This window comes from Dermacentor albipictus, chromosome 9 (genome assembly GCF_038994185.2).
Source record: "Dermacentor albipictus isolate Rhodes 1998 colony chromosome 9, USDA_Dalb.pri_finalv2, whole genome shotgun sequence".
Classification (NCBI taxonomy): Eukaryota; Metazoa; Arthropoda; class Arachnida; order Ixodida; family Ixodidae; genus Dermacentor; species Dermacentor albipictus.
This window is the reverse complement of record NC_091829.1, coordinates 61,636,621-61,880,413: the sequence shown is the minus strand read 5'-3', so window position 1 is coordinate 61,880,413 and position 243,793 is coordinate 61,636,621. Positions and strand designations below refer to the sequence as shown.

The following is a 243,793-nucleotide window of genomic DNA, read 5'->3' as shown; positions in this document are numbered from 1 at the left end:
TGGGTGGAAAAGATTTTCGCGATGAGGCATTTTGGCAAGAAACCATCCTGTTGCATTACACGAAGGATCTCTGTACAACAAAAAACACCCTGAAGCGAGCAGAAGTGAGCCTGTGCTATAAGAGAGCACTGACGTCACTTATACGTGCCTTAGATGTCTAAGGCCAATTGGCGCTCGAATAGCTACATACCCAGGTCTAACCTCAATGTTGACTTCACAGATGTCGTCTTCACATTTAGCGGTGTAATTTGGCATAAAATAAAGGGGAAAAGTCTTTCTGAGTCACCCTCCGACAAACATCGTGTTGGCTTTGGTACATTCTATGTATCCACTACATGCGCCACGACTGCCAAGATCTCCCGGGGAAGCCTTAGCACTACTCCTGAAAGAAAGAAACAGTAATTATCCCATGTTCCTGTCTACAGCTTTTGGGAGGACGATGGCTTTACTTAAATTTCCTTTGATGATTGAGTGTCTGCGCAGCACAGGTCACTGAAGCGCCTTTTCTAGTGTTAGAATATTAGCACGTTAGCGTCGACATAGTGGCGCACTCTATCGTCTCTATTTTACAGGTGGGTTTTACGATTACCTTCGAGTTGCCCAAATGCCCAACGCTTTATCGGTTCTCTTTCATCCCTGGTGCAGAATGCGCATGCGCGATCATTCAACAAACTTTCGGCCTCAGAAAGACGCTAGTACTCCGGAGCATGAGCATCAGGCATGGCTGAACAAGGAAATGGAGGACACACGCCTCCCGCTTTTGCCTTCATGGACGAAGCAACCGCGGGTACAAACCGTGAAGGCGGCGAGTGTGCTTTAGGCACTTCCGACGATTACCCCCCGTGAGTATACCCACTTGTGAAAATTTTGTTGGATATTGTAAGCCGCAGAAACAACGTGGCACGCAGACTATAAAAGCTACGCAGTTGTTCCCACACCGAAGTGGGCGTTTTCGAGCAGAAGTTACAGGCAGCGTAGCTGCGGTGTTTATAGTCAGCGTAACGAAAAGTGCTCCTACAGGAGGCAAATTGTTTATCAGAGTGTATATATATATATATATATATATATATATATATATATATATATATATATATATATATATATATATATATAGATCGGGTTGGACTACCGCATCGAACACTTGTAGCAGTAGCACAATGGCTGGGTTGTTGCGCTGCTTAGCTCGACATCACGGGTAATGTTTCAGCCCAGTGGCCTTTCATCAGTGGTGGTGAAACGCAAAAAGGCTCCGTTACTTAGATTTGCATGCACATTACCGAAACACAGGTGGTGAAATTCCTTCATCCCTCCGAGAGGCCGTCATGGCGAGATCGGGCTTTTGAAACGTGTGACACAAGGATATAAATAAATATCAGAGTACGTCAAACTTCCATTGGTGGTCGTCAAACTTCCTTTGTCTTATAGCAGCCTCACGAAACATCGCACAAATAGTAGAATTTGCTAAAAAGCGGACGCAAGACATGTGTGACCAACTGAGCCCAATTCTGAAATTCTTTACTGTTACTCGTTTTTCAGAAAATATAAAAGGTTCGCTTTAAGAAAAACGCCATATATCTTTGAAAAGAACGCTGTGTTCATTTTTACGGCATGTTCGGGTAAATCGGAAAGTGCTACCAGGATGCCGCGAAAGCCGCGTAGGCAGAGCTTGCGAACGTAATCGTGAAATGGCGAGAACAGTGGCCGACCGCGAATATGAAGATGCGTGGTCGCAGGCTCGCAGAGCTGTTACGGACGTGGCTGGGTGACCGACCAGGCCGACTGGCGCGGCCCTAGTACAAGAGCTAATATAACGCAGCCAAACCTAACATAACCTTGCGTTACCTAGTGCATAATTTTAAGCTCTCGTGCAACGTTCACGCACGCCGCTCATGGCGCGGCAGGTCTGTCGCAGTGTGTATGACTAGTGCTTTCCAGTTGACTCGCATGACGCAGTAAAGCTATACGCGCGTAGACTAATATAGGTGTCTCGGAGGGGATGGCAGTGCATAATTATCTCGTAATCTTGCAGCTTAGCACCTTAACTTTGTTCTAGCATCATTCATTGCTTTCTTATGTTTCGTGCTTCATGTCATGATTTAGGAAATTACGCAATATAAGAGCGTGCCGTTCAACCTATACCGGCCAGAAAGGAATCTTTCTGATAGAATGACACATTAAAGGCACAACCGTCATTTACGGGAAGCAGTTCTCTTGTTCCAAATTATGTTTGCCCAAAACATTCTTCAGGTATATTCTTCCGTAAGTAGGAGCGCAGGGTCAAAAGCCAATGCGTATGTCTCTTTACAGGTATGTTGACGAGTACATCGATGACGTGTGGAAGGTGTTGAACAGCCAGAACGATGCCACTGATGTCAATGGTATGTATGGCATGGGCTTTAACAATCGATACCACTCGTGAAGAAGCTTAACAACCCACAGAGGAGGCAGCGTTTCCATCGACCTTGACGGTGGTGCTTTTATTGGTCATACGCACACCTTACTAGCATCACCATGTTGGTTGCTGCTTGTGCAGACATAGTGTGAAATTCATGCAGATGAATTGAGGGCTTACAGAGATAACACGAATATTCTACGTGACCTAAGTATCGAATGAATGCATTTTCAACGTGAAATAATTCGTAAAGGCAATCGACGCTTCCCCATTTGTCTTGCATTTCGTGTTGGAATGGGATCAGGGTAACTAGCTTTGCAATGTGAAGCCAAGCCAACCACCTGTTTTCTTCTTCGCCCTCAATGCTTGCTAGAGGATCATGTCATTGAAGTACCTCTTGCCGGGTGTCATTGCAAATCTAATTTATACACTGGAAATTGCCAAGGCGCCGTCGAGGCAGCCTTTGGGTAATACAATTTTTAAGTGCTTTCATTATGGGAGAGGATAGGGAACATTCGACAGTTGTTGAAGGCGCAGCAATATCTTCTGCTCTGCGCAAACTAAAGACTTTACCTCCGCAGAATGTGGTTGCCCTTACGGACGCAAAGGCCGCGTTGCAACAACTTTACCGTGGTCTGCCATCCCTCAAGTTCCCACGTAAATCAGTAGCCATCGTGAACATCGTGAAAGAACTGAACAACAGAGGCTTTGCAGTAAAGTTTCAGTAGATTCCCTCCCACATTGGTATTTCTGGCAACGAAAAAGCTGATGCGCTTGCATACGCAGCGCTCTATCATCCTACCAATGTCAAGGCTCCAAAGAGTAATCAGTTTAAAAAATCTGACATTCGAAATCACTTTGGGTCGGTTAGGGTTCCACGGCACATTCTCTAGGTAAGCAAGAGATTTCACCGAGAGGAAGCCTCACTTCTATATTGAATAAGGACAGGATCTGCCAGTACACTGGCCTGGTTAAGACGGTGTGAATCATTTCTCCAAACTGTACGGCTTGCAACGAGATAGGAGACATTGGGCACTTCTTGTGGTCCTGCCAGAAATTCCAAGATGAAAGGAACGCTCTCCTGAACAATCTGCAAAAAAGTAACCTTCCGCATGCATGCCTGCAACACCTTATATTTCCCGAGGGATCAGTTATGACACGCAAAGAAACTTCACGCCTGCTTATCGAATTCTTGAGACTGGTTTGATGGACATATGGTGAAACCCTTTAGCGGTATTTTAAGAGACGCTCGGAAGGAGCAATTCGCATCTTTGACCGCCAGGCTGAACCCGCCTGTTGCTACAAGTCACCACAGCCACCGCCATAGGTGGCATCGAGCTGTCATGCCACTGTGCCATCAGCAGGCGAGTGTCACTGTCTGCAGACACCCTCCCCCTCTGCCTCGAATGGCATCCTCAAGCGGCGTTCCTTCCTTGCCTCCTTCCCTACGGGAGCAAGGAAGGAATGCCACTTCCTAGCTGAGACAGGGTCTATGACGTAGACCCTGTCTCAATTCAGTACCGAAATACAGAATTGAGACAGGGTCTACGTCATGCTAACGTGACGATCCCTGTCTCAATTCTGTATTTCGATACAGTTTTGTCGTAGAGCAATCTGTTTGTGCGCACTCCGTTATTGAATGACGAACCTCATTCCCATGCAGTGGTCGGTGCCTTTGCGAGGAGTTCGCATTGCACACATGCATTCGTTCGTGGGACCGTGACCAGCTCTCTCAAAGCGCGGCTCCTTCTATAGGAAGGGCACGTGCCATACTGTTGAAACTCGCAACTGTGTCCGGCCGCGCAGCCGTTTGTTTCTTTACGGCAGCTAAACCTGGTGTGCGGACCTTTAAGACAGCTTTCTGTCTACCTTACAGAAAACCGGCCCCGCTTTATTAGTATTCTGTAAAACATGAGGTCCATATATTTACCGCAACATGGTGGAGTTGTTGCTCTTATATTGTTCAACGATACTGCCTTGTCAACTTGTAATTGGGCCCGTCTTTCCCATCTTATCAGATGCCGGTAACACCACCATCACATATGCGCATTGGGGGCCTACATTAAGCAGTGTGATAGGTATCGAAGGCGTGCGGAGGATCACGGCCACTTTTTGTTTATAATTCGGTAAATATGTATTGATAACTGAAAATTCATTCTTAGAAACTTCAGCTACAGACGTAGGTCAAATATATGTATCGGATAGCCAGGCGCCTAAAGAATTATCCCCCATCAGTTGAAGCTTGCATCTATCACATCAAGACAAGGTTTTCCTGGGTAGTCAAGCTTGAATGCAGTTTTTACACTTGTTCTGTCACCTTTTCTTCCGTCCACGACCCGATCAAGCTGTCTTCTTCTTGAAATGAATACGTGATATGCAAAATTGGCAGGGGCCCTTTTGCACACAACCCGTTCACCTATACAAGGTAGTGGCTATCGGGGTTCGATAATAATGAAAGTGTCAACACGCGAGTTAGTGACATCATTAGGCAGCCGTGCTTTCGCTGCACCACCCAAGCTTTCGAAACAATTTTCATTTGAATCAGAAGCTTCATCTCTGGGACATCTCAGAATTTCATACTCAACAATTAAAATGCAGAAATGCTTTGAGGAGCAGCTCTTAGACTGACATGAATGATGTTTGCTGCGTTTGAGAATGTTCTAGTGACTGTAGGCACACGGAATAATCCATTTAGGGCCTGGATGATATGCCAAAATTTCCAGAAATCGGCAAGTTTATGGACATTTGAAACACAATGTCAGCAATTTAGTAACTGTAATCCTATAACAAGTATCGCAGTCCCAATAACCGCATGGTTTAGGATATCTAAAGCGGCCAAGTTTAATATAGGAACTAACAATTTACAGAAATGACAAATGTTTCCGGGCGTTTTTGAGAGGGCCCATCTATAACTTTCTAGGAACCATCAGACCGCTGCATGTCATATTTGTCAATTTACGGGCATTAGTAAATGTGCTTTCCAGAATTATGATATCGTATTTATTGCTCAATTACACAGTTGCAAGCTTAACATTCATTTTTACAATTATGTCGCGTTCAATGCTTTTTATAGAGACCTTCACTGTCTGAACAATAGGTTAGTTTATGGCAGACACAAGATTTCATTATTTTCTTTCACATTCCGCAGCCTATATCAAAGATGGTACAAGCATGACCGAGAAAAACAATTTCTCTGCTTCCAGTTACTTAGACAGAAGCCACCGCGCTGAAGTTTCCTTTTGTGCGTTACTAACTAAGCAGCTCAACAATAACGAGAACGCGTCCTTCTTGCTAAAAGCAAGTTTGTTGTGTGCCAAAGCCTGCTAATTGAATTTAATATATGTTTCATTGCGACCTTACTAAAGCATGGAACACGCCAATTGTTGGAAATTTGAAACAGATTTGACTTTTGTAGCCCACTAAAATGTAATGTCCTGTCGTCTCCCTTAGAACACGATTGTTTTCTGTTCCTCTGTATTAAAACCGAGTATTATTTTTATAATAATAAACATTCTATAATTTGCACCGTGCTTGTCTGTTACGTCAATGCGAATCTCTTGCTTGCACTGAGCACCGAATTCCAGAATTTCGAAAATAAAGAGCGCGCTGCATACGCCAACACAGCAGCCAGCCTTCCCTACCTTTAAAGCCCAATTAAAACGTTTTGCATGCCAACGTTTATTTTTCATGCTCTTTCAATCACACCTGCACAGCGACGAGTGAACACTTCTGCTGTTTTTTTTCGCGTTATGCAGATGCTACTGACAGCACGAGCACCAATCACGCGCCTGCGGAGTCCTCCGCCAGTGCCCATCACTTCAGGCCCAGTACGAGCTACGCTGGCGTCGAGAAAGTATCGTCCACTACAGAAGACACCGCGAGGTGAGCCCACACTTCGAAATATTTATCGACATAATGCAAACCAGCCATTGAGCAAACTGCAATGGCGACCGGGCAACTCCCTCCCGATTTTATTCCACACACAAGATAGAAAAATAGATCATAAGGGTAAGAGCAAATGAAAGCGTCTTCTTCAAAGACGCGTGAAGAGGTTTCAAAGACGCGTGAATACACTTCAAGCGTACCGTGCGTACACTGATGCGGTGTGTAAACGGGCAGTGCCACAGCAGACTCACCCACGAAGGGTGTGGCTAATGTTGGGCAACCAGCCCCTTCGACGGCTGCAGCCTGCGTTGCTCCGCCATCCAAGAAGAGCTCATCAACTTCTAGGCTCGTGGCATATTAATATACTGCCACTCAAGGCAAGTCTTTGCTAAACCATCGCTTCCAAGAGGGGCGCTGAACATGATTCCTAGTCGAACGGCACCACCGGTTCGCTTCGAGCCCTGTATCCCACAGTAACCCTGCGTCACGTGGAACGAAAAAGACCCTGTAAGCTAAGTTAGCTGTCTTATATTAGACACACAGTACAATTGTATTCTGCAATATGTACACACCAATATTGCGGAGGAATGTAAGGAGACTCGTACACAATTTAGATCTCAAATAACTTATTAGAAACTTAGTCCAAAAGTGCTGCGACCTGCCGTGGCTGGTTAGTGGCTATAGTGTTCGGTTGCTAAGCGCGAGGTCGTGGGATTAAATTCCCACCAAAGCGCCTGAATTTTGATGCGGGCGAAATGCGAAAACACCTTTCTTTGATTTAGGTGCACGAGAAGGAGCCCCAGGTACACCAAATTATTCCGGAGTCCCCTTTGGGATGAGCCGATGCCGGGTGTTCCGACCTTTTAGGCACCTCGGCGGAGGCAACACAGCTCTTTGGCCTCTGCTTCACACAAAGGACCACCGCCAGGCTGACCCACCCCGTGAACATTGGTGCTTGCCTTTTGCTGTCTCTGCCTCCAACCTTCATCTTCCTCTCACTTTCCATCTTTCCTTTTCCTTTCTTTTCTTCTCCTGGCTTCACTTCCAGTTTTTCCAGGCAGCAAGGGCTAACCTTGTGTGAATAGCCAACCTAGGTTATTTCATATTTGGTTATAGTGATTATGGACTTGGAATGCGTCATGTAACCGCGCAAACGACAAGGGACGAAGGAAACACAGGACAGGTAAAAGGAAACACAGGACAGGTAATGTACAGCTGGCTTATGCAGGCCGTGTTTCGTAGGTCCTGCAGCGTCCCCTTCTAGGACTCCACGGTGGGTGGCTGGCATTACTTCCGAGATTACACTCTTTTATGGCTACTTCTTTCTCTCCACTACCTGATTGCTCCCTGAAAAGGGGGGCGCACGGGTGATGTCTTGGAGTTTTTTGCCCATAAAAAAAAAACTTTCCCTCGCTTCCACGTAGTCCACTCTGAGCAACCAGACAAACCCATGCGAACAATCTCACCATTCTTCGTGCCTAAGTCTCTCACCCAAGTTTTTGGTACAGGTTATAAAGCATCCAGGATTGCAAGCGATGATCTCTTAGAGCTCCGCAACCAGAAACAATATGAAAAGTCACCCAATCTAGTATCATTTGGAGACACCAAAGAAACAGTAACTCCGCATCGTACTATGAACACCACCCATGAAGTAGTCTCCTATGACGATCTCTTGGAGCTTACTGAAGCTGAACTCCTGGAGGGCTTCAGGGAGCAGAACGTCATCAACGTTAAACGAATTAAGATGAGGCGTGACAATAAGGATATGCAATAAGGATATGAATGGAATTCAAAGTGGATTAAAAAACAACTTCTCGCAGGTGGCGATGAATCCCACGTCTTCGCATTACGCGTGCGATCCTCTATAATATACGAAAATTTTCGTTCACGGACCACCGCCGACAACGAAGTTTGTCATACGCACGGCGCCCTTAACGCTTTTGTGTAAAAATTTATCGTTCCATAATCGAAATTCTATATATGTAAAGACCGGTCACCTGGGGGAATGTGTATTGCAGCTAAACGGGAAAGAAACACAACAAAGCACTGGGCATACTTCGTCGATACCGAAACACGGAAAACATTATGGAATCAGAAATGTAACTAGTAGAGTAGCTGACACAGTGGCAGGCCGAAGAGCAAGCTGGGGAAAGTATCAAAAGCGAAGGTTTATCGCAATATATATTTTTGTTGATTCGGGCAGGTAATAGTAATGGCAACTTTGGGTGCGGTGCGCCTTTCCTTGAGAACCAATAATTTTTCACCTAGATTTGCATAAACTGTATTTGACACGCTTAGCAGCATGAACTTCGTGGCATCGACTTTGTGTCAAACAAGCAGAAACACTGTTCTCATTCATTTTTCAAGTAAGATATTGCATAAATAAAAGTATTTGCTGGATAGTGTCACGCGGCAGCAAAAGAGTTGCTTAAGTTAAGTTAAATGTTTACAAGCGAGATTTACGTATTTACGTGAACAATGTCCAGCTATGTTAGAACTTGATATCAATGTTTATTGACAGATTTACTTAGATAGCATTGAACATACTAAACACGAAATTACCTAGCATTCCGTTTTGCATTTGGAGTACATATTCCTCTACGAAGACCACACTGTCACGTATACACTTTCCGATCGGTATTAAACACGAAAAATATAACCGGGATCTGGTAGAAGCAAGAAATAAATTACTTGAGGCAAAGCGCAAGAAGGCGCGTAGGGCAGTAGAAGTGTACAAGGGCTCAAAGCTTCATTTCTGTTTTCCTACGGGGCTTTTTGCACTTAGCCAGAAGTTATGCAGTACCAACTAGCCCACCTGTCTGTTTTCTAAAAAAAATCAATCGCTGCACTGCGTATTTATCACCTAATGAGCATCTGTGGGCTTTCCATGTGACGTCAGAGCATTGTGCATGCAGACTGCTTCCCTTCTGAGAGGCTGCTTTTGCTCTTGCGCTGCAATCACCTTGTTGGCGAGACTATTCCCTCTTACTTACGCAATAAACAGACAGAATTTACTTCATTAAATTAACGTTGTCTGAGCCGCCAGCGTTTTGAAATTGCCTGGTGATGCTCAGTATAATGTATGTTCAACTGGCACAGCTACAGCAAACACATATAACGCACTAAAGACTGCATGATGTATAACAGGCTCAAAAACCATTGATGTCCTAACTTTCCACTATTCGTTCCCAATATTCATTCGTGTTTACAGTGGCGGAAACCTTTGTTACGAAAACATTTTCATGAAGCAATGGAAGCACTAGTAAATGGCAAATGTCCCCCTTGCTATTCAAACGATTGCGAAACCATGGGAAAACTGCCCCGACTGCTGACTCTGCTTGTTTCTGCAATTGGCCCTTTATTTGTTGTGGCTACATGCTCGAAAATGTTATAAAGGTTTCCAATGTGGTTCTTTGTCACCAATATTTGATAAAAGCTTGTAAAACACGAATATATGAGTTGAGGAGTGGGCAGCAGCGTATTGTGTTTACCTACAGCAGCACTCGTCGTGCTAGGCGTGAAGCACAATTCACGACCTTGGAGCAATCACACAAAATTGTTCCCCGGTGTGCTGTGTATGACTGAGCTACGTCTCTGCACGGCGCATGAGCGTTCGCATCCAAAAAACCACGGCTAGTGCGAAGCAGTTGCACTTCTGTATTGCTAGGTATTAGCGAAGACAGTACTGGAATTTGTGGGCAACAGAACAAAGCGAGCGCAATGCACTCGTAGGGTGATAAGAACTACCAGCTTCATTTCTACTGAGCCAGAAAGTGTCACAACAGCACTAAGCAGAATTGCAGCATCTGGCAATCGAAAAGATTCTGGGGTTTCAGCCGCCAAGACCAATTTCTGATTGAGGCACACGGTAGTGGAGGATTCCGGAAATTCAGACCAACTGGGATTCTTTAACGTGCACCAAAATTTAAGTACACGGATTTAACGCATTTCGAACCCATCGAAGTGCAGCCGCCTTGGGCGGGATTCGATGGCGCAACCTCGTGCTCAGATGACCAACAACATAGATCTGGCAATCATACGCTAGTTAGGGCTAACTTAGTTTGTATACCTCCTGCGCTTCCACGAGTGCTTACACGAGCAACAATTTTTTTCCGAAAGGATGTGCACTTCACTTTGAGAGGAATATAAAAGGAAAGTAGCGATAGCATCCGACAAATTTACTTTTTTTCGTAGTTAGTGAAATTTAGTTTGGTTAGATGATTTATAGGATAGATAGCACGGGTAATCGGGGCGCCTTTGCTGGCGTTCAAAAATTTCCACATTAGCGTCAAGCTAGTAGCGGACTCAAACGTTTCGTTTTTTCCAGATATGTGGTATCATTCTAATCGAAATTTCGAATTGACAAAAGTTTTATTAGTTTTTATTAGTTCTTTCTTGACGTTGAGAAGCGCATGCGCGGTGATTTAGCAACGCCGAGTCGACAATACACGCCAATTATGGGACATCGAGACATCAGGCATGGCTCAAGAAAGCAGTTACGAATACCTCCTGTGTTTAGTATGACGAACGAAGTAACCCACGTACAAGCCGTGACGGTACCCAAGACGCTTCATCTACTTTGGTTGCCTACACCACGTGAGCTTTACCGCTTGTCCACTTTTCATTCAATATTTTTGCCCTTAGACACGACCGATATGATAATCTTTATTATTTGTACATTTGTTCACACCTAAAAGGGGTATTCTTCACACCCAGCTTGAGCTTTGAAATCGGAGGCTTTCTTAGATGAAGACGCGACGATGCAAGGGCGGTGCGAAAATATTGCCATGTTCAGCGCAACGCCAGCTGCTTAGCGCTCGGGATAAGATTTTGCAGAACATTAAGCAAGCGTACTTACATAAGATACTACGTTTCGTTCATGTATCAATACTACACTGCACACCCACCACGGCATGCTATATAGCTGGAAGTCCCGTGTTCAATCCCAAGTGGGACAGCCGAATTTCAATGAAACTACCCTGCAAGATGGCCGCGGTTCACTTGCATTTATGTTTCACGTTGCAGAAGCTATGGTGGTGAAAAATTATGCTGCATTTACTACTCTGACATGCGTTTGATGAAGTCGAGGCTCTTGTACTAAACACCTCCGAATTAGCTGAACCTCAGTGAACACTTGCTGTGCCAATACCGTGCTTTCAAGACAACTTGTCAAAGTGCCCCGCAATGCTGTCTTTTGCCAATTAAAACAAAAATTTGTGACTTGGTAGGTACTGACCGCACAATCCTATTTCCTAAATATTAAGCCCGGTCCATGAAAAGACACAACTTGCTTTAAAACGTTTGCTCTTCTGTTTACATGTGTTGTTTAAGGGCTACCCCCCAAATGCGCAATGGAGTTGCGAGGCCAATTAAGGTGTGTTTCAGTTTTTAATGTTTTTGACAGCTTAAATTTAGCTTACTTTGTTCTAAATGTTCTGTTTTTTCAGAAAGGGAACTGGGGCGACTTTATACTACAGCGATGTAGAAGTGGAAAGTCATGGTATTCTACGGTGCCCTGTTGCATTTGGGAGCAAATGCAGTAGCACGTTGCATTTCAGCTATTTTCGGGGATAGCATTGTATCCGTCTTAGGATATTTTTCATGCTGTTCTCTCAATAAACCGTATCCTTTAAAGAATTCCGTGGTAGGATCCACGAGTGACATAGAAGCAAACTTCGCATGGCTTGAAAATATTTATTTTCTTCATTCTAGTCCAGCAATATTTCATTGAAACTCGTCATTTTGTTCGTAAGTGTTATAATTAAGGCTTAAATTAAGGTTAAAATACCATGTATTCCTCATAACTCCTGGATACGTGAGTCATGCATGTAATTAGCGTGAAAAAGCGGCATTCACCACGCGGGTGCCCAATCATAAAAGGCGGGTACAAAGAAGAATTTCTCTAAAATAGGCGCTGCTTGGCATCCTAATTGCAGAAAGTATCCGCATAGTGCCATTTTTGTTTCAGCGTGTATTATTATTGAAAAAAACGTTTTACATACAGCAACGGTTTCATTACGAAATTATCTTTAATATTATGTTACTGCGGCAAGTGGAGTCCGCATTTTACATACCAAACAATATGCGGAGGCATCCTACCAGTTGTAAGCCCTTTAACGCTTCAGCTGACAGTGTTCGTGCCAGGGAAGGTGTCGTTTCGACTATGGTGGATCAGTGCTCTGCACAACTCATTGCCCCGAGCATGCTATTCGTTCTATGCTAGCCAGCATAGCGTGCCTTTAAGGAGAACGAAACATTGCAAGTCACGCATTTACAAAACAGTACTTTGCTCTTTCCCAGCTTTCCTTTATTAAAACATTGCCAACCTTTTTGGTCACAGTGGTATCGATGTGACCATAATTGCAGGCTTTATGAGGACGCCTGGCGTTACCAGGAGAACACGCAAACCACGGCGATTACCGAAGAAACTTGCAACGTCGATGGTACGTAGACGATGGCCATTCGCTACCGGTGCAACTTGCGATGACACTTCACAACGAACATAGGAGATAGCATCTACGGTTACCATGGCAGCGGTACATTTATTGCGTACGAGGATGCACTTTAGCAGCACCGCCAAGACAGATCCTGCATGGGAGTGCTTATAACTGTCCTTACTAAGAAATATGTGCGTAACTGAATACATACAAATTCATACAGATGTGCAGTTCCTTTTTTAGAGCGCAGCTCTTTGGCGTCCGTTCCTGGGTTTCGCGTCGTCGTCGGCGTCGTCGTCGTCGGCGTCGGCCTCGTAACCAGCTCGCCTCCGCCGCCGCGCTCCGCCACCGCGCATGCGCGCTGTCGGCTCTCCGGGCGAGGGAGGATGATGGAAGGGAGGAGGAGAGACTGTGGAGGAGGGCTGGCTACACAAATGGCTCTTTGGCGTTCGTTCCTGGGTTTCGCGTTGTCGTCGGCCTCATAACCAGCTCCGCCCCCCTTTCATCCCCCCAGCGCTAGCAGCGACCGACTGATACCGCTTTCGTGAGTCCGCTACCGCACTCACGAAAGACGTCGTGCACTTCCTGCAACTCGCATTAACCGTCCATCGATCCACACCGATGTTAGTAGTGGGGGACTTTAATGTTGACATAAAGACAAACAGCAATTTCCTAACACTTATGCGGGAGAACATCCCGTTCCTCTCGCTCGTAACGCGTCCCACGGCTGTGACAACCTCGCGTGGCACTTGTATAGATCTCGTCTTTGAGAATCAAGCATTGGTGTACCAAGTCCAACATATATCAGTCTATTTCTCCGACCACAAAGCTTCCTTCATGACTGTCAAGAACTGTTAATGGAGTCTTTGTTAAAGAAATACGTGTGAAAAATAAAAAAAAATTCTGTGATAGCGCATACATGTGTTGCTCGATTTCTTTGCCTCAATCTATCGAAAAGGTGAAACAGCTTATTTGCTGCGCTCAAATTTCGCATTAGGAAGTAACGTAATCGTCGGTAATTTTTTGAACGAGTTATCATATTGGTCGACTGCAAAGGCACGCTCCTTGATGGTCGTGTCAGAAGCCGACACCATACTGCATTCCATGGCGTGATCAATTCACTCGTAATTGGAATCGGTGCATTACGATTGGTCTAGCGTTTTATTTGCCAAGCTAGAATCTCGGTGCTTTTGTCGTACTACCACCACGACAATTTTTCCCTTGAACTGATCAAACATAGACAAAAAAATGTTTTGATACGAATTTCAGTTTCATTGACAACTATGGCGGCGCTCCAGGTCCATATGCTGGAGGGTCGTAATGGTGCTGTCACGTTTTCGGCCCAGTGCGATAGTTGCTCAAGTAAACAGGTTACGAGCAGCCGACGTATCCTCTTGCGGCCGACTGTAGTAGTAATAGTAGGCCACTCGGGGCAACCTAAAACAGTTTATAATGAAGCTCTTGGTTCTTTCATACCAAGCAAGCCAAGTTAAAGATGCAGCATAAACGACGTTAAAAGAATAGTGAAAATGTAACGCAAGAAGACACACAATTGTTGGGTAGTGTTCTGCACTCTGTCGCCACAAATATTTACATAGTAACTCAACTATACGCTTCGGAAACATTAAGAGTATTTGTACTGACAGAGTAACAGCCAGAGTAGGCAACGATTTACAATGAGTGTGCCACTACTTCAAAGTTGTAACGCTTTGTTAACAAGAAAATCTATGCCATGATGAGACACCGGCCTTGACAACTGCATGTTCTCCTTTGTAAAGTGATCAGCGTTCTTTGTATACATCAAGCATTATTCGTTCTACCAGTAACTGTGCAATCTCTTTCGCAGGCCTGACTGACGAACGTTGTAACTTTAACGGCACGAGTTATAAAATTGAGAATGCCAGACACTAAAAATGATTTGCGTAAGTTACGCCTGTGCTATCAAAGTGTAGTTCATTCGAACTCAAAGATGACGAAAGTCAAATCTTTAGTTCTGGTGGTTAGAAATCCGCGTTTAATGTTGTATGTGACATACGAAGGCGCAGAGACTCACCCATGAGGGTGTAACGCCATAAAAATTCTTAGACAACTCGCTCCCCCCCCCCCGCTTTCATATTCTAAAGAAAGGTGTATTCAACAATACGGCGTGTCCCGGCAGTTTTAATGCTAAATTCAGTAGCATCGATGGTCATCTCGACGAGGGTTCTGCCGTAGTTTCCGCCATTTGAAGTCTCTTGATTTTATCTTTTTTTTCAATGTCACGCAATGTCAGCGCAGTTATAGGGAAGATGCGCACATAGCTACAATCCTTGCAGCGCTGTCCATACAGTCCACGCTTTTAACGCGCATTGAGCCGTTCCGCTGCATAGTTATGTAGCTTTCCTCATGAAGCAGCACTTCTGCATTACATTCAAAGCTGATGTGCTGTCTGCAACAGGACTCTTACGTATGCGCATTCCGCAATCTTTTCTTTTATTTCTGTGATATTCTATCAATGGCCTACAGAAGGGACATAGGGGGGTACGGCCGCTTTCACTTTTGTAGTGAGCTGCTGAACATGTACAGCTTACAGGTTATGCCTTCTTAGGAACTTCACATACGGGAATTCGCAAATGGGCTTCGGATTATCAGTTTCTCAAATGAGAATACGTCCTCGTCTTGCACATGTATCTCTCATAGGTCAATAACTTAAGGGCATGCATGAACCAAGAATTTAAATTCCCTCGGTAGAAATGCATCCTCACACTTTCTTCGTTATCCTCATCTGCGTGGGCTATATCTATTTAGATGAACAATAAGGATATATATATATATATATATATATATATATATATATATATATATATATATATATATATATATACACAACAGGTTTACTGCTGTTGATATATATATTAATAAGGAATACATTGCGCGAAGGCTTCGACAGACAATACCCCACATGTCGTTTTTAAGTTTGACTAGTGTGGTGTTTGGCCCGCGGTATGAGATAAAGTATAAGAGTCTTTAGAAGAATCCAACAAGAGCGCACAATCTTGATCGTGCTCAATTTGCCGAAGGCCACAAAGTTCTTGCCTGCATTCAAGACATAGTTGCAGAAAGAAAAAGTACCCCGAACGGAAGCGATGCAGTAAGGTCCCCCCCACCCCCCAAAAAAAGCTTCTTGCCTTGCTCCATATATCAGAACTAAATGTTCATTTGCTAAGAATTGCTGCTGCACTGTGGCGAATGAACACCTTCAATACTATAACAAATATATCTAGTCAATAAATATATTAAGTACTATAATAATTAAATATAATTATAAATTCTATATTGTAAATAATTTTGAAAAATTATTACATCTCTACCTTGCGGGATCCCACAAAACTCTTATGTCAAAATCTTGCTATGCTTCTGAGTTGATACATTCGACTTCGCCTGCCATCTGCTAGCCACCTGGTTAGCTCAGATAGTACAGTGGCCGCCTCGGAAAAGCGGTAGTCCCGGATTCGAGTCCCGGACCAGGATGAATTTTTCTTCCAGTGCGAAGCTTTTCTTCTGAGGAACCCGTATGCGTTTCCTTTGCAGGACTTAGTTACGTTTGGGTGCAAGTGTCGTTATCCCTTTTTTAATTACTTCTCTCCACCTAGCGGGATTCCGCAGAACTATTACATCAATACTTTACTATACTGTAATTCCATGCAGGTGTCGCTGACAATGGCAGCACTAGTTACCTGCACCTGGAGGCCATCCGCAGCATCAATAACACAAGGCCCAGCACAAGCCGTGCTGGCATGGAGGATGCATCAGCCAGTTTTGAAGACGGTGCCACGTGAGTTCACATTTACGTAAGTTCCACTGCAAAGCAACTCGGTGAAGCCAGGCGCGGCTTCCTGGGGAACAATCGTACCTCCACTCGGTAATTTCTCCTCGGGAGGGCTAGCTGTGATGGCTGAAATAGGCCCTTTATCAGCAGTTTTGAGTGTTCGGCTGGCGCAGCCTGCTTTGACATACTACACGGTTGCAGCAGCGTGACAACACATGGACGAAGTAAGAAGGAGGCACCACCACAACCACGCTGCAATGTACAGCACACTTGCAAGCTTGTAACCTGCTTACTCACTCCCCATTATGGAATATGTAAAGATTGTGAAGGAAAGACGCTCATCGGAGTCAAGGCTCATAAAATGAAACCGGGTTATGGCCAAGTTTACCAAGTCAATGCAGCATGGGAATGCCGGCAGTAAGAAGAGTGGTCGAAGTTAATCTGCAGTCGACCACTCTGACATGCCTCACAATAAGATCATGGTTTCGGTGCTGCGTAAAACCTACATTTACTTTTATATTTCATATATTTCTATCTGCATCATAACCTTCCAAAGGGCTCAGGTTCAAAAGTATTACATAGCACTACGTTAAGCAGCTTGAGCATGTCATTGAGAGGGAGTTCGCACTTTGCACGATACGTAACTCTGACACGTGATACGTTGGTCAGAGTGTGCATGTGCGTCTTATACCGATAAGGTGCCAAGTTGCACTGCTTGTGTTGCCAAGTGGCCGTACGCTGAGCAGCCCAGACGACCCCACTTTGATTCCAATTAGTCCTCCCTCTTTGATTCCGGTGAGAAAGAAAGATAGATATATTAAACCGGACGTCAACGTGCGTTTCTCGATTTCACCAGTGCTCAAACATTCCATAACTATAGACGGACCTAACTGATGGAATTGTATTTTTGTGTTTTCTTATACTTAAGAAAGCATTGAAAAACTCGAGTAACATGATTACAATCTTATAACTCGGCAATAAAATTAATTCAGTCAACTTCACCAAATAACACCTGTAAATTGCAGAAAATTTATGTATTACACAGCGCTATGAATTTTTCTACTGTATGGGTATGTATGGGTCATGCGCCAGTCTTCGAACACGATGTATCGATTACAGCAAACTGCAAATTGATAGAAAGAAACTTGTCAACCTGGGATTGTCAGAGATGCAGCAAATATAACTGCGATATATCTTTTTCGTGTAGGTAACATTGCAAGTTCTATGCTTTTAATGTTTTTTTTAGTTAGTGATTTCGTAATTTTGCCCACTTGCAAACCTAAATAGAAATTATGATGGATAGATTTGCCGGAATTCAACTGTTTCAATAAAGCAAAATTAGTTTGATAGTCATATTTTTTATTAAATAATCGGATCTCGATGCCGGCAAAGCTGGCTTGATTAAAAAAGACGTACAACATAACACCACAAAGGGTAAACCAAACCATAACCTTGCATGTGTGACGTGAACAGTACCAATAATAAGTACTAGTATACAATAGTACACTGCCGTAACAAAGAACGAACTAGCGCCAATGAAAGGAAGAACGAAATGACCTTTAGGTATTACAATATGTTGTTGCATGTGACGTTGCGGTAGTCTACCTACAGTGCGGTACGCTCACTTGATACTGCGGCTCGCTAGGCCTGGCCCGTACGATCGTATAACGTTATGCATTAGCACAGGTGCAACAGGCTTTCGTTTTCAGGTGTCAGAAGAGTGTAACATGCTGCCGAACGTTTTTAGTCTTCGTAGCGTACACCGCGTCCTAAAAAATTCACCAACCTTTAGGATAGCCCATAATGCGAAATTTCAGACCAGCTATGTACGTGTATTCCTTTCTCGATATACGGAGGCAAAAATTTTGATAAGGTCACATAGCAGTGGTCAAGCGCGACGGGTTTTGTAAATGACTGATCGAAGGATCCAGTGTAATCGCTGGGGCTGCTTGGCTTACATAAAATACTACGCATTTCACGTCGCGTATACAACCCGATCGCAAAACAATTGCAAATCAAGACTACCGAACAAAAGGAAACAAATTAAGCCGGAGCGAGAGCCGACGTGAACTGACAATAGTACGAAATGAGCGCTCTGGCTGAGACCAGATGCTAGCACGAAAGGTGTGGTAGTGCGGGTCAGGATAAAACCACTTTCCCGCGCTCATATCACTGAAGGGGCAGCTATCATTGGTCTCGGCCTCTAGACCGTTTAATGCTCGTGTTTCCTGCCGCTCTGCGTTCACTCTTTCATCTTTCTCTGTTCCGCTCGTTCGCTCAGTTACGTCGCCGACGCTCGCCGCTGGAGCGGATAATTAAGAGCTGCGCCATAAAACGGAGACGTATTTTAGCCCACGCAAAATAGTCTTTTTCAATGCCAACTGTCTCACTTCCGAGGGTACGTTTCTGGACTTTTGCCTGAATACTCCTTGTGAGCGTGTTGAAGACGGAGTTGTGTTTTTAATACTTTTAATACGAGTTTTTTAATTTACTATTACTGACAGATATTCCTACTCTTCTGCATCGGTTCCATGCAGGATATACATGATGTATTAGATAATGCAAGGCTTCTGTTATGCTTGCATCTCGAAAGGGAAGTTCTTAATTTGCAGTTTAGCATCACTGGCCACCGAAACCCCCAGTGTTCAAGTTCTGACAATCTAGAGCCCACATCGAGCGCTAAATACCAGTGCAGCAACTTAGCGCTAAAATTGAGCGAGTCGCCTTACCATTACCGGGCGGTTCAGCTTGTCAAACTCTCAATTGGTCAAAATGTGTTTTTGTCGTCCCATAGAAAGGGTCGATTATTTTGAGCTAACTCGCCCTTGTCCGTGCAGGAATGCTACTGGAACCGGAGAAAGGGAACGGCCAGCGTCCTGCGTTTCCAGTAGAAAGGTTTCCAGCAGACGCGACACCTCACACGGGCAACCCAACAAACACACGGGTTATACAGCCCCCACTTTCAGAGCACGTGATCAATCATCTGTCAACAAGTCAAGCCACAAATGCGAAACATGTAGTAAATTGCTAAGCGGAGCTTTTAGTCTAACTGAACATTACCGCACGCATACAGGCGAGAGACCCTTCAAATGCGAAATATGCAAGAAATCATTCGTGCATAGGAGCAGTTTCCATAAACATCAACAGATTCACACAGGAGTGAAACCCCATATCTGCCAAATATGTACTAAACCATTCAGAAACAAAGTGGACCTTAAGTGTCATCTCACATCACATAGCTCCGATAGACCTTTCGTTTGCGACATATGTAATCGCTCCTTTAAGTGGAAAACAAATCTCCGAAGACACCGCAAAAGAGATCACTAGGCTAAAATCTCGTACGAGTGCAAGCACTGTGGATTTCGGTCCGCAAAGAAAGAAAGCCTAGACGCACATCTGTGTAAGACTATTAGCTGCCAATTGTATGTATATTCGTTTAGAGACGCAGCTCAACTGATTGCACATCACGTGGCGCATATGGATGGGCAGTCGCAACAGTGTGACTAGTGCGCAAGTGAAGTAAATCGCCCACGTGTTTTGCATAGGAACGTGACCATGAAGCCGTGCAGCAAAATAACGCTGACATTCTCCCCCAGGGGCGAGCAACTATCCGAACGCATTGTGTCCACAGGCGCTCTTCTTTTCACGTTTAAAACTGCTGAGTGAAACGCAAGGCTTCGAAGATGGCGCTTGATTTTTTTGAAATTACCGGACAAAAACGTCGTCTCCCACATAATTTGGGATGTTGCAATGTCGAAGTATACTGCAGGCCCTGACTAGAGGTAACTGTTCGCAAAACTAAGTTGTTTCGCCGAAGTAGCTTTCACAAACTCATTTTTAGACAAACCCTAATGGGCTGCAACTTTGTGTTTGTGTAACTAGAAGGCTGAATGTTCGCACAAGATCCTTGACTCCTCGTTTAGTTTTGTGCAAGCGCTTTGACATTGTACTTTTAAACAAGCTTTAGCTAACAATGCTTTTAATGATTCTGCAGTGCGAATAGAAGGGGGGACCTCACATGAGGAACCCTTTAAAAAAAGAGGCACTGTGTTCTTTTCAAGTAATCATCATCTAACCTCTGCTAATAATTGCGGCCCTTAGGCCTAGCGGCCTTTCAAAGACAGCTTTCACAATATATAGGCACAGGTATGGGAAAATTAATTTCCCTTACATATTGTTCAATACACGCAATGGTTTGGTTCTCTCTATGGATCTTGTACTCATACCGAAAATATTTGTTCTTTATCATGCTGATGACAACAGTGAGACTGTACAAGACTCAAACCATTTGGAGCTGAAATATCCATGTTCTTCCACTGCGAGTATTTTAAATGTTTCTATATATAGCGAGAACCTCTGTCAATTTTAAGTTACAGTTGCTCATTCCCTCGTAAGTCGTCTCTTTTGACTTGTGCACCACTCAAGTTACAGCTGTGGAATTTTTAGCCTGATGTGACAAACGTATCCCTACGGGCTACTACAGGACGATTCAGATAGTTTTAGGTAATAGTATTGACCCACGTACTTCTATATCCTTTTCCAGTGAACGCGTCTCGCCGAATAGCAAATGTTAAGTTACAGCTCAGGGCATGAGGCACCAGCATGTATCAGGACATTCTGCAATTGTCGAGCATTTTGTAATCAAATTGCGCGCAATGCGAATAAAGTTGTGCGTTCTGGAAGACACGCGAGCACCAGTTATAATGCTGGAATCACCTGCGAAAAAAAGTGAGAATAGCCGATACTCGTTATTCGCAAATCATTTCTTCGAATATCGACTCATGTACCCGGCACTATCTTTCTGCCAGAATGTAACTTGTTTTGTTGGTTCCGGTTCGTCCAATATAGTCTTTCATGAATCAAGGTTGTTCTAACTTGAGATGTGGTATAGGTGCTTCGTAAACTCAATAAGTCATGAAAATAACGTGGACGTCGTCATGGACGAGCGATCTAGCCGCAGGCTAGACTACCGCCCGAGTACGGACCTCTGCCTCAGAAGATTAGGAAGATCATGGCCCAGACAACTGCCACAACGAGTGCCCTCGTCACCTGCACCGACGTGTGCTGCAAAAACCAATGAAGCCGCCGATCATTCGCGAATCATTGTTTGGAGATCTGAAAAGCTTGCCGCAAACCTACTCAAGAACCGCTATGTTTAACAACACAAACTGTGGAAAGCTGCGGCTTTGCAGCTCAAATTTTTCACACCATTTCATCAATTACAGCATTTCCACAAACATGCGTGAGCGTCATGTTTAAGGATCGGGCTGAAGTACAATAAAAACATCGTGATCTTCAGGGCAGAAATCCACTAATTCAGCCATGTCGACACGCAAATGGCACAGATAGAAGCGTTTATCCTCATCTGCGGTTTTGAAACAACTGGTTTACGCCAGACTGATACGTAAACCGGCCAAACCATTGTGAAATTCCTAACGGAAGCAACGGGCATCGAAAATGCGGCCCTGAAATTAATGTATTACAGAGCATTCAAAAATAAACTATTTTATGAGTAGATACTTTGGAAATCCACCAATAAATGATAACTATTTTATCCGTCTGATATTGAATTTTTTCAAGCTCAAAACCAAAATTCGCAATCACTAAATTCATGCGGAACAAAATGAACTTTGCTCCTTTGTCTTCAGGGGTTCTCTTAAAACGCTACTGCGGCTGTTTGGCCAGTTGTTCACTTTGCCAACATTTCATTATTTATTTTTTTTTTATTTTATTTATATTTTACTAATTTTTCAATGAAGTTCTAACTTAATGACATAATCCAGTCTAGACACCGGCCATGCTGCCATGATTGGAAAAGACGTAAAATGTAAACCACATGAGCTGAGCCGCATCATAATATTGCATTAGCCACGTGAATGACAATAAATATAGGTATACAAATAACATTACCCAAACAATAGCGAACTATGCTCACATAGCACTCGGCGCAGGTATCTCGAAAGAGCAACAGGCAGCAAAGAATACATATGTGCGTGATCTGCTCCGAGCAACACGTCTGTGCTCCAGAAGGATTCTACAAGCAAGCGTCTCTCTTTGAAAGGGGACTAGTCCGCATGAGTTCCGTCTCCCTGTCGAAACGTTGGCTTCAGCTACGAGCTTCAGTTACCTTTCATAACCACCACCGGTCGCAGTGTTCATGTGCATATCGTGCTGGCATTTTAGAACTGCCGACGCCACCGGCGCTTAGCCACAGAATACGCAGTACTGCCAGGCTAGTGGCACAACTACAGTCTACGATAAGTGTGGCACCTCGCCTTGCAGGTGAATCAGCAAACCGTCTGTAGTTGTATACGATACATCTATAGGGCATCACCACTAGCTCACGGGTGCACAGTTCTGCACCTGTAAATCTGCGCTCTACATTCTGCATAGTTTCATGTACAATACATGTAAGTGTTGTCTCATGAACTTACGCTCACGGTTCAGATCATCTTACGGGTGAATCGCTGCGGCGATAACGCTACTCGCTCGCGTACGGTCCTGTACTCCTGCTGAGGACAGTTCGCGGATTATCCGCGAGCAATTCCTGACGTAGAATTAGGAGGGGTATGAAACCGATACGTGCACTCAGGTAGAGGATGGTGCAAAAAGAGGCTCAATGCAGCAAGCGCCAGGAGACATATTGTGGTTATGCGAGGGGTGTTCGTGAAAGCTGTGTAGCAGCCATTCCCAGTTTGCTATCGTGTTGACGTCGCTGAAAAACGCAGCCGCAAGGCTCCTACGACTTTACCGTTGGAAGCAACGTTGTTTTTTTCTTGGGGCTGTCTATTTTTGATTGAAGTGTTTAACTGCATAATAAATTCAACTACGCTTCACTTGTCCTTACCTAGTACTTTGCAGCAGTGCTACAATGTAGTCTCAAATATTAACGCGATTGCCTTAAGGGCCACGTGTCAAAGAAAATCCGCTGTTGGCGTTGGTAGAGTTGTCCGTGAGCCTAAATTCTCGTATAGATATGGGTACCATTAAGTTGCAACAAAACTCCTTGTTGGCCTCGTTGGTGCTTGCTAAAGACGGTGGTTTTTGCTGCAAGTTAAAACACACAAAACTAAGAAAAATAAATACACATATACACACAGATACAAACACATGCCATCCGTATTGTGTTCTACGTGTCTTATTTCTGTGTGTTTTAACTTGCGGGAAAAAAATTTGTTTCACCATATACGTATCTGTGTATTTAACGCGTTGCTATATTACATGTGGTATATGCAGGATATATTACCGCACCATCCTATCACTAAAGATGCTCAAACCTTGTCTTACATACTTTACAAGGTTCCCCGGAACATTAAGAATATCAGCCCACAAACAAATGACACGCAAAAAAACACCGACAACGCATGCTTCTAGGTTAAATCTTCTAATACTGAACTATGGAAAGTGCGAAACAATAAGGCAAACCGGATAATTATTCATTGTTATTTTAGGCGCGGTTCTTCGCAACCTTCGGGATAGGCCCACGCAATAGGAGTGTATGATGAACAAGAGTGTACGTGTATGGTGAACAAGGGTATGACGAACAGCAAGAGTGTATGACGAATATAAATGATCAGTCATGACATGAATATCATGACATTTGTCTAATGTAGGTCATCATACAGCCCCTTACGTCTTGGTGCTCTCATGGTCGTTTCGGTAACTTGGTAGGTACCTAGATCAAAATAGTGTGACAAGAGCGTAAGATGAAAATCAATGGTAGAGGTCATGACATGAATGTCATGATATGCGTGTAATGTAGGCCATGAAACAGACGCATACGGCTTGGTGTGTGCCAAACTTGGCATGGTATGACAAGAGCGTACGACGAACATGAATGATAGATCATGACTTGAATGTCATGGCATCCGTGTCATGTAGGTCATGAAATCGCCGCCTACGTCTTCATGCTCTCATAGTGGTTTCATTAACTTGGTAGGCTCGATTCCCACAGGGCCTTGGATCTGCCGGCTTTTTTAATGTCTGATAGTCTATCGATGGCCTAACCCAGATGTAGGGGATGACAGCCATGTTAAGCAAGAAATACAAGGAGCCCACGTTGTCGGCAACCTTCATGAGGCCTTGAGCCTAACTACAGAGCCGTTATGCAGGAAGTCAAAAGGAGAATGGGACTTGAATGTGGCGAGAACAAAATAGACATCGTTGCGAGAGCAAAACGAGATCCTCCGGGCAACAAGTCAAACCGCAAGACAATGCACTCTCCGGCCTCCAACTTTTTCTACAGGACCGCATTACATATGTTAGTCACCATCCAAAGAAGCTAAAAGAAATATTCCTTCCGATTGTAGTGGTAGCGAGCAGCAGTAGTTCCCGCTGAAACAGGTACACATGCCAAAGGGCGGCCCTTATCAGCCACCACCTCGCTGATCAAATTTGGGGTGTTAGGCAGAATTAGGAAGGCGCCCGTGTCCAAGGACTCGAGGTCGCCACCTAGGCTGGGGTGCTTATGGCCACAGGCCGCCCATGTTGTCTGCCATTTTGAATAAAGAATTCACACACTCAGTCCTATTTCTTACTATTTCTTGCTCACAAAATCACTCAAGCTGTAATTTCTTGTACACAAGCTCTTTTATGGCCCCTTTACAGCAACGTCAAATTAACTTCACAGAACCCACCAGACCACTAGGAACCCATTAACACTAGCATGGCGCTATTTCGCCATACCTGGCCTTTGCGCCATTAAACCTCAAACATCAATCAAGTTTAATTTGTCATTTCTAATCGCGGCGCTCAACGGCAAGTACTGTGCACCATGCAGTTGATTGTGATTTTTGGTGCTTACATAGGGTTGCCTGTGCTCTTTTCAACGCCAGCGATTCCTTAGTTACGCGGCGCTGATATTAACGCGATAGCGTTAAGGAGCTCGTGTCGCAGAAAAGCCGGTGTCGTCGGCGTCGGCGTCGGCGGCGTTGACCGTGAGCGATAAATCACGGCAGGCTCTTCATAAATAAAAAGCAACTTCCAAGATTGGCCCGGTGGGAATCGAACCCAGGTCTCCGGAGTGTGAGACAGAGACGCTACCACTCAGCCACGAGTTCGATGCTTCCAAGCGGTGCAAACGCGCCTCTAGTGAATGCGGTGTTGCCTTCGAAACGAGCCGTGGAAAGTTATACTGCGGTGTATATCGGTAATTATGAACATGTAACGTACAGAAGTCACAATTACACGAGTTGCGAAGTGCGTTTCCGCTGAATTTCTTCTGCGCTTTCCGCACACGCAGAGCCATCTTGCGGCAAACACAGAAGACCCCCTCCTCTCAATGTACGGCGCTGCCCCGACAGGAGGCGCGCCGCGCGCGCATTGGGACCGCTGCCAGGCGCGTCGCGGGACTCCCTCTCCCCTGACGACGCTTCGCCGTGCTTCCGGTTTAGATTACTATCTATCTCTCTGCGCGTGCCGATCACGACGCTTGGCTGGCGTAGACCGTTTCCCCTCCGAGACACCGAGTTCTTTGGTTCGTTTCTTTCGCTCAGGCGCACGTTTCGTTGCCGCGGCGAACGCTCCGTTGCTCGACGCTCACCGCGTGATAGGTGGGCGCTAAGTCCGATGCGGGGCGCATCGTAAGTGATCGCTGTGCCATAGCGCATTGTCTTATACCCCTTGGCGGGTCGATGGGAACGCTGTCGCGTCCCACTCTTGAAGGCGAAGCTTAAGTGTCCTCCAATTTTTTTGCGCTCTTTTTCGAAAGATGGCGCAATGCTGCGTGACCAGGCCGGCAGCGTCCGGCGAGCTGCGTATGGTTGTGAGTGTAAAATGGTTGTGAGTAAGCGTCATTACTTCAACGATGCATCTTTTCTGGCACCCATTTCATACTTGCGTCTACTCTAGATTCCAGGAGAATCAGCATTCTTTTTTTTTTCCTTTCCGTGATGGGCTTCTAAGCATGCATTGCTTGACGGCAGTGTTTCCTTAAGAAATGCATCTACAGCAGTCCTCAAATGGGATACGAATAATCTGTTGCTGAAATGCGAATACGCCGTTGGCTGACGTATGTACAGGTCCACTATTAGGGTAATGCGCATTTTGTGGGAAAATATATTTATTGACCCGACCTATAGAAATGGTTAACATTCTTCGAAATATTCCCCCTCCATCAATGCACTTGCATAGACGTGTCTGGCACGCTTGGAAGGCACCCTGAAATTCCTTGACAACAATGTCTTTCAGAAACGCTGCAACATGTTTTTGGATGTTTTCCACAATCTCCCAATGCTTTCCTTTCAGCGTTCTATTTAGTCGGGGAAAAAAAAGTCGCACGGAGCCAAGTCGAGACTGTAAGGGGAGGGGGGACCACCAGGGTGTTGCTCCGGGCCAGGAACTTGGTAACGATGAAAGACGTGAGGCTGGGGGCATTGTCATGGTGGAGCTTCCCCGTGTCATTGATGTCAGCCCTCACGCGCGCGACCCGGTGTTTTAATATCTTGACCAACTCATGGTAAAAGGCTCAGTTGAGCCTCCCTCTGCCGTACAAACTCAAAATGGACGATTCCTCTGGCGTCGAAAAAGAGAATGAGCATCGTTTTGAAGCGAGACTTGCTCATACGACTATCGCAAAAGCGCGCGAGATTTGATAAAAAGTACCACGTGATTACGCGTTCTCGCACAATGACATCATTGCCCTCAGACATTCCGCGAAAGATCGACGGACACTGGACGCCGACCGTCTGACCGAATAGGTAGCATGCAAAAAATTGCTGGGTCTCCTAAGATCTCTCGTAAGAGGTGAACATCGAAAGCCTACCCTTCCTCCTCTTATCATTCGCATCTTTCTCCTTGCCTCTTCTCTTTCCCTTCCTTTTTTTAGTCATTACTGCTCGCATATAAGAATTTTTAGTCATTTGTAATCAATTGCGGTCATTAAAAGCCGTCGTTAGACATGTTGGTCATATCATTTTCATTGGTAGTCATTACAAGTAATTTCCATAATTATTAGTCATTAATGGCCATTGCCAAGCACTCGTAGTCATTTCTAATTATTTGTAGCTGTTACAATTGTTGTTAGGCATATTGCTGATTTCGTAGTCATTATTAGTCATTAAAAGTCATTTCAGTCATCATTAGTCATCACTAGTCACTATTAGGCATTTTGAGTCATCTGTAATCAATTGTGGTCATTAAAGCCATCGTTAGACATGTTGGTCATATCCTAGTCATCAGTTGTCACTACAATTCATTGTAGTCCATATTAGTCATTACTGGACTTTACTAAGCATTTTTCGTCATTTCTAATAAACCGTAGTTGTTACAAATCGTTGTTAGACATATTGACCATTTCACAGTCATTGGTAGTCATTACAAGTCATTAGTAGTAATTAGTAGTCATTAGTAACCCTACCAATCTCTATTGTAACGTTATCATTCACTAACTGTCACTAGGAATAAGTTCTCATTCATTAATCTGCGTTTAATCTGTCTTCCTATGGCTTGATGACACTTCTACATGCGTATACTCCAGCGGACAGGTCTGCAGACACAACCTTATCCATGAGCCTAGAAAGGCTTTCGAATTAAAAAGCACGCAATTTCGAAAGATCACGTGACCATCCGGTCACGTGATCTTTCGATACACGCGGAAGCGTCTGGTGGCAGAAAGCTCACCGCGCGCGTTTCGGCATACGCTAACAGCTTCGGTTATGAAAGCGTAGATTTGGTTATGACACTTGTAGTTATGAAAGGGTTCACCCTATGAGATTAGCACGCCACTATACATACCTACTTGCAGTTTTTTTTAATTGTGGGGTTTTACGCGCCAAAACCACTTTCTGATTATGAGGCATGCCGTAGTGGAGGACTCCGGAAATTTCCGCCACCTGGGGTTCTTTAACGTGCACCTAAATCTAAGCACACGGGCATTTGCAGTTTTCCCAATGAGCATGTAGGAAGGAAAATTCGACTTCACTGAGTTTTCTGAATGCGCGATTGTCGTGTCGGCTGCAAGGGCAAACTTGACGCGAACGAGCTGCTTTTGAGACGTTAATGTTCACAGGTTACGTAGCAATACCACAGCGGTCTATGCAGGCCCGCAACACGATTGTTTGCAGTGGCGGAAACTTTTGTACAGCAGCCCTTTTCATGAAGCAGTTGAAGTTTGTATACCTCCTGCGCTTCCACGAGCAACAATTTTTTTTCCCAGCAAGATGTGCCCTTCACTTTGCGAGGAACATGAAAGAAAAGTAGTGATATCATCAGATAAATGCACATTATTTCCTAGTACGGCTGGTTTAGTTTATTTGGGTGATTTGGCGGAGAGATAGCACGGGTAATCTGCACGCCGTTCGAAAATTTGTGCATTAGCTTCATGCTAGTGGCGGACTCAAACATCTGATTTTTTTCAGATATGCGCTATCGTTTTATTCGAAAGCCCGAAGTGACAAAAAATTTATTAGTTTCCACTCTTTCTTGGCATTCAGTGCGCAAGCGCGGTGATTTAATAAGGCGCAGTCGACAATACACGCCAGTTACAGGACACCGAAACATCAGGCATGGCTGAAGAAAGCAGCAACGAATACACGCCTCTGGACTTAAGCATGAAGGACAAAGCAACACCAAATACAAGCAGTGACGGTACCCAGCGCACTTCATCTACTTTGGGGGCCTACGGAACGTGAGCTTTACCACTTGTCAATTTTTTCATTGAAAACTGTTACCCTTAGACACAACCCATACAATAGGCTTTAACATCTGTACATTTGTTCCCACCTAAAAGGGGTCTTTTTATGCGAAGCATATTACGAGGGCTCAACCCAGCTCCTCAGGCGCGGCGGTGACCATGAAATCACGTGACACCGTGACGTCACGACAGAGGAGAACCGGCGCTCCAACTCTCGCCGTCGCTCGCGGCGTCGCGCCCCGCATCGGACGCGGTGCGCGTCGAGCAACGCAGCGTTCGGCGCGACAACGAAATGTGCGCCTGAGCAAGCGCCGCACGCCTGAGCCGACGCCGACGACACCGGCTTTTCTGCGACACGAGCTCCTTAACGCTGTCGCGTTAAAATAAAGGCTAGTATGCTTCGCATCCTGGGCTTAACCTTAGCTAAGCCACAGCCATTTTTTTACAGTCAGCTTGAGCTTTGAAATCGAAGGCATTCTTAAAGACGGGCCGACGAAAAGGTGGTGCGAAAATATTGCCACGTTTAGCGCAAAGTAAGCTACTTAGCGCTCAGGATAAGATATTTCAGAACATGAAGCGAAAGTATACTTAAAGAAGGAAATACGGTTCATTGATGCATAAGTCTTGTACTCCACCCACGCGATGGGGCGCTATAGCTTGAAGTCTCGGGTACAAAATAAACATAATTTCACCTCTTTTTTTATTATCAAATCTAGTAACTGTCTGACGAATTTTTTATTATTTGTAGGATTTCCGACGACGCCTTGCGCTACCCGGGCAACACGCAGCACACGCCCACGACCGATGAGACTTGCAACTTCGACGGTACGTAGGCGATCGTCACTCGCCTTTCCCTCAGACATGTCAAATATCCCTTACGGTTACAATGGTAGCGGTACATTTATTGCGTATAAAGATGCATTTTACCAGCGCGGCCGAGACGGTTTCCGCATGAACCAGTTTATAACTGCCCTTAGTAAGAAGTGTGCGCTCATTTGAATACATCCAAATTCATACATAACCTGTGCCATAGAAGTTTTTGAATAAACGTGTTCTTGTATCGGGGCGCCGATAAAGCACGCTCCTAGATGAGGGCAGAAGCCGAGACTGTACATTCCATGCAGTGATTAATTGACTCGTAAATGGAATCATCGCATCACTCGTCGGTCTACAATTTTATTTGCCAAGCAGAATGTCGGTGGGTTTAACCTACTAACATCCACCCAATGTTTCCCTTTAACTGATCAAGCTGGTTTACAAAGCAAGTGCTTTGATCCGAATGCCATGGGTGATGTGCAATTATTTAGACGTTTCAAATGTTTTAACAGTGCTGGTACTTTTTAGGCAGAGTGTGAAAATTGCTCATGAATAGCACGTTACGAGCAGCAGACATATCCTGCTGCGGCCGAATGTACACGTTCCAGCGTACAATTTGGAGCGCCCCAAAACAGCTTATCTTGAAGCTCTTCGTTCTTTCATACAAAGCAAGCCATAGCCGCAGCATAAACAATACTAAATATGTAATAAAAATGCAACGCGATAAGATAGAAAATTGTTGCGCAGTTGTTTGCGCTCTGTTGCAATACATTTTTACCAAATATCCGAGCTATGGGCACCCGAAGAATAAACACTATTCGTATTGACAGAGTAACAATCACTTTACCGAACTATTTACAATCAGTGGGCCTCTACTTCAAAATTGTAAAGCTTTGTTAAGAAGAAAATCTACGCCATGCTGAAACACCGGTCTTCCAAATTGAATGTAGTTTTTTGTAAGGTGATTGGCTTTCCTTAGATACGTCATCCATTATTCGTACAGCCACTATCTGCGCAACCTCTTTCGCAGGCATGACCAATGGTGCGACTTCAGTGGTGCGACTAATAAAGTTGAGAATGGCAGACAATAAAAATTAGTTCTTTAAGTTTTGCCTATTCTACGACACTGTAGTTCATTCGATGTCAAAGATGCAACTAGAATCTTTTGTTCCGGTGGTTGGGAATCCGCGTTTAATGTTCTCTTCGCCGTACGAAGGCATAGACACGAATGCAAGTGGGTGTAATAATTCCATAAACATTCTTAGCCAACTCACCCCCCCCCCCCCCCACTTTCATATTGTAAATAAAGGTGCATCCAAAAATACGACGTGTAGCTGCAGTTTCAATGCTTATTGCAGTAGCGTAGATGTTCATCCAGAGAGGGTTCTGCCGTAAGTTCCGCCTTTTATGTCTCGCGTGTTCCTTTCAGTTTCACGCAATTGCTGCGCCGCTATAGAAAATACGTGCACCTAGCTACAATACATGCAGTGCTATCCATACAGTCCAAACTTTTCACGTCCTTCGAGGCTTTCCGTTGCATAGTTTAGTGATATATTGCCCCGTGAATTAACGCTTCCGCATTTATTTCCAAGCTAGTGTACTTCATGCAATATGACTCTTACATATGCGCATTGAGCTATGTTTTTGAAAGTTGTTCTTTAGTCTATTATGACCTACACAGGAACATTGTCGAGGACAGCCGTTTTAGTGCTCGTAATGAGCTGGTAAACCTGCACTGCTTACAACCGGTGCTTATGTACTTCACCTTAAAGCCTCAACAAAAGCGGTTCGCATAACCACTTTCTGAAAGGCGAGTACATATTTCGATGACGCACCTGCGTCATAGAAGGTGAATGAATTAAGAGTATGCATCAAACTAAAATTTTAGATCCCTCGACAGGAATGCTTCCTCTAACTTTTTCATTCTCATCGTCTCAGACGGGCTGTGCCTGCTGCTCGTAATAGATGAATAATAAGCAAGAACTTCGTGAGTCGTCGGATGTGCTTATTACTGGATAACACTGCTAATATATTGGATCCAGGGTTTCACGCACAAGATACCGACATGTGGTTTTCACTTCGAGCACTGTCGTGCACAATGTTCCGCCTGAGGTTTTCGACAAAACGTGATAATCTTCACAAGAATCCAACACTGCACAATCTTCATCGTGCTCAGCTTACACATTGCCGCGAAGTTCTTGCATGCATTCAAGACACAGTTGCAGAAAGAAAAAGCACCGCGTACGGAAGCACAGCAGTGAAGTTTCCCTACCACTAAAATCTTCGTGCCTTGCACATTAGGCATGAAATATCCATTTTCCACGAATTGCCTTTAAACAACGCCAAATTAAATAGTACACTATATTTTCATGTCTTACAGGTGCCACTGACAATGGCCGCACAAGTTTCCAGACCCGAGGCTCCATCAGGAGCATCGATAAAGCAATGCCCAACACAAGTCGTGCTGGCGCAGAGGAAGCATCAGCAACTTTTGAAGACGGCGCCACGTAAGTTCCCATTTGGAAAAGTTCAATTTAAACGGCAACTTGGAGACGACAGGGATGGTTACCCGGTATAACAAGGATGCCTCCATTCGCTGATTCCTCCTTAGGAAGGCTAGCCCTGATGGCTGAAACAGGTACTGCATCAGCAGTTTAAAGCGCTCGGCCGACACAGCCTGCCTTGCCAAACCTAATGGTTCCAACAGCGGGACCGGACATCAGTGTCCTGTCCGCACCCGTGCCTCATGCAGCAGCCACAAAGCTACACAACCTCACCCGATTGTCCATCCTGGTATCACGCCGCAATATGCGATACACTGGCATGTTTGTAGCCTGCTTACTCACTCTCCATAATGGAATATGTAAAGATTGTCAAAGAGAGACCCTCATCGAAGGCGGGACTCTCGAAATAAATTAGGGTATTCCTGTTTTTCTGTAAAATTCCTGCAAAAATAACGGTAGCACTCAAGTACTTGGGCGAGGCATAAATGTTCCGATGACCTAAATGACAAATATCAGCTGCTGTTCATAGAATATGGTGTCGGCATAAAAAAGAAGCCTTAGCTCAGACTCTACTGCCTAAATGCGTTAGAAAAGAGATATGAATGTGCTTGGCAACACACTGTACGAGTATTGAAGCTTGTGCACTTAAAGGAATGTGATAACATCGTAACTGAACAGTTGCATTTTAGATTCGTCAAATAATGAAGAAAATGTTGAGAATCTCAAGTAACAAAAAACATCTTTAAAACTGAGCAATGATAACACCGCAACGTTTCAATCAAGTACATCAAATAACACTTTGAAAGCGCTCAAAATTCACGTAATACACAGCGCTATTAAATTTTCTGTTTATGGGTAGATCACACGCCAGTATTCGGACACATTGTATCGATTTCAAGGAAATACTGTACGAGTATTGAAGCTTGTGCACTTAAGCGAATGTGATAACATCCTAACTGAACAGTTGCATTTTAGATTCGTCAAATACTGAAGAAAATGTTGAGAAACTCAAGTAACAAAAAAGATCTTTATTACTCCATGAAACCGACGGCAAGACTTAATGAACGGCACCAAATAACACATATAAAGCGCTCAGAATTTATCTATTACACAGTGCTCTAAATTTTTCTGTTTTGTGGGTAGATCATTCGTCCGTATCCGAACACACTGTATTGATTTGAAGCAAATTGCAAATAAATACAAAGACAGTTGTCCGCTTAGGATCCTTCAAGAAATGCACCTAATAGAACTGCGATATATATTTTTTTCATCTAGTTAGCTTTGTAAGTTCTCAGCTTCAATTGTTTTTATACTTGATGATTTCATAAGTTTTCCCACTTGCAAGCCTGAATAAAAGTTTCATGGATAATTTGGCCGGATTTAACTGGCTCTATCAAACGAAACTTGATAGTTTGATAGTTTTAATTTCTTCATTAGATAATGGGGTCTTGATGCCGGCCAAGCCTGCATGATTAGAAACGACGCCCAAGGCAACACCACACGACTCGAACCAAAAGATGACATTCCATGAGTCATGTATACAACTGCTACAATAATTATTAAAATTATACAAGTAAAAAGCACATTACCCCGAGCATAGCGATCAATGTTCACCTAGTGCTTAAAAGAGTCATTTCAAACTAGCAGCTGTACTTAAAACATACGCCATACGCGCTGTCTTTGCTCTACTGCTTTTCTTCGCTAAACGTCTTAAAAGATGTCTCACCAGCAATGCCTTAACTCAACGCATGCAGCGCTCATTACCTTACCGAGAAAAGCAAAAGAAAATACTAACTTCTTCGGTAGCATATTTCATCCATTGTACATGAAAACAGTGAAGTATTTGACGTATAAGTGCTTGCCACGTATAGCGGGAAATATTACATGTGTGTCGTTCTCACGATGCCTTCAGCAGGAATGGTGCGCAGTTGGAATGCGAGTCAAATATTAAATGACTTTATACAAACACTGCAGGAAAACTTGAACCCGGTAGTGTTTCACTGTATTTGATATGAGCGACTTGAGTTAATCCATATGTCCGATGGGGAGTCACTCCACCTACACTTGTAAGAAATAAAGCGAATAGTTCGCCTTTACACCATTTACATTTCTTAAAACGAGTACCTCAAGTGGTTAATTCCTATCCCTTAAAAAATCACCTCTAGTGTAGTGAGACAAAAATATCATGTTTAGATCGGCTAAGTTCCTCATCTAACTAGACATTTCTTTTTCGTTCGGGTAGCAAGAAATATCAAAACCTCGCAATAGTTTCTACATTATGCATACATTATGGGAGAGGGGTGCGGGTCTTTTTTATTTTGGATTTTAGCCCCAGCGACAATCAAACGCAGTATTGGTAAATTTACGCCAATCTTTAGCCCTCATCAAGCGCCAAGAATAAATGCATCAAGTCAGTGCTAAGGTTCAGAAAGTCACCTTATTATTACCGCACGATTGTTTGTCAACTTCTCTATTGGCAAGATGTGTTTTTGTCCTCTCGTAACAAGAGTCAGCCGTTTTGAGCTCCTTTTTCCGTGTCCTTGCAGGAATGCTCCCGGAACCGGAGAAAGGGAACAGCGAGAATTTTGCAGGGTCTGTGGCAATGTTTGCAGTAGACCGGATGCCTTACACGGGCACGCCAAGGAACACAAGGATGACACAGCGCCCATTTGCAAAGCATGTGATCAATCCTCTGGGAAGATGTCTAAGATTGTAGAACATTGCCGCAACCGTACTGACAAGAAACACAAATGCGAAACCTGTGGTAAATCCTTCCGGCAGTCTCCTCATCTAGATAACCATAAGCGCACGCACACAGGCGAAAGACCCTACAAATGTAAAATCTGTGATAAATCATTCCGGCGGTCTAATCATCTAGATAACCATAAGCGCACGCACACAGACGAAAGGCCCTACAAATGCACTATCTGTGAGAAATCCTTCCGGCAGTCTAATCATCTAGATGACCACAAGCGCACGCACACAGGCGAAAAACCCTACAAATGCAAAATCTGTCATAAATCATTCCGGCAGTGGAATCATCTAGATAAGCACAAGCGCACGCACACAGACGAAAGACCCTACAAATGCAATATTTGTGACAAATCCTTCCGGCAGTCTCATCATCTAGACGACCATAAGCGCACGCATGCCAACAACAGAAAAACAAATGCGAAATATGTGATAAATCATTCAAAAACAAAGATAGTTTCACGAGACATGTAGACTCGCAATGTGGAAACAATGCTTTCGTTTGCGAAATCTGCGATCAATCCTTTCATAAAAATTCAAATCTCCTTCGTCACCACCGAACAAAGCACGTGGATAAGACACCGTATGAGTGTACGCAGTGCGGATGTCGATTTGCTGACCAAGAAGCACGTGATAGGCATGTGTGCCAGAAGGAATGCAAGATGTGAACCATGCCGTCGGGTTTTTGAAAATTGTGCGACAAAACCTCATCGACAGAAGTATTTGGGGTGCTTCAATGTCGAAAAATACTGCAGGTCCTGGTCAGCGCTCACAGTTACATGAACTATGTAGTTGGTGAACGTTGCTTTATCAAACTGACTTCAAGACAAACCCTAATGGGTGGCAAGATTGAGTTTTCTGTAACTACAGCGTTGCACTGTCCACAAAGGATCCTTTACCCCCATTTGGTTAGATTAACTTTTTGTGCATGTTTTTCGACAGTGTACAGGCGAACAAGCTTTAATTACCCATATTCGTAGTGATTTTGCAGGGTAAACGGAATGAAATATCTCTCTTTACGAAGCATTTAAGAAAGGAGGTACTGTTTTCTATTCAACTAAGAAGTGATTTCTGCCATTAATCTAGGTCCAAAAGTGAAGTTGCCTTCGAGAGAAAGCACTTGCAGATGCTTTTACGACAATGCATAACTGCATCGTTCGCGTATGAAAACCATTTGCTTGAAAGTTCGTTCAATGCACTGACTATTCTTCGGCGTGCGTACTCATACCGCAAGTGCTTGTTCTATACCATAAGATGAGCTCATGATGGCAGCGAGACTGTATTAAATTCAACTAATTTGGCACATCGCTATATGACATGGTCTCCAGCTAGGAAAAAATTTATTTGTTTTATTGTGGTGGAACTTCTGAAGTTTAATGGACAGTTTTTTTATTCACTCGGATGTCGTCTGTTTGGACTCGGTCTGCTCTTCAGTTGCAGCTGTAAAATCTTTTTAGCTTGACGTGACAAAAGTTTTATTGCGAAAACGGCAATAAAGGTCTGACATGACACGTAAGTTTTGATATATGTTCACACGCTTCCTTGTATACATTTTTCCTGTGAACGCCTTTCAGCGGCTAACAAATATTAGGTTACCCCTCAGCACATGACGTGCCTGCGTGTATCAGAACCTTCTCGATCTTTCTCACCAAGTATACATTATTTTCTATGCTGTAGTCGAACCTTTCGTAATAACTGCATGCGCAATACGAATAAAAATGGCCAGGCTTAGCTTGGTTAAGCCAAGAATGTGTTGCATATTGCGCGATTTTGGTCCCGGCTTTTCCTCCGGCTGTCGTGACGTCACGTCACGTGGTTGCGCTAAAGGTCAGTGGTGGCTGCCCGGCCGCGCCCAAGGGCTAAACTGAGTGATTGCAATATGCAACGCATAAAAATAGAAGCAACTTAATAACAAACATAGCAAACTTAAAAGAGAATAGACCCACATATGAAACGCGCAGCAATGAAGAATGGCTCATACCCTCAATGGTGGCTGCGCGGCCGCACCCAAGGGCTGAACTGAGTGATTGCAACATGCAAAGCATAAAAATAGGAGCAACTTAATAACAAACATAGCAAACTTAAAGGGGAATAGACCCACATATGAGACGCGCAGCAATGAATGGTGGCTGCGCGGCCGCGCCCAAGGGCTGAACTGAGTGATTGCAATATGCAACGCATCAAAATAGAAGCAACTTAATAACAAACATAGCAAACTTAAAGGAGGATAGACCCACATATGAGACGCGCAGCAATGAACAATGGCTCATACCCTCAATGGTGGCTGCGCGGCCGCACCCATGGGCTGAACTGAGCGATTGCAAAATGCAAGGCATAAAATGTGCAATCCTGAAGGCTTGCAAGCACCAACGATTAAACTACAATATTCAATGAATCATGCATTATTATCCGACAAACGTTAGCCGTCAATCACTTATTCGATCATTGATGTCTACACTCGCAACTATCTTTCTGCCCGAGTGTAACTCGTTTTGTGCCTTCCCGTTCCCTGATTAAAAGTTAGTTGCGTGACACAAGGTTCTTGGTATTGTATTGTTCACCGTCGCTACAACGTGGCATCTTGTAAAGGTGCTTGCTGTGACCGGATACACCCGGAAGGCCATGAAATCAGCGTAAACATTGTCATCAGCCAGCGGGTTTGCCACAATCTATGACTACCGCTCTAGTACGCTCGTCTGGCCGAGAGTACCAGGAAAATAATGGCCCCATCAGCAGTCGCAATGACAGTCCTTCTGTCACCATCAACGATCGCACTGCAAGCCAATGTAGCCACCGTCATCCACAGATCATCGTTAAAGATCCGGAAAGCTGGCTGGAAACCGAAGCATAAATCGCCCCATACAACAATTGAAAATCCGAATAGCTGCGTCAAGACTATTTCTCAATAAAACACACCGCCAGGACGTGGTTTGAAAAACGGGACTGCGGCATAATGGCGTGGGAGATGTTTTGCAGGGGCTTCCTACAAACATTCACGAGCGCCGTGCGTAAGGAGCCGGTCAAAACGATGGTATAAACTTGTGTGCGGCTACCGGATGGGCACATCACGACCATCCCGAAAGATATTAACCATCTCTTGGGAACGCCGACCCAGACATGTTGGAAAATAAAGCGTGTTTCCTCATGCGCTGTTTGAGGCAAGACATTTACGCCGGACTGTTTAGTTAACAGGCCAAGACCGTCGCAAAATTTCCGACAGAAGACACATCGACAAGACACTGGAAATGCTCGCTCGGCAACATGGCCGCCTAGTGCTTTCGCTGAAGGGAGATACAGGCGCTAGACTCCGACAAGCTCCCAAAGCCCGTCAGAGGCGTTGTAGGCGAATGAGTGCACAGGATGTTTTGTTCGGCGCTGCCTCAAATATCCTTAATTGTGGACATCCTCTGAGGGCATATCCAGAAGTCATTATGAGTCCCTGGATCTTCGCAGCTCAAGCAGGAAGTAATGACTTATGTCACTGTAATCCGCGCTCGACGTCCCTCTGGAACCTCGACGTGTTGGAACTCTTTAATTGTGTCGATAGTTGCCGCTACCAACCCCGCCGCCAGCCAGCTTACTCATCTCCCCGAGGAAGACCCAAGTACGGTGTGCACGCGACCGCCGTACGCTCTGCTGCAAAAGCAGAAATGCCGGCCACGTGTACTGTCGATAACCATACCTTGAGATGGTACTAGCATGTTTCGCACGCTAAATCTCTACGTCCAAAGCGAGGCGAGCGACCACGTTAAATTCCCAATAACTTGACAGCAACTCGGAGGAGAGCCCGGCGACTTTCCCGGTCATCCTGGCCGTGGCACCACCTCTCATTGCTGTGCCCACAGCACACTGGCCCAATACGTGGCCAGTATTTTCGTGAACCCGTATTCGGTAGACTGCACGACGTAGCAATATGCACGACGTAGCAACGGCACGCTGCAATTTCGAGAAGCCTCCGAATGAAAAACATGCCCCCACAGAGGATGTGTCATAACTGCAACGCAATGCGATCGAGACTTCATTCGAAGCCACGGAATAACTAACACAGCAATAATAACTAGCAATCTCGACGTGTTCTTCGATGTTCACACAGTCGCCGCTTTAATGGATGCAGGAGCCGACTACTCCGTCTTGAATCGTTCACTGTGCAGTCGGGGCAAGTTATGATTACATCGTAAAGCCTCCGAATCCAGGCAGCTGCAGGTCACCTGATAACGCCGACATGCAATGTTACCGCATGTCACCCCAGAAGAAAATCTCGACGTCGTCACCTTACTGCAGCATGCCGAAGAAGCACGGTAACGTGCTTGCCTACGTGTCAAGTACTAGCAAAGGACGGACAGCTGAAGCTACAGCCTTCGACGAAGATATGAGGAGTAGCAAAACCAGCGATCGTGTTTGGGCTTGGACCCCAACACACCGACGTTGACTGAGTGAAAAGCTATGAAGCGCTCACATGTATCAGAACATTCTCGATCATCCTCACTGATTGCATCAGTCGCCTTTGTTGTAGTGCGATCTTTTGTCATTAAATTGCATGCGTGACGCGAATAGTGTTTAACATTCTGGAAGGCTCACGAGCACTTGCGATTACGCTGGTATCTTCGAATAATCATGTATAAATAGCCGATGCCATTGAGACGCAAATCAGCTTTACAACAATCGACACATGTGCCCAGTGGTGACACATTGCATTAGCGTGACTTCTTTGTGAACACGTTTGCCCAATAAAGAGTTGTTCCCCTGATTCACGCTTATTGCTACTGTGTTCTTCAACCTCTCTACAACGTGACAATATCGAGGAATAACGATTATCATAGCGTAAATTTATTTGGTTTATGCGGAGTTTCTAGGGACTACGACGGTTTGCCAGGCATACCAGATTGGCTCGTTCTTAGGTATTCTCATTTGCATGCCCAGCGTCCACTATTGCTTGTCTTTTTTAGCTCGTGCACTACACCTGCCGACCACTACGGGGTCGGCCGACTCACGCTAGGCCTGCCATCGCTTCCTTTGCTGCTCCGCCCTTGTCGCTTGCCGCTCGCCTCTCGATCGACAGACGAACAGATACACCCATAGCGCACACAAAGCCCAGAGCAACAGCCAGGGGATACGAACCCAGCGTGCCTCCATGTACCTCCCCTCGCCACCACGCACTCCTCCTCTCTGCCTGCAAGCACCCTCCTCTATCTGCACTCGGTTCCCTCTTTCATCTCGGCAGCCTCCAACTTGACCTCGCTGATTTCACCAAGTGGACTTGTACGCTTCCGCGTAAAAACGTCTCGTCCAGTTGGAAGGCATCTGCGTTCAGTCACAGTGCTCAGATTGCAGATGCACTACAGGCGCCAAATTAAACGCGACTGGCGGAGTGCGTGTCCGCTTTTATTTCCATGCGAGAAAGCAAATGTCAAAGAAAAGTGAAGCGACAATATTGCAGTATAGTGCGAGTGTCATCGCGCAGTGCGGTGCTACTGGGTGTGCGCACCTGTCGAAGGTGGTGACTGGCCGACGGCGCGCACTATACCTACAGTTATGCTTCGAACGCGCTGTCCACTGTTCGTCTCTCATTTGATGCCAATAGCACAATAGTTTAGGGCAATACTGCAAGGGAGAATACGGGACACGGACGGAAAGGCAACGAGATGCGTAACTAGGCTTTCTTCAGTTTGCTGCACTACACATTGAGATCTGGAAAGCATGTTCAGTAAAGCAGGAAACAAGAACTTTTCCATGGATTTGCGAATCATTATGTTACTATTGATCAACGAAAAAGAAGCGTGTTCCGACTACCGTTCACGCCAAATTTCACAGTTAAAGGACATTTCTCTGTAGAATGCGTGCTTACCATGCCCACGATTCTATGATGGTCGCCAATTCTACAGGAAAATGGGCATGGCTACGCATATGCAACCGGGCATACTGCAGTATATCCTGGAAAATGCAAGAGCACCAGCAGAGCTCGGAATGGTATGCGGACTGACGGACAATTTTGTTTCAGTGCTGAACACGTATTCTACTCGTTGATATAGTTGTCAGTATAGCATATATACGAGGTCATGCAGTGAATCCTAACTGAGGGGAATACATAACTGACCACTTCAAGATTTCCCCGAGAAGTCGTGTGAATACCGAATAGACAAATCACGGAAAGACGAATCGGAGAATTGCTGCGTGTAGGAGTCGGGGAGTTGCCGTGATGTATGGCCATCGTTATGTGTTCCAGGAATTTTTATCGGTTTTGAATTACAAGACTGTAACATACAACACAATTCTGCCCAAAGGCATACCGTAATGACGTTTGTGCGAAAGAATTGTATAGGTTAGAATCCAAGCCAAGTTGCCAACAAAAATAAGCGATGTTTCTGGATACCGCACTATGCGGCACCCACTTAATCTTGTAGTACTGCCTGCGATCGTGGAAGTGCATGTTTCTCGGCTAATCAACGCACTAAAAATAACTAGAGCAATAATCAGTACTTGGCCATGGGGCGTCACTAGCTTGGTTATTAGAAAGCACCATAAAAAGATTGTTTAAAGGAGAAATCCGTAAGGTAAATCGAATCCTAAACTGAAAGGAAGATTCTGCCCCCCGGCTTGTGCTTTCCATTTGTGCCCAATATGATAAAAAGGCATGTAGCAAACCATTGTCTGGTGCCCAAAAATAAAAACTGCAACGATCTCGAATGTGTACGAAATGCACATAAGTGCAAAAAGAATGAGCCAGAAGCTGTGCAGTTTCGTTCATCAGCGAATCATGTATAGCGACCACAAGTAGGAACGTTGGCTCAGGACGTATTTTACAGCGTGAATTATGAAGAGCAGCGCCAACGGCCACGCAGTCGTCGCATCTAGATGCTACTCGACAATAAGAAAAAGTACCTCATTAATTTAACGTCACGTTTGGTTGTCATTTCCACTGTGTGCACGACGGTGCCGTTTCCACACAGTCGACGCCGCAAGTGCTGACGTGTCAGCAGGTGTTTGGTGTGCCATGACACTAAAGAATCCAGGACATGGGTAGTGCACACTTCGGCGCCTCATTATGCGCGACTTAGTCATGTGCAGGAGAAAGCCGCTGAGGACAGTGGAGCCCGTGCTGTGTACCAAGGCTTTTTAAGGCCCCTCGACGGAGGCATCACGCGCTTTTGTCTTGGGCCTCACGTATGCCCCGGCCGGACCCGTCCATAAAAATTCAGTGGTCACCTTTCAGTGTCCTGTTCGATTGCTGTTTATTTTTTAGCCTTTCCTTTTTCTCCCCTGATATCCTCTCTTCCCAATTTTTCTCTATTACTCACGCTGTTTAGTTCACCATTCTGTAGAGTGCCCAGTCTTGGGTACAATTAATCGAGTTACAGTACCAAAGTACGGCTCACATATACCTTGTTGCATGATAAGTCCTGCAGCGTCCCCTAGTTGCACTCCTAGCTTAGAGGCTGCCATTGCTATTTAAAAAAAATTGTATGAGAACCCCATATTTTCCATGGCTACCTTATTGTTTCCCTCCAAAAAAAGCAGACGCACCGATGGAGGCTTACCAACTCCTTCACTCGACCGAAAGGCTGGCAGCCGTTCCCATGTAACACGCTGCGAGCAAACTGAAAACCAAGCTAGAACACTTTCTCCTTTTGTTGATCGCAATTCTTTGACTGACACAATAGGTGTGGGAGATGACGTGGTAAAAATGGTCAGCGGGGACCTCCTGCTCGAGGTTCGTAAAAAACAACAGTATGGAAAGACGACCAGTCTCGTTCAGTTGGGCGATATAACCGTGATACTCCACCTATCAATGAACAGCGCGCTCGAACCAATATCTGAGGCTAATCCTATTGATCCGACCAAAACTGTGCTGCTCGAGGGCTGACAAGAACAGTAGGCGACTAATGCACAGTGAATCAACAACCGGCCTGACAAAAAAATCAGACTTGCCCACGAAGCCTTTCATGCTGACCTTTTGCGTCTAGCTTTCTGCCGCGGAAAATAGAAGCGGGATGTATTGCATTCCAAACACGAGACCCTGCTTCCAATGTCAAATCTATGACCATCACGCACATAGGTGGCCTGGCTAACTCACCGGTGCTGTCCAAGGCCACCCCTAGGACCAGTGTGCTGGCAGAACCCGGTGAAAGGCGTGAACCTCACTGGCGACTACGCTGCATATTCACGGTCACCTGCAATAAGAAAAAAAAAAGTAAAAAGAAGTCATCACTCCGAAAGTCAAAGAGAGTATCTCATTAAGAAAGGCCATTAGAGGAAGGTGTTCAGTATTGTTCACTTGACCGCGGCAAAAAAGGAGAAAGAAGTATATCGGCCATGATAAAGGCGAGTGAACACAAACTGCAATTTCTCCCGGTACATGGAACAACTTTATTTTATTAGTACTACTATGTCGTTACGGCTAATGTATTCAAATTAATAGAACTTATTCGTAACCTTAATGGATTATAAAAAACTATTATCTGAATGTAAGCCTAAGGTGTTTGGGTCCAGGAGAGGCATTTAAACTCAGAGCAATCAAACTTTCTCCGGTGAAATGTCATCTTCTGAAAGCACCGTGAAGACGGTGATACCTCATTCGCTAGTGGGACGCTCACTGTGTAGACAAATCTGTCACTTAACATCTACAACTTAAAATGCCCCTCGAGGCAGTGTATATGCGAGTAATTCTAATTGATAGATTCGTTGCAATTTCTTCCCTTCCCAATAATTCCATATCATTAAACATTGACTTTTATGGTTGGTAGATTCATTGATGCACCATTTATAGCGGGAATCTCGGTGCCGTGCGATAGATCGGCTCATGTACTACGTACTTGTAACTTCGGGTGGATGCTAATTAGATAAGAAAGAGGCCACTTATTTCAATGTATCAAACAAATATTATTCTTCCATTGATTTAGCAATTCTCAAACCACGTTTCTCCCCAAAGTGTGTGGGATGTTATTACATTCCTTTAGAAACGACCCCATCCCATTATCATTTACTTAAATGCAGCAACTCGCCTCTTTTCCGCATGTCGCTACGTTATAAGTAGTTTCATACGATTGCTCGCATTTTGATGCGAAAGCATTAAATGGTCCTTTGACCAAAATAGACGGCGTCTGTAGCACCGAAACGACACCGATATTCCAATATCTGGGGCATCACGCCTCGGGCGCTGGTGATCCAGGGTGCGGCCATCGACCTTGTCGACGTTGGAGTGAGGCTCCTTGGACCAGCTCTAGGCTCTCACGGTGGTGCCGGGCACTCCAGGAAGGATCCCCTTTCAGAGGCGGACCAACACGTACGATAGTCCCCGGGGCATCTCGTCAGCATTCGGAGAAGTAGCGGCGGAACCCGGCGTTAGGCCTAGCCAAGGAGGCCAGAGTGCTTGGACACCGAAATAGTACGGGACGCTGACATCCGAGACGGAGGAGCTGGCCGGCCGATACCAAGGCAACAAAGCTTGCCGACTCGGCAGGAGCGCCAACTGGGACCAAGAGCTGACGCACATCGGACTGGGAAATACGTGCGACAACAGAACTTTGTAAGAGCGTCCATATTTGCTGGCGCGCTGCCATAGGCCAGGATTGCCGGACTTTCGCGCGAAACGCGCTAAGGACTGGCGTGAACGGCAATCAGGACATAGTTAGTCACAATTAAGTGGGTGACTAAGGTGCGATTGCTCTTTATGGCGTTGCATTCCTTAGGAGTGTTGCGTAGAGTTCACTGAGTGTTGAGTGTGTTGGGCGTGAATGGGTTTCGGATAATCAGTAACCCTGGCACGACGCATCTTAATGTAGGCGGATTGACGCGTGTACCTAAATTTTTCCGGTGATCCCGTTTCACCGCGCGAAGTCTTAAGTTATCGCTCCGCGCATGACGCACTTGCATGTATCAGAACCTTTTGGATCATCCTCACAGATTTTGTCTCCTGCCTATGTTGGAGTAGAACCTTGTGTAATCAGATTTCATGTGAGAAGATAATAGTGTTCCACATACTGTGAAGCGCTTGATCGCATGCGATTCATCTGGAATCTTCGGACAAATATTTATAGATATCCGACTCACTTGAGCCGCAGATTAGTTTTCCATCGATCGACGTATATGCTCGGTGCTATCATTCAGCCCAAGTGAAACTTGTGTTGTGGGCACAGTTTCGTTCAATAAGGAGTTTGTTTAGTGACTCCCGGTTCGGACTACTGGGTTCCTCACCGTCACTGCAACGTGAAAATACCGACGATTTACCTGCACCTTGGCGGAACCTTAGTCAATAATTAAAGACAAACCTCTTATCCAGGTGGAAGGTATCTGTGTTGTCTCACACTGTTTTAGTTGCAGCTGTACTATCTGTGCCAAATGTAACGCGAACAACGAAGCCCGTGTCGCAATCACAACTGAAACAATGTGGGCGCCGTCGGCTAGTCTTGCTGCATTAGGCGATGATGCTCGCCTTAAACTGCTTTATTTTGGCATCTGATTTCTTTGATTTTCTGTTCTCTCACTTCGAAATTCAAGAGAAACAAAATTGTGGAGAAAATTTCGCCGTGAAGATCCAGCATCATCGACCGTTGATGTCAAACCAGAGATGTCCTCCTCTCAATGCTGATGACTGGCGGATGGTGCACACCAGACCTTTATGTTCAGCTTCGGAAACGCACTCCGCTGTTGGCGTCTCATACGTTGCCGAAAGCAGAATATTTCAGCATATTGTGAAAAGGAAGAAAAGGGGGAAGGGAATGAAAGGCAAATGTTGCTGACAAACATACCCACACACGCAGAATTTTCCCAGAAATTTTGCGCACTATTTGAATTAAAGAAATGATAAATTATTGAAATTGAAAGTGGCTCAAAAAAACGACTTCCCGCACGTGGGGCGGAATCCCACGTCTTCGCAATGCGCGTGCGATGCTCTATGCCATACCATAATTTTAGCTCTTGGGGACGCCGGCGCAGGACGCCGACACCGGATTTTCTGTAATATGTACGGCACCCTTAACGCTTTCGTGTTAAATGTTATCGGTCCATATTTAATATTCAATAGACGCAAAAGACCTTTGACCTCGAGGAATGAAGATTGCAGCAAGACGGGAAGAAAACACAACAAAGTACTGGACATACTTTGTCGACACCCAAGCACGGAAAATTTTACCCAATCAGAAACAACAGTCATACGGTACCTGGCATGGCGGCAGCCAGTAGAGCAAGCTGGGGAAAGTTTATCGCATTATATATTTTATCAGACTCTGGCAGGTCATCGTAATGGCAACTTTGGGTGCAGTGCGTTTTTCCTTGATAACGAATAAATTTTCTCTTCTAGGTTTCCATAAACTCTGTTTAACACGTTTATCAAGCATCAACATTGTGGCAAACATGTAGAAACACTCTTATCCTTCATTATTCGATTAAGATATTTTATAAATAAAAGTATATGCTAGTCAGTGCACACAGTGGGAAAAGTCTTGCGTGAATAAGGTTTTTATTTTATTTTATTTTTATGTAGGAATACTGGAGCCCTCACTTGAGGGCCATTACAGGAGAAGAAAAAAAAACACAAAAAGATAAATTCAACACCAAAAATACAATTACAACACAATTTACTATACAATACAAAACAATTTACAGGGAGGATGAACTGGTATACGCAGAATAACAGTAAGCATGATCAATTCTTAATTATGCCGTTGCCTGCAATACAGTTCTAGTAGAGTATACAATTGGCTAACATTTTGTGATGTTACAGTGCAGTGCGGAAGGCCATTCCATATATTATTACCTGAAGGAAAGAACAAGTATTTAAAACCATCAAGGCGTGTTTCATAAGGCTGTACACTAGCACTGTGGCTTAAACGCGCACGGTGTTTTAATGGGGGGAAATGTATGTTTCTTTGTTTATACTTGTTTGATTTCTGGTCATATAGAAAAAGAATTTCAATCGTTGATTTCATTCGTTGTTCGTTGTCCGAAAGGTTCAAAAATTACTTCTAGGAATTGCGTAATTACGTCAACATTGTCTAGCCATGCTAGCACTTGATATTATTGTTTATTGACAGATTAATTTAGAAAGCATTGAATATAGTAAACGCGGAAATAAATGGCCTTCCGTATAGCTTTTGGAGCACATATTCCTCTACGAAGGCTACACACACTCATGTGTGTCGGTTCCGAAAGCTATGAAAAACCAGAAGTATAACAGGTATGTGCTAGTCATCATCATCATCAGCAGCCTGGTTACGCCCACTGCAGGGCAAAGGCCTCTCCCATATTTCTCCAACAACCCCGGTCATGTACTAATTGTGGCCGCGCCGTCCCTGCAAACTTCTTAATCTCATCCGCCCACCTAACTTTCTGCCGCCCCCTGCTACGCTTCCCTTCCCTTGGGATCCAGTCGGTAACCCCTAATGACCATCGGTTATCTTCCCTCCTCATTACATGTCCTGCCCATGCCCATTTCTCTTTCTTGATTTCAACTAAGATGTCATTAACTCGCGTTTGTTCCCGGACCCAATCTGCTCTTTTCTTATCCCTTAACGTTACATCTTTCATTCTTCTTTCCGTAGCTCGTTGCGTCGTCCTCAATTTGAGTAGAACTCTTTTCGTAAGCCTCCAGGTTTCTGCCACGTAGGTGAGTACTGGTAAGACACCGCTATTATATACTTTTCTCCTGAGGGATAATGGCAACCTGCTGTTCATCTAAGAATGCCTGCCAAACGCACCCCATCCCATTCTTATTCTCCTGATTATTTCCGTCTCATGATCCGGATCCGCCGTCACTACCTGCCCCAAGTAGGTGTATTCCCTTACGACTTCCAGTGCCTTACTGCCTTCTGTAAATTGCTGTTCTCTTCCAAGACTGTTAAACATTACTTTAGTTTTCTGCAGATCAATTTTTAGACCCACTCTTCTGCTTTGCCTCTCCAGGTCAGTGAGCGTGCATTGCAATTGGTCCCCTGAGTTACTCAGCAAGGCAATATCAGTAGCGAATCGCAAGTTACTAAGGTACTCTCCATTAACTTTTATCCCCAATTCTTCCCAATCCAGGTCTCTGAATACCTCCTGTGCGCATACTGTGAATAGCATTGGAGAGATCGTATCTCCCTGCCTGACGCCTTTCTTTATTGGGATTTTGTTGCTTGCTTTGTGGAGGACTACGGTGGCTGTAGAGCCGCTATAGATATCTTTCAGTATTTTAACATACGGCTCGTCTACACCCTGATTCCGTAATACCTCCATGACTGCTGAGGTTTCGACAGAATCAAACGCTTTCTCGTAATCAATGAAAGCTATATATAAGGGTTGGTTATATTTCGCACATTTCTCTATCACCTGATTGATAGTGGGAATATGATCTATTGTTGAGTAGCCTTTACGGAATCCTGCCTGGTCCTTTGCTTGACAGAAGTCTAAGGTGTTCCTGATTCTATTTGCGATTACCTTAGTAAATAGTTTCTAGGCAACGGACAGTAAGCTGATCAGTCTATAATTTTTCAAGTCTTTGGCGTCTCCTTTCTTATGAATTAGGATTATGTTAGCGTTCTTCCAAGACTCCGGTACGCTCGAGGTTATGAGGGATTGTGTATACAGGGTGGCCAGTTTCCTGGAACAATCTGTCCAGCATCCGTCAACAAATCTGCTGTTACCTGATCCTCCCCAGCTGCCTTCCCCCTTTGCATATCTCCCAAGGCTTTCTTTACTTCTTCCGGCGTTACCTTTGGGATTTCGAATTCCTCTAGACTATTTTCCCTTCCATTATCGTCGTGGGTGCCACTGGTACTGTATAAATCTCTATAGAACTCCTCAGCCACTTGAACTATCTCATTCATATTAGTAATGATATTGCCGGCTTTGTCTCTTTACGCATACATCTGATTCTTGCCGATTCCTAGTTTCTTCTTCACTGTTTTTAAGCTTCCTCCGTTCCTGAGAGCATGTTCAATTCTATCCATATTATACTTCCTTATGGCAGCTCTCTTACGCTTGTTGATTAACTTCGAAAGTTCTGCCAGTCCTATTCTAGCTGTAGGGTTAGATGCTTTCATACAGTGGCGTTTCTTGATCAGATCTTGATCAGATGTGCTAGTAGCAAGGAATAAATTACTTGAGGCAACACGCAGAAAGGCAAGTAGCACAACAGAAGTGAACAAACACACAACGCTTCACTTCTGTTGTTGTCCTACATGCCTTTATGTGGTTTGCCTGATGTTATGCACCACTAACTAGCTCACCTGACTGTTTTCTTGAAGAAATCAATTACTGCACTCTGTATGTGTCACCTAATGAGCATCTGTAGGCTTTCTTTGTGAACTGAGTGTATTGCATATGTAGACTGCTACTCTTCTGATAGACTGATGTTGCACTTCCGCTGAATCACCCCGTTGGCGAGACTTTTCACCTTTGCTTACGCAACAAAAACCCACATAATTTACTTCAGTATATTAGCGTTGTCTGAGCTACTAGCGGGTTAACATCGCCTGGTTAGCACAGCCACAACAAATAAAGAAAGCACACTGAGGCCTGCGCGATGTAGAACAAGCTCACAAACCATCGACGCCATATCTTTCTGCGACCCGCCGTGGTTGCTCAGTGGCTATAGTGTTAGCCTGCTGAGGTCGCGGGATCGAATCCTGGCCACGGCGGCCGCATTTCGGAAGGGGCGAAATCCGAAAACAACCGTGTATTTAGGTGCACGTTAAAGAACCCCTGGTGGTCTAAATTTCCGGAGTCCTCCACTACGGCGCGCCTCAAAATCAGAAAGCGGTTTTGGCACGTAAAACCCCATAATTTAATTTTAGCTTTCTGCGAGTTGTGCTCAGTATGCGGTCGTGTTTGCAGCGCCGGAACCTTTCGTACCGCAACCATTTTCACGAACAAATGGAAGCAGGAGGCTACGGAAACTCGCCCCCTTGTACTTCATACGATGGGGAAAACAGCAGAGTGAATCAGCTCTTAGCCAGAGCACAGGGAAAGCTGACTCTACTTACCTGTTGTGGCTACATAATCGCAACTGCTATAAAGGTTTTGAAGTTGGCTCTTTTTCATCCATATTTGATTAAGGCTTGTAAAACACAAATCTACGAGGTGCGGAGTGGGAAACAGTGCATTTTGTTTAACGACAGCAACCACTCGGCATGCTGGGCGTGACTGAGATACGAGTACTGAGTACGAGTACTGAATACTGAGATACGACTATGCACGGCGCATCAGTGTCCGCTAGCGAAGAACCGCGGCAAGTGCGAAGCAGTTGCAGTTCTGCATTGCTAGCGGTTAGCAAAGACAGCACTGGAACTTGTGCGCAACACGACAAAGCGTGCGCCACTCGCCAGGTGAGAAGAACTACCTGCTTCATTTCGACCGAGCCAGAGAATGCCACATCAGTTTGCAGAATCGTTGCCTCTGGTTATAAAAAAATTAAAGGGTTTTACCTGCCAAGACTACTTTCTAATTTAGACAACCTGGACTTCCCTAACGTGCTCCTAAATCTATGTACGCGTGTGTTTCCGCATCTCGGACACATGCAAACGCGGCCGCCATGACACGGATTCGATGCCGCGACCCCGTGTTCAGCAGCCCAACATCATAGATCTGGTAATAATACGCTAGTTAGGGCTACCTTAGTTTCTATACCTCCTGCGCTTCCACGAGCGCTTACACGAGCAACAATTTTTTCCCAGCAGGATGCGCATTCCACTTTGAGAGCAGCATGAACGAAAAGTGGCGATATTATCCGATAACCGTACTTTTTTTCGTAGTATGTGAGCTTTAATAAATGATTTGGCAGATAGCATGGGTAATCGGGGCCCCTCTGCTGCCATTCCAAAATTTGTGCATTAGGGTCAAGCTAGTGGCGGGCACAAACGTCTCGTTTTTTTCCAGATATGCGGTATCATTTTTCTCGAAACACCGAAGTGACAAAAGTTTTATTAGTTTCCGTTCTTTTTTGGCATTCAGCGCGCATGCGCGGTGATTCAAATACGTGCCAAGGTAAATATACCTGGTAGCGAAGCTTCCACAGGATCGCATACGTTCAAAACATGGCGGTCCATCGCCTGTTCATGGGGCTTAGCGCCATCTGTATGTGGTGGGAACACTTCCGGCGGAAAAAAAATAACGTGACGCCATGTCCGTTAAAAGCAGAAGTGACGTCATGTTGTTTTCGAAGGCGCGAAATTTGTTTTGTTGTTCTTCCTTTGGAGCTATATGTTCAAATGCCCCGCCATTCAGCTTGATGGGTGTTTCGAGCTTTCAGAGCAGAAAGTGATGCAAGAAAAGGCCAGCCGTACGGTTGTCGAAATCGCATCCCTGCACAGAACATACTTTCTTTGGAGGCCGACGAAAGCTTTAGGTGTAGAGTGCTGATGCTATTGTCGGATGCCAAGCCCGTCGGCCAGCGCAGTCGCAGGAAAACAACTACACAATTATCTGGCGGTCGTAACTCACTACTTTTGACTGAACAGATTAAGAAGCAATGATAGTGCCCGCGTCACCAAATTCAGACAAACTTCGACAAGCAAGAAAGCACAAATTTTGAGGGGGGCGTATTTCACCAGGTGATACGAGTGTGCTTTTCTGCCCATTTCAAGACGTGTATTGCACAGCGAGTGATAGTGGCGTCAACGCCCCCTGTAGCGATGGGCGCTGGCAAGAAATGCATTTATTAATAATAATAAATTAAACGTACTTCCTTAACTCATCACGAATATATAAAACTGACTAGGAATTTTATTTTCGTTGAATGGATCTAACTGTGTCTCGTTTGAATTAAAAAAACGCATTTTTCTTTCCCAATGTTTGCTCCCTCCAAACATAGTCGCGCTTCAATCGCTGCTCCCATAACCCCCCATGCTGATGTCGGTGACAATCTGTACTGAACCGCTTTTCGCCCGAAGCTTCGCGACCTATTTGAATCGACCTTGTACGTGCAGTCGACAATACACGCCAGTTACAGGACATCGAGACATCAGACATGGCTGAAGAAAGCAGCAACGAATGCATGCCTCTTGACTTGAGCATGAAGGCCGAAGCAACACAGCGTACTAGCCGTGACGGTACCCAGGGCGCTTCATCTACATTGGGCGCCTGCAGAACGTGAGCTTTACCACTTGTCAATTTTTTCATTCAATACTGTTACCCTTAGACATGACCCATATAATAGGCTTTAACATATGTATATTTGTTCCCACCTAAAATGGGTCTTTTTTACAGCCAGTTTGAGCTTTGAAATCGAAGGCATTCTTAGGTCAAGATGCGTCTACGCAAGGGCGGTGCGAAAATATTGCCCCGTTTAGGCAAAGTAAGCTACTTAGTCCTCAGGTTACGATTTTTCAGAACACGAAGCGAACGTATACTTACAGAAGAAAATACTTTTCTTTGATGTATAAGTATTGTTCTCCACACACGCGATGGGGTGCTATAGCTAGAAGTCCCGGGTAGAAATTAAATACAATTCCACCCCTTTTTTTCCTTGTGACAGCTAGTAACTCTATGACGACTTTTTTTATTATTTGTAGGATTTCCGACGACGCCTTCCGCTACCCGGGGAACACGCAGCACACGCCCACGACCGATGAGACTTGCAACGTCGACGGTACGTAGGCGATTGTCACGCGCCTTTCCCTCAAACATGGCAAATAGCCCTTACGGTTACAATGGAATCGGTACATTTATTGCGTATAAAGATGCATTTTACCTGCGCGGCCAAGACTGTTTCCGCATGAACCAGCTGATAACTGTTCTCAGTAAGAAATGCGTGCTCATCTGAATATATCCAAATTCATACATACCCTATGCCGTAGAAGTTTTTCAATGAATGTGTTCTTGTATCGGGGGGCAGATAAAGCACGCTCCTAGATGATGAGGGCAGAAGCTGAGACTGTACATTCCACGCAATGAATAAGCAGCTCGTAAATTGAATCATAGCATGACTATTGGTCTACAATTCTATTTGCCAAGCTGGATATCGGTGGGTTTGACCTTGTAACATCAGGAAAATGTTTCCCTTAAGCCGATAACGATGGCTTACAAAGCAAGTGCTTTGATCCAAATGTCATGGGTGGTGTGCAATTATTTCGGCGTTTCAGATGTTTTAACAGGGCTGGAACTTTTTAGGCAGAGTGTGAAAATTGCTCATGAATAGCATGTTATATCCTGCAGCAGACATATCCCGCTGCGGCCGAATGTAGACATTATAGCACACAACAGCTTATATTGAAACTCTTCGTTCTTTCATACGAAGCAAGCCACAGCCGCAGCATAAGCAATTATAAATATATAATGAAATGCAATTGTTGGGTAGTTGTTTGCGCTGTTGCAATAAATCTTTACCAAATATCCCAGCTATGGGCACCTGAAGCATAAACACTATTCGTAGTGGCAGAGTAACAATCACTTTACCGAACGATTTACAACGAGTGGGCCACTACTTCAATATTGTAAAGCTTTGTTATGAAGAAAATCTACGCCATGCCGAACACCGGTCTTCCAAATTGAATGTACTTTTTGTAAGGTGATTGGCTTTCCTTGGATACGTCATCCATTATTCGTACAGCCAGTGTCCGCACAACCTATTTCGCAGGCGACACGAACGGTGCGACTTTAATGGTGCGACTAATAAAATTGAGAATTACAGACAATAAAAATTAGTTCTTTAATTTACGCCTTTGCTACCACACTGTAGTTCATTCGATGTCAAAGATGCAACTAGAATCTTTAGTTCCGGTGGTTGGGAATCCGCGTTTAATGTTTTCTTAGGCATACGAAGGCATAGGCACTAAGACATGTGGGTGCAATGATGCCATAAACATTCTTAGCGTCCTCAACCCTCCCCTCCTTCATATTGTAAACAAAAGTGCATCCAAAAATACGACGTGTCCATGGTGTATCAATGCTAATTGCAGTTGCCTAGATGGTCATCCTGAGAGTTTTATGCCGTTATTTCCGCCTCTTAGGTCTCTCGCGTGTTCCTTTTGGTTTCACGCAATTGCTGCGCCGTTATATAAGACACGTGCACCTAGCTATGATACTTGCAGCGCTTCCCATACAGTCAACACTTTCAACGTCCTTCGAGGCTTTCCGCTGCATAGTTTAGTTATATATTGCCCCGTGAATTAACACTTCCGCATTTCCTTCCAAGCTAATGCACTTTCTGTAATACGACTCTTATATATGCGCAGTGAGTCGCCTTTTTGAAAGCTGTTCGATAGTCTATTGATGACCTACACAGGAACATTGTTAAAGACAGCCGTTTTAGCGCTCGTCATGAGCAGGGAAACCTGCAGTGCTTACAAGCGGTACTTATGTTCGTCACTATACAAGACTCGCCAAAAGGGGTTCGGATAAGCACTTTCTGAAAGACGAGTACGTATTTTGATTAGGCACCTGCGTCATTGAAGGCCAATAAATTAAGGGCATACGCCAAACAATGTTAAATCCCTCGGTAGAAATGCGTCCTCTCACATTTGCATGGTCATCGTCGGCGTCGAGCTATGCCTGCTGCTTGTAAAAGATAAAGAATAACTAAGAACTTTATGAGGCCTCTAATGTGCTTATTACTAGATAGCACAGCAAATATTGCGTCAAGGGTTTCACGCACAAGGGACCGAGATGTTATTTACTTTTACCACACTCGAGTTCTGCCCGTGGTTTGAGGTAAAGCGTGATAAGCGTTAGAAGAATCCAACACTACACAAGCTTGATCGTGCATGGTTTACCCATCAGCACGAAGTTCTTGCATGCATTCGAGACATAGATAAAGCACTGCGTATAAAAGCACCGCATTAAAGTTTCTCTATCACTAAAAGCTTCTTGCCTTGCACCATAAGCATGGAAAATCCATTCCCATGAATTTCCCTTGCACAACGGCGAATGAACACCTTAACTATAACTTTATGCCATAAAGGTGTCACTGAAAATGGGAGCACACGTTACCAGTACCTGGGGTTCATCGGCAACATTGATCACGCAGGGCCCGGCTCAAGAGGCGCGGGCAAGGAGGAAGCATCAGCCAGTTTTGAAGACAGCGCCATGTAAGTTCACATTAAGAAAAGTTCCGTTGCAAAACAACTCGGAGACGACAGCGATGGCTACCTGTGTAATATGCCTCTACTCGGTAATTTCTCCTTGGAAGACCTAGCTGTGATGGCTGAAACAGGTACTGCATCAGCAGTTTTGAGCGTACGGCCGGAGCGGCTGGCCTTGACTAACTTCACGATTCCAGCTGCGTGACCGGACACCACACGGAAGTGTGCACACCCGATGCCTCAACCACAACGCTATACAGGCTCGCCCGATTTTCCATCCTGTTAACATGCCGCAATGTGCAGTACACTTGCAGGTTTGCTCCCCATTATGGAATATGTAAAGATTGTGAAGGGAAGATGCTCATCCAAGTCGAGGCTCATAAAATGAATGAAACAGGGTTTACCTGTTTTCCTGTAAAATTACTGCAAGAATTAGGCTTCAACTGAGGCACTTGCACGAGGGCTAAAAGTCCCGATGCCTTAAATGCCAAATATTAGCTGGTGTTTAGACATTATGCTCTCGGCGTAAACAAAAGCCTTTACCTGAGGGTCTACTACCTAGTTAAATTTGGAGAGAAATGGATGTGCTCGACAACACCCTGTACCAGTTTTGAAGCTTGTGGAATTTAAAGGAATGTCATAATATCGGAACCGAAGCTGTTGCATTTTAGATTCGTCATATACTTAAGAAGGCGTTGAGAAACTCAAGGAACAAAGTTACATCTTTGTGAACGTATAATAGTTTCCAGCAAGTACGGACGCGAGCACAAGAAGTAGAAACAGACAGGACAACGCTGGACTTACAATTGAAGTTTATTGTGAAAACATTCCACAAATCACTGCCATGCATGTGTATACACCCAAGAACAATAACAAGATTTGTAGTCAATTATCCGCAAAATCTCTACGCGTATACAAAAGCGAAGTCACACCCCTTCCCGACAAAGGCGACAATAAGTGGATTGACATGATAAATTTCGAAATTGCAGTTCATCATTGATATGAACCGAAGGTTCACTCACACAAGTATGCGGACCAACTTTTTGATGTGGAACGCTTCGCTAATTTTTCTTTCCAGTTTCTGCGCTCTCTACCCACTATCGATACACTAGGAAAAAAAGGTCGGCATTCGTGCTTTTTGCAATGCAATGGCAAGTTCTCTCCTGTAGCTGTACGTAGCAAATGGCGATGCTCACGCATGCGGTAATTACCGCAATGACCTGTCTGGCCGATATAGGACTGTCAGCATGAGAGATGTATGCGATACACAACCGAAGATGCAAAGTGTTTGTGAAATTAAGTGATGTGCTTTTTTCCACAGCCACTAGTCGCATTTTTCTTCTCCGCTGTGATGCTTGTGCACAACCTAACCAGTTTGGTCGGTGCCGAAAACGCTAGTGTGACACCCAGAAGGCGAGATTAATGTCGGCAGGGTACTCGGTCTCACTTTTGATGGCTGTGTCAGAATCCTTGTTTAGAAAGTACACAAAAAGAAAACTGTGGAAAGCGAGGACAACAATGAAACTTGAAAAAGAAAAAAACGTCGCAGTGATGCCTTATTTGCATGGCTTGTCTCATCATCTTGAGGGGGTGACAAACTGGTTAGGTTTTGCAAAAGCATCACAGGAGAGAAGATGTGACTAGTGGCTGTGGAAAAAAGCACACCACTCTTTTTCACAAAAACTGTGCATCTTCGGTTCTCGGTCGCACAGCTCTTTCATGTGAACTGTCCTATATCGGCCAGACAGGTCGTTGCATTAATCCCCGCATGCGTGAGCATCGCAATTTGCTACCTACAGGTACAGGACGGAACTTGCCATTGCATTGCAAAAAGCACGAATGCCGACCTGTTTTTGATAGCATATTGATAGTGGGTAGAGAGCGTGTCAAACTGGAAAGAGAAATTAACGAAGCGTTCCACATGAAAAAGTTCGGTGCGCATACATGTGTGACTGAACTTTCGGTTCATATCAATGATAAAGAACTGCAATTTCTAAACTTATGATGTTAATCCACGTGTTGTCGCCTTTGTCGGGAAGGGATGCGATTTCGCTTTTGTGTACAAACAAACCTTGTTATTGTTGTTCGGTGTATACGCATGCGTGGCGGTGATTTGTGGAATGTTTTCACAATAAACTTAAGTTGTAAGTCCAGCGTTGTCCTGTCCGCTTTTACTTCTTCTGCACGCGGCCGTGCTTGCTGGAAACCATTATGCGTTCACCATGCACCAATTGGCCCAGAAAACTACTCTACTGAACTCATTTCTTTATAACTCAGAAACAAAAAGACCTCCACGATTCAATCAACTGCCGCAAATAACATATTTAGAGCGCTCAAAATGGATGTATTACACAGCTCACTGAAATTTATTGTTTTACGGGTAGATCATTCGCCAGTCTTCCGACACTGTACCGATTTCAAGCAAATTGCAAATGAATATAAAGAAAGTTGTCCGCTTGGGTTGCTCCAAGCAATGCAGCTAATAAAACTGCGACAAATGTTTTTTTCGTGTAGTTTCTAAGTTTCTAATTCTAATTTCTAGTTTCTAATTCTAAGATTCTATTCTTTTTAACCTTAGCGCTTTCATAATTTATCGCAGTTGCAAACCTATATAAAATTTATAATGCATACATTTACCGGAATTTACCTGGCCCTATCACCGGAAATTTGAATTTTTGATAGTTCTTATTTTTTCCTGAAATAATCCGGTCCTAATGCCGCCGAAGCTGGCATGATTAGAAACGACATACAACGTAACACAATACGACTGTAACCAAACCATAACATCGCATGAGTCATGTCAACATGGGCAACAAGAATAAATCTAAGCACATTACCACAAGAATAGCGACCAATGTTAATCTAGTGCTAAGCGTAGACATTTCAAACGAGCTTCTGGCTTTACAAAAGACATTCACCAAGCGCGCTGTCTTTGCCCTACTGCAAGTCATATTTTGCTTCATCAAATGGTTGGAAAGATGTCGTACCAGCAGTGCCTTAAATCGACGCTTGCAGCGCTCATCATCTTATCGAGAAAATAAAGAGAATACTAACTTCTTCGGCAGCATATTTTATCCAATGTACATGAAACACTGAATTATTTGACGTATATGCGCTTGCTACGTGTGGCGGGAAATCACTATGTGTGTGTTGTTCTCGTGATGCCTTCGGCCGCAACGGTGTGCAGTTCGAATGCAAGACAAATACCAAATGAATCCATACAAACACTGCAGGAAAATATGCACACAGCAGTTTTTCTTCGTATTCGTAATGTGGGACTTCAGTTAGGACGTGTGATGTCCGACGGGCAGTCAGTCCAGGTCAGAAATAAAGCAACTAGTTCGCCTTTATTTTAAAGCGAAAGATTCAAGTGACTAATTGCAACGGCGTATACCCGGAAAATGCGGCTCTAGTGCAGTGAGAAAGAAATATCATCAACATTAATGTCTTATACCGACATCGTCCGTAAGCGAGCAACGATGAATATATGTATATGAACGAAGGAAAGAAGCATCGAACGTACAAACAAGCGACGAAAAAAATGTGTTAATGAAAACAGAAACAAAACGACCTTAAGGTATTGCATTAGGTTCTCTCATGCAACGTTGAGGAGGTCAACCTACAGTGCCAAATGTATACTTCGTACTGTGGCTCACTATGTCCGACCCGTGAGATTGTACAACTTAACTATAAACATTAACACGTGTACAGCAGGCCTTCGTCTTCAGGTGTTAGAAGAGTGTAACATGCTGCCGAACTGTTTTACTCTTTGACTCTGAAAAATTCACTGATAATTTGGAAAGCCCATAATACGAAATTTCAGAGCAGCATTGTATGTGTTTTCCTTTCGAGATATATGGAGTCAAACATTTTGCGAGAGACACATAGCAGAGATAAATCGCGATGGATTTTGCAAGTGACTGATCGATGGACCCAGTGTAATAGCTGGTGCTGCTTGGCTTACATAAAATACTACACAATTCGCGTTGCGCGCAGAATCTAGAATGGAAAACAATTGCAAAACAAGTCAACCGGACGAAGCAAACCAATCAAGCTTGAGCGAGAGCCGACACGAACTGACGAGCTGGTGATAGCACGAGATAAGCCCTCTGGCTGAGACCAGATGCTAGTACGAAACAAGCAGTCGGGCGGGTTAACAAAAAAACCAGTTTTGCGTGCTCTTATCACAGAAGGGGCAGCTGTCATTGGTCTCCGCCTCTCCACCGTTCAAGGCTCGCGTCTTCTGCCTCTCCGCGTTCGCTCTTTCATCTTTCGCTGTTGTGCTCGTTCACTGGGTTACGCCGCCGACGCTCGCCGCAGGAGCGGATCATTAAGAGCTGCGCCATGAAACGGAGACGTATTTTAGCCGACGCAAAACGGTCTTTTTCAATGACAAATGTCTCACTTCCGAGCGCACGCTTCTGGACCGTTGCCTGAATACTCCTTGTGAGCGTGTTGAAGGCGGAGTTGCATTTTCAATACTATGACCGGCTAGTTTTCTAACTTACCATCACTGAGAGATATTTATACTCTCCTGCACCTGTTTCATGTAGTATGTACATGATGTATTAGGTAATGCAAGGCTTCTGTTATGCTTGAATCTCGAACGAGAAAAATTCTTAATTTACAGTTCAGCATCACAGGGCACTGAAAGCACCAGTGTTCAATTTCTGACAATCTGGAGCCCAAATCGAGCGCTAAATACCAATGCAGGAACATAGGGGTCAAATTGAGCGAGTCACCTTACCTTTATGGTACCGCTTACATTGTCAAACTCTCATTGGGTCAAAATCTGCTTTTGCCATCCCACAAAAAAAGTCGGCCGTATCTTGAGCTAAATTGTCCATATCCTTGCAGGATTGCTACTCAAACCGGAGGAAGAGAACAGCAAGTGTCCAGCGGTGTCAGCGGGAAGGTTTCCAGCAGACGGGACACTTCACACGGGCAACCCAACGAACCTACGGGAGGCACAGCGCCCATTTTAAGAGCACGCGATCGATCGCATATCAAGCACTCAAATTACAAATGCGAGACATGTGGTAAATTTCTATGTAGCGCTGCTACTCTAACTGCACATTACCGCACGCATACCGGCGAAAAACCATACAAATGTGAAATATGCGATAAATTGTTCTCGGACAAGATGAATTTCCGTAGGCATCAACTGATTCACAAAGAATTGAAACCCCATATCTGCCAAACTTGTACTAAAGCATTCAAAAGCAAAGTGGCACTTAAAGTTCATCTTATATCGCACAGTAACGACAGACCATTCATTTGCGACATATGTAATCGCTCCTTTAAGTATGTCTCAACTTTGAGAGAACACCGCAGAACAATTCACGAGGGTAAATAGCCGTACGATTTTTAGCAGTGTGCATTTCGGTCTTGCTGCCTTTCTGGGGCAGCTTTTACAATATACGGACACAGCCATGGGAAAATTTGTTTCGCTTACAAATTATTCAATGCGCGTGATGTTTTGGTTATCTCGTTGGCTCTTGTATTCTTAGCGAAAATTTTTATTTTTTATCATACTGCTGACAAATGAGAGGCTTTATTCGACTCAAATCATTTGAAACTTAACCATATATCTTCTTCCAGAGCGAATATTTTAAGTATTGTGGTATTCAGGTGTAACCTACATCAGTTTTAATGTGCAGTTTTTTATTCACTCGGAAGTCATCTCTTTTGACTTGCCCTGCGCTCTAACTACCGCAGTGGAATTTTTTAGCCTGATCTGACAAACGTGACCCTGCGAGCGATGATAGGACAACTCAGATAGATTTAGTTAGTATTATTGACCCACGTACTTCTGTATCTTTTTCCAATGTACGCGTCTCACGGAATAACAAATGTTAAGTTACAGCTGAGGGCATGAGACAACATGTATCAAAACATTCTACAATAGTGGAGCGTTTTCTAATAAAATTGCACGCGTAAGGCGAATACAGTTGTGCATTCTGGAATACACGCGAGTGCCAATGATAAGGCTGGAATCTATAATGAAAAAAAAGTGAGAATAGGCCATACTCGTTAACCGCAAATCAGTGGTTCAACGATCGACTCATGTGCCCGGGACTATCATTCTGCCCGACTGTAACTTGTTTTGTTGGTTCAGAAGTACGCCCAATAAAGATTATTTCATGACTCACGGCTCTCCTGACTGCGTTGTTCACCGTCAGTACAACGTGACATCTGGTGGAGGGGCTTCATGGAAACAGAATAAACCCTACCATGGAAAAAACATGAATGTCGTTAGCGGCGAAGGAGATAGCCGCAGTCTACGACTACCGCCCGAGTACTTGATCTCTGCTCGAGAAGACTAGGAACATGGTGGCCCAGATAACTGGCCTAATGAGTGCCCGTGTCACCTGCAGCGACATGGGCTGCAGAAGCCAAGGAAGCCACCGATCATTCGCGGATCACTGTTTAGAAATCTGAAAAGCTGGCCGAAACCTACTCAAGAACCGCTATGTTTAACAATTGAAACCGTGAAAAGCTGCCGTTTCACAGCTTAAGTTTTTACACCATTTCACCAATTACATTTCTACAAACATTCGCGAGCGTCATGCTTAAGGAGCGGGCCTAAGTTTAATGAGAGCACCGTGATTTCGGAGCAGAAATCAACCCTTAATTCAGCCACGTCGACCCACACATGGCAGAGATTAGAGTTTTTCCTCATCTGCGGTTTCGGAGCAAGTGATTTACGTCGGATATGCAAACCACCCAAGACCATTGCGAAATTCCTAGCGGAAGCAACGGGCATTGAAAAGACTTTGGAAAAGCGCATTCGCAACATTTTTGCTAGTGCCCTCGCCGAGGTGAAAAATTCAAGCATTAGGCTCCGACGAACTCCAAAAGACCACCAAAACGTTTGCACGCGAAGGACTACTTTAAATGTTCTCTTCGACGCAGCCTGAAGTCGCCTTAATTGTTGACGTCGTCTGCGTGGAGTTACAGCAGCCATGCGTGGTTACTGAATTGGCGCAGCAGAAGACTGGAGTGATGGCCTACGTCACCGTCTTCAGGCGTCTCGGTCCCCCTTCGCGCCCGCACCTTGCAACTGCTCGCTCTGCTCAAACTGCGGTAAAAGCTGGACACGTCAGTTGCTTATACCTATACCGTGAGATGCTACTAAAAGGTTGTGCAGTGAATTCTTTGCATTCAGAGGAAGACGAACAGCCGCGTAAAATTGCTCACTATTTTGCTTTAACTGAATGGAAACACCGACGACTTTCTCGATCGCTGTCGCCAAGACACCACCTCTCACTGGAGCACCGAGGACAAACTGCGGCTATACGTGGCCGATATGTGGGTCCGTATCCGTTAAACCAAACACAGCTACTTGCGGAGGTGCGGTTTCTGTCTACTGAAGTGTCGAAGGTCCTCCGCCGCCAACACAAAATTAGTCTTCACGACGAAGCAACGAAGCGTTGCAATTTCGACGAAGCTTCGAAGAAAAAGACCACGCTCCCTAAAGGATGCCTGACGACGCCACGAAGCAGAGGGACAGTGTCACGGAGCCATACTCAGAGACGTCGAAATAACTAAGGTAAGACTATGAACAATCAACATCGTCGGTGTCGCCGCGCAGTGGCGGCTTTAGTGGACGGAGGACCTGACTACTCCGTCATTAATGAATCCTTAACCACACAGTCAATGACAGTTATGTATACATGGCAAGCAACCGAAGTCCGAGCATATGGAGGCCACCTGACAAGCATGACTGGAATGAGCACGTACGTCGAATACAAGAGGTGCTAGACACCCTTGCGTCGCAGAATTGGCCTTGTGTCGCAGGATCAGGACAGCTCACCCGTCTGCGTATCAAGCACCAGCCAAGGACGGTCAGACAATGCTACAATCTTCATCTTCGACCACGCTTCGTCGAATACCAGGCCGGCAACTATGATTGGGTTTGCAGCCTTATAAGCCGACGTGGACTGAGTGAGAAGCTACGTCATTTCGGAATCTACACGAAAATTGAGCGAATGTGAGCACGGCCCGTAACATATCTGTGTGTAGTCCAACTTCTTTGTCAGTAAGCGGTTTAACCTTAGCTAACCAACTATGATTTTGTTGCTTTAATTTTGCTTACTACGTGTTCTTTTGGTTTTCGCTATCGTTTGGTGCTCGCTGCCCGGGCACGATACTTCTTTAGGTGGACGCACTGACACGTGTGCTTTTTATCTTTTTCCGGTGAACTCGTTTCAGCGCCTAAGGTGTTATCACTCCACGCATGACATGCTTGCATGCATCAGAACCTTCTGGGTCTTCCTCAATGATTTTGTCTGCTGTCTATTGTTATAGTGGAACCTTCTGTAATCAGATTGAAACCGTGACAAGAATAGTGTTCCACGTACTGTAGGGCACCTGAGCCCATGCGATTAGTCTGGAATCTTCGCCTAAGCAGTTATAAATAACAGACTCGCTTGAGCCGCAAATGAGTTTTCCGACGGTTTAGGCGTGTGCTCGCTGCTATCATTCAGCCCGAGTGTAACTTGTTTTGTGGGCATAGTTTCGCTCGATAAAGTTTTGGTATCTTGAGTAGCGGTTCATGCTACTGTGTTTTTCCCTGTCACTTCAACGTGGAAATATCGAAGGTTAAACCGCGCCCTAGTGAAACTTTCGTCGACAGTACAAAAAACTTGTGCGGGGCTCTCTTATCGCAAACATCGCGGACCAGCGAAGCTGAGCGAAACTAAGGATACATAAAAATTGATGCCGCGTTCTTCTGTGGAAGGTTTCGCTTGGGACGGTGCGCCATTGCAGGCGCCTACCGCATCAGAAGCGATTTGTTGAGACGCCATATACGTGGGCGTCGTCTGCCAGGCGCTGCACTGCCGACCCTTAGCTCTGATGCATGCTAGCTCCGACGCCGTGTACCTGGTAGCTTTCTGAAATCCGGCGTAGCTAGGATAATGTTGATCTAAAGAAAGGGAAGACGCTTGATTCTGCAACCCGTGAGGGACAACGGCGAAGCGTCGAACCAAACGAGTGCGTGGTTTGTCGTTTTGGTTTTCTTTAAATCTGAGAGCAAAGACGTCACGCCACCTGTCTCCCCGCCACACCAGCTCCTTCTCCCTCTCTAGACTCCACCCACCTTCGCCGCGTCGCTATACTGCGCGAAGCTATTTCTTATACTCTGATTTCACTCTCTCTCAGAAATCTCTCCCCCAGCTTGGCGAAGCTGCGAACGTCAACAGAAAACCAGCGAGGTGGTAACAGCTACACTGTAGAAACATCTTATTCAGGTGGACTGTATCTGTGTTGACTCGCATTACTTTCCTTGCCGATGTACTATCTGTACCAAACGAAACACGAGCAGCGGATCACGTGGCTGAAGCATAACTGAAGGTAATGTGCACGCCGTGGGATAGTTATCACCATTGCCAGGCTCGCACATCAGGTTATACTGGATTATGCGACGGTGCTCACCCTTTACCACCGTATTTTTGCATCTGTTGTCTGTGATTTTGGATTTCTCCTTTTGAAATAAAAAGAAAGAAAGCAAAAGGCAAAATATCGCAGTATAAGGCGAGCATCATTGCCTGGTGAGGTGAAACCAGATGTATCTGTCAATGCTGATAACTGGCAGTTTGTGCACACTAAACTTTGAGTCGCGCTTCGGAAACGCACTCCGCTGTTCACGTCTGATTTGGCACCGATAGCAGAACACTTTAGCGCACTGTGGCAAGAGGCAATATGGGGGGAGGGAGACAAGAAAGGAAAGGAGACATTGACGTAGGTTTTGTCCAATTTTCTGCACTACGCACGGAGATGTGACAAGAATGTTCAACCTCGAGATAACGCTCGAAACGTGGTTTGCTTGGGTATGTGAATCGTCACGTCGCCACTTAGACGGGTCGATATCAAGATTTTTTTCTAATCAACGCATTATAAGGTAGCGAGAAATGACCATTGCTTGCCAATTGGACCTCACTGGGTAGTAGGCGTTCCCAGACATGTGCTTTCAAGTTGTGCGATATAAGATAAAGGGGCGAGTAGCATACCGTCAGTTCACAAAAACGAAAACCATGGCAATTGCACATGCTCATGAAATACCTTTAAGTGTAGAAGATATGCATATTCCCTCGTCGCCGTATCATGTAAGGCAACCGCAAGGTGGAGCATTCCCTGAGGACATCTTGGAAAGCTGGGATGACGATTAGCCAAAAGCCACTCAGTCGTCGCATCTCAATACAATTCAAGAAATAGAAAAAGTGTTCCATTGCATTAAATTTCAATACCCATTCCTCTGTGTTTACATGGCGCTGCAGTTTCCACGCAGTTGGGGTCCAAGATGGAGGTTGGATCCTTCGTTACCTCACCGTGTGCGCTTAGCCGTGTTAGAAGAAAAGACGATTAGGACAGTTAGGACGATTTGGACAGTGGCAATGTCTTTTAAGGTTATTCGGAGGACGCCCTCCACGTTATTGGGTTGGATTCTGCGTACACCCCGAGTCACCCATCCGAGAAAATTCTGCGTTCGCGTTTTCCTTTCCCTTCCTTCAATAGCGTTTTCCAATTTTTCCTACCTTCCAATTTGTTTGTACGGCTCACGTATGCGATCTTACATGTAAAGTCCTGCAACATCTCATAGCCATTGAAATCTATACAACATACAAGGCTATGAGAACCCTATCTTCTGCTTCACTAGCGTAACTCTCCAAATAACTTCACGCACCGATGGAGGCTTACCAACTCTCACTCGGTAGAAAGACTTTCCCCCGTTTCTGTGTAGCAAAGTGTGATAAAACTCAAAACCAAGCAAGAATACTTTCTCCTTGTGTTGCTGGCAGTTCTTTTGCTTACACCATAGGCACGGGCTATAAGGTGCTAAAAATGCTCAGCGGATACCTCCTGCTTTTGTTTCGTGAAAAACAAGAGTACGAGATGCTAACCAGTCTTGTAATACTTGGAGATATTCCGATCACCAGCTTACAACACTGATACATAAAAAGCGCGTGCGGATAAATATTTCTGCACTGTCCAGCTCACCTGAGCAAAACGTGGTGTCCAAAATCACGCCTCGGACCAGTGTGCTGACACACCCCATTGCAAGAAGTGATATGCGATGGTTACCACGCAGCATAACCAGGATCACGTGCAAAATGAAAAAGAAGGAGAAAAGTCGTCGCCCTCAATGTGAAAGAGAATACCACGCTTGAGTAAGCCCATAAGAGGTGCTCAGTTTTTCACTACACAGCCTTTGCTGATAGGAATCGTAAGCAGCGAGGGCGGGAGGAGGGGGAGTGCCGCTCAAGGCAACTTCACCTGCCCGACCTCTGTGCAGCTAGCCACCCGCCGCAATCGTTATAGCTTCACTCACTACGGCAGCTGGGCGACTCCGGCACCGTCGGGCTACATCGGCTCCCATCACGAGGCGACGCCAGAAATAGGTACGAAGAGCCTGAAAGCGCGGGCATCCAGCGCCTTCCAGAGGACAAGGGACACATCTTGGAACACTTTCCTTTTAGTATCACTACTATTGTGTTGCAGATAATGTATTACAATGCGAAAGGGCTAATTGAAACCTTGATGCCCTTAGTGAACTATTAGCTTACCATAATCCTAAGGTGTTTTTGAGTCCAGGAGAAGCACTTAAACTCTGACCAATTAAACTTGCGGCGGTCGGCCATTTTGTGATGTTACAACTACGACGGCATTGCCTCATTGGCTCGTATGGCAATAATTATGCAGACTAGTCTGTCACCTATAATCCACAACTTAAAACGCCCCTCGAGTCAGTGTCTGTACAAGTAATTCTGAATGACAGATTGCTTACGATTCCTTCTGTTTATCATCGATCTAATTGCGTATCAATAAAAACATGATTTTATGGCTGGCGAGTGAATGCTGGTGGTGAATTCTCAACAATTCTTAGTGAGACTCTCGGTGCGATGCTGAATCTAAGCACATGGAGCAAGATCTTGTAGCCTCCGGTTAGCGGTTAATAAAGAGGAGGTCATCTATTGTAATGTATCACACAATTAATATTGTTGTATTGATTAAGCGCTTGGCCCAAACAAATACAAGCACAGATAAACAAAGACACAGATAGACGCACACTACAAGAATAATTTTTAAGCGATGACAAGCAACGCGTCAAGTAAACGTGGCACTTGCTAACCGGGCCAGGCGCATGCAGCCTGCACGTACGATCAGGCAAGCACCCTTCGCAAAACGATCCCAAAATGCGCATTAAACTGCTCGAGCCGCGCCAAACGAAACGGTTGTGTAATGGTACAGGTGAGCCACAGATAACAAATTCTGTAATTTCAACCGAAGGTCGTGCTAGTGCCTTTTGGAAAATTACGCGATGGAAATAATGAGTATGCTATTCTAGAAAAGACTGGTGCAGAAACGAATGGGTGGCGGCGCGGTGAACAGCTTCCATGGCTCAGCTCTTATGCTACCAGTGCAAAATACGCTCACCCAGCATAACAAACGCCCTTCTAACAATGTTCTTATACCCAGAAACAGGCAAATTATATCTCCATAGAAAACACTTGACCGTATGAGCGACGCGACATATCAAAAAGCGCGGTGGAGTGGGCGTAACCAGCGGCCAATGACCGGCGCATCATCAACGTCTCTGTAGAAACGGGATGGATTGCCGTTACCCCGTAGACATATGATAAGCTGTCAACCTTTGAGGTCAAGTGGAAGCGGACATCACTACGCTGCCTGGTGGCTGGTGACATCCTTACTTCCTTCGTCCGCGAAATGGCTCGATTGTCAGCTCTTACGTAGGTATGTTTCTCTGTGGTTTCGCCACCAATTCTCTGCATCCACAACAAAGTGAACGACCCCTTGAAATCGCTCAGTGTTTGGCTGCAACTCTGCGGAGACTCCTATGACTTTGCCGATCGCCGTCAGCCGTCACCGGGACACTGCCTCACACTGCAGTGCACACTGCAGTGCCCAGAGTAGGCTAGGCCGATGTGTGGACGGTATCTGAGCCCATATCTGGTAAAGTAGAAACAACAACCGATGGATGTGTGTGTTCGCAGTTCGCCGAAATTCCGAAAACGATCCACTGCCGACGCCAGATCAGCCTCCACGGCGAAGCAACGACACGCCGCCATTTCGACGAAGCTCCGAAGAAAAAAACCACGCTGCCTAAAGAATAACCGAAGACATGACGTAACAGCGGGACAATACAGTACAGTCATCATCCGACGCCCTGCAATAACTAAGGCAAGACCACGAGCCACCAACCTCGACGTGCTTTTCTATGGCCATGGAGTCACCGCTTTATTGGGCACAGGAACCGACATCTCCGTCATGAGCGAATCGTTAACAGCCCAGTGGGGTAAAGTTACGACTGCATGGCAACTCCCAAATGCGAGCAGCTGGTGAGCACCTCATAAAGATGACTGGAATGTTGCACCTAGGTCGAACGCAAACCCTGCGGTGCCACCCTTGTGTACGTAACTGGCACTTACCACACAGCAGTGAAAGAATCAATCGATATCACGGCGTTCAAGCTCGTTCAGGGAGAACATAACTGCGGCTCTCAACGCCACGCTACCAGACGTCCCCGCCGAAGGAAGTAACGACTACGCCAGCTTTCAGCGGTGCTCCAAAGAACCGCGGCCACTCAGCCGTCTATAGTCGTCAAACCACAGCCAATGACGGACAGCCGACGCTATAATCTTCGACGATGACACCAGCGTGGATACCGCGTTTGGGTTTCCACCCCACTAAGCCGACATTAACTGAGGAAAAAGCTACTTCGATGTTATTATGGACTCTACACGAAAATTCACTGAAGATGCGCACGGCACGCAGTCTGCTGGGCGGCACGCAATCACAGCGGTGCCGCTCAGGCCCTTAAGTGACACCCATAGTCAAGTCAAGTGAAGCTCAGGCCTGTAACTCACGAACTTTGTAATTTCGCTATTTTTCTTTACTACGTCATTTGTTTTTCGCTCTCGTGTGGTGCTCATAGTAATTGGACGATACCGTTTAAGATGGGCGCAATGACACCTGTACTGTTTATATTTCTTCGGTGTAAGCGTTTCACCGGTTAAGTTATCACTCGGCGTGTGGCGCGTTTGCTTTTATCAGAACATTACGGGTCAACCTCGCTGATTTTATCTCCTGTCTATGTTGTAGTGGTACCTTGCGTTATCAGATTGAATCCGTGACGAGAATAGTGTTCCACATTCTGTAAGGCGCTTGAGCACATGATATAATGCTTGAATCTTCAGTAAACATTGATGTCTAACCGACATGCTTCGGTCGCTGATGAGCTTTCCGACTGTCGAGGCATATGTTCCAGGCTATCATTCAGCCAGAGTGAAACTTGTTTTGTGGGCACAGTGTACCTCAATAAAGAGTTGGTTTCGTGACTCTCAGTTCTTTCTACTATCTTCCTCACCGTCACTGCAAGGTGAAAATACCGACGATTTACTCGCATCTCAGCGGTACCTTAGTCTATATTAAAAGACCAACCTCTTATCCAGGTGGAAGGTATATGTGATGTTTCGCATTGATTCAGTTGCAGATTTACCATCTGTGGCAAATTAAACGCGAACAGCTGAGCCCGTGTCCAAATCATAATTGAATGAAATGTGGGCGCCGTCGGATAGTCTTGCTGCACCGGGCGAAGATGCTCGTCTTATACTGCGATATTTTCGCATCTGCTTTCTTTGATTTTCTGCTTTCTCACTTTGAAAGTAAAGAGAAACAAAATAGAGGCCAAAATGTCGCAGTGAAGGGCCAGCAACATTGACCGGTGAGGTCATAACAGAAGTGTCCGCCTCTCAGTGCTGATGACTGGCAGACGGTGTGCGCTAAACTTTTGTGCTCCGCAAGGACACGCGCTGCGCTGTTTGCGTCCCATTTGGGGCCGATAGCAGAACATTTCAGCATACTGTGACAAGGAAGAAAAGGGGGAAAGGATTGAAAGGAAGCTGTTGCTGACAAACACACGCACACACCCGGATTCTTTCCCGGAATCTTCTGCTGACCAATTGAATTAAGGAAATGCTAAATAATGGAATTGAAGGCGGAATAAAAAAAGTACTTTGCTTACCCTGTTGAACACAGTTTATACACACCTCTAGGTGTCTATAAACTGTGCTTCACAGGGTAAGCAAGCATCAACAATGTGGCAAACATATAGGAACACTGTTATCATTACTTTCCAAATAAGATATTGCATAAAAAAGCGTTTGCTAGTCAGTGTCACGCAGTGGGAAAAGTCTTGCGTAAATTGAATTAAAAATTACTCATGGGGATCATTGTTTATTATATCATTGTTTATTGACAGATTTACTTGGAAAATACTGAATGTACTAAACACGGTAGTAAATGCCCCACCATTCAGCACTTGGAGCACATATTCCTCTACGAAGGCTAAACACTGTCATGTGTGTCGTTTCGGAAATGTATGAAAAACCAAATATATAACCGGTATCTGTTAGCAGCAAGAACTAAATTACTCGAGGTAATGAGGAGAAAGGCACGTAGGGCTGCAGAACTGAACAAAGACACAACGCTTCACTTCTGTTGTCCTACATGCCTGTATGTGGTTTGGCTTAAGGTATGCTGTACCAACTAGCCCACCTGTCTGTTTTCTTGAAGAAATCAATTACTCCATTGCGGCGTGTGTATCACCTAATGAGCATATGCGGGCTTTCTATATGAAGTGAGTACATTGCGCATGTTGACTGCTACCCTTCTGAGAGACTGCTTTTGCTCTTGCGCTGACTCAACCCGTCGGCGAGACTTTTCACTCTTGCTTACTAAAAAAAAAGCAGACATAATTTACTTCATTAAAATAACGTTGTCCACTAGCGGGTTGAAATCGCCTGGTAAGCTCTGTGTAATGCAATTTAGACTGGCGCAGCTACAGCAGATACACATACGTAGACCTGCACGATGTATAACGAGCTCGAAAACCATCACCGTCTTAAGTTTCCTCGATTTGTTCTCCATATTCATACGTGTTTGCAGCGGCAGAAACTTTTGTACCGCAAATATTTTCGTGAAGCAACGGAAGCACATGTAAATGGCTTGTGATTCGAATGATGGCGAAAACAGGAGCGTGGATCGGCTAGCGGCAAGAGCACAGGAGAACTGACTCGACTGTCGACTCGGTTTCTTTCTGCTCGCGCCCTCTATTTGTTGTGGCTCCATACTCGCAACTGTTATAAAGGATTCGAACTTCGTTCATTTGAATCCACATTCGATTAAAGCATGCAAAGCACAAATGTATGAGGTGCGGAGTGGGCAGCAGCGTATTTTGTTGAACGACAGCACCACTCGTCGTGCTGGGCGTGAAACGCAATCGACCACTTCGGAGCAATCACACGAAACTTTCCCCCGAATGTGTGGGGTCTGACTGAGACACGACTTTGCACGGCGCATGATAGTTCGCTACCGAAGAACAGCGGCAAGTGCGAAGCAGTTGCAGTTCTGCAGAGCAAGGCATCAGCGAAGGCAGCACTGGAATTTGTGGGCAACATAACAAAGCGAGCGATACACGTCAGGTGATAAGATCTACCTGCTTCGTTTCAACTGAGGCAGAGAATGCCACAGCAGTCAGCAGAGTCGTAGCCGCTGGTAATCAAAGAAAATTAAGGAGTTTCGCGTGTCAAGACCAGTTTCTGATTATGAAGCACACCGCAGAGGAAGACGCCGGAAATTTAGACCACATTGGCTTCCTTAACATGCAGCGAAATCTATGTACACGGGTACTTTCGCATTTTGCACCCATCCGAATGCGGCCGCCATGGCCCGGATTTGATTCCGCGACCTTGTGCTCAGCAGCCTAACAACACAGATCTTGTTACCATACGCTAGTTAGGGCTAACTTTGGATACCTCCTGCGCTTCCACGAGCGTTTACACGATCAGCAATTTCTTTCCAGCAAGATGTGCACTTCACTTTGAGAAATGAAAGAATGAAAGAAAAGTAGCGATGTCATCGGATAAGTGTATTTTCCTTTTCGTAGTAAGTGAGGTTTAGGTAGATGATCTGGCGGATAGATAGCATGGGTAATCGGGGCGCCTCTGCTGGCGTTCAAAAATTTCTACATTAGCGTCAAGCTTGTGGTGGACTAAAATGCCTTGTTTTTTTTCAGATACGTGGTATCATTTTATTCGAAACACCGAATTGACAAGAGTTTTATTAGTTTCCATTCTTCTTTTTTTTTTGGCATTGGGCGCGCATGCGCGGGCATTCAACAACGTGCAGTCGACAATACACGCCAGTTACAGGACATCGAGACATCAGCCATGGCTGAAGAAAGCAGGAATGAATACACGCCTCTTGACTTAAGCATGAAGGGCGAAGCAATATTACAGGACATCGAGACATCAGCCATGGCTGAAGAAGGCAGCAATGAATACACGCCTCTTGACTTAAGCATGAAGGGCAAAGCAACGCCAAGTACAAGCCGTCACGGTACCCACGGCACATCATCTACTTTGGACCCCTGTACAACGTGAGTTCTACCACTCGTAAATTTTTTCATTGAATACTGTTACCCTTAGAGAGGACCCATCTAGTAGGCTTTAACATCTGTACGTTTGTTCCCACCTAAAACGGGTCTTTTTTACAGCCAGCTTGAGCTTTGAAATCGGAGGCTTTCTTAGATCAAGACGCGTCGATGCAGGGGCGGTGCGAAAATATTGCCATGTTCAGCGCAAAGTCGGCTGTTTATCGCCTATAGGATAAGATTTCTCACATGATGAAGCGAACGTATACTTACAGAACAAAATATTTTTCGTTGATGTATAATTCTTGCACTGCACAAACGCCATGCGTTGCTATAGCTCGAAGTCCCAGGTACAATTCCGGATGGAACCACCGTATTTCGATGAAAGCAGAATGTAAAAAGGCTCTTGACAACTTGCATTTACGTGCTCGTTACAGAAGCCCCGATGGTCAAAATGTATGCGCAGCAAGCCTAAATTTGTTATGCGTTTTATCAGGCAATGGCTCTTGCACGAAAAACTGCGGAAATAGGTTTAACTGCAGTGATCAACTGGTGTGCCGAACCATAAGTGTTTTCTAGAGAACTCGTCAAAGTGCGCAGCAATATTGTCATTTGCCAATTAACAAACAAAAATGTGACCAAGTGGGCACAGCCCGCTTAATGCGTTACTTTGTTAAAAAGTAAGCTCCGTGTATGAAAAGCCACAACTTGGTTTAAAACAATTGTTCTTCCGTTTGCATGTGTTGCTTAAGGACAAGTGCGCATGCAAACCCACTTTTGCTGCTTGGAGTTGTGTGGCCAAAGGAGGTATTTGGTTTTGTTTTTAATGTTCTTTTTCAACTTATATTTAGATTACTTAATTCTAGATTTTTTTTTAGAATAGCAAACAGGAGTAGTTAGTATTACAGCGGTAAAGAACTGGGAAATCAGGGTATTGATACTGCTGCACCCTTTACCATTTGTGAACTGATGCAGTTGCACGTGGCATTTCAGCTATTTTCTTGCAAAGCATTGCATCAGTCTTAGGGTATTTTTCATGCGTTCTCACAATAATCGTTATCCTTCCAAGATTTCTTTTATAGGGTCCAGCGAGTGACATAGAAGTAAACTTAGCATCGCTTGAAAAGAAACCTTTAAGAATTGCATTCTAGTTCATCATTATTTCATTCGAACTCGTCATTTTGTTCGTAAGTATTCCACTTATCACTTGGCCAAGAGGCTGAAATCTGCTTGCATTCCTCAGTGCAAGACATTTCAGCCCATAATTTCAAATACTACCTGAAAGTCTATATATCCCTCATAGCTGCCGGATCTATGAGTCATGATTGTTATTGGCGTGAAAACGCCACATTCACCAGGGCGTTGCCTCATCACATGAGGGAGGCCTAAATACTAATTATTCTAACATCAGCGCTGGTTTGCATCATAATTGCAGAACCCATCTGCACAGTGTCATTCTTATACGTCAACATGTTTTATTGATGGAAAAACATGTTTCATGCTATAAAATATTTTATCGCGAAATTATTGTTAGGATTCTGTCACTGTAGCAAGTGGAACAAGAATTTTATATAGCAAACCACATAGAGCGCGTTGTAAGTACTTTGTAAGACATTGACAGTATTCGTGCAGGTCATTGTGCCATTTCGTCTATGGTAGATGAGTGCTCTGCACGATGTATTGCCGCGACTGTGCCATTCGTGCTGTGCCAGTCAGCATAGTCGGTATTTAAAGAGAACCAACCACTCCCACCAGCGCGTTTACAAAGCACGACTTTGCTTTTTCCAAACTTTGCTTTATTAAAACATAAGTCAACTTCTTTTTGTCACAGCTAGGAACTGGGTGACGAATACTTCATTATTTGTAGGATTTCTGACAACGCCTTGCGTGACCAACGGAACACACAGCCAAGGTCACTAACAGACGGGATTTGCAACGTCGACGGTACGTAGGCGATTGCCACTCGCCTTTACCACAAACATGGCAGATAGTTCCTACGGTTACACTGGTAGCGGTAAATTTATTGCGTGTAAAGATGCACTTTACCAGCACGGCCAAGACGGTTTCCGCATGAGCCACATTATAGCTGTCCTTACTGAGAGATTTGTGCGTATCCGAATATATGCAAAATCATACATTATCTATGCAGTAGAAGTTTTTGAATGAATTTGTTCTCGCATCGGTGGGCTGGCAAAGGACGCTCCTGGATGATGAGGACAAAAGCCGAGACTGTACATTCCATGCAGTGATTAACTCGCTCGTAAATGGAATGATCGCTTGACCATTCGTCTACAATTTTATTTGCCAAGCAGAATCTCAGTGGGTTTCACCTGCTAACATGGTGATGTTTTCCTTAAACTGAGCTGGTTGACAAGGAGGCAGAGTGTGAAAATTGCTCATTATAGTATGCTACGCGCAGCAGACATACCTGCTTCGGTCGAATGCAGAAGTTAGACTACAATTTGGGGCACCCCAAAACAGTTTATATTCGAGCTCTCGGTTCTTTCATAGCAAGCATGCGAAGCGACAAGCACAGCATAAACAACCTTAAAAAGTTAATGAATACACAACGCAAGGAGAAACAAAATTGTCAGGTGGTTGTTTGCGCTCTGTTACCATTAAATTTTGCCAAATAACCCAACCATATTCTTCTGAAACGTAAGCACTATTCGTATTGAATGAGTAACAATCACAGTACCCAACCATTTCTGATGAGTGTGTCACTACTTCAAAATTGTAACGCCCTGTGAACGAGAAAATCTACGCCATGCTGAAACACCGGCCTTAAAACTGAATGTTCTTTTTTGTAAGGTGATTAGCTTTCCTTGGATGCGTCAGGCATTTTTCCTTCTGCCACTATGCGCACAACCTGTATCGCTGGCCTGACGAACGTTGTGACTTTAACGGCGAGGCTAATGAAGTTTAGAATGCCAGAGAATAAAAAATGGGTTCCTTAAATTACGCCTATGCTATCACACTGTAACTAAAATTTTTAGTTCCTGTGACTTCGAATCCACGTTGAATGTTTTCTGTAGCCTACGAAGGCACACTAAGGCATGTGGGAGTAGTAGTGGCGTAAACATTCTTAGGCAACTACCCCCCCCCCCCCTCGCCTCTTCATATTGTAAAAAAAAGGTGCATTCGAAAATACGGCGTTTCCCTGCAGTTTCAATGCTATTATCTGTAGCGTCGATGGTCACCGTGAGGAGGATTCTTCCGTAATTTCCGCCTTTTAGGGCTCGTGTTTTCTTTTCAATTTCACGCAATTTCTGCGCCGTTATAGGGAATATGTGTACCTTGCTACGATACTTGAAGCGCTATCCATACTCTCCACACTTTTAACGTGCTTTGAGGCTTTCTGTTGCATAGTTTAGCGACATTGTCTCGTGAATTAGCACATCCGCATTTCTTTCCAAGGTAATGACAGCTGTCTGCTATACGACCCTCACATATGCGCACTAAGCAATCATTTTGAAAGTTGTCCTATATTCTGTTGATGGCCTACACAGGAACATTGGCGAGGACACCCATTTTAGTGCACGTAATGAGCTGCTAAACCTGCAGTGCTTACTGGCTGTGCTTATGAATTTCAGCTACACGAGGCACCAAAGGCGTTTCCGATAACCACTTTCTGAAAGGCGAGTGCGTATTCAGATGACGCACCCGTGTTATAGACCGTCAATAGATTAAGGGCATACGTCAAATAAAAATTTTAAATCCTTCGGTAGAAATGCGTCCTCTCGATTTTTCATTGTGCTCGTCTGCGTCTGGCTATGTCTGCTGCTCATAATAGATGAACAATAAGCTAAGACTTCGTGAAGCATCTGGTCTGTTTATTACTGCATAACGCAGCAAATATATTGGACCAAGGTTTTCACGCACAAGAAACGAACATGTCGTTTTTCCCATCGAGCACTGTCGTGTTCTGCCCATGGTTTGCGAAAAAACGTGATAAGCTTCAGAAGAAAGCAACACTGCACAATCTTGATTGCGCTCGGCTTCTCCATCGCCACGGAAAAAGCACCGCGTATGGAAGCTCATCAGTAAAGCTTCCCTACCACTAAAATCTTCTTGCCTTGCACCATAAGCATGATATATTCATTTCCCATGAATTGCGCTTGAACTATGGTGAATGAACACCTTTACTATACCTTTATGCCATACAGGAGTCACTGATAATGGCAGCACAAGTCGCCATCCCTTGTGGCCCATCAGGAGCATCGATAACATAAGGCCTAGCACAAGTCGCGCTGGCATGGAGAAAGCATCAGCCAATTTTGAAGACGGCGCCACGTGAGTTCACATTTGCAAATGTTCCATTAAGCAGCAATTTATAGAGGCGAGGTAAAGTTACCCGGTATAACAATGATGCATCTACTCGGTAATTTATTTTTGGGAGGGCAAGCTCTGCTGGCTGAAACAGGTACTGCATCAGCAGTTCAGAGCGCTCGGTCGGCGTGGCTGGCCTTGACAAACATTATGGTTCCAACAGCGCGACCAGACATCAGTGTCCGGTACGCGCCCACACCCCATGCCGCAACAACGAAGCTACACAAGCTCGCTAGATCTTTCATCCTGTTAACACGCCGCGATGTGCGGTACACGTTATTTTTTGTTTCCAATACTGTGAGCCCTGCCGGGCTGTTACAGGGTGGGAATACAGAGCCCAAAGTTCACGCAAAGAACGCAGTCAAATTTTCTTCAAAACAGTCAACCCGGTTATTGCTCGGAAACATACAAGAATTCAAGTTATTCCACTCAACAATTGTCTTGACAATGAAAGAGTGCTTAAAGACATCAACTCTTGGCACATAACGCATTATAGCGTAATTGTGGTTAGTTCGTGGTGAAAGCCTTCCAGGACGCTTCAAATACAGACTGGAATTCAGGTTCAGCTTATTGTGATAGACTTGTAGGCTTGTAGCCTGCTTACTCACTCCCCATTATGGAATATGTAAACATTGTGAGGGAGAGATGCTCTTCGGCGCCGAGTCTCATGAAATGAAACAGGGTTTTGCTGTTTTCTTGTAACATTTTTGTAAGAATTACCCTGGTACTGACGCATTCCGCCAGCGATAACTGTTGCGATGACCTAGATGACAAATACCAACCACTGTTGAGACAATAAGGCGTCGGCGTAAACAAATACTTTTAGCTCAGGATCTACTACCTATTTGCATTGGATAAGACAAATGAATGTGCTTGCCAACACACTGTATGAGTATTGAAGCCAGTACGTCCACAGAACGCCTACTACAACTAGGTATGCACAACACGGCCGAGGAGCTGATCGAGGCACATTTATCCAGTCAGCGAACAAGGCTGGCGGTTATGGAAGCAGGGAGGTCCATTCTCTTACGCATGGGGCTCTCTGCCCCTCTGAGCCATCCGCCGCCTCAGACTGTGAGCTTACCCCATGCCATCCGGAGAAACATCACCGTCTGTCCTCTGCTTCGCAATATGCACCCAGTGCACCACGCAGAGCGAAGGGAGGCCCGCGTCCTGGCCATACACAAGCGATACGGGACTTTACCCTCTACAGCCTACACCGACGCGGCTTACTCCAGACGCGCAGCCACAACAGCCACCGTAGTCGTCAACACAGAACATCGGAGCAGCATTTCGCTCACACGAAACAATCCCCTCCAAGCCGAGGAAGTGGCCATAGCCCTCGCGCTCTCACAAACAGAGGTTGAAGTCATAGTGACCGACTCCCAACAGGCATGCCACAACTTTGCTAGCGGCACGATTCACACCACTACGCTCCGGATCATCAATCAAAAGCCGCCAACGAGATCAGTCATGATCATCTGGGCACCAGCTCATCAAGGCATTCCTGGCGACGAGGTCGCCAACCACGTGGCTCGAGATCTGACCCACCGATCTAACGCCGAGGAATCTGAACCCGAGCGCTTGCACCCTCTAGCCTCTTACCAAGACATCACGCAACACTACAAGCTAAACCGCAGAACATATGCATCCCCACACAAGTTACTACCTAGAGAGCAGGAGCGATTCCCCCGAGCTCTACAGGTTAATACATTCCCGCACCCAACCAGAAATCACCTCATAGACCCTACAAAATTCTCTTCGCAATGCCGCTTCTGCGCAGAGCCCGGGTCCCTCAGGCACATTGTAGGGGGTTGCAGAGCGGCACCATTAAATCATCCGAACCCTTACCCCACTAACGAGCTTTGGGAGAGAGCCTTGGCCAGCTCCCACCTCGAGGATCAGCAACGGCTGATTGCGAGGGCCCGCGATGCGGCCCGAGCTCAAGGCATTCTGGAATGAGGACGCCTCTCCAAAGCTTCATTCACCGAATAAAAATGTTTATTCTCTCTCTCTCTCTCTCTCGTGGCATCTAAAGAAATGTGATAATATCGTAAATGAAGCAGTTGCATTTTAAATTCGTCAAATACTTAAGAAAACGTTGAGAAACTCATGTAACCAGATTACAACTTTGTAACTCAGCACTGAAAACACCGCCACAATTCGGTCAACTGCGTCAAATAACACATTGAAAGCGCTCAAAGTTCATGTGGTACGCAGCGCACTGAAATTTTCTATTTTATGGGTAGATTATTCGCCTGTCCTCGGGCACATGGTGTCGATTTCAAGCAAATTGCAAGCGAATATAAGAAATGTTGTCGGCTTAGGATGCTCGGAAAGATGCAGCAGATATAACTGCGATATATATTGTTTTCATGTAGTTGACTTTGTAAATTCTAGGCTTCTATTCTTTTTAAGCTTAGTGATTTCATAATTCTTCCCACTTGCAAGCGTGAATAAAAGTTCTGATGGATACATTTGCTGGAAATAACCTGGCCCTATCAGACTCAGTTTGATTGTGTGATAGTTCTAATTTCTTCATTAAATAATCCGGTCTTTGAGCCGGCGAAGCTGGCATAATTAGTAAGGACGCACAAGGTAACACCGCGACTCCAACCAAGCCATAACATTACATGAGTCACATGAACAAATGCAACAAGAATAAATAAAAGTATAAAAGTAGAAATCCCATTACCGCAAGAACTGCGACCAATGTTCGTTTGTGTTTAGAGTAGACATTTCAAACGAACAATTGGCTTTTCAAAATACATACGCTGTATGCGTTGTTTCTGCTTACTGCCCGTTGCATTTTTCTTCACTAAACGGAAGAGGTCGTACTAGCAATCCTTAACCTCAACGCTTGCAGCGTTCAGTAACTTACAGAAAAAAGACAATACTAACTTCTTCCGCAGCATATTTAATCAATTGTACATCAAAACACGGAAGTATTTGTCGCATCTCTGCTTGTTGTGTACAGGGGAATAGATGAGGTGTGTGTCGTCTGCTCCGTGCCTTCGGCAGGAATGGTGTGCAGTTCGAATGCGGGTCAAATGTTAAGTGACTTCATACAAACACTGCAGCAAAACTTGAACCCGAAAGTTTTTCTTCGTGTTCGATATGTAGGGCTTGAGTTAAAACGTATGATGTACGACGGGGAGTCGGTCCACCTACACTTGTCAGAAAAAGTGTTCGCCTTTGCGCAATTTCTATTTCTTAAATCGAGAGACCTCAGTGACTAATTTTAATGACCTATACCCGGAGAAAAGTTGCTCTAGTGCTGTGCGAGAAAAATGTCCTCATCAGCAATGTATGATACCTCCGTAAGCAAGCAAGGATGAAATGGCGGAATATGAACGAAAGAAAGAAACATCAAGTGAACGAATGAGTGAAGGAAAAAAAAGGCAATGGAAACAAGAACGAAATGACCTTTAGGTATTGCAGTAGGTTCTCTCATGTGACGCTCAGAAGGTAAACCTACCGTGGCAAACGTTTACTTCATACTGCAGCTGACTATGTCTGACCCGTCAGATCCTACAACTTTAGACATTGTCATGTTTGCAGCAGGTTTCCATCTTCAGGTGTTAGTAGAGTGGACCATGCTGCCGAACGTTTTTATTCTTCCTAGCATACAATCTGGCCTGAAAAATTCAGCGACCATTAAGTTAATCCACAACGCAAAATTTGAGAGCAGCTGTGTACGTATTTTCATTTCGTGATATACTGAGGCAAATATGTTGAGAGAATCGTATCAGAGTTCAAGTGCGACGGCTTTTGTAAATGACTGATTTAGGGACCAGTGTAATAGCTATATATAGCTTTCATTGACTACGAGAAAGCGTTTGATTCAGTCGAAACCTCAGCAGTCATGGCGGCATTACGGAATTAGGGTGTAGAGGAGCCATATATAAAAATACTGGAAGATATCTATAGCGGCTCAACAGCCACCTCAGTCCTCCACAAAGAAAGCAACAAAATCCCAATAAAGAAAGGCGTCAGACAGGGAGATACGATCTCTCCAATGCTATTCACAGCATGTTTACAGGAGGTATTCAGAGACCTGTAGTGGGAAGAATAGGGGATAAAAGTTGATGGAGAATACCTTAGCAACTTGCGATTCGCTGATGATATTGCCTTGCTTAGTAACTCAAGAGACCAATTGCAATGCATGCTCACTGACCTGGTGAGGCAAAGCAGAAGGGTGGGTCTGAAAATTAATCTGCAGAAAACTAAAGTAATGTTTAACAGTCTCGGAAAAAAACAGCATTTTACGATAGGTAGCGAGGCACTGGAAGTGGTAAGGGAATACATCTACTTAGGGCTGGTAGTGACCACGGATGCGGATCATGAGACTGAAATAACCAGAATAAGCATGGGCTGGGGTGCGTTTGGCAGGTATTCTCAAATCATGAACAGCAGGTTGCCACTATCCCTCAAAAGGAAAGTGTATAACAGCTGTTTGTTACCAGTACTCACATATGGGGCAGAAACCTGGAGGCTTGCGAAAAGGGTTCTGCCGAAATTGAGGACGACGCAACGAGCTATGGAAAGAAGAATGATGGGTGTAACGTTAAGGGATAAGAAAAGAGCAGATTGGGTGAGGCAACAAACGCGGGTAAATGACATCTTAGTTGAAATCAAGAAAAATAAATTGGCATGGGCTGGACATGTACTGAGGAGGGAAGATAACCGATGGTCATTAAGGGTTGCGGACTGGATTCCAAGGGAAGGGAAGCGTAGCAGGGGGCGGCAGAAACTTATGTGGGCGGATGACATTAAGACGTTTGCAGGGACAACATGGCCACAATTAGTACATGACCGGGGTAGTTGGAGAAGTATGGGAGAGGCCTTGGCCCTGCAGTGGGCGTAACTAGGCTGATGATGATGACTATGATGATGATGATGATGATGATGATGATGCAATAGCTGGTGCTGCATGGCTTCCATAAAATCCTCAACAATTCGAGTCGTGCGTTAGATCTGATTAAAAAACAATCGCACACCAAGACAACCGAACCAAGCAGTCGAAAGAAGTGAAAGCGAGAGCTGACACGAGCTGATCGTAATACGGAATGAGCGCTCCGGCTGAGACCAAATGCTACTACGAAGCGAGCGGTCGGGTGGATCCGCTTGAAACCAGTTTTCCGCACTCGTGTCGCTGAAGGGGCAGCTATCATTGGTCTCCGCTTCTCGACCGTGCAAGGTTCGCGTCTTCTTCTGATCCGCGTTCGCTCTTTCATCTTTCGCTGTTGTGCTTGTTCGCTCGGTTACGTCGCCGACGTTCACCGCAGTAGCGGGTCATTAAGAGCTGCGCCATGAAACGGAGACGTATTTTAGCCGACGCAAAACAGTCTTATTCAATGACAAATGTCTCACTTCCGAGGGCACGTTTCTGGTCTTTTGCCTGAATACTCCTTGTGAGCGTGTAGAAGACGTAGCTGTATTTTTATTACTTACACCAGCTAGTTTTTACACTTACCATCACCGACAGATATTTCTACTATACTGCACCTGTTTCGTGTAGGATATACATGACGTATTAGATAATGCAAGGCCTCTTTTATGGTTGCATCTCGAACGAGGAAGGTTCTTAATTTCAAATTTAGCATCACAGGCCACCGAAAGCACCAGTGATCAATTTCCGACAGTCCAGAGCCCAGATAAAGCGTTAAATATCAATTCGGCTACTTAGCGCTAAAATCGAGCGAGTGCCCTTACCGTGAACGCGCCATTTATTTTGTGAAACTCTCAATCGGTCAAAATGTGTTTTTGTCGTCCTCTAAAAAGAGTCGGCCATTTTGAGCTAATTTGTCCATATCTTTGCAGGAATGCTACGGGAACCGGAGAAAGGGGACAGCGAGTGTCCTGCGGTGTCAGCGGGAAGGTTTCCAGCAGACGGGACATATCACACGGGCAACGCGACGAACACACGCGCGATACAGCACCTATTTTCGGAGCGCGTGATCCATCATCTGTCAAGAGGTCGAGCCACAAATGCGAAACATGTGGTAAATTGCTAAGCGGAGCTTTTAGTCTAACTGAACATTACCGCACGCATACAGGCGAGAGACCCTTCAAATGCGAAATATGCAAGAAATCATTCGCGCATAAGGGGAGTTTCTATAACCATCAACAGATTCACACAGGAGTGAAACCCCACATCTGCCAAAATTGTAATAAACAATTCACACGCAAAGAGGACCTTAAGAGTCATATCCAATCACACAGTAACGACAGACCTCATGTTTGCGAGATATGTAATCTCTCCTACAAGCGCCGCTCAAATCTGCTAAGACACCACAAAAGCGTTCACGAGGGTAAAATGGTGTACAATTGCAAGCAGTGTGGATTTCGGTCCCCAATGAAAGAAAACCTCGACGCACATCTCTGCAAGAATATTAGGTGCAAATTGTGCAGAGATCTGTTTATAGATGCATCTCAACTTATTGCACATCTCGTGACGCATACGGGTAGGCAGTCGTAACAGTGTGACTAGCGCGCAAGAGAAGTAAATCACCCACGTGTTTTGCATGGAAACGTGACATTGAAGCCGCGCAAGAAAATGCTGACATTCTCCCACAGGGGCGAGAAACTAACCGAACGCGTCGTGTGGAGATACGGCTTCTTTGTACGTTTAAAACTGCTGAGTGAAATGCAAGTAAAGGATGCCGCTTGATGTTTTCAAAATTACGAGACAAAACGTCGTCTCCAGCAGAATTGGGGACGCATGAACGTCGAAGTATACTGCAGATTCTGGCTAGAGCTCACTGTTTGCAGAACTGTGTTGTTCGAAAACGTAGCTTTAGCAAACTCATTTCTAGACAAATCCTAATGGGCTGCAAATATGTTTTTTGTAACTATAGGGTTGAATGTGCGCACAACATCCTTGACACCTCGTTTAGTTTTGTGCAAGTGTTTTCACACTGTACAAGTAAACAAGCTTTATCGAATCTTCCTTTTAATGATTCTGTTGGGCGAATAGAAGGGAGTACCACACATGAGGAACCATGTTAAAAAGGAGGCAGTGTGTTCTTGTCAACTAACACCGAATCTCTGCTAAGAATTGAGTTCCTTAGGCCCTGCTGCCTTCCAGATACTGCTCTTACAGTAATGGATACAGGCGCGGGACAATTTATTTCCCTTACAAATTGTTGAATGCAGGTAATGTTTTGGTTCTCTGGCTCATGTATTCATACCGAAGATTTTAGTTCTTTATCATGCTGATGACAACAGTGAGAGTGTATTAGACTCAAATCATGTTGAGCTCAACTATATATGTTCTTTCACTCCTAATATATTAATTATTGTTGTATTGAAGTAGAACTTCCGTCAGTTTTAAAGTGCAGCTTGTTATTCACTCAAACGTCGTCTGTTTCTACTTGCGCTCCACTCTAGTTATGGCTGTGGAATTTTTTAGCCTGATGTGACAAACGTATCCCTGCGAGCAATGACAGGACGATTGAGATAGTTTTAGTTATACTACTGACACGCGCACTTGTAAATCTTTTTTCGACTGAACGCGTTTCACCGAATAACAATTGTTAAATTACAGCTCAGGGCATGAGGCACCAGCATGTATCACAACATTCTGCAATAGTGGAGCGCTTTGTAATATTGCACGCACAACGCGAATACAGTTGTGCATTCTGGAAGACACGCGAGCGCCAATGATAAGGATGGAATCCTTTACGAAAAAAGTGAGAATAGCCGATACTCGCGTTAATCGCAAATCATTTGTTCAACGATCGACTCATGTGCCGGCACTATTTTTCTGCCCGAATGTAACTTGTTTTGTTGGTTCCGGTTTGCCCAATAAAAAGTTCTGAATGACTCACGCTTCTTCTGACTGTTGTTCATCATCACTACAACGTGACACCTGGTAGAGGTGTTTCGTGAAGACCGGATAACTCCTACCTACGACTAATCATTGCTACGACAATTGCCAGTGTATGGACTGTTGCCACTGCCAGTGACCAGAATAGCGTTACACATATTGTAAGGCGCTTGAGCCCATGCGATTAGCCTGGAATCTTCGACTAAACATTTATGAATAACCAACTCGCTTGAGCCGCAGATGAGTTTTCCGATGGTTGATGCATGCGCTCGCTGCTATCATTCGGCCCGAGTGTAACTTTTGTGTGCATCGTTTCGCTCAATAAAGAGTTGGTCTCGTCACTCGCCGTTCTTGCTACTGTGTTTTTCACCGTCACTTCAACGTTGAAATATCAAAGAATAAACCGCGTCTTAGCGGAACTTTTGTCGACAGTACACAAAACTTGTGCGTAGCTTTGCTATTGCAAGCATCAAAGACCAGCCAAGCGGAGGGAAGGTAAGGCTGCAGAAAAATTGATGCCGTCTTCCTCTGTTGGAGGTTTCGGTTGGGACGGCGCGCCATTTCAGGCTCCCGCCACAACAGAAGCGATTTGTTGAGACGCCATATGCGTCGGTGTCGTCTGCCAGACGCTGCAGCGCCGCCCCTTAGCTCTGAGGCATGCTAGCGCCGACGCCATGTACCTGGTAGCTTTTTGAAATCAGCCGAAGCCATGATAATAGTGATCGAAAGAAAGGAAAAACGCTTGACTCTGCGACCCGTGAGGGAGCACGGCGAAGCGTGGAACCGAAGCGAGCGCGCGGTTTTTTTTTCGTTTTCTTTAAATCTGAGAGCAAAGACGTCACGCCACCTGTCTCCCCACCGCACCAGCTCCTTCGCCCTCTCTAGACTCCACCGACCTTCGCCGCGTCGCTATGCTGCACGAAGCTATTTCTTATACTCTGCTTTCACTCTCTCTCAGCAATCACTCCCCCAGCTCGGCGAAGCTGAGAACGTCAAGAAAAACCAGCGAGCTGGTAACAGTTCCATTGTAAAAACCTCTTATTTAGGTGAACTGTATGTGTGCTGACTCGCATTACATTACTTGCCGATGTACTATCTCTATCAAACGAAATACGAGCAGTGGATCCCATGACCGAAGCATAACTAAAGGTAATGCTGGCGCTGTCGGATAGTTATCACCATCGACAGGCTCGAACAACCGGTATTACTGGACTATGCGATGGTGCTCGCCCTATACCTCGATATTTTCGCATCTGGTTTCTTTGATTTGTGTTTCCTGTTTTTGAAATTAAAGGGGAACTAAACAGAAGAGAAAATATCGCGACATAAAGCGAGCATCATCGCCTGTTGAGGTCAAACCTGATGTATCTGTCAATGCTCATGATTGGCAGTTCGTGCACACTGAACTTTACAAAATTAAATTATGGGGTTTTACGTGCCAAAATCACTTCCTGATTATGAGGCATGCCGTAGTGGAGGACTCCGGAAATTTCGACCACCTGGGGTTCTTTAATGTGCACCTAAATCCAAGTACACGGGTGTTTTCGCATTTCGCCTCCATCGAAATGCAGCCGCCGTGGCCGGGATTCAATCCCGCGACCTCGTGCTCAGCAGCCCAACACCATAGCCACTGAGCAACCACGGCGGGTCAACACTGAACTTTGAGTTACGCTTCGGAAACGCGCTCGGCTGTTCACGTCTCATTTGGCACCGACAGCAGAACACTTTAGCGCACTGTGGCAAGAGGCAATATGGGGGGAGGGAGACAAGGAAGGAAAGGAGGTGGTTACGTAGGTTTTGTGCAGTTTTCTGCACTACGCAAGGAGATGTGGCAAGCATATTCAATCTCGTGTTAACGCACGAAACGGGATTTCGCTTCGGTATGTGAATCGTTACGTTACTATTTAGGGGCGTTGATATCAAGAAATAATTTTTTTCTAGTGAAAGCTATAAAAAGTACCAACAAATGACCATTGCTTATTGATTGGGCCTCACTGGGTAGGTTACTTCAAAGCACCATAAAAAGATGCTATAAAGGACAGGACAGTAAAGTTAATCGTCTCCTCAACTAACAGGAAGTAGGCGTTCCCAGACGTGCTATCTATTTGTGCGATATAAGATAAAGAGGTGAGCAGCAGACCATCAGTTCACAAAAATTAATACCATGGCAATTGCGCATGTTCACGAAATGCCTGCAAGTGTTAAAAAATGCGCCAGAAAATATGCATATTCTTTCGTCGGCGAATCATGTAAAGCAACCGCGAGGTAAATTCCCTGATGGCATCTTGGAAAGCTGGAATTATGAATAGTCAAATGGCACGTAGTCATCTCACCTCGAAAGTATTCAAGAACTAGGAAAAGTATTCCATTACATTACATTGCAATCTCCTTTCCGCTGTGTTTACATAACGCTGCATTTTCATACAGTTGCCTCAACAGGTTCCATTTGTAGGCAGGTGTTTGGTGTGCCCTGACACCAAACACCTGCCGACGTGCTTCTGACGTGCTTTTTTACTCTGACGTGCATTCTGACGTGCTTTATTTTACTCATAACAACTCCTATTTTCCTATTTGTTTGTACGGCTCACGTATGCATTCTTACATGCTAGGTCCTCCAACGTCTCATAGTCATTGCAATCTAAACAAAATATAAGGCTATGACAACGCCATCTTATTCTTCACTACCGCAACTCTCCAAATAACTTGACGCACCAATGGAGGCTTACCAACTCTTTCTATCGACCGAAAGAGTTTCCGCCATTTTGATGAAGCAAAATACGATAAAACTGAAAACCAAGATAGAACACGTTCTCCTTTTGTTGCTGGCAATTCTTTGGCTTACACCCTAGGCGCGGGCTATATATGAGGTGCCAAAAATGGTCAGCGGAGACCTCCTGCTCTTGTTTCGTGACAAACAGTAGTAGGAGACGCTAACCAGTCTTGTGAATCTTGGAGGTATTCCGATCACCAGCTTGCAACCATCATCATCATCATCACCATCATCATCATCAGCCTGGTTAAGCTCACTGCAAGGCAAAGGCCTCACTCATACTTATCCTACTGCACCGTTCATGTACAAATTGTGGCCATGTCGTCCCTGCAAACTTCTTAACCTCATCCGCCCACCTAACTTTCTGCCACCCCCTGCTACGTTTCCCTTCCCTTGGAATCCAGCTCATAAAGCTTAATGACCCTCGATTATCTTCCCTACTCATTACTTGTCCTGCCCATGCCCATTTCTTTTTCTTGATTTCAACTAAGATGTCATTAACTTACGTTTGTTCCCTCACGCAATCTGCTCTTTTCTTTTCCCTTAACGCCACACCCATGATTCTTATTTCCATAGCTCGTTGCGTCGTCCTCAATATAAGTAGAACACTTTTCGCAAGCCTCCACGTTTCTGCCCCGTACGTGAGTACTGGTAAGACACAGCTGGTTATACACTTTTCTCTTATACACCCACCCTTCTGCTTTGCCTCTCCAGATCAGTGAGCATGCCTTGCAATTTGTCCCCTGAGTTGGTAAGCAAGGCAATATCATCAGCGAATCCCAAGTTACTAAGGTATTCTCCATTAACTCTTATCCCCCATTTTTCCCAATCCATGTCTCTGAATATCTCCTGTAAAGAGCATTGGAGAGATCGTATCTCCCTACCGGACGCCTTTCTTTATTGGGATTTTGTTGCTGTCTTTATGGAGGTCTACGGTGGCTGTGGAGCTGCCATAGATATCTCAGTATTTTTACGTACGGCTCGTCTACACCCTGATTTCGCAATGCCTCCATTACTGCTGAGGCTTCAACTGAATCAAACGCTTTCTTGTAACCAATGAAAGCTACATATAAGGGTTGTTTCTATTTCACGCATTTTCTTATCACCTGATTGATAGTGTAAATATGGCCTATTGTTGAGCAGCCTTTACGGAATCCTGCCTGGTCCTTTGGTTGACAGAAGTCTAAGATGTTCCTGACTCTATTTGCGATTACCTTAGTAAATACTTTGCATGCAATGGACAGTAAGCTGATCGGTATATAATATTTCGAGTCTTTGGCGTCCCCTTTCTAATGGATTAGGATTATGTTAGCGTTCTTTCAAGATTCCGGTACGCTCCAGGTCATGAGGTATTGCGTATATGGGTGGCCAGTTTTTTTTTAAGAAAAATCTGCCCAACATCCTCCAACAAATCTGCTGTTACCTGATCCTCCCCAGCTGCCTTTCCCCTTTGTATCGCTCCCAAAGCTTTCTCAACTTCTTCCGGCGTTACTTGTGTGATTTCAAACTCCTCTAGACTATTCTCTCTTCCATTATCGTCGTGGGTGCCACTGGCACTGTACATATCTCTATGGAACTCCTCACCGACTTGAACTATCTCATGCATATTAGTCATGATGTTGCCGGCTTTGTCTCTTTACGTATACATCTGATTCGTGCAAATTCCTTGTTTCTTCTTCACCGTTTTTAGGCTTCCTCCGTTCCTGAGAGCATGCTCAATTCAATCCATATTATACTTCCTTATGTCTGCTGTCTTACGCTTGTTGACTAACTGGGAAAGTTCTGCCAGTTCTATTCTAGCTGTAGGGTTACGGGCTTTCATACACTGGTGTTTCTTGATCAGACATTTCGTCTCCTGCGATAGCTTATTGGTATCCTGTTTAACGGAGTTACCACCCACTTCTATTGCACCCTCCCTAATGATGCCCATAAAAGTGTCGTTCATTATTTTAACATTAAGGTCCTCTTCCTGAGTTAAACCCGAATACCTGTTTTGTAGCTTCATCCGGAATTCCTCTATTTTCTCTCTTACCGCAAACTCATTGATCGGCTTCTTACGTACCAGTTTCTTCCGTTCCCTCCTCTAGTCTACGCTAATTCGAGTTCTTACCATCCTATGGTCACTGCAGCGCACCTTGCAGAGCACGTCCACATCTTGTATTATGCCAGGATTAGCGCATAGTATAAAGTCTATTTCATTTCTAGTCTCACCGTTCGGGCTTTTCCACGTCACTTTCGGCTATCCCGCTTGCGGAAGAAGGTATTCATTATCCGCATAATAATCTGTTCTGCAAGGTCTAATAATAACTATCCCCTGCTATTCCTAGAGCCTATGCCTTATTCCCCCACTGACTGGCCTCCAGCCTGCTTCTTGCCTACCCTGGCGTTGAAGTCGCCCATCAGTACAGTGTATTTTGTTTTGGCATTAGCCATCGCCGGTTCCACATCTTCATAGAAGCTTTCGACTTCCTGGTCATCATGACTGGATGTAGGGGCGTACGCCTGTACGACCTTCAATTTGTACCTCTTATTAAGCTTCACAACAAGACCTGCCACCCTCTCGTTAATGCTATAGGATTTCTGTATGTTACCAGCTATATTCTTATTAATCAGGAATCCGACTCGTAGTCCTCGTCTCTCCGCTAAGCCCCCGTAGCACGGGACGTGCCCGCTTTTTAGCCCTGTATATGCTTCATTGGTTCTCCTAACTTCACTGAGCCCTATTATTTCCCATTTACTGCCCTCTAATTCCTCCAATAGCACTGCTAGACTCGCCTCACTAGATAACGTTCTAGCGTTAAAGGTTGCCAGGTTCAGATTCCAATGACTGCCAGTGTGGTGGTGGCGTTGAGGCAGAGCATCCGCCTCGCGCGCAAGAGGGCTTTGGTTCGAATCCCGGTGCCGCGCAATTTGCCACCAGATAAAAAAAAATCCGCGTGTTGATAAAATTCTACTCCGGTGATCACGTCTGCTGACACAAACTTTACCATGAGCCTTGAATGGCTTTCGCCCTAATACTACCAATTAAGTTTGAATTCGAACCGAACTCAATTAAGACCTCTTCATACTAGACAGGTTCTCTGAAAATGCTGGTGTAGTCAGTTATTCCCTACTCCTATAATAATGTATTTGCTTACTTAATGCATTTTTTAATGAAAAACTTCATTATGCACGTAATCTGGTCTAGATACGGCCCAAGTGGTCAGGATTAGAAAAAAACGTAAGAGGTTACACCAGATGAGTTCAATCGCACCATAACTTTCCATGTGTCACGTGAACAATGACTAGAATAATATAGGTAAACGAATAAGTACCGATATAGCCGACAATGTTCATCCAGAGCATATAGGGCATTAATTTCAAAAAACAGATGGTAGAGAACGTATACACTAGGCACTTGTGCATGTCTTCTATTCTGTACTTTTCCTTTTTTTTAGATTTCTGCTCTCAACGGTATGAGCGATGACGCGCTAGCAATTCCGAAACTCCGCGCATGCAAACTTCTCGAAGTTATCGCACAAAAGTGCCATGGCCAAGGAATCGAAAGAAAGAAATACAGGTGTTTTATGCTACAATGAGGAACATTGCAGTGAGCGTTGTACTGCATATTTGCACAATCGGATCTCTCAAGTATTCGGCAGCAGATTTTATTGGCTGTGCGTGAAAACTCCGAAATATTTCATAATATACGATATGTATTTGATATGTATGTATTGAGTTACCACATATGTCGATGAGTTAAGCCATCGACGATGAGTTAAGCCATCTCCTCCCTCCCTGTATTTCTCGGAGATAATGCGAATAGTATAGTACACCTTTGAAACATTTGCAATTATAATACTCCTCCTCACGTTCAAGGCGTCCTACAAAAAGCAAACCTGTTTTAGCTCGGGTAATACGGTCTGTTTCAGTGCCGAGTGTCTCAATTGGCAAAAATGTGTTTTTGTCATCCCGTAAAAAGAGACCCCCATATTGATTGAGTTCCATTGTGCGTCCGTTTGCAGGAATGCTACGGCCACAAGAGGAAGGGAACAGCAAGGATTCTGCGATGCTTGTGGCAATGTTTCCAGCAGACAGGATGCCTTACACGGGCATGCCAGGGAACGCGTGGATAACACAGTCCACATTTTCAAAGCATGTGATTCTGTGAATAATTCGAAGTTCCAAAAATGCTGCTGGAATACAAGAGGCAAAAGCCACAAATGCGCAACCCGTGTCAAATTGTTCCACCAAGCTTGTAATCTAGCTATACATTGCCGCACGCACACAGACGAGAAACCTTACAAATGCGAAATGTGTGAGAAATCGTTTCAGCAGTATGGTCATTTAGCTTACCATAAGCTCACACATACAGACGAGCGACCCTGCATCAGCCGCATTTGTGATAAATTGTTCCTGTGGTCCAGTGATCTAGATAGCCATATGCGCACACATACAGGCGAGTAACAATAGATATGTGAAATATGTGAAAAACCATTTCGTCAATCTCATAACCATTCTCATTATCATTCTCAGCCACTTGGTTTCTCGAAATTACGAGACAAGACGTCGTCGCCAGAAGTATTCGGAGTGCTTCAATGTCGAAGCATACTTCATATCCTGGCCAGCGCTTACTGCTCGCGTAACTGCGTGTGTTATTTGCGAAAACAGCTTTAGCAGACTTATTTCGAGAAAAACCCTCATGGGCTGCAAGTTTGTATTTTGTGTTAGTAGAGGGTCGCAATGCCCGCAAAAGATCCTTGACCCGCCGTTTCGTTATACAATTTTTTTTCACGCATTTTGACAGTGGGCTAGTAAAGAAGCTCTAATGGACCCTCTGCTTCCTGATTTTGCAGTGTGGATAGAAGGGAACATCTATCATTGAAAGGCATTTAAAAAAGGAGGCACTGTTTTTTTGGCAACTCACAAGTAAGTTGTCATTAATTCAGCTCCTTAAGCCCTCTTGCCTTCCAGAGACAGCGTTTACAATATATAGGCACATCTTACGTTTGCGAAAACTTATTTCTGTTAAAATTTGTTGAATGCATTGACTGTTTTGGTTCTCTCTTTGGCTCGTGTATTCATACCGAAAATATTTGTTGGTAAACATAAACTAAGCTGATGACAGTAGTCAGACTACTAGATTGAAATAATTTGGAGATTCACTATATTATATGTTCTCCCGCTACTAAAACTTCACTCGTTTTATTATGGTGGCGTCATGTTTTAAAGGGAAGTCTTTTATCCACTTGGAAGCCGTCTGTTATGACTCGCACTGTTCTCTATTTACAGTTGTAGAATCTTCTTTAGTGTGATTTGACAGACGCATCACCGTGAGCAATGACAGGAAAAGTGAGATGCAGGTTTTAGGCATATTGACACGCGTACTTGCATATCTTCTTCTTGTGAATTTTTCCTTCTCTGAAATTGTCTACGTCACTGCTTCAAGTGCAAACAGCTCGGAAGGCCTGTATCTCCCCAAATGCCAAGGACGTCGTCACATTTGATCACACAAAGGGAAGCACAATGACGGAATTCTCGTTTCTGAAATGCAACGCTTAAACAAAGTGAGACTTGAGACCGTGTACAGTGAGGCTAACCACTGCATTGCTGCGGCCAAAGCAAACGGTGCGTTGTCGCTGGTTTCCTCCAACATCCAATCTCGTAGTGCTCATTCCACAGACATGGAACACGACACATTTCTCAACCAAGCAGATGTCTTTGCCATTTCCGAAAGGTAGCTTGATGAACCAGTTCCAAACCGAGAGATTCACTATGTAGCGTGATGTGGTTTAGGCAGGACAGACATGATAAACAATACAAAATGCTACCGTATTCCTGAGAATTGTCTACTAAAATACAAGCATTTTTAGACATCGGAGAAGCGATCGGAAGGTAGACATGCATAAGCTACGAGTAGCAAGTAAACAAAAGCGAACCAACAGCAGAGCCAAAGAACGGTTAGACATTACGATACAATACTCAGAATTTCTGCACAATTTTTTTTTCACGTTCCATATTTTGTGAAAGTGCGTGAAACAAAATTTTTCGTACTCGCGATGCAGGTTGCGCGGCATTTTTTTTTAGAAAATCACCATTCCATGTAGCGAGTGTGAAAAAAAATTACGACAGTGATGCCATCACTGGAAGGAACACCAAATGGGCCGCAGGGTGCCTGGCCTGGCACCTGCTTTACATTCCCATCTTATGACATGCCTGAACAAAGAATCGGCGCATCCACGTGTCAGGCGTGCAGTAGCAGCGACAGTACACTTATCACAGGCCACGTAGGCTTCGCGGCTACAGCCGGGCGCGAAGCAACTTCCGATATTACCACAAAAAAGGAATAAGAGGTGCTTAGTCTAGAGGCCACCGTTCCTAATTCGATGGTCTGCATGCACTCAAGCTGTCAATGGGATCACGTGTTCACAGAGTCAAAAGACAAAGAAAAACAAGATGACAAACGCGCTGGCTGGCCACTCAAAAAAGGTGGAAGAAAAGTTCGTCAACACCAACATCGAGGACGCTAGACCGCCTTACCCTCGACCACAGCGCCCCCTCCCAGACCGGGGACAAACTGCGTCCGATTTAAGAGATAGAATTCTGCAAATGAAAACTTTTACATTATATATATATTCCCGAATTGCCTAACATGTACAAATTTCCCCTGCAAGCCATAGCACTTAATAAAAAGAAAAAGTAAAATATTACAGCCACTTTAGCATATGGTAGAGAGGATGCAAGGGAAAGGCTGCGCGCACACAAGACAATCATTACATTGCTTTGACATTGTCACTCGAATGCGTTGTTACTTTCTATTATTACTTGCTTTCCCCTCACGCGTTTTTCTTTTGCGCTCTTTTGCAGTCGCCTAGGCATCGCCACTGATCCCGTGTGGTTAAAGGAACGCTAGAACGGCCGTGGCAAGGCTATGGAAGAACCTTGGGAGACACACGCTGGTTCCCTGAATGATTCTTGTAGCACGTCAATCGACGAAGGTAGCTACATGGGCTTGAGTATATTCTTGTAGCACAGAATGAGAGGTACATGGAAAGGCAAATTAGGCAAAACATACAGCGCTAACTTTCAATGACAGATGCATTTCCAGTTGATGCAGACGTACTGATAGTCCTCAAAACGTCATAAGACACGTGTACTTTGCTCGCCAGACATGAACAAAGTCGGGGAAACCACACGCAGACCCTTTTGTGGCCACGCTGATTACTTATAAGGGCGTCCGTCTAACGAGAACAAAGGTGATCGAACTTCTTTTTATTGATAAAGAAATACTGGCGCATGCGCTTGAATTTTGATGCCATAACGCCCTACGGTCAAATTTGTTACCCATCAGCCATCTTAGACTTTCGCCTTAAAGAAGATAATTCATGTCAACGAGATTTAACTGGGAGCGGGGGCTACACGGTTTTGATCATTTGGTGGCAAGATAGCGCGGGTTATTAGAACGCCTCTTCTACCGTTAAAATATGAGCATTTTAGCGTCGAGGTAGTCACTCTATCCGCTCTTTTTTTTTTCAGATGAGCCCTACGGCTGTCTTCTAATTTCCAAAGAGCCAAACGTTTCATTTTTTCCCTTTCGTCATCAGCATTGACTGCGCATGGGCGGAAATTACACGTGCTTCTGTCACGAAACCGACGATAGTGCTCCAGAGGCGCCCAAACAGCCATGGCTGAAGATGGTAAAAGTGGACACACGCCTCCTGCGTTTACCTTCGACGACGAAGCAATGCCGAGCACAAGCCAGGAATTCTTCGAGGGCGCTTTATGGACTTCCGACTGTAGCACTACGTGAGTCTTGCCGCTTGTAAAAATTCTCGACGTATATTGTTCCCCGTAGGTATGACCCGGAACGCAGGCGTTGATAGCTATAGATTTGTTCCTACTTCAAGGCAGGCCTTTGGCTGACAACTTCAGCCTGCATACGTGGGCGACATTTTTAACTTTTTTCGCACGTCGATGCGCAGCTGATGCCAAAATATCGTCAAGGTATGCACAGCTGCGGCTGTTTGTCGTTAAAGTCCACAGGAATGTCACTGCGGGAAGCAAGTGCTTCTGTCGAAGAACATGTTTGTCGCTCGTGTTTGGTCACCGCGTCGCATACCTGTTCCGGGGGCCCATGGGCTACGGCATTGCGCTGCCGAGTTCGAGGTCACCCCTGTTGCTCCTGGAGCAACGGCCTATCATCGCTGATGGTGAAATGCAAAAAACACACACCGCTCTACGTGCCAGTTACAGAAACCCACGCAGTGAAGCAAAATTTCGTTCGTGTCAGGCTTTTCGAATGCTGCACACTGTGAAATTTTAAAGGCATATTTTTCCAATGGTCCCCTTTGAGCTAAATAAACGTCCTTCACAAAAACATGCGCAGCAAATCGGTAGGCGGGAGCTGCGAAGCTAGCAAAACCGAAGCAAATCAGGCTCGTCCGACGTACCCTTAGATTCTGGGATTCACGTACACACGACGTACCTTTCGACACAGCGATCACCACATGGCCCGTCAGTGCCCACTGCTTCACCTAACTTGCCGCCCTGGCAGCCAGCGTGGCAGCGTAAACAAACTAGCGTATGGGCATGGCCAGCGCGCGACCACATTCCGCCATTCCGGCACTATAGATACAAACGCATACAAAACGAGCAAAGGAACTGCTACTCTGTAGTTGAGCGGGCGATTCCTGAAATGCCATCGCGTATTGGGTGGCTGTCTAGGGCGACTTATTAGTCCCTTTTACGAGAGTTTCTTTTACGCATAACCTAAAAACTGTTGCGTACCGTTCACTCGTGCTGCACATCGCACCGCTGTCACCTCGGTGACGTCTCTTCCTTTTATAGCTGAAGGGAAACTTATAAGTATATTTAAGTTCTATATCAGGGATTAAAGAGTAAGCTTCGACAATTCTTTTTTTTACTGCTGCAGTAAAGAAGTCGCCAGTAAGAATGATTTGCGGTACGCAACTACAGAAGCCCGTCCCTTCATATGCGTTTCTTTTTTCTGAGGCTTATGTCTGCAATTGTGTCTAATTCACGCCCCGCAGCTCTACCTAATTTTTCCGAGAGGCAGCTGTGAAGCAAACTCAAAAGAACGCATTTTTGTCGTAATGCAGTGAGTGATATGGGCTTGTTGGTACAATATCGTGAGCCTCATAGTGCGTGAAAAGACAAAAACGAAAGGAAAGACTTGACACATACATGTCACGTCTTCCTTTCAACTTTGCTTTTTCACGCGCTATAAGCCTCACATTTTTCTCGCGTATGCTTAATTTCAAATGACTGCGTCCTTCTCTTTTCAAGCGCTCGAAATGAGTATTCCCGAAGAGGCAACTATCGGTTCACTGTTATTCTGTAGAAGCCTTGTTGCTCGCAATTATATTTATTGACTGATTGATTGCTCATGGCACGGATCCACGATTCGTATTGAAATTGCTTTGAAAATCCTAATACCACCGCCGTGATTGCGAATCCAAGCAACCGCGGAAGGAGCACCTCTTTTTATTACAACCATGCTTTCAATCAAAGCATGCAAGAAGTTCATCACCCTCTTCTTTTGAGCTTCACCTTATTTCCTAGAACCATTAGACCAAAATTTTCCGGTTAGCCTACTCCGAAATTATCATTGCGATTCTCCTCCATGAGTTATTGGCTCCACGACAACTTGAACGCCGAACAGGTATAGCCAACTACAAAGCACAAAGTGAACAAAACCATAAGTTCTAAACTAATCTAAACTAAACTTGATTTGCATGTTCATGCATGTCAGAGACGTATTCACTACGATCAATGATCGGGCTCCCCACTCCACGTATTACACTAGGTTCCCCTTGTGCGAGTCAAAAGTGAGCATAGGGATAAATTAAACATTACATGTATCACATTTGATAACAAAATAGCAGTTGCTTTGTTCCAAATTGTGCTTCCACAAAACATTCTACAGATATTTCAAAGAGTCCGATACTAATACGTATCTCCAATTCTAGGATTTGCGATGACTCCTTCGAAGACCTGTGGAACGCGATTAACAGCCACAATGATGCCACGGACGTCACTGGTATGTTCGGCATGGCCGTTGACTATCAACACCACTTGCGAAGACCCTTGACAACCCTCAAAGTAGAGAAAATTGACATAGGCCACAACAGCAGTGCATTTAGCACAAAAAGACACAATTTTTGCGTGTCACCGTGTCGGATACCGTAAGAACAGCCCTAATGCGAATTCACAGGATAGTAGAATGGGAAAATTGGTGCCTTAAAGCCACACAGCGTGAAAGCCATACTTGGACGACACAACTGACAAGGACATTGTTTACAAATTTCTAGCTCTGCCCCCCCAAAAAAAGAGAAAGAAGATATCACAGCTCTGTAAAACTGCATGTGCTAGAGCACCTAAGGCGGCCAAAATTGGTTCATAAATTACTAAGTTACAGGACTTTTGAATGTTTGCGAGCGCTTTGCAAGTCCTACCCACAACATTGTATTATGTTGCAGAGCACTGCATATATCATTTCGAGCATTTTAGGTGTAATATTAGATGCTGTTTCCAAAACTGTCTTATCCTTTTATCGCTCAATTACATCTGAAAACTTGATAGTGCTCACCTTTTAGAAATTCTTCAAGATTGAAAGAGATTTATAAAAACATTCACCGCCAAAGCAAAACTTCGTTTGCTCCAGTCACTACATTTGAAGTTTTTCCTTTAAGTGCAACAGACCTCAGCAAATTTAGTGCAATGGTAACCGCGTATTTCTAATGTATTTAGAGAATCTCCCGAGCTAAACTTTAGTTTTCTGCGCTACTACGGAACTTTGCTATAACAAGAATGTGGCCTTTATGGTTAAGGCAAGTTAGGTTAGTGAGAAAGCTTGCTTACGGAATTTTTGCATATTTCCCATCGCCACCTTAGCAAAACCCGAAATATGCTTACTGCTGGAAATGTGGAGCCAAGATTCCACTCCGATAACAGACACAAACAAATGGGCAGGACGCTTTAGCTTTGCCTTCAAGAGTGGAATGCGGTACCATTCAAAGATCCCTGGCTGCTTCTCGCGCTTCCCGGTAACTCCATCTTATGTAACAGTATTGTTTACCGGGAAACGCTGGCCGCAAGCGCTATGCACGAAAGCGAGCTTTCGGTTAGAAACGCGGCTTCTTGCGTGGGCCGCTTATGGTCGGAGGCCAGCGCCATCTGGACGCCGCTCTATAAGTGGTAGAAACACTGGAAAATGGGTTTGTGTTTGAGTGTCCGCTTTAAAAAAATGATTTCTCGTGTATTCAAATTACAATATGACGCTATCATGCCTGTAGGTTGTGTGTGTGTCGTAATTTACGATGTTTCTGGCGGATTTTACCTAAATTCGTTAAGTTCAGTAACGCCTTGGCGCTACACGGCAGGCCTGCGTGGTTCGGTATGCCTGATTGGGAATGATTTTTTTCTCACAAGACGGTCAACGCCAACGCCGGACGCCGACACCGGATTATCTGCGACACGAGGGCCGTAACGCAGTCGCGTTAAAAATGCCTAATCTCATCTTCGGCATGAAACACTGTCGTGTTCTATTCTGGTGTAATAAATACAGCACATATTTTCGGGGAAATTCAACGTTGCATACTTTCCTTCACGCACGTCTCTTTTGTCTTATGTATTGAAGGCATATTTCCAGAAAGAGCACCGCACACGGAAGTCCTGAAATCAGGTTACCCTATCACTAAACTTCAACTAAACCATTGTGGCTTTTTTTTTAGCACGAAATGTTGACGCTCGTTGAATGACCCTTGCACAGTGATGGGCTAACACCTCTGTTATTCTCTCAGGCCATACACATGTCACTGAAAGCGGAATCGCCAGTGCCCAACCTGCGGAGTTCAGAAGCAGCGTTGATCATGCACAGCCCAGTACAAGCCGCGCTGGCATGGTGGAAGCATCGCCCATTCTGGAAAACATTGCTAGGTGAGCCGACGTGTGGAAAAATTTCTTTGCATAAAGCAAATCACAGACCGTGCGTAATGCTGCCCGTGGTGCAACTATGCCTCCACTGTCTTTTTTCTGTGGAGGAGAGCTCTGATGCGTGAAACGCGCACAATAACAACCGTTATTATAAACACGGGTTATGGTGTAGGTGGTGCTAACATGTTTGTCATGCTCAGAACTCTTGCAAGTTTGTGAAATGCTTACGTACAACACCATATTAGTTTGCAAAGATACTAAAGAGAAAGGCGTCCGTTCAAAAAAAAATTAAATTATGGGGTTCTACGTGCCAAAACCACTTTCTGATTATGAAGCACGCCGTAGTGGAGGACTCCGGAAATTTCGATCACCAGGGGTTCTTTAACGTGCACCTCAGTCTATGTACATGGGTGTTTTCGCATTTCGCCCCCATCTAAATGCGGTCGCCATGGACGGGATTCGATCCCGCGACCTTGTGGTCAGCAGCCTAACACCATTGCCACTGAGCAACCACGGCGGGTGCCTAAAGCAATCGAGCAAGGCATTGACGGCCCATATTGCTTAAATGACGTTCATTTCAGAGTGCAGCGACAAATCTTAGACTTTCGATGATTTGACTGTATGCCACATGCTCAAATATTGTGCCGCTTTTCTATGACTTTCACTTACCAAAGTAACCTATGAGCCCGGACGCATGATGACGGTATGACGCTAACGCAATGATAATGGAATAAGAATGAATGATATTACTAGGTAGCCGGATTGAATCCGGGCCACAGTGGCCGCATTTCGATGGGGCGAAATGCGAAAACATCCGTGTAGTCAGATTTAGGTGCACGTTAAAGAACTCCAGGTGGTCAAAATTTCAGGAGGCCCCCACTATGGCGTGCCTCATAAACAGGTCGGGGTTTCGGCACGTAAAACCTCACAACGTAATTTTAATTTTAAGGAATGACATTGATGTAATGGTAAAGTCGTACGATGGCGACGGCATCACGGCTATTACAGGCGCATTCTTAAGTCATGATGATGGTAGAACAAGGTCAACGTGACGACGACGGTAAAGCAACCGCATGAAAAAGCGATACTGATGACGACCGCACCGCACAGGCGGCATGATGACTATACCGTATGACATCAAATTCATGACAGCGTCTGTGTGCCGACGACGCGATGACAACGATGGCATGAGCACGACGGCATACTCCCGACACATTTGTGACAGCATAACTGCCGCAGAATAACGAACAACAAATGACGTCGACGCATCAATGAGGGTGGTGTCACGGCATGACGGCAATGGGATTAGGACATTGAAGTGATGACTGCGGCGGCTTCTGTGAATCGCGTCCCCGCGTCACCCACGCGCTGCCTCTCGCGATCTCCCACTTAGCGAGGCAGTCGCGCCTCACTTGGCTCCGTTTGCAACGCGCCGCGCTAGACAATGTCCGCGCCAGCCAATGTATCGTGAAATGAAAACATGTATGCAGCTGCGCTCAAATTAGGCATTCGGAAGTATCACATTAGTCGGTGAGGTTTTTTGTAAGATAAATAAAGAGTTTCGGTTTTTATTTGCTGTTCTACCCCGGACAAGTAACCAGTGCCTTTGGTCGAATTAAGGTCGTTATTGATCGTGCGAGGAATTGTGCCTAAATGTTGATTTATATATTTCCTGAGTAAAAATTTCTATTTTCTTCACAAAATGGTAAATATTTACTTAATTTTATCGATTTAAATTATGTGGTTTATTTACTTCCTTTTACTTATTAAGCACATATTGTCATATAGAGTTAACCAGTAGTGTTAACGAAGACGTACAAAGTAACGTCACGTGGGTTGAATCGTGGCACATATTTGGCTGAGTCGCGTCAACAAATGTAATAGAATAAATGCCACTACACAAACCTAATTCCAAGTCAGCGCCAGGGGCGCACACAGAGAAATGAAACAACGGGAGGGCGCGCTGTCTCTCAAGGTCAGATACAAAATTATATTAGCGCATAAACTCGCCCAACTGTTCCTACTGTTCATATACAAATTTATAAAATATAGAAAGCAGAAGTTTGTAGCTGGAAATGTTCATTATTTTAATTAGGAAAAACAAGCATGTGCCACCGAAGCAAAAGAAATAAAAAAATAGAGGTAATCTATGTTACAGTAAAGCAGATTCCAATAAGTGTTGAAATGTAGATTTGAAGACTGAGATTGAAGAAGCAGAAAATTTCATTGTTGGCATATTTCATCCGCTGTGCGTTTCAATATGAACGTACTTGTATTTAACCTATTAGCACACGCGGTGTATGATGAAATAGATTATGCGCATGTCAGTTGTTTCGTGTGCTGTGCGGGAGCGATAAATTGTACGCATGTGTGTCAGTGTTGACCAACTTGATACAAATATAACAGATACATTAAAGTCCGGTAACTTAAACATAAGCCCGGTGGAGCAAAAGCAACAGTTTGCTTTAGGACGATTGCTTGTCGTATTGCCTGTTGCCTAAGGGTGACCAATGTATTTTGAAGAGCAAACAAAGTGCTGGGCAAGCTGGCCCTCTTCCCGCTCCGAGTAGTTGGGCCAATGAAACCACTTCTAGTGTTGTTTTAAAGGTTCTTTTAACACTGAAATCTATATTACAGGGATCCGAATATTTTTTAAAGCAAACAAAAAGTAACCATATGCTGCCCTTTACCATTTGAGAACAATTGCAGTAGGACGTCACGTTTCAGGTGCGCTGATGATGTACAGTGTATCCGTCATCAGACATTTTTAAGGCGGAAAGCCTTAGATCTCTGTTTCCAGGTCGCGTTGTGATTGCACAGAAAATTAGAGTGCTCATATCACTGTTGGCTTGTTCGTCGTCGTCATCTTTCACATCGCTGCCACATCGACGCCACTCATCATCATCATCATCATCATCATCATCAGAATCATCATCATCATATTCATCATTATCCTGGTTACGCCCACTGCAGGGCAAAGGCCTCTCCCATACTTCTCCAATTACCCCGGTCATGTTCTAATTGTGGCCATGTTGTGCCTGCAAACTTCTTAATATCATCCGCCCACTTAACTTGCTGCCGTCCCCTGCTACGCGTCCTTTCCCTTGGAATCCAGTTTGTAAACATTAATGAGCATCGGTTATCTTCCCTCCTCATTACATGTCCTGCCCATGCCCATTTCTTCTTCTTGATTTCAACTAAGATGTCATTAACTCGCGCTTGTTCCCTCACCCAATCTACTCTATTCTATATCCCTTAACGTTACACCTGTCATTCTTCTTTCCATAGCTCGTTGCGTCGTCCTCAATTTAAGTAGAACCATTTTCGTAAGCCTTCAGCTTTTTGCCCCGTACGTGAGTACTAGTAAGACACAGCTGTTATACACTTTTCTCTTGAGGGATAATGGCAACCTGCTGTTCAGGATCTGAAAAGGTCTGCCAAACGCACCCGAGCCCATTTTTATTCTTCTGATTATTTGTCTCATGATCCGGATCCGCGGTCACTACCTGCCCTAAGTAGGTGTATTCCGTTACCACTTCCAGTGCCTCGCTACCTATCGTAAACTGCTCTTCTCTTCCGAGACAATTAAACATTACCTTAGTTTTCTGCAGATTAATTGTTAGACCTACCCTTCTGCTTTGCCTCTCCAGGTCAGTGAGCATGCATTGCAGTTGGTCCTATGAGTTACTAAGCAACTAACTATGCTGATTCGACGCCACTAACCATGCCAAAAGACAGTCAATTATTCCAGAGTCAATCAGGGCACTTGACCTTAGGATCTTGGATAGGAGTCGAATCCACGACATTTGGTGTTAATTATGGCGGATATGACTAAAGCCCAGTTAATTAAGGTAGTCTAATTAGGGCGCTCGAGCCCACAACCTTTATTGGGAAAAGGAGTAATAAGAAGCAAGAACGCATTCGGACGAAACTATCGACTAATTCGATGGCTCTCTCTTGAGCGCGCAGACATTAACTTCCACCATCTATGGCGTATGCTAAAGTGACTGTCATGTTTTTTTTTTTCATGCTGTTCTCACAATAAACTTGATCCTTCAATAAATTATCAGATAAGCAGCTGCGACTGGCATAGCAGAAGCAAACTTAGCATAGTTTGCAAAGAAATATTTATGAACTCCATCTTCGTTGAGGCGCAATTTATTCCAATCCATCCTCTCATTCTGAACTGTTCAAATTTACATTTGGCTATGAGACAAAATCTGTTTTGTATTAAGAGCAAGTTATTTAAGCCCCATAATTTCAAATACTGTCTGAAATGCGCTGTATTTCTCACATCTCCGGGATGCACGAGTCATGAATGTAATTAGCGCAAAAATACTCCATTCTCCACGGTGATGCTGAACCACAACATGCGGGTACAAAGGGAATTTTTTCTAACATGAGCGCTGCTTTGCATCAGCATTGCAGAAACCATCCGCACAGTGTCTCCTTTGTCCCCCAACCAGTTTGTTATTATTGCATAACAAATGTTCCATGAAGGAAAATATTTTATTCAGGAATTGTTAGGATTCTGTCACTGTGGTAAGTGGAGCACGCATGTTATGTAGGGAACTACACCCGGAGGCATGATACCCGTTGTAATTTGACCATTAAGCTGACAATTGTCGTTCAAGTCAAGGTAGGGGACGTTTCGACTACGGTGGATGAGTGCCCTGCTCCATATATTACCTCGAGTGTGCGGTTCGTTCTATGCCAGCCAGCGCAGTGTGGCTTTAGTGAGTACGAAACATTTCAAGTAGCCCGTTTACTAAACAGTACTTTGCCTTTCTTGAACTTTGTTTTAACAAAATGTAATTTCAACTTTTTCGCCACAGCTGTATCTAACACCAACACGTTTATTAATTGCAGCATTTCTGACGATGCCTGGCGTTACCAGTGGAACACTCAGCAAAGGCCAATAACCGACGGTACTTACAACGTCGACGGTACGTAGGCCTAGGTCACTCGCCTTTAGAACAAACATGGAAGATAGCTCCAACATGTTGCGTGGAAGGGCTCATACCCTTCTCGAGGACAAATTACGGCCGTCAAATGGTCGCAAATACCTTGCCACGGCTAATAAATTCTTACCTAGAAGCCGGCATTGACATCCATGCCTTGACACCATCGGAGCTCATCTGTCTGGTGAAAACTACCATTTAAATCGCCATGATTCCGTAAAACCATATGCATTCAATGAAGGAAATGTAATTTATTTTGATGTAACCCATTGGTCTTTATTTTTTTCATTTCTGAAAGTGTTCTTTGCCACCGTTCTGCCAATATGTAAAGGGGGCCAGGGACCACTCAAGCTGCCAATAAGCAGCTTTTACCTTAGCCCCCTCCATTTGCTTGTAAATGGGCACAAATAAAATGAAATGAAATGAAATGTTGAGAGTTTAGTGACGTGACTAGCCTACGTGAGTATGCTGGACTTTAAAAATGAACTCCTTAAATTAAGCCTAATCAATCGCACTGTAGTTCGTTGGAAGTCAAAGCTATTGCAACTCCTATCTTTAGTGATCTGGTTGGGAATTGGCGTTTAATGCTTTTGTGACCTACAAAGGCGTTGACGCTATGGCAGTGGGTGTAATAAGGCGATTATCATTCTTGCCCTGCTTTCTCCAAATCAGATTGTATATAAAGGTGTATTCAGCAATAAGATATGCCCTTCATTGTTTTGTAGGGAACCTCCTCACATCCTGACAAGGCTTATTCCGTGTTCTCGCCTTTTAATCTCTGTGTTCTCCTTTTGTTTCAATGCCATGCAATTTCTGCGCACTTAGGGAAGATGCGGTACTAGCTACAATCCTTGCAGCGCTATCCGCACATCCCACACTTTTAAGCAATTTGACGCTTTCCGTTGCACCATTTAATGACATTGCACTGTGAATTAAGACTTCCATAATTCTTCCCAACTAATCTTCTGTCTGCAACACGAGTTTTAGATAATCGCATTGACCAATCGTTGTTGATGTTCCGTTAATAGTCTGTTGATGGCATACACAAGGCCATTGGCGAGGACAACCGTTTTAGATTTCTTAATGAGTTGCTGAATATGCATTGCTTACCGCCTGAGCTTAGGAACTTCAGCCGCAGGAGTGACCAAATGGGGTTCGGATAACCAGTTTCTGAAAGGCGAGTACTTCGTGACACATGTAAGTGTCATAGGAGGTCAAGAATCTCTGATCAGGCTTAAAAAAAAATTATAATCCCTCGGTAGAAATGTGCCCTCTCAATTTTGCTTTGTCCTTCTCCGTAACACGTTAGGTGTAGTGCTCGTAATAGTTACGCTAAAGGAATGAAATCCGCCATGTATCTAATGCGCCTATATCTAGATAATCCGGCAAATATGGTGGGTTGCACGCACAAGAAATCGGCATGTCCCATCATTTTCCTGCGACCATTCTCCTATTGTGCCCGCGATATGAGATAGAGTGCAATAATCTTCAAAAGAATTAAGCTCGTCCTGGGTTTGCCCATCGCTGAGCACGAAGTTCTTGCATCGATTCAAGAAATACTTATAGATGGGAAAAGCACAGACTCCGGTAGCCCTGCAGTAGGGTTCCCCCACAACTAAAACTTCTTGCCTCGCAATATCGATAATAATGAAGCATTCATTTCCTATGAATTGACCTTGCAAAGCGGGGAATGAAGACCTTTGCTGTACTTTTGTACCGTACAGGCGTCACTGACAATGGTAACACTGGTTACCTGCACCTGGGGTCCAGCACCCGCATTGATCACGCTATGCCAAGCACAAGCCGTACAGGCATGGAGCAAGCACCTGTCATTACAGAAGGCGGCGCCAGGTGAGCCCACATCTAGAAAAGTTTAATTCCAAAGAAACTCAGTGACAAGAGGGATGGCTACCCGGGGAAAAAAATCATGCCTGTACTCGCTAATTTCTCCCGGTAAGGGCCAGCTCTGATGCCCGAAACAGGCGCTGCATCAGCAGCTTTGAGCGTTCGGGATGCGGAGCCTGACATGACATAATAGTTGTAAGAGCGCGACTGGACACGGACAGAGTAAAAAAAAACAGGCAGCATGTTACTCATTTTAGACATGAAGGCACGCGTTCAGGATGGTTACTTTGGAGACTCACTCCCCCCTGTGAGATATATGGACCTAATGAGGAGGAAGATGTTCATCTAAGAGATAGATGTCAAAATGAAACAGAGCATGTCCGTTTACCGAGGCCGTGTAGGGTAGGTACGCATGCAGTAAGAAAAGTGGCCGAAATAATCCGCACTTCCACACTAAGGCTTACCTCATGATGAGAGGAGATGAACATAGTGAGGAGAGAGATGTTCATGTAAAAGACAGCGCGTACAATGACACAGAGGATGTCCAAGTGTACCGAGGCAATGTAGCGTAGGTGCGCTGAAAATTAATCCGTGCTTTCACACTACAGCCTGCAACATAATGAGATCGTGGTTTTGGTGCATAAAAACCCCAGAATTCAGTTTTTTTTATTTTTAGTATCGTTCACTTCACCAAACGCTTCAAAGGCCATAAGAGCAAAGTTATTAGGTAACCGTAATTGAATCAGTTCCTGAGCCGCAGATATCTCGGTAAGAGAACACGAATTATGTCAAAATGTCATGGGAAGTACTGCGTAATCTCACCATTCTTTTTTCTTGTAATTAAGCACTACCTATCGTTGATGATATCAAAGTATATAATCCTTTAAATTAGCCTAACCTACTTCCACACGTCATTGAAGTGAAGTTCTCACCCTGATTGATACGTAGCTATCATATGTCAACTACTAGGACAACTGCACAAGCGAGTCTTATACCGATAATACGGCAAGTTGCAGTGCTTGTGCAAAGAAGTGCAAGCACCCTGACCAGTCCAGTCCACACAGTTTGCCCAGAATTCACCTTTCCTTCATTCTTTCCACAGAGAGGGTAAGAAATAAATGGTAATAGCTACGTCAATATGCTCTTCTCGACTTCGCCTGTGTTCAAGAACTTCACACCAAAACGTGGCGTTATGCAATTATCAGTGTAAGACTTCCCCACTAAAATGAAAAGACATAAAAACAAAGCAGGAAATGCTGACCGAGCCCACTTACTCTGCGCTCTGCTTTGCGCCTTCACGCGCGCGTTCGCGATTGTTTCACAGATTCGCTTAGTCATGCTGCGCTGAATTTGCAGTTTGGTTCACATCCGCGCAATATTATATAACAGCACATGTATGCCCCATACCAAAATTCTTCAAAGGCTCACGCGCCCATTATTCGCGCATTAAAGCCATTGGTCTGATGTCAAGTACTTGCGTGACCAGTTAAATAAACGCGCGCTTACAATCGCACATACAGCGTTGTGGGAGCGGATACCGTAGTATCGCCTTCGAAATTTATACAGAATGTCACGGCGATGGTGACGCCGACGGCATAACTGCGTCTGGAATGTCCATATACTTGTTATTGCAATAAAGAATAAGCTTGCCCAAGGGCGGCAGAACAAGCCTTGGCAGGTGGGTTGAGAAGTGCTGACAAACGAGGCTTCAGTTTCCGAGATAGCTAGATGGGTGTACATGAGTTCGTCATTAACAATCGTTAAATAGCCAGCGTAGCTGTGTTGTTTCCCAAGCGTATGAGATCTTCGGCCGAATAGCCTCTCAAGTTTCAGGTGAGGGATGAACGACCAATGATAGATCCTAGGCTATTTGCTGCATGCCACGGAATATTATCTGGCTTCCGTGCTGCTAACATCACTCGGTACACATTGCGGCAGTTCCCTTACCTTATGCAAAGAGGGTCCCCGTGCACTTTGAACGAAAGCGGCAGGCCGTGACACGACTTTCCGATATAAATCATACAGTCTATACCTTGCGGCACTCATTCACGGAATATGTATACCCTTAAAATCGGATGCGTAGGCCAGTGTTCCCGTAGGCGTTAGTTTAAATCGACTATTGTAGCGAGATACAAATCGCGGTCGGCGCTTCAGACATAGCGTTCTCTACTGCTTGCAAATACAGATGCCGCATCGGTTTTTGTACACTACGTAGAAGGAAAACGTCCGCTGCGCCTTTGTATTCCATGCATGGAATTGCGGGATGTGGAGACTTAGGATCGGCATCGTTTTCGGAGAGCCAGGACGCTTCGAAGACCAAGAGACGGCAAGCAGAAAAGTCTGACGCCTTGGTACGCAATATCTTCCTGCTGTCTTGACCTGTGTGGTAGAAATCACTTCTAAAGAGTAGAGGCATCGGGGAACGTCCGCACTGGGACAAGCACCTACAGTATCCTTCGCCGGCCCTCCTCATCACACCATATGTTTGAACGGGCATGTTAGAGGTAATTAGATTACGTGTTATACCCGCCATGGTTGCTCAGTGGTTATGGTGTTGGGCTGCTGATAACGAGGCCCCGGGATCAAATCCCGGCCATGGCGGCCGCATTTCGATGCGGACGAAATGCGAAAACACCCATGTGCTTAGAATTAGGTGCACGTGAAAGAACCCCAGGTGGTCAAAATTTCCGGAGACCTCCACTGCGGCTTGCCTCATAATCAGAAAGTGGTTTTGGTACATAAAACCCCCTAATTTTTAGATTACGTGTTATGCATGTCGTTGGGCACGTGGTATAACATGGATTTAGTTAATACGTGAGCTTCTCTTGAAATATACACTGTCTAAATACTACTAACCTTACTATCGTTATTGTTTTAATATCATATAATAGATGTAATAGCTACGCCCTTCCGCGAAGGCAGCGTCTGTATAGGTACGGGACCTCTTTCATTCCGATATCATAGATCGCACTAAATTGTTCAGTACAATATGCCTGTGTACCTTAAGTATTTTGGAGGCAAACGTTCGCACACAGGAATTTGTCCTCATATGTTGTGTCCCCTAGTCAAAACGTTGGCTTCCACTATCATCTTTGTCCAACCACTATTGCCTCAGTGTTCATGGGAATATCTGTCTTGTGTTGCAGAATTCCTGAGACAACCCGTGTTGACCAATGGAACATGCAGTACCACCTGGCTGATAGCACATCCACCGACTGCGGTAGGTGCGGGAAAGTTTTCAGTCACTGGCATACCATGCCTTTCTGTCAAGGTGGTTGAGGAAGCTAACGTTTGCTATCGTACGCAATACATTTAAGCAGCACGAATGAATGAAATCTCGGGTTTTAGGTGTCACAACCACGATATTATGAGTCGCACCACAGTGAGGGACTCCGGATTTATTTTGACCACCAGAGGACCTTTATCGTGCCACCAATGTTAAACAGCATCGCCGATGTCTGAGGTATGGTTGAGTAAATGTCATTCATGCACCTTTTCGTTATTTGGTTGATCCAAACTTTTCTTGCTTCGGTTAAGTCATTTTATTGCTAAGCATTTTTGCCTCATCCAATATACTCTTACAATGGAGTGCAAGGTCCGCCCACAAGTCCCGTGTCCAATCGCCCTTACCCGCTGAAAGCCAAGCCAGCTGGGGTCCGCTCGAACCTTAATGAACTTGCTCTGCTAACGCAAATGTCCTTTGTCTCAGCGCTGATATGAGGATCACCCATAAAATTTGCGAAGATGTGCAGGTTTCATCGTAACCAAAGACAAATTTCTTTCGAGAACCATTCATCGCTTCTTGTGGTTAACTGATATTTTTATAAGCCCGATCTCGTGCTAGAGATTTTAAAGGCAAAATATGGAATGTTTACTTCACTTTACTTTTCAATAACGGCGGCAACCTACTATGCAGCCATTGTTACGTACATGCATTTGCATGTGCCATTTTCTTGTATGACCGACAGCACCAGCGTCTGCCGCTGAGTTGCTTATCACAGAGCAGAACCATTATAAAGGTGCGACAAGAACTGAGAGAACAAAAATCAGCCCTTTCAAGGTCAACCGAGCTCCAGTCTATGCAGAATAGCCGAAGGAATGTAGCAACGACAACTCCCGAAACGCACGCGCTTTCTTTTCGTAGCATTACGCTGTGGCTTCCCACTTTTGTTGTTTGAATTTAGAGAATCACTTCAGACGGCCGCAGCGCTGTCAGGGTTTCTTCTTTCTTCCTGCGCGTTCTTACCACGGAATTCTCCGGCTTTGTTCTCGCACAATGGCAAATCGGCACCTTCATTACAGGGTATACCGGCCACACAGAAACTAGAAGCACTGGCTTCACACATCCGGTCTGCAGCAGCAGCCCAGTGGCCAGTACAAGCTACGCGCGCATGCAGGAACCATCGGGCATTTTTGGGAACGACGCTTGGTGAGCCAAACTTTTGTGTGAATTCCTTTCGATGGAGGAACTCAGTGAGACGACACGGAATGCTGCCTATGGGTCAATTATATTTCCACAGACGAACTTGTGCGACGGATGAAAGCGTTGTTGCCTGAAATGCCAAATGTCATCTGCAGTTTAGACAATATGGCGCGGGCGGAACAGGAATCTTCAGCTCAGGACCTAAGTACATTGAAAATGAGAGATTAATCTGCTGAACAACCCACTGCACCAATATTCCAATTTCTGCATTCGAAAAAAAAAACTTGTAATATTTCAAGGAATTGCATTTCTTATTCACGTCGCACGTATCAAATATTCTGAAACAATCCGGCCATAAAGCCAACGCCGCGATTATCTAAACTGCACCTAATACCACATCTAAAGTGCAAAAAATGGATGTTTACGCAGCACCCTGAAATATACTATTGTAGGAGCAGATCCCTTAGAAATCCTGGCAAACCCAAACTTCACGCAAACTGGAAATGTATAAAAGGGAAGTTGTGACCTTGGGTGCAGGAAGTTATGACCTGGTGCAGTTAACTTAGTAAACCTTTTCTTTTTTTCTCGTAACTTTGCGATTTCAAGATTTTTCCATCTTGACAACCTAGATCAAAGTTGTGATTGATGCGGTTGCTGGAATTTGACTGTTTCAATGAAATACCATCAACTAGTTTTGAATTCAAACATAAGTCACTGAAGAAGTCTTTCCTTCAGCCTAGACCGGGTCCTCTCAAAACGTGAATCCCGCTATCGTGCCCAGTTATCCCAACTCCTAAATGTATTATTATTTGTTTATTTATTTACTTACTTACCTAAAAAATGTTTACGATGTAAAAATTAAGTACGTAATCTAGTCTAGATACGGGCCGAGCGAGCACGATTAGAAAAAACATACTAAGTTAAACCACATCAGTTCAATGACACCATAACCTTCCATGAGTCACGTGAACAATGACTAGAATAAACATAAACCAGCGTGGTTGCTCAGTGGCTATGGTGTTGGGCTGCTCAGCACGAGGTCGCGGGATCAAATCCCGGCCACGGCGGCCGCATTTCGATGGGGGCGAAATGCGAAAACACCCGCGTGCTTAGATTTGGGTACACGTTACAGAACCCCAGGTGGTCGAAATTTCGGGAGTCCTCTACTACGGCGTGCCTCATAATCATAAAGTGGTTTTGGCACGTAAAACGCTTATAACTTAATTTTTCTTAGAATAAATGCAGGTAAACGAATAAATAGCATATTAACAGCAACATAGCAAACAATTTTCATCCAGTACAAACAGGGTAGTAACTTCAAAAGACAGCAGACAGGAGAGAATGCATAAACGAGGCACATGTGCATGTGTCGTATTCTGTTTTTTTTTTCTTACATTTCTGGCTTAAACGGTAGGAATGATCACGCGCCAACAATGCCAACTGCACGTATGCAAACTTCATGAAATTAACGCACAAGAGATCTCATGGCCAAGAAATGAATAGAAAGAAATTGAGGTTTTTTTATGTTACATTGACGAACATTGCAACGAACGTTGCCCTGTATATTTGCAGAATAGGATCTTCAAAGAAATGAACTCTTCCGCAGCAGATTTCATTCACTGCGCTTGAAAACTCTGGCACCCTTCATACTATTCGATATGTATTTGATATTTGTGTATTGACATATGTTTGACGAGGAGCAGCTCTCTCCCCTCCCCTCCCCCGTATTTGTCAGAGATAACGCGAGTACTACAGTACGCCTTTTAAGCATGTTCAATTAATTTACTCCTCCTTATCTACAAGGGCTTGTATACAAAGCAAACGTGTTTTAGCTCAGGCAATACGGTCTGTTTCAGTGCCCAACCTCGCACTTCCGAGGGCACATTTGTGGACCTTTGCCTGAATGCTCCTCCTTAGCTTGTCCAAGAAGTACGACTATTTTTATTCTTTAGAGCATGTAACTTTCTTACATAACCTTCGTTTTCAGATAGTTCTACTCGTCTGCGCAGGTTACATCATATAATATAGTGTAACCTCATTGTAACCTATAATGTAACATCATGTAATATATATAACAACACTTTTTATTGTCCACTCCACAGACCATCGTATGTGTTTTCAAGTTTAACGAAATAGACCCAACAAAAGCTCCAGTGTTCAATTTCTGCCAACCTAGAGGTCAAATCGAGCAATAAATATAAGTGTAGCAGGTTCCAGCTCAGATTGTGCAAAACGCCTTATTATGAACGCGCGATTTAGTTTGTCCAACTCTCAATTGGCAAATGTGTTTTTATCATCACGTAACAACAGTCGCCCATTTTGAGCCCCATTGCACGTTTACTTACAGGAATGCTACTGCAACAGGAGGGAGGGAACAGCAAGAGTCGTCCGGTGCATGTTCCAATGTTTCCAGCAGACAGGATGCCTTACACGGGCACGCCAAGCAACACGCGGGCGATTCAGCCTACACTTGCAAAGCAAGTGATTCTGTGAATAATTCAGTGAAACACTCCCGGAATACAACAGGCAAAAATCACAAATGCGCAACGTGCGGCAAAATGTTCCGCCGGGCTGCTAATCTTGCCTTACATCACCGCACGCACACAAACGAGAAGCCCTACAAATGCGAAATATGCGAAAAATCTTTTCGGCGATCTCATCACCGAGATAACCACAAACGCACACATACAGGCGAGAGACCGTACACTTGCAAAACATGTGGTAAATCATTCGCGCACTCGTCGAATCTCCGTAGACACAACAACACTCACACAGACAAGAAACACCATGTCTGTCAGAAGTGTGCAAAACCATTCAAAACCAAAGATAGCCTCCAACATCATCACAGCTTGCGTTGTGGGGACAGAGCTTTCGTTTGCGAAATATGTACTGCATCCTTCAAGAACAACTCGGCTCTCGATCGTCACTGTCGAAGCCACATGGATGAAACCCCGCATTAGTGTACACAGAGCGCATTTGCTCTCGCAGAGAAAGCCGTTGATGGACGGCTGTACCAGAATATTACCTGCCAATTGTATGGAGATGCATTCGGAGACGATGATCAACCTAATGCACACTTCGTGACGCATAGGGTTGTGCAGACATAATAGTATGACTAGTGCGCAAGTTAACCAAATCGCCCGCGGCTTTTGCATACCAACGTGAAAATGAAGCAGTGCGGGGAAGCAACGCTGATATTCTTTCAGAGGATCCAGGAGCTAACTAAATGCATCGTGTGCACAGGCCGGCTTCTTTTGACGTTTAAAGCGGCCTAGTAAAATGAGCGATGTGGACGATGCCATCTGGTTCCTCCAAATTATGAGAAGACGTCGTCGCCAGAAGTATTTGGGCTGCTTCAATGTCCAAGTATACGGCAGATCCTTGCCAGCGCTTACTGTTAGCATAACTGCATTTGTTTTTCATGAACGCGGCATTAGCAAACTTATTTCAAGACAAATCCTTATGGGCTGCAAGTTTGTTTTATGTAAGTACAAGGTTGAAATGTATTCACAATATCCTTGACTCCTTGTTCTATCAGTGTTTCTTTGTAGGTGTTTTGACAGCGTAGTAGTGAACAGGATCTAATGAGCCCTGTGCTTTATGATATTCCAATGTCCATAGAAGGGAAGATCTCTTATTGGAAAGCATTTAAAAAATGAGGTACTGTTTTCTTCACTAAAAAATAATCTCTGTCATTATTTAAGTTCCTTGCGCCCTGTTGCCTTCCAGAGACATGTTTTATGACTATATGTAGGCACATTTTACACATGAGAAACATTTCATTTAAAATTTGTTGAATGCATTCACTGTTTTCGTTCTCTTTGGTTCCTGTATTAATACCGAAAATCTTTGTTGTATACCATAAACTAAGCTGATGACAGTATTGAGACAGCATTAGATCAAAATAATTTAGAGCTTCACTATATCGTGTGTTCTCCAACTACGAAAATTTTAGCTGTTTTATTGTGGCGGCTTAGAGCTTCAAAAGCCAGTCTTTTATCCACTTGAAAGCCATCTGTCAAGACTCGCACTGTTCTCTAATTACAGCTGTAGAATCTTTTTAGCCTGATCTGACAAACGCATCTGTGCCAGCTATGACAGTAAATGTGAGATGCAGTTTTTAGGCATATTGACACGCATACTTGTATATATTCTTCGTGTGAATGCGTTTCGCAGGTAACAAAGGTTGTTACCACTCAGTGCATGACGCGACTGCATTATCACAAGATTCTCGATGTTTTTCGTCGATTACACACTTTTTCTACGTTGTAGTCGAACCTTCTGTAATCAAATTGCACGCGTAACGCGTATACAGTTCTGCATTTTGAAAGGCATGCAAGCAGCAACAATTACGCTGGAATCTTCGATGAATCACGTACGAATATGCGACGCTCGTTAGCTGTAAATCAATTCTTGGATGATCGACGCATGTGCTTGGAACTATCTTTCTGTCCTAGTGAACTTGTTTTGTGGGTTCACGTTAGCCCAATAAAGTGATAGTTTCCTGTCTCACGGTTCTTGTTACTGTGTTGTTTCCTTCTACGAAGGGGAGATGCAATGCGGAGACAACCAGTCAGCAAGGCAATTCTGCTACTTCTGTAGAACCACCGGACACCGACCAGACGTCTGCCCCAACCCAATGGTTATGCGTGCAACGTCTGCACCCACCTTAACCCAGATGCCGGACACACTTGTGTTCCGAATTGCGCTCTTTGCGGAGGGGCCCATTTCACGGCTGTAACCGTGTGCAACAAGCCAAGCGTATTTTTGGCAGAGGGAAACCTGCCTCCACCACCCCACTCAAAACCCAACAGCAGCCCCACCCGGTCACTCAGTCGACCAAGGCGGCTGACCTTTCCCGTGGTGGTTCAGCTCAGCAGGAAGACTTCGACTACGCGGAGTTTTCGAGCGTCTACGGATCCCAGTCGGGTTCCAACCCGAGGTCCAGATACCGCTCCTGCTCTCACACCCGGCCTCACTTTCGGTCGCCCAGATGGCGATCTCGGTGGACGCCTAAGCAAGCTCAGCAGGCAGCACCAACTACCGCGGCACTCAAAGACAAAGGGCCCCAGCAGCACCAACTAAAGAACAAGGAAGCCTCACTCACGAGGACTACCACCAAAGTAAACGAGGTAACCTGGACAGCAGTAGCTTCCGCCGCGTATAAAAAAAGCGCAGACGCCACAACTATGAAATTTGAACAGGAGCTTGAGCGTATGCGCACACAGATGCAAACACTCACAAGAAAACAGACAACCCGAAGAAGTTATACAGCTCACACAAATACCAAATCCCCTTACTATAAACACGCGATTTAGTTTGCCGAACTCTCAATTGGCAAAAATGTGTTTTCTGATCCCGTAAAGAGAGTCGCCCATATTGAGCCCCATTGACCGTCTACTTGCAGGAATGCTACTGGAAGAGGAGGAAGGGAAGAACAAGGATTCTGCGTTGTCTCTGGCAATGTTTCCAGCAGACAGTGTGCCTTACATGGGCACGCCAACGAACATACGGGCGATAGAGCCCACACTTGCAAAGCGTGTGATCTAACGTAGGTGAAGAATTCGAAGTTCTTTAAACACTACCAGAGTTCAACAAGCAAAAACCAGAAATGCGCAACCTGTGGCAAATTGTTCCAAGCTGGCGATCTAGCTCTACATTCCCGCACGCACACAGGCGAAAAGCCTTACAAATGCGAAATATGTAAAAAATCGTTCCGCCATATTCATCTAGCTTACCATAAACTCACACATACACACGAGAGACCCTACAAATGCCGCAATAGTGATGAGTCGTTCAGGTGGCCTAGTCACCTATCTTACCATGAGCGCACGCATACATTCAAGAAACCCTACAAATGGGAAATGTGTGAAAAATCGTTTAGGCACTCTCTTAACCGAAACAGCCATAAACGCACAGGCACAGGCGAGAGACCCTACCAATGCCGTATTTGTGAAAAATCGTTCCGGCGGTCCAGTCACCGAGATCGTCATCGGCGCACGCATACAGGCGAGAAACCCTACATTTGCGAAACGTGCGGTAAATCATTCGCTCACCAGGCGACATTCTCTCGACATCATAGCCCTCGCACAGACGAAAAACCGCATGACTGCGGAAAAAGTACTAAAACATTTTTGCCAAATACGAACTCAAGAGGCAGCTCAACTCGCACATTAGTGACACAGCTTTCCGTTGCGAAATATGTAATCGCACCTTTAGGAAAAACTCGGGCCTCGGTTGTCACCTCCAATGTCTCCACGGTGACAAAACGCCGCCTGAGTATATGCAGTGTGGATTGCGTTTCGCAGAGAAAGAAACTATGGATGGACGTCTGTGTCCGAATAATAAGTGCTACTTATGTGGGAGTTCATTTGGAGACGAAGTTCAACTGCTTACACACCTCTTTACGCATAGGGATGTGCAGCCGTAATACTCTGACTAGTGCACAAGTTAAGTAAGAGTGAAGCCCGGTAGAGAAACCACGCTGACAGCTTGAGCAACTAACTAAACGCATCGTACGTAGAGACCGGCTTCTTTCGACGTTTAAAATGGCTGAGTAAAGTGCACGATGTGAACGATGGCCACCTGGTTTCTCGTAATTACGAGAGAAGACTTCGTCGCCAGAAGTATTCGGGGTGCTTCAAGTCGAAGTGCACTGCAAATCCTGGCGAGCGCTTTCTGTTTGCCTAACTGCGTGTGTTGTTCGCGAACGCGGCTTTAGCAAGCTTGTTTCGAGAAAAACCCTTATGGGCTGGAAGTTTGTGGTTCGTGCAAGTGGAAGGTCGAAAGGCCCGCACAATATCGCTGACTCGCTGTTTCGTTAGAGAATTTTTTTTCTGCAGGTTTTTTGACAGTGGGCATGTAAACAAGCTGTAATGTATCCTATGCTTAACGATCTTGCATTGTGCATAGAAGGGAACACCTCTCATTGACAAGCATTTAAAAAAAAGGAGGCATTTTGTTGGCAACTCACAAGTAATCTCTATCAATATAAACGTCCTTACGCCCTCTTGCCTTCCAGAGATAGCTTTTACGACAATATGTAGACGCATTGTACGCTCAGGTAAACTTACTTCTCTATAGTTGAATGCATTGGCTGTTTAGGTTCTCCCTTTGGCTCGTGTATTCACACCGAAAATCTTTGTTGTATACCATAAACTAAGCTGATGGCAGTATTGAGACACCATTGTACTTAAATGATTTGGAGCTTCACTCTAGCATACGTCTTCCCATTACGAAAATTGTTAGTTATTTTACTGTGTTTAAACATTTAAAGGGGTGTCTTTTATCCACTGGGAAGCCATCTGGTATGGCTGGCCCTGTTCTCTAGTTACAGCTGTAGAACCTTTTTATCCTGATGTGACAAACGCATCTGTGTGAGCAATGACAGGAAAACTGAGATGCAGTTTTTAGGCATCTTCACACGCATACTTGTATATATTCTTCCTTTGAATGCGGTTCCCCAGCTAACAAATGCTAAGTCACCGCTCAGCGCATGACGCGAGAACATGTATCAGAACATTCTGTCAGTCTCGTTGATTGTATTTTTTTTTTCTACGTTGTAGTCGAACCTTGTGTAAACAAATTGCGCGCGTAACGCGAATACAGTTGTGCATTCTGGAAGGCATGAAAGCACCAACGATTACGCTGGAATCTTTCATGAATCGTGTAGGAATATGTGAAACGCTAGTTAGCCGTAAATCACTTCCTGGACGATCGACTCACGTGCTCCAAACTATCTTTGTGTAACTTCTTCTCCGAGTCGCGCTTTGTTCAATAAAGTGCTTCGTCGCACACCGCTCTTCTTATTGTGTTATTTACCGTCCCTACAACGCGACATCTCGTTGAGGTGCTTCGCTGTTACCTCACAAACCCTTCAAGCCGTGAAGACTGTAAACGTCGCCATAGGCCGGCGAGCTAGCCGAAACCTACGACTAACGAAAGAGCACGGACGTGTGCTCGAGAAGAGTGGGAAGATCATGGCCCAGTGAGCAGTTCCATGGAAGGCTCCGATGTTGCCGGCAACGATTGTTCTGCAAAAAGTTGGAGGACGCTTAAGCTTCGCTCTAAGAGTGGAATGCGATAGCATTCAAAGGTCCTGACTACTTCTCACGCTTGCCGGCAACATCAGCGTACGTAACCGCCACGTTTGCCGGGAAACGCTTTGCCGAACGCTATGCACGAAGGCGGACATTCTGGTCGAATGCGGCCTCTTGTCGGGGCTGCGATGCGGTGGAGGCGAGCACCATGTGGAAGTCTTTCAAAGAAGCAGGCGTGCTGCTCCGTAGACTATGAGATATTTACGCGCCGGTGTGCGCAAATAGTGGATTCCGTATCCTGTATGTGCACTGTATAAACGCTTGAAAAGGGGTTTGTGTTTTCGCGTAACAAAATTTTCTCGTGCATTGAAATTACAATCCGACAGCCAGCGTACTTGTAGGTTGTAAGTCGTCGTTCACGATTTTTCCACATATTTAAGCTTGCGAAATTCAATTACTTCAGTGAATTCCTTGCGTCACATGAAGAGCCTGCGTCGGCGTCCAACGTCGGACGTTGGAGGCCGATGCGGAATGCCGGATACGCGGCTCCTTGACGCTTTCGCGTTAAAACCAAGGGAGCCACCGATCTTCCACGGATCATCGTTTGAAGATCCGGTAACCTGGCTGTAAACCTGCGCTAGAGGCACCACGTTAACAATTAAAACTGTGACAACAAGCTGCGTCATGACTTTTGCATTGGAAGAAATCGCCAGGACGTGGTTCGGGAACCGAGAGTCCAGCCTAATATCATGGAAGAGGTTTAGCAGCGTCTTCCTACAAATATTCGTCGTGCGCCTAAAGTGAGTCGAAGTTCTGCCCGAAACAGGTGTGCAGCTACCGACTGTGAAAGCCTCGGTCTTTACGGAAGAGACCAACTCTCTCTTCAGCTAGGTCGACTATAACATGCCTGAGAAGGAAACGTGTTTCCTTATGCGCGGTTTGAAGCAAGAGCTTTACGATGTATTTAATCCGTAAGCCGGCCAATGCCGGGCGAAATTTCTGAAGAAAGCCAAGAGCATCGAAAAGGTGCTGGAAATGCAAATTCGGCAACATAGCCGCCTAGTGCTTTCGCAAAAGTGAGAAATCCTTTGGCTAGGCTCCGACAATCTCCGAAAGACCATCGGAGCCGTTGTACGCGTAGCACTGCGGAACATGTTCTCTTCGGGGCAACCTCAAGTAACCTTAATCGCTGACATCGTCAGAGAGGAGATCCAGCAGTCATTCGAATCTTATTCGCCGCAACTTAAACCGGAAGGGATGACATTCGTCATCGTCATCCGCGTCTCCCTCCTCACCCACACCAAAGCACAGTAACTGGGCAATTCTGCCGCTAGTTGCCGCCGCCAACGCACCCGCTCATCTACCCACGCAACGCCCCGAGAAAGACAGACGTATGGCGTGCCCCAAACACCACCCGCTCTGCTACCACTGCGGGGAAGCCGGCCGCGTCTATTGTCGATGTCCATATTGTTAAGTAGGACTACCAGGTTTCGCCGTCAATCTCTGCGTCCACAGCAAGGGGAGTGAGCACATGAAATCTGCCTATTTGGTTGCAACTTAGGGGAGACCCCGACGAGTTTCTCTATCGCCGTCGCCAATGCACAACCTGTTACTGCAGTGCTACATTACACTGGTCCAATCCGCGGACGGTCTGTGACCAAATTTGCACTTAACTAATACCAGCACCCGATGGAGGTGCGGCTGCTGTTCATTGAAATACCGAAGATCCTCCACCGCCGACGCAAGGTCAACCTCCACGATGAAGCAACGGCACACTACCATTTCGATGGAACTCAGACGGAAAAGACTCGCCGCCTGAAGAAGACGCGACGATGCGACGTAATGGCCATGATACGACGTCGCGAAATAACTTTAACGCAAGACCGCGAACCACCAACCTCGACGAGCTTCTCGTTCCAGGCAGCTGGAAGTAACCTGAAAACGCCGACTGGAATGTGCACGAACGTCGATCCCAAGAAGCGGGATGCCACCCTTCCCGTACGTAACCTTCGCGAGTAAAACTTGAAGCAGCGCGAAGAACATGAAGAGAACAATCGTAAACAGACAAAACAGGACGAGCGATCCAGTTAAGCTGAACCATATCGCCCAAGTAAAGTATTTGTAAGTGGACCACAGTGCGAGAAACAATTCAGATTCACCATGCAACAATTAAACATGCTACAGCATGTCACCGCCGAAGAGCATCCAAACGGCGCCATCTTTCGTCAGCGCGCCGCAGAATCACAACTCCCATCCCTGCGCCCCAAGCACAAGCCAAGGGCGGACAACCGACGCTACAATTTTCGATGACGCTTTGTGAAATACCAGCCCGGCGACGGTGTTTCGTTTTGCACCCCGATAAGCCGGCGTAGGCTGAGTTAAAAGCTACGCTATTCCGGGCTCGACAAGAAAATTAGATAAATGTTCGCACGCGACTATGAGGTAGTGCCGGGCGGCACGCAGTCACAGCGGTGCCACTCAAGCCCCTAACTAATCCATGTTGTGCGCCTTTAGTCGGTCTACCATAGCTAACGAACCCTGGGACTACGTTGCTTTGACCGCTAAATCCCCAGTGATTTTTTTTTTAAACCGTGGAGCTGTTCTAAGTCGAACCTTCGCCGTCCGTTGTCCAGTGTCACGCGGGAGGTGCCGGCTTCGGAGCTCCTGACCCACTACTGCTCTGTCCTCCTACTTGCCATTATCTTCCTCTTGTTTCACTTCTGGCGTTCTTCGTTATCGTTACCTTTATATTACCCGCCGGGGTCGCTCAGTGGCTATGGTGTTGGGCTGCTAAGCACGAGGTCGCGGGATCGAATCCCGGCCACGGCGGCCGCATTTCGATGGGGGCGAAATGCGAAAACACCCGTGTACTTAGATTTAGGTGCACGTTAAAGAACCCCAAGTGGTCGAAATTTCCGGAGTCCTCCACTACGGCGTGCCTCATAATCAGAAAGTGGTTTTGGCACGTAAAACCCCATAATTTAATTTTTTTTTACCTTTATAGAGCCCGAGATACACGGCAAACGACCCTCGGCTTAGTCCACGCTGACAATGCGCCCACACGCGCGATGAAGATGAAGGGCACATACGTGATTATTATTATTATTAGTAGTAGTAGTAGTAGTAGTAGTAGTAGTAGTAGTAGTAGTAGTAGTAGTAGTAGTAGTAGTAGTAGTAGTAGTAGTAGTAGTAGTAGTAGTAGTAGTAGTAGTAGTAGTAGTAGTAGTAGTAGTAGTAGTAGTAGTAGTAGTAGTAGTAGTAGTAGTAGTAGTAGTAGTAGTAGTAGTAGTAGTAGTAGTAGTAGTAGTAGTAGTAGTAGTAGTAGTAGTAGTAGTAGTAGTAGTAGTAGTAGTAGTAGTAGTAGTAGTAGTAGTAGTAGTAGTAGTAGTAGTAGTAGTAGTAGTAGTAGTAGTAGTAGTAGTAGTAGTAGTAGTAGTAGTAGTAGTAGTAGTAGTAGTAGTAGTAGTAGTAGTAGTAGTAGTAGTAGTAGTAGTAGTAGTAGTAGTAGTAGTAGTAGTAGTAGTAGTAGTAGTAGTAGTAGTAGTAGTAGTAGTAGTAGTAGTAGTAGTAGTAGTAGTAGTAGTAGTAGTAGTAGTAGTAGTAGTAGTAGTAGTAGTAGTAGTAGTAGTAGTAGTAGTAGTAGTAGTAGTAGTAGTAGTAGTAGTAGTAGTAGTAGTAGTAGTAGTAGTAGTAGTAGTAGTAGTAGTAGTAGTAGTAGTAGTAGTAGTAGTAGTAGTAGTAGTAGTAGTAGTAGTAGTAGTAGTAGTAGTAGTAGTAGTAGTAGTAGTAGTAGTAGTAGTAGTAGTAGTAGTAGTAGTAGTAGTAGTAGTAGTAGTAGTAGTAGTAGTAGTAGTAGTAGTAGTAGTAGTAGTAGTAGTAGTAGTAGTAGTAGTAGTAGTAGTAGTAGTAGTAGTAGTAGTAGTAGTAGTAGTAGTAGTAGTAGTAGTAGTAGTAGTAGTAGTAGTAGTAGTAGTAGTGAGTGCACTATAAATGCCGGAGCTCGCACGAGACTGGCAGCGCAGACATCGCTCAGACTCCGAGCCTCCAGAGCGAGAAACGCAAACCAAGCGCTGGTGGCGGCAAGCCAACTCCCACTTTCAAGAGAAAAACCAAACCAAGGGCCAATAGAGGCAAGCTAACCCTGCAACTTCGAGAGTAGGAAGTCGAGCAAAGATGTCGATGCAGAGATCCTTCTCACGGTGGGCCCCGACGGATGGCTCAAGAGAGAATTCCTCGACCGTGAGTGTGGCCACAGCTGCAAAGTCTGTGTTAGCCTGTGGTTTGATCACGACCTCACACAACTGAAGAGTGTGTGCAATCCGGAACCGAAGCTGGAACCCAACAAAACGATGGCAACGATACGAAAGATTCCTGAAAATCGCGATAAAAACGAGTTCAAATTTCAGAAAACGATCGGCAGCTTCGCTGTTTTGAATGTCTTCACAGCGTGGAACTGCCGTTGCTTGTTTTTTTCACAGTCCTAGTTGTTGGAACAGACGCGCGCTTAACGCTACACCATATGTTCCTTTTGTTTTTCATAATGGGGGCTGGCGCGCACGCCTAGCCCCACTACCAAAAATTGCATGCTCCAGCTACCCCGACATGGGGAAGTGGCGTGCTTCAGCCAACCGCAGTGCAATGGAGTGGCCTCCGCACGGGGCTGCGGCCTCCGTGATCACCGCAAACCCTGCAGGGATTGCAGCTGGAAAACGACGCCATGTCTGAAACGGCGTCATGTGGCACAAGTGAACAAGTCAATGGAAAGTCAATCTGGGAATGCGACAAATCCGTAACAGATGTTTGAAGTGACGTATCGGAGAGAAGATCATCGTTCTGACAAACCTTTAAATTAAATTAGAGCAATGCTCTGCTGGCTAAGCTGCAAGTGAGAACTTATGCGAGTAAAATGCGTCAGAACGTTGACGTGCTGCTTTCATCTGCCCTGCCATTCCTGCCGCGGTAACTAAGTGGCTACGGCCATGAGCAGCCAAGCTCGAGAGCTCGATCCCGGCCGTGGCGGCTGCATTTCGATGGGGACCAAATACACCCCCAAAACTTGGACGAGGTACTGGTGGATATTCCCGGTCCCGTCCGAAGCAGAATCTCGGTCGCTCCTGTCCCAAGAAATATGCACAAAGACAGAAACAAAAAGCGAAGAGAAGAGAGAGTGAAATGGCTAGGCAAACTAGTCAGAAAAAATGGGAACACCGTTTATGTTGACGCCTCTCAGTACAACTGGAAGCGTGCAGTAGTCACTGTCATAGGCAATGACAAGACTAGCCTAATCTCAAGCGCCTCCCTGATCACGTCCTCTATTTCCAAGGCAGAATGCTTCGCCATCGCCTTGGCAATCAAGGACCGGGAACGGACGGGGCCGTCGTACACCACCATCATCTCGGACTCTCAGGAGGCGTGCCGCTTCTTCATGAACGGCCGTCTGCCTTTCAAGGTTAGCCGCCTCCTGGGAACGGAACTCAAGAATACATACAGACTGGTCTGGTGTCCGGGACACGCAGGCCTGGAGGGGAATGAGAGGGCTGACGCTCTAGCTCGAGAGCTCACGAACCGAGCGGAGCAACCATCGCCCTCCCATTCACAACACGCCACTTCACAGGAGAGCCGACGCGAGGAGGAGAATAACGATCCGGCACGTATGGCACCACGCGATATTCTTGCTCACCAGCGCGGCATGCGGCAAAAATACGGCGCCCCCCACACATCTTTGCAAGGGGAAGACGCAATAGATCTCCGCAGGATTCAAACGGGGGTCTACCCAAAGTTATTAAGATTAAGCAAAATTTTCCCAACGATGTACGGGCGTGCCTGTCCGTGGGGTAGCGACTCACCACCGTCTTTGTACCACATCTCATGGGGATGCCAAAATAGACCGCCAAATTTAAATGCCTACTTAGTTAGGTATAATCTAACCAACACACTGGAGCAATGGGAGGCACAACTCGCCAGCTCAGACCCGAAGGTGCAGAAGGCCCTTCTTGGTCACGTTCGGCTAGCGGCAGAAGCCAGTGGAGCCCTGGACTTTGGGCACCACCCATCAAGCTCCTAATCCCCTATCCCCATTTCCCCGATTCATTAAAGTTATTCTCTCTCTCTCTCTCTCTCTCTCAAACGCAAAAAAGCGTTTGTGGATTTATATATTTAAGCACAACTGCAACAAAATTTGTCCGGATACTCACTACAACGTCATGATATCTTGATTTCGGCGCGTGAACCCCCAGATTTCAAATAATTCTAATTAACGGCGCGTCTTATTTTACTAAATGAGAAATCGCAGCCCTGTATTCAAGGTTGACAATTTCATCCTGCGCTGTCACACAGTTGAACAAATTTAAAGTTGATGCACAGATAATTACATTTTTATTGCGCACACGGCTGACCTGGTTAAAGTAAAAACGTCTACTATTCCATCTACTAAAAATGAATTGGATACTAAAAAGAAGCTGGGCGCCATTTATTCTCTTTCATTTAATAACATCTGAAATCAGACTGCTAGACCCCTTCAACATCGACGAAAATTTTAAAAGTGATTATATTTAGGACCATCTTGGTAAAGACAGTAAAACAACATTCGAAATAGTTCTTCACCTATAAAGCATTTAAGTGTTTAAGACTTGTAGAGTGTCTCAAGAATACTCTTGTTATTTATGTTTTTCTTTCAGAAGTTATACTCGCGACAAATGGAGCTGTGCTGTTTATTTCATCTGACTATAGCGCAGGAAAGCTTATATTGAAATATTTACCTTTGTTCTGTTGAAGAAACACGATGCGGGAGCAGCCTTGGAAGGTTTCCTTCTGGAATGATTGACATGGTTACACGACCCAAAGAAGGCCTGCGAAAAAAAAGGAAAAGATGTCGAGAATGTGGGTTGGGTTTTTGACAATTTGAAGTTTGTTAAATTATTTCTTGGCGGGCAACTTTACGCAGACTGGACTCGAGACCTTTCACCGAGTCAAAGATACTCGGACCGTGGCCACACCCGTCACTGGCTCGAAAAGCGATTCGTGCACTAGTGCAGTACTTGTAGTGCACGGGCTTAAGAGACCGTTTATAGTGTCCTTGTGTATGGTGTCCCTCCCACACGTACTCAGTGTTTACTCTCTCCCTTTCTTCCGCTTTCTATTCCCCTTTGCCCCACCCCCAGTGTAGGGTAGCAAACCGGATGCTGTTCTGGTTGACCTCCCTGCCTTTCCTACCCTTGTTTTCTCTCTCTCTCTCTCTCTCTGCGGCCTAGAACCGAACCTATGATGACCTTGGCACCAGTAGCGGTGGACAGATGCCCTCAGTAGTTTGTTTTCCACCCTCACCCTGAGCACAGAAGCCACGTGCACGCATAAACCCTCATCCACGCTTTGTAAACTATTCTGGCCCTAACTTAAGAGATATTGTTATGCCGCCCGACATTCAAATTCCTGCGCTTAAGTCATTTTTTGCTTTCCTTGCGAGCGGAAATTGAACGCATACACACATTGACAGTGCTAAATAACAAGAAGTGCTGAATTAATATTCTATGAAGCTGCAGTGAACCAGTCGAACCCTCCTCTGGTCCTCGGCATTTAGAGGTAGGACAGCCGGTTATCGAGCTGGGAAAGTTGCCGTGTTACTATGAGTTGCTTCTTGTTTTACGTTCGCAATACAGCGGGACAGGGGAAGACTCGACAAGACGTAGAAGCTGCCTTGCCTTCCCCCTTCTTGCCCATCGGCGTTGTTGTTGCGATGCAGGAATAATAAAACTCAGCCACACGTTACACGCCACCTGCTGGAGTAGCCAACGAACCGAGATGAAAGAAAAAGGTACATTTGAAGGTCGCCTGGCACGCAGAGCTGCACTGCCAAGTTTACGGCATTATTTTTCAACCACGCGTGATTCGGTTGATGTGCGCATCAACCGAATCGCACTGCCTATGAAAGGAAAGAAGAAACAGAAGAATTCAAAGTGCCCCCCCCCCCCCCCAAAAGAAACAGAGCAGTGCCTTCCATTCTCCACAAGTTATGGACCCAAAATTGAAGTGAAGTGTCTATATCTAGGCCAACAACAATAATACATCCAACTTTCGCTTCATTTGGCAGTTCTGCACTCTGTGATCCAAGTAGGAAAACTCTTCGCAATAGCAGCACCGATTTTGTTTACATAGAAACTCGCCAAATGACGGTGCCATGGTAAAATACAACAGGCACAGATTACGTAGCTGCTGACACCGTGATTTACTTGATGCATACAGCATAAGAAATTGTATTTTTGCCAAGAGGTTAAGCAGATAAGACAGCGATCCGCATGTGTCGAAATCGGCGGCAGCTATCTCCACAGCAGCCGCATAAGCGCTGAGCTAGGGTCGGCGTGTCACTGCAGTGTTTCAATAAAACCTGGCGGTCCCCGGACAGTCAGAATCTGCGGATGCAGGCATTGTTCTCTGTCCTCTTTTGCAACTTAAGCTGCATCTTAATGGTCTTAGGCAATTATTTACGAATAATTAGTTAACCAGTTCTTTACCTATTGTCTAAAAGGGAAAATATTCACAGTAGATGTCGTAGAGTACTATTGAGAAAGATTCAAATAACTTCTTTCCATCGTGACAGCGGCTGTGGTTTTTTTCTTTTTTTTCCTCCGGGCTGTCGCAAAATCGCGCAAGATTTGAAGAGCGCTACCGCGTGATTACGCGTTCTCGCGCAGCGACATTAGTGCCCTCAAACATTCCGCGAGAGATAGATGGACGCTGCAACGAATACCGACTGACCGAATAGGCAGCAAGCAGAAAATTACAGGGTCTTTCAAGAACTCTCTTAAGATGTGAACGGAGAAAGCCTACTCTTCCTCCATTTATCATTTGCCTTTTTCTCTTTGTCTCTTCTCTTGCTCTTCTTTCCTTTACTCATTACTGCTCACTGCTAAGCATGTTTAACCATTTATAATCAGTTGTGGTCATTACAAGCCGTCATTAGACATGTTGGTCATATGGTAATTAGTAGTCATTACAAGTAATTTCAGTAATTAGTAATTACTGGCCATTACTAAGTATTCTAGCCATTCATAATGAAATGTAGTCATTGGAAGTTGTCGTTAGGCATAATAATCATTTCGCAGTGGTTACTAGTCATTTCAGTCATTATTAGTAAATACTGGTCATTACTAAGCGTCTTTAGTCATTTCTAATTAATTGTAGTCGTTACAAGTTGTCGTTAGACATACTGGTCATTTCGTAGTCATTACAAGTCATTTCAGTAATTATTACACATTACTGATCACTCCTAAGCACATTTAGTCATTTGTAATCAATTGTGGTCATTACAAGCCGTCGTTAGACATGTTGGTCATATCGTAGTCATTAGTAGTCAATACAAGTCATTTCAGTCATTATTAGTCAGTACTGGTCATTACTAAGCCTATTTAGTCGTTTCTAATTCATTGTAGCTGTTACAAGTTGACGTGAGACATATTGGTCACTTTGCAGCCATTAGCAGTCATGTCAAGTTCCTCAAGTCATTATCAGTAATTACTGGTAACTCCTAAGCATTTTTAGCCATTTGCAATCAATTGTGGTCATTATAAGCCGTCAATAGACATGTTGGTATTATCATAGGCATTAGTAGTCAATACAAGTCATTTCAGTCATTATTAGTCAATACTGGTCATTACTAAGCATAATTAGTCTTTACTAATTATTTGTAGTTGTTACAACTTGTCGTTAGACATATTGGCCATATTTAGTCATTAGTGGTGATTAGAAGTCCTTTCAGTCGTTATTAGTAATTAACGCTCAGTACTAAGCATTTTAGTCATTTCTAATCAATTGTAGTCGTTACAATTCGTCGGTAGACATATTCGTCATTTTGTAGTCATCAGTAGTCATTACAAGTCATTTCAGGCATTATTCGTAACTGGTCATTACTAAGCATTTTAGTCATGTCTAATGAATTTTAGTTGTTACAAGTTGTCGTTAGACATATTGGTCATTTCATAGTCGTTACTAGTAATTACAAGTCATTTCAGTCATTATTTGTCATTACTGTCCCCTACTAAGCATATTTAGTCATTTGTAATCAATTGTGGTCATTAGAAGGCGTCAGACATTTTCGTCATATCATAGTCATCAGTAGTCATTAGAAGTCATTTCAGACATTATTAGTCATTACTGCTCATTAGTAAACATTTTAGTCTTTTCTAATCAATTGTCGTTTCAATTCGTCGTTAGACATATTGGCCGTTTCATAGGCATTGCAGGTCATTTCAGTCATTAATAGTCATTACTGCTCACTAGTAAGCATTCTTAGTCAGCCGTCGTTAGACCTATTGGTCATTTAGGTGTCATTGGTTGTCATTACAAGTCACTAGTAGTCATTTTAGTCATTGCTACTGATTACTAGACATTTCTAATAATTTTCAATCAATTGTCATCATTACAAGCCGTCGTTAGACATATTGGTGATTTCGGAGTCATTAGTAGTCATAAGTAGTAATTACTGGTCATTATTACCCTCTACCAAAATCTATTGTAACGTTATCATTCCCTAACTACCACTATCAATAATTTTTCATTCTTTATTCTGTGTTTAACCTGCGTTCATATGGCGCGATGACGCTTCGGCGGAACCCCGGCGGTCAGGTCTGCTAGTAAACTACTCCATGAGCCTAGAAAACTTTCGCTTAAACTGACTGAGCTCCGACAATAGACCTCTCTCGGCCTCAGTCACGACGATCCGGTCACGTGATCTTTCGATACACGCGGAAGCGTATCGGGGGCAGAAAGCACGTCGCGCGCGTTTCGGCATCCGCTGACGGCTTCGGTTATGAATGCTTAGCCTTGGTTATGACACATGTAGTTATGAAAGTTTTCGCCCTATGAGATTATCACGCCACAATACATACCTATTTGCACAGTTTTCCCAATGAGCACGTAAGAAGCAAAATTCGACTTGACTGAGTTTTCTCAATGCGCGATTGACGTATCGGCCGCAAGGGCAGACATGACGCGAACGAGCTGCCTTGGCAACGTCGATGTTCACAGGTTACGAGCAGTATGCCAGCGGTCTATGCAGGCCCGCAACACGATTGCTTGGCAGCTTATTAAAGCGTCAGCCACGCTGTATTCTTAAGTATACATGCGTACTGGTAATTGCTTGCCTGCACCGGGTGGTTGCTCCTCTATAAATTTCGTCGACTGAGTGGCTGATTGATTGCTTTAACGTCTCAATGCAACGTGCAGGGAACGACAGAAGAATCAATGACGTTTACAAACAGCTCTTTGATACGGGATACACAACAGTGGAGGACTGCGCATTAACTTCGAAATTCCTTAACGTGCCCCTATTCTTCATAAACGAACATTTCTGCATTCCGAGCCCTAACCTAGTTGCCAGCTGTGAGCCTTCTCGCACCGTTCTCCTAGTGGAACCAACTTCGGCTGCGGGTTCACCTTGAAGCCAACCAGAGAAATCTACGCTGAAAAGGGGTTGAAGCTTCACTTACAACATCGTCGGAGGCTTTATGTTCCTTGCCGAGACCGGAAAACGCCATGTTGACGTTCTTTCTTCCTTGGCACCCCTGGAGTAAGTTGGATCCACTCCGACATCGGCTTCTTCCGTGTGCTTGCACAGCACCACTGCATCACGCAACTATCGCTGACCTTTTACCGGCGCCGCTACTCTCGTTCCCAGTTTAGACCTTCACGTAGATAAGGAAGCGACGCGGAAACCAGCCGCCTTGTTCGGCATGACACAGCATCCCGACAGCGTTACTTTCTTTCCCCCTTTTAGTGCACCGTGTCTGGCGCTGAGCTTTGAAGATACTGGTCGGGAAGACAGTGATGTCGCTTTCAGTCTAAGCTGTCAGTCGCTTGGCGCGACTGGCCACACGCGAGAGCACTTTTCTGTACTCTTTTTTTCCACAAACAATAGATGACTGGAATAAACTGAAGCATACCCCCAGCGCCCGTGAGCTGTACATGATTTGTGTAATTTTTGTTATTTCGTGTACTATTATAGTTGTATTGTAATCAAGTTAAAATTTTTCTTAATCGTCTGCCTTACGACCAAACAATTTGTGTGAAAACGTGTTACTCGTTTCATCTTATTCTTCTGCGTATATCATCCTTTTTGCTCACCCTGCTTGGACTTCTTGTCCGCAGTATTGTATAAATAAAAAAATAAAAATAAAAAAATAAATCAGGACGTCATGATGAGGCACGTTATAGTGAGAATCCGTATAAGCTTTAAACCAGCTGAGGCTCCAAATATAAATGCACGAACACTTTTTTTTTTTGCATTTTGCCCCCATCGAAATGCGGCCGCCACGGCCGGGACCGAGCTCTGGAGCTGTCCTGCTCATGGCCGCAGCCACTAAGCTACCGCGGCAAGAATAGCATGGCAGTACAAGACAGCGCGCTGACTTTCTCACGCATTTGCTCGCATAACTTCTCATTTGCAGCTCAGTCTGCAGAGCGTCGCTTTAACTTAATTTAAAGCTTTATCAGCCCGATGACCTTTCGTCAGGAATCATCAGATGACATATCGTTTGCGACATCGCCGCCTCCCGAGATTAACATTAAATTGGCATGTCTACCTGTACCACATGGCTTCGTTTCAGACACGACCGGCCTTGAAAACTGTTTGGTGACGCTCTATCACAAAGCGTCATACTAAGACTGCAGCGGCAAGGGCACTGCTGCACAAGTTGTATATATACCAATTATGTTCGCTCATTTAGGTGACGTCATGGCGGAGGCAGCATTTCGTTGTGTGTCATCCAACAATGAAAATGCTGTGCAACATTCGGCATGCGCTTGACACCCTGAGTATCAGGGCACGCTCATAAAATGTCATGAATGTTTGCCGTATAGAGACGTCGTCGTTTTTTTCTTTATTCTTTCTTTCTTAGCTTCCTCCATCGTTCGGCAGTTTTTGTAAGATCAAGGAGGCTAGTCTAATTTGCTTACCGTTCTACGGAGGTTGCCGTCTGCGTCGGGCTTGCTCGGGTATCCGTCGCTAATTCTAGGTGATCTTGAAGTTACCTCGTTTTTAGTATTACTACCTCAAGGTAGTAGCTGCAGACGCTGGAGGCTACTCTACACAAGTGCGTTTCAGACTGTAGAGCTATTGTGACTCGCTTTCTTCTTCTTCCGTTTTCCCCTTCTCTCTAGTAATTATGTGCGAGTGCTGGCAAGTGGCAAAGTGAGCATTGTCTCACTATTGTTCCTGTTTGGAATAGCTTAATGTTTAGTCTTAAAGTGAGCGGAGGTTCCTAAGCAAGGAGTGATTCAAGAGTGGGTACTGGCGGGAATGCATCCTGGGCGATACCGTAGTAGCTCGAGGTTGCTTCATGCGTTTGCGAGTGTCTGCTCGGAGATAGTTGTTTATCGATAAGCGACTTTATTACAGTTCTTCCTAACGCAGCCAGCGCCTTCTGCTGATGCGCGAGAAAACAAGAACAAATAAACTGCCCCAAGACGGCAAAATTTCCCCGACCAGCATAAAAAGGAGGAAGCTGGGCCTTCGGTTACTGCGCTGTAATTATTATCCTTCATCCCCTGATAAATTAATATAGCGGGCAGAAACAACACTCTGGACACTCTACCAGTACAATTTGGCACTTTTCTTTATTGGTCCTTTTAAATGAAATCTCAGGGCTTGAAGAACACTTCTACGAGTGCAATTTCAGTGACTGTTCTCTCTTTATCCGTTTCCTTAAAATCATGCTTCCGAAACTACGTGTCCATGGGCGACTGGTGCCTTGTACGCCGTCTCCCTTCCGTCTCTTCCGCGGGGGCTGTCCGCAGGTTTCCCGACGTTCCTCGGCTTCGTCAAGTTGTCGCCGGCCAGCGTCTGGATCAGCTGCAAGAATACGTATGGTAAGTAACGAAAGCCAGCAAGTCTCTAGAGAGTCTCTATATTAAACTGAAATGTTTCGTTTACAACCGTTGTGACAAATATTATAAAACGATATTCACACTAGTAGTCTTAAAGTTATCAAGTTACTGTCGTTACACAGTATGCATGAATCAAGCGTTGTTTAATAGAAGCACAAATGGAGCATTAAGTGCAAACAAGTTGTTTCTTCGCATCCACAGAACTGTTCAGAGAATGCGAGTGATCACGTGATAGCCTCTAAAGTATGGCTATTTAGGCGACCTAACCCGCTCCACTACGCAAGTTCTCGTTTTTGACTGTATACTATGCCCGCGGGGATGAAATCTTACCGTTCATTTGCTTCAAATTTAAGTTTCATTGGCCGCAGTGGACGCTTGCACGTACTCGAAAAGTATTGGATCAATTCTTGGCATTTACAAATAGTGACTATGGGATTCGGTATTGGAAAGTTCCCCAATATTCGCGCGACTCTAATTTCGACAGTAGAACCAGCCGCCCCCCACAACCGACGTCTTTCTCACTCTTACTTGAACTAAAGCACCATCTATAGTTAAGCAGGTTATACACCCAAACATCAAACACTCCCTATCTTCGGTCATATGAAGTGGTCGTGCGACACGGCATTACATTACATCGCCTGTACGTAAGCGAGTGACAACCATGTTATATATATATATATATATATTGACGACGCAGGGCAAAACTACGGCGACCCCATTACAAAGCGTCAAAGACACCAGCCATCGCATCTCCGTCCACTGTCAGAAGGTTCGAAATATATATATTTTTTTACCTTTGTCGTGGAGTTGCTGGTGGTCCAAGGGTTCCGCATTCTCCTCGACTGTTGCACCGCGTTCCTCGTCGATCGCTTCCTGGTACAGGTGCATGGCTAGGTGCCTGCGGAAGTGATGCAGGCGGCTGAAGGTCATCCCGCATTGGCCGCAAACGTGAGGGCCGTTGCCAGTTGAATTGCAAACCGCGTTTCTTTGCACTTCGGCCATGGAGGCGCCGTCAGGTTCCCTACAAGTAGACACACATATCTGGGTTTCAGACGCTAGGTCTTGGAGTTGCTGGTGGTCCAGTGGCTCCGCATTCTCCTCGACTGTTGCACCGCGTTCCTCGTCGATCGCTTCCTAGCACTGGTGCATGGCTAGGTGCCTGCGGAAGTGATGCAGGCGGCTGAAGGTCGTCCCGCATTGGCCGCAAACGTGAGGGCCGTTGCCAGTTGAATTGCAAACCGCGTTTCTTTGCACTTCGGCCATGGAGGCGCCGTCAGGTTCCCTACAAGTAGACACACATATCTCGGTTTCAGACGCTAGGTCTTGGAGTTGCTGGTGGTCCAGTGGCTCCGCATTCTCCTCGACTGTTGCACCGCGTTCCTCGTCGATCGCTTCCTGGCACTGGTGCATGGCTAGGTGCCTGCGGAAGTGATGCAGGCGGCTGAAGGTCGTCCCGCATTGGCCGCAAACGTGAGGGCCGTTGCCAGTTGAATTGCAAACCGCGTTTCTTTGCACTTCGGTCATGGAGGCGCCGTCAGGTTCCCTACAAGTAGACACACATATCTGGGTTTCAGACGCTAGGTCTTGGAGTTGCTGGTGGTCCAGTGGTTCCGCATTCTCCTCGACTGTTGCACCGCGTTCCTCGTCGATCGCTTCCTGGCACTGGTGCATGGCTAGGTGCCTGCGGAAGTGATGCAGGCGGCTGAAGGTCGTCCCGCATTGGCCGCAAACGTGAGGGCCGTTGCCAGTTGAATTGCAAACCGCGTTTCTTTGCACTTCGGCCATGGAGGCGCCGTCAGGTTCCCTACAAGTAGACACACATATCTGGGTTTCAGACGCTAGGTCTTGGAGTTGCTGGTGGTCCAGTGGTTCCGCATTCTCCTCGACTGTTGCACCGCGTTCCTCGTCGATCGCTTCCTGGTACAGGTGCATGGCTAGGTGCCTGCGGAAGTGATGCAGGCGGCTGAAGATCGTCCCGCATTGGCCGCAAACGTGGGGGCCATTGCCGGTGGAATTGTAAACCGCGTTGCTTTGGACTTCGGCCATGGATGCGTCGTCAGGTTCACTACAAGTAGACACATATCTGGGTTTCAGACGCTAGAATGGGCAAGTGTGCAGGGGAATTTCAGAAACTTTTTCCCCAGAACGTAACTGTGAACACGCAGCATTGTATGATGAATAGAGTAGAACAACTAAAAGATTACATGGATGAGCAGGGCAGACACCGGCAAGCACTAACGAGCAACAAAATTTATTGCGAGAACCATCCAGATCACATAAGAGGGAATTGCAATAATAATAATAATAATAATCATAATAATAATAATAATAATAATAATAATAATAATAATAATAATAATAATAATAATAATAATAATAATAATAATAATAATAATAATAATAATAATAATAGTAGTAATCAACATGCAAAGAGCAAACCACCCAAGCATGCACAACTCCGTCTGTCTGCGCAGCATGTGAATACAGAGAATGGAAGGATATTTCCTTACAAGGTAGGTGGACTGACAGCACACTCACATTGAGATCATGAGTTCCTTTAATTCATGCTACCACTACGACATCACTCACGAGCTTGCGTTGTGGTCCGCACAGTGACATGCATTTGCCGAGTTCTGGTTTACACGGACACAGGTCTAGGAACATTATTTGCAGGTACACGTTATCGGTCGCACTGGCGCCGACTTGTCCAATCATACTTAATGACAATAAAATAGAATTCGTACTCATAAAACCTAAGATCCTCGGCACTATATTTTGCAAATCACTTCTGTGGAATCCCGCAAGGTGGAGAAAGGTTCATGAAAGCGAGCATTGTGATCCAACCGAATGCAGCACAAAGCTACGAAGGAAACCCATACTTTTTGTTTTAGAAATAAAGCTTTGCAGTTGAGCAAAAGTTTTTCAAAAATTCAAACCCGGGGCCAAGGAATTTGCGGGATGGACTCTCTACCATCCGACATAACCAGCTAACTACTATGTGCGCACTGTGATGACAGTAACGGGGAACCGTGCCACTCCTAATGTCACACTTTTACGAGGGGCATGCTATGCTGATCAGTCAAGTGTAACCAAGAAATGTTTAATGAATTGTGGGCATAGATGTGTATTCGGGCTTATTGTATTCGTTTCAGGTTCGCACTACTTTGCGTTCTGAGAAAATTAGGCCTCGAGCACAGACCTGTCCCAGCGCCCGTAACTCAAACCGTCACAGGCACACGTCCTGTTGCCTTGTTTGGCAAAACACAGCCCACGCCGACTATATAGGCATGTCGCTTGGCGCGGGTATGCGCCACACGGAGTGCGCCACAATAGAGTTTTAGATTAGGGGACGAAAGGCATTGGGGCCCCTAGCGCTTGGGTGCGTTTGCGTTTGGGTACGCAAGCCAAAACACGTTGTATGTTAGCGGCCCCAAACGCAAGCCCTACAGTAGTCGCATGCGCTCGGTTTCTGCAATGGCACTCGCAGCACGTGAGCCTATATACTTTTCCGCTTCTCCGCCATCGTACGCGCGAAAGCTGTGAGCAAAAGGAATGCGACTGCATGGCAGGAGGGGACACTACATGGAACTCCTCGAGCCATTTGTCGCCGCGTGGCCATACAGTGTAGCACATTTGTTCTTTCTTAGATTTATTTTAATGCTTTTTTGTCTCCAAAGGCGAGTTACTTCTGCGAACAGTCGTTTCGGTACCGCGAGAGGGCGAATATTCTGCTGTAAAACTGGCGCTTTCGAAGAGTATGATCATTTCTGTGGCTGTTTGACCTGCGCACTAGACATCGCACTCCGCTTCGAGTATTTCTTCGAGTCGCCGTGGCGGTTCTTCTGCTTCTTGTATGAGGTTGTCGCACGTACCATTGTCAAGCTGAATTAAATTATAGTTTTTGAACGTATATATTATGCGCGAGCGTATGTGTAAGTTTAAAAATTAATAATTGCCATGAATGAGCGCGATATACGCGGTTCTTGCTATTTGGGTCTCGGTTGTGACCATATTTCTGCAAAAAACCTACCGTGGTTATAGCATTGCGAGCCATGCTGCATCTCTAGGACGTGTTTATAGACTTAGTTCGAGAATGTTGGATTTTTACTTTGATGTTTGATGTTATTTCGCATTTGAATATGGATGTAGCAACTGGCGTTGTTAGCAGAACGGTGACAATTTTCTGAAAAACGCTTAATTTTAAAGAGCAGAACTACAAGAAAAAATCCACTTAGAAAGCAAATTTTCATTCGTCGGTATTTAATAGTTTTTCTTATCATTAATAATATCACCACTATAAGGCAATATTCACAACACTGGCTTGCACTTGCGCCCATTTCTGCGGGAAGAATCTAAAGCCACTAAACTGAGGTCCCAGCTCAATAAACTATTGAAGCGTCAACTTATAAGCTCAACGTGTACTTTGCACTAAAGCAAGTGGTAGCATTGCCTGATTCTTCGTACGATTGCGATAGCGAACGAAAAGTTGGCCGGAAGCAGAACTCACCTGCTGTTGTCGGTTACCGTTGACGAGGCGTTGTTAGTTCTCGCACGGCTCGTGGTCGGCGTAGAGTGGCTGTCGATGCGAAGCCCAGGACGTCCGTATGCGTCGGTATGCTTCCGTTTGCTCGGACGATGTCTGACTCCTGCAACTCACGAGCGCAGATGTACGCACCACGCCGTATGCACGACCACTGTGAACGATCCGAAGGAATACAAGACTCGGGAAAGCGACTAGATCAGTAGCACAAAGGAGTGTGGAAGCCCGGTGGAGGACAACAGGAATGCTAGATTTTGTTTGCCTTTCTTGGAAGAAAGCAGGTCTCAGGGCCAATCCCATTGGTCCCAGCAAGTCTTTTCTTCTATTGTCTGTCCGACCTGGCTTCGAAGAAGATACGACAGTCGCTGGACTGTTGTAAGCATACCTGCAGAACTAATATGCAGCAGGTCAACTTGTGGATGAACAATTGCGAAAGGGCAGCTTCTCCAGCCGAAACTAATTTTTCTCTGCAGTATATGCGTGTGATAGTGAACTGAAGGAGGGTGGCACAAGGCAAGTAGTTATTTTTCTCTTATTTTTTAATTATTATTTCGAGGCAGCGGCAGTAAATATAATCACCCTCTCAAGTGTCGTAGACACACTGTTGCGGATGTTACCGGAAGCGAACGCCCGAAAGTTCGGGGCATTGACCCCTGGAGTGTTTTAGGAAGCCGCACCTTTACGACGGATTAGGTTGCGGCATTGTTAACCGTAATCGCTACCATGTGCCCTTGATCAGCCTTTTCCCGGCAGTTTTTATTGATGGCTGCACTCTGGGCAGTGTGGAAACAACGAGGGCAAAGTTGGCCTGCATGTCAGATTTACTTCTTGCACCCCCCCCCCCCCCCCCCGCCGCAACTTACCATTCCGTGCACGATCGCGATGTCATGCTACAGTGAGCTAGTTAAACTTCCAGCTACCACTTCTTGGAATGGTAGCAGGAAGTTAGCCATGCTCCCACGTCGGGAACAGAAAACAGCGCCCAATCCCTCTCCCTTTACAGCGCAGGAGCTTTGGTGCTTGAGAAAAGCGCCGTGCGGATTTCACGGCTAACAGAGAGTGTCAGAAGAAGGAACACTCGTGAGACACCCAAGCATGGGGGGGCCTGGAATTCTTTTGTCCTCGCTGTGCTTTCTTTCGCACACCCGGTGGCTTGCACTCCCCGCCCGCTATCATAAAACTCTTGTCGTATTTCACACCTCACTGCTGTACTCGTACTAGGGGCAAGCCGGTTACAAAGGAATATTCGCCCCTTTGCCCAGCACAGAGGAATGAATGCAAACATGGTCGCACACATTCATCGTAAAACTGAATTATGGCGTGGCTGCTTTTTTTTAGCACACACTTTAGCGATATCCGTTGCAAGTTTGGCCCAACACGTGGCAATGATGACTGAAAATTCAACTAGACTGCACGAATCCAGTACTTCAGTAATGCACTCGAGACTTTGCAACCAATCAATCCCCTACCAGCTGTCTTAGATAAAGAGTACGAAACTACACCAGGCGTTTTGTAACTTGCAGCGTCCATAACGTTTTACGAAATTATTTATGAAATATTAAAGTGCTCGGAAAAGCATTTGAAGTTTTTGAGTACAGTACTTCACATACGTGCAAGTCTGGCCCACTCAGGTCTCTAGCGTGCTGCGATATTTCGCAGAATGGCTTCGTAGGTGCAACGTAGGTGGTAAAAGCAAGATGCCGACGCTTCTCTAGTGTTCTTCACGTAGCAGCCCTGCTCTAGACGTACTGCTCTGTCGAGACAGTGCTTAAGATTCAATGACAACCAATTAACGACTGCCGGCGAGTACTGTGTAAGAAGTCATGTCTTCTTAAGTTTACGAGTCTATGGCGTCCCATCTCTAATGGTGAGAAGCAATATGAAATCTGTCACAGTACGCGAGGACCAAACAGCCCAGCTGCCAGATGCTCAAACACGATAAAAAAAAGCACACGCAAATGGCAATCTCTTTTGGTAGTCATGAGCAGACGAAGCTAGAAAAAATCATATCTATTTCCTGGCAGAGCGGGAATTGATGTTACGCGAAGCACTCTGGCCATCCGGCACCGTTTGGCGGTTATAGGAAGGTGCGAGATGGACCACCAACGCGTTTGCGTAAAGCAAGCAGTTGTATGTGAGGAGAGCCTACCTGTCTGTGACCACGCAAGCAAGGTGACGACGTCATTACGACTTTATTTTTTCGTTGTCCTACTCCGAGAAAAACGTTTCGAGCTGTTCGGTTGCGATTCGGATAGCGGAGCCCAAGGATCCCCCCACAAACGGCACTGACGGACGTATCTATACTACGTATGTATACTACGTATGTATACTACGTATGTATACTACGTATGTATACTAAGTATGTATACGTATCTATACATACTGCGTATGTATACTCCTTATGTATACTACACTCATGTAATTATCTGTACTTTAATAAATAAGTTATGAAAAATTATGAAATTATTCGCTCGAACAGCGCCAGAGAGGGCCGTCCAGCCAGACAGGGAGCCCTCAGACGAAAGCCATGACAGTTCTTATAGGAGCGGTTCTCTGCAGGGAGATTACAACGGCCAGCGAAATCTAAGTGCTACTACGCTGTGCTCAGTCTGTTTCATAGCTCAGCTACACGACGCGACAGTTCATAAGTACTCCATAATAAGCTCGCTGTCCAACGGAGGCTATTTCCACGCAATAAATCAGCGTGGCACCGCTGCAGAGCATTGCAGCACCTATGAGTGGGATGCGGTCGGTTCCAGTGAATTATTCAGTATTCAGGTTCCAGTGAATCTGCATTATTGTATCGTTTCCCTACTTTCCTCCTGCAGTAATTGTTGTTTCCCTATGCTTTCCCGCCAGGCCATGACACAGAGGTATTGATGCAGCTCGAGCAGCTGCAGATCAATAACTAATGGCACATTGTCATTCCGAAGTCGTTTATTTTTTATTGTAAAATATTCATTTGCACGTTATACAGCGGTGCTCGTTCAAGGATGCGCGTTGCGTAGGCACAGCGGGTCCAGGTGAGCGTGGTTAGCGGCAGGGCGTCGAAGACGCGCTGCGAAACGGCACACCTTACGTTACGTGCCTCCTTCATACGCGGGCTAACCACTAACGATTAAAAAAAGACTTGCGCTTCGCCATTACGGACCCTGCATCGGCCGCTCTGATGACGTGTGCGTGGAAGTTCCAACAGCGGTGCACATCGAAATTAATGCTTACACATCAGATGTCGGTCGAAAGCTTTTCTTTTTTCGTTTTAATCAGTGTCAAAGCTGCAGTTCGTATTAAATGACACGCACTTTCACCGATGTTCCCGAGGCATTTAGCGCCGATACTTCTCTGGTCCTGATAAAATTTGTGAAAATCTCCGCTGCAGACGTTGGCATTTCTGGCCAGGTTAAACGAGGTTCGTTTTGTTCGCAAATGCCTCTTTTTTTCATTATCTCGAGATAGCTGGGACGTATTCCACCAGTGTCAAGTGGCGAGATGCTGGTGGAGATGAAGCGTTTTTTTTTTTGTGAGAGGAACTATGATGTTCGTGATATGTGCGGCCTTTCTATCCGGTGTACTCGCCTCGGTGCAAGCTTAAACGGCCCATTTCATCGAATACGCGGTGGTTTTGGGGCCAAATGTGAGAGCCGTCTCTCCTGCCCTGGGGAAGCCGAAGGTGGTAGGTGTACTGGCAGACGAAAACTTCGTTGCAGACGGAGCAGACGCATTGTTGGCTTGTCTCCTCGGTTTCATTCCTTGAAATAGACGGGAAGAAACAAGTTTTTTTCAATTACATTTTGCCTGCCGGTCGCGCCAAAACAACTCGATACACTTATTAGCGAAATTACGTAATGCAGTACTTATTTATTTCTTGCGCTGCGTTCCAAAAGACGGAGACACAAAAACACGGACTGGTGGGCGAATGCAATAACAGCTACTAAGTAGCTCATTTTATTGCCCTTTAGAACCTTATGAATACGTGGTGCACAATGTTTTCTTTGTTTATTATGATGAACCGTGTAGTCTAAATGGAGAACCCTCAGATTCTAATCATACGGAGTAAGAATGCCAATTCAATATTTGTAAGTATTTAAATGAGTTTCTTTTCATCTAACGTAAATTTCAGTCGTTTTCGTAGGAAAGTAGAAAAGGTTCTTCGTAACTTCCGAAATTAGTGACATTTAAGAAAAAAACGAGAAGGGGGGTTAACTGAGGGGCCCGATTTTTATTAGTCATATCATAAGAAGCCAACAAACACTGACACCAAGGAACACATAGGGGTAATTACTTGTGCCTAATAAATGAAATAATGAAATGATAAATTATAATGGGCATGAAAGTGGATGAAAAACAACTTGGCGCAGGTGGGGAACGATCCCGTAACCTTCGCATTTCGCGTGCGATGCTCTACCAACTGAGCTACCACGGCGCCGTTTCCGCATCCACCAAATAAGAAGAATGAAAACGAGTTATTCGAGCAAATTTGACTAGAATAACAACAGAGCGAATAATAACGACTCGCTGGCACAACGTGGGGGGAATCAGTCTCTTCGCTAATACAAGTTTATAACGCACTCATAAAACAAAAAATTGCTTACTCGGCCCCTATTCTCCATGGTTTATCGCAAACTTCTGAGGAACGTCTTCAACTTTTACTAGCAAGGGGGCTGCGAGTTTGTCTTGGGGTTCCGCAGGCTACCTCCAGTTCTTTAGTAATTGCTGAAGCTCGTCACCCTCCATTTCCAGTCATACGAACGGTTGAAACATCCCGACATATTTATCGTATCTTAACCCAACACGAGAAGCATCCATTAAACCTTGTGCTCACCGAAAGAAACAAAAGCAAAATTCACGATGTTGTTCCAGAACATAAAGTGTTATTACCAAGATTTGAATTATGCAAAGTCGATGTTAGTTACCCTCCCTAGATGTTAACATGCCCTAAAATAGAATTATTGGTTGACGGGATTATAACAAAGAGAGACATGTTCATAGTAGCCGCACAGCAACTGGCACTCTTCCAAATTTACTTATTATATCCCCAGTACATCCACGTTTACACAGGTGGTTCGTGTCAAAAATTCCTCGACTTCAGCTTTCGTCATTCCACATTTAGCGCTAGAGCAAGCATTTAAATTATCCCGCAAGACATCTTCCACCATGGCAAAACTATTTGCAATCCTGTGTGCTTTGCGCTTCATAATGTCAGAAAAACATTCGCAAAAATGGGTTATCTTTAGCGATTCGCAAGCCGCTCTCACATTACTGCAGAGCAATAAGAAAAATTCCTTGAACACTTCGCTATTGTATGAGACACTCAAAGAACTTACAAAAGCAAGTGCAATGAACCACGTAATTGCATTTCATTGGATACCTGGGCACTGCAATATTCCTAGTAATACTGCAGCGGACGCAGCTGCGAATCGAGCGCACAATAACGCAGAGACAACCAATCTTCCCCTATTGCGTAGTGAAGTCCGTCTGATCCTGAGACAGATTTCTTGTCGCCTCAGCGAAACTACCTGGTGTGACCAGCAAACTAAAACTCAGGGTTATACTCTATAGACCCGTGTATAAACTTATCAATGCCGGAAACTCTAAGAGACAACAGAAAATTTGAAACATTGGTACATCGGGTGCGTCTTGGTACTGCATTTACGAAACACTACTTGTACAGGGTAAAACGTATCTCTAGTCCACAGTGTTCTGGTGACCATCCAGACGAAGATGTGCATCATCTTCTCCTCGAGTGCACGAAATACGATCCACAAAGAACGGTACTGCAAGCCAATTTGTTCATATTAGACAGAAGACCATTCAATCTTAAAAAGATACTTGGCCCATGGCCTACTACGGGCCTTCAAAAAAGAGCACTTCTTGCTCTGAAAAGGTTTTAGAGGACACCAACATTTTGGGAAAATATTAAGTACCAGGTGATCCGAATACGTTAATGAGTTACATAAACGTTGTTCGTGGTTCATAATTGGGTTATGGCGTGATCGCATTTTTACGCAACATGTATAATTCTGTTCTGTACTTGCAGTGTATTACATGTGTTGTGTGTTTTGGCTGTTCAAAACATCCGACTTTATATATGCGTACGTGGACTGAACTATAGTGCACAGAGCTTTGCGACTCATGTACTGCTGGACTGTATATTTTTTATTGATCCGGTGTTCTACTGAGTGCTATATTTTGTTTCACTATTCTTCCTTTGTACGCAAATTTGTTTCGTTTGCCAAGTGACAAGGAGTAACCGGTGCCACCATAAAGGCGCCAACCTCTCCTAACATTCACTTCAATAAAAAAAAAACAGAACTTCAATCCATCAGCATTGGCCCGTGTTTTAGACCACATTAAAATTAGCGAGCATACATATCTTGCCCCTCAGGATAGACCACACCTACAACTTTGAATGCAGTGCCTCTGCAGGCGGCGTACTTCATTTTCACGTGCCCAGGACAAACAATGCCCGATGTATGTCCTTTGTAACAATCTTGTCATTAATTATTGAATTGCGTGAACAGGCAGTTATGTAGAGAGTGAATTTCATCAACCAGCCCTAGAAAGCCGGCTATAACTAGGTTAGGGCGAATATTCAAAGTTTGAAATACGAACCGAATAATACACGCAAAATAGGTAATATGAACTACGCTCATGGCGGAAACCCACAATTAGCTTGTGATATTTGGCAGTCTAATCATATAGAAGTTATTTCTTTTTACGCTATACTTAGAGAGATTTTCCTTACAATGGGACCTTCTAGACGTGTCTACAGGACAAAAGTCCTTGAGCCACGCTTTTTTTTTATGTGAAGGTTTTTCTTGGTAACTTCATACGAGTTTGGCGAACGTGGAGTCTGCATGGGCATCTATTTGACCTCCTGGTAAAAAAACGACCTTGTGACTTCTGCAATGTCACAGTGTCGCAAATGGTATGAAAAAGCTGGTCTGAGCGAGACAAGAAGCGAGGATTAGTCGCACGATCGGTAAAATTAGGCGCACAGGTGTAATTATCGCCTATATATTCGAAATTAACCACATTGCACCACAGACATCGCTATCTTCGGGATCATGCCACCTAGCTGGCGTCTTGGCCAAAAGGTAACAAAATGAAGGCGTGTCAACTAAATCCGCTGCAATAGAAGTCAACGTCGGCGTACATGCACGCGGAAAAAGCGAATGCAGTAAACTCGTCACGAATAAAAGAGACAAGGTCCGGCAAAAATTATAAGGCCAGGCATTAAAACGAGCGATATAACGGAAAATAATTCTAAATTTTAATGCAGCTATGCAACGTCGGATCTTTCTCTGCAAAATGAACAGACGGAGCCAAGGACTCGCCTGGTATTTATGTACTTTTCGTGATAGTGTACGTGGCGGTAAGATAATACCTTTAACGATTTCTTCCAACTACAACGTGTATTAAGTAGTCAATCGTAATAGACAATCGTAGAAAAAGTAGATAAATAGCCAATCGTAATAAGTCTGCACATTGATGATTTGGTCACTACCGACGCTTTAACGCAAGCAGGTAAGTGGAACATGGCGGAACGCCGCAGTGATGGATTTTTGCGCTCTCTCGTTGAACTACGAGTAACGAGATGTCGCTTCAAACGATTTTGCTGCCGTACCGCTGCCTGATTACCCAGCTTTCTGCGAACGCTAATACGTTTATGCGGACAAGACACAACTCTTGTTCCTGTTTTTGAATTGGTTTTGGATGACCGGCGTCAAGATACTGTAATGTCCACTGCAATTGCAACAGTTCCTGGACAAAATATAATGTATTTGACGCTGCTAGCTACAGCATATGAGACTGAGGCTTCGATGAGTTTCTGATGTTGAATAGAGATCAAGAACCTTCTTAAATCAGTACCCGACGAACTGGTTGATTCGTTTCTTTATTCGCTTGGGTTTCCACGCGGCATGATGTCAGTGTGAACCTGAATCTAAGCATGTCACGCATTTGTGCATAGGAACAGCAAATTATGTGAAGCGTTCGGTATGCGCTGTTTTACGTGTTCTGATTTTTCAAGACGTGGACTTTATGCTAGCACAGCAGACGTTTGTCATTGTAGCGGCTTTTGGACGCATTGGCTCGGTCACCTAGAAAATGTTTGGCTGTTGAGAGCGACCACAACTTCACGCAAACATGGGTACATTCCGTTCAGGATGATACTCTAACCTTAGGCTTTGTTATAGTACTAAAGTCACTTCTGCGCACTAATGCTATAATATGAATTCCACATATATAATAATGTGATAGGAATGCTAAGGAATCAATGCACGCTGTGTAGGCGTAGTTCAGCCAATCCTGAGAATGATATGACATCACAGCTGCTCGGGTGCAGCATGAGGTCCCCACGACATTTCTCGGTCGCAAATTTTCTTTCAAATTAAAGTCGGCAAGGGTGGCGATAAAAAAAAATGCTCTCTGGTATTTTACTGGCCGAAACCACGTTCTGATTACGAGGCGCGCCGTAGCGGGGAAACTGTGGTTTGATTTCCACCACGCGATTTTCTTTAACGTGCACCAAATGCACGGTACAGAGGCATTCTTTTGTGTTTTTTTTTGTATTTTGCCGCTCATCAAAATGCGGCCACCGCGGGCGGGATCTAAGCCGGCAACCTCGCGCTTAGCCGCAGAACAGCAAAGCAACTAAGCAACCATGACTTGTGAGCGTGGCGACGTGGGCTCCTCGGTTGTTCGTGAAACGACATGCAGAAATGCAGAAATGTTATGCAGAAAGTGTTTTGTGCACGCGTTACCGAGACGCAGACGGTGAATCAGCGTTTCAAAGGCTCTGGTTGTATTTAGTGTGGACGGGATTTGGAATTGAAGCGATGGGTCAATGTGAAACAAATCGAAATATTTCGTGTTCTCTTTCGCAATTTGAGCTCCATCGTAATGGTCTTAGATAATTAATTACAAATAATTAGTTAACCAGTTCTTTAAGTATTGTCTAAACGGGAAAATCTTCACAGTAGATGTCGTAGAGTACTATTGAGAAACATTCAAATAACTTCTTTCCATCGTGACAGCAGCTGTGGTTATTTCTTTTTTTTTTCCTCCGGGCTGTCGCAAAATCGCGCAAGATTTGAAGAACAGTACCACGTGGTTACGAGATCTCTTGCAGTGACATTAATGCCCTCAAACATTCCGCGAAAGATCGATGGACGCTGCACGCATACCGACTTACCGAATAGGCAGAGAGCAAAATATTACAGGGTCTCTTAAGAACTATCTTAAGAAGTGAACGGAGAAAGCCTACTCTTCCTCCTCTTATCATTCGCCTCTTTCTCTTCTTTCCTTTAGTCATTACTGTTCACTGCTAAGCATGTTTAGTCATATGTAATCGGTTGTGGTCATTACAAGCCGTCATTAGACATCTTGGTCATATGGTCATTAGTAGTCATTACAAGTCATTTCAGTCATTATTAGTATCTACTTGTCATTACTAAGTATTTTCGTCGTTAATATTGAAATGCAGTCGTTGCAAGCTGTCGTTAGACATAATAGTCATTTCTTAGTCGTTACTAGTCATTACAAGTCATTTAAGTCATTATTAGTCACTACGGGTCATTACTAAGCATTTTAGTAACTTCTAGCGAATTGTAGTCGTTACAAGTTGTCGTTAGACATATTGGTCATATCCTAGTCATTACAAGTGATTTCAGTCATTATTACTCATTACTGCTAACTCCTAAGCATTTTTAGTCGTTTGTAATGAATTGTGGTCATTACAAGCCGTCGTTAGACATGTTGGTCATATGGCCGTCATTAGTAGTCAATACAAGTAATCTCAGTCATTATTAGTCAATACTGGTCTTTAACAAACGCATTAAGTCGTTTCTAATTAATTGTAGCTGTTACAAGTTGTCGTTAGACATATTGGTCATTTCGCAGTCATTATTAGTCATCACAAGTTATTGAAGTCATTATTAGTCATTACTGGTAACTCCTAAGCCTTTTTAGCCATTTCTAATCAATTTTGGTCATTAGAAGTCGCCGTTAGACATGTTGGTTATATCATAGTAATTACAAATCATTTCAGTCATTATTAGTCAATACTGCTCATTACTAAGCATATTTAGTCATTTCTAATTAATTGTAGTTCTTACAAGTGGTCGTTAGACATATTGGTCATATAATAGTCATCAGTGGTGATTAGAAGTCCGTTCAGTCATCAATAGTAATTACCGGTCTAATTACTAAGCATTTCTAGTCGTTTCTAATCAATTGTCCTTACAATTCGTCGTTAGACATATTCGTCATTTCGTAGTCATGAGTAGTCATTACATGTCATTTCAGTCATTATTAGTCATTACTAAGCATATTGGTCATTTCTAATGAATTGTAATCGTTACAAGTTCTCGTTAGACATATTGGTCATTTCATTGTCATTGCTAGTCATTACAAGTTATTCAGACATTATTAGTCATTACTGCTCCCTACTAAGCATATTTAGTCATTTGTAATCAATTGTGTTCATTAGAAGGCATCGTTAGACATGTTGGTTATATCATAGTCATGAGTAGTCATTACAAGTCATTTCAGTCATTATTAGACATTACTGGTCATTACTAAGAATTTTTAGTCATTTCTAATCGTAGTCGTTACATTTCGTAGTTAGACATATTGGCCGTTTTATAGTAATTACAGGTCATTTCAGTCATTATGAGTGATATATATATTACTGCTCACTAGTATGCATTCTTAGTCAGCTGTCGTTAGACATATTGGTCATGTCGTAGTCATTGGTAGTCATTACAAGTCATTAGTAGTCAGTTTAGTAATTACTACTGATTACTAGACATTTCTAATAATTTCTAATCAATTTTGGTCATTACAAGCCATCGTTAGACATATTGGTGATTTCGGAGTCATTAGTAGTCATAAGTCGTAATTACTAGTCATTGTTAACCTCTACCAACCTCTATTGTAACGTTATCATTCACTAACTGTCAATATCGATATTTTTTCATTCTTTATTCTGTCTTCATATGGCGTGATGACGCTTCGGCGGAACTCCGGCGGTCAGGTCTGCTGACATCAACTTCACCATGAGCCTAGAAAGGCTTTCACTTAAACTGACTGAGCTCCGAGAATAGACCTCTCTCGGCCTAAGTCACAACGATCCGGTCACGTGATCTTTCGATAAACGCGGAAGCGTCTGGGGGCAGAAAGCACGCCGCGCGCTTTTCGGCATCCGCTGACAGCTTCCGTTATGAACGCGTAGCTTTAGTTATGACACACGTAGTTATGGAAGGGTTCGCCCTATGAGATTAGCACGCCACAATACATTCCTATTTACATAGTTTTCCCAATAAGCATGTAGGAAGCAATATTGGACTTGACTGAGTTCTCTCAATGCGCGACTGACGTATCGGCCGCAAGGGCAGACTTGACGCGAACGAGCTGCCTTTGCGACGTCAGTGTTCAAAGGTTACATAGCAGTACGACAGCGGTCTATGCAGGCCCGCAACACGATTGTTTGACAGAGATAGAGATAAGATAATGCAGAGAAAGGCAGGGAGGTTAACGAGAGGTAGTTCCGGTTGGCTACCCTGCGCAGGGGGACGGGTTAAAGGGGATAAAAAGAGAAACATAGCGGAAGAGGAAGATAGAAAGAAAGAGAGACAAGCACGAACAAAGCGCGTACAGTAAAGAGCGGTAGGGGGCGGCATTCTTAGAGTCCGTCGTGAAGCCTCGTAGACCGCAGGAACCTTAATAACGCGAGTAAGGCCTTCAACGCGGATGTTTTTTCGGAGCATTGACCTAAAGCTTTTAGTTCTGATAGTGGACGATTGTCCAACTGGTCCAGTACTCTGCACATCACTTGTCTCTGAGCACTATAACGCGGGCAGACACAGATAATATGTGCGAGTGTCTCGTCGATGTTGCATGTGTCACACGTGGGGCTGTTGGCCATTCCAATGAGGAAAGCATATGAGTTAGTAAAGGCAACGTCTAGCCACAGACGGTAGAGCATGGTCTGTTCACGTCGTGGTAACCCAGGCGGGAGGTGCATCCGTATGTCCGGAGACAACGAACGCAACCGACACATGGTGAAAACATTTGAGTCCCACAGGGGCAAAGTACAGTCACGGGACATCAATCGCAGCCCAGCCACGGCGTCTGCTCGCGAAAGCGGAATGAAGACTCGTTGACCACTTTCATGCGCAGATCGGGCGGCTTCGTCGGCGTGGTCATTCCCGCTGATGTTACAATGTCCTGGAAGCCACTGAAAGATTATGTTATGTCCCTTTTCATGGCTTTGATGATATATGTGCCGAATTTCTGAGGCCAGTTGTTCACTGGGTCCGTGGCGCATTGCGCTTCCTATACACTGAAGGGCTGCCTTGGAGTCACTAAAGACTGTCCATTGTTGCGGTGGCTTCTGCTTAATGAAGTCAAGTGCAGCACGAAGCGCCGCGAGTTCTGCACCTGTCGACGTGGTCGCACATGAAGTTCTTACTTTGATTTCCTCAGATGTTGCAGGGATGACGACTGCAGCAGCAGAGCTGTTCAGTTTTACTGAACCATCTGTGTACACATGTTGCCGGAATCTGTGCACATTGTGAATGTGCGCCAAGGTTCATTGTTTCAAAGCTTGCAGTGGCGCTCCAGCTTTCTTTCTGATTCCTGGAATTGTCAGTTGCACTTGCGGCCGGTGCAGACACCACAATGGATCTGATAATCGTGTAGCGGGCGTAAATTCTGATGGCAAGTAGGACTGATGTTTTACTATAGTTTTGACAAAAGTTGAAAGTGGCCTCTTTGCTGGCAAGCAAGCGCAAGATGGTGGGAGGGAATCCGAGTCAGGTGTCGGATGTGTGCTCTCAGGACATCTGTATCCATGTAAACGGTCAAAGGAGCGTCTCTGTCTATGGCCACTGTCGCAATCGATGACGTAGTTTTGGCGAGACCGAGACAAGTCCTGAGGGCTTGGGCTTGCACGCTTTGGAGCTTGCGGATATTCGTAGTGCAAGTATTTCCTAGTACAGGTAAGCTGTACCGCAGGAAGCCCAAAAACAGTGCTTTATATAGTTGCAACATTGACGGTACTGTTGCGCCCCAAGACTTACCACCGAGAAACGCAAGAAGGTCCACAACGGCGGCCAAACGCTTTGTCATGTACGAGATGTGAGGGCTCCAAGACAAGTCTCTATCAATGATGACGCCAAGAAATCGGTGCGTTCGTCTATATCGTATAATTTGGTCATTAATCCGCAATGCATACGGGGCCATCGCTTTCCGAGTAAAAGAAACGAGTGCACATTTCTCAGCGGAAAGCTCCAGGCCTTGTCTTCTTAGATATGTTGACACAGCTGTTGAGGCTTTCTGAAGTCGTGCGCGGACTTGTACACGTGTCACGCCTGAGGCCCATATGCAAATGTCGTCTGCATAAACGGAGAGCTGAACGGTTTGCGGTAACGAATCAGCGAGACCAACGAGCACCAGGTTGAAAAGGATAGGCCTGAGTACTCCGCCTTGCGGTACACCACGACTGGTATAGCTAGGCTGCGTTGGTCCGTCTTCAGTCAAAATAAAGAAAGATCTGCCATTCAAATAGTTGCCTATCCAGCGAAAGGTGTGTCCACCAATCCCTACAGCTTCTAAGGCGGTCAGAATTGCATGATGGTCTACATTGTCGTACGCACCTTTAACATCAAGGAACAGGGGCGCAGTTATTCGTTTCAGATGTTTCTGGTGTTGCACGTATGTCACAAGATCGATAACGCTATCTATTGACGAGCGGCCGCGTCGAAAACCAGCAATTACCTCTGGATAGACGTTGTAAAATTCCAAGTACCATTCTAACCGTGTAAGGATCATTCTCTCCATTACCTTGCCGACACAGCTGGCCAGTGCTATTGGACGGTAAGATGACAATTCCAACGGGGATTTGCCAGCCTTGAGGAGTGGAACAAGCCGACTGGATTTCCACGTTGTAGGGACCAGGCCGTCACGCCATGATGCGTTGTACAGGCCAAGAAGGGCATCTCTGGCCTCTTGACCAAGGTTCCCAAGCGCAGAGTATGTGATGCCATCGTGTCCTGGTGACGAAGATCGCCGGCACCCAGCAAGTGCGGCCTCCAGTTCTTCAATAGAGAAAGGAGCGTCCATACGAGGGTCTCTGGAGCAAGGGGGCAGAATGGGAATAGGTGCGCAAGGTGAATACGGGAGCGCCGGACCCGCGATTCTTGCGCAGTAATCTTCGGCTACCTCGACTTCTCGGTGTCCTTGATGTAGGGCTAACGACTTAAATGAACGACGCTGTTGAGGAGCACTTCGAAGTCCACGGATTGTTCTCCAGACAACCGACAGAGGTTTACGCGGGTCGAGAGACTCACAAAACGATTTCCAGCGTTGATTTTGCAGTGCAGCAAGGCGACGCTGAATTTTCTTTTGAATGCGTCTGGCCTCTCTAAGGTCGTATAATGATTTAGTCCGTCTGTACCGTCGCTCCGCTCGCCGGCGGATTGCACGGAGGCTCTGTATTTCCGAATCAAAATCTGTGTATTTCTCTAATGGCCGATATGAGCGCATAGCATCCTGCATAGCCTTGGCGATCTCAAATTCTAGTGTGGATGAAATGCCTTCGTGGCATGCGTGTTCCATAAGTGATTTAAACACGGGCCAATCTATTGCTCGTATAAAATTTGATGGAACGGATTTGGTGAGGCCTTTAATCCTCAGGTAGGTAGGAATGTGGTCGCTGCCGCGGGTTTCTATATCTGCGAACCAATGGACGCAGCGAGTGAGGCACCGCGAAACAAACGCTAAGTCTAAACAACTACTGTATGTCCGTCCGCGCAGAAACGTGGGACTGCCATCAATTAGACAACAAAGTTCATGGTCGCAAGCAAAGGACACGAGGTTTCTTCCTTTGGAGTTGATCTTGTTGCTTCCCCAAAGTTAATGATGCGCGTTGAAGTCCCCAACAACAATCCATGGACCAGGTGTCGTATCTATAATGTCACTCAGTCTCTGCCTATCGAAACGACTTGATGGAGAAAGGTAAGCGCCCACTAAAGTAAACGCAAGTTTTTGTTTTTTCACGGTCAAACACACATACTGATTAGTGTCATGTGGCCGCACTGGATGAACAACATAAGTCAGTTCACACCGTATGTAGATGGTCACTTTGCTAATGTCAGTACAAGTCGATGACACATGAGGTTCGTAGCCTGAGATCCGGACGGGTTTCTGTAGCTTCGGTTCACAGATGACAACGATGGGGAATCGATTGGCGAAAACGTAATGGCGAAAATCACTGCGGGATTTCAGGCCGCGGGCATTCCATTGCATAATAGATGCTTCCTTGACTTGTCTGAAGAACGGCTGACGCGGTAGAGCCATTGTGCTTGCTACTCGAGGCTCGCAAGAACCGGATCCAGGCCGTCCAGCACTTGTAGTGCACCTCGAGCAGATGGCGTCTGCATGTCGTTTATCAACACGCGAATGACTTTCATTAGAGATTTTATTAAGGCGATAACTTGTTTGTCTTGACTGCGCACGTGATCGGAGCCCTCATTGGTTCGTCGGTAGTCCACCATCGACCTTTGTTGGGCTGGAGGACTTAATGTCGGAAGTGCAGGCCAGTCGTTTGCAGTAGAGGTATTCACTGCGTCATCAGACACCGTGTTGTTAGTGTGGGTGAGCGCCTTGGGAGCACCAGCCTCAGGAAGTATCGTCTGTCTTGCGACGGTATCAGTATTTCTAGACGAAGATCGTCTACGGCGACGGCGGACACTACGCCGTCGTACTTTGGCGGCGGCCTCTCTGTGAGTTGAGTTGTCCCTCACCATTTGTTTTAGGACTTTCCGCTCTGTCTTGTGTCTCGGGCAGTCTTTCGACGACGCTTCATGGGGACCGGAGCAATTGGCACACTTGAAGTGAGTCGCACGGCAAGCATCTGCGCTGTGCTGCTCAGAGCATCTTGCGCACACGGTCGCATTTTTGCATATGCCTCTGACATGCCCGATCTTCAAACAATTGCGACATTGAAGTGGTCTTGGAACGAACGGTCGCACTGGATGACGAAAAAAATCCAACTTTCACGTGGGACGGCGAGCTACCTCCCTTGAAAGTTATCCTCACACAGCGTGAATCTCCTAGGCGACGGATTTCAATAATAGGCACATCTGCTGTGGCGGGCTTGACCAAAATAGGCAGATCGTTGTCGTCGATTGACTCGTCGACATCATAAATCACACCTGATATAGTATTGCTGTCCTGTGGTATTATGGTGCGAACATTTATCTTGCCCAGCATTTTCACTGTATTCAAGATATCCAATGCTGCTCTGTTCTTTACGTCAACCGCGAGAATGTTCTTACGGGTGTTAATTCTCACATCCGTGATCTCATTTGGAACAAGAGCCTCTAGTGTTACAGATACGGCTTGCCTGTTTAGCCGATTCAGGTTGTCGGTCGGCGTCTCGGGTAAGAAGAGGATGGTATGAGCCGCGTCATGGGCCTTTGCTGCCGCCGTCGTCCTTGTTGAAGACGAGGAGGCAGTGACGATTCTCCTCTTTCCTTTTTTCCTCACAACGGTCAAGTAGTCGCCGTCATCCGACAGATCTTCTTCTGAAGCAGAGTAGTACATCAAGGTGTCCTCGCTGCCCGTGTCGCTCATCAGGTGATTGCGCTTCCTCGGAGCGCTCGACGCTGTGACGTCGGTCTCCTCCGGACGTCTAGCTGACTCCGCTTCCATCGCCGAAGGTCTCGGAAGCGGCGCCTCCCGAAAATACGCAAAAATACTCGCAAAGTGAGAACAGTAGAAAACGGGGTTCCACACAAGAGCCACTTCTTCGTCTTCTATCATTCTCTATCTACATTGTACTGCTGCCTATGTCTGTAATGGATTTGGTCGTATCAGTCTCTTCCCTGTTTTTTTTTTTTTTGCAACACTAGCCGTGGACGTCTCTGGCTTATCTCGGCTGCTGACTGGTTTAAACTTTCGTCTACGTTGAATCCAAGCGCGTCTGAAAGCTGTACGTTACGTACGGGTCTCGCTGGGTGAATGCATTCCCATTCCATTAGGATAGTCAGCCTCTAGAGTGTAAAAAAACCCGAGTGCGGAACAGTGGGAGAGGATGCTATCCAGCGACATCCTGAAAGTCTAACGAGGACTAGTAAGGCGTGCACGCAGGGCAGCTACCCTCAGCGGAGCCCTGGACTAGGGGAACCGACCCTGGCGAGAAGATGGAAGACTCCATCTGAAGCCGCAAAAATCACTGCAAAATAGAGCAAATAAACGTTTTTCATCATCATCATCATCTAGAGTCTGTGAAGGAGTACATTTACCTGGGTCGATTAATCACAGGGAACGCTGATAACGAGAACGGGAGTCAGAGAAGAATAAAAATCGGTTGCATCGCATACAGTAGGCATTGTCAGCTCCTGACTGGAAGCTTACCATTATCATTGAAAAGGAAGGTGTACAATCAGTGCATTTTACCAGTGCTGACATATGGGGCACAGACATGGAGACTGACAAAGAAGCTTGAGAACAAGTTATGGACCGCGCAAAGAGTGATGGAACGAAGAATGCTTGGCATAACGTTAAAAGACAGAAAGAGAGCATGTTGGGTCAGAGAGCAAACGGGTATAGGCGATATTCTAATCGACATTAAGAGAAAAAAATGGGGCTGGGCAGGTCATGTAATGCGCAGGTTAGATAACCGTTGGACCATTAGGGTTACAGGATGGTTGTCAAGAGAAGGGAAGCACAGTCGAGGGCGGCAAAAAAACTAGGTGGGGCGATAAAATTAGGAAATTCGCGGACATAGTTGGAATCGGTTGGCGCAGGACAGGGGCAATTGGAGAACGCAGGGAAAGGCCTTCGTCCTTCAGTGGCCATAAAAATGGGCTGGTGATGATCATGACACATGTCTCGACTAATTGCGAATACTTGCTCCGGTATGTTTGCCACGGGAAAGAATGCTGTGGCGCCACTTATTGTGGACTAGAGCACCTTCCGCACGACGTCAGCCCTGGCTGATTCACACAGAGCGGCATAGAGGGAAGTCACGCGGCGATTACATGACCTAGCTCGTTTTGGCACGGGCGATCCAAATCGAGAAGCAGCAGCAGGGCCTTCGCCGTGAATTTCCTACGCAACCTTCCTTCCTACGCAGTGAGGTGTTGTGGAACAAGGAACGACGGTTTAAGCCAACGTTTAAGCCAAGTAAGTAAAGAAAGTATCAGGCGAACTGTAGGACTATACCAGTTCGAAACCAGCTAAGCAGTGCATGGCGCTGATATGAAAAATGTAAAGTCGATAAGATCAACAAGCTGAGGAGCAATATTGTTATGAAATTTTGTCATTGAACAACCTTATTTACGTTTCTATACATACGCAGCGGCTAGGGAAAAATCTCAATGACGCTGTCCTTCGTTCCAATGTATTTCACAGGAACAGCTGTCACCGGTTGTCTATTGTGAGTAATTGCACGGAAATTATAGTCGCAACAGAGTTCACATATAAAAAGCAGGACTTGTGCAAAATATACATTAGAAATGCGAAGATACAGCTTTATAAAGATGATTAACTGCAACTTCTTTTTATATTCACTCTGGCGATGCCTCGCGATTAGACGACAGAGTGTGTAAATAAAAGTAAATTTCACCGCCATTCCGCTTTCCGCTATAGTCGCTTTCCTGTATTCTGTCGCTGCACCAAGCCTTAAGAAAGCTGAAGCTGTGTCTGCATTGTAGCGCCTTCTTGGGTGCCCTGGTGTCGAATACAAACAAGTATAGCGAGTAGCTCGTAGTGAACAATGTGGTTGCACGCACAAGGTGGGGGTAAAGAGGCAATGAAAGCGTCCCTACCAATTACGTTTGCAAATCGGCACAAAGATGCGCATCCGGATGCTGAAAGCACTCTGTACTGTGCAGTACCGATTATTGGAAGTACTAGTAAAGTGGAAATCAATGGGCTGAGAGTACCTGAAGATCGGTTCATGATGTTTAGTGACATCATGCATGGCTACAGTCAGTACCGTCTAACGCGATCGACAAAGGAAAAAAAAAGAAAGACGTGAGAAAATGACAGCCAGGTTGTCGTATAAAGTGCTGAGTCGGCCAAATGAAACATTAGCGCCGTTTCACCTTTCGTGATAATACTTCACGAGCGACGAAAACTTCTTTTCCGATAAGGTGCGCTGTATATCCGTTTATCGTTCATTCAATGTTCGCTAGAATGAAGGCGCCGGCCACCTTGCATACCCCTTGGTGTAGCATATGCAGCGGCAGCAGTAGCTTAAGTGCGGAGAAAAAAAAAAGTCTGAGCAGAAATTGCAGACTGTCCACCACGAGCATATGCAACATTAAAAAGGCTCGTAGCCATCGTCTGTCATGAACTGCTAGTCGAACAAGCGACGAGCTGTACTTTCGGTGATCGGTGAAACGAAATGCTTGGCTTGCAGCTACGAGCGTTGTTGCAATCTGTCCCCATGAAAATGCCACCGCCGCGGGCGAAAAGTGAACGCGCGACCTCGTTCTAAATAAATGTTTGCATAGTATAAAGAAGAAATGAGTTCTCCGTACTTTGTAGCGTTGCGTACGCGTAGTAGAAAAACCAGCGTAACTTCTTACACGGACGGAGACAGAGTTGACACACAATAGCAATAGTGTGTGTCTACTCTGCCTTCGTCCGTGTAAAAACTTGCACAGTTTTTTTCGGCCATGTATCTATGCCAACTCGCCCATACTGAAGGTAACAGAAACTCGCCCAAGCGCGACCTCTCATGTTGCATGTGAGAACAGACAGGTGTAAGATTGCGCGATCAGTGATAAGGATACCGTGATGTACCGCGAGACGCCCTGCGCGCATGCGGGTCTTGCTACCCGCGGTGGTAGTGGCGGCCATCGCCGGTTACCGAGACCGCGTAGCAAGATATGGCAGCGCCTAGAGCGGGGACTTAGATCCGGATTCGCGCCTTATTTGTGTTGGCTTTTCATCGTGGCAGCAAGAAATAAGTGCTAAAACGAGCCACCGCTTATTCTCTTCTCGCTCGGAGGACAAAGTATCAGCAACGCGTTGTCGTTATTATGAAGATTAGCTACTTTTCCTCACGCTGGTGGGCCTAAAGAGAAGGCACCGAACCGGAAAACTGTTTTCATTTCCGCGGAGCAGATGGCGCCGCGACATCAGCGTTAGTGATGCGCCGAATCCTTTCACTGCATCGTAATTTTTTTTATCGCATTAGTACAGTAGGTAATGACTACTATGCTATAGAACGTCGATCTTTCGGCATGTCTTCCATGGTTCTATTACATGTTACTATATGTATGCTAGGATACTCTATTGCTGCTTGTAAGCCCGAGACTGCACAACGCTGGCGAGTGAGTGGTAGTAAAAGGTCGAAGGTAGCAGTAGGGGGCCGGGGGTGAAACAGTTGAAGTGAAGGTAGGCAAGAAAGAGTGACAATTAAAATTGACGAAATGCAGGAACGAGGAAATTACAGATCACCACGTAGCGTGGAAAGCGCAGCGTTGTTAGCACTGACAACTCATAATGAGACAAAGGGCGACATGAAAGAAACCAAGCCAAACTCTAGTTCTCGAACGATATCGAGAAATGCGTCCTGCGAGAGTTTGCAAAATATCGACAGACAACTAGTTTCGTCGGTCGATATTTAAGAAAGTAACAATTCTGCGTAAGCAGACATTGGCGAAAAAAGTTCGTTTTGAAGGCGTTTATCTTCGGCCGTAGTGAGTCTCAGTGCAGGAAGCACATGATATCGCCAATTTATGCAAGCTCAATTTAGATAGTGAAATGAGATTTTGCACTCTCGGTCTGAACCCGAGGGCTAAAGTGTCGTTGAGGTGGCTTTCGAGCAACCGTTCGGGTCGGGATATACTTACCAGTTTCTGAAAATGCTGTGAAATAAATAATATCAGTCAGGCGATTGTGGCATCAGAGACGATGTGAACGGGATTTTTCTGCTTTAAGCGGCGAAGCAGACGTAAATCCTTTGTTGCAGAAGTTACAACATTCGCCACGAGTGGGACGAGACGCGGCAGAGTGGTGAGGTGTCGCTACTCAGCAAAAAGCAAAGCGTGTATAAAAATTTTAGCCAGTAACTAAACGTACTAATACTATAGGGTAAGCAGGATAAGCATCCATCAAATTATCTCGTATACGTAAATTTAAGAGTTCTTTCCCGCGCATAAATATTTGACAGTTAGAATCAGACATTACACATTCAAACCACTGGCGTACCACCTATTCCTCTAAAGGGGAGGGAACAAACTGCGAGCAATCTGACCCTCTTTCTCTCTCTATCTTTAGTAAAATACATACATACATACATACATACATACATACATACATACATACATACATACATACATACATACATACATACATACATACATACATACATACATACATACATACATACATACATACATACATACATACATACATCAGACATTACACATTCAAACCACTGGCGTACCACCTACTTCTCAAAAGGGGAGGGAACAAACTGCGAGCAATCTGACCCTCTTTCTCTCTCTATCTTTATTAAAAGACATACATACATACATACATACATACATACATACATACATACATACATACATACATACATACATACATACATACATACATACATAAATACATACATACATACATACATACGTACGTACGTACGTACGTACATAGAGAGAGAGAGAGAGCCTCGAAATGGGTCTGTTAATTTGTACTTTTTTTCCTGCCGCAGCTGACTGCCGTAAGCAGTCAGCTGCAGCACTCCTTGGGACCGGTGCCCCTCGCGCAGATCGTTCACGCGCTCGGAGCTCGCCCTGTCGACGTCCAGGGGAATGGCGACACAATCTCTGCCACGGAGAGCCGCGACAAATGACGTGTTGACGGCGATTCACACGGCAGCTTGGTGGGCTCCGCTCGTTTGGACGGACAAGGCGACCGGTACACGGTCGTGAGGTTGACCCGTGACCAACTTACGAGCTAGGCCGTGCATCGGCGAGGTGTTGTGTTCCGCCCGTTCCGAGCAGCAGGTCAGCCGTCTGCACGCAAGAAATTCGGCAGGAAAGGAGTTCGGGTAGTCCGTGTAGACAACGTGGGCTTGCACAAGGCATGGTGTCCAAGAATTGCACTGTCACAAGTGCAATGATTCGTACGATAGTCTTCGACAAAGACCTGGACGATGTGTAAGCAAAGTAGTATAGAAATTAAGCACGTGTGTGGAGCTATCGAAATTTGTCAGCACTAGCGAGCATCTGGAACCCTTTCCCACATCTTCTATCAGCCGGTGCTGGTGAAATCATGGCAGCGAATCAGCCCCTTGGTGCGTTTTCTCTGGTCAGCGATCGCGTACAATTTATCTGGCTGTTGAATGATGAAGAACGTGTCCCGCATCACACCGTACGAATTGTGTGCATTGCACCCCCAGCTTCGAGCAAACTGTTCGTTTTACTCGCAACAGCATGTAATGCTTCGAAGTGTGGCGTATGCACTCTCGCGAGCAAAAGTATGTGGGCCAAGTATTCCGCGATAAAGCCAGTTTCTTTTTTCCCGGAATGAATGCAACTTCAAATGGAAGACTTCAGTCGAAACTTGACATGGCGAGCTTTCCCGTGCACTCGTTAATTTCAGTTTGCGCGTCTAAACCAAGAATAACAATCACGGTGAGCCTGCGGTCCGTATACTTTTGATGACGGGTTATGTATGTCGCACGTCGCACACTATATATATATATATATATATATATATATATATATATATATATATATATATATATATATATATATATATATATATATATATATTTATATATATATATATACATGTATATATATATATACACACACACACACACACACAAGGTTCTCGCTACGGGAATACGCGGCGTACCGGTGATGGTAACCGGCAGGTATTCGACGCGAGATTGCGAGGGATATGCAAGGCTTCACGGACGTGCGTTCCGTAGCACGATCACCGAGCTTGAGCTTACGAACGTGTCTACGAATCTGCTACTCTTGAGGGCGATAAGCGAGCGCGATAGTGCGAACGTAGCACGCGCCGGAGAAAAAGACGGGAGAGATGGCACCGCAGATACGGCGGGCTAGTCTGCGCGGTCGCCCTGGCAATGACCGAGCATGCGCAGTCCCTCCGAGAATTGACAGAACGGTATCGAGAGCTGCCTGCGGAAGCCGCGGCTGCAAGCAAGGTGAGCAGAACTGAATTGTTTCTTCGAATAAGGTGCAAAATATTAATTTTTTGCCGGAAGTAAGTGAAATGCGACTTTCCTAGAGCGTAGATACGCTTGTGAGAACAAGGAACGCGTTAAATGTCCAAAAGGAATCCTTAAGAAGGCTTCGTTTTGTGCGTTTCTTGCCGAATTCTGGCGCAAGATAATGCCTTGCCTTGTAAGCCTAATGTGTGTACTTCTCTAGCTAAAGCGCGCAGTCGTTACCGCACACTACTTTCGAACAGACGCTCTGAGCGGAAGCAGGGGCAATGAAATAGTAGGTTTGATAGGGAGTAAACGTTGCAAGCAGCCAAACAGTGCAACGCGCGTGTAAGCCCTTCTGCTGAGGGAGTGACGACAAAAATATTGGTCGAGATTTTGCGAGGAACAGAAGCTTTTCTGCTCGTGTGACCCCTAATGCTACAGTTCTACGCTTCGGTTGTGGTTATCACGATTTGCCACAGGTACTGCAATGTAAAATGTTAGTCAACTGCAAGCGTACTGTCTTATATGGCGTAGAAACCTTTATGTTGTCCATCTGATATTCGCGTCTTCGATTGAACAAATCTGTTCAAATGACAGGGCCTGCCAATACAATGCACAGTTAGGTGAGTGCCAACTTTGAATACTCGTATGGACTGTCGTAAGAACTGTGGTAAACCAACTCAATTTTTTTCTTAACTCACTACTGCTAGCAGGTGTAATTGTTTCTCTGCTGTCGTCATGTTCAGCAATGCACCAACTGCGAAAAGCTTAAGGTGCAGTTCACGGTGCGATGCGGCTTAGAACCCTTACGCTAAAGAAATGCAGATGGCCAAAATTATTCCGTCACTCCCCTACTCGCTCTACACGGCGTGCCTTGTCATGATATCGCGGTCTTGACATAAGACTGCCCAATTTAAATTACAGCCCTGCTCGTAAGCGAATGTTACGATTTCGCATAATATTAGTGGGACAAAATATAGGGAAACGTTCGAGTCTGTAAAACGTTTAGGCGCAATCAGTTGCAGCTAACGCTCGCAGTGGGACAAAAAAAAATGCACAGAATTGATTGTACGAAGTCTGGCTTTCCATGAAGCCTGATCTTTCGATGCGAAGTTCGTTTAGTTCGGAGCCGTCAATAGTTGAATGCAGCAGGGATTCTGCATGACGTTATCTTTCCCAAATGTTTGTCCGAATGCGAGCTTATATGCCAGACCAAGCCCACGCGCGAAGGTTTGCTATACAAAGAGGCAAAGCACTTTTCCTCTCATGCTGTTACAGTCAAGCTGTTTTCGCGAGTATGGAAGCTCTTGATAACGTTATATGCGTATTTTCAAGGTGTCCCGACATAGATAAATTGACTTCTCCCTTGCGTAAGTGGCGTGACGTCACGGGCCGTGCTCAAAGAGAAAAAGAAATTAGGGGGTTTGACGTGCCAAGACCACCTTCTGATTATGAGGCACGCCGTCGCGGAGGACTCCGGAAATTTTGACCACCTGGGGTTCTTTAATGAGCACGTAAATCTAAGTACACGGGTGTTTTCGCATTTCGCCCCCATCGAAATGCGGCCGCCATGGCCGGGATTCGATCCCGCGACCTCGTGCTCAGCAACCCAACACCATAGCCACTGAGCAATGTGCTCAAAGAGAATTGCGAGGCCTGTGGAAATAGCTGACGGGTGAGACATTTTCCTGGTGTGATGGCCACCATGGCATTTGCTGGAATGGATTTGTCAGATTCGCTGCCTGAATTTACTCGCCAGCGGTATGTCGAAAATCGCTTCGTCAAGAGTAAGCAGTCTCCCGATCCTTTATAGATGGCTGGAAAAACAATATGAAGTGAATTGCCGATGTGCGATTCTGTGACATACAGGGTGGCCGAGCTAACTTTAGCCAGTCTAATAATGTGCCGATGCACTCTAAGACGACACGAACAAGTGCAGGTTGCTGACTCTCTTATGGAGTAACTATTTTTCAGATCACCAACTTCTGAATTAACCTGGCTGGGCGAGAAATTCGGATCAGAAAGTTGTAGAGCGGTTTGCGAAACGTACGATTAAACGGTTTCTAACATTCTGTCTACTAAGAGTTTTTCTTTTTTGTTTCGCATACTGCAGGTTCCCGCGAAATAAGTAGAAAATACCACGCGACATGCCCGGCTTGCGCAGTGTGATTGCAGTGCTACCAAACGTTCGGCGCACAAACGACCATGGCATTTAGCCCGATTTGCTGCCGCTTAAGAGGTGACAGGGCAGCGACGCAGGCGTTGGCTGTGCGATTTACATCAGCGATGTGCTTTCCTCGCGGCGGTTCATGACAGCGACAAGCAGACGCAGCGGTTATCGCTTGTACTGCCACAAGCAACAGGTGCGTCATTACGGATGCGTCATTACGCGCCTGTTGCGTAATGACGCAACAGGCAGATGTTCAGCAAACTCAACACCCGCCTGTTGAATATCCGCCTGAACATCCGCCTATTGAAACTGATCAACAAGGATGTTCGGCAAACTGAACATCCTTGAAGAAAAAGCTCCTTTTTCGGAACACTGGCAATCATTTTTGACAATGTTTATCGCTGTCTGCAGCTGCCACGTCTGTCAGTCGCTTCACGCAGTGCGAGCTATAACGGTTAAGGCCGATCCACACGACGGACCAAATTGCTCTTTTGGACCGCAGTCCGCGCATCACGTGATAAGACGTCGCCAGTTCGTGAGTACCGCCGTTGGCCCGCGCAAGACCGCGGCCCTCGCGGTCCAACAAATCGCCGAGGCTTTAATTCCCGCTTCCGTTTTGGCGGCGGACCGCATGCAAACCACAGCGATTCTGGCTTAGCCAACGAATGTTGTCCGGCAACAGAGTGTCTTCCGCCAAATCCAATGTAGTTTTCAGCTCAGCAAAAGCCAGTCAAACCAGTGGTTTCATGTCCGCCGTTCCGCCTACACGTGCGTGCAGCAGGTATATTTTTTAAACACCGTGTCCCCTTGGAGTGACGAGGAGGTTTTGATCATTTTGTGTACCTCGTTGAGCAGTTCCCGGCTTTGTGGGACTCGAGCCGGAATGATAACAACGATAACACTCTCGCCGAGAGTGTAGCTGGTTGGTCTGCTCTATCGTCTGCTATGGCGGTCCGCCGTGTGGATGTGTTCTGCGCCGGACCGGACCGCGGCGGGCCGTGACGTCGCATCACGTGACCGAGCGACCCGCGGACTTGGTCCGTCGTGTGGATCGGCCTTTACTGGCGTTAGCGGGATGCCGAACCTGCTTTTTACGCCGGTAGGCTACCTAAAAAAAGCCGAATGCGTTCGTTCGAAGAATAGGTTTCTGCGACTGTTTTCTCGCCCAGACGATTCCATATGTGCTTACACTTTTGTATTGCTGTGCTCTCACCTCATCTGCTGCCTCAGCAGTCTCCTTAACCGAATCCGGGGCCTCCTAAGCTAAACAAGGGTAAAGATTTCCCGGTGCTTAATACTCGTTTGCGAATATCACCACTGCTGGTGAAGCGGTTACCACAGATAGCAAGGATGGTAACTTGTCTTGAGTGGCTCACGTGTTTGCCGAATGAATAAAGGGTGCGCAGTGTATAACACAATAACACACATCAAAGGCTTCCGCCAAGTTAATTCAAGGTTCACTGCCTTAAAGACTCGTTTCTCCGCGTTGGAATCAACTTACAGCCGGACTTCCTTCTACCGCAAACAATGGTAAAGTGAACAGCGAACTTCTGCAGCTACAAATCAACATCAATGAACTTGTTTTGCGTAATGATGATCTAGAAAACCGACCTAGCCGTAACAACTTGCTGCTGCATTGCTTCACTGAGAGATCTGACGGAACCCACCATCTTCTGGTGTCTACCATTTCCGTGTGCTTCACAGAAAAGCTTCACATCGAATGCCCGAGCTTTGAAAGGTTCCACAGGATTGTTAGAAAACATGCCGATCACCCACACCCCATTATCGTGAAACTGCGCAACTATCGCGAAAAAACAAACGACCTTTCAAACGGTCACAAAGCTAGAGGTTCTGACTTTCGTATTTCTGAGGATTCTTCGATGCGCATACGATCAATCAGAAAAAAAGGTAGGTGAAGCAACTAAGCCCTTTCGGAATAATGGGTATATCGTTCTCTTAAGCTTTCGCCAAGCATTTATTGATAAACTTAAGTAAAGCTGTAACGATGATACTAACACTCTCACCAAGGTACTAAGGTTCTTTCTCGGCCAGCAAAAGTTCCTTCCAAGTTCACCACTATTACCGCCTGGCGCCTTGGCATCCAACCACAGGAACCCCCTACATATCCTAAATGTGAATGCCAAAAGCTTGACAAGTCTCCTAATTCAACTGGTTTCCGCGCATTCACCACATATTCTTGGTCTAAAAGAACGATAGTTGCATGATGCAATATGGCAGAGAAATGACACCTCCATGTTTTACAGTTGTTAGCACAGATAAACGCCATGGAAGAGGTTATGGCATTGCATTAGTTTTGCCGTCTGACCTTAAATTTTCGATACCCCGCAGCCCACCCGATACCAAATCAGTTTGGTCTAAAGTCTTGATCGGAAACATTCCTATAGTATGTGGCGTTATCTACCGCCCGCTGTCATCGAACGTGGCGTCTCGCTTTAACGACATTCATTCACGAGCGCATCTTTTTTTTCATGTTTGATCTTTTCGGGGGATTTTAACGCCCCCGGTATTTTGTGGCCATCTTTATCGCTCAACGGCTATGATGTGAAAATAAGCAAAGCACCGTTAGGTTTTTCATTATATTTTGGGTTACAGTAAACTGTTGAAGCAAACGCAAGAGGTGCTTCAGGTCTGATTTAGTTTTTGTTAGTCTCCACCTTTTAGACAATTGTTTGGAATGCTGGTTACAGATGGTATTTAAGACCACAAGGATATTATAGGCATTTCTGTTCCGATTCGTAGCTATCCTTTTGTTTATTTTACTTTCCCTGATTTTTCACACTCCGACGACGCGTCTATTATTGATATTTTATGCGATTCTTTTGATGATTTCGAACGGCTTAGTGAATCTAATCATGTAAATTTCTTCGTGGCTTCCTCTGAAAAGATTTTGGCAAGCTGCATCCAGCGCGTTGTCCTTATGAAAAGAAAGGAGAAATGCTCATCTTGCCTGGAGTTTGCGAGACGCGTCGGTCGCGTCATGTTGCTAGGCTAAGGCGTTTAAAACGAAACAGTGATCCCATTAGAAGTAGCCAAATTTAACGTCGTCAAGGAGGTACTCCGCCTGAAAATAACGCATCAAAAGACTTGTACTTCAGGTTTACATTACAAGACTGAATGAACAGCAACCCTAGAAAACATTGAGCGTCAATTTTACCCGACTCAGCCTCCACAAATACAGCTGTCAGAATGTCCCTTCCAGTGACTCATTATTTATCGCCACCGCGTTCGAAGAATATTTTTAATCGGTGTTCACGACTGATAACTTCGACACAGCTGCCTTTATTCGTGGCACGCATTATTCAGTTGGCGATATCGCCGCGTCTCTAGAAGGTGTTCTGAATCTAAGTTTGCATTCAGAAAAAAAATCATGTCGCCTTGATGTCATTAACAACGCTTTTCTTGTTGGATATTGTGCTCGGGCTACTCAGTATTTCACAATTATTTTTCAAAAGTCCTTATCTGCCTCGACAGTTCCTTTAGTTTGGAAAATGTCAAAATGTTTTCCATTTAACAATCCGGCAACAAGAAGTATCCATTATAATAGCGTCAGATTTCATTACCGTCTCAGTCGTCTAAACTTCCTGAACATATAATATTTAGGCACGTTATTGAGTTTCTTGAAAAAAAAATGGCTGTGGCTTAGGTAAGGTTAAGCCCAGGATGCGAAGCATACTAGCCTTTATTTTAGTTGTTGAACCACTGTTTAGCCTGGTGAACTGCTGTTGCTTGGCTATATTTGGTTCGGCTAGACGAAGAAACAACTCATGCATTACTGCTTCGCCTTCAAGAGTGGAACGCGACAGCGTTCCCGTCGACCCGCCAAAGGGTGTAAGACAATGGGCTACAGGGCAGCGACTACGCGCCCCGCATTGGACGCGGTGAGCGTCGAGCAAAGCAGCGTTCGGCGCGGCAACGAAATGTGCGCCTGAGCAAGAGACGCACGCCTTAGAAACAGCTCGTTTCTAAGGCAACACCGCATTCACTAGAGGCGCTTTTGTACCGCTTTGAAGCATCGTACTCGTGGCTCAGTGGTAGCGTCTCCGTCCCACACTCCGGAGACCCTGGTTCGATTCCCACCCAGCCCGTCTTGCAAGAGTTGAGCCAAAGCCACTTCTCCTCTGTCGTGACGTCACGGTGTCACGTGGTTTCATGGCGACACCGCCGCGCCTGAGGAGCTGGGTTGAGCTCTCGTAATATGCTTCGCATAATAATATTTTGAGGGATGCCCAGTGTGGTTTTCGTCTCGAATTTCGTACATTAACTCCGTTCGTAGAATTCTCGCATGACATTTCACACGCTCTCGACACTGGAAAACACATTGAGGGCATTTTCATAAGTATTTCCAAGGTATTCGACACTGTTACACATTCTAAACTTATCCACAAAATTCGCCAATGCTTCACACCTCTTAACAGTTGACTAGATCGCCAGCTTTTTACATAACCGTTCTGAGTATGTTTCGTTTATTTCCTCACACTTGTCTGTACTAAATGTGTCGTCCGGAGTTCCCCAGGGTTCACTCCTGGTGCCACTTTTGTTCTTATTGTATATAAATGATTTGCCGAATTACGTGTCCGCATAAATCCGCCTTTATGCTGACGACTGTGTGCTGTGTAACTTCATTACCACGAATGTTGACCACATATCGCTTAATGATTCTTTTACACAACTTTTCAGGTCATGCGACAGATGGCAAATGAATATAAACTGCAAAAACAGTCACTTTATCCTTCAATAAGCGTACTTCTACTTCTTTCTGTAATCCGTAACACCATAGCATAGTTCTGTAAAACTCATAGCATAGTTTACCAGGTAATACCGGGCCATTGCGCCATCTACGGAAACGACCGGGCAGATGAGGCGATCTGATCAGCTCATGATGGTCTTCACTGTGTAGCTATATCGTTATCCAGGACCGACGCCAATGCAGAATTTAATTCACACTCACGTGTACTTGCACAGTCGAACTCGACGGAATGTACCAACGCTCGTCTCTACAACTTGGACCTCAATCTACGTCTACGTCTTCTGCCAGGACTACCCAAATCTGAGGAGATACTTCTGTGTCGCATGTGGCTTGGCATGACCTTCACAATTGCTTACTCATTCCATATCGGAATGGCCAACAACCCTACATGCGATATACGTAGCTGTGAGGAAACAATCGGCCACCTTCTCTGCGTCTCCGCTTCAGTGCGGCCAGGAAAGAACTCCCAAGAGTGTTAGAGATTCCTGACAAACGCCATTTGTCGGAGGAGAGGGTTCTGGCACGCTGGCCGAGACCTGCTCCAGCACAGAAGGCTTTGAAAGCGTTGTTGAGCTTCTTGCGAAGAACTGGTCTTACAGACATTCGTTAAGCAGTGCCCTATTAGCCTTTACTTTATCTTTTTTGTTGTTCTTCTTTCCTTTATTTTTTAGATATCGCTTTCCTATTTTCTTTCACTTCCCTTATTGCATTTGGCCAGCACAGGGTAGCCAGCCGGTCTGAGAACTGGCTAAACCGTCTACTCCGGCTTCCTGATGTGTTACTGCGGACACCCATGAAGCCAGGCAATCGATATTCGCCTTTCCTAACGTCAGTTTCCTGAAGTACTGTAACACCTGGTGGAGTGTTTATAGCAATTCTAGAGATTTGTTTCCACAATTTCGATGGAAGCGCTGGCCATCTAACTAAGAGGTAGAAGGTCCGCCCCCCTACTTTTCGATGCACTGTTTTTTGTCATTCTATGAAGGCGCTGCTTTTACACTCGCTGGGCCAGCACTAAGATGACGCGAAGTTTCATCTTCTCCTGCCCTTTTTTTTTTGCTTTCTCTTGTAGTACCTTTAGTTCATCCATCAATGAGGTGCATCCTTTATCTGTTGGCAAATGCTCACCATTACAGTTAAGGCACCGATATGCCTGACTTTCACAGGAATCTACATGGTGATTCCCACCGCAGCTGTAAAATCTCTGAACATCACAATTCTTAAAACACTTATGCCATCTTAAATGCCGTGGTACGAAAGGCCGAACAGAATAGCGTACAATTCCAGCCGTTATATGACTAGGCAGCTGTCCACAGGCAAACAGTTGCTCCATATACTTTGACGAGCCCAGCCTTCGAATGCGAATTATTTTCCATGATGTCGTGCAAACGATCATGCTCTTAAAAGCGTCGTCCTTGAGATCCAAGCCGACATCAGATGTGACACCAGCTGCTACATGCGCACCCTGTGGTTGTAGGGCCACGTGTGTACACCACAGATTTCAGACAAACCAAGCACAGTTTGCACCATTTCATCACTTGTTGTGTCAATGGCACCGACATTTCTTCGAGGGGTTCACGGGAACCTCTTGGGTGAGTTCAGTGGCAAGTTTCAAAAAAGAAATAAGTTTCTGCCTGGAGATAGCCTTCAGGCTTGCCATCTCGTCGATCGGCATGAACGCTACTGTCGTAGTGTTGATGCTGCTGTATATGAGTGTTGCTTCGCTTGAGGACGGCCCTGGAGAGGTCGGTCTTGGATGCCGGCGCTTGGCAGGCATGAAAGCATCCGAATCTTTCGATCTTGAGTCAGAAAGCTCAGAATCAGCGGCGTCTGATCCTGCTGAAGAACCCAGCCGCCTCCGAGCCGCGGGTGGTCTGCGCTGGCCGCCAGACGAGTCCAAAACCATCTCTTCCACGGCAAGATCTGCGGGGAGGATCTCCCAGCATAGTAGCAGTCTTTATGGTTCAGCACAAACGTGGTTCATACCTGAGACTTTTTTTCTCTATGCGCTTTCCATACAAGTCCCAGGTGTCCTTAGCTGTCGCCTAAGTGACACGAAGGCGAAAGCCTTGTTAAGCCTACTATAAACGTATCGGAAAACGCATTTGCGTGTGCCAGCATTTGAGAAAAGTTGCCGTTTGTACGAGGCAGGCAATGTTTATATCACCAAGTATGATACAAAGCAGAAAACCAGTGCAAATTGCTATGCAAATGCATCTCGCCAACAGAGCTCGCCTCCGGAAGCTGAGACGTCGAGCTCCATCGTTTATATTGTAGACGCTGTTTCGGTGTGCACGTTAACATTGTAGCGTAGTTAATCATACAAAGAGGGGAAGAACACAAAACAATTCGCCAACGATGCAAGCAAAATGTACAATACATGCCACTGGATATGCATCCACGGAGACGCTGGGTGTTGTGCCACAGGGTGTGCGCCCCAGGGACCAACGGACATCTGCCGCTCTTCAATGGAATGTTTTTTGACGTCAACTAGAGTCACTGCAAGTATCAACAAAATCACACCTACATGGTGACATTCACGTTATTCAATGTTTCTTACAAATGAGGGTCGGCGTCGACGTAGTTAGTGGTGGCTTTTCTTTTCAGCTCTCACGAAGCGCGTTCTTGCCAAACATGGCCTTCAATATCGCGGTTGTGGTGTTTGTGGTCTTTAAGAGCTTTGCACGGGAGACATTGAGCTAACAGGCTTTTGCTGCTACCTAAGCAGTTCTCGAAGACTGTTCTGATTTTCTCGTTAATTATCCAACGACGAAGTATTTGTCGGAAGACCACGAAGATTAAGAGTGACGGCAGTGGTTTTGAGTGATAAGGTGTAGGGTTGTTCGTGTAAAATTCGGCGCCAATGGCAGTTGCTCGATGGCTTATCTTATTGCGTACACGGCAGCATGGTATCCCTGTCGCCGCAGGAACAGTAGCGCGAAGGCATACTTCTCTTGTGCCGTCATCAACTACAATCGAGCACCTTTACAACGAACGGACCGAGTTAATAATTCTGCCCCTGTTCTTGTTTGAGCTGTGCGCTACGCAACTTTAACGCTTGTTTTGCAAATGAATGAATGCGAAATAAAGATCGATTGATTGAACTGAAGGATTTTGGAGGTCCCGAGCGCTACTGTTCTACACGTTTTTGACACGACTGCAGCGTATACGTCACGTCTCACACAGCACGAGATGGAGCACCTGTGCGCACTAAAGCGTCCATTCGTCCACTGGAATTCTTGGCTTTCTTCCACGCGTCAACAGCGGAAGTGTGTTCAGTTTGTTCCATTTTCGCCTCGTGGCAGCTAGCGCTTTGGGACGCTGCGTTAAACTGCACCCCCGCCTTCGGGATCGGCTCTCATTCCACAGTCCTTTCCTCACAGCAGAACGCTACAAGACGCCCCCAGACATTCTACCGCCTTCAGGTTCGCCCCAGGTTATACCGTTTCTTTCTGGAGTAAAAAAAATATATTCGCTCACAATTACGGTACTCCTTAATGTGAAATGCATGCGTGTTTTCATTTCGCGATATATTGGCTGGCGCGGAAATGAAGCGAAGTGTGGCGCGAATGCCTGGCTAATCGAAAGATCGCGAGAGGCAGCGCGTGGATGGCGCGGGCGTGATCCGCAGCAGCCGCCGCAGACAGACTTCCGCTCGTACGTCGCTTTGGTTCCATATATGGTATCGGTGGACGCGCCCTCTGCACGCCATCGGTGAACGGACGACGACGCGCTACTCTGGCGCCATCTCGTAGCAGCCGTCGCCGCAGAGCCAGTCTTGTCAGGTACTACTATTCTCACGTTTTCGCCATGCCCTCCTCTTCCGCTTTCTTCCTCCCGCTCTCTTCCCTAACGCATTCTTTCATGTCCCCCTGCGTTCCGCGCTCGCTCTTTCATCCTTCGTTGTGCTCGTTCACTTGTTTACGCCGACGCTGAACGCATGAACGGGTGCCTAAAGGTTGTGCTCTAAAATAATAGAGAAAGAAAAAACGACGTACACCTCCTTTTTTTTAAAAAAATGAGTTGATTCGCCGATCACACTTGTGTCGGTAAGTATCCGTTCTCTGTCTGCAGCAATTATTTTATCTTTGCAATGCTTCGTCATTCTTAATGTCTTAGAAGCTAATCCAATCTTCAGTCATGTTCTATTTCAGACAGTGTAGCACGACGGGAGCTTCGGTGACGGCAAGTGTGAACACGCAGGTGCGTTCGCGTTCGCCGTCGATGCACCGCAAACAGTCATGTGCTTGATGCAAATAGAGTTGGGAAGCGCGAGGAAGGAAAATACACCCTGAAAGAAAGTCTGGCGCACTGATAAGACGGCGAATTGGCGAGTGCAAGTCGTAGTGTTTGCCTTCGTAGCCCAACCCCCGAGCCGTTTCAGCTGCGAGTGCGAAGACAAGCACTTTCCATGGGACGCGAATCTCTTGTGTATGAACAGCTCCTTTATTGATGTTAGAACTATTAGACCATAGCAAAGCTGCGTCGTAAATGTACAGTGCTCAGCAACTGAAACGCAATACACGGAGAACGCGGCTGCCGCCATCTTTCTTGTTGTTGTTGTTGTTGTTGTTTTGCCCTACAGGTGAACTCTGGCTGATCGCCATGGGACCAAATGCAGTGGCAATACGCTGGAAAGCTTCTCCCTTTCACAGTATACCACGACGCATCAGCTCCGTGTCCCCAGCGCTTAAGGGATAAATATAGTCTGACGTAGTGTGAGCGCGCCCACGAATTATATCACAACATCGTCTATAGTTGGAACGATGGTTCGACGCCGTGGCGCAGCCAACGTAACCGGACGCGGCCAATCCGCTCCGACGCGCCCGGTGTCGACCTACGCTCGCCCTTGCGCCGATAAAGTCTAACTCTAAACGCGCCTTTACAGTCGGTGCAAAAGGCGTTGACGGCCATATGCTTGTTGTACCGCGTTTCAATTCCTGAGCAGTGTACGCACTGTTGCCTACAGACCGCGTGTACCCATATTGGGAGGCCACGATGAAAGACGATTGAAGTGAATGGCTTAACTAGCTTCAGTAATATTTCAGTGACTGTTCATGCGCCCAAACACGCAACATCTTTGACCATTTCTGTTTTTTTTAACGTGGTGTTGCGGCTTTAAAAAACAGAACAAAATATCTGCGGACCCCATGCAGTGTGGGAATCGATGTAAGCGAAGCTTTGTATGCGCTTTGCTTCCATTTATAATTAACGATGGGGTCTGCGGCGAGTGTGCAGTTTCTTCAGGGTTTAGTCCAATACGACAATCGTTAGTTGACGCTAAACGTTACCTTCCAGGCACCACGGCCGTTTCTCTGCGTAGTCCACAAAACACACGGGGAGACGTGTTTGCTTGAAGCGTTGTTGTGCGCTATTTGTTCATAATCTCTGATAGCGTTGGGCACTATCATTGTCTCACGCGGCACATCGCACCGTGACATCAACGGTCTGCACCACGTTTCGCTGCGCAGCAAAGACGCTCATATTCCGCGTAACGCTTCTTTCGGGCCACTGTGTCCTCAACGTCGAGTGTATGTACGCAAAATTACCGCGCCACATTGCTTGCAGTTGCAGGCTTCTTTCACGCACAGCAAAACTTTTACGTCGCACGTATTGAGCAACAGAAAGCTGTATCGGGGTTTTTTCATGTCGCTCTGCAATTTTCTAATTGAATCATTTCATCTAGACCCGCCGTGGTTGCTCAGGGGCTATGGTGTTGGGCTGCTGAGCACGAGGTCGCGGGATCGAATCCCGGCCAAGGCGGCCGCATATCGATGGGGGCGAAATGCGAAAACACCCATGTACTTAGATTTAGGTGCACGTTAAAGAACCCCAGGTGGTCAAAATTTCCGGAGTCCTCCACTACGGCGTGCCTCATAATCAGAATGTGGTTTTGGCACGTTGAACCCCATAATTTTTAATTTCATCTAGATATATTATTCGAGAAGCTTATTCATTATTTAGGACTGATTATATAATTAGGTTTACCATGAAAAATAAATCCGAGTATCGCCAAGCAACGGCAAACAACATTTCTTTGGTTCTGTCCAGCTACATGGCATTCGCATATATTTAAACTGTGGCTAAAGTAAGCTGTGACACCCTCTCTAATATGGTAACATCGCCTCAGCTTCTTGAAAGCAAGCCAAAAATTTTTTGCAAATGCAGCTTACCTTGTGGGACTGATAGGACTACTTCTGTACTTAATGAGGAGTCATAACAACTGCGACACAATCGCATCTGTCTTTAACTCATATTTTCAGTCCCTTCTTGCTCAAGACAACCTCTAACTCCCTCCTTTTCAATTTCATATGGCTTCAGCAATTAGTTACTTTTTGTACCTCTTGACGGTGTTCTTAATTTGGTGTTAAAACTCGATAGTAAGAAGTCCTGTGGCCCTGGCTGCATTTGTATTGCTTTACATGTTCGTTTGCCCCTATGGACTTGTCCTTATCTTAGTTATCTTTAACGAATCGCTTGCAACTGCGTCTGCTCGTTGTTCCTGGTGACGTGCTAAAATTCTACCTTTTCACAAATGTGACAATACGCAGATGTTAGCTACCAAGCGATTTCGCTAACCTCTCACTCTTGCAGACTGCTTGAACATATCACTTACAAAGATATCATGGATTACCTAGAATGCGATAAAATACTACGTGATTGCCAGTATGGTTTGCGTTGTGGTGTTAACACCGTATCGCAGGTGGTTGAGTTCACCCACGGCATTGTTAAAGCACTAGACCAAGGCACACAGGTTGACGCAATTTTCAATGATCTGTCCAAACTGTTCGACACTGTGGTTCGTCATAAACTGCTATTTCAACTCAGCCTCACCCTAAACTATCCTAAACTCGGACTGGATTGCCAGTTTTCTGTTCGAACGTTCCCGATATGTATTTACGCAGAAAAGCGGCTACAGACATTCGCGCCAAAGGAAAAGACGTGTGAAAAGGCACATCCACTTCTCCTTGTGCACAACACTCCGGTGGCCGTGCTATGGCCGAACATTTGCCTTGTAAACGAAAAGTGAATTAGGTGGGAGATCCGGTACCCGCATGGCTAAGAAAACAGTGCAATGACAGTGCAGGCTTGGGGATTCAAACCGGGGACTTCGCACATTTGCAAGCTCGACATGCGTACTGAACTAAGCTGTCGGAACGGCTGGACAGGTGTCGAAGCAGTATCTACTTGCTTTGAAGAAATCTACGGATGCGAAAAGAGGTGCCGCTCGCACCACTGCGATATTTTCGAAGCAGGTGCATTATGTCTACATGTCACCAGATGAGAAAGTGTCTTGAAAAGAGGTTTCAGAAGTGCCTGCTCTGCGTATGCTCTGCCCAGCCGTGATCATGAACGTGCATATAACCGTACAGAGAACAGGGCATTACTCGGAGAGTAAGATAATGCGAGTGATCATCCTTTCTTTATTAGCAAACATCGCATTTTACATCATGGATGGCTGCAGATTTCGCCGCCCTTAGTGCTGCTCTAGAATTCGTAATTGAGGAGCCGTCACAGACATGGTCAATATTTTCCGACTCCTAGGCATTATGTGGCAATATTGTCATTGACCAAATGAACAGTTAGTCGCCGATATAAGACTCCTTCATTATCACGCAATAATGAAGAAAAAAAACAGCATAGTTTAGCAGTGCATACGGGGCCATTGCGGTACGGAAACGGAAACTACTGTGCAGATGAGGCGGTCCGATCTGCTCATGACGGCCTCCACTATGTAGCTATACCGTTATCCAGGACAGACGCAGCTGCAGAATTTCATTCTCTCGCACGTGTATTTGCACAGTGGAACTCGACGGAATTTACCAGCACTCGTCTCTACAGCTTGAATTTCAATCTACGGCTACGTCTTCTGTCAGGACTATCTAGAGCTGAGGAGATGCTTCTGTGTCACTTGTGGCTTGGCATGGCCTTCACATATGCTTACTCGTTTCGGATCGAAATGACCAACAACCCTACATGCGATGACTGTAGCTGCGAGCAAACAATCGCTCACATTCTCTGTGCCCCCCACTTCAGTGCGCCCAGGAAAGAACACTCAAGAGCGTGAGATATTCTTGAAAAACGCTCTTTGTCGCATGAACAGGTTTTGGCACGCTGGCCGAGACCTGCTTCAGCACAGAAGGCTTTGAGAACGCTGTTGCGCTTCCTGCAAAGAACTGGTCTTACAAACATACGTTAAGCAGTGCCCTATTATCGTTTACTTTATATTTTTTTTGTTCTTCTTTCCTTTCTTTTTGTAATATCTTTTTCCCATTTTCCTTCACTTATTGCATTTCGCCAGCACAGAGCAGCCAGCCAGTCTTAGAACTGGCTAACCCTGCTACTCAGGCTTCCTCGTGTGTTACTTCGGACACCCATGAAGCCTGGCAATCGATATTCACCTTTCCTCCCGTTAGTTTCCTGAAGTATAATAACACCTGGTGGAGTCTTTATAACGATGGGTCGAAGAAATAGATCAGCGTGTCGCGGTCGCATCGACCTGTTATTCCAATGCAGCACAAATGGGCGAGGCTGCTGCCAACTCTTAAAATCCACTATCCAACTGGTAAATCCATCCAGCTGTTAAAAGCCACCATCGGTGGCTAAGACCGGTTTAGGTACTGTGTTTGCATTGCGCTCCACTGTGGTCACAGTCACTCTAGAGACTTGTTTCCACGATTTTGATGGAACCACTCGCCATATAACTGAGAGGTAGAAGTTCAGCCACCCTACTTTTCGATGCATTGTTTTTTTCATTCTATGAACACGCTGCTTTTACAGTCACTGGACCAGCACTAAGGTGACGCGAAGTTTCGTCCTCTGATGCCTTTTTCTTTGCTTTCTCGTTTATTGCCTTTAGTTCATCCTTCAATAAGGTATATCCTTTATCTGTTGCCAAATGTTCACCATTACAGTTAGGGCACCAATATGCCTAACTTCTACAGAAATCTGCATGGTGATTCCCACCGCACGTGTAAAAGCTCTGAAATGACCAATCTTAAAACACTTGTGGCATTGTAAGTGCCATGGTACGAAAGGCCGAACATGATATCGTACAAGTCCACCCATTATGACTAGGCAGCTGCCTACAGGCAAACAGTATCTCCATATACTTTGACGAGTGCAGCGTTCGAATGCTAATTATTTTCCATGGTGGTGTGCAAAAGATCATGCTCTTAAAAACGTCATCCTTGAGATCCAAGTCGACATCAGATACGACACCAGCTGCTATATGCGCACCCTGTGGTATATAGGGTCACGTGTGGACACCACAGATTCCAGATAAATCAAGCAGAGTTTACACCATATTACCACCTGTTGTGTCAAAGGCACCGACATTTTTGCGAGGGGTTCACGTGATCCTCTTGGATGAGTTCAGGAGCAAGTTTCAAAAAGAAATAATTACGTTTCTGCCGAGAGACTGCTTCAGGCTTGCCATCGCTTCGACGGGCATGAACGCTACTGTCGTAGTGTTGATGCTGCTGTATATGACTGTTGCTTCGCTTGCGGACGGCCCTGGAGAGGTTGGTCTTGGACACCGCCGCTTGGCGGGTATGGAAGCATCCGAATCTTTCGATCTTGAGTCAGAAGGCTCAGAATCAGCGGCGTCTGATCGTGCAGAAGAACGGAGCCGGCTCCGAGCACCGGGTGGTCTGTGCTGGCCTTGTAAAGCCTACTGTAAATGCTACTGTAAAGCCTTGTAAATACACCTTCATCTCCCTTCATACACCCTAATCCCCCTTAATCCAACTTAATACACAACAGTCGACCTTAATCCACCTTAAGCTACCCTGATCCGTATTAATCTATCTTAATCCATTGATTACTCTGTCAACTTTGCTAACCATTCATCATCTCTTACACATGACTGGACGTGATTTCATTCGCTTCTAGCAAGCAAGGCCACGTGATATTTTCTGTACCTCACAACGCGACCTTGAATCGTAAAGGTCTAAGGCTTTGGCCTTAAAAAAGCAGCACCCGAAGAAGCTGCCAACCAAGCACGAAAAACTTCGCCGTCATCGGGCTTTAAGACCTGACGTATCGGAAAACGCATTTGCGTGTGCCTGTTTTTGAGAAACGTTGCCGCATGTACGAGGCAAGCCATATTTATGGCGCCAAGTGTGATACAAAGCAGAAAACCTGTGCAAATTGTGATGCAAATGCATCCCGCCAACAGAGCTCTCCACAGGAAGCTGTGTAGAAGGCGTGGAGCTCCAGCGTTTACGTTCCAGAGGCTGTTTCGCTGTGCACGTTCACATTGTCGCATACCTAATCATACAAAAACGGGAAGAACACAAAAAGATATTCACCGACGATGCAAGAAAAATGTATAATACATACCACTGGATATGTATCCACGGAGCCGCTGGTTCCGTAGCACTGGGTATGTGCCCCAGGTACCAACGGACATCTGCCGCTCTTCAATGAATGTTTTTTGACGTCAACTAGGGTCACTGCAAGTATCAACAACGTCACACCTACATGGTGACATTCACGTAATTCGATTTTTATTGCAAATGAGGGTCGACGTCGATATAGCGTTTTTTTTTACATCTCTCAATAAGCGCATTCTTGCCAAACATTACCTTCAACATCGCGTTTGTCCTCTTTGAGGACTTCGCATGGGAGACATTACGCTAAAAGGCTTTCGATGCTACCTAAGCGGTTCACGAAGGCTGTTCTGATTTTCTCTTTAACTATTCAACGACGAAGTATTTGTCAGAAGACTACAAGGATTGCCAGAGTAATGGCAGTGGTTATGAGTGATAACGTGTAGGTTTGTTCGTGTAATATTCGGCTCCAGAAACGGTGGACGTTGTTCCAATAGGGTTCTCAATAGACGGCGGGATCGAATCCCTGACGCCACACGCATAGTAGTGGAGTGTTCGAACCGAACGAATGCTTCTCGCATGCCGACGCCTACGCAACCTTTACACTTGTCTAAAAGAATGAATGCGAAATAAAGATTGATTGATTGAATCGAAGGATTTCAGAGGTCCTGAGCGCTACTGTTCGACACGTCTCACATAGCACGAAATACAGCGCTTGTGTGAACCATAGCATCTATTCGGCCATTGGAATTATTGGCTTTCTTCCATCCGTCACAAGCGGGAGTGTGTTCAATCGGTTCCATTATCGCCTCATTGCAGCTAGCGCTTTGGGACACTGCGTTAAACTGCACCCCCGCCTTCGGGCTCGGCTCTCATTCCACAGTCCTTTACTCACAGCAGAACCTTACAAGACGCTGCGAGACATTCTACCGCCTTCAGGATCGGCCCAGCTTGTACCGTTTCTTTCTGAAGTTAAAAAGAAAATTCCGATAATTACGGTACTCCCTCATGTGAAATGTATGCGTGTTTTCATTGCGCGATATATTGGTTGGCGCTGAGAATCTGTCTCGCGTGGTACATTGCAAATGGAGCGAAGTGTGCCGCGAATGTCTGGCTAATTGAAAAATCGCGAGAGGCAGCGCGTGGATGACGCAGGCGGGATGCACAGCAGCCGTCGCACACAGACCTCCGCTCATACGGCGCTTTGTTCCATATATGGTATCGGTGGACGCGCTCTCTGCATCTCATCGGTGGACAGACGACGACGCGCTACTCTGGCGCCATCCCGCAGCGCTAGACGCCGCAGAGCCAGTCTGGTCTGGTGCTACTATTTTCTCCTCACGTTTTCACCATATCCTCCTCCTCCGCTTTCCTTCCTAGCGCTCTCTTCGCTAACGCACGGGAAGAAGAAGAAGCCGAGGCAAGCGGACGCGTGTCACATGCACTCCGCAGTTTTTCGACTTTTTGACCCATCAAACCCTATTGGACCACCAAAAGTTTGGCTGGGATCGACGCCGGAACTGAAGAGGACCACGAGGACCCCAAATTCAAACCGATGGGTCCAATATTTTGGATTTTATCGGACTCTGAGTTTCCCCCGTGGTCGGCCGGACGGTAGGCCTAGCGAGACCTAGCACGAAAGCGGGGCTCCGCGGGCTCCCCGACCTCGGCCCGAGGTAGAGACGACCTGGAGCGACGTCCCGAATACCCAACACCAACTTTGAACAATCATCGACGAGAGGACCGACAGGTTTCATGGCGGAAACCCAGGAAACCATGGAGGAAGATTTTCGCGACGCCACCGAGCCCGTCCTCGTGCAAGATCGAAGCGGGCCTGCGGCAGGCACCCAAGCCCCCAGGGGCAGCACCCCAACGACAGGAAGGCAACAGGCAGAAAGCAATTACGGCGCGGACCCGGAATGGGAGATCGCCATGTCCAGGAGACAGAAGAGGCGCCAGCGAGACGGCAAAGGATCGAGCAGCCAAGTTTTGGCGGGAACGGCGCTAGGGAACAGAAATTGCCTAGGTGACGCAAAGACCACAGGTGGCGCACCAGCTGCGCCGAAGTGAGGAGGAGGAGACGGGGTGCCGCGGAGGAGACTGCCTCCGCTCCCCAAGGACGATTAAAGATAGTGCTCAGGCTGAGGGGACTCGCAGTCAAGAGCTTGCAGACACACCAGGTTGCGCGAGCGGTGGTCGCGGCCACCGGATCCGGATGCAAGGCGGAAGACTTGATCATCAGGCTGCGCAATGGCTCCAACATCATAATAGTAAGCACCGACAACGAAGAGGCGGCCCAACGTATACGGCGCATCACGCAGCTAACGTTCGGGAACAGCACCTACGCCATCAACGCACACGGCGGCGGCGGAGGGCACGTTGCGGGTGGTCATCCACGGGGTGGACGCGGGGACCCCGCCGGAAGAGCTCAAGGCGAACCTACGAACCCGAACGCAGGGAGTGAAGATACTGGCAGCCAGAGTGCTAGGCCGATCGAGCACGGCTGTCATTACTTTCGAGGGCCCCATTCTCCCCAAGCAAGTTTTATACTACGGGGGAGAAATGTGGTGCTACCCCTACAGGCCGACCAGACAGATATGCTGCCAGCAAGGACACCGATCAGACGTTTGCCCAAACCCGAACATCAAGGCCTGCAAGCAATGCGGAGAGCAAGACCCAATTACAGAGCATCAATGCACACCCAAATGCTTAGTCTGCAAGGACTGCATTAGTCTGCTTAGGGACTGCAAACAACGACTAAAGACAGCGGAGGAGCTGCGCGGCAGATCCGCCCAAAAGGGCCAGCAATGGCGGAGCCGGAGCAGGAGCCGTAGCCGAGGAAAAATACCAAGATGGTTCGGAGAAGAAGACGACTCCCGGGACCAAAGCAGAAGCAAGTCAAGGAGCCGGAGCCGAGGAAGAAGCACGAGCCAGGACGGACGCCGGGATGAGTCCTACCCGCCACTGGGGAAGCAGAACGGACCTGGACCAAAACAACAGCAGACGAAAGGTGGCGTTAAGGTGAGCTGGAGAGCAGGCCCTCCCAAATCACTATTTCCGCACTCGGATACCAACACTACACAGACAAACAATGAAAAGAAATTAGAGGAGGAAAACAAGGCATTAAGAAAGGAGTTAGAGCAATGTCGCGAAGAGACTAGGCAACTTAAAAGAAAACTAGACGAGCTCATCAAAGAGTTGCAGTGGCAGAGACAGGGGAGGAACGTGACAAACACGTCGGCTCCATCAGTTGAGGACACGCAACAGACAGAAGAGCAAAACTTCAGAGACGAGACAAAAGGTTTTATGATAACAGTACAGAAGCAGATGCACGAAATGCAGCAAAAGCAAGCGTTGCAGGAACAGAGCTTCCGCACCTACATTAAAAACCAAAATACCCAAAGAACCACTAATGACGCCAGAGATAGACTCTACAATGAGAGGCGTTTCGGACCTGAAATCCAAAGTGCAAACAATACCAACACAACATGGCAGGACAAAACCAATTAAACGCATGGCAATGGAACTGCAGAGGGTATCGGAGGAAGCAGGGCCTCTTAGAGCAGTTTATTACCACTAAAGGAGCACAACCAGACATAATCATGCTACAGGAAACCAACATAACACCCACGCTAAAAGGATACACGTGCCAAGAGAGCGGAAGGACCGCAACCCTCATTAGCAATAAGATAGTAACCATAGCACACAAGGAGATTGAGGGGACAAAAATCGAACACGTGATCACAGAAATCATACCCAAAAAGAAATATAAAGGGAGAAGCACGTTCATAATAAACCTATATAGCCCCCCTAGACAAAAAGATAGAGATTTCGAGAAGCTGTTTGCCGAGGCAGACAAACTAGCCAGATCGAACACACTCATCATAGCAGGGGACTTTAATGCCAAAAGTCCGAACTGGGGCTACCAGAATGCAGAACGAAAAGGACAAAAGATAAGTGACGCGGCGGAAAGGATAAGATGTGAGCTACTCACAGACGAAAACCAACCTACGCGACTAGGGAATAGCGTAAGCCCAGATACCTGCCCAGATCTAACCTTTGTTAGAGGAGCAAGCCAGGTCGAATGGGAGAACACGCTAGAAAACCTAGGCAGCGATCACTACATCATAAGAACGTCAATAGAGGCAAGAACAATCAAGAGAAAGATAGGATTGGCCCATTTAACAGATTGGGACGCGTTCAGACAAGGAAGTCAACAACTAAAGGGAGAGATCACATCCATCAAGGAATGGTGTCGGCAGCTCAAACAAATACAGGAAACATATACGCATGAAATAGATAGGACGGAGCAAGTACCGGAGGTGGACAAACGTCTGCTTGGGCTATGGGAAGCGAGACGTGGGCTCACTAAAAGATGGAAAAGACAAAAGCTTAACAAGAAACTCAAAAAGAAAATAGCAGAAATCACAGCAAAAGCAGAGGAATATGCAACGCAACTGGCCAGGCAAAGCTGGCAACAGTTTAGTAGTTCGCTACAAGGTACGCTCAACACGGCCAAAACGTGGCGCATTCTGAAAGCATTAATGGACCCAGGGAAAACAAAGGCAGATAGCAACAAGGCAATCCAGAGGCTGATTCACCAGTACGATGGTACCGATGAGCAGCTAATGGAGGCCTTGAAAAACAAATGCTACGGACAAGAAAGACCCGAAGAATATAAAATATAAAGGGGAATACCAGGGGGAAGAAAACGCAGATATGGACAGGCCAATCACACGAGAAGAAGTGAACGCAGCTCTGGAGTCCCTAACCAAAAACACAGCACCGGGAGCAGACAAAATTAACAACTCCCTCATTCGCAACCTAGGCGAGGAGGCGATAGATCAATTAACAATCTACTTAAACAAATTGTGGAACGAGGGAACGATCCCGGAGGAATGGAAACACGCCGAGGTCGTAATGATCCCGGAGCCAGGAAAGAAACTACAGATAGAAAACCTAAGACCAATCTCCCTCACCTCGTGCTTGGGAAAGTTATACGAAAGAATAATCACGAAGAGAATACAGCAGCTCATGGAAGGGAAGGAACTGTATCCGCACAGTATGTTTCGCTTCCGAGCAAAGCTATCAACACAGGATGTCCTCCTACAGATTAAGGAAGAGGTCCTAAGCAGAGCACCCAAGACAGGAGAAAACATCATAATGGCACTAGACATCAAGGGAGCCTTCGATAATGTCAGCCACGCGTCAATAATGGAAGGGCTTCAAAACATAAATTCTGGGAAGAGGACTCATGACTACGTGAGAGCATTCCTAGCAAAAAGAACGGCCACAATAGGACTAGGGGATATAAGAAGCGAAACCTTTGTCACCCCAAGCAAAGGTACGCCACAGGGCTCAGTCATTTCACCCATGCTGTTTAACATTGCGATGCTTGGCCTGGCCAGGGAACTAGGCGAAATCGAGGGCATACGACATGCAATGTATGCGGACGATATCACAATATGAGCCAACCAAGGAACGCTAGGACAAAAGCAAGAGAAACTGCAAGAGGCAGCAAACCGCGTAGAAAACTATGTTAAGGCAAGAGGCTTGGCTTGCTCCACAGAGAAATCGGAAATACTCAGAATTGGAAAGAACCCCACCAAGGCCGAAATCGAAATAAACTTAGAGGGCCAGCTTATAGCGGAAAAGAACATGATAAGAATTCTAGGAATGTGGCTGCAAAGCAGCAGAAAATGCAGTCACACAATTAGCTTACTCCAAAAATCGACAGATCAAGTAAGCAGGATGATTACGAGAGTTTCAAATAGAAGACATGGCATGAAAGAGGCAGACACGATCAAGTTGGTTAAAAGTTTAGTGGTCAGCAGAGTCACATGCTCGCTACCTTACCACTGATGAACAAGCTAGAAAGAGAACAAGCAGAAACCATACTAAGGAAGGCGTACAAAACGGTACTGCACCTACCGAGGAATACTTCAAACGACAAGCTACTGCAGCTAGGAATACACAACACGTTCAGCGAGCTGGCAGAAGCGCAACTAAACACACAAATAGCGAGACTTTGGCAGTCGGCTACAGGACGAATGCTCCTAAAGAGACAAGGATACGATACGAAAGGGGCAATAGATCGTGAGGCAGACATCCCAGACAACGTCAGACAAACCCTCAGAATAAGTCCAATTCCACGCAACATGGATGCGAACCTACACGCAGCCAGAAGGCAGGCAAGTGCAGATTACGTGGAAGGCCACCTGGCAACACAGGAAAACACGGTGTACACGGATGCAGGGCTATACCCGTGGGACAAGCACACTAGAACACACAGAGTAGCTACGGATGTAGTAGGCTACATGGGAGAGACAATCAGTTGCGCAACCACAAGGAATTGCACGGTAGCGGAGGGGGAAGGGGTCGCCATAGCGCGTGCAGCGACCGAAGGCTACCGAAGTAACAGATCACTAACCATATTAACAGACTCCAAAGCGGCATGCAGGCATTACATGCAGGGGAGAGTCTGTAAAGAGGCCCTGCGAATCCTCCTCGGAGCAGGAACCCTCGGACATAAAGTGAAACATAAACTTTTCTGGATACCAGCCCATACCGGGATAGAAGGGAACGTGAGAGCAGACAGTCTAGTTCGCGAGATCACATACCGAGCTGGACAGAAAGAGCCTCTCGAGATCCCTACAACGGTGGAGCCGATGTGTGCGGAAATATTAAACTACTATAGAGGGCAGAGAATCAAATATCCTCCGCCACACACACTACTTAAACAACAGGAAGCAGCCGACTGGAGAAGGCTACAAACCGGAACTTTCTATAATCTAATTCCTCTAGGCTATTCCCTCTTCCACTATCGTCGAGGGTGCCACTGGTACTGTATAAATCTCCACAGAACTCCTCAGCCACTTGAACTATCTCATCCATATTAGTAACGATATTGCCGGCTTTGTCTCTCAACGCACACATCTGATTCTTGCCTATTCCTAGTTTCTTCTTCACTGTTTTCAGGCTTCCTCCGTTCCTGAGAGCCTGCTCAATTCTATCCATATTATAGTACCTGATGTCCGCTGCCTTACGCTTGTTGATTAACTTAGAAAGTTCTGCCAGTTCTATTCTAGCTGTAGGGTTAGAGGCTTTCATACATTTGCGTTTCTTGATCAGATCTTTTGTCTCCTGCGATAGCTTACTGGTTTCCTGTCTAACGGCGTTACCACCGACGTCTAGTGCGCACTCTTTAATGATGCCCATGAGATTGTCGTTCATTGCTTCAACACCAAAGTCCTCTTTCTGAGTTAAAGCCGAATACCTGTTCTGTAGCTTGATCCGGAATTCCTCTAGTTTCCCTCTTACCGCTAACTCATTGATTGGCTTCTTGTGTACCAGTTTCTTCCGTTCCTTCCTCAAGTCTAGGCTAATTCGAGTTCTTACCATCCTATGGTCACTGCAGCGTAACTTGCCGAGCACGTCTACATCTTGTATGATGCCAGGGTTTGCGCAGAGTATGAAGTCGATTTCATTTCTAGTCTCACCATTGGGGCTCCTCCACGTCCACTTTCGACTAACCCGCTTGCGGAAAAAGGTATTCATTATCCGCATATTATTTTGTTCTGCAAACTCTACTAATAATTCTCCTCTGCTATTCCTAGGGCCTATGTCGAATTTCCCCCATTGACTTGTCTCTAGCCTGCTTCTTGCCTACCCTGGCGTTGAAGTCGCCCTTCAGTATAGTGTATTTTGTTTTGACTTTATCCATCGCCGATTCCACGTCTTCATAAAAGCTTTCGACTTCCTGGTCATCATGACTGCATGTAGGGGCATATACTTGTACCACCTTCAATTTGTACCTTTTATTAAGTTTCACAACAAGACCTGCCACCCTCTCGTTAATGCTATAGAATTCCTGTATGTTACCAGCTATTTCCTTATTAATCAGGAATCCGACTCCTAGTTCTCGTCTCTCCGCTAAGCCCCGGTAGCACAGTACGTGCCCGCTTTTTAGCACTGTATATGCTTCTTTTGCCCTCCTAACCTCACTGAGCCCTATTATATCACATTTACTACCCTCTAATTCCTCCAATAACACTGCTAGACTCGCCTCACTAGATAACGTTCTAACGTTAAACGTTGCCAGGCTCAGATTCGAATGGCGGCCTGTGTGTCCGCATAAATCCGCCTTTATGCTGACGACTGTGTGCTGTGTAACTTCATTAACATGAATGTTGACCACATATCGCCTAATGATTCTTTTACACAACTTTTCAGGTCATGCGACAGATGGCAAATGAATATAAACTGCAAAAACACTCACTTTATCTTTCAATAAGCGTACTTCTACTTCTTTCTGTAATCCGTAACATCATAGCATAGTTCTGTAAAACCCATAGCATAGTTTACTAGGCAATACCCGGCCATTGCGCCATCTACGGAAACGACCGGGCAGATGAGGCGATCCGATCAGCTCATGATGGTCTTCACTGTGTAGCTATATCGTTATCCAGGACAGACGCCAATGCAGAATTTAATGCACAATCACGTGTACTTGCACATTCGAACTCGACGGAATGTACCAACGCTCGTCTCTACAACTTGGACCTCAATCTACGTCTACGTCTTCTGCCAGGACTACCTAAATCTGTGGAGATGCTTCTGTGTCGCATGTGGCTTGGCATGGCCTTCACAATTGCTTACTCATTCCGTATCGGAATGGCCAACAACCCTACATGCGATATACGTAGCTGTGAGGAAACAATCGCCCACCTTCTCTGCGTCTCCGCTTCAGTGCGCCCAGGAAAGATCTCCCAAGAGTGTTAGAGATTCTTGACAAACGCCGTTTGTCGGAGGAGAGGGTTCTGGCACGCTGGCCGAGACCTGCTTCAGCACAGAAGGCTTTGAAAGCGTTGTTGAGCTTCTTGCGAAGAACTGGTCTTACAGACATTCGTTAAGCAGTGCCCTATTAGCCTTTAGTTTATCTTTTTTGTTGTTCTTCTTTCCTTTATTTTTTAGATATCGCTTTCCTATTTTCTTTCACTTCCCTTATTGCATTTGGCCAGCACAAGGTAGCCAGCCGGTCTGAGAACTGGCTAACCCGTCTACTCCGGCTTCCTGATGTGTTACTGTGGACACCCATGAAGCCTGGCAATCGATATTCACCTTTCCTAACGTCAGTTTCCTGAAATACTGTAACACCTGGTGGAGTTTTTATAGCGATTCTAGAGATTTGTTTCCACAATTTAGATGGAAGCGGTGGCCATCTAACTAAGAGGTAGAAGGTCCGCCCCCCTACTTTTCGATGCACTGTTTTTTGTCATTCTATGAACGTGCTGCTTTTACACTCGCTGGGCCAGCACTAAGATGACGCGAAGTTTCATCTTCTCCTGCCTTTTTTTTTGCTTTCTCTTGTAGTACCCTTAGTTCATCCATCAATGAGGTGCATCCTTTATCTGTTGGCAAATGTTCACCATTACAGTTAAGGCACTGATATGCCTGACTTTCACAGGAATCTACATGGTGATTCCCACCGCAGCTGTAAAATCTCTGAACATCACAAATCTTAAAACACTTATGGCATCTTAAGTGCCGTGGTACGAAAGGCGAAACAGAAGAGCGTACAATTCCAGCCGTTATATGACTAGGCAGCTGTCCACAGGCAAACAGTTGCTCCATATACTTTGACGAGCCCAGCCTTCGAATGCGAATTATTTTCCATGATGTCGTGCAAACGATCATGCTCTTAAAAGCGTCGTCCTTGAGATCCAAGCCGACATCAGATGTGACACCAGCTGCTACATGCGCAACCTGTGGTTGCAGGGCCACGTGTGTACACCACAGATTTCAGACAAACCAAGCACAGTTTGCACCATTTCATCACTTGTTGTGTCAATGGCACCGACATTTCTTCGAGGGGTTCACGTGAACCTCTTGGGTGAGTTCAGTGGCAAGTTTCAAAAAAGAAATACGTTTCTGCCGGGAGATAGCCTTCAGGCTTGCCATCGCGTCGATGGGCATGAATGCCACTGTCGTAGTGTTGATGCTGTTGTATATGACTGTTGCTTCGCTTGAGGACGGCCCTGGAGAGGTCGGTCTTGGATGCCGGCGCTTGGCAGGCATGAAAGCATCCGAATCTTTCGATCTTGAGTCAGAAAGCTCAGAATCAGCGGCGTCTGATCCTGCTGAAGAACCGAGCCGCCTCCGAGCCGCGGGTGGTCTGCGCTGGCCGCCAGACGAGTCCAAAACCATCTCTTCCACGGCAAGATCCGTGGGGAGGATCTCCCAGCATAGTAGCAGTCTTTATGGTTCAGCACAAACGTGGTTCATACCTGAGACTTTTTTTCTCTATGCGCTTTTCATACAAGTCCCAGGTGTCCTTAGCTGTCGCCTAAGCGACACGAAGGCGAAAGCCTTCTTAAGCCTACTATAAACGTATCGGAAAACGCATTTGCTTGTGCCAGCATTTGAGAAAAGTTGCCATTTGTACGAGGCAGGCCATGTTTATATCACCAAGTATGATACAAAGCAGAAAACCAGTGCAGATTGCGATGCAAATGCATCCCGCCAACAGAGCTCGCCTCCGGAAGCTGAGACGTGGAGCTCCATCGTTTATATTGTAGACGCTGTTTCGGTGTGCACGTTAACATTGTAGCGTACTTAATGATACAAAGAGGGGAAGAACACAAAACAATTCACCAACGATGCAAGCAAAATGTACAAAACGTGCCACTGGATATGCATCCACGCAGACGCTGGGTGTTGTGCCACAGAGTGTGCGCCCCAGGGACCAACGGACATCTGCCGCTCTTCAATGGAATGTTTTTTGACGTCAACTAGAGTCACTGCAAGTTTCAACGAAATCACACCTACCTGGTGACATTCACGTTATTCAATTTTTCTTACAAATGAGGGTCGGCGTCGACGTAGTTAGTGGTGGCTTTTCAGCTCTCAAGAAGCGCGTTCTTGCCAAACATGGCCTTCAATATCGCGGTTGTGGTGTTTGTGGTCTTTAAGAGCTTTGCACGGGAGACATTGAGCTAACAGGCTTTCGCTGCTACCTAAGCAGTTCTCGAAGACTGTTCTGATTTTCTCGTTAATTATCCAACGACGAAGTATTTGTCGGAAGACCACGAAGATTGCCAGAGTGACGGCAGTGGTTTTGAGTGATAAGGTGTAGGATTGTTCGTGTAAAATTCGGCGCCAATGGCAGTTTCTCGATGGCCATTCTTGTTGCATACACGGCAGCATGGTATCCCTGTCGCCGCAGGAACAGTAGCGCGAAGGCATACTTCTCTTGTGCCGTCATCAACTACAATCGAGCACCTTTACAACGAACCGACCGAGTTAATAATTCTGTCCCTGTTCTTGTGTGAGCTGTGCGCTACGCAACTTTAACGCTTGTTTTGCAAATGAATGAATGCGAAATAAAGATCGATTGAATGAACTGAAGGATTTCGGAGGTCCTGAGCCCTACTGTTCTACACGTTTTTGACACGACTGCAACGTATACGTCACGTCTCACACAGCACGAGATAGAGCACCTGTGCGCACTAAAGCGTCCATTCGTCCACTGGAATTTTTGGCTTTCTTCCACGCGTCAACAGCGGAAGTGTGTTCAGTTTGTTCCATTTTCGCCTCGTGGCAGCTAACGCTTTGGGACGCTGCGTTAAACTGCACCCCCGCCTTCGGGATCGGCTCTCATTCCACAGTCCTTTCCTCACAGCGGAACGCTACGAGACGCCCCCAGACATTCTACCGCCTTCAGATTCGCCCCAGGTTATACCGTTTCTTTCTGGAGTAAAAAAAAAAATATTCGCTCATAATTACGGTGCTCCTTAATGGGAAATGCATGCGTGTTTTCATTTCGCGATATATTGACTGGCGCGGACAATCTGTCTCGCTTGGTACATTGCGAATGAAGCGAAGTGTGGCGCGAATGCCTGGCTAATCGAAAGATCGCGAGAGGCAGCGCGTGGATGGCGCGGGCGTGATCCACAGCAGCCGCCGCAGACAGACCTCCGCTCATCCGGCGCTTTGGTTCCGTATATGGTATCGGTGGACGCGCCCTCTGCACGCCATCGGTGAACGGACGACGCCGCGCTACTCTGGCGCCATCTCGTAGCGGCCGTCGCCGCAGAGCCAGTCTTGTCAGGTACTACTATTCTCACGTTTTCGCCATGCCCTCCTCTTCCGCTTTCTTCCTCCCGCTCTCTTCCCTAACGCATTCTTTCATGTCCCCCTGCGTTCCGTGTTCGCTCTTTCATCCTTCGTTGTGCTCGTTCACTTGTTTACGCCGACGCTGAACGCATGAACGGGTGCCTAAAGGTTGTGCTCTAAAATAATAGAGAAAGAAAAAACGACGTACACCTCCATTTTTTTCTTAATTGAGTTGATTCGCCGGTCACACATGTGTCGGTAAGTATCCGTTCTCTGTCTGCAGCAATTATTTTATCTTTGCAATGCTTCGTCATTCTTAATGTCTTAGCAGCTAATCCAATCTTCTGTCATGGTCTATTTCAGACAGTGTAGCACGACGGGAGCTTCGGTGACGGCAAGTGTGAACACGCGGGTGCGTTCGCGTTCGCCGTCGATGCACCGCAAACAGTCATGTGCTTGATGCAAATAGAGTTGGGAAGCGCGAGGAAGGAAAATACACCCTAAAAAAAAAATCTGGCGCACTGATAAGACGGCGAATTGGCGAGTGCAAGTCTGAGTGTTTGCCTTCGTAGCCCAACCCCCGAGCCGTTTCAGCTGCGGGTGCGAAGACAAGCACTTTCCACGGGACGCGAATCTCTTGTGTATGAACAGCTCCTTTATTGATGTTAGAACTATTAGACCATAGCAAAGCTGCGTCGTAAATGTACAGTGCTCAGCAACTGAAACGCAATACACGGAGAACGCGGCTGCCGCCATCTTTCTTGTTGTTGTTGTTGTTTTGCGCTACGGGTGAACTCTGGCTGATCGCCATGGGACCAAATGCAGTGGCAATACGCTGCAAAGCTTCTCCCTTTCACAGTATACCACGATGCATCAGCTCCGTGTCCCCAGCGCTTAAGGGATAAATATAGTCCGACGTAGTGTGAGCGCGCCCACGAATTATATCACGTTGGCGAGGACAACATCGTCTATAGTTGGAACGATGATTCGACGCCGTGGCGCAGCCAACGTAACCGGACGCGGCCAATCCGCTCCGACGTGCCCGGTGTCGACCTACGCTCGCCCTTGCGCCGATAAAGTCTAACTCTAAACGCGCCTTTACAGTCGGTGCAAAAGGCGTTGACGACCATATGCTTGTTGTACCGCGTTTCAATTCCTGAGCAGTGTACGCACTGTTGCCTACAGACCGCGTGTACCCATATTGGGAGGCCACGATGAAAGACGATTGAAGTGAATGGCTTAACTATAGCTTCAGTAATGTTTCAGTGACTGTTCAGGCGCCCAAAAACGCAACATCTTTGACCATTTCTTTTTTTTTTGACGTGGTGTTGCGGCATTACAAAACAGAAAAAAATATCTGCGGACCCCACGCAGTGTGGGAATCGATGTAAGCGAAGCTTTGTATGCGCTTTGCTTCCATTTATAATTAACGATGGGGTCTGCGGCGAATGTGCAGTTTCTTCAGGGTTTAGTCCAATACGACAATTGTTAGTTGACGCTAAACGTTACCTTCCAGGCACCACGGCCGTTTCTCTGCGTAGTCCACAAAACACACGGGGAGACGTGTTTGCTTGAAGCGTTGTTGTGCGCTATTTGTTCATAATCTCTGATAGCGTTGGGCACTATCATTGTCTCACGCGGCACATCGCACCGTGACGTCAACGGTCTGCACCACGTTTCGCTGCGCAGCAAAGACGCTGATATTCTGCGCAACGCTTCTTTCGGGCCACTGTGTCCTCAACGTCGAGTGTATGTACGCAAAATTACCGCGCCACTTTGCTTGCAGTTGCAGGCTTCTTTCAGGCACAGCAAAACTTTTACGTCGCACGTATTGAGCAACAGAAAGCTGTATCGGGGTTTTTTCATGTCGCTCTGCAATTTTCTACTTGAATCATTTCATCTAGATATATTATTCGAGAAGCTTATTCATTATTTAGGACTGATTATATAATTAGGCTTACCATGAAAAATAAATCTGAGTATCGCCAAGCAACGGCAAACAACATATATTTGGTTCTGTCCAGCTATATGGCATTCGCATATATTTAAAGTGTGGCTAAAGTAAGCTGTGACACCCTCTCTAATATGGTAACATCGCCTCAGCTTCTTGAAAGCAAGCCAAGAAATTTTTGCATATGCAGCTTACCTTTTGGGACTGATAGGACTACTTCTGTACTTAATGAGGAGTTATAACAACTGCGACGCAATCGCATCTGTCTTTAACTCATATTTTCAGTCCCTTCTTGCTCAAGACAACCTCTAACTCCCTCCTTTTCAATTTCATATGGCTTCAGCAATTAGTTACTTTTTGTACCTCTTGACGGTGTTCTTAATTTGGTGTTAAAACTCGATAGTAAGAAGTCCTGTGGCCCTGACTGCATTTGTATTGCTTTACATGTTCGTTTGCCCCTATGGACTAGTCCTTATCTTAGTTATCTTTAACGAATCGCTTGCAACTGCGTCTGCTCGTTGTTCCTGGTGACGTGCTAAAATCCTACCTTTCCACAAATGTGACAATACGCAGATGTTAGCTACCAAACGATTTTGCTAACCTCTCACTCTTGCAGACTGCTTGAACATATCACTTACAAAGACATCATGGATTACCTAGAATGCGATAAAATACTACGTGATTGCCAGTATGGTTTGCGTCGTGGTGTTAACACCGTATCTCAGGTGGTTGAGTTCACCCACGACATTGTTAAAGCACTAGACCAAGGCACACAGGTCGACGCAATTTTCAATGATCTGTCCAAACTGTTCGACACTGTGGTTCGTCATAAACTGCTATTTCAACTCAGCCTCACCCTAAACTATTCTTAACTCGTAGACTGCATTGCCAGTTTTCTGTTCGAACGTTCCCGATATGTATTTACGCAGAAAAACGGCTACAGACATTCGCGCCAAAGGAAAAGACGTGTGAAAAGGCACATCCACTTCTCCTTGTGCACAACACTCCGGTGGCCGTGCTATGGCCGAACATTTGCCTTGTAAACGAAAAGTGAACTAGGTGGGAGATCCGGTACCCGCATGGCTAAGAAAACAGTGCAATGACAGTGCAGGCTTGGAGATTCAAACCGGGGACTTCGCACATTTGCAAGCTCGACATGCGTACTGAACTAAGCTGTCGGAACGACTGGACAGGTGTCGAAGCAGTATCTACTTGCTTTGAAGAAATCTACGGATGCGAAAAGAGGTGCCGCTCGCACCACTGCGATATTTTCGAAGCAGGTGCATTATGTCTACATGTCACCAGATGAGAAAGTGTCTTGAAAAGAGGTTTCAGAAGTGCCTGCTCTGCGTATGCTCTGCCCAGCCGTGATCATGAACTTGCATATAACCGTACAGAAAACAGGGCGCTACTCGGAGAGTAAGATAATGCGAGTGATCATCCTTTCTTTATTAGCAAACATCGCATTTTACATCATGGATGGCTGCAGATTTCGCCACCCTTAGTGCTGCTCTAGAATTCGTAATTGAGGAGCCGTCACAGACATGGTCAATCTTTTCCGACTCCTAGGCATTATGTGGCAATATTGTCATTGACCAAATGAACAGTTAGTCGCCGATATAAGACTCCTTCATTATCACGCAATAAAGAAGAAAAAAAAACAGCATAGTTTAGCAGTGCATACGGGGCCATTGCGGTACGGAAACGGAAACTACCGTGCAGATGAGGCGGTCCGATCTGCTCATGACGGCCTCCACTATGTAGCTATACCGTTATCCAGGACAGACGCAGCTGCAGAATTTCATTCTCTCGCACGTGTATTTGCACAGTGGAACTCGACGGAATTTACCAGCACTCGTCTCTACAGCTTGAATTTCAATCTACGGCTACGTCTTCTGTCAGGACTATCTAGAGCTGAGGAGATGCTTCTGTGTTGCTTGTGGCTTGGCATGGCCTTCACATATGCTTACTCGTTTCGGATCGAAATGACCAACAACCCTACATGCGATGACTGTAGCTGCGAGTAAACAATCGCTCACATTCTCTGTGCCCCCACTTCAGTGCGCCCAGGAAAGAACTCTCAAGAGCGTTAGATATTGGTCTTACAAACATACGTTAACCAGTGCCCTATTATCGTTTACTTTATATTTTTTTTGTTCTTCTTTCCTTTATTTTTATAATATCGTTTTCCCATTTTCCTTCACTACCCTTATTGCATTTCGCCAGCACAGAGCAGCCAGCCGGTCTGAGAACTTGCTAACCCTGCTACTCAGGCTTCCTCGTGTGTTACTTCGGACACCCATGAAGCCTGGCAATCGATATTCACTTTTCCTCCCGTGAGTTTCCTGAAGTATAATAACACCTGGTGGAGTCTTTATAACGATGAGTCGAAGAAATAGATCAGCGTGTCGCGGTCGCATCGACCTGTTATTCCAATGCAGCACAAATGGGCGAGGCTGCTGCCAACTCTTAAAATCCACTATCCAACTGGTAAATCCATCCAGCTGTTAAAAGCCACCATCGGTGGCTAAGAACGGTTTAGGTACTGTGTTTGCATTGCGTTCCACTGTGGTCACAGTCATTCTAGAGACTTGTTTCCACGATTTCGATGGAACCACTCGCCATATAACTGAGAGGTAGAAGGTCAGCCACCCTACTTTTCGATGCATTGTTTTTTGTCATTCTATGAACACGCTGCTTTTACAGTCACTGGACCAGCACTAAGGTGACGCCAAGTGTCATCCTCTGATGCCTTTTTCTTTGCTTTCTCGTTTATTGCCTTTAGTCCATCCTTCAATAAGGTATATCCTTTATCTGTTGCCAAATGTTCACCATTACAGTTAGGGCACCAATATGCCTAACTTCTACAGAAATCTGCATGGTGATTCCCACCGCACGTGTAAAAGCTCTGAAATGACCAATCTTAAAACACTTATGGCATTGTAAGTGCCATGGTTCGAAAGGCCGAACAGGACATCGTACAAGTCCACCCATTATGACTAGGCAGCTGCCTACAGGCAAAGAGTATCTCCATATACTTTGACGAGTCCAGCGTTCGAATGCTAATTATTTTCCATGGTGGTGTGCAAACGATCATGCTCTTAAAAACGTCATCCTTGAGATCCAAGTCGACATCAGATACGACACCAGCTGCTATATGCGCACCCTGTGGTATATAGGGTCACGTGTGGACACCACAGATTCCAGATAAATCAAGCAGAGTTTACACCATATTACCACCTGTTGTGTCAACGGCACCGACATTTTTGCGAAGGGTTCACCTCTTGGGTGAGTTCAGGGGCAAGTTTCAAAAAGACATAATTACGAGCAATAAAAACAGCGCTAAACGACGGGACGAGTGAAGGGACACAGACAACGGCGCTTACGTTTCTGCCGAGAGACTGCTTCAGGCTTGCCATCGCTTCGACGGGCATGAACGCTACTGTCGTAGTGTTGATGCTGCTGTATATGACTGTTGCTTCGCTTGCGGACGGCCCTGCAGAGGTTGGTCTTGGACACTGGAGCTTGGCGGGTATGGAAGCATCCGAATTTTCGATCTTGAGTCACAAGGCTCAGAATCAGCGGCGTCTGATCGTGCAGAAGAACTGAGCCGGCTCCGAGCACCGGGTGGTCTGTGCTGGCTGCTAGACGAGTCCAGGACCATCTCTTCCATGGCAAGCTCTGTGGGGAGCATCTCCCAGCAGAGTAGGAGTCTTTATGGTTCAGCACAAACGTGGTTAATACCTGGGACTTGTTTCTCTATGCCCTTTTCATATAAGTCCCAGGTGTCCTTAGCTGTCGCCTAAGAGACGCGAAGGCGAAAGCCTTGTAAAGCCTACTGTAAATGCTACTGTAAAGCCTTGTCAATACACCTTCATCTCCCTTTATACACCCTAATCCACCCTAATCCAACTTAATACACAACAGTCGACCTTAATCCACCTTAAGCTACCCTGATCCATATTAATCTATCTTAATCCATTGATTACGCTGTCAACCTTGCTAACCATTCATCATCTCTTACACATGACTGGACATGATTTAATTCGCTTCTAGCAAGCAAGGCCACGTGATATTTTCTGTACCTCACAACGCGACCTTGAATCGTAAAGGTCTAAGGCTTTGGCCTTAAAAAAGCAGCACCCGAAGAAACTGCCAACCAAGCACGAAAAACTTCGCCGTCATCGGGCTTTAAGACCTGACGTATCGGAAAACGCATTTGCGTGTGTCTGTTTTTGAGAAAAGTTGCCGCATGTACGAGGCAAGCCGTATTTATGGCGCCAAGTATGATACAAAGCAGAAAACCTGTGCAAATTGTGATGCAAATGCACCCCGCCAACGGAGCTCTCCGCAGGAAGCTGTGTAGAAGGCGTGGAGCTCCAGCGTTTACGTTCCAGAGTCTGTTTCGCTGTGCACGTTCACATTGTCGCATACCTAATCATACAAAAACGGGAAGAACACAAAAAGATATTCACCGACGATGCAAGAAAAATGTGCAATACATACCACTGGATATGTATCCACGGAGCCGCTGGGTCCGTACCACTGGGTATGTGCCCCAGGGACCAACGGACATCTGCCGCTCTTCAATGAATGTTTTTTGACGTCAACTAGGGTCACTGCAAATATCAACAACGTCACGCCTACATGGTGACATTCACGTAATTCGATTTTTATTGCAAATGAGGGTCGACGTCGATATAGCGTTTTTTTTACATCTCTAAATAAGCGCATTCTTGCCAAACATTACCTTCAACATCGCGTTTGTCCTTTTTAAGGACTTCGCATGGGAGACATTAAGCTAAAAGGTTTTCGATGCTACCTAAGCGGTTCACGAAGGCTGTTCTGATTTTCTCCTTAACTGTTCAACGACGAAGTATTTGTCAGAAGACTGTAAGGATTGCCAGAGTAATGGCAGTGGTTATGAGTGATAACGTGTAGGTTCGTGTAATATTCGGCTCCAGTGACGGTGAGCAGTGTTCCAATAGGGTTCTCAATAGACGGCGGGATTGAATCCCTGACGCCACAGGCATAATGGTGGAGTGTTCGAACCGAACGAATGCTTCTCGCATGCCAACGCCTACGCAACCTTTACACTTGTCTAAAAGAATGAATGCGAAATAAAGATTGATTGATTGAATTGAAGGATTTCAGAGGTCCCGAGCGTTACTGTTCGACACGTCTCACATAGCACGAGATACAGCGCTTGTGTGCACCATAGCACCTATTCGGCCACTGGAATTATTGGCTTTCTCTAGAATAGAATGACTTGTATATCGAAGGAGGGCGCTACGCAACCTTTACACTTGTTTTGTAAATGAATTAATGCGAAAGAAAGATTGATTGATTGAACTGAAGGATTTCACAGGTCCCGAGCGCTACTGTTCGACACGTCTCACATAGCACGAGATACAGCGCTTGTGTGCACCATAGCATCTATACGGCCATTGGAATTATTGGCTTTCTTCCACGCGTCACAAGCGGGAGTGTGTTCAATCGGTTCCATTATCGCCTCATGGCAGCTAGCGCTTTGGGACACTGCGTTAAACTGCACCCCCGCCTTCGGGCTCGGCTCTCATTCCACAGTCCTTTCCTCACAGCAGAACCTTACAAGACGCTGCGAGACATTCTACCGCCTTCAGGATCGGCCCAGCTTGTGCCGTTTCTTTCTGAAGTTAAAAAGAAAATTCCGATAATTACGGTACTCCCTCATGTGAAATGTATGCGTGTTTTCATTGCGCGATATATTGGTTGGCGCTGAGAATCTGTCTCGCGTGGTACATTACAAATGGAGCGAAGTGTGCCGCGAATGTCTGGCTAATTGAAAAATCGCGAGAGGCAGCGCGTGGATGACGCAGGCGGGATGCACAGCAGCCGTCGCAAACAGACCTCCGCTCATTCGGCGCTTTGTTCCATATATGGTATCGGTGGACGCGCTCTCTGCATCTCATCGGTGGACAGACGACGACGCGCTACTCTGGCGCCATCCCGCAGCGCTAGACGCCGCAGAGCCAGTCTGGTCTGGTGCTACTATTTTCTCCTCACGTTTTCACCATACCCTCCTCCTCCGCTTTCCTTCCTCGCGCTCTCTTCGCTAACGCACGGGAAGAAGAAGCCGAGGCAAGCAGACGCGTGTCACATGCACTCCGCAGTTTTTCGACTTTTTGACCCATCAAACCCTATTGGACCACCAAAAGTTTGGCTGGGATCGACGCCGGAACTGAAGAGGACCACGAGGACCCCAAATTCAAACCGATGGGTCCAATATTTTGGATTTTATCGGACTCTGAGTTTCCCCCGTGGTCGGCCGGACGGTAGGCCTAGCGAGACCTAGCACGAAAGCGGGGCTCCGCGGGCTCCCCGACCTTGGCCCGAGGTAGAGACGACCTGGAGCGAAGTCCCGAATACCCAACACCAACTTTGAGCAATCATCGACGAGAGGACCGACAGGTTACATGGCGGAAACCCAGGAAACCATGGAGGAAGATTTTCGCGACGCCACCGAGCCCGTCCTCGTGCAAGATCGAAGCGGGCCCGCGGCAGGCACCCAAGCCCCCAGAGGCAGCACCCCAACGACAGGAAGGCCACAGGCAGAAAGCAATAACGGCGCGGACCCGGAATGGGAGATCGCTATGTCCAGGAGACAGAAGAGGCGCCAGCGAGACGGCAAAGGATCGAGCAGCCAAGTTTTGGCCGGAACGGCGCTAGGGAACAGAAATTCCCTAGGTGACGCAAAGACCACAGGTGGCGCACCAGCTGCGCCGAAGTGAGGAGGAGGAGACGGGGTGCCGCGGAGGAGACTGCCTCCGCTCCCCAAGGACGATTAAAGATAGTGCTCAGGCTGAGGGGACTCGCAGTCAAGAGCTTGCAGACACACCAGGTTGCGCGAGCGGTGGTCGCGGCCACCGGATCCGGATGCAAGGCGGAAGACTTGATCATCAGGCTGCGCAATGGCTCCAACATCATAATAGTAAGCACCGACAACGAACAGGCGGCCCAACGTATACGGCGCATCACGCAGCTAACGTTCGGGAACAGCACCTACGCCATCAACGCACACGTGGCGGCGCCGGAGGGCACGTTGCGGTGGGTCATCCACGGGGTGGACGCGGGGACCTCGCCGGAAGAGCTCAATGCGAACCTACGAACCCGAACGCAGGGAGTGAAGATACTGGCAGCCAGAGTGCTAGGCCGATCGAGCACGGCTGTCATTACTTTCGAAGGCCCCATTCTCCCCAAGCAAGTTTTATACTACGGGGGAGAAATGTGGTGCTACCCCTACAGGCCGACCAGACAGATATGCTGCCAGCAAGGACACCGATCAGACGTTTGCCCAAACCCGAACATCAAGGCCTGCAAGCAATGCGGAGAGCAAGACCCAATTACAGAGCATCAATGCACACCCAAATGCTTAGTCTGCGGGGGCGACCACAAGACGGGCACTAGGGACTGCAAACAACGACTAAAGACAGCGGAGGAGCTGCGCGGCAGATCCGCCCAAAAGGGCCAGCAATTGCGGAGCCGGAGCAGGAGCCGTAGCCGAGGAAAAAGACCAAGATGGTTCGGAGAAGAAGACGACTCCCGGGACCAAAGCAGAAGCAAGTCAAGGAGCCGGAGCCGAGGAAGAAGCACGAGCCAGGACGGACGCCGGGACGAGTCCTACCCGCCACTGGGGAAGCAGAACGGACCCGGACCAAAACAACAGCAGACGAAAGGTGGCGTTAAGGTGAGCTGGAGAGCAGGCCCTCCCAAATCACTATTTCCGCACTCGGATACCAACACTACACAGACAAACAATGAAAAGAAATTAGAGGAGGAAAACAAGGCATTAAGAAAGGAGTTAGAGCAATGTCGCGAAGAGACTAGGCAACTTAAAAGAAAACTAGACGAGCTCATCAAAGAGTTGCAGTGGCAGAGACAGGGGAGGAACGTGACAAACACGTCGGCTCCATCAGTTGAGGACAAGCAACAGACAGAAGAGCAAAACTTCAGAGACGAGATCAAAGGTTTTATGATAACAGTACAGAAGCAGATGCATGAAATGCAGCAAAAGCAAGCGTTGCAGGAACAGAGCTTCCGCACCTACATTAAAAACCAAAATACCCAAAGAACCACTAATGACGCCAGAGATAGACTCTACAATGAGAGGCGTTTCGGACCTGAAAGCCAAAGTGCAAACAATAACACAACATGGCAGGACAAAACCAATTAAACGCATGGCAATGGAACTGCAGAGGGTATCGGAGGAAGCAGGGCCTCTTAGAGCAGTTTATTAACACTAAAGGAGCACAACCAGACATAATCATGCTACAGGAAACCAACATAACACCCACGCTAAAAGGATACACGTGCCAAGAGAGCGCAAGGACCGCAACCCTCATTAGCAATAAGATAGTAACCATAGCACACAAGGAGATTGAGGGGACAAAAATCGAACACGTGATCACAGAAATCATACCCAAAAAGAAATATAAAGGGAGAAGCACGTTCATAATAAACCTATATAGCCCCCCTAGACAAAAAGATGGAGATTTCGAGAAGCTGTTTGCCGAGGCAGACAAACTAGCCAGATCGAACACACTCATCATAGCAGGGGGCTTTAATGCCAAAAGTCCGAACTGCGGCTACCAGAAGGCAGAACGAAAAGGACAAAAGATAAGTGACGCGGCGGAAAGGATAAGATGTAAGCTACTCACAGACGAAAACCAACCTACGCGACTAGGGAATAGCGTAAGCCCAGATACCTGCCCAGATCTAACCTTTGTTAGAGGAGCAAGCCAGGTCGAATGGGAGAACACGCTAGAAAACCTAGGCAGCGATCACTACATCATAAGAACGTCAATAGAGGCAAGAACAATCAAGAGAAAGATAGGATTGGCCCATTTAACAGATTGGGACGCGTTCAGACAAGGAAGTCAACAACTAAAGGGAGAGATCACATCCATCAAGGAATGGTGTCGGCAGCTCAAACAAATACAAGAAACATATACGCATGAAATAGATAGGACGGAGCAAGTGCCGGAGGTGGACAAACGTCTGCTTGGGCTATGGGAAGCGAGACGTGGGCTCACTAAAAGATGGAAAAGACAAAAGCTTAACAAGAAACTCAAAAAGAAAATAGCAGAAATCACAGCAAAAGCAGAGGAATATGCAACGCAACTGGCCAGGCAAAGCTGGCAACAGTTTAGCAGTTCGCTACAAGGTACGCTCAACACGGCCAAAACGTGGCGCATTCTGAAAGCATTAATGGACCCAGGGAAAACAAAGCCAGAGAGCAACAAGGCAATCCAGAGGCTGATTCACCAGTACGATGGTACCGAAGAGCAGCTAATGGAGGCCTTGAAAAACAAATGCTACGGACAAGAAAGACCCGAAGAATATAAAATATAAAGGGGAATACCAGGGGGAAGAAAACGCAGATATGGACAGGCCAATCACACGAGAAGAAGTGAACGCAGCTCTGGGGTCCCTAACCAAAAACACAGCACCGGGAGCAGACAAAATTAACAACTCCCTCATTCGGAACCTAGGCGAGGAGGTGATAGATCAATTAACAATCTACTTAAACAAATTGTGGAACGAGGGAACGATCCCGGAGGAATGGAAACACGCCGAGGTCGTAATGATCCCGAAGCCAGGAAAGAAACTACAGATAGAAAACCTAAGACCAATCTCCCTCACCTCGTGCTTGGGAAAGTTATACGAAAGAATAATCACGAAGAGAATACAGCAACTCATGGAAGGGAAGGAACTGTATCCGCATAGTATGTTTCGCTTCCGAGCAAAGCTATCAACACAGGATGTCCTCCTACAGATTAAGGAAGAGGTCCTAAGCAAAGCACCCAAGACAGGAGAAAACATCATAATGGCACTAGACATCAAGGGAGCCTTCGATAATGTCAGCCACGCGGCAATAATGGAAGGGCTTCAAAACATAAATTCTGGGAAGAGGACTCATGACTACGTGAGAGCATTCCTAGCAAAAAGAACGGCCACAATAGGACTAGGGGATATAAGAAGCGAAACCTTTGTCACCCCAAGCAAAGGTACGCCACAGGGCTCAGTCATTTCACCCATGCTGTTTAACATTGCGATGCTTGGCCTGGCCAGGGAACTAGGCGAAATCGAGGGCATACGACATGCAATGTATGCGGACGATATCACAATATGGGCCAACCAAGGAACGCTAGGACAAAAGCAAGAGAAACTGCAAGAGGCAGCAAACCGCGTAGAAAACTATGTTAAGGCAAGAGGCCTGGCTTGCTCCACAGAGAAATCGGAAATACTCAGAATTGGAAAGAACCCCACCAAGGCCGAAATCGAAATAAACTTAGAGGGCCAGCTTATAGCGGAAAAGAACATGATAAGAATTCTAGGAATGTGGCTGCAAAGCAGCGGAAAATGCAGTCACACAATTAGCTTACTCCAAAAATCGACAGATCAAGTAAGCAGGATGATTACGAGAGTTTCAAATAGAAGACATGGCATGAAAGAGGCAGACACGATCAAGTTGGTTAAAAGTTTAGTGGTCAGCAGAGTCACATGCTCGCTACCTTACCACTTGATGAACAAGCTAGAAAGAGAACAAGCAGAAACCATACTAAGGAAGGCGTACAAAACGGCACTGCACCTACCGAGGAATACTTCAAACGACAAGCTACTGCAGCTAGGAATACACAACACGTTCAGCGAGCTGGCAGAAGCGCAACTAAACACACAAATTGCGAGACTTTGGCAGTCGGCTACAGGACGAATGCTCCTAAAGAGACTAGGATACGATACGAAAGGGGCAATAAATCGTGAGGCAGACATCCCAGACAACGTCAGACAAACCCTCAGAATAAGTCCAATTCCACGCAACATGGATGCGAACCTACACGCAGCCAGAAGGCAGGCAAGGGCAGATTACGTGGAAGGCCACCTGGCAACACAGGAAAACACGGTGTACACGGATGCAGGGCTATACCCGTGGGACAAGCACACTAGAACACACAGAGTAGCTACGGATGTAGTAGGCTACATGGGAGAGACAATCAGTAGCGCAACCATAAGGAATTGCACGGTAGCGGAGGGGGAAGGGGTCGCCATAGCGCTTGCAGCGACCGAAGGCTACCGAAGTAACAGATCACTAACCATATTAACAGACTCCAAAGCGGCATGCAGGCATTACATGCAGGGGAGAGTCTGTAAAGAGGCCCTGCGAATCCTCCTCGGAGCAGGAACCCTCGGAAATAAAGTGAAACATAAACTTTTCTGGATACCAGCCCATACCGGGATAGAAGGGAACGTGAGAGCAGACAGTCTAGTTCGCGAGATCACATACCGAGCTGGACAGAAAGAGCCTCTCGAGATCCCTACAACGGTGGAGCCGACGTGTGCGGAAATATTAAACTACTATAGAGGGCAGAGAATCAAATATCCTCCGCCACACACACTACTTAAAAAACAGGAAGCAGCCGACTGGAGAAGGCTACAAACCGGAACTTTCTATAACCTACACACACTAAGTAAAATGTACCCGACACAATACAGAAACTCCTGCCCATGGTGCGGAGAAATACCAACTCTTTACCACATAACATGGGAATGTAAGCATAACTACACATTCCATAAACATAAAAACCCGAGTGCGGAGCAATGGGAGGGCCTGCTCACCAGCAGCGAGCTCACCGCCCAAAGGGCAATCGTGCAGCACGCGTGCGAAGTGGCCAGGCTCAGTGGAGCCCTGGAATAGGGGCACACCCGTGCTGAGAAGCCAGGCAGCAAGCGCAAGACGGCTCACCGCTAAACACCTTGATAGAACCAATAAAGTTTTTCTTTCTCTCTCTCTCTCTCGCTAACGCATTCTTTCGTGCCCCGCTACGCTCTGTGTTCGCTCTTTCATCCTTCGCTGTGCTTGTTCGCTCGGTTACGCCGACGCTCAACGCATGAACGGGTGCCTCAAGGTTGTGCTCTAATATTATAGAGAAAGAAAGAAAAGGAGACGAACGTCTCCTTCTTTTTCTTAGTTGCTTCGCCACTCTCACATGTGTCCGTAAGTTCCCGTTCTCTGTCCGTAGTAATTATTTTATCTTTGCAATGCTTCGTCATTATTAAAGTCTTAGAAACTAAGGAAATTTTCAGTCATTGTCTATTTCACACAGTTTAGCGGGACGGGAGCTGTCGGTGGCGGCAAGTGTGAATAGGCGGGTGTGTTCGCGCTTGCCTTCGATGCCCAGCATACAGTCATTTGCTTGCCGCAACAAGAGTTGGGAAGCGCGAGGAAGGAAAATATACCCTGAAAGGAAGACGGGTGCACTGATAAGACGGCGAATTCGTGAGTACAAGTCTGAGTGCTCACCTTCGTAGCCCACCCTCCCCAGCGGTTCAAGTTGCGGAGGCGAAGACAAGCACTTTCCACGGGACGCGAATCTCTTGTGTTTGAACAGCTCCTTTATTGATGTTAGAACTAATGGACCACAGCGAAGCTGCCCCGCAAATGTACAGTGTTCAGCACTGTGTACAGTGTCGACTACGCAGTCGCAGTCGACTGCGTTTGCGATGCTCTCTTTGTTCGTTTGTCCCTTTGGAGTAGTCCTCATCTTAGTTAACTTTAACGAATGAAATATTAGCAACTGAGTTTGCTCTTTGTCCGTGGCGACGTGCTAAAATTCTGCCTTTGCACAAATGAGATAATATGCTGGTTTTAACTAACTACCAACCGATTTTGCTGGCCGCTCACTCTTACATACCGCTTGGACGTATATCTTACAAATATCTCATAGATTGACTAGAATGCGATAACATACTACATAATTGCCAGTATATGGTTTTCGTCGTGGTACTAGCAGCGTAGGCGGTTAAATTCACCCGCGACATTGTTAAAGCACGAGACCATGGTACACAGATTGATGCAATTTTCAAAGATATGTCGAAAGTGTTCTACAGGGTGGTTCGCCATAAACTGCTATTTCAACTCAGCCTCATCCTGAGCAATACTAAGTTCGTGGACTGGATTGCCAGTTTTCTGTTCGAACGTTGCCAATATCCACGTTATGATGCTCCTGACTCCACTATTGCTAATGTTTCCAGTGGCGTGCCGCTGGGCAGTCTTCGGCCCACTTCTCTTTCTACTTTACATTAGTGACTTGTCAAAAAATATATTTGCTGACATACGTCGCTATGCTAATGATTGCATTATCTACCACAATATCACCTTGCCTGAACATCGTGCTGTTCTTAATGCAGTATTCTCACACTTCTGCTTATGGGTCCAGAGAAAAGACGGGGAACGCGGGAGGTGGCAATTCAAGACGATGAGCAAAACGTGAACAAGGTGAATGCAGGAGCCAACGTTTCGACAAGTGGACTTGTCTTCTTCAAGGCGACATACGCTTTCCTCGCCACAGTATATATAGGTGGGGTTCTTCAAAAGGGGAGGGGGTGTGAGGCGGGAGGGCGCGGAAATGAGGGAAAGTGTGTTAGCGTGTCGAATTAGTAAAGGAACGCTGTGTACAAAGTTAAAGCCAGGACCCCCCCTCCCCTCACCCCAGTCTGTTAACCCACGCGCGTTAGCCGGCGTGTCAAGGGCATCTGGCACGCCGGCTGACAAAAAAAAGGGAAGAAAAAGGAAAAAAAGGGGGGGGGGATACGCCAAGAAATAAAACTAAGTGTTGTTGCCTATAGCTTGAGGTTTAGCATAGCGAATAGATTCTGAAGCTCCCTTTGAAACGTTTATGCCTATTGGTTGCAATGTCTTGAACTTATGGATAAGGTATGATTCTCTGTATTTTCTTTCTCGTTCAGAACGGAAATTTGACTGTAAAATGTAGAGTTTAAGTTCATGAAAGTTATGACCTGGTTGGTTGAAATGCTCGGCGACGGCTTTGGGAAGCTTTTTAGCTGTGTCCCGCGTGATGTCCGTTTAATCTGACGTTCATTGCTTGTCCTGTTTAACCGATATATTGTTTCTTACAGAAGGAACATTCAAGCATATAAATCACATCCGAACTTGTGCAAGTGAAGCTAGGTTTGACTTCATGTGTATAATCATTTGCGGTGCTTTTAATTTTATTGTCACATTGAAGGTGCCTGCAGGTTTTGCACCTAGGGCGACAACATGCTTTTATTACGGGGGAATGCTGCTGGCTGACTTTTGCGTGCACTAACATGTCTTTAATGTTCTTGTTGCGGCGATAGGTAACCCTGGGTACATCCGGGAATGCTTTTCACAGACGCTCGTTACTTGATAATATTGGGTGGTATTTTCTTAGGATGTTGTTTATGTTTGGGAGTGCATTAGAATATTTTGTTATAAAGGCCGGCGGTCTGTCAGATTCTAATGTGGGCTGTCTCTTCGCCAATTCCGACTGTCTCTCCAATCTTGACGCGGTATCATGAGCTCTATCGAGAGCAACTTGGGGATAGTTCCTTTCTGCTAGCGTTGATCTAAGGTCATTTAAGTGGTGGATATAATCGTGGTCTTCGCTGCAGATTCTTCATATACGTTTCGCTTGTCCGACAAAAATTCCTTGCTTGCAATGTCGCGGGTGATGGCTGTTGTAGTCTAAATATTGCTGGCTATCTGTAGGCTTCCGGTAAAGTGTCGTTCTCAGTTTGCCGTTTTTTATGTAGACCGTCGTGTCCAGGAAGTTGACCTGACTAGAAGAGTGGTGAGCAGTAAATTTAATACTCGGGTGAAAGCGATTGAAATGGCTAATTAAGTCGGTTAAGGCGCTTGTGCCGTGTTCCCATATTATAAATATGTCGTCAATGTAACGAAGATAGGTGTGGGGTTTTAAAGGGTAGGTCATAACTTTGATGAACTTAAACTCTACATTTTACAGTCAAATTTCCGTTCTGAACGAGAAAGAAAATACAGGGAATCATACCTTATCCATAAGTTCAAGACATTGCAATCAATAGGCATAAACGTTTCAAAGGGAGCTTTAGGATCTATTCGCTATGCTAAACCTCAAGCTATAGGCAACAACACTTAGTTTGATTTTTTGGCGTATCCCCCCCCCTTTTTTTTTCCTTTTTCTTCCCTTCTTTTTTTTTGTCAGCCGGCGTGTCAGACGCCCTTGACACGCCGGCTAACGCGCGTGGGTTAACAGACTGGGGTGAGGGGAGGGGGGGTCCTGGCCTTGACTTTGTACACAGCGTTCCTTTACTAATTCGACACGCTAACACACTTTCCCTCGTTTCCGCGCCCTCCCGCCCCACACCCCCTCCCCTTTAGAAGAACCCCACCTATATATACTGTGGCGAGGAAAGCATATGTCGCCTTGAAGAAGACAAGTCCACTTGTCGAAACGTTGGCTCCTGCATTCACCTTGTTCACATTCTGCTTATGGGGTAACACCTGGCAGATGAATATTAACTTCACCAAAACTGTTTCAATGGCATTCACTAGCGCTTAACTCCTACGGCTTTCTCATACCTTTTGAATAACTGCTTTCTGCTAAAAGTCCCGGAATATAAGTATCTCGGACTTTTGTTGACTCACAATGTATCTTGGAGCAAGCATAATGAACTAATATGTACGCAATCACTTAAAAAACTAAGCTATCTCTAACGCATCCAGCGTATGAATCTTGAAATATCTAAACTGCTAATTACAAAACACTAATCAGTCCACGCTGTACACGCTTAGACAAATGGATGGATGGGCGGACGGACGGACAATATCGTAATACGAATGCTCTGATAATGCAGAAATGGACAAATGATGCGCTCAGATATAGCGCAGTGTCCTGCGAAATTATTAAAAAATAAGTGCGAATATAATCTTATGATTAATCTGACATAACCATAACTCGTTATGCCGTACCGCAACTTATACCACGTTCACGCATGACAAAGCCAACCGGCATATCTCCGCCAGTAAATTCAGTTCTTTCTTCTTGAAGTTGTTCAAGTCTCTTCAAGAGGATAATCGCCTTTGAGGAAACAGGAGACAGATTGGAGATAAGATAGCTTGGAGATAAATTGCAGCGAAACTATTTGCACACTCAAATGCAGTTTTCAGAAGAACGCTGACGATAAACACACAAGTAAAACAGCGCTTTACTCTTCTGATTTTTCCTAAGTTGGAGCCTAGGACAACTGTCTCTACATACGACCAACCGAGTCTCACTGCTCGCCCAGTCTTCAAATACGCTTCAGTAAACTATAAAAAGGGGAGGGGGAACTGCTGGCCAGCCTCAACATTACCCTAACCGGTGCGGTTACGACTGAATTTAAACCACCTACTGGGTTGTGCTTAATCTGGTTAGCAAAGTTGTTAGACTTTAGGCAAGCGCTTGGCACTATTTCCTATCATGGCTATCTCTCTCTCTCTCTCTGCTATTCTCACGCTCTCAGCGATTCCTCACTGCCTGGGTAACTCCAATTTCTGTCGTCACGTTTCCGCGTAATACGTTCTAGGCCCGCTCTCATAGAATACCAGAAGCGACCCGCGCGCCGTCAATTAACAAGCACTGCGTCAAGGGAGCGTTTTTGCCGAATTCTGCACTGTCACTACGCTGGCTTCTATAATCGTTTGACGACTTCGCCGTTCTTCAAGTGGAAAATTCTTGGCACCGCCTCCATGCAGGTCATATACTGCGTAAAAGGTGCTTGCCATGGTAGATCCTTCGCCTTAGTTATTTAGATCTTACAAAAGTGTCTGCGATATCACCGCCCCTACCCTCCCCCCCCCCCACCTTTGGTGGTGATGTCAACGCTACTACATTCATGTGTCGGTTTTAGTGTGTAATTACCCCATCATTCAAGAATTTCACGCATGGTCAATTACCATGCTGAGAGAGAGTCGGAAAATTGCTTGTATACTTAGTGTGTCACGCCGCCTATTCTGCATGTTTGGAAGTTGAGCTGCTTAGCATCCGTCCTTCACGAGTATTTGTCGCTTTCGTTATTGCCCAAACTCACCACGTCACTTCGTCTGGTTACTCATAGCAGCTCATAGTGTTTGTTGCCGAAAGTGACCTTTAAAAAATAAGGTGATGAAAAATAGGAAGCCAACCCCCCGAAAAAAAATTATAGGAGTCATCATCATCCCCATAAGCATAACTATGTTCTTTACCAGCGATTTACAATCACCCCTGTCTTGCGCCTGCTGATTCCATCTTATGCCCGCAGACTTCCTAACAACACTAAATCCCTGCCGTAAAGGACATATGGCGGTAGGGTTGGTGATGCGTTGGCATCGCATGGGTTCGGTTTCGCTGTCACGTCATGAATCGTGGTATCATGGAGTGAAAGGCCTAAGCCCTTCTGCACAACCTACAATTTTGCGTTTCGTTCTATCGTTTCGTTTTTCCCCTCTGATGATACATAGTATTTACACTCGCCTTTTCCAGGGTGATTCCTTTGAGTAAAGATGGCGCTATGTGCGTGTGCTTCATTTTCGTTTGCCTATCTTTCTTTTATTGCCCATTTGCTCTCCATCAGCCTACGAATATCTGCTAGTAGTGGTATCTATGGGACTACGCAGGTGAATAAATATCGTCGTAGCGACAGCTTCAGTGCTCGTGTGTTTGTGTTTCGTTCCTGACCACTTGTTCGCGTTGCTTCAAGTTATACTCAAATATCATCGAGGCGCGGAAGGCCAGTGGTTCGGGAGTAACAAGTGGGTCGATCACTTCACACCGGACCTGCGCGCGTATGCGGCTGAAAGCGTTTCCGGTGCTGTGCCAAGCTCGCCGTCTTTGCGATGTGGCAAAAACGCTGTCAGCCGTATGCTTCAAGTCGTGCCGACTCTCGCAAGATCTTGCAAAAGGGAAACAACTATCTACGTAAGTGATCGCCCCTGCTTTTGAAAAATGACGAAAACGGAAGAACTAGAGGACATACTACCGATGGAAGGAATAAAACACATGAGGAATAAAAACAAAAGAAAGAATCAAAACAAACAGAAGCAATAAAACGACTACGCGGCGCGGATTCTCGACTGATATTTTTATTCAGGATATGTCTAGCATATATATAGGTGCCATTTGATAACCATGGCTTGCACGAGATACAGAGATGCGTCGAGGCAACTGTGACACACTGACGCATAATCAATATTGACATAGGTAACGCAGTTCCTTGTCATGTAGAGTGATAGGCGGTTCACTGATACACGCTTTGTCCCTAATCTTTATATTGTGAGCTTCGGCAATTTCCCTTGTCAATTGGCTTACGTGTTTATAAATGGCACTGTCTTTTTTTTTATTCCTGGCGACAACCGCACGACTTGCAGTGCTCCGGCAGATGAAGTGGCGGCACACCTTGAAGAGCTCATGCTCTCGAAGTCGAACATTCACACATCGCTTCGTCTGTCCCACGTACTCTCCACCACAATATAATGGAATGGCATACACAACCTGCTTAGCACAAGTGACCTGTTCACATGTTTGGCAGTGCATTTTCCCTTCACTTGCTTATCCTTCAGCAAATTATCAACTTACGGGCATGTGTGACCTATCTTATCTTTCGCAGAAAAACGAACATCAATGTTGTACCTTCAACCAACGTTCTTAAGCCCATGCGCTAGCTTGTGTACTGCGTTTTTTTTTCGTTGTTTTTCTAATTTATTTTAATACCTTGTTCATTTATGCTCTTGGCGCCGCGAACCATACTTTCACTCACAGGTGAAATAATGGGTTCGGGGTAACCAGCGTCCAGTAAACGATCTGCCAGACCAGAAAAAGCAGCATTGATGTCCGTTGATGTTCGATGCCAACATCCCTCAGTTTTAACACCATCCACAACGGTACCACGGATCAGTGGCCGCAGTTTGGAATTGACACAGCTAGTCGATAAGAAACGCAGCGCTTTGTATAAAATAAACTGACACAGATTGCTGTTGGTTGCGGAGTGGACCGCGGCGTTTCACTCGGTTGCATTCGTTCGTCTTCTTTTAGAGGGAAGCTTTCTTTACAGTTCTGCCGGGGTTTGAAGCTCGTTGTCGTTTATTCATTGGACATAAGCAACTTGGGCCACCTGGGTATGCGCACTCGAACAAACATATTGCTGCTGGCTGCAGCAATATGTTTGCACTGCAATATTGCATTGCATATTGCATATGCAATATGGAGCAATATGCTCTATGTATACACGTTTCATGAACACTCTTCGCGCATCATGTACCGCCTTAGTTCGTAGTTGTGAGGCATAGAGCTGAAATGTAATGGCGACCAGGCTGCCCCGCTGTCAACCGCTACTGCTGCTAACTCGCTAGCTCATCAAAAGCGCTTTGCCTCATGTGCATTCCAACACTCTGTGGGATATCTGCGTGTTCCTTCGTCCTTTACTTCGTGGTTAGTGGCTAAAGCGTAGCATTATTATAGTATTGTTATCGTTTGTTAATCACCATTGCTGTGGCCGGCTGGCAAGAAACGCTGGTCGTCGCGGTCGTGGGAGGTGGCCAGGGTAATTCGTGGCGGGGGATTCACGCGTTTCTCACGTCAAGGAGTTGGTGTGCCGCCGGGTGGTATTGCTTGGTATCTGTCCGGCCTCCTGAATAGGGAGAGCTATGGACAGGTCGCGGAGCCCGACTGAAGCGCAGAAGCACGGTATCGGAATCCCGGGATACGAAGGGCTCCCAGCAGTCCCATCTTTTAGCGGCCGTTCTTTCGATCAGGTCACAGTGACTTAGCACTGTTACTTTCGATCTCGTGATTGGCCGATTAAAATACCCCCCTATTAGAGGGCATGGCAGGGCGCCAACGTTTACATCGTTTGATTGTTTCTCAGTCTCCTGCGAAACTGCGGTCTCCTGCATGCTTTCCTCTATGCGGATAGAGGTGGTGACGTGGTTCAACTGAACGACCGTTATGGAACTTTTGGATATTCGGAATCGCCCAACCTTCGGGATTATATAGAAGCTTCTCATTAGATGAATTTATTCCCTAACTTGATTTGCAGGCGGCAATGCGCAGATTTGGTTTGTCTGTGCGACAACTTCGTTAGTATGTTGAAGCTTGATGGATTCATTTTTCTTTAGTCTTCAGTTTGCAACGTGTCAGTTGACATTGCATTTTCTCGTGTGTAAGCTACGCCAAGAACTCACAATAAAACAAGGCGCATGGATCCGGAAAGCTCATACGAATGATTTTTTAGAGTAAAAAAAAAAGATAGCGTGAAAGAAGTCACGTGGAAAGCCGCGTTAGAAGTGTAGAGGTAGCCTTTTAGGTAGACCTCACGTCGCGCTACACAATGAATGTGACGTCCCTAAGGTCCCGAAACACTTGAATTTATGGCCGTGTCACACAAAAATTTCGGATCGCAATCGCGTCCGAACCGGGTGGGGTTGTTCTGCACGGCCACTATTCGACCACGATTTTACACGATCCGGATCCAGTCGATCGCGATTTGTACTGCTTTATTCTGCATCGTCGTGCTAAGCCAGCTCAACAAACTCGACCCGGACTGTTGGACTACGCAGCGGCAAACGTATTTGGTCGCGATGAAAAAAATTTGATCCGGATCGGGCTCGATCGCGACCGAAGGTACCCGTATTGCATCGGTATTAAAGAACGACCGTAAGCCGAAGCTATTCAAACCCTCGCCTCGCAACACAACTTGCTAATTGAAGATGTCACTCAATACGGTCCGGATGCTTTTGACAAATGGGTCATATCTATGGTCTTACGCGTGTGCTAAGGCGCTCGAGTGCTTGCAATTTACTACTGCAGAAATGTTACCGGTGTCCACCCAGTCCGCACGCGCGGTCGTACAAACAAGAGCAAATCGCCGAGCGAATCAGCCTGCGCTCAGGCGTCACTGAAGACACATCGAAGTAGAGCTGCAGTGGTATTCTCGCCATCACGTGTAAAATGACATGGCTGAGTTGCAAGGTGAAGCAACACCGCTACCCCAAATAATAGCTCGCGTTCAGGAAAAAAACAAAAGGCAAAAACTTTGGCATTCCATGTTCGAGCGCTCCAAAGCGCCCCGAGCCCTGTCGTCGTGGCAGTCATCGAGATTGAAGCGTTTCCTGCAACGTCATCACAGCGCCGCGCTGTTCGCGACAGGTCCGCGTAACCTAGGCAACCTAGGCCACTGCATGCTGGCGTCTCGACGAATGCGCGTCCCACCGGCGCCGTTTTCCCGGCAGCGCCGGGTGCTTTGGTTAGGCGCAACATCCGACGTTGGCACCATTCCGCTCCTTGCCCTTTTCGTCCTTTCACTGGCGCGACTGTAGCAGTGCGAGCGGTTGCAGCATCGCAGTTTTGAAATGGCGCCTGTCCTTCCGCGATGCGGTAGTGTGAATGTCTTTCGCGGTGGTTGCGTGTCTGCTGGCCTGCCGTGTACCACGTCGACGCATAGAGAGTTCACAACGACTATGACTTGAAGTGTCCCTGAGACGTGGCTACTACGTATGCATCACTTCCAGGTGCCACGGAGTGACGCGCCTTTGAGAACAGTCACTGAGCACGCAAGACCTAATGGTAGGGTGACTATTTTGTGATCTCCGCTATCGCGTGCATCATTAACTTATACTTCGCTTGGATTATGGCGAACCACAGCTCAATGCAGTTATTGTCACCTTTAACACCACTATAGGTTTCCTTAAAAGTGCGAGCAGATTGAAGGTGTCTGCGCGCTTAACGCCGGTGGCTTGCTTCTGCAAGAAAGTGATGTTAGTTTTCGTAGGAGGCTTTATGCTCGTGCCTTTTTTTTTGTTCTCACCACTACTGGCTCATGTGGCGCAGTTCTCCGTTCACTGGATGGTCAGCACATGAGTTCAGAACTGAATTGTCAGCGTAGGCTGACGAGGGCTATAGCTACCAATTTTTTTTGTGGATGTTAGGCGGGTTGTGGTTCTTGTGATACGTTCTTCTACAGAGGAGTCAGATTCTTTGGCATCTTCAAGCGGTTTCTGCACCCGATCGAACTTCGTTATTGGAGGCTGCAAACGTGTTGTTATTTCAGCGCGAAAAATCAGTGGTCGTGCACTCTTAAAGAAGTTTCCACCCTTTGGAGCTTATTATGTAACATAATCATCTGCCTTGCTTGCGTGTCCGTTCTTGAAAACTGTGCTCGCTACTTTCCTATCGAAGATATTCTGTCACGCTGATTACGCACATACCTGGAAGTACCGGGCGCGCGACATTAAAGAAAAGAAATGCGCGCAAGGCATGGCGATTCTTGCTGTGGGACAAGGCAAGCCGCGATGGATGCAAACTGTTTTACAAGAATGTGGTCATGGATGTCGTTGTCAATAGGCCAACACGTTTCTCGCGACGATATCTTGACAAATGTATCACTGCGTACGCGTGTAGTTGCACTATGCATGATGACGCAATGTCATTTAGCTGGTTAACAAAACAAAATACTCAAACGCGCGCACCGAGTTAAAACAAGTAGGAACCTCGTTAATGTCTTCTTAGGACCTCTTACAGTGTACTCATTTCATCGCCAATTTTCAAAACAAGTTAGTTTCGTCTTGGCCCATTTGCACTCGTTCCGCAGAACGAAATGTGTCTGGTAGTGAGTCTTCACCGCTTATAAATTTCATCAGTAGTGACTGATTCGCATACGCAGTCTGCATCCAGGCATCTACTCCAGTTTGTGAGACCATAAGTTGGCGTTCTAATATTTGGCCAAACTGTGGCGCATCGCTAGGTAATTTATCGCTAAAGTGTATAGCATACTTAGATGCCGATTTACAATAATGGTGTGGGGATGTGCGAACACAAACCACTTGGCCTTTCTTAGGCTACAGTGGCCAAAGCGTTCCAGTTCAAACAGGTCGTACGCGCAATGTCTGCGCCACGTTTTGCTAGCGATTGGGCATCGGAAGGCGTCACCGCGTGCGCCTGTTATCGCACGTTCATCGTGAAACGATATGCTGACAGCTAGCTAGGGCAACGATGATTTGGGTTTGTTCCCTCTGCATGTCGCTATCGTGAACCAACGCGCGTGTTATTTCAGTGAGCGCGAATTTCGCAGCCGATGCCTGCGTCACTGCCTTATCGATTTCTCAGCGCAGCTCCAGAGGCTAAAGCAACAGTAGCTCAGGTCCGCACGTCAAAGAGCATTGCGTTGGCGATGCGAAAGTTTTTCTTCGCAGGTACCATCTATAAGCGTTTTTTTTCTTTCTTTAGTGTAGCAACACTAAGCCGGTGTTGATGCAAAAGCGGTTATTGGAATACGAAAACCGCATAACCGGAGTAATTGGTTACGCTGTCTCTCTTTGGCTGTAGTATTGGCATATCCCCTTCAGTCACGAATTACGTTTGAGTTTCGATAAATGTGTGAAATTTACATAATTTTATGCCAAGGTGCTGGAGACTCCATAGAAAGCAATTCAAGGTGGGATGAGAATAACTCCGTGCATTTTATAGACAGCCACCATGGTTACATAGTAATTAATTATTTATTTATTGCACACTCAGTCGTGCTGCGTTTCTTCATTAAAAATCATGAATCACCCGCTCGAATTACAAGCACAGGGTAATTGTTGGGTGGAAGCATTGCAACGAGGAAAAAAAATCTTTGGAATTACTACCAAAACGCCCCCCTTCAAATGTCCCGTCAAACACGGTAGTGCCTTCACCAAAGCGGTCGTCTGAAGCAATAAAATTATCTGAGAAGTGAAATGGGTGTACCTTAGGAAACCGGAGTGTTCAATATAGTACTCAAAGCTTAATGTTGGTTGTCTATTACTTGCAACTACTGCACAGTAATGGCAAAAGTAAGTCGTATCCGCCAACGTGTACGCCGTGACTGGATCGTAGCTTTCGGGTGTTTGGATTCACGTCATACTTTAAGAGTAAATTGTGGACCACAATTCTTTACTGCATTCTGCTAGCAGCCAATAATAATAATAATAATAATAATAATAATAATAATAATAATAATAATAATAATAATAATAATAATAATAATAATAATAATAATAATAATAATAATAATAATAATGCCGGTGCATTAATTGCCGAGATAAATGTATTTCAGTGCCGGGAACCCATGATTTCAGGAGGCGAGCTCCACTACCAAGTGAGACACTCTCTCCACTCCCCACCTCTAGCCTCCGCCAGCGAAATTCCTTCCCTGCGTATTCTCATGCCGGACCTCGAAGACCGCGTGGCACACACGTCACGGGCCCATCCTTCATACTTTTCTCCATTTTTTTTTCTTTTGTGGCGTTGCACCTTTCCGCTGATGGAGTTAGTTGCGCGCGAGCTGTTTTGATTATCTCGTTTCGCGCAGCACATGATTTTGCTTGCTGTGCACAAGGATACATGATCAGCGGCATAATTCAATGCTACACGAATACTGACGCAGAACAAGCGGATCGCAGAGCATGATCACGCGCTGGAACACGCTAGAAAACAGCAGTTTCGGTACCTGCGCACGTGACTGCATGACCTTGAGAACAAACAGAGGAAGCGGAAGTACATCTCTCTCGCTTCGGTGCGAAGTAAAACAAAAAACATGCAGACATTCCGCTTGTGTGTTTTATTATTTCTCAACTTCAGTTCGCCAAATCAAGCAACAGATCGCACCAATAACTGGTGTTGCCATGAATAATTCTCGAAGTCACGTGCTACCACGAGCGACGTCACACTGTGGGCGCGAGTACGTAGGCGCAGGGACACGAGTACGTCACCGTCCGGCTTAGAGCACCAACGCCACGAGGGAAAGGGAAACGGCGTTCGGATTTAAATTTCAGACCTTTCCACGGCGCGTAACGATGTAGTAGTTTGCAAACACGATCGTCAGTGCGCCTTGTATGCACTGCACTTGTCAGCCCCAAATGGCCAGACCTGGTGAGGGGCCCTTTAAGGCGACTTATGCTTTGCTTGGCACCGCATATATGGGGGGGGGGGGGGGTGTATAGTGGGTGGGTGATGTACCGAACGAAGGTGTGTTGGCGCGAAGGAGGTGGGAGTGGGACGTGGGGGGGCGAGCTGCTTCGCTGGAGGTCAGTGAGCAAATGTCTCTTTGAAAGAGATTAATAGCAGTGGCAAAAAATGGCGCTCATGGGGACAAAGATTCCTAAAATGGAATGAATATATGAATAAAAAATATAGGTAGGAAAGAAAGGAGCAAAAATAAAAAAAATAACATCGAAACAATAGTCAACCATTAAAAATAAGTATTGTTCCCTATAGCTTGGCATTTTGCATAGCAAATAGATTCTAACGATCCCTTTGAAAATTTTATACCTATTAGTTGCAATGTATTTAACTTAATTATGGATGAGGTATGATTCACTGTAGTTTCCTTCTCGTGCAGAACGGAAATACCACTGTAAGTTTTCGAGCTCAAGTTCATCAAAGTTATGACCTAGTTGGTTGAAATGCTGGGCGACGGTGTTGCGAAGCTTTTTAGCTTTGTCCGTGCGATGTTCATTTAATCTGATGCTCATTCTTTGTCCTGTTTCACCGATGAATTGTTCCTTACAGAAGGAACATTCAAGCATATAAATGACATCCGAACTAGAACAGGTAAAACTAGTTTTCAGTTAGTGTATAAGACTATTTGCGCTGCTTTTAATGGTAATGCCACATTGAAGGTGCCTGGAGGTCTTGCACCTGGGACAGCATGCTTTTATTACGGGGGAACGATGTTGGCTGACTATTTCGTGCGCTAACATGTCTTAGGTTTCTGTTGTGGCGATAGGTCACCCTTGGTACCACCGGGAACGCTTTCCTCGGATGTTCGTTACCTTAAAATATTGGGTGGTATTTCCATAGGATGTTTATGTCTGGAAGTGCAATAAAACATTTTGTTATAAAGGCTGGTGGTCTTTCATATTCTGGTGTAGCCTGTTTCTTCGCTATTTCTGACGGTGTCTGCAAACTTGACGCGATGTCATAAGCTTTGTCTGGAGGAAATTGTTGATAGTTTCTTTCTGCTAGCGTTGCTTTAAGGTCATTTAGGTGGTGGATATAGTCGTTTTCTTCGCTGCAGATTTTTCTTAGTCGTTTCGTTTGTTCGACAAAAATTCGTCGCTTGCAGTGTCGCGGGTGATGACTGTGTAAATATTTCTGGCTCTCCGTAGGCTTCCGGTAAAGTGTCGTTCTCAGTTTTCCATTTTCTTTGTAGACCGTCGTGTTGAAGAGGTTGGTTTGTATAGGAGAGTGGTGAGCAGTAAATTTAATACTGGCTTGAAAGTGGTTGAAATGGCTACTTAAGTCGGTTAACGTGCTTGTGCCGTGTTCCTATATTATAAACATATCGTCAATGTAACGAAGATAGGTGTGGGGTTTTAAATGGTATGATTTCAACAGGTCTGCTTCAAGCTGTCCCATGAAAGTGTTCGTATACGTGAATGGTGTTCCCATGCTAGTGCCTAAAGCTTGCAGGTAGTGAATAGAATCGAATTCGAAATAGTTGAGTGCGAGAACTTACCTAGGGAGTGACAGGTAAACTTCATGAGCGCGCGCTTGGTGATTGACTGCGAGGGATTTCGATACGGCTTCAATTCCTTCACGCCCGCAAGGGCACCTTGAGACTCAAGGTGATGGTGCTTGGCGCCACCACGGACCCTTAGCCCCCATACCGAAGCTGTAATCCGCACCGTGGCGACAGGTTGTAAGGTGAAGGGTAGAAACCACGAACGGTGGCGGTCGGGGCCATGGTCAAGCCTCGGCCGATGGGCTCCCCGTCGGTTTACCAGGTGGAGGGCTCCGGGACCTTCTTGTGTCCATAAGGGTGAAACACAGGTGACACAATAGGAACCCTTAATCCATACATGCCGAATGGATTCTCAATTTCCCCCTCTAAAAAAAAAACGATCGGAACCGGAAACGGTGCCGCACCGAAGCAATCAAAGTTGCAACTCAGAAATGTGCTGAAAATTTTTCACAGTTCCTGGTAGTTCACGCTGTTGAGCAAAACGCTCCCGTGGCCACTCTATCAGTGTTTGTGATACAGAAATGGCTAGTAGCTAACATAGGCGAAGAATATGAAGCAAAAAAACTGTCCTCAGGAGATCTGCTTGTAGAAGTCAAATCCAAAAAGCAAAGTGATGCGCTACTCGCGCAAAAGAAGCTTGCTGACCTTACCATTAGTGTAACCCCTCACAGAAGCTTGAACAGCGTTCAGGGAGTAATTTCTGAGCGGCTGCTAATGACAGAGAACGAAAATGAGCTCCTCGAGAATTTGCGAGACCAAGGAGTAACGTCCCTTCGGGGCATAAATATAAGGCGCAACGGCGAAGAAAAAACAACACCTCACATCGTTGTAACATTCGGCAGCACTCGCTTACCCGAGTCTGTCCGGGTTGCATTCATCAGGTGCCCAGTGCGCCCATACATCCCTAACCCTAGGAGATGTTTCAAATGCCAAAGGTATGGGCATGGCAGCAACACATGTAGAGGCAAGGAGACCTGTGCCAAATGCGCCGAAACCGAGCACAATACTGACAACTGCCACGCAAGTGAAACAAAGTGTGCAAATTGCAACGGTCCACATACATCGTACTCACGAACCTGTGAAGTATTCAAAAAATAAAAACAAATAATCACTCTCGAAGTACGAGAAAACATATCTTACCCTGAGGCAAGGAAAAAGTTCACTCAAGAGACATCCAGGTCATATGTTGACGCCGTGCGCCGGGGGGCCGAGCGGCGTCTGGTGACAGTGGGCACACAGTACACCATTGTTGATGTGTGCCTGCCCCGTGCCCCACCCGAACGGCACTCCGGTGTCGGCACCATTGACATCCCGGAGGTGCACCTGACGGCAGCCTCAGGCACAACCAAAGTTAGTGGGAGTGGCGACACACCACTCCAACTTCAGGTCCCTGCCCAGGCAGGGCCATCCAAAACTATGACAGGTGCAGCCAAGGCTGCCATACAACCACACAAGAAAGGCTCGCTGGCCCCTGAGCCGGTAGGCCGCAGGGCTTCCCCCCATCGGGAAAAGCCAGAAATCCGTACCCCCACGGGTTCCCCGCGGAAACCCATCACCTCGCTGGAGGCGATGGATATAAGCAGTAGCCCGCCTCCGCAGCAGCGGTGGCGCAACTCCCTTGAATACAAAAAGGGAGGAAAAACTCCAATAACGGGCCCCACAAAACCGGGAGCATAGCTTTTGAAATACATCCATCAAAGTTATTCGATATGGCGTTCCTAATTCACTGGAACTGTCGAGGTGTATTAAAAAACTACGGTGACATATAAGATATTCTTTGTGTATATTCCCCGGTTGTTTTGTGTCTTCAGGAGACAAACTTGGGATCAAAACATCAAAATATTTTAAGTAAATATAAAGTCTTTCGTCACGACCGAGAGCAAGCAAATAGGCTCTCTGGAGGTACTGCCATAGTTGTTCAAAGTAGTGTCGCTACTCGTGAAGTCAAGCTTCAGACTACATTTGAAGCCGTTGCAGTGTCTGTAGTACACTTTAAGACAATTACGGTATGCTCCGTATATATCCAACCACACCTTACAGTAACGATCCATGACTTAGAAGACCTTTTAAAACAATTACCAGAGCCATATCTGTTAGTCGGCGATTTTAATGCTCACTCCAGTTTGTGGGGAAGCGAACAAATGGACACTAGAGGCCATATTTTAGATTTTATTATCTGTAATAATATATGCCTGCTCAACAGGGGCAAACACACATACTGCTCTCCAAGCTCAGGAAAATGGAGCTCCATAGATTTGTCACTTACGTCGCCATCTGTTTTTAATGCTTTTAAATGGGATGTCTTGGACAACCCGTATGGTAGCGATCATTTACCGGTTCTTATCAACCTAACATCATCTCCGCAAATCATTCCTACAAAACCACAACGTTGGAAGCTCCATTTGGCCGACTGGGCGTTGTTTCAAGAAAATGCCAGCTTAGAAAAAATAGATCTACATAATTTAGGTATAGATGAACTTAATGAAATTGTCACACACTACATTATTTCTGCCGCGCTCCTGGCCATACCTCAATCTTCCGTAGTGGTGAAACAAAACCACAAAACCTGGCATACAAAAGAATGTAGATTAGCAAAAAAGAAACAGAACAAAGCATGGGGAAACTTTCGAAGGTACCCCAAGCAGAAAAATCTCATAGACTTTAAAAAGGCAAGAGCACAAGCCCGATATATCCGTCGTAGAACCGAAAAAGACTTCGTGGCAAAATTACATGACTTCCATAAATAGCTCAACCACATCAAAAGAAATGTGGGAGAAGGTACGAAAGCAAGATGGTAAATACTCCCCTTTCACACTTCCCTTTCTAACAGCCCCTGGTAAACAGACAAACATCGAAGAACAGGCAGACATTTTAGGTGAATATTTTTCAGCAGTTACCAGCTCATCAAACTACACAGAATCATTTCTTACGTACAAAAACACAACCGAGAAACAAAGACTCCCTACAAGTGGATATACAAATGAACCATATAATAAATTATTCACACTTCATGAAATCAACACAGTCTTGCCCGCTGGTAAACAGACTGCACCCGGCCCTGACAGAATACACTATCAAATGCTGTCCCACATCTCTGAACCTGCCGTAGAGGCACTCTTAAGTTTTTTTAATAAGGTGTGGGTATCGGGTAAACTACCCGAAGCCTGGAAGAAGGCCATCATTGTTCCATTTTTAAAGCCCGAAAAACCACCAACCTCTCCCAGTAGTTACAGGCCCATAGCGCTCACCAGTTGCCTGGCAAAATACTTTGAGAGTATCGTGAATATGAGATTAACCTTCGTGCTAGAAGTCCGTGAGCTTCTCGATGTCCATCAGTGCGGTTTCAAAAAGGCATGCTCCACAACAGACCACCTGGTTCGTCTTGAAAATACTGTCCGTGAAGCCTTTATACACAAACAACAATGTCTCGCTGTCTTTTTCGATTTAGAGAAAGCTTATGACACAACCTGGAGGTACGGAATTCTTCACGATTTGGCTGAACTTGGCATTCGTGGCAGGATGCTGAACTGCCTAAAAGACTTCGTGTCAAACCGTTCATTCCATGTACGCCTCGGTTCAACCCTGCCGAGAATTTTCATTCAAGAAAATGGAGTGCCCCTAGGGAGTGTTTTAAGCACGACCCTTTTTGTTGTTAAAATGAATTCGATCAGTAAAATAATCCCAAGTCAATTATGTATTCAATCTATGTCGACGATCTTCAGATAGCTTCCACATCCTCAAACATAACAACATGCGAAAGACAACTGCAGTTAACAATAAATAAACTTTCAACGTGGGCTGACCGAAATGGTTTCCGGTTCTCCCCACAGAAAACAGTGGCCATCCTTTTTTCACTCAAACGTGGCCTACAGACAGATCCTAGACTATACCTGAACGAAGCGGAATTGCCGGTAAAAAGTGAACACAAATTTCTGGGCATAACTTTTGACAGAAAACTGACCTTCTTGCCGCACATAAAGAACCTGAAGAAGAAAACGTCCCAATCATTAAACATATTAAAGGTGCTTTCACATAAACGCTGGGGGGCTGATAGGACCTGCCTTTTACACATCTACCGCAGTATAGTTCGCTCTTGCCTCGATTACGGGTGCATAGTATACAACTCAGCTCGACCGTCCTACCTGAAGCAATTAGATCCAGTTCATAACTCAGGTCTGCGCCTTGCAAGTGGGGCATACAGGACATCACCCATAAACAGCCTACATGTCGAATGTAACGAACCAGCCCTCGCAGATAGAAGAGCCTTGCTCACATGTGCATATGTCCTAAAAACATCTCTGCTACTCCATAGTTACGAAGTGCCCGTCTAAGCAGCTTTTAAACAACAAACCGAATGCGACGAGACCCGTTATTCTCAGATTTGAAGAAATTTGCCAGGAATTAGGTATTCTAGACACACTGCCCGATGTTGCCCAGAGACCCGAACCACTACCACCTTGGCACACCTTTCCCAGTGTAGGTGACTACACACTGACACAATTTCATAAAAAGCAAACTCCACGTGAACATCTAATACAAGAATTTTCGGCGCTAGACAAAAAGTACAAAGAACACACAGGATTTTATACTGACGGTTCTAAAACATCACTTTACGTCGGAAGTGCTGTAGTGCAAGATAAATGGGAAAAGGTAATAAGGTTGCCTCAGTGCGCGTCAATTTTCACAGCCGAATGTCATGCCATTTCGGTGGCTGTATCAAAAATAGTCGAGATGAACATTCAAAACAGCATTATCTACACGGACTCGCTTAGTGCAATCACAGCACTGAAAGCCAGAAACGTAAGGGAACCTTTATTAGGAAATATAATCCATAACTTAATAACCGCTCAAACACAAGGACATGAAATTAAGCTTTGTTGGATACCAAGCCATCAAGGAATTAGAGGCAACGAGAGAGCTGACGCGTGCGCCACTCAAGCCTGCCATAAGGATGTCAGTACTGTAAATATACCCTATGCAGATTGCATGAAGTTAGTAAAAAACAAGCTCAAAGAAAAATGGCAGCGTACATGGAATAACGAAGAAAATAACAGACTACATTTAGTAAAAACTATTCTAGGAGAATGGAGATCATGCAGGCATCAGGAACGTTTTATAGAAGTAATTTTATGCCGCCTGCGCATCGGACACACACACCTAACACATAACTTTCTACTGACAAAACAAGACAAACCCTTATGTGAGAAATGTGGAGATGAACTCACTGTAAATCACATTTTATTCTCGTGCACACAACTCGAACGGCTAAGGAAAAAACATTTTACTGTATTTTACAATGAACGCATTCCCTTCCATCCCAGACTGCTTTTAGGAGATAACCCACTAGTAGAAACTTCATCTGTTTTTAGTTTTTTGAAAGACGCAGCGATCCTAAAGGAAATATAATGTATCACAGAACTACTAATTTTAAAAATTGTTACCCGGTTTTTTCACGCATCTTATGATGCACTTCACCCATTTTCTCAGTTCTGAGAAAATGGGTGGGGACCGTTCCTGCCACATGCGCAAATCACGTTTTGTTTTGTTTTTTTTATTTCATGACTGCCGTGAACGGCCGGCACGAGCTGGACCCGATCGTGTCGAGCACGCATCTGTCGGACAAGGACGACGCCAGAGTTTAGTGCTTCGTCACCTGGTCAAGCGTGGGAGGCAGCACTGTGGCCAACTGTACCAGCCAGAGCAGCAAGGTGAGGTCATCGAATACGAGACTTCCGTGGCAGTCTTTCCAATGCCTTTCGCTCTGCAAGGTAAAATTGCCTGTAAGATTATTTCACAAGCTCTGCACTCGAGCAGCCCATTGTCACCAGTTCGACTGCGGTGTACAAGGTACACTGCAAAGACCGTTACTTATCATTTCTGAGGTCTTCATTTGGTTTGTTGGGCTCCTCAGAGGCCTTGTCCGGACAAGGACCTCGCTGAGGATACCCAATTTTTGAAATAAGTTATACCATGTGTTTGGCGCATGATAGCCTAAGTCGCTTATGCGCCATAAAACCCAATACAATACAATACAATTCCTTCACTCATGGGTATGTTGGTGTAAAGGGCAGAAACATCTAAAGTGACTAGAATAACGCGGTCGGGAAGGATTTGGTTGGCGTTAATGGCGTCGATAATTCTAAGTAAGTGTGGCGTGTCTTGAGCGAAAGATGGGAGGGTGGTGGGGACGTTTGACAGGTGGTGATTTAGGAATTTAGATAGTGACTCCATAGGCGTGTTGTTATTAGATCCTGTAGGCCGACCTGCGATTTGCGCTATAAATATTCCTTCTACTGGAACATTGCGTATTTTAGGAAGGAGATAAAAGCGGCCTGCTTCTTTGTTCTTCGGCATCGTGAAGCGATATTCAGATTGGGTGATAAGTGCTCTGGACAGGAGGTTCGCTATTGGGCTTTGCACAATATTGCTGTAGTCTGAAGTTGGCTTAGAGATGTGCTTCGTGTAATGCATGTGGTTAATCTGTTGTTTTGACGCCTCATTCTTGTAGTTTTCTAAAGGCCAGATTACTATACTGCCGTTTTTTGTCTGCTTCTTTTATTACAATATCATTTCTTTCCGCGAGTGCTTTAACAATATGGGTGTTGAGCGCGGGGGTGAATAACTGTCACCGAAATGTGGAAGGAAATGTGGAAGCTTCCGAACAAACGCGCGTTGTAGACAGTGGAAGCTGAATAATAAATGACAGCCGTCAATTGCGAGGATTATTGCCCTGTCATTGCTGCAGCTAGAATAGCTCTTTACGCGAGCAATCACGCAGGAGACACCAATAAATGTGGCGATGTTTTTCTCGGTCGCGTATGAAATGCCGTACGGCACCACGTCTTAGACTTATTTTCATGCCCAGGACTGTGCTTTTGACATTGGTTTATGCAATGGCCGAGTCCCGTATGAAGACAAGCTAGAGATGTTCTGGCCATTCAGAAGATACGCTATGGTACCACATTCGCCATTTTTCCTTGTGCGATTGGCTCATAGGGGAACTGCGCCCTCTGCGATTGGCCGAGAAAGAAAAAGCAGAAATATTTCGGAGTTTCATGGAATCCAGAGTAGCAACCCAGTGTCTCTTATTATCACTTTTTTCTTCGCCGTTCCTGCCACATGCGCAAATCACGTTTTGTTTTGTTTTTTTTATTTCATGACTGCCGTGAACGGCCGGCACGAGCTGGACCCGATCGTGTCGAGCACGCATCTGTCGGACAAGGACGACGCCAGAGTTTAGTGCTTCGTCACCAGGTCAAGCGTGGGAGGCAGCACTGTGGCCAACTGTACCAGCCAGAGCAGCAAGGTGAGGTCATCGAATACGAGACTTCCGTGGCAGTCTTTCCAATGCCTTTCGCTCTGCAAGGTAAAATTGCCTGTAAGATTATTTCACAAGCTCTGCACTCGAGCAGCCCATTGTCACCAGTTCGACTGCGGTGTACAAGGTACACTGCAAAGACCGTTACTTATCATTTCTTTACTTCAGCCTCTTTAATGTGCCATGCCCTTCCTTCCCGCTTTCCTTCTATTCTTTTTCTAGAATGCCATCATTCGCACTCATCAATTATTATCGAGCTTGCGAGTAAACTGCTTATTTGCATATTGTTTAATTTGTGCTATTAATAAGCTGCTCTTCAAAACGTGCAATTTAATGACAATTTAGTAATTTTGTGAACATATTTGGATGTGAAGACTGCTTTATATTGATGGTGAACCGCCGTGGTTGCTCAGTGGCTATGGTGTTGTGCTGCTGAGCACGAGGTCGCGGGATGGAATCCCAGCCACGGCGACCGCATTTCAATGGGGGTGAAATGCGAAAACACCCGTGTACTTAGATTTAGGTGCACGTTAAAGAACACCCGGGTGGCCAAAGTTTCCGGAGTCCTCCACTACGGCGTGCCTGACAATCAGAAAGTGCTTTTGGCACGTAAAACCGTATAATTAAAAAAATAACATATTAATGGTGCGAGTGGAGGTTCCTGGTTTCAGAACTATTCGAAAATTATTCTATAGTCAAGTTGTTCTGCTTCTGACACTACTCGATTGGCATTTGATTTGGTTTTGAGAATTACTACTCGCACACGCCTAGTGAAGCTCAAATACAAGCAAAATAGCCAATGAGAAAGATCAACACTGGTGTTATGATTCTCCCCGAACGATAGGAAGCGCTCACCGTGCTTATTTCAAAGCTCGTGCAACGATTCCTTGAGACATGATGCCCCATTAACTTGCAGTGGTGCTAGCTTTCAGAGGGTTATTCTTTAAAAGCGGGAAGCAACGTAGGCGTACGGTACGTAATCCGTAGGGGTTCTTGAAAGGCGCACAATGAAAGTCCATGCAGGAAAAATGCGGAAGCAAGTCACGTCGCTTTCCATGGTACACCATGCGACCCGTCGATCAGTTGGACACTGCAGTAAGAAAGAGAGAAAGTAGTGATGTAAAACTTTTTTTGAGTCCGTTGGCTAGATGCAAACTACGAAAGCACGTATTACCCTTCTTAATATTGATGGCTGCTTGCGTCACTGAGCTACATTATTCAATTAGTACCAGTTGTAAAACTGCGCGCAATGTATACAGTGTGTTTCAGCGAACGCTTTTAATCATTTTTGAAATTTACCTGTGGAAGATGGCGCAATTCTGGTTCATGAGGTGGTCTACTCGAAGCGGCGGACACTTGATCGCCTTGAGCAAAACAATGAAATGCATAATCATCTAATTGACCAAATTCACTAATTAAATTTCTAAGTAAATACCTTATGACCTTATGACCCAAATTGCAATTAACAAATTCTAGCCATGGAGTTCGCGAGGAGGATCCACTTGGAGCGAATTATCAGGATGAGAACAGTTTCCAGATATGAATTCCCGAACTTTGCGGAGAAATGCACTAGCGTTCCAGATACTTCTGTGCTTTGAATGCACAACACGACGTTTTGTTAAGAAATCTTTTCATATAAAAATAATGAAGGGCGCGAAATTGCTGTTGACTGCGCTGTAACGTGACCGTAAGTGTTTTGCGCGGTCAACGAATCGATAAGCTCATGACGACGCGAAGGATGCAGTTCTCACTATCGCCTTGGTGTCTCTCCCAGGCACACCTGGCTCCTGGAGCAGCGAGGTGAACAGCAGCCATTGCCGCACGCTCATGTCAGGTCGCAGGTATAAGGCGTGCAACTTTGGCGACATAGTGCTCCAGTCTTTCCGGTGGAATGAACATTCCACTGCACATCATGTCGCCGCGCAGCCGGCTACACCACTTTGGGTGCCTGTTGGCCAGGATATCCAGAAGGGTGGAACCTTCTGGCACTGCCTGTCTAAGTGCAAAGATATATAATGAATCATCAGATAAACAAATTATTGGATATAACGAAGTAGGGAAAAAATTTCGAAGTTTCTTCAACATTATCGACGTGTACGCTTATAACGAATGCATTGTGTTATCGGGTGGTGCTTTGTTATGACGAGATTCGGCGGTAATATATGACCACGATAATTGTAGACGTGTTCATACTGTGCTACGAAGTTGTATCAGTCATTACTTTGGCCACCTACATTATTGCGTTGTTTTAGTGCAAGGATTCCAATAAAACAATCAAAAACATGTTGTAAACCAAAAATAATCCCTTTAAATGGGCTAAAAATCAAGGCCTATATAAATATTAGCATGCATGCTATAGCACATATGCAAATATTAACAAACATTATTAGTGAATTTTAGGCTTGCTTCGTCATATTCAATAAAATAAAACCCTGTCATAGCAAAGTTGGAGGGGGAACTAGGATTACTTTTTCATATTCATTACTTCGTCATATTATTATTACATGTACCGCGCTATGAATCTGTAGGGGACTTCAAGGGGAATTTCACTGAGTTCGTCACATCCATTATTTCTTAATATCTCGTTTCGCTATAACAGTTTTACAAATTCCTTATACCGTTATTCATTTTATTGAGGTTCAACCGTACATGCTGAGCTACTAACACATTGTCACTTGTTTTATGTTCACTGGGCAGGGCGAAGGCCTCTGCCAACGATATCATATTCGCCCTGTATTACGCTAGCTAATTCCAACTTGCGCATGCGAATTTCCTAATGTCACTAGCCCACCTAATTTTTTGCTGTTCTCGACTTCGCTTCCATTCCCTTGGCACCCATTCTCTAACTGCAGTGGTTCACCGGTTATCAACCCCACGCATTGCATGGCCTGTTTAAATCCATTTTTTTTCTTCATGTCAACTAGAGTGTAGGCTATCCCATTTTGCTCTCTGATTCGCACCGCTTTCATCCTGTGTCTTAACGTTACGCCTAACATTTTCCGTTCGATCGCTTCGCATGGTCCTTAACTTGTTCTCGAGGTTCTTTGTTTACCTCCAAGTTTCTAACACGTATATTGGCGCCGATACAATTCAATGATTATACACTTTTGAACTACAGGGATAGGCTCTTTTTCACTATTGGATAATGTGTACTGTATGCACTCCAACACATTTTTATTCTTGTGTAAGTTTTCGTCTCGTGGTCAGGGTCACCTGTGAGTAATTGACCTAGATAAACGTACTCATTCACAAACTCTACAGGCTGTTTGGCGATCATAAATTCTTGTTTCTTTGCCAGGCTTTTTAACATTACCTTTCCCTTCCTATTATTAATCTTCAAACCCACTCTTGCGCTCAAACTGATAAGGATTTCTTATTGCTTCCTCATCATCTTCATGCAACCAATGTGAAAAACTTGCGTAACTATTGCAATTTGTGTAACATGTCTGTCTCTTCTGTGCTCATGGTCCCTACACGTGAATATGCAGTTTCCTTTCGTTCATTTTGGGCTAGCTGTGGCAGGAAAAGATTGCAACGCTTTTAATTCTTACAGAATCACTGTTACAGAATTTATGAGGGTTGTGCATCTCATAAGGATATTTGTGTAGGAATTAGTAAAGAAATCACGCTGTAAACTACTTTTCTTTTGTGAGGTAAACATTTCCGGTCCTACGCTGGGCTTCGAGATATTTTGCAAGTACTGAGCACCACAAAGCACAAGTGGAGGTACCATAAGCGTAAATTGAAGCATCAACAATTCCGAAACTATCGCGACTTATTGTTCCGTTGCCAAGTTCACCTGCATTTGTAAATCTGCTTTATAACGTAAATGCATGTAATGCACCTGCATGTAAATGTGTAAAGGTGGTTCCAGAACGTACACTCGAGACTGCTAGTACATGCTTAAAGACTGGCTACAGAGCTATTAGATTGCATGAATAATTCATGAAGTCGCACCCTTAAGGCATTGAGGATTCATACCCGTAAAAGGCATTCCGATCGGGTATTTTCTAGTCACATTTTATGCTGATACTGCAGTGATTCAAATGTGAATTAGTAGAGACCATTTGCAAAAATTAGGCCCTCATATTTGCAGTATGGAATTTGTAGACCGCATATGAAATGTTTCGTTAAGCTACCTTGATGTTGAAGCTGAAGTTATAGCAGCCTGGTGTGTTGCAGCCTGCCCTGCGAACCTGGTAATCAACCCGTCCAGTACGATGGGGTCTGGAAGCGCCGTGCTGTCTTGCTGACCAGATTTTCCAGCAGCCTGTTGTCTTGATGCCCACTCTGCGGATCCACTGACAAGCTCACCTATCGAGCTGGTATTTCGATGCACGCCCCGCTAACACGGTGGGAGCTCTTGTCGCCGCCGAGGCTTCTGATGGGAAGACCACGCGTGCGTTACGGAATCACAACAGGCCAAACTTTTCTTCAAGCACAATTTCATTGTGAAAAGCACAAAACAAAAGCTGGGCGAGTAAACATAAGCAAATTTAGCGCCTGTGTATACTTCGTTTTTTACTCGCTGTTTAGTATCACCCATTACTTTGTATTTAAAGATTGTCTTCATTGCAATAACGGGAGATGTAGTTTGACTCGATATCGCGGGTTCATTTCGCATTGGCTGCCATTTTGCCAATAACAGTGCATGTGCTTGCGCAAGTGAGTGGTCACATGTTTTCCTGAATAATTTTAGCCTTTAACGCATGAACGCAACTCGCCCCACTTTTGTGAAGACAAGAAAAAATTTATCGATCAATTCTCGCTGCTCATTAACGTAGGACCTCCCCGTGCTTTCGGTTCAGAGAGCACGGGACCTAACCTCGGGCAAAGTTCCACTTCCTAGCCTACCAGGTAAGCGCAATCCTTACGAGTATTTCGAACTAATTTGTCCAGATTCATTTATCAATCGCTCAAGTTATCGTCAGCATATGTTCAATTGCAGGGGGCGTAAAGTATGCGCAGAAATTTCGCTTTTCAGAGAATTGAGGGAACAGGAGCACGTCGGGGTTCTAATGGGCTATATGTTGACATTTTTAACCAGAACTCATTTGGGCAAATTGGTTTTTCAGTCGTGTAACTTAGCGTGAGTGTAATTGCGTTCGCGGAGGCAGTGTTGTATACGTCCCATTTGAGCCTTTAAGAGATAGCCAACAGCAGTGCCATGAGATTCGAACAGGCAATAGCCTAGCGTTTTTTTTCCGTGATAACTAATATCCAAATATTCGTTTATCAATCATTTAGGTAAGTGTCAGCGTATGTTCATTTGCAGGGGACGTATAAAGTGTGCGTAGAAATTGTACTTCTCAGAAAAGTGAAGGAACACGAGCATTCCGAAGTTCTAATGGGTTAAAGGCTGATGTTTTGAACCACAACAACTGATTTGGCCAAATTGGTTTTTCAATAATGGACGTTAGCGTGAGTGTTTTGCGTTTGCTGAGGCAGTGTTGTATGCATCCGATTTCAGCTTTTCAGATATATTAGTGAAAAGCAATGCGTTGGGATTCGATCAGGCTGTAGCCTGCCGTTCTTTTGCGCGGTAACTAATATGAGCATATTCATTAATCAATCGTTTATGCTAGTACCAGCATGTGTTCACTTGCACGGGGCGTAATGTATCCTTAGAAATTCAGCTTTTCAGAGAAGCGAGGGAACGCAATCGCGTCGAGGTTCTAATGGGCTATAGGCTGGTATTTTTAGCCGCAACTCATTTGGGCAAATAGGTTTTTCAATCATGTAAGTTAGCGTGAGTGTAATTGCGTGTGCCGAGGCAGTGTTGTATGCGTCCAATTTGAGCTTTTCGAATAGAGTGAACAGTGTTGAGATACGATTAGGCTATAGCTCGATGCTTTTTTTTGCGCGATAACTAATATGTGCATGTTCGTTTATCAATCGTTTAGGTTAGTGCCCCCACAGGTTCATTTGCACGTTGCACAATGTATGCTTGGAAATTCAGCTTTTCACAGAAGTGAGGGAACAGGAGCGCGTCGAGGTTCTAATGGGTTACAGCTTTGTGTTTTTAACCACAACGACTCATTTGGTCAAATTGGTTTTTCAATCATGTAAGTTAGCGTGAATGTAATTGCGCTAGCTGAGGCATTGTTCTATGCATCCAAACTGAGCTTTTCAGAGATATGAGTGAACAGCAATGAGTTGAGATTCGAACAGGCTATAGCCTAGCGGTTTTTTTTACGATATCTAATATGTGCATATTCATTTGTCAATCGTTTACATTAGTGTCAGCATATGTTCACTTGAACGGTGCGTAATGTATCCTTAGAAATTCAGCTTTGCAGAGAAGCGAGGGAACGCAATCGCGTCGAGGTTCTAATGGGCGATAGGCTGGTATTTTTAGCCGCAACTCATTTGGGCAAATAGGTTTTTCAATCATGTAAGTTAGCGTGAGTGTAATTGCGTTTCCTCAGGCAGTGTTGTATGCATCCAATTTGAGCTTTGCTGAGATATGAGTGAACAGCAATGAGTTGAAATTCGAACAGGCTATGGCCTAGCGATTTCTTTGCGATATCTAATATGTGCATATTCGTTTGTCAATCGTTTACGTTAGCGTCAGCATATGTTCACTTGCACGGGGTGTAATGTATCCTTAGAAATTCAGCTTTGCAGAGAAGCGAGTGAAAAGGATCGTGTCGAGGTTCTAATGGGCTATACGTTGTTGCTTTAAACCACAACTCATTTGGACATATTGGTTTTTCAGTCATGTAAGTTAGGCTGAGTGCAAATGCGTTTGCTGAGGCGGGGTTGTATGCATGCGATTTGAGCTTTTCAGAGGTATGAGTGAACAGTAATGAGTTGAGATTCGAACAGGCTATAGCCAAGCGATGTTTTTTTATGCGATGTCGAATATGTGCATATCAGTTTGTCAATCGTTTAGGTTAGTGTCAGCATATGTTCACTTACACGGGGCGTAATGTATCCTTAGAAATTCAGCGTTGCAGAGAAGCGAGTGAAAAGGATCGTGTCGAGGTTCTAATGGGCTAAAGGCTGATCCCTTTAAACACAACTCATTTGGGCAAATTGGTTTTTCAGTCATGTAAATTAGCTTAGTGAAAATGCGTTTTCTGAGGCAGTGTTGTATGCATGCAATTTCAGCTTTTCAGAGATATCTGTGAACAGCAATGAGTTGACTTTCGAACAGGCTATAGCCGAGCGTTTTTGCTTTTTGTGCAATAGCTAATATGTGCCTATTCGTTGGTCAATCGTTTAGGTTAGTATCAGCATATGTTCACTTGCACGGGGCGTAAGGTATCCTTAGAAATTCAGCTTTGCAAAGAAGCGAGTGAAAAGGATCGTGTCGAGGTTCTAATGGGCTATAGGCTGATGCTTTTAACCACAACATATTGACAAACTTGTTTTTCAGTCATGTAAGTTAGCCTGAGTGAAAATGCGTTTGCTGAGGCGGTGTTGTATGCATGCGATTTGAGCGTTTCAGAGATATGAGTGAACAGCAATGAGTTGAGTTTCGAACAGGCTAAAGCCTAGCGTTTTTCCTTTTTGTGCGATAGCTAATATGTGCCTATTCATTTGTCAATCGTTCAGGTTAGTATCAGCATAGGTTCACTTGCACGCGGCGTAATGTATCCTTAGAAATTCAGCTTTGCAGAGAAGCGAGTGAAAAGGATCATGTCGAGGTTCTAATGGGCTATAGGTTGATGCTTTTAACCACAACTCATTTGGACAAATTGGTTTTTCAGTCATGTAAGTTTGCCTGAGCGCAAATGCGTTTGCTGAGGCGGTGTTGTATGCATCCAATTTGAGCTTTTCAGAGATGTCAGTGAACAGCAATGAGTTTAGATTCGGACAAGCTATAGCTTAGCGTTTTTCCTTTTTGTGCGATAGATATGTGCCTATTCGTTTGTCAATCGTTGAGGTTAGTATCAGCATAAGTTCACTTGCATGGGGCGTAATGTATCCTTAGAAATTCAGCTTTGCAGAGAAGCGAGTGAAAAGGATCGTGACGAGGTTCTAATGGGCTATAGGCTGTTGCTTTAAACCACAACTCATTTGGACAAATTGGTTTTTCAGTCATGTAAGTTAGCCTGAGTGCAAATGCGTTTGCTGAGGCGGTGTTGTATGCATGCGATTTGAGCTTTTCAGAGATATGAGTGAACAGCAATGAGTTGAGATTCGAACAGGCTATAGCCTAGCGTTTTTCCTTTTTGTGCGATAGCTAATATGTGCCTATTCGTTTGTCAAACGTTTAGGTTAGTATTAGCATAAGTTTACTTGCACGGGGCGTAATGTATCCTTAGAAATTCAGCTTTGCAGAGAAGCGAGTGAAAAGGGTCGTGTCGAGGTTCTAATGGGCTATACGCTGTTGCTTTAAACCACAACTCATTTGTACATATTGGTTTTTCAGTCATGTAAGTTAGGCTGAGTGCAAATGCGTTTGCTGAGGCGGGGTTGTATGCATGCGATTTGAGCTTTTCATAGGTATGAGTGAACAGTAATGAGTTGAGATTAGAACAGGGTTTAGCCTCGCGTTTTTTTTTGCGATAGCTAATATGCGCCTATTCGTTTGTCAATCGTTTAGGTTAGTGTCAGCATATGTTCACTTGCATGGGGCGTAAGGTATCCTTAGACATTCAGCTTTGCAGTGAAGCGAGTGAAAAGGATCATGTCGAGGTTCTACTGGGCTATAGGCTGATACGTTTAACCACAACTCATTTGGACAAACTGGTTTTTCAGTCAGGTAAGTTTGCCTGAGTGCAAATGCGTTTCCTGAGGCGGTGTTGTATGCATCCAATTTGTGCTTTTCAGGGATATGAGTGAACAGCAATGAGTTGAGATTCGAACAGGCTATAGCCTAGCGATTTTTTTTATGCGATGTCGAATATGTGTATATTCGTTTGTCAATCGTTTAGGTTAGTGTCAGCATATGTTCACTTACACGGGGCGTAATGTATCCTTAGAAATTCAGCTTTGCAGAGAAGCGAGTGAAAAGGATCGTGGCTAGGTTCTAATGGGCTAAAGGCTGATCCCTTTAAACACAACTCATTTGGGCAAATTGGTTTTTCAGTTATGTAAATTAGCTGAGTGTAAACGCGTTTGCTCAGGCAGTGTTGTATGCATCCAATTTGAGCTTTTCTGAGATATGAGTGAACAGCAATGAGTTGAGATTCGAACAGGCTATAGCCTAGCGTTTCTTTTGCGATAGGTAATATGCGCCTGTTCGCTTGTCAATCGTTTGGGTTAGTGTCAGCATATGTTCACTTGCACTGGGCGTAATGTATCCTTAGAAATTCAGCTTTGCAGAGAAACGAGAGAAAAGGATCGTGTCGAGGTTCTAAGGGGCTATAGGCTGATCCTTTACACCAGCACTCATTTGGGCAAATTGGTTTTTAATTTATGTAAATTACCCTGAGTGTAAATCCGTTTGCTGAGGCAGTGTGTTATGCATCCAATTTGAGCTTTTCAGAGATATGAGTGAACAGCAGTGCGTTGAGATTCGAATGGACTATTGCCTAGCGAGTTTTTTTTTGCGATAGCTAATATCCGCCTATTCGTTTGTCAATCGTTTAGGTTAGTGTCAGCATATGTTCATTTGCACGTGGCGTCATGTATTCTTAGAAATTCAGCTTTGCAGAGGAGCGAGTGAAAAGGATCGTGTTGGTGTTCTAATGGGATATTGGCTGATGATTTTAAGCACAACTTTTTTTGACAAATTGGTTTTTCAGTGATGTAGGTTAGTCTGAGTGCAAATGCGTTTGCTGATGTGGTGTTGTATGCGTCCGATTTGAGCTTTTCAGAGATATGAGTGAACAGCACTGAGCTGCGATTCGAACAGGCTATAGCCTAGCGTTTTTTTTTGCGATAGCTAATATGCGCCTATTTCTTTGTCAATCGTTTTGGTTAGTGTCAGCATATGTCCTCTTGAACGGGGAGTAATGTATCTTTAGAAATTGAGCTTTGCAGAGAAACGAGAGAAAAGGATCGTGTCGAGGTTCTAATGGGCTATAGGCTGATGCTTTTAACCCGAACGTATTTGGACAAATTGGTTTTTCAGTCATGTAAGTTAGCCTGAGTGCAAATGCGTTTGCTGAGGTGGTGTTGTATGCATCCACTTTGAGCTTTTGAGAGATATGAGTGAACAGCAGTGCATTGAGATTCAAATGGACTATTGCCTAGCGTGTTTTCTTTTGCGATAGCTAATATCCGCGTATTCGTTTGTCAATCGTTTAGGTTAGTGTCAGCATATGTTCATTTGCACGGGGCGTAAGGTATCCTTAGAAATTCTGCTTTGCAGAGAAGCGAGTGAAAAGGATCGTGTCGAGGTTCTAATGGGCTATAGGCTGATGCTTTTAACCACAACTCATTTGGACAAATTGTTTTTTCAGTCATGTAAGTTAGCCTGAGTGCAAATGCGTTTGCTGAGGTGGTGTTGCTTGCGTCCAATTTGAGCTTTTCAGAGATATGAGTGAACAGCAATGAGTTGAGATTCGAACAGGCTATAGCCAAGCATTTTTTTTGTTCTGCGATAGCTAATATGCGCCTGTTCGTTTGTCAATCGTTTAGGTTAGTGTCAGCGTATATTCACTTGCATGGGGCGTAATGTAACCTTAGAAATTCAGGTTTTTAGAGAAGGGAGTGACAACGATCTTGTCGAGGGGCTAATGGGCTATAGGCTGTTGCTTTTAACCACAACTCATTTGGGCAAATTGGCTCTTCAGTCGTGTAAGGTTACCTGAGTGCAAATGCGTTTGCTGAGGCGGTGTTGTATGCATCCAATTTGAGCTTTTCAGAGATATGAGTGAACAGCACTTAGCTGAGATTCGAACAGGCTTTAGCCTAGCGTTTTTTTTTGCGATAGCTAATATGCCACTATCCGTTTGTCAATCGCTTAGGTTAGTATCGGGATAAGTTCGCTTGGACGGGCAGTAATGTATCCTCAGAAATTCTCCTTTGCAGAGAAGCGAGTGAAAAGGATCGTGTCGAGGTTCTAAGGGGCTATAGGCTGATCCTGTTTAACCACAACTTATTTGGACAAATTGGTTTTTCACTCATGTAAATTAGCTGAGTGGAAATGCTTTTGCTGAGGCGGTGTTATATGCATCCGATTTGAGCTTTTCAGGGATACGAGTGAACAGCAATGAGTTGAGATTCCAACAGGCTATAGCCAAGCGTTTTTTTTTTGCGATAGCTAATATGCGCCTGTTCGTTTGTCAATCGTTTAGGTCAGTGTCAGCATATGTTCACTTGTACGGGGCGTAATGTATCTTTAGAAATTCAGCTTTGCAGAGAAACGAGAGAAAAGGATCGTGTCGAGGTTCTAATGGGCTATAGGCTGATACTTTTAACCACAGCTTATTTGGACAAATTGGTTTTTGAGTCATGTAAGTTAGCCTGAGTGAAAATGCGTTTGCTGAGGCGGCGTTCTATGCACCCAATTTCACCTTTTCAGAGATATGAGTGAATACCACTGAGCTGAGATTTGAACTGGCTGTAGCCTAGCGTTTTTTTTTTTGCGATAGCTAATATGCGCCTGTTCGTTTGTCAATCGTTTAGGTTAGTATCGGCATAAGTTCACTTGCACGGGGCGTAATGTATCCTTAGAAATTCAGCTTTGCAGAGAAGCGAGTGAAAAGGATCGTGTCGAAGTTCTAAGGGGCTATAGGCTTATGCTTTTAACCACAACCTGTTTGGACAAATTGGTTTTTCAGTCATGTAAATTAGTCCGAGTGCAAATGCGTTTGCTGATGCGGTGTTGTATGCATCCGATTTGAGCTTTTCAGAGATATGAGTGAACAGCAATGCGTTTCGATTCGAACAGGCTATAGCCTAGCGTTTTTTTTTGCGATAGCTAACATCCGCCTATTCATTTGTCAATCGTTTAGGTTAGTGTCAGCATATGTTCATTTGCACGTGGCGTTATGTATACTTGGAAATTCAGCTTTGCAGACAAGCGAGGTAAAAGGATCGTGTCGGGGTTCCTTTGGGATATAGGCTGATGCTTTTAACCACAACTCTTTTTGACAAATTGGTTTTTCAGTGATGTAAGTTAGTCTGAGTGCAAATGCGTTTGCTGATGCGGTGTTGTATGCATCCGATTTGAGCTTTTCAGAGATATGAGTGAACAGCAATTCGTTTCGATTCGAACAGGCACTAGCCTAGCGTTTTTTTTTGCGATAGCTAATATGCGCCTATTCGTTTGTCAATCGTGTAGGTTAGTGTCAGCATACGTTCACTCTCTCGGGCGTAAGGTATACTTAGAAATTCAGCTTTGCAGAGAAGCGAGTGAAAAGGATCGTGTGGAGGTTCTAATGGGCTATAGGCTGATGCTTTTAACCACAACTCTTTTGGACAAATTGGTTTTTCAGTGATGTGAGGTTGTCTGAGTGCAAATGCATTTGCTGAGGAGGTGTTGTATGCATCCGATTGGAGCTTTTCAGAGATATGAGTGAACAGCACTGAGCTGCGATTCGAACAGGCTAATGCCTAGCGTTTGTTTTTTTTGCGATAGCTAATATGCGCCTATTTCTTTGTCAATCGTTTTGGTTAGTGTCAGCATATGTCCTCTTGAACGGGGAGTAATGTATCTTTAGAAATTCAGCTTTGCAGAGAAACGAGAGAAAAGGATCGTGTCGAGGTTCTAATGGGCTATAGGCTGATGCTTTTAACCCGAACTTATTTGGACAAATTGGTTTTTCAGTCATGTAAGTTAGCCTGAATGCAAATGCATTTGCTGAGGTGGTGTTGTATGCATCCAGTTTCAGCTTTTCAGAGATATGAGTGAACAGCACTGGGTGCAGATTAGAACAGGCTATAGCCTAGGGTTTTCTTTGCGATTGCTAATATGCGCCTTTTCGTTTGTCAATCGTTTAGGTTAGTGTCAGCATATGTTCACCTGCACGGGGCGTAACGTATCCTTAAAAATTCAGCTTTGCAGAGAAGCGAGTGAAAAGGATCGTGTCGAGGTTCTAAGGGGCTATAGGCTGATGCTTTTAACCACAACTTATTTGGACAAATTGGTCTTTCAGTCATGTAAGTAAGCGTGAGTGCAAATGCGTTGTCTGAGGCGGTGTTGTATGCATCCGATTGGAGCTCTTCAGAGATATGAGTGAACAGCACTGAGCTGCCATTCGAACAGGCTATAGCCTAGCGTTTTTTTTTTGCGATAGCTAATATGCGCCTATTTCTTTGTCAATCGTTTTGGTTAGTGTCAGCATATGTCCACTTGAACGGGGCGTAATGTATCTTTAGAAATTCAGCTTTGCAGAGAAACGAGAGAAAAGGATCGTGTCGAGGTTCTAATGGGCTATAGGCTGATGATTTTAACCCGAACTTATTTGGAAAAATTGGTTTTTCAGTCATGTAAGTTAGCCTGAGTGCAATTGCGTTTGCTGAGGTGGTGTTGTATGCATCCAGTTTCAGCTTTTCAGAGATACGAGTGAACAGCACTGGGTTGAGATTCGAACAGGCTATAGCCTAGGGTTTTCTTTGCGATAGCTAATATGCGCCTATTCGTTTGTCAACCATGTAGGTTAGTGTCAGCATACGTTCACTTGCTCGGAGCGTAAGGTATCCTTAGAAATTCAGCTTTGCAGAGAAGCGAGTGAAAAGGGTCGTGTCGAGGTTCTAATGGCTATAGGCTGATGCTTTTAACAACTCATTTGGTCAAATTGTTTTGTCAGTCATGTAAGTTAGCCTGAGTGTAAATGCGTTTGCTGAGGCAGTGTTTTATGCATCCAATTTGAGCTTTTCAGAGATATGAGTGAACAGCAGTGCATTGAGATTCAAATGGACTATTGCCTAGCGTGTTTTCTTTTGCGATAGCTAATATCCGCCTATTCGTTTGTCAATCGTTTAGGTTAGTGTCAGCATATGTTCATTTGCACGTGGCGTTCTGTATTCTTAGAAATTCAGCTTTGCAGAGGAGCGAGTGAAAATGATCGTGTCGGGGTTCTAATGGGATATAGGCTGATGCTTTTAACCACAACTCTTTTTGACAAATTGGTTTTTCAGTGATGTAGGTTATTCTGAGTGCAAATGCGTTTGCTGATGCGGTGTTGTATGCATCCGATTTGAGCTTTTCAGAGATATGAGTGAGCAGCAATACGTTTCGATTCGACCAGGCTATAGCCTAGCGTTTTTTTGCGATAGCTAATATGCGCCTATTCGTTTGTCAATCGTTTAGGTTAGTGTCAGCATACGTTCACTCTCTCGGGGCGTAAGGTATCCTCAGAAATTCAGCTTTGCAGAGAAGCGAGTGAAAAGGATCGTGTCGAGGTTCTAATGGGCTGTGGGCTTATGCTTTTAACCACAACTTATTTGGACAAATGTGTTTTTCAGTCATGTAAGTTAGCCTGAGTGCAAATGCGTTTTCTGAAGCAGTGTTTTATGCATCCAATTTGAGCTTTTCAGAGATATGAGTGAACAGCACTGGGTTGCGATTCCAACAGGCTATAGCCTTGCGTTTTTTTTTGCGATAGCTAATATGCGCCTATTCGTTTGTCAACCGTGTAGGTTAGTGTCAGCATACGTTCACTTGCTCGGGGCGTAAGGTATCCTTAGAAATTCAGCTTTGCAGAGAAGCGGGTGAAAATGGTCGTGTCGAGGTTCTTATGGGCTTTAGGCTGATGCTTTTAAAGAGAACTCATTTGGTCAAATTGTTTTTTCAGTCATGTAAGTTAGCCTGAGTGTAAATGCGTTTGCTGAGGCGGTGTTGTATGCATTCGATTTGAGCTTTTCAGGGATACGAGTGAACAGCAATGAGTTGAGATTCGAACAGGCTATAGCCAAGCGTTTTTTTTTTGTGATAGCTAATATGCGGCTGTTCGTTTGTCAATCGTTTAGGTTAGTGTCAGCATATGTTCACTTGCACGGGGCGTAATGTATCTTTGGAAATCCAGCTTTGCAGAGAAACGAGAGAAAATGATCGTGTCGAGGTTCTAATGGGCTATAGGCTGATGGTTTTAACAACAGCCTATTTGGACAAATTGGTTTTTGAGTCACGTAAGTTAGCCTGAGTGCAAATGCGTTTGCTGATGCTGTGTTGTATGCATCCGATTTGAGCTTTTCAGAGATATGAGTGAACAGCAATGCGTTTCGATTCGAATAGGCTATAGCATAGCGTTTTTTTTTGCGATAGCTAACATCCGCCTATTCATTTGTCAATCGTTTAGGTTAGTGTCAGCATATGTTCATTTGCACGTGGCGTTATGTATACTTAGAAATTCAGCTTTGCAGAGAAGCGAGTGAAAAGGATCGTGTCGGGGTTCTAATGGGATATAGGCTGATGCTTTTAACCACAACTGTTTTTGACAAATTGGTTTTTCAGTGATGTAAGTTAGTCTGAGTGCAAATGCGGTTGCTGATGCTGTGTTGTATGCACCCGATTTGAGCTTTTCAGAGATATGAGTGAACAGCAGTGCGTTGAGATTCAAATGGACTATTGCCTAGCGTGTTTTCTTTTGCGATAGCTAATATCCGCCTATTCGTTTGTTAATCGTTTAGGTTAGTGTCAGCATATGTTCATTTGCACGTGGCTTTATGTATACTTAGAAATTCAGCTTTGCAGAGGAGCGAGTGAAAAGGATCGTGTCGGGGTTCTAATGGAATATTGGCTGACGCTTTTAACCATAACTTTTTTTGAGAAATTAGTTTTTCAGTCATGTAAGTTAGTCTGAGTGCAAATGCGTTTGCTGAGGCGGTGTTGTATGCATCCGATTTGAGCTTTTCAGAGATATGAGTGAACAGCAATGCGTTTCGATTCGAACAGGCAATAGCCTAGCGTTTTTTTGCGATAGCTAATATGCGCCTAATCGTTTGTCAATCGTGTAGGTTAGTGTCAGTATACGTTCACTCTCTCGGGGCGTAAGGTATCCTTAGGAATTCAGCTTTGCAGAGAAGCGAGTGAAAAAGATCCTGTCGAGGTTCTTATGGGCTATGGGCTTATGCTTTTAACCACAACTTATTTGGACAAATTGGTTTTTCAGTCATGTAAATTACCTGAGTGTAAATGCGTTGTCTGAGGCGGTGTTGTATGCATCCGATTGGAGCTTTTCAGAGATATGAGTGAACAGCACTGAGTTGCGATTCGAACAGGCTATAGCCTAGCGGTTTTTTTTTGCGATAGCTAATATTCGCCTATTTCTTTGTCAATCGTTTTGGTTAGTGTCAGCATAGGTCCACTTGAACGGGGCGTAACGTATCTTTAGAAATACAGCTTTGCAGAGAAGCGAGTGAAAAAGATCGTGTCGGGGTTCTAATGGGATATCGGCTGATGCTTTTAACCACAACTCTTTCTGACAAATTGGTTTTTCAGTGATGTAAGTTAGTCTGAGTGCAAATGCGTTTGCTGATGCGGTGTTGTATGCATCCGATTTGAGCTTTTCAGAGATATGAGTGAACAGCAATACGTTTCGATTCGAACAGGCTATAGCCTAGCGTTTTTTTGCGATAGCTAATATGCGCCTATTCGTTTGTCAATCGGGTAGGTCAGTGACAGCGTACGTTCACTTGCTTGGGGCGTAAGGTATCCTTAGAAATTCAGCTTTGCACAGAGGCGAGTGAAAAGGGTCGTGTCGAGGTTCTAATGGGCTATAGGCTGATGCTTTTAACGACAACTCATTTGGTCAAATTGTTTTTTCAGTCATGTAAGTTAGCCCGAGTGTAAATGCGTTTTCTGAAGCAGTGTTTTATGCATCCAATTTGAGCTTTTCAGAGATATGAGTGAACAGCAGTGCGTTGAGATTCAAATGGACTATTGCCTAGCGTGTTTTCTTTTGCGTTAGCTAATATCCGCCTATTCGTTTGTTAATCGTTTAGGTTAGTGTCAGCATATGTTCATTTGCACGTGGCTTTATGTATACTTAGAAATTCAGCTTTGCAGAGGAGCGAGTGAAAAGGATCGTGTCGGGGTTCTAATGGGATATTGGCTGATGCTTTTAACCACAACTTTTTTTGAGAAATTGGTTTTTCAGTCATGTAAGTTAGTCTGAGTGCAAATGCGTTTGCTGAGGCGGTGTGGTATGCATCCGATTTGAGCTTTTCAGGGATACGAGTGAACAGCAATGAGTTGAGATTCGAACAGGCTATAGCCAAGCGTTTTTGTTTTGCGATAGCTAATATGTGCCTGTTCGTTTGTGAATCGTTTAGGTTAGTATCGGCATAAGTTCACTTGCACGGGGCGTAATGTATCCTTAGAAATTCACCTTTGCAGAGAAGCGAGTGAAAAGGATCGTGTCGAGGTTCTAAGGGGCTATAGGCTTATGCTTGTAACCACAACCTATTTGGACAAATTGGTTTTTCAGTCATGTAAATCAGTCTGAGTGCAAATGCGTTTGCTGATGCTGTGTTGTATGCATCCGATTTGAGCTTTTCAGAGATATGAGTGAACAGCAATGCGTTTCGATTCGAATAGGCTATAGCATAGCGTTTTTTTTGCGATAGCTAACATCCGGCTATTCATTTGTCAATCGTTTAGGTTAGTGTCAGCATATGTTCATTTGCACGTGGCGTTATGTATACTTAGAAATTCAGCTTTGCAGAGAAGCGAGTGAAAAGGATCGTGTCGGGGTTCTAATGGGATATAGGCTGATGCTTTTAACCACAACTGTTTTTGACAAATTGGTTTTTCAGTGATGTAAGTTAGTCTGAGTGCAAATGCGGTTGCTGATGCGGTGTTGTATGCACCCGATTTGAGCTTTTCAGAGATATGAGTGAACAGCAATGCGTTTCGATTCGAACAGGCTATAGCCTAGCGTTTTTTTGCGATAGCTAATATGCACCTATTCGTTTGTCAATCGTGTAGGTTGGTGTCAGCATACGATCACTTGCTCGGGGCGTAAGGTATCCTTAGAAATTCAGCTTTGCAGAGAGGCGAGTGAAAAGGGTCGTGTCGAGGTTCTAATGGGCTATAGGCTGATGCTTTTAACGACAACTCATTTGGTCAAATTGTTTTTTCAGTCATGTAAGTTAGCCTGAGTGTAAATGCGTTTGCTGAGGCAGTGTTTTATGCATCCAATTTGAGCTTTTCAGAGATATGAGTGAACAGCAGTGCGTTGAGATTCAAATGGACTATTGCCTAGCGTGTTTTCTTTTGCGATACCTAATATCCGCCTATTCGTTTGTTAATCGTTTAGGTTAGTGTCAGCATATGTTCATTTGCACGTGGCTTTATGTATACTTAGAAATTCAGCTTTGCAGAGGAGGGAGTGAAAAGGATCGTGTCGAGGTTCTAATGGGCTATGGGCTTATGCTTTTAACCACAACTTATTTGGACATTTTTGTTTTGCAGTCATGTAAATTACCTGAGTGTAAATGCGTTTGCACAGGCAGTGTTGTATGCATCCAATTTGAGCTTTTCAGAGATATGAGTCAACAGCAATGAGTTGAGATTCGAACAGG

The 243,793-nt window shown here is 45.4% G+C and overlaps 3 protein-coding genes, 2 long non-coding RNA genes and 1 other non-coding gene across 17 annotated transcripts; 4 read left to right on the top strand and 2 right to left on the bottom strand.

Annotated features, from left to right (window-relative positions):
- The first annotated feature begins 605 nt into the window (after window positions 1-605).
- Window positions 606-36,752, top strand: LOC135919796 (zinc finger protein 723-like). 3 transcript variants are annotated; one of them, XM_070526129.1, is made up of 8 exons: window positions 606-842; window positions 2,308-2,378; window positions 6,148-6,274; window positions 12,644-12,720; window positions 16,402-16,528; window positions 29,902-29,978; window positions 32,350-32,476; window positions 35,020-36,750. In XM_070526129.1, exons 1-8 carry the CDS (start codon window positions 721-723, stop codon window positions 35,696-35,698), a joined length of 1,407 nt encoding a protein of 468 aa, XP_070382230.1. In that variant the 5' UTR covers window positions 606-720; the 3' UTR covers window positions 35,699-36,750. The 3 variants fall into 3 exon arrangements, with proteins under 3 accessions (XP_070382230.1, XP_070382232.1, XP_070382231.1); XM_070526131.1 differs by having other exon boundaries at window positions 12,618-12,720; window positions 35,020-35,231; XM_070526130.1 differs by lacking the exon at window positions 12,644-12,720 and having other exon boundaries at window positions 704-842; window positions 35,020-36,752.
- A 6,545-nt stretch (window positions 36,753-43,297) lies between these two features.
- Window positions 43,298-130,402, bottom strand: LOC139050045 (uncharacterized). Its single transcript, XR_011508745.1, has 3 exons — window positions 130,283-130,402; window positions 125,561-125,650; window positions 43,298-43,392 (listed from the first exon to the last, which is right to left on the bottom strand). It is a non-coding gene; the product is annotated as an uncharacterized lncRNA (long non-coding RNA).
- On the top strand, window positions 72,317-84,554 carry LOC139050029 (zinc finger protein 32-like). The gene is made up of 4 exons (XM_070526161.1): window positions 72,317-72,676; window positions 74,538-74,614; window positions 76,837-76,963; window positions 82,823-84,554. Exons 1-4 carry the CDS (start codon window positions 72,468-72,470, stop codon window positions 83,478-83,480), a joined length of 1,071 nt encoding a protein of 356 aa, XP_070382262.1. The 5' UTR covers window positions 72,317-72,467; the 3' UTR covers window positions 83,481-84,554.
- On the top strand, window positions 94,936-115,275 carry LOC139050026 (uncharacterized). 10 transcript variants are annotated; one of them, XM_070526148.1, is made up of 9 exons: window positions 94,936-95,083; window positions 95,184-95,385; window positions 97,569-97,639; window positions 99,402-99,537; window positions 104,404-104,480; window positions 106,220-106,346; window positions 109,487-109,560; window positions 110,643-110,769; window positions 113,111-115,275. In XM_070526148.1, exons 2-9 carry the CDS (start codon window positions 95,264-95,266, stop codon window positions 113,721-113,723), a joined length of 1,347 nt encoding a protein of 448 aa, XP_070382249.1. In that variant the 5' UTR covers window positions 94,936-95,083; window positions 95,184-95,263; the 3' UTR covers window positions 113,724-115,275. The 10 variants fall into 10 exon arrangements, 5 of the variants coding, with proteins under 5 accessions (XP_070382249.1, XP_070382250.1, XP_070382252.1 ...); XR_011508718.1 differs by lacking the exon at window positions 110,643-110,769 and adding an exon at window positions 108,526-108,691 and having other exon boundaries at window positions 94,951-95,385; window positions 113,111-113,186; XR_011508720.1 differs by lacking the exon at window positions 113,111-115,275 and adding an exon at window positions 108,526-108,691 and having other exon boundaries at window positions 94,951-95,385; window positions 109,487-109,564; window positions 110,643-110,714.
- On the bottom strand, window positions 123,344-123,499 carry LOC139050218 (U1 spliceosomal RNA). The gene has a single exon (XR_011508817.1). It is a non-coding gene; the product is annotated as a U1 spliceosomal RNA (small nuclear RNA).
- Window positions 130,403-225,234: 94,832 nt separating the features above from the next.
- LOC139049722 (uncharacterized) lies at window positions 225,235-229,877 on the top strand. The gene is made up of 3 exons (XR_011508512.1): window positions 225,235-225,412; window positions 227,199-227,265; window positions 229,607-229,877. It is a non-coding gene; the product is annotated as an uncharacterized lncRNA (long non-coding RNA).
- Window positions 229,878-243,793: the final 13,916 nt, after the last annotated feature.

Excerpts from the sequence above, each read along its gene's own strand:
- LOC139050026 (XM_070526148.1), top strand. The coding sequence starts at position 95,264 with ATGGCTGAAGATGGTAAAAGTGGACACACGCCTCCTGCGTTTACCTTC. Across the intron at positions 104,481-106,219 it reads CGGTACTTACAACGTCGACG|GCGTCACTGACAATGGTAAC; the intron begins GTACGTAGGCCT and ends TGTACCGTACAG. Across the intron at positions 109,561-110,642 it reads TAGCACATCCACCGACTGCG|GGTATACCGGCCACACAGAA; the intron begins GTAGGTGCGGGA and ends CCTTCATTACAG.
- LOC139050029 (XM_070526161.1), top strand. The coding sequence starts at position 72,468 with ATGGCTGAAGAAAGCAGGAATGAATACACGCCTCTTGACTTAAGCATG. Across the intron at positions 72,677-74,537 it reads ACTTTGGACCCCTGTACAAC|GATTTCTGACAACGCCTTGC; the intron begins GTGAGTTCTACC and ends CATTATTTGTAG. Across the intron at positions 76,964-82,822 it reads AATTTTGAAGACGGCGCCAC|GAATGCTACGGGAACCGGAG; the intron begins GTGAGTTCACAT and ends ATATCTTTGCAG.
- LOC135919796 (XM_070526129.1), top strand. The coding sequence starts at position 721 with ATGGCTGAACAAGGAAATGGAGGACACACGCCTCCCGCTTTTGCCTTC. Across the intron at positions 6,275-12,643 it reads ACTACAGAAGACACCGCGAG|GCTTTATGAGGACGCCTGGC; the intron begins GTGAGCCCACAC and ends CCATAATTGCAG. Across the intron at positions 29,979-32,349 it reads TGAGACTTGCAACTTCGACG|GTGCCACTGACAATGGCCGC; the intron begins GTACGTAGGCGA and ends CATGTCTTACAG.